We start from the raw sequence: 288,358 nt of genomic DNA, 5'->3' as shown, positions 1-288,358 counted from the left end.
CGTCTGCATTTTAGACTCTCACGCAGACGTCCTGTATATACATACTTTCACCACTACTTACTTGATTTGGTTACTGTGTTACATATGTTGATTACTGTGTTATACATGTTCTGTAAATTTTGTAGTAAGATTATTATGTAATTGTGAAGCGCATTAGAGTATTTTGTCAAAATAGATAGTGCTCTATATAAATGTTGTATATTATTATTATTATTATTTAGCCATGCATTGACTGACTTCTGTTGGTTGTTGGGTTGTTTGACTGTGTGATATCTGATAAGATTCATTTGATCATCAATCATGGTTAAAAGGTCAAAAGTTGTACAAGAGCATTTTATTAGGGAGTAAGCAGGTGCACAAGAAATTTCTTGAACACAGCAAAAGATTTGTGATACATATATGCGATACATTATCTGGACTTCTCCTTTTGGTTACATTTTGAAGCTTGTCAGTCAAAGCTTTAAGGTCTAGGTCACATTTTTCCACCATTCAATTTTTCTTGAAATTTACTGCTAGTATAACAACATACACCACAAATTGGAAGGTGATGAGTATGGAAGTGGAGAGTATAGATTATTGGTAATCTTAAATAGAAGTGATTTTCTGTAAAGATCCAATTTGATAATGTATTTTTAGCTCGCCTGTCCTGAAATGCTGTTGGTGTGGCATCCTCAATCCTTAGTCCACTCGTCTTTCTGTCCGTACGTCCGTCCTTCCGTCTGTCCTTCCGTCCATCTGTCCATCTTCTGTCTGTTGTCAACTTTTCACTTCAAACTACTTCTTCTCCATAGCAGAGAAGCCCAGGGTACTGTTATTTGACCTGTAACATGCTGAGATGGAGGGCTATCAAGTTTGTTAAAATAAATTACCTTGACCAACTTTCAAAGTCATGTGGGTCAAATATAGGAAAATTTTCTTTAAACTTCCTGAAATCATATAAACAGCCCAAACAACATCAGACATCAGTCACCTTTTATTGTTACACAAGTTAATGTCAATTAACAAATAGTTGGGTGATGTAGGCCCATTGGCCCTCTTGTTGTTTAAATGCATATATTACATTTTGCAGATATTATATTTCTATTTCATAGCAAATTTGACAATGGCAGCTTGGAGTTGATGGCATCAGTCTTTTTGCCAAGACATCTGCAGCAGAAACTAATTTGCTACACATACGGTGTTGAGGATAGGAACAAGGAATTTGTTGCAGAGTTTGTTAATGACACCTACATTGCTAATAATGCTGAACGCTATATTAGCATGCCAAAGAGTGCTGTTCATGAAGGTATTGAATAACTTCACAAATACTTTGTAGACACTTGTGTCAGGGTTGGAGGGGAGTGGAGAGAATACTGGAATCAGCTCGGCCGGCCGTCTGTCTGTCGGTAGATGAACTTTTGTTCATGCTAAGGCAAATGCTGGGCTCTGATTGGTTGAATTTTAGACATTGCCTGACTTTGACCAAATTGTATTCACAGAGGCATTAGGGGATGGTAAAAATTTCTGTATAGATTTCATTGTCATGACATCTACACTGAGGCAAATTGTTGCCTCTTATTGGTTGAAGTTTCGACATTATCTGATTTTTTACCAAATTTTGTATATAGAGGTATTAGGGAATGCCAAAAATCAGTTCTTAACTGTTTTTGACTTTTTAGCTCAACTGGCCTATCTGTCAACTTTTTCTACAAATCACTATTACTTTTCTACCAAAGTTTGTCAGAAGCGTCCTTTATAGAGGGGAACAAATTTGTGTAAATGATGGGTCTCAACCAACAGGACCATTAAAAATCTACTCCTCCTGTAGAAATAATTGAATTTTGACCAAATTTGGTCAGAAGCATTCTTTGGCGAAGTGGAATAAATTTTGTATAATTTGGGTCTCAGCTCCCAAGGGCAGACGGATCAGGGCCCAATATGGGAAATAGAACAAATAAGTTAAAATCTTAGAAATAATTGGATTCACTGTAGGAATGATTGGATTCTCCTGTAGGAATGATTGGGTTTATCCCGAGTTCATTCTGAAGCATTCTTGGGGAAAGAGGAATCAATTTTGTATAACCGATGGGTCTCTGCTGCCCTTAAAGGGGGAGGGTGGGTAATTAGAGCAAATGCTTTAAAGTCATACTTCCCCTGTAGGAATGATTTTGTCTGAAGTATGAATGGTCTGGCTGACTCTCTCAGGACAGATGATTGGGGTCCAATAGGAAAATAGATATGTTTTGTGTTGTGTGCTTGGATATTCAGAATTCCTTCCTGTTTTAATGAAGCAATTTCAGCCAAGCAAAACCAGATCAGTGATACAGGCCCTATCCTCAGGATGACAGTTCTAGTTTAAATCAAACTTGGTTTGAATCCTTAACATAGGATGTCAGTTAATCGCACAACAAGGTTATTTCTTTGATATATTTGTTAAACATTCATGGAATGCAGGTGACATTAAGAACCATGGATCTCTTGCTTAGCTCACATGGCCTGAATCATCAAATTAGTTTATCTATGGATGAAGCCTTAAAAAGGTAACAATAAGGAATGGCTTTGACCCACATTAAGGTGACAAGTGTCAAATTGGTTAAAACACTGGAATAACTTCTTGGGCCTCTTCTTTGCAAATTAATGTAATTCTAACAGCATTTACACTTCAAATGTTCAACTTACCTATCCAGGATTCATTCTGACTTTAATAACCTAAATACAACAGACTATAAAGGGAAGAGAAAGAAAAATGTCTCATTGATATAGAATCAATGAAGATCATAGAAGTTGGTTGCCAAGATCTATCTGAGGTCCCTTGTTTGAGTGATTCTATCAGATTTCATCATGTTGCAAGGCAATTTTTTCAACAAATATTTTTCATTAGTAATGTTTACATTGTTTAGGAATATGGCACCAGTTTGACGGAGTGGTTTATGGCAAGCTGGAGTCCTCATTTTACCACAAGGTCAGAATGTTTTTGAAACTAGATGATCATGTGAAGAATATGAGAAAGGATGCAGAAATTATGTTGAAACACTATTTTGACCAATTCCTAGCTGAGTTACAGACACAAAATTTGCCTCCAGAAGAATTTATAGACTTTGTAAAAAGTCTGACAAAGGGCTTCAGCAATATATACCAACTGAAAGGGAAGCTTTGGTATTCAGCGAATGATTTTGAGGTTTTTGCTGGAAAGGTATGGCAGCTTTTTACTCAATAATTTGACATTTATCATTTATAACAAACTAGAAAGTTTTCTTCAATCATGTCATTTGTTTACACACTGAGCAAACCATCAGCTGTGTAAATCTTGATTGTAACTGTTTGTTAAGTAGAGGTACATAGTTATCGCTTTGCCTGTGAACGAGTTCCCAGCGCAAAGCTTATGTACAAGATATCTTAAGAAATATCAACAGATTTAGCATATTATTAACATCATAGCATTGTGCCAATATGTTCTATACCTGATTCGACTTTGGTGGTCATTAATTAAATTTAAAAGTGGAAGGTGACACTTAACCACTTTTGAAATAAAAAGCTGGTGTACAAGGTAGCTCAGGAAGCAGTCAATAGAATTAGTGATATTCATAGCATCACATTATCTTTGGTACCTAATTTGTTATCTTTTTTCTTAAATGTGTCACAGATATTCCAGCAGTCGTCAGTGTCTTTCATGGAAAGGATTGCCAGTGGAGGTTCAAATGTACCAGATCACTTGAGATTTGATATTGTTATCTCCCTAGTTCATATCATCCAGTGTTATAAACCATTTAGTGAAAAAGATGAAAAGGATATGGAATTGATTTGCAAACTGCTGAAGCTTCCAAATTTGGAGAAAGACAGCATGACAACTTTGATAAAAGATATTGCAGCTCACTTTCCAAAATATCTGAAGTAGGTATAAGCTTTCAATAATTTTTGTAATAAATTGATATTTCATTATTCAATTACCAGATTTATCATATAATAATTGTATGGAGGCAACATACAAATTCTGACTCAAAATTGTGTGTAAACTTAACTTGTATATGGGCAATGAAATAGCTTCTGTTTGTGATCACAATGTATACAGTAACAGAGATAAGTGATATGTTACCAGACATGGACTTAATGTTTAGGTAAAAGTCAAACTGAAAAAAATGGTGATTGATGTATAATAACATTGCATCATGGAACCCATAGCTTATTTAGTTTATTTTTATGCTGTGGTATCACAACATGAAGTTCCACACCAAAATGAATCTTGGTGGGTCATTGGTCAAGGTTAGAGGCTCACAATTCACAATTGACTAGACTATAGTAATCACAGAGTCTATGCCTGTCAGTACAACAGCAGTTTCACTTCCATAGAGCTTTAAATAAATTACTTGCCAGATCTTCACAATAATTTACCCTTATTAGTGTTTAGGAATCTGTTTAAATTTCAGCATAAATGATCTTATTTATTTGTTTGATGATGACAGATCAATTTTCAAATATTAATGGATGGCTAACTAATATCTTTTTCTTCTTCACTCACCCTATGGTGTGGCATCCACTCTGTGAATGTCATCCTGTGTTCCTTCAATGGCTTAAAAGGCCCAGAACCATGATATGAGGCTAGTATTATAGTAGGATGTAGGGCTACGAAATTTGGTAAAAAAAAGCAATTTTTATCATCTTTGCAGGTTGCAAGGGTCATATGTGTGAAATTCTTCTAACAACCTTTCAACAACCGAGATGCCCAGGGTCAAATTTATTACAAACTTTGAATGACTTTCTTTTGCATTTATCCTCTCCCATGTCTGATGCTTGAATAATATATACAATTTGTAATAATATACATAAGGAACCAGGAAAGGTGTAATGGTTAAGAAGTGGCAGACAGTAGTTTTTAGGTAATCTGACCAAAGGGTCTGACAACCTATTGCGATCGCCTTTTGTCTTCTCAAGTTCTACATGTCTCATTGAGCTGAAACTTACCTGAAATGATTGTGACATGATCCTGACCAAAGTTTGTTAATTTCGTGTTGGTCTGAAATCCAACATGGCCGCCATAGCCGCCATCTTGAAAACACATTTTTGACTTCTTCTCAAGTTCAAAATTTGAAATCATGTATTTTACATCAAATGACCGTTAAGGCCCATGGGCCTCTCGTTTAGGTTGTTTGGTTCCATCTGTCCTCCAAACGGTCCTCATTCTTAAGGTATTTTTCACCTTGGTGTGGTGACTTTTTACCTACATCATAGAAAAAGTCAGTCTGGGCTCTACTTGCTACCCTACTTGTTACTGAAACTTTATCCTTAAGGTATAGGTTTACTTTGGTGAGGCAGTGTGTGTCATGTATAAAACTATGTCACTTTAACCTACATTTTGTCTTTTGACCTACATAAAACAGAAAGTTTGCTCTATTTCCTAAACTACTTTTAACTGGAACTTTATCATTCAGGTATAGGTTCACCTTGGTGAGGCAACATGTCATGTATCAAAAGTAGGCTACTCTGATCTGCAAAGATACTGGAATCAAGTTGACTGTCAAAGATACAAAGATACTTCCTGGCTTTAATCCTTATGCTTTGTAGATGTGTGCAATCTGTATCACATTCAGTCACCTGATTTTTGGAAAGTTATGTCCCAAAGATGTATCTGCTGCTCCTCCTATACAACTGAAATTTTCCATCTGTCCTTTTGTGTCCGGAGCATGACTTTAACCACAGTTAAGCAAGGATCATGAAACTTGGTGTATACATACTAAGGGAATGTTCAGTGTACCAACATCAGACTCCTGACTCCTCAATCAAAGAGTTATTTCCCTTTGTTAAAATTTTGTGTCCAGAGCATTATTTTGCTTTCATTCAAGCTAGGATAGTGAAATTGGTGATTACATTGATCATACAAAGACAATGTACAAATGCTAAGGACATCAACCCCTTAATTACAGAGTTATTGCCCTTTGCCTTGTGTCCAGAGCATTACTTTGCCTGATTTAAACAAGGCAATTGAAATGTGATGTATACATGTCATAGAAAAGCAAGGTACAGTGGAGCAAAGTCGAGGCCCATGACCCCTCAGTACAAAGTTATTATCCTTTGTAAAAAAATTTTGTCATGAGCATAACATTGCTTCATTAAAACAAGGTTAATGAAACTTGATGTATACATTGATCATAATTAAAAAAATATGCTTCTTATCCCCTTTGTGGCAGGGCCCAAAAGGGGAAATTTTGCAAGTACTTTAAAATCCTGCTCCTCCTGTAGGAATGAATGGATATTGCCCATATTTGATCTAAAGCATTCTTTGGTGAAGAAAAATCAATCCTGTATAGACATTATGTCTTTGCCACCGAGGGCAGGAGGGGCAGGGCCCAATAGGGGAAATAGAGTAAATTCTTTAAAATTCTGCTTCTCCTGTAGGAATGATTGGATATTGCCAAAATTTGAACTGAAGCATTTTTGGGTAAAGGGGAATCAATTTTGTGTAAACAATTGTTTTCAGACCCATGGATGCAGAGGTACGGAGTCAAATTAGAGACATTTAGCGAATTCTTTGGAATCCTTCTTCAGTAGGAATGACTAGATTTTATCTGCATTTGGTTAGAAGCATGGGGAAAAGGAAGAAATATTACAGAAATTGAGGGTACTGGCTCCTTTGATCCAGATGGCAGGGTGCCGGGCCAATATAGGACTTTTACCAAATTCTGTAAAATCATTTTTCGTCTGAAAGAATGACAAGATTTTGTTTTAATTGTGTCAGAAAGCCTTCTTGGGGGAATAGGGAACTGATTTTTTGTAGATATAGGGCGTTGCCACCCCCTGGGGTCAGAGGTGCATGGCTTAATAAGGGAAATGGAAGATCCCTTTAAAATTTTTCTTTTGTTGGAATAGGGAGTAGGTGAATTTATTACAGTACATTGTTACCATCTGGTGTATTGTTTTGGTCTATAATCAGTTTACCATCTTGTCACACTACTTTTGACCTTAGTGTATGTAGGATTATAGTGCAGCTGAAAAAGTTGGTCTATTCCGTACTATCTCGTACACTATGTACGTCGGTGCTAGTATGCTCCACACTTCTAATTTGTCTGATGAAGGTGACCATGTAGTCATCAAAACGTCACACTTCAATCTTCTACTGGTTGTATTATAAGAACTTCTATTCTAGTGTTTTTATCATATTTGTTCAGAAGTATTCTTGGGTAAAGAGGAAACAATTTTTTCATAAATGATAGGTCTGTGTTCCCTAGTACCAAATAGGTGTCAGTTTCTTTAAAATTCTTTTGTAGAATTGACAAGTTTTTGTCCGCATTTGAACTGTTCATCATAGCCTAGTACAATTGTTAGTTCACTTGGTCCAAAGGACTGGGGAGCTTATGCCATGGCACAGTGTCTGTCATTGGTCTGCATCTGGTGTAATGTGCTTGACATCTGTCAACTTTTCCCTAAAAATCGCTACAAGTCATGAATGACTGAACAGATTTTGACCAAATTTGTGTAAATATTGGTTCTCTACCTCCAGAAACCTGAGGGGCAGGACCCAAAAGGAGAAATTATCAAGTTCTTTAAAATCCTACTCCTGTAAGAATCAACAGATATTGCCCGAATTGGGTCTGAAGCATTCTTAGGTGAAGGGGAATCAATCTTGTATAAATGGTTGGTCTCAGCCCCTGTGGGCTTGAGGGGCTAGTCCCATTTAAAATCCTATCCCTCCTGTAGTAATAATTGGATATTGCCAATTAAAATTTGATCTGAAGCATTCTTGGGTGAAGGGGAATCAATTTTGTATAACTGTTAGGTCTCAGCTCCCTTCAGAGGGAGGGATGTGACCGAACAAGGGAAATTATTTGAATTATTTAAGATTTTACTTCTTCTGTAGAAATGATTGGGTATCATTCAAACTTAGTCTCTTGGTTGAAGGGGAATCAGTTTTGTGTAAATGTTGCATCATGGCCCCCTGGAATGGGAGGGATGGGTAATGTAAATTCTTAAAGATCCTTCTTTGGTACAAGGATACTGTCTAAGTTAGGTCTGATGCAATTTTCCTATTTGACCACAGGGCTTGGACTGAATAGGAAAATTATTTCAGAAATTATATGTCAAATATGTCATATTTAAAATTCTTTGTTAAATGACTAAATAGCGAAATTAGCCAGTGAGTGATGTAGGCCCCTTTGGCCTCTTGTTTTTGTATACCGTTGGTAAACAGTGGGTCAGACCTCCTTGGGGCAAGAGGGGCAGAGCTGAATTAGTGGCAATAGAGCAAAATCTATAAAATCTTTTGCTGTAGGAATGCCAGGATTCTGGCCCAAGTTGGATTGAAATTTGGTCAAAAGGAGAAATAGCAAATTCTTTGAAATCCTTCTACTGTAGATCTGAAGCATCCATGGAAGAAGTTGAAGCAATTTTGTATGCACAAGTGGGTCTCTACCCCTGGGATGTGAAGGAGTAGCCCAATTGAGAGAATATAGCAAAAAATTTAAAACCTACCTTTCTTCTTAAGTTGGAATGATTTGATTCACTCTAAATTTCGTTTGAAGCATTATTAGGTCAAGGAAACTTTTTTATATATGGTTTTGCTGACCCCCGTGGGGGCAGAGGGATGTTGCCAAACAGGGAAAAGGCATAAACCCCATAGAATTCCTTTTCCTGTCATTTTGAGTAATCAATTTCTTCCAGGCCAGGTGAGTAAAACAGGCCCTTAGAGCCTCATGTAGATAAAGATACCTTATGAACCTATTGACTGATTTAGTTCATATTAACACTATAGCATCAACCCAAATGTTAAAGTCAAAAAATGAAATCTTGTGTTGCTTGTTTCAGAACAAACTGAGTGCTTACAATGGATTCATTCTAATTTTAGACATGTGACAGAAAATTTACAACTTATGAACAACTTACTTGCTGGTAAAACTAAGAACACCTGTTGGCTGCTGGTTGTTCCTCTGCTGCACTTTCTGTTGGGAAGGAGTACTCCATATCAGCAACCTTCAACAGAAACTGAACATACTAAACGTGAACCTGTATGGTGGGGTGTTCAGGAGTACAAAAAAAAAAATGACTATTTTGCTGGAAAATCATCATGGAATATGTAAGTACTCAGTGAGATTGTCTCTCTATCTCTCGATTCTGTTGAAGACAAAAAATCGTACAGTAAGGCTTATTACTCTACTGATGAAAATTGGTATGCATGATGTGTACCTAAAGGAGATTGTGTGAGGTTAAGTTTATTTTTCAGTCAACAAAACAACTTGATTCAAAATTATGACAACTGGGATATTGCATTATGGACTTATATATCAGATTTACATTCATACACAATTTAAAAAAAATTTCCTTGGGTTTATTAAATCCATCCTTTTATCTCACATGATGGTTGAAAGATCACACTTCACTACTATTGAAATAAAAGGCTTGTGTATGGATATCTCTGAATTCCACGACATATTAGGTAGGTTTGGGGAAGGGGAGAGGTCCATATGATGAGCCTCTACTTACCTGGTGGTTATTCTCACTTAAAAGGGGGTAAATAGTAAATGCATTGTCTGTGCATCCATTGGTGCATCCTTGCATGTTAACTTTTTTCAAAAAGTATCTCAGAAATCTTTCAACAGATTTATATTGATATTCACAGCATCAAGCGTTCAAGTTCTGCACCTGATTAGATTTTGATGGTCATTGTGAAAGGTTTAAGGTAATCTCAGGAACTCTTGGACAGATTTATTTTGTACCCTCACAATAGCATCATACCTTCAAGTCGTACCCCTGAGTACATTTTGGCGCACTTTGGTTAAGGTGTAATAGTTGACCACTTTTGAAATAAAAGGCTTGTGTACAAGATATTTTGTGAACCTTCTGGAATTGTGGTTAAAATAAAAAGATCAGGACATGAGGATATATCTGTTTGAGCCATAGATGATTGACCTTGACATATGCTGAAGGTCACTGTAGTGGAATGTGAAAAAAACTTTTATTCATAGAAGCAGTAAAATGTCTCATGTCGCCAGTGCTCACTGAAAAGTGTTTTTTTATTTATCTGAAAATAATGATATTTTGCAGCAGCAAATAGGAAAGCAATAAAAATACATTATACTGCTAAATGTTTGTATCAACAGGCAGCAACATAATCATGAATATTTTTTTTTTAAAAAGCATAGTCTAGCTTGTTAAGGAAAGTAACTCTAACCAAGAAAAACATATAACAAGGGACATGACTCCAACTGAGAAAAACACAACAATTGTAACTCTTAAACACAACAATTGTAACTCTTGTGTGCGTTCACAACTCATGCAGTAGTGTGCTTTACTGAAAATGTGTATTGCATTGCAAAAAGTTTAATCAAACTAGACCTTTAGAAGTATACATGTACATGCAGTGAGATCGCTTGACCCTGGCCAAGTTCGTACATAATCAGCTCATAACTAGTTTAGAAAAATCAAACTCTTAAGTGTATGGAAAGCTAGACACATTGTTTTAAGCACATAAATTTATAGACAAATTTAACTCTGAAATCCCCAATTGTATGAACACTTTTATTTTTTCATCTATGTTTAGGAGTCCACCAACTACCAAATCTCTTAGCTCCTTGTTTCCACATGTTGTCCTGTCCATTCCTCTGTCCACATGATAACTTGAGAAAGGGATGACCAATTAGATTGAAAGTTGATACAAGATTAGTTTAGTAGGAGACCTAATGTGGGATATTGTTTGGGGTCAAAAGGTCAGCTTCAAAGATCACTGTTGCTAAAAATTGATTTTTGCTTTTCAGATGATAGCTTGAGTTAGGAATGACCAATTAGGTTGAAACTTGATACAATAGTAGTTTAGTAGGAGACCTACTTGAGGATTTTGAGTTCAAATGGTCAACTATGAATGTTGCTGTTGCTAGAAAAAGATTTTTGGTTTCCAGATAATAACTTAAGTTAGGTATGATTGAGTAGGTTGAAACTTGATACAGTGTTAGTTTAGTAGGAGACCCCGTGTGGGATTGTGTTTTTGGTTAAAAGGTAAACTACGAAGGTCATGGTTGCTACAAATAGATTTTTTGTTTCTAAATGATAGCTTGAGTTAGGGATGATGATTAGGTTGAAACTGATAAAATGAAATCTATGTTAGTTTATGATCAGATCGAGGGTCTGATTGTTTTTAAGCTGCTGTCACTAAATCAAGATATCCATAACTTGTTCCAATCATGGTATTTGAAAAGTTTCTTCAATAATGTTAATTATGGCACGGGAGGGGACCTGTGTTGTTTACAACATGAACTGTAAGCTTGTTTTAGTTTTTCTTGATTATTTAAAAATATGTACCTAACGTTGTGTAAATAAAGAATTCAATTTCTGAAAATATCATATTTATTAGATATGTGTAGCCTTTAACATAAGTGTATATCATATTGTTCTTCACTCTATTTGTAGAGAATTCAAAGAACTTCTTCAAATATTGGAATCATTGTTTGAAGTTGACTACCTGTTACCCCGAACTTTGATGACTGTTATCAAACTCTGTGACATGCCTTATGCAGTGAAGTCAGGACTGTTTTCACTGGATTTGTGTATAGCCAAGCTGTATTACTTCATGAAATCAAAATATTTGCAAGAAAAAGAGCGTGAGGTAAGTCTTTGACTCATTGAAGTGTAATCAACATTTAGAATAAAGACCTGTAAAATATGCAGTATATTCAATGAATTACCAAAAAATTACCTGTTTTTCTTTTTAGCTCACTTGGCCTGAAAAGCCATGTGATCTTTTGCCTGATGCATCTTCTGTCGTCCATCTGCTTTCTTTCCAGTTATCATCAGCTTTTCCATTTCAATGACATCTCAATATCATTGTATTCGGCTTTTGGGTTGCTGGGAACAAGCATGACAGAGAATGCAAAAAGAAGTGACCTTGACTCATATTCAAGGTTGCAAGGGCTGAATTTGTTTTAACCTTGACCTCTTCAAAATCACTGTATTCAAAATTGTTTGAATATTTATTCAAAATTGTTTTGTGAATCATCTGTTCGTATATTTGAGATATGCTTTTAATATCAGGTGAGTGATGCAGGTCTTCTTGTCATCATCATCTGTTTTTCTATTGATTCAAAAGAGTAATTACTTTCCACTTTTTTGACAGGGCATATTATGGTAGAGCATATGCCTGTCTGTCCATCAACTTTTTTTCTGAAATTCGTTACTAGTTAAGAATGACAGAGCAGATTTGAACCAAATTTGGACAGAAGCTACTTAGGGCGAAAGGGTTTGGACCCTATATTGGAAATTTTGCAGATTCTTTAAATTCTTTTTTCTCTAAAAAATTACAGGAATCTGTCCAAATTTGGTCTGAAGCATTCTTGGGTGAGGGAACTCAATTTTGTAAAAACAAAAAGTCATATAACTCACTAGAGCAGAAGAGGCTGAGCCCAGTAGGGGAAATAGAGCAAATTCTGTAAAATCCTTCTTCTGTAGGAATATCAGTATTTTGTACCAATTTGGGATCCCTCTGGGATCTCTTGTTGATAATTTGATGTTGTTATTGCTTCAATTTCTAGATACAATGTAACATTGAAACGTTATATCTCTTAATCTGTATACAGGATCTACAGAGCATGTTAGCTGAAATTTCACTCCAAGTGTTGAAGAGAGCTGAAAGAACAAACACCATCGATAGGCAAGATGATGGGTATATACATTTTGTACATGTATTTCACCAATAAAGTGAGAGGTGGGGCACAGATTTTGCATGTAGGTACAAGGGCTGATTGATAAATTGACATTTTGCATTATGTTTCAACATAATTTCCTTCAGTATTTATACACTTTGGCCTGTGATGTTTAAGGTCCTCAGTGCCACTTTCAAAGAAGTCCTTTCCTTGACCATTCAGAAAGTCCTCCACTGCATGTATGATGTCATCGTCTGACCACAAGTGGGTACTGGAAATGATCATTTTCAGTTCTGGAAATCATTGATGGCAGCCATGGCAATGACAGACTGGTGAATAGGGGCATTGTTCTGATGGAACAACACACCTTTACTGAGTTTTCTGCAGCGCTTGTGTTTAATATTTTCCCTTAATTGCTTAAGAAGTGATGCATAATATGTGCCATTGATTGTTTGTACCTTTTGCAGATAATCTGTCATCAGAATACCATCAGTATCCCAGAAAACTGAGGCCATAACCTTTCCAGCTTATGGAACATTCTTTGCCTTCTTTGGTGATGTTGAACCAGGGTTTAGACTGTTGTTTGACCTCTGGGGTGAAATGATGGACCCACATTTCATCCATAGTCACAAACCTCTGCAGAAAGTTAGCAGGATCTTCCTCTAAAAGGTTCAGATAAGCACCTGACAAAGTCCGTCTGGTGTGCTTCTGATAAACTGTCAGAAATCTTGGTACCCACGAGCTTCCTCATTGCAATGTCTTCCATAAGAATGGAATGTATTCTAACCTGTGAAATCTCAACTGTACTGTCTTTATCTCTTTTTGTAAGTCGTCAGTCAGCAATAGCAATATCGCTGACCATTTCTGGGGTTGCAACAGTGACAGGCCTTCCAGGGCGGATGTCATCACCATGGCCCTGCCCACCATGCTTAAATTCCGCCACCCACCTTTTCACTGTAGCATATGAAGAGGCATCATTCCCTAGTGTTGCTACCAGTATGGATATCCTTAGGTGTTGAATATTGAATCAATGCCCTTTCAGCAATTTTGTCCAGTTTGCAAAAGTCACTTGCCTAGTTTACTTAGGAGTGCTACCTGTTTGACATAAACTGACCAAATGACACCAGTCTTCAGGAACAAAGCCTTAAATAGTCAGGGAATAGTAGAGCTGAAAATGACATCCCTGCTTACTTCTTTTATACAAGGCTCACAACTTATCAATATGCCCTCATATTTACCTCCAAACCAATCAGCTCATGAAACTGAGTAAATTAGTTATGTATAGAATGGTGTCCTCTTTATCATGCTCCCCGAAAATTTTCAGGGGGAGCACATAGTTCCTGCCTTGTCTGTCTGTCTGTCCTGCCATCAATCTGTCCTTTCTTTCTTTTTTGTCTGGAGCATAACTTTGCCCACAGTTAAGCAAAGGTCATGAAACTTGGTGTATCATTGATCATTCTAAATTGATGTGCAGTGTACCAAATTCAGGACCTCCAACCACTTAATTACAGAGTTAAAGTTTCGTTTGCAGAGCATCACCTTGCTTGCATTTAAACTAGGTTCATGAAACTTTGTGGATGTATTGATGATATTAAGACAATGTGCAGTGTACCAAAGTTAGGGCTCTTGACCACTAAATTACAGAGTTATTGCCCTTTGACAAAAGATATATCGTTAAGAGCATAGCTTTGCTTGTATTTAATCTAGGAGGGTAAAACTTGGTGTATACATTTATCATACAAAGACAATGTACAATGTATCAATTTTAGGGCTTGTATCTTCCACAGAGTTATTGCCCTTTGTTTTAAACATTCTTTTTCAGAGCTTAAATATGCCCACAGTTAAGCAAGGGTCATGAAACATTCATTGTACTAAGATAATGTGCTGTTAACCAAAGTCAGGGCCCTTGCCTGCTAAATTACAGAGTTATTGCCCCTTGTTAACGATATCTTGTCCAGAGCATAACTTTGTTTTCATCTAAGGTAGGATTATCATACAAAGACAATGTGCAGTACAAATGTTAGGGCCCACAACCCCTTAATAACAAAGTTTTGCTCTTTGTAAAAACTTTGTGTCAGGAGCATTACCTTGCTTGCGTTGAAATCAGGAAATTGAAACATGATTATGCATCAGTTATACAAAAATAAGGTGCAGTGGAGCAAAGACTGGGCCCATGACCCCTCATTTCAGAGTGATTGCCCTTGGTTAAAATTTTGTGTCATGAGCATAGCTTTGCTTATATTTAAACTAAGATCATGAAACTTAGTGTGTACATTGGTCATATGCAGTATACTAAATTCAGGGCGTCAATCCCTTAACTGCATAATTATAGCAATTTGTTAAAAATTTGTGTTCAATAAAGTCGTTTTCTTGGAACATTCATCAGTTTCATTGATACTCTTGTTTTAGTTGAAAAAAAACTTCCCAAGACCGACCCCTTCTAATTCCAAATACTGAAAAGAACGTTTCTCTAAAATGCTTGTACCACATACTGCGGCTATACCTGAGTGAGTGCTTGTACCGAATACTGCAGCTATACCTGAGTGAGTGCTTGCACCAAATACTGCAGCTGTGCCTGAGTGAAGGCTTGTACCGAATACTGCAGCTATACCTGAGTGAGTGCTTGCACTGAATACTGCAGCTGTGCCTGAGTGAGAGCTTGTACCAAATACTGCGGCTATACCTGAGCAAGTGCTTGTACCGAATACTGCGGCTATACCTGAGTGAGTGCTTGTACTGTATACTGAGGCTATACCTGAGTGAGTGCTTGTACTGTATACTGTGGCTATACCTAAGTGAGTGTTTGCACCGAATACTGCAGCTGTGCCTGAGTGAGGGCTTGTACCGAAAACTGCAGCTATACCTGAGTGAGTGTTTGCACCGAATACTGCAGCTGTGCCTGAGTGAAGGCTTGTACTGTATACTGAGGCTATACCTGAATGATCAAGACTCCAACCACAGCCCTTGGTATCAAAGTTTGAATTCTATTCTTCCTTTTAAAGTTTGTCCTTGTATACAATACCTGCCCCAATCAGGAGTATTTTGATTAACATATTTATGATTTGGACCACTGACAAAATGGTCAAAAAATCATACTGAATGAATCAATTGTTTCATCAAAGCAAACTGGTGAAAGTCATTGTGAAAATAGTGACTTTTGTTGAACTAGAAACCCACAGTCACAGTTTTGCATCAAATTTTCATGAGTGAAAAAATATTACATTTCATTGTAACATTTACATAATGAAAACTTCATTACAGTGTTTGTTAGCTCAACTGATCCCTTTTATACTGTTGAAATGAAGGTATTTTGTGCATTTGGTCTGAAAGTTTTAGGGAGTAGAAAAAAATTTTTGTGTAAATGTTGGATCCCTGTCACCTTGGGCTTGAGAAGAGGGAACCCAATAGAGGAAATAAAGTGATAGTGTTAAAATCCTTTTTACTCTGTAGGCATAATTAGATTTTGTATAGATATGGTCTGAATGAGATTTGAGCCCTAGCTGCTGTAGCCTCTTCTTGTCTGGCTGTTGTCTGTCACAACTATTCATAAATGAGTTTTGGTCAGAGGCATCCTTTGCAAAATAAAATCAATTCTGTATCCATGGTGGGTGTCTGCTACCTGGAGCAAAAGGGGCAAGGCCCAATAGAGGAAATAGAGCAGATTATAAAAATCCTTCTCTCTCTTTATGAATCCCAGGAATCTGTCCCAATTTGGTATGAAGCATTCTTGGATGAAGGGAAATCAGTGTTGTATAACCTGTGGGTCTCAATTTTGTATAAATAGATCTCTGCTCCCTGGGATGGGAATGATGGGACCCAATAGGAGTCATAAGCCCATTTGACTTAAAGGATTTTGTCTAAAGTTGGTAGGGACAAGGCAGAAAGGAGAACAATTGTAAATCTTTTAGATTCCTAATCCTTAAGTTAAGATAGAGTAAAACATGGTGAGGGACGCAGGTCCTATGGACTTCTTGTCCCTCTTATTGACAAATGTAAATGTTGATTAAATTAATGTAATGTGCAGAACAGAATCAAATCTATCATAACCACATCTGGACTGGTCTGGACTTTTGTTTGCTTTTACAAACCAAATCCTTCTAAATCCTGGCTAGTTAGGAGGTGCCCCATTGTATATAAAATTCGGTCAATTACCAGCGCCATGGGTATTGTATTTTTAGCTCACCTGTTCTTGGGCAAATCAACTGCAGTTGCTATTGTATCTGTTCATCCTTCTTTGTTTTGTTGATGCTATCAATTTAAAAATATTTTTGTTTGGTGAAAAAGACCAATTTTATGTATTTTGAAACTTTTAGCTCATACTAATAAAAGGGACAGGTGACACATGTAACTTGGTATACAAGAAATTACTGTGTTCCTTTGAAAAAATATGTTCTCTGTTATGAAGATGTACTATGTCATAGCAGTGAGTCAATAGCTTGCCATGATGAATTACTTTGACCAAGATACCCTTGGTCATGATGTTAGGTTAGTAGCCTGCTGAGATAGAGGGCTCTGCTACCTAGTTTGTTCAGGTAAATTGCTTGCTGGTTCAATTGTTGTATACCTTGTTTTCACATATTTCAAGTGTGATTTAATCTTCAAACAACCATCTCTCCATAACCAGAAGACCCTGAATTTATTATTTCACCTGCAACATGTATACCATTAAGAAGAGTTTCAAAGTTTTTTAGATAAACATGATAGATCCAGAATTTTTGTCCCATAAAGTTGTCTCTTATGTTTCCATTTGCAGAGCAGGTGAGCAGTACTGACCATTGAGTCTTTTGTTACTTATAGACTGGGAATACCTTTAAGAATAAGAGTAGTTTATCGATGCCTTTTATGTTTCTAATAATTAACTTACTCCATTTAATAATATTTATTTGATACTAAGTATTCTTGAGACAACAATATAAACTTAATGGAGTGCACTGTACTTGTAGACATCATTTTAATGTCTTACCAGTTATTTGTTGTCCTTGTATTGATACATGTTGCAGTAACATTTATTGTTGTTAATTGATATTTAATGGACAGTGCTTTTTATATTGCAGACAACAAATCTTGCATGACATGTACCGCCTGTATACAATAAGCTACGATTTGCTGAAACTTTCAATGGATAAGCGATACCTAATTACAAGTGTCTGTGTAGCCAAAATTGTACTGCAAGCTCTGGCTGTATTCGAGGAAAGCAAAGACATGGGAAAGGAAGATCAAACAAGGAAAAATGACTCCCTGGTTGTGTATGACAATTTCAGGAAAGACATTGTATGCTTTCTTCGCAGTCAGTGTCCAATGCATGACAAATACAAATGTTACAACAGCTTAAAAGTAAGTATGAAAATATAGATTTGGACATCTGTTATTTGGTCAAGGTATGGAGCATCAAATGTTGCCCATGTCCATCGGCCATTTCCCTGTCCCCCTCCCCTACCCCTGTGCTGACTTATTCACAAGACCACCAAAGGGCTAAACAAACCCTATCATGGTATTTCTCCAGTCTGCATGAAATGAGGCAGATAAGATCTGCAGACAGCCCATTATCATGAGCAAAATCTAATTATCTGTATCTCTCCAAGCTCACCTTTGGGTGTCCTTCCAATTGTTCAGATTGTCAACCTTTTAGGTACTACTCTCTGCTTGATTTTATTAATTAAGCACCAGATGGAATACATAATTCACTGCCTGGATGACTTTCTGACAATTGTTGCACCACGTTTGTTAGCTGAACGAACAATGGCCATTCTGTTAAAAGTTTTTTTTTTTAAAACGAAATTGAATATCCCTGTATCTCCCCACAAAACTGTATGTCCATGTGAAAGTTTAGAAATTCTAGGAATTACCCTGAATACTAATAAAATGGAAGCATGTCTACAGGCAAATAAACAACAGAGGATTGATCAGACAATCAAATCTTTCGTTAGAGAAAAACAGTAACAAAACATGAACTTTTAAGCCTCTTAGGTCACATGAGCTTTGCTAGCTGGGTGATCATTCAAGGACACTTCTTCAATTCATATCTCTTAAAGCTTGCTGCCTCAGCCAAAAAGTTTCATCATCACATACATCTTACCCAGGCCTGCCAGCAAGACTTGTTTAGGTGGTTTTCCTTCATGGATCATTGGAACGGAAACTCTGTCTTCTTGCAGGAGACGACATCCTTAGCTCACAATAGTAATATTTACCGCTGGCAACATTGGATTCGGTGCCAATTCCACTACATGGCCTCGTTAGCAGAAAAAACCCAAAATCCAATTCTAGATTACAACAATGTGCCTCTATATTAGGACCAACATTGCATGTGACATTCAGGTAGCAGCTAACAGTAACAACATGACATTGTGTCTTAAAGCATCCAAACCTGACATGTTCGACATGGGGTCACCATTAACCTGTATCATACACATCAGCAAGTACTTGCAGTAGCTGCAGGCATCAGGATGCTTACGGAAAGATACATGAAAGATTGTTTTCCTTTGGAACCTCTGTTTGCCACTCATTCTGTAGCCTTACCTCACTAGATGTTCATTGACAACTTAAGACAGACCTTGATCCGATCAGGACTAAATCATTCATTTTCCACAGGTCATTCTTTTAGAATAGGAGCTGTGACTACAGCAGCACAGTCAGATGTCCCAAACCATCTCATCAAGATGCTTGGACGTTGGCAATCAGATAGCTACTTTGATGTATCATTACCTCTTATCACTTTCTCCAAAAAGCTCTGGTAGCAAAGTGCAAGATCTCACCTGATATTTAATAGCACTATGACTTCATTGGTGTTATGTGAGTATGGAAACTTATGTACTCACTACAGGGCGAGTATACCTGTAATGAGTACTATATATCTCGTGCAGTGATATGCATGTCTGTCAAGGGTTACTCTGGATCTACGTATACCCGGTCAGGGCGAGTATATCTGTAATGAGAACCACACACGTCAGATTAATGTACGTAGTGACATTCTATTAAATTTGTCAATTTCCCAGGAATTGTGTGTGTGTCTGTTTAAGGCAAGTATATCTAAATGGTACAACTGTGGCTTTAACTCCTTCCTAACATATAATGGAGCTTACAGAACACACACTGTAATAACAGTCACTAGGTCGGCCAGTTTCCGATAGATTACAAATGGACCTACATCACATGATGCTGAGCCAAATATTTAACTAAATCCTGACATTCAACATGTGTACCTACACAGAGGTAGCATACTAAAATTTATATCATACTGTATAAAAATGTCATAATTTTCGGGATGGCACTGGGGATGATATTTCTAATACTCCCTTTCCCTTTATGGGGTCCTCATATCATCACATGCTTACTAATCATAAATCTCATACTCATTTGGGCTTGTGGCTGTAAACTAGCACTATGTAATAACATATAACATGTATTGTTAATGATGCTAGTCTGCTGCTATATACCCCAAATCGGTCAATCCAACTCTAGAACCTATTGTCAGCTGACTGTATATATCAACTACGGCTCAGGGTAAGAAAGTTAGTCAAGCCTCAGTCCCAAGTGATGTAACTCACAACCCTCACTGACTCCTGGACATTTGAATAACCAAGCTAAAGTATCCATCCCCATCAGTTGTACACAATAAATTTTTGAACTGATTGTAAAAACAAAATGGTCAGCAGATGGCCTGAGAAGTCCTTGATGCACATTTTTCTATTTATCAAATTACATAGACTTCCCTTAGTCCCTGGTTATACATTGTCCATTAATATAGGATTGATTTGTATAACAAAATTAATGGCTGACAGTTGATAGGTTTGGGATCTCTTCTCTATTGTGTCATCAAACAACTTCTTTCTGTATACATCTGAAGTAAACATCATCTATAACATTGTAAATACTTGGTTACTACTGTTTTAATTTCAGGTTTGGAATCAGATGTTGGATGTTGAAATACCATCCAAAATGATACTTGAATCATTCAAGGGGGGAGTGGTAGAAGAAGTGGAGAAGATTCTTACAACCAAGGTATATATGTATATCTTAAGTTTAAGTATATCAAATTATAGTATATGAGACTGTATATTACAATTCGTAGTGATTTTGTCAATGTAAAAATATATACCTAAATGACTTCTACGTAAACTAAAATGGCAAACTAGCTGTCACTTTCTGTATCAAGAAACTGACTACTAAAATATCCAAAGTATTTAGGCTCAAAAGACATCAAAACGATAAAAAAAAACCAAGTACAAATGTAACTTTACACAGCTGTGAAATTATAACAGAGCACATTTATTGTAGAATACCTGATTTACCACAAAATCCTTATCACCACAACAAGAGATTACTAAGTTAGTCAACATTGTCAACTAGACATCAATCTGACAGTCCACTCACAGAATTCCTCTACAACAAAATGGTTGTGTGATCTTTGTTACTTACTGTCAGAAGTGACTTTGCATTTATAAGTTCCATAGTTAGTCTCTTATGAAAATCACACTAGTTCACTTCATGACAGTGAAAAGTTAAGACACTAGACACTTCACATCCTGAAATATGATGAGTGTCTCATCACTTCTTAATAAACTTGCTGATGTCAGTATTTGCTTAAGCAGGAAATTTATATGCAATTTTTGTTTAAGATAATGAAAATTATGTATGAATGCAAATATAAGCATTAATGGGTGACATATTTATCTGTTGCCCAAATTGTATTCATATTGACTATATACTACCATCTGTGTACTGCTTAAATATCTGATGTGTTTAACCACAGACCTATATGCTTTTCTGACTATGGTACCATAAAAGAAGAGACAGTTAAAAATCTTCAAACTGTTCATATTTGGGAAACTTTAAAGAAATACACATCACTTATGCATGAATACAAGTAAGAAAGTTTCATATTTATCCATAGGTCTGAAACTTTAGCATGCAGGTAGGGATACTCCACTGAATATATGTTACACAGGCTGAATTTGACAGATATCTCAAGCTTTATTGACTTTGAATAAGATCCTTTGTTTTGTATATATATGGGTAACAATAAGTGCCACTTTGATTCAACAGGCTTCAAATTATTTACAGCTAAGGTTTCTCTAATGAACATGAATTGAAGATACTAAATTTGAATTACGTCATCATAAGCTTCCTTGCAGCATATGTAGGACATTTTTAGGTCACCTGAGACAAAGTCTCAAAGTGACCTATTGCGATCTCCTGTTGTCCAGCATCATCCAGCATCCGTCATGCATCCATAAACTTTTCAAATTTAGACTTCTTCTGGAAAAGGATTTCAATTAAATTTAGCAGGAGCCTGCCATGGCTGAATGGGCCAGAGGAGCGGGATATAAAAGGGTCAAATTGACAGAAATTTGATAGCATTATTTCAATACCCAAATACAACTTAATAGAAGAAATTAATTTCTAAACACCTGTCTTAAAATCAACAACACTGTCACGGTAACAAACTACTTACATTTCAGCAAATTCCAACTCAGAACTCTTTCACTACCTGACCACGTCTAAACACTGAAAATTTCACTTTCTGTAAACTAGTTTTCGGTGCGTAGACACAGATTAGAGACTGCCCAAATAGTTATCTCCAACACAAAGCTGAAATATTATTCTGAAAATTTTCCACTTCAACATGCCAGGACTAATTTCAGCAAGGATTTATTATTTTATAATGGGGTAATTCTATGAACAAAAATGTCACCCATGGCAACACCGAGAAACTGTACTGCTACCAATAGTATATGTGAGCTTTCGGTCAGCCATGTTCAGTTTTGAGGGCCTATGGCAGTAAACTGGCACTCTTTAATAACGGATAACAGGTATTATTAAGTATGCCAGTCTTCTGCGATACACCCCAAATCGGTCATGTTACATGTCAAACATCCTCTCAGATATGATGAAATAACCTAAGAATCCATTCTCGGATGCCAATGTTTTGTAATCGTCATGTGAATCAAAAATTCAAGAATGAATAATAGGCCATACCCTCTTGCAATTTTATGGCTACAGAAGTCCAAACATGCATGCATGTATTGAAAAATCATGATTTTAAAATTAACAGATTTGGTGACTTATTTCTGATTTTAACTAACTAGCAAGTTGTAGACCGAAAGATGATAAGTAACTTTCTTCAAATAGGTTTTGTTATAAAAAGAAGTTTACTGAAAAATATGACTGAAAAGGTTCCCATATCAACACAGATAGCCATCATTTTCACACCATTATTTTTTTTGATGTTTTTGTCATCAAAATGTAGTTCCCATTCAAATGGTGATTTTATGTAAAACGGGTAATTATGGGTCCCTCTAAGCTAACCCAAGCATCTCTGTGATTTAGTGATATTTACTGCAATTTTTTTTTTCCTGAATGATGATTTTACATTCTGTTTATCACTTATAATAATGATTGTTATCTACTAAGTGTTACAAAGTTTATAACATTGATATCCATGTTGATATCACTGGTGGAACATTGTGTTTCTCTAGCCTTATTTAATATACCAATTTTATAAAATTGACTTTGTTTACTAAATTCTCCGCCCTTCTCCCTAGACTTCATCTTGTATATTAGCACACAGTCAATCCAAAACACCAAGGGGTGAAAGTTAAACTCCAAAACTGGATATGTGTAGCTCGTTATATAAAATGAAAATCTTATATCTGATGATGAGTTTTTGAAATGTTTGATCTTAGAAAGTAGATGTAAAGCAAAAAATCAAGATATTTCTGCACCACTTTTCCCAGTATGGCATCAGAATATGTATAACAGGAAATGATTTATTTTCACATATTGTTCTAATTTTTTACCTAAAAAACAAACATTCCCTATTCTTTTCGTGGCAACATCTTTAAAATAGATTTTGTTTTTCCATTATAAGATAAGGTATGATACTTGGATGTTGCTTTAAGGAGCTTTTAAGTGCATAGCAACCACACCTTAATCCTTCATTCAGCTTATCCTAGTATTGAACTTTTTTGTATAAGACTACCAAAGCCCAAGATATTATGTCCAAATTAATTTCATATTGAATTATGTCCTACTTTCGGTCAAACCATCTGAGGAGTGCATCCTTAAGTATGTTTTATATCTGATTTGTTAATTAATTGTATCAACCTAGGATCAGTATCTGTTGTTCTGTATATACATGTTTACAAGCTTTTAAGTTGTGCTTGATATGAAAACAAAAATTGTTTTCCTTTTACTGTGAATATTCTTTACACAAAACATAATCAATGTTTATCTGTTTTGGATTGCAGAGATCACTAAATGATGTCGTTGAGGTTTACGTTGAACATGTTGATGAGTTTGGAAGTCACATTCAAGATATTCTGAGTAAAATAGCATTTGAGGTACAAATTATCTTCAATGCAGATCCCATATCCCAGTGTATACACTGATTCTTTTGTAAACATTTTATGGCAGTCACTATTAGATTGATTTATCATAATGTTTTTGCATTATCATGGACAAATTTTCAAGGGTCTGAAGAATCTGTCCCTTGAAGCACTTATTGAATGTGTTGTTCATCTACAGTAAAATAACCAACAAGCTGCAATCATCAAAACTGAAGAATTAATCCACTGAAAATTGATGGTCTTGCAAAAATATATTGTTGGATAATTTGAAATATAAATTTCAATAGGTGTTAAATTTATAAATAAATACAACTTTTTGAATATTTGTTGAATCATTAGAGAGGTTACAAGTTTTGTCTGTAGTAGACAATTAACCACACACCTGTACAGAGTGTTAAATGAACACTATTAGCTAATCCCTTGTATACCATTTCAGGCATTGATGAAAGGATATGTAAACATCAGGTATAGCTCTCACTCAGGAAAGGAGGAGAAGGCTAGATATGCAAGACTTTTGTCTGATGTATTTGAGAAACATTGGAAAGGGTTGACAGAAGAAGAGATGTTTCATGAAGCTCTGAAATGGACTCCATTTGAACATTTCATGGACATGTTTTGTAAGTTCAGTATCTAACTCGGCAGTTGCCATATCTGGTCATAGTATCACCAATTCTCTAGATACAGATAACTGTATTTGTTTGGCTCAGGAGGCACACATCAGTATGAATTGATACTATTGTATGATGTCCTAGCCTAGGTCATTATTAATTATCTTTCTTTTTTTTCATTTTGTTACGTTTTCAGTTTATAACTTTTTTAAAAGCAACTGCAAAAATCTGTTTGGCTTGGAGACACCATGGATATGTAGTAAGGCATATTTTGTAAAATAACAACAATTCACCTTTGTGAAAGTCATTTTTAACAATTCGGTCTTCTGAAGCTCAAAAGACCTAAAATTTTTGTACTTGGTCATGAGTATAATGGTATGGAATGCAAAAGAATTTGTGAAAAACAATTGAAATATTGACACAAAGCTATGTATTAAAAAAAAGAACAAGTCAAGTCATGAAATTTAGACAAATAAATTAGTCAACAAAGTATCTGTCACTTGGTGTCATTGACAGTAGCAAAGTCAGAAACAAATATTATCATGACATATACCAATACATATATAGGTAAGTGTAGTCAAATAAGCCCTAAACCAGAATCATTTTTTATACAGAAATGACACATTCTACCGTATTTTACCGGGTATAAGCGCAGGGGCTAGCGCACTGAAAATGAACAAAAGTCGGGTATGGGTTTATTCCTGGATAATGCCCTATGTCAAAGGGAAGATAATGACCACCATATTTGATTATGATAAGGATAATCTCCATCTCAATATGTATAATTGAAATGTTTTTTAAAAACTAATGCAATACAGTGAAACCCACTTAATATCGCGTTCCATTTCTCAGGGGGAAATGTGAAAATAAGGGAAACATCAACAATGCACACATTTTTTCTGGATGTCTAAACCTGGAAATAAATTTTGTGATGTGCCAAACTGATTTGTTTCCGACAGAAATTGTTTAAAGACAAGAAATTTGATATTTGAATTGTTTTTCTCATAAAAAACACTGATTTTCCTTGACTTTTGTTTGTTAATTCTTTGAAATATCTGAACTACTATTAGAAATTATTGTGAATGATCATGACATGATTCATGCCATACTCGATTAGCACATTGGCTGTAAAATTAGTGGTTATTTTCAATGGCCAATTAAGTGTCGTGAAACACAGCATAGAGAAAACCTCATTTCAGAACATTTTACTGTCGCTAATGCTCACGGTAATGCAAGCTATAAATGATTTAAAGAAATGTTATAATGGTAAGATTCTGATATTATGAACCAATGGGTTTTCAATTTTCATTCCATACGATTCATTTTTTCCCATAAATGGATTTCACGAAACAAATTGATTATTTTAGCATTTTAAGCGTTTTATGGGAAATGTGTTCACATGAATTTAAAGATGTCAACTTTTGTAATGAAGCTATTGACATGCTGAGGTTTGGTGTTGTAATTTAATAATTTATCTTTAATTATGGTTGATAGTTGATTATTTTCTTAGATATCTGTCTTTTGCAAAATAATCTTTTTTGTTTTGAAATGATACCAGTTACCTACTAAAGACTTATTTTCAAGAAGTTTGGCAGTACGTTGGACATGTCAGAAAACTTATCGGCATGGCACCCACTCCAACAATGGGTGCAGCGTGACAATTTCCAAGTGACAAAGGTTTAAAACACATATCGAGTTTCTGGTTGACAACATATTTGTCGGATTTGGTGGTAAGATCATCCAACAGGCTATTAGCATATATATGGGAACCAAATGCGCCCCTCTGTTGGCTGACTTGTCTTTGTTTTCATACCAGGCCGAATATATTGAAGAGCAAAACAGGTCACAAAGACCCTGCAAAGTTGTTTAATTTCACCTTCAGATATATTGATGACATTTTGTCATTAAATAACAAGAAAATTATTGACTACGTCCATCATATATATCCACCAGATCTGGAAATCAAAGATACGACAGACGCCTCTACATCAGCTGCTTATCTTTTTTTCCCCAAAAAATTAAACCAACATGGATAGTTTTTCACCAAGCTGTATGATAAACGTGATGATTTCAATTTTCTTACTGTGAATTTTCCATTTCTGGATAGCAATATTCCTGCATCTCCAACATATGGTATTTACATGTCACAGTTGATTTGATATTCAAAGACCTGTTCCCATTATCATGATTTCCATGCAAAAAAGTTGTCAACTGACTGACAAACTCATAACACAAGGGTTCAAAAGATGCAGGTTGATGATAAATATGGGAAAGCTTTATGATCACCATAGTGATCTCATTAAGAATATTCTGTTTCTTTGTGCCACGTGAAGCTGGACGTGGGGGTATTTTCTTGGTGGTTTTATTAACACTTGGAATGCACTAGCCAGTTAAAAAAAACAAATGCACTAGGCTTCCTTTGAGCTAGCTGGACCTTACAGGTAAGCAGGTCAATCTTATTGTTTGGGAGTTGCAAGGTGTGAAAAGTTGGCCAATAGGGCCAATATGTGTCCAGGTGTGATATATAACTCCTCAGGCATGAATCCATAGTTCCTGTCGTCACTTACCTTTGATTTACCTGTGTTTTTTGGGGGATAATCGGCAAAATGAAGTGAAAATAAGTGACATTATCAGATGTTGGATTACATAGAATATCTTAGGAAAAAAAACATGTTTCAAGAAAATGTGATATTAACCAGAGAGTGACATTAACAGATGTGACATTAAGTGGTTTCCACTGTATATCGTTATTTCCATTAAAATATTGACAAGTGTATTATGTACGACAAGTATTGTTACTTGATTTAGGAGTTAAGGAAAATGTGTTGTGTCCAGACTTCAACCACAACATCATTTGTTGAGACAAATATTGATATATATGTATCAACTTTTCTATAGTTTTATTTCTCAAGTTAATAAGAAGATTTGATTCGATGAGAAGGCTACAGAATGATTAGGCCTACATGCTGCCTAAAATGATGCTGTGGGTTAACAAAATCAAAAACGAAAATTAACTTGTCTGAATTTTTTTATTAGGTCTAATTAAATGAGATAACAGTGAAAGAAAGACGTTGTTTTTTTCTCAGTTTTAGCTCACCTGGCTCAAAGGTCACTGGGGTCAGATTTCATAAGAAACTTTAAATGACTTCTTTTGATGAACTAAAAGGCCCAGAGGCATGAAATTTGGCTGGTATGTTTCTTGGGTGAAGCCCAACAAAGTTGTGAAAAGAAACAACCTTGATATGTATTCAAGGTCACATTGGTCAGATTTCTTAAAATATTTAAATGACTTCTTCTTATGAACTAAAAGTCCTAGAGGCATGATATCTGGCTGATAGGTTCCTAGGATGACTCCCAACAAAACTGGTGAAGACAAATGACCTTAACTTATATTCAAGGTCAAAAGGGATCATATTTGTTAAAACTTTTAAATGACTTCACATGAACTAAAAGGCCTGGAGACACAATATTTGGCTGGTATGTTCCTAGGAAGAAGCCTGACAAAGTTTGCTAAAAAAATTACCTTGGCCTATATTCAAGTTACAGGTGTCAGATTTGTTAAAACCTTTAAATGACTTCTCCCCATGAACTAAGAGGCCTAGATCCAAGATATTTGGCTGGTATGTTCTTAGGACGAAGTCCAAAAAAGAAGTGAGCACTACAGGCCCATTGGGCCTCTTGTTTAAACAAAATGATTATCGTTACTCTGTAATTTTCACTTTTTTCATGCTAGACCAGACATTTTAAAAGTGGGATGGGTTTTTTCCTGAATGTGGGCACGGAAAATATGAAAAGTAGGGGACTGGATTATTCCTAGGCATGGGCCTATACCTGGTAAAATACGGTATCCTAAAGGTCCAAGGGCTAATTTTGTTCCAGTTACTTTGCTAAATATCAGAATATCTTATTTACATGTGTTACTTTGTTTACAGCATACTGAGATGATCAGTTTTATTATTTCACTATCATGATTAAGACTGAGAGGATTTCATCTTACAGCCAGGAGACCTTGAATAGTGTGACTTTAGAAGTAGCTTGAAAGGGTGATCTTTTTGACTTTGATAAATTGTGAAACAAATTTTAGGCACAAGATAGTGACATTTGGTCAATAGCATGCTGCAAGGTCTTGATATAGCAATTGAAGAATCTTCCAATCATAACAAAGAAAATGTAAGATAATTTAGGTAATTCTGGGATTAAGAGCATTAAGTGTTGTTGAGCTTAATGTGTGGTTTATTATTCTTAATTCATTCATGATTAATTGTCTTTGAAATTCTGAATGACCTAGTGTCCTGTTTGGCCAGTAGATATAAATGATAGAATTTAAGGAATTGTATAACTTGTCAGCTTGGGCTATTATGTGTGAAAATATATCAGAATCTTAAGTTTCATAAGCACTGGTGTATTATATTCCTTGTATATAGCTAGGATGTGTTCTTTAAAGGATGCCAGTTTTACTAAAAGATTGAGAAAAGTCATAAGTTCTGGATGATTAAGTGCTAGTAGCTAAGTTCAATAAAGCCCACAACTGGGATGATTATACGGTATGTAATTGGTTTTGAATACTGTCAGAATCTTCATGGAAAAAAAAATGTTTAGGCATGTTTTCCAAAATAGATTCTTTTTGACCCAATCTCTGGCCAACAGCATTAAAATTGGTCAGAGCTTAATAAACTATCAGGATTGCTCCATAGTCGAAACTTATTCCTGAGGACTTGTAGTCAGAGGGTCAAAATATTCAATGAATTAATCGTATATGGTTTAATCTGAAGTTTAATCAAAGTTGTTGGAAAGTGGTAATATATCCATAGAGTCTAAACTGGCAAAGTTATTCACAATATTTGAATTCTAGTTGTACATATTTGCTTATTATGATGTCTAATTCTAGATCTAACTGAGCAATCCAAGCACCTTAGTGAAGAAAGCGGTATACAACTTACCCAGGCCACAACTGCTATTCAGGACAGAATGGAACAGTTAGAATCAGGCCATATTTTGGTGAAAGATTTCAGTGTTATTTGTGCAAATTTAGAGAAATTTGACAGACTTATCACAATGTCATCAATAAAGAATAATCTATCACTGAAACCAGAGTATATCAAACAGATGGTTACCCTGCGACAAAAGGAATTGAAGTTGTTTCAAGAAACCTATGACCTTGTGACAGTTTTTTTGGATATGTGCTGCAGAATTCATGGTAACTATACCAAGTTTGTACTACAATGATTAAAATAATTCAGTTTAAAATATATCATTGATCTACTTATTCTAAAATCTCCAAAAGAACAATCATGACTCCAAGAGGAGTTCTTTGGAGAGTCAAAAAAATAATATGATAGACCTTAGTTTTATGTAAAAATTTGAAAAGTTTGTTGGTTATGACAGAAACCTGTTGTTTATTCAAACTTTTCACCCAAGGATGCTTCAGATTAAATTTGGACAAATTCTGATAAGTCCAAATGAAGAAGTAGGATTTCAAAAAGGTTGAAGAGCAACTTATGTTGTATAAATGGAGGGGTTGGGCCCAATAGGGGGAAATATAGGAATTACTTTAAAAACCTTCTTCTGTAGGAATTCATGATCAGTCCCAATTTTATCTGAAGCGTCTATAAGTTAAGGGAAATCAGTTTTGTATAAATGTGGGTTTCTTCCCCCTGGAGCAGGAGTGGTGTTGCCTTAGAGAAGGAATGGAGAGAATTCTTCAAAATCCTTGTTTTCCTCTATGAATGCCTAGTTTTGTCCCAGTTTTATCTGAAACATTTTTGGGTAAACAAAACCTAATACTAGTTCTGTATAAATGATAGGTCTCAGTGCATAGGGGCCTGAGGAGTGGGGCCTATAAAGGCAAAATATAGCAAATTATTCTGAATCCCTCTTCAGTGAAAAGGAACTAATAATGTCCAAGTTTGGTCCGAAACATCATTGAGTGATGGGAATTTAATATATCGTATAAATGGTGCCTTTAAACTCTCATGGAGCAGAGCAGCTTGGTTTACATGCTATTATTAACCAGGGTAATTAAAGGGTATGGCAGTTTGGGATAACAACAGAGAAAAACCATAAAAACCTGTGGCCAGTATCTGGCAACTTCCCCATGTAAACCTCGAAGAGGAGTGGGGTCTAATAAGGGAAGTTGATATAAATCTTTTTTATGCTTTTCATGTAGTTTAGATGAAGCACTTTCAATGAATTAAACTATGTAAGCAATCCATGCCCTATAGGCCTTTTGTTTATGGTACACTAGTTAACAGTTAATGGAAAATCCTAAACTGTTGTGCTTGTTGGACTCTGAAATCACAGCAGGGACAGAGATTTTGTAAACCTCTTATTTCTTAAGTTCACAATACTCTTTTAAATGTTTTTAGTGAACATAGAAACTGTAGAGAGACAACTGAGAGATTTGAAGAACTTTGAAAAAGTGCCAGTGGCAGAGCTATGTAAACCTGGAGTGTTGACTGATATGATGCATCCTGATGAATACCAGCCAGTGGTGACAGCCTTTGAACTAGCTCAAGAAGAGCTGGATTTACTTCCACAGATGAAGCATTGTTTCCAGAGTCTCATCTTCACAACCAAATGGGACTTCACTGGCCAGAAGGTTGTGAAACAGAAAGAAAGGGTTTTGTCGATTGCAGAAACATTTGAACATGTTTGGCAGCCTACTCTAGATTGGTGGAACTCTGTTGTGGGAAAGATCAAACAAGGATCAATGACATTCAAGGAATTCAACAAGCTATTTGGTAACATGGAGAATAAAGAACTGGAAAAAGAGTTCTCTTCAATGGAGAGAAATGGAGCATGGATAGAGGAACGAATGAATCAAATCCAACTGTTCAGAGATCTGGAAAACTGTGTAGAAGGAGCCAGGATTATATTGCAGGTGGTAGAAACCTATAAACTGAATGGGGACTTTGGGCCTATAGAGCTTATCACATCTGTGGTAAGTATCTTTTAACATGGTAAATCAGTTGTTTTATAATCTGATTAATGTTGTAAACTGTAAGAATTACATTGTTTCAAATTAAATGTTCTTTTTTCTCTAGTTGTTAAGTTTCTTATTGATGCCCCAGCCAAATGGGAGGATGGGAATGATGATCTGGTATTACGGTGCCCATCCTGCCACAATGTTTTGGTTCATATTTACTCCATACAAAAATTGTAGTATCATAACAACAAGTTCTACACTTTATGATATTAAGGTTGTCATCGTTCAAGGGCCAAAGGTCACATTTAAAAACTTCATCTAACAATCTTGCTTGATATATGCATGGGACCATAGGAATTCATGTCTTTTCTAGTTCTTTGGTAAGCAGTGTTGCAAACCTCCCAGAGTGAAATATCAGGTCATGACTAGCTAAAATAAACGAACACGCAAAATGATGCGAAAAAAGTCATGATGCACATGACCCTTGTTTTAACTCTTGCACCCTGAATACAGTATTTATATCCTCATATATTTCATAATTCTTAATTCCTGAAGGTGCAATTGGCAGCTTTAGCTTCTAGTAACACTGTGAATTGTTTATTATCCCAAGGAGTACAAACAGACATATGTCATTACCTAGTTCCAATCTCTATCCCATTCTAAATTTTTTATTTGTATCATTCTCTTTACAAATAGCTGTGTTTTCCACCTTTATTGTCAATAAGAGGAAGAAATCTAAGACTATGATAACATGTGATGAACCTGTCAAAAGTAGCACATTCTCTTTATTCTTTCATGCCTGTTTCTAATCACATTTTGCAAAAAAACTTTAAAAGTCTTGTAAAAAATGCTGAAACTTATGATAAATGACTGTGGATATTTCTTGTGGAAAATGTTTATAATGTTTTTTGAATATTGTCCTGATTCAGGGATGACTTGCTAATGTTACAAGGGCTGCCATTTTCTTAGAAGAACATGGGTAGCAACAATTTTATAAACTATTTTGACACACAATTTGAAATATCTTAGTCTAGCAATAAAGACTCTCATAGACTATATCTTAGTCTAGTGCAATAAAGACTCTCATAGACTATATCTTAGTCTAGTGCAATAAAGACTCTCATAGACTATATCTTAGTCTAGTGCAATAAAGACTCTCATAGACTATATCTTAGTCTAGTGCAATAAAGACTCTCATAGACCATATCTTAGTCTAGTGCAATAAAGACTCTCATAGACCATATCTTAGTCTAGTGCAATAAAGACTCTCATAGACCATATCTTAGTCTAGTGCAATAAAGACTCTCATAGACTATATCTTAGTCTAGTGCAATAAAGACTCTCATAGACTATATCTTAGTCTAGTGCAATAAAGACTCTCATAGACTATATCTTAGTCTAGTGCAATAAAGACTCTCATAGACTATATCTTAGTCTAGTGCAATAAAGACTCTCATAGACTATATCTTAGTCTAGTGCAATAAAGACTCTCATAGACTATATCTTAGTCTAGTGCAATAAAGATTCTCATAGACTAGGTAAATTATGATATCCATAATAAAAATATTGTACATGAACTGGCAGTAATCACTTACATTGGGCAATGTCTATGTATTCAAAACAAGTTGAACTAGCAATTAAATCACAAATATAAGATTATCTTAACTGAAAACTACCTATCTTTTATGCATGAAGAGTCTCTCTGTCCTAGCCCGTCATTATGCCATGGCTAATATCCTTATCTTGCTCATTCAGACTCTAGATCATGGTGTGTGTAGATGTACAGACAACAAGAGTATGGTTAAAAAAGACTACTGATATCTGAGTTAATAGGATTCATAATGGTAAATCTAGAGATGTTCCAAAGCAAGTTGTCTTGAATAAAAAAAGATGGGTTATTTGATAACCCAATGGGTCAAAAGGAGTGATTTATTAATGGTATTGTAAGAATTGAGTTGGCAATGGGAAATACGATGATTTAGCAATACTGTGTATGTGTTTAGATGTTTGGATGTCTAGATGTTTCAGAAACTAACATGGCAGATTTATGATGAATGAAGATGTTTTATGTATGTGCTGTAATCTATTTCATTTTACCTGAAAAGTTTGATGTGATCAAACAGAGATGTATGTTAGATAGACTTAGCTTACCGGTAACTTCTTTATTTGCAAAAGTTACTTATTTTAAAAAAAACCCAGTAATAACTAACATAATAATTACTTATCTTCAGATGACAGGAAGAGACATAGCCATGAAGGACCTGGATGAATCCCTTAGACAGACCTGTTCAGTCCTTAGTGGAGTACAGGAGAAACATGTCTTATGTCTCCAAGAATTCATCGACTGTGAACCACTTATACTGTGGTTAAAGGAATCGATGCCTTGTAAGTAACCATTATAGTACCTTAACACCGATATTCCACACTGATTGTACTGCAATCAGGAAGTGTTCAAATAAAGATTCTAGATATTAGAAATCCATGATTACAAAGCAAGTGGACCAAATATATACTGCTTACATTTGATTGAATCTTGTGTTAAATCATACATGCAAGATTAATTTTCAGTGATCTCCGATGATTGTTAGTTTGAAAATTCTATTACAGCTGGTTTGAAGGAACTGAAGGTGTTTGTGGATTTAGCCACTATCTCTGCTGGAGAAGGAGATATAGAGATAGCCAAGGTCCAGTGTCTACACTCTGCCACCACAGGATATGCTCCACTGATTTTCAACCTCACTGATGATATAGGCTATCAAGGCTTCCTGGACAAATGTAAATTGGTATGGAATGAGCTGGAAGCTGATCCAAACCTCCACAAGAAGTTGGTATGTATTGTTTATTATTACTTGTATTTGAATTTACATAGAACTGTCTGATTTGGCACTTGTTTTCCTTTCAATCCTAGCTGATTTTTATTCCAAACCCAATATGGATATCATCATTCCAGGTAATATATGTTATATCCTTCGTGAAAATGGTGATCTTTGCTAACTGTATCCCCAGTGAATGGCAAACTAGCAAATTTTGATTATATATTCATCATACTTAACAGTCTGGTCCATGATTTGTCATAATTTATTTCTTTTGTTTGAAGCATGATACCAACAGACAAATTGAGTGGTTGAAGACTGTGAAAAAGGCCCACGGCTCTGTTGAAGTTACCTCCCTTGCACAAACTGAAGCAATAAACTCTGTTGGAATTTATCAAGTGGGGCGATTAACAGACCAGGAATGGGATCAAAAACCTGTAAGTAAAAGTGACTTTTTATTGTTCTTAAAATGGTAGCTGATAAATGATTTTTATGGAGTATTAACTTATCATTGACAAAACAAAAAAAAAAAACAGTACAAAAACCTACATTAGTGTATTTTGAAATTTAAATTTCATTATTTTTGTTTTTTTGGATCTTAGAACATGACTGTTTCCTGTAAGAGCTATAAACTCCTATATATTTGACTTTTTGCTTTAAATATTCTTCCTTCAGAGCATGAACATTTCAAGAAAATAATGCTTTTTAGGTCATCTGAACCCTAAGGGTCAGATGACCCATTGTGATCGCCTTTTGTCCGGTGTCGTCCGGCGTCTTTTGTCCGTCATCTGTCGTAAACATCTTCAACTTCTTCTCAAGTTCTACATGTCTCATTGAGCTGTGACTTACCTGAAATGATCGTGACATGACCAAAGTTTGTTAATTTCGGGTTGGTTCGGAATCCAACATGGCTGCCATGGCCGCCATCTTGAAAACACATTTTGGACTTCTTCTCAAGTTCCATCAGTACGATTGAGCCAAAACTTGCATAAAATGATCATGACTTGGCACTGACCAAAGTTTGTTAATTTCGGGTTGGTCCGAAATCAAACATGGCCACCATGGCTGCCATTTTGAAAATAAACCTGTGACATTGAGCTGAAACTTACCTGAAATGATCATGACATGGTCCTGACAAAAGTTTGTTAATTTCGGGTTGGTCCAAAATCCAAGATGGCCTCCATGGCCACCATCTTGAAAACACATTTACAACTCCTTCTCAAGTTCCACCAGTGCGATTGAGCCAAAACTTGCATAAAATGATCATGACATTGCACTGACCAAAGTTTGTAAATTTCAGGTTGGTCCGAAATCCAACTTGGCCATCATGGCCGCCATTTTGAAAATAAATTGAAAACACATTTTCAACTTCTTCTGAAGTTCTACCTGTGATATTGAGCTGAAACTTACCTGAAATGATCATGACATGGCACTGACCAAAGTTTGTTACTTCAAACATCTTCTGAATAACCAGAACACCCAGGGTGATGATATTTGGCCTGTAGCATGCTGGGATGAAGGTTTACGAAGATTTTTGAAATGAATAACCTTAACCCACTTTCAAGGTGGTGGCTGAGTGCCTTTTATTCTTAAATTCAAGTGAAATCAGTTCAAAATTTGAAATCTTGTATTTTATGTCAGATGACCGTTAAGGCCCATGGGCGTCTTGTTAGTATTTTGTAGCTGAAAGTCTATCATAGTGATCGGAATATTCTGTGTAACTGTGTTCAACTTTGTCACCTGTCTTAGTAGTTTGTATGCCTGTTAACCATGTACTTTTAATCAATGTGCTGTGTAATGAATACTTGTTTTTCCTTTTAAAGGTCAAATTCACAAATGTGTGGTTTTTCATGGGTACCCTTATATTGAACTAAAGAAAGCTAACAGTCCAAAACATGCCATGTCTACTCTATAACTTTGTAACCATTCAATAGAAAGTAGTAGAAAATGTGTCATATACCAAGAGACCTCTGTATTGAACTTTAGAAAGTTTGTTTCATCACTTTGTAACCAGTCATAGTAGAAGGATGAAATTTTGCATGGTTGTCAACCACTTTGAGAGTGTGAGTTGCATACTTAATTTATTTTGCCGTTTAAAGGTCAAGGTCTCAAACTTAAGGCTTCTCATTGTACCCTAAATGATAAACTACAAAAAGCTATGTCTGCTCGTTGATTTTATTCTAAAATGGTGAGGCCCTGTGGCTCTCATCTCTGTATCATTTTATTGTTGAATATTTTTGTAGGAGTTGAAAGATGTGATCAGTCTACATGTGTCTGAAGATGAGAATGGAGCCAGACAGAGGAAACTTTATCACTATGATCAGCTTCATGACTTGCAGAGTCGACTTATGTTAGTAGCTGGCAAGGCAGAGAAGGGCAAGGATGATGTGGATCGCTTTACATTGGTAAATTGTGTGTTCTTCACTGAAGAACAATCTGTGTTTTAATATCAAATTTCAAAATGACTGTAATTTAAGAAAATAAATTCAACTCAAAGTTTTCCATTTTTCTATATCAATTATATATATAACAACAAAACAGAAATAATTTCATTTTTTTGATATCTGACAGAAATCAGCAAAAAGAAAATATCTAAAATCTTGGTCACAGAAGTTTATGTAATATATAATAATGATCCACCAATTTAGAGAAATCCATATATTGTTGTACTCATTTCTCACAATTATGCATCATACAGTATGTTGATATCTTTATTTTTACTTTGTGTGTAATTAGTCAGACAAGTAATGACACAGATATGAATATAACTGGCTGATTCTTTTTTACTCTGTTGTAGATTTTGGATTCAGTTGTTCGCCTTGCCAACACTTACATCAAACTTGTATCATCAGGATGTGTGTTGTTCTCAGAATGGAAAGCAAGATTCTTGTGTGACAAAGATCGAAGGGCTTGCTGTTTTATAAACTTTGGGATGGGAGATAACCGGAATACCTTAAAAGGACGTAAAGCTACAAACAATGATGATGTGAGCTCTATCGTACCACGACTTGCTAAATTCATGGAGAAGTGCTATGAGCAGTGGCTACAGTATATTGCAGATAAGAGAGACGAATACTATGAACTGAACTATCTAACCATTGACCAGATGGTTATCCTGCAGAGAGAACTTGTTAAGGTTGGGACCGAGCAGGAGCCCGATAATCTCATCTTTCCACTGCTGTCAATGATCAAAAAGGACTGTAGTTTGTCCGACCTTATCTCTGCAATGAAGGCTGCACAGAGAGAAGTGGAACATATGGATGAACTTAGAGATGAAGAAATGACAGAAACATCTTCTGAGGGAGAGATGGAAGAGGTTGAGGAGAAAGAAGTCTTCATCCGGGAAGTGATTAAATCAGGCTACCCAGAGAAACTAGCCAAAAAGGCTCTACTTCATTTCAAGCCAGATGAAATAGATGATGGTAAGATCCAACACAAGATATTTCTATTCATTTCTCATTGGGACTTCATGAAGGCAGGCAGGTCTTGTGTTATTCATTTCTCATTGGGACTACATGGAGGAGGGCAGGTCTTGTGTTATTCATTTCTCATTGGGACTACATGGAGGAGGGCAGGTCTTGTGCTATTCATTTCTCATTGGGACTACATGAAGGCAGGCAGGTCTTGTGTTATTCATTTCTCATTGGGACTACATGGAGGAGGGCAGGTCTTGTGCTATTCATTTCTCATTGGGACTACATGGAGGAGGACAGGTCTTGTGTTATTCATTTCTCATTGGGACTACATGGAGGAGGGCAGGTCTTGTGTTATTCATTTCTCATTGGGACTACATGAAGGCGGGCAGGTCTTGTGTTATTCATTTCTCATTGGGACTACATTAAGGAGGGCAGGTCTTGTGTTATTTATTTCTCATTGGGACTACATGAAGGCGGGCAGGTCTTGTGTTATTCATTTCTCATTGGGACTACATGAAGGCGGGCAGGTCTTGTATTATTCATTTCTCATTGGGACTACATTAAGAAGGGCAGGTCTTGTGTTATTCATTTCTCATTGGGACTACATGGAGGAGGGCAGGTCTTGTGTTATTCATTTCTCATTGGGACTACATGGAGGCGGGCAGGTCTTGTGTTATTCATTTCTCATTGGGACTACATGAAGGCGGGCAGGTCTTGTGTTATTCATTTCTCACTGGGACTACATGGAGGAAGGCAGGTCTTGTGTTATTTATTATAAAACAGTAACACTAAAATGCCAGCATCAAAGTGGCTATAGAGGTTGCAAAACAGTCAAAACATATTGACCATCCTTACAGTTGACCATAGAGGTTGCAAAACAGTCTAAACATATTGACCATCCTCACAGTTATCCATAGAGGTTACAAAACAGCCTAAACATATTGACCATCCTCACATGTATCCATAGAGGTTCCAAAACAGTCTAAACATATTGACCATCCTTACAGTTTACCATAGAGGTTACAAAGCAGTCTAAACATATTGACCATCCTCACATGTATCCATAGAGGTTACAAAACAGTCTAAACATATTGACCATCCTTACAGTTATCCATAGAGGTTACAAAACAGTCTTAACATATTGACCATCCTTACAGTTATCCATAGAGGTTACAAAACAGTCTTAACATATTGACCATGGTCACATTTATCCAAAGAGGTTATAAAACAGTCTAAACATATTGACCATGGTCACATATATCCATAGAGGTTATAAAACAGTCTAAACATATCGACCATGGTCACATATATCCATAGAGGTTATAAAACAGTCTAATCATATTGACCATGGTCACATATATCCATAGAGGTTACAAAACAGTCTAAACATATTGACCATCCTTACAGTTATCCATAGAGGTTACATAACAGTCTTAACATATTGACCATCATTGCATGTATCCATAGTGGTTACAAAACAGTCTTAACATATTGACCATGATCACATGTATCCATAGAGGTTACAAAACAGTCTAAACATATTGACCATGGTCACATGTATCCATAGAGGTTACAAAACAGTCTAAACATATTGACCATCCTTGCATGTATCCATAGAGGTTACAAAGCAGTCTTAACATATTGACCATCCTTGCATGTATCCATAGAGAATAAATTTATCATTCTCTGTCCTATGCATACAAATAATCAATTTTCTTTATCTGTTCAACACTCTTTAAAATTCTGTTGGCTAGCTAGATAGTTGACATGTTCCATAATGCACCAAGTGCTAATACATATTGTAAAGTCATTTTTATGATGAGACAAGGGCTTGTCCACATGATGACATTAGTCATCGTCAAAGCAACAGAAAGATTATCACTTCAGAATAAACTTAAAAAGAATTTCATCAGTCATATCACAGGATAATTATCACCCTTATCTTGAAGGAATTTGAATATTCATAAGTACTCAGATAGAAATTTGAGCATAATAGTGGTTATTACCCACTGGAAATAACTTTGTAAGAATTATGAGTGAAGGATGACAGTCTTAATGATATGCATATATTGACACTAGCTTACTATACTCAGTGTTACAATTTCTTTTTCATGACACTAGATAACTATCTTTTAACTTTCAGATTCAATATTGCTTATCTCAGGTGGCCGTCAAGGCCACAAGGCCCTTGTTATGTTTACTTACAATGTTCTTTTTTCAGCTGTAGTGTGGTGTATGGACCATGATGATGAGTCCGACACTGAGGAAGCCATGGATGTGACAGAGAATAGAAATAATGAACAGCCTGAACTGCCGTCTGAGGAATTTAAGGGCTGGACAAACACACCTGTGTCTATCTCAACCGTCACTTCAGAACTTCTAGCTACTTTGGAGCACATCAATGAGTAAGTTTTTTGTAGTTGTTAACTGGATAATTGATATCTTCCTAATAACCATTATCAACTTGTTTTAAAGAATTCTTTCACAAGGATTTGTATTTTTCATAATAAGTTGATGAGCTCAAGGGGGAGGTGTAAAAAAGTAGGTAATATAACCATACTGCTGCTTATTCCTTGACACATGATAGATATGAATCCTAATGATATTAACCAAATTTCAAATTAAAATCAGATTTAAAGTTTATATAGATAGAAGGACATACCTCAAGATTTAAAGTTTGTATAGATAGAAGGACATACCTCAAGATTTAAAGTTTGTATAGATAGAAGGACATACCTCAAGATTTAAAGTTTGTATAGATAGAAGGACATACCTCAAGATTTAAAGTTTGTATAGACAGAAGGACATACCTCAAGATTTAAAGTTTGTATAGACAGAAGGACATACCTCAAGATTTAAAGTTTGTATAGACAGAAGGACATACCTCAAGATTTAAAGTTTGTATAGACAGAAGGACATACCTCAAGATTTAAAGTTTGTATAGATTAAAGTTTGTATAGACAGAAGGACATACCTCAAGATTTAAAGTTTGTATAGATAGAAGGACATACCTCAAGATTTAAAGTTTGTATAGACAGAAGGACATACCTCAAGATTTAAAGTTTGTATAGATAGAAGGACATACCTCAAGATATAAGTTTGTATAGATAGAAGGACATACCTCAAGATTTAAAGTTTGTATAGACAGAAGGACATACCTCAAGATTTAAAGTTTGTATAGACAGAAGGACATACCTCAAGATTTAAAGTTTGTATAGATAGAAGGACATACCTCAAGATTTAAAGTTTGTATAGATAGAAGGACATACCTCAAGATTTAAAGTTTGTATAGACAGAAGGACATACCTCAAGATATAAGTTTGTATAGACAGAAGGACATACCTCAAGATTTAAAGTTTGTATAGACAGAAGGACATACCTCAAGATTTAAAGTTTGTATAGATAGAAGGACATACCTCAAGATTTAAAGTTTGTATAGATAGAAGGACATACCTCAGGATTTAAAGTTTGTATAGACAGAAGGACATACCTCAAGATTTAAAGTTTGTATAGACAGAAGGACATACCTCAGGATTTAAGATTTGTATAGATAGAAGGACATACCTCAAGATTTAAGGTTTGTATAGACAGAAGGACATACCTCAAGATTTAAAGTTTGTATAGATAGAAGGATATTCCTCAAGATTTAAAGTTTGTATAGACGAAAGGACATACCTCAGGATTCAAAGTTTGTATAGATAGAAGGACATACCTCAGGATTTAAGATTTGTATAGATAGAAGGACATACCTCAAGATTTAAGGTTTGTATAGACAGAAGGACATACCTCAAGATTTAAAGTTTGTATAGATAGAAGGATATTCCTCAAGATTTAAAGTTTGTATAGACGAAAGGACATACCTCAGGATTCAAAGTTTGTATAGATAGAAGGACATACCTCAGGATTTAAGATTTGTATAGATAGAAGGACATACCTCAAGATTTAAGGTTTGTATAGACAGAAGGACATACCTCAAGATTTAAAGTTTATATAGACAGAAGGACATACCTCAAGACTTAAAGTTTGTATAGATAGAAGGATATTCCTCAAGATTTAAAGTTTGTATAGACAGAAGGACATACCTCAAGATTTAAAGTTTGTACAGATAGAAGGACATACCTCAAGATATAAGTTTGTATAAAGTTTGTATAGATAGGATACCTTAGATTTAAAGTTTGTATAGACAGAAGGACATACCTCAAGATTTAAAGTTTGTATAGACAGAAGGACATACCTCAGGATTCAAAGTTTGTATAGATAGAAGGACATACCTCAGGATTTAAGATTTGTATAGATAGAAGGACATACCTCAAGATTTAAGGTTTGTATAGACAGAAGGACATACCTCAAGATTTAAAGTTTGTATAAATAGAAGGATATTCCTCAAGATTTAAAGTTTGTATAGACAGAAGGACATACCTCAAGATTTAAAGTTTGTATAGATAGAAGGACATACCTCAAGATTTAAAGTTTGTATAGACAGAAGGACATACCTCAAGATTTAAAGTTTGTATAGATAGAAGGACATACCTCAAGATTTAAAGTTTGTATAGACAGAAGGACATACCTCAAGATTTAAAGTTTGTATAGACAGAAGGACATACCTCAAGATTTAAAGTTTGTATAGATAGAAGGACATACCTCAAGATTTAAAGTTTGTATAGACAGAAGGACATACCTCAAGACTTTAAGTTTGTATAGATGGAAGGACATACCTCAAGATTTAAAGTTTGTATAGACAGAAGGACATACCTCAAGACTTAAAGTTTGTATAGATGGAAGGACATACCTCAAGATTTAAAGTTTGTATAGACAGAAGGACATACCTCAAGACTTTAAGTTTGTATAGATGGAAGGACATACCTCAAGACTTAAAGTTTGTATAGACAGAAGGACATACCTCAAGATTTAAAGTTTGTATAGATGGAAGGACATACCTCAAGATTTAAAGTTTGTATAGACAGAAGGACATACCTCAAGAAGACAGAAAAGCCCAGATGGCAAATCATTATCACTATAAACACCTTCTTCTTTCAAACTATCCAATAGATATCAACTGTTTTAGGGTGAAAGAATCAGAAAAAATGACTGACATCCAATGGCCTGAAGTCCAAAAGGAGTAAATTACTAAATTGCTGAAGAGGCTATGTACACTTTGGAGTTTGTGCTTTGGCTATATTTGCTCATTATTCCAAACTAGAGTGTCAGCCTTCTAAACAAGGTTAGACAGGCATAGCAGTATCAGCAGATTGCTATTTCAAGATCAAAGACTCTCACTTTCTTTTGAAGAAGGTTGATGCTGAAATGAAGTGAAGAGAGATTTGTGGGAAAAAAATTCCTGTGCACCTTCAAGCTGTTTTCTGATTAAATGATAATTTGTGGTATAAAGAATATTTGTATTGGTACATTTCAGAGAAGTGCGAGTAGACCCACTCATCAAAGACCTTGAGAAGCTATGGGAAAGATTTCTCACTTCTATTTCCTCAAGTGTGTCCGACTATCTCAGTGTAGAGCACCTTGGACTGGTCCTCAGATGTCTTGCAAGCAAAGGTTTTTAATGCTCCTGAGTGTCTTTGGTTTTCCTTGTTTAGAAAAGTGTTGAATCTAAAATGGATAACAATTTTTTTAAACCAATTTATTGCTACCAAATATAGCATAAACATCTCAGTTGTTAAGATCTTGAAAGATAAAAGAAATTGAGTCAAAGCTTTGAATTTTTGTGATCCTTCTGGTTGGATAAAGATTTTGACTAAATTTGGTTTCGTGTATCCTTGAAAAAGGGATTTATGAATAGAGGGTCCATTAGGTCCCGGCTAGTGTATTTCCTTTGTCAAAACGAACTCGGATTTGATTGGGTCCAATTGCGTAAATAGAGGGAAATCATAATTTTTTTTCTTTTCTGATAAAGATGAAAAAAATTTGAAAAATAATGAAAACATAGAATGCAACATAGTATTATGTAATTATCTTCTAGACCTACATAAGCGAGTCATACACTTTTTTTTAACTCATTTGATTTTGGTTTTGATAAAAGAGTCTATCTATATTTCAGAAACTTTTGCTGTAAGAAGACACCTTATCCAAAGTTTTAAGGAGGGTGTACCAAATTTGATCATTTGTCCGCAAAGTAAGTATTGCATAAAGACGCATGACGTCCGCAGTTTATTTAGTACAAGTAAAGATTTATAGCATTTTTTTTTTGATTGCCTTGTCCAAGGGTGTGTTCATCACTTATAGCATTACTTTTTATATTGGCTTGTCCAAGGATGTGTTCATCACTTATAGCATTACTTTTTATATTGCCTTGTCCAAGGGTGTGTTCATCACTTATAGCATTACTTTTTATATTGCCTTGTCCAAGGATGTGTTCATCACTTATAGCATTACTTTTTATATTGCCTTGTCCAAGGGTGTGTTCATCACTTATAGCATTACTTTTTATATTGGCTTGTCCAAGGATGTGTTCATCACTTATAGTATTACTTTTTATATTGCCTTGTCCAAGGATGTGTTCATCACTTATAGCATTACTTTTTATATTGCCTTGTCCAAGGATGTGTTCATCACTTATAGTATTACTTTTTATATTGCCTTGTCCAAGGGTGTGTTCATCACTTATAGTATTACTTTTTATATTGCCTTGTCCAAGGATGTGTTCATCACTTATAGCATTACTTTTTATATTGGCTTGTCCAAGGATGTGTTCATCACTTATAGCATTACTTTTTATATTGCCTTGTCCAAGGGTGTGTTCATCACTTATAGTATTACTTTTTATATTGCCTTGTCCAAGGATGTGTTCATCACTTATAGCATTACTTTTTATATTGCCTTGTCCAAGGGTGTGTTCATCACTTATAGTATTACTTTTTATATTGCCTTGTCCAAGGATGTGTTCATCACTTACAGCATTACTTTTTATATTGCCTTGTCCAAGGGTGTGTTCATCACTTATAGCATTACTTTTTATATTGCCTTGTCCAAGGATGTGTTCATCACTTATAGCATTACTTTTTATATTGCCTTGTCCAAGGATGTGTTCATCACTTATAGCATTACTTTTTATATTGCCTTGTCCAAGGATGTGTGATGAACTGATTAGCTTGTTATAAGTTATGTTTTTTATAAAGTAATACATTATGTACAATTATATACTTAACTGGGATGTATTAGTGTTAGAATTCCCATATTTATATGATCACTGAAAATATTTGGGGAAGCATACAGTCGCTGTTTTGTCCATCCATCCAACCTTTTGTGTCTATAGATAAGTTTACCCAAAGTTAAGCAAGGATCATGAAACTTAGTGTATGTATTGGTCATATATTATGGCAATGTGCAGTGTTCCAAATTTAAGGTCATGCATGACCCTTCTATAACAGAGTTAGTGCCCTTTGATACAATTTTGTGTCTGGAGGATAACTTTGCTTGCATTTGAATTAGGATGATAAAACTTTGTGTATATACTGATCATATTAAGATGATGTGCAGTGTACCAAAGTCAGAGCCCAAAAACCTCTTAATTATAGAGTTAGTGCCTTTAGTTGAAATTTTGTGTCCAGAGCACAACATTAAATTGCTTGCAATTAAACTAGGATTATGAAACTTGGTGTTTACTTTGGTCATACTAAGAGAATTTGCAGTGTGCCAAATTCAGGACCTGCCACCCCTTAATTACAGAGTTAGTGCCCTTTGTATGGTTGATGTTGTTAGATATGAAAGGTGAATCCCTCTGTCTCAACCCGTGGGTGAGACAAGGAAATTTCATACTGATGAAAGTCATGACTCCCACTTCAGGGTGGGAGTAAAACAGGGTATTGTGCGAGTTAAAACCCATTGATCAGTTTTGATGTCACAGTTTTTTCCCTGTGATGGAAGGCTCTAGACTTCTGGCAATGATTTGTCTTATTGTTTATTTAAATTTTAAAATATCAGTCAACATCCATTTGGTGTAATATTTCAGATGATATTCTCAACACAGTGCTGACCATTTATATGAACGATAGACAGGAACCATTGCCACAGCCTGATGAAGTCCTTGTTTGCTCCAGTCATACAACACTGGACCAGGTAATTACACCCTGACCACAATCTGATATAGTTCTTATATAACACTAGACCAGGTAATTACACCCTTACCACAATTTAATTTAGTCCTACAACAACACTAGACCAGATAATTACACCCTTACCACAATTTGATTTAGTCCTACAACAACACTAGACCAGGTAATTACACCCTTACCACAATTTGATTTAGTCCTACAACAACACTAGACCAGGTAATTACACCCTTACCACAATTTGATTTAGTCCTACAACAACACTAGACCAGGTAATTACACCCTTACCACAATTTGATTTAGTCCTACAACAACACTAGACCAGGTAATTATACCCTTACCACAATTTGATTTAGTCCTACAACAACACTAGACCAGGTAATTACACCCTTACCACAATTTGATTTAGTCCTACAACAACACTAGACCAGGTAATTACACCCTTACCACAATTTGATTTAGGCCCACAACAACACTAGACCAGGTGATTACACCCTTACCACAATTTGATTTAGTCCTACAACAACACTAGACCAGGTGATTACACCCTTACCACAATTTGATTTAGTCCTACAACAACACTAGACCAGGTAATTACACCCTTACCACAATTTGATTTAGTCCTACAACAACACTAGACCAGGTAATTATACCCTTACCACAATTTGATTTAGTCCTACAACAACACTAGACCAGGTAATTATACCCTTACCACAATTTGATTTAGTCCTACAACAACACTAGACCAGGTAATTATACCCTTACCACAATTTGATTTAGTCCTACAACAACACTAGACCAGGTAATTACCCCTTACCACAATTTGATTTAGTAACAACACTAGACCAGGTAATTACACCCTTACCACAATTTGATTTAGTCCTACAACAACACTAGACCAGGTAATTATACCCTTACCACAATTTGATTTAGTCCTACAACAACACTAGACCAGGTAATTACACCCTTACCACAATTTGATTTAGTCCTACAACAACACTAGACCAGGTAATTACACCCTTACCACAATTTGATTTAGTCCTACAACAACACTAGACCAGGTAATTACACCCTTACCACAATTTGATTTAGTCCTACAACAACACTAGACCAGGTAATTATACCCTTACCACAATTTGATTTAGTCCTACAACAACACTAGACCAGGTAATTATACCCTTACCACAATTTGATTTAGTCCTACAACAACACTAGACCAGGTAATTACACCCTTACCACAATTTGATTTAGTCCTACAACAACACTAGACCAGGTAATTACACCCTTACCACAATTTGATTTAGTCCTACAACAACACTAGACCAGGTAATTATACCCTTACCACAATTTGATTTAGTCCTACAACAACACTAGACCAGGTAATTACACCCTTACCACAATTTGATTTAGTCCTACAACAACACTAGACCAGGTAATTACACCCTTACCACAATATGATTTAGTCCTACAACAACACTAGACCAGGTAATTACACCCTTACCACAATATGATTTAGTCCTACAACAACACTAGACCAGGTAATTACACCCTTACCACAATTTGATTTAGTCCTACAACAACACTAGACCAGGTAATTATACCCTTACCACAATTTGATTTAGTCCTACAACAACACTAGACCAGGTAATTACACCCTTACCACAATTTGATTTAGTCCTACAACAACACTAGACCAGGTAATTACACCCTTACCACAATTTGATTTAGTCCTACAACAACACTAGACCAGGTAATTACACCCTTACCACAATTTGATTTAGTCCTACAACAACACTAGACCAGGTAATTACACCCTTACCACAATTTGATTTAGTCCTACAACAACACTAGACCAGGTAATTACACCCTTACCACAATTTGATTTAGTCCTACAACAATACTCATGAAAATTATTAAAATCAAAATCCTTCTACCGTAGTCAACTTTATAGACATTGATAGAATTTTGGCAAATGTACGGATGGATTTTTGTCAGATATTTATATAAAGATATATAGAAATGTGGATGAGAACTAAGATAAATGTTTCTGTGAATTGTAAGTTCTTTCATTATGTACTTTAAGTTGGATATATTCTGGAGACGTGCTGTTTTCAACCAGAGTGATCAAATCTACTGTCTTGCTAATTCTGACCTTCTGGACTACGAGGTCAGTGACAAAGGGGAACAATGTCTGGAAAAACACATGCAAAGAGCAAAAGACAAGGGTAAGGATAAATTCTTCCATCTTTTTTCAATGTACAAAATGTTTGTGTTCTGTAGAAATGTTTGTCATTTTTGTGGCTATGAATTAACCAAGAAAATAAGAAAGAAGGAATTAACTTCCTTTGAAATTAGTATATGCATACTTATGTAACATCCAGGAAAGATTTTCACCCCCGAAAGGATACCTGATCAGGCTTGAACCACATTTTAAAGAAACTACACACAAACTTTTGATGTTACACAATATCTCTAGATATATTGATTAAAATGAATTGATTGTTATGATAAATTTTTCAGAAGTTTTTATTGCTCGACATTTTCTGAACTGTAATCAGAACCAATTATTAGTGGATATAGAGGGTCTATTTGTACAACAGAGGTCAGATCTGGGAATCATTATCAGTGGATTTAGAGGGTCTATTTGTACAACAGAGGTCAGATCTGAGAATCATTATTAATGGATATAGAGGGTCTATTTGTACAACAGAGGTCAGATCTGGGAATCATTGTTAATGGATATAGAGGGTCTATTTGTACAACAGAGGTCAGATCTGGGAATCATTATTAATGGATTTAGAGGGTCTATTTGTACAACAGAGGTCAGATCTGGGAATCATTGTTAATGGATATAGAGGGTCTATTTGTACAACAGAGGTCAGATCTGAGAATCATTATTAGTGGATATAGAGGGTCTATTTGTACAACAGAGGTCAGATCTGGGAATCATTATTAATGTTGATTTAGAGGGTCTATTTGTACAACAGAGGTCAGATCTGGGAATCATTGTTAATGGATATAGAGGGTCTATTTGTACAACAGAGGTCAGATCTGGGAATCATTGTTAATGGATATAGAGGGTCTATTTGTACAACAGAGGTCAGATCTGGGAATCATTGTTAATGGATATAGAGGGTCTATTTGTACAACAGAGGTCAGATCTGAGAATCATTATTAGTGGATATAGAGGGTCTATTTGTACAACAGAGGTCAGATCTGAGAATCATTATTAGTGGATATAGAGGGTCTATTTGTACAACAGAGGTCAGATCTGAGAATCATTATTAGTGGATATAGAGGGTCTATTTGTACAACAGAGGTCAGATCTGAGAATCATTATTAATGGATATAGAGGGTCTATTTGTACAACAGAGGTCAGATCTGGGAATCATTATTAGTGGATATAGAGGGTCTATTTGTACAACAGAGGTCAGATCTGAGAATCATTATTAATTTCTGAGGATATTTTTTAAGTCCTGTTGACAGGCAATGGTCATTTGTCTGATGAAGGTGACAGAGTAGTCATCAATACATCACCTAAAATACAAGATATATGAAAATCTGTTTTTAAATGTACAAATGTATGATATTCCTTTGAATTGTGAAGTAATTGTGCCTTAATATATTTGAATTATTTTCATTTTGTTCCAAACTTAATTCAGTTGAATAAGACTATAGAATATACATAGGAATTTCTACTACAATGTAAATAGTAACCATTACAGAGGTATTCTGTTATTTATTGAGTAATAATGCGATATCATGTGACATTGGAGAGCCATTCTTCCAGTGATATTATCTCCTTTGATCTCCATATGTAGGTCCTGTGTAGTATAGTACCCTACAGGTATAAAGTACAGACTGGTGGTCCTTTGTAGTACAGAACCCTATATCCTACAGGTATAAAGTACAGACTGGTAATCCTGTGTAGTATAGTACCCTACAGGTATAAAGTGCAGACTGGTGGTCCTGTGTAGTATAGTACCCTACAGGTATAAAGTACAGACTGGTAGTCCTGTGTAGTACAGTACCCTATATCCTACAGGTATAAAGTACAGACTGGTAGTCCTGTGAAGTACTGTATCCTATATCCTACAGGTATAAAGTACAGACTGGTAGTCCTGTGTAGTACAGTACCCTACAGGTATAAAGTACAGACTTGTGGTCCTGTGTAGTATAGTACCCTACAGGTATAAAGTACAGACTGGTGGTTCTGTGTAGTACAGTACCCTACAGGTATAAAGTACAGACTGGTGGTCCTGTGTAGTACAGTAGCCTACAGGTATAAAGTACAGACTGGTGGTCCTGTGTACTACAGTACCCTACAGGTATAAAGTACAGACTGGTAGTCCTGTGTAGTACAGTACCCTACAGGTATAAAGTACAGACTGGTGGTCCTGTGTACTACAGTACCCTACAGGTATAAAGTACAGACTGGTAGTCCTGTGTAGTACAGTATCCTATATCCTACAGGTATAAAGTACAGACTGGTAGTCCTGTGTAGTACAGTTCCCTACAGGTATAAAGTACAGACTGGTAGTCCTGTGTAGTATAGTACCCTACAGGTATAAAGTACAGACTGGTAGTCCTGTGTAGTATAGTACCCTACAGGTATAAAGTACAGACTGGTAGTCCTGTGTAGTATAGTACCCTACAGGTATAAAGTACAGACTGGTGGTCCTGTGTAGTATAGTACCCTACAGGTATAAAGTACAGACTGGTAGTCCTGTGTAGTACAGTACCCTATATCCTACAGGTATAAAGTACAAGCTGGTAGTCCTGTGTAGCACAGAAAATGAATACAAGTCCAGGATTGTTGCCGCACTGGAGAGATTTCGCAGACCACAACTTCCTGTAGCCAACCAGCAATTGATCAAAAGATACCTACAAGAGAAATTGAAAGTAGATAAAACTCACCTGAAAACTAATCCAGCATCTTTTGTGGATTTTGGACGGTAAGCATCTTCAGTGATTTTTGATAATGACCAATGAAGAATAACAGTAGTATAACAAGAAGTTGTTGTTCATCTGGCTTTGTAGTCTATTTTTTTTTTTACATTTTTCACAATGATCAAGAGGTCTTGAGTTCTTGTAGTAATAGAGCCATTAGAATGTTTTGATGATCTGCTCTCAAAGTTTGTTGAAAAGCTGACCTTGACCTTCTTTCTAGATCCCGCCTGAAGTAAGATTTGTTCAAATCTCTGAACAACTTCTTCTGAAAAATGCAAGAATCCAAGGATCAAGATATCTGTTTATGTATTTATGGCAAGAAGATTGTACAAAGGACAAACAAAATGAAAAATGCATTTTCTTTTAATTTGCAATTTGAGACCGGTTTTTCAATCATGTCATCATTTAGTTACCACTTACATGAAAGAAACAAATTTGTCTTATTGTCTCCTGAAGTTCAACGGTACGAGTGGTTAAGTCCTGGAGAGCTGGGGTAGGTAAATCCTTGTACAAGACAAGGAAAGCAGCAGACCTGAAGGAACTGTATCCAACCAGTAAAAGGACAACTGGAGCAGTAGTATCTATTCCCCTCCATGAGAAGGAGATTGATGTGGATACAATCATGGCCAGATTACTAGAGTGTACACTGTCAGTGGGACAAGTAGAACCAAGAATCTTCCACATTGACATTTCATATGAGGTGAGTAGCAACACCTTATTTAATAATAGAAATTACATTTTAAAAGACTATTTTTAGAGAGTGGAAGCTTCAGTAACCTTTTTTCTCTACCTTTTTAGTAAATGCTGTTGTGATGTATTGCAGGTGTATATAGGTGTGGATGCCTTTTTGTTCCAATTGCTGGTCCTGGGCTGTCTCATTAACAGTGCTGGCTATGTGTGGATCAAGTCGCCTTGTGACCACTATCTGGTGGAAGCCATGCCTCTTCTCACCACAGATAATTCTAAACAGGTATTATCTTCATTTAGGTATCACTTCTTCTCATCAGACAAAGTGAGTGTTTTCCACAAGTATGTACTGTATACACCAATATGTACACCAATATGTACTGTATACACCAGTATGTACTGTATACACCAATATGTACTATATACACCAATATGTACTATAGACACCAATATATACACCAATATGTACTATATACACCAATATGTACTGTATACACCAGTATGTACTATATACACCAATATGTACTATAAACACAGATATATACACCAATATGTACTGTAGACACCAATATGTACTATATACACCAATATATACACCAATATGTACTATATACACCAATATGTACTGTATACACCAATATATACACCAATATGTACTATATACACCAATATGTACTATATACACCAATGTATACACTAATATGTACTATATACACCAATATGTACTGTATACACCAATATATACACTAATATGTACACACCAATATGTACTGTATACACCAGTATGTACTATATACACCAATATGTACTATAAACACAGATATATACACCAATATGTACTGTAGACACCAATATGTACTATATACACCAATATGTACTGTATACACCAGTATGTACTATATACACCAATATGTACTATAAACACAGATATATACACCAATATGTACTGTAGACACCAATATGTACTATATACACCAATATATACACCAATATGTACTATATACACCAATATGTACTGTATACACCAATATGTACTATATACACCAATGTATACACTAATATGTACTATATACACCAATATGTACTGTATACACCAATATATACACTAATATGTACTATATACACCAATATGTACTATATACACCAATATGTACTGTATACACCAATATGTATACACCAATATATACACTAATATGTACTATATGCACCAATATGTACTATATACAACAATGTATACACTAATATGTACTATATACACCAATATGTACTGTATACACCAATATGTACTGTATACACCAATATATACACCAATATGTACTGTATACACCAATATGTACTGTATACACCAATATGTACTGTATACACCAATATGTACTGTATACACCAATATATACACTAATATGTACTATATACACCAATATGTACTGTATACACCAATATGTACTGTATACACCAATATATACACCAATATGTACTGTATACACCAATATGTACTGTATACACCAATATGTACACCAATATGTACTGTATACACCAATATGTACACCAATATGTACTGTATACACCAATATGTACTGTATACACCAATATGTACTGTATACACCAATATGTACTGTATACACCAATACTGTTTACACCAATATGTACTGTATACACCAGTATGTACTGTATACACCAATATGTACACCAATATGTACTGTATACACCAATATGTACACCAATATGTACTGTATACACCAATATGTACTGTATACACCAATATGTACTGTATACACCAATATGTACACCAATATGTACTGTATACACCAATATGTACTGTATACACCAATATATACACCAATATGTACTGTATACACCAATATGTACTGTATACACCAATACTGTTTACACCAATATGTACTGTATACACCAATATGTACTGTATACACCAATACTGTTTACACCAATATGTACTGCATACACCAGTATGTACTGTATACACTAATATGTACTGTATACACCAATATGTACTGTATACACCAATATATACACCAATATGTACTATATACACCAATATGTACACCAATATGTACTGTATACACCAATATGTACTGTATACACCAATATGTACACCAATATGTACACCAATATACACCAATATGTACATACACCAATATGTACACACAATATGTACTGTATACACCAATATGTATGTATACACCAATATGTACTGTATACACCAATATGTACTGTATACACCAGTATGTACTGTATACACCAATATGTACTATATGCACCAATATGTACTATATACACCAATATATACACCAATATGTACTGTATACACCAATATATACACCAATATGTACTGTATACACCAATATGTACTGTATACACCAATATGTACACCAATATGTACTGTATACACCAATATATACACCAATATGTACTGTATACACCAATATGTACTGTATACACCAATATGTACTATACACCAATATATACTATGTACTGTATACACCAATATGTATATACACCAATATGTACTGTATACACCAATATATACACCAATATGTACTGTATACACCAATATGTACTGTATACACCAATATGTACTGTATACACCAATATGTACTGTATACACCAATATGTACTGTATACACCAATATATACACCAATATGTACTATATACACCAATATAAACACCAATATGTACTGTATACACCAATATGTATACTATGTACTATATACACCAATATATACACCAATATACTGTATACACCAATATGTACTTTATACACCAATATGTACTATATACACCAATATATACACCAATATGTACTGTATACACCAATATGTACTGTATACACCAATATGTACTGTATACACCAATATGTACTGTATACACCAATATGTACACCAATATGTACTGTATACACCAATATGTACTGTATACACCAATATGTACTATATACACCAATATGTACACCAATATGTACTGTATACACCAATATGTACTGTATACACCAATATATACACCAATATGTACTGTATACACCAATATATACACTAATATGTACTATATACACCAATATGTACTATATACACCAATATATACACCAATATGTACTATATACACCAATATATACACCAATATGTACTATATACACCAATATGTACTATATACACCAATATATACACCAATATGTACTATATACACCAATATATACACCAATATGTACTGTATACACCAATATATACACTAATATGTACTATATGCACCAATATGTACTATATACACCAATATATACACCAATATGTACTATATACACCAATATGTACTATATACACCAATGTATACACCAATATGTACTATATACACCAATATGTACTATATACACCAATATATACACCAATATGTACTATATACACCAATATGTACTATATACACCAATATATACACCAATATGTACTATATATGTACACCAATATGTACTATATACACCAATATGTACTATATACACCAATATGTATATACACCAATATGTACTATATACACCAATATATACACCAATATGTATATACACCAATATGTACTATATACACCAATATGTACTGTATACACCAATATATACACCAATATGTACTATATACACCAATATGTACTGTATACACCAATATATACACCAATATGTACTGTATACACCAATATATACACCAATATGTACTATATACACCAATATATACACCAATATGTACTGTATACACCAATATATACACCAATATGTACTGTATACACCAATATGTACTGTATACACCAATATATACACCAATATGTACTGTATACACCAATATGTATACACCAATATGTACACCAATATATACACCAATATGTACTGTATATACACCAATATACTGTATACACCAATATGTACTGTATACACCAATATGTACTGTATTCACCAATATATGTACTATATACACCAATATATACACCAATATGTACTATATACACCAATATGTACTGTATACACCAATATGTACTGTATACACCAATATATACACCAATATGTACTATATACACCAATATGTACACCAATATGTACTGTATACACCAATATGTACTGTATACACTAATATGTACTGTATACACCAATATATACTGTATACACCAATATGTACTGTATACACCAATACTGTTTACACCAATATGTACTGTATACACCAGTATGTACTGTATACACCAATATGTACACCAATATGTACTGTATACACCAATATGTACTATATACACCAATATATACACCAATATGTATACACCAGTATGTACTGTATACACCAATATGTACACCAATATGTACTGTATACACCAATATATACACCAATATGTACTGTATACACCAATATGTACTGTATACACCAATATGTACTGTATACACCAATATGTACACCAATATGTATGTACACCAATATGTACTGTATACACCAATATGTACACCAATATGTACTACACCAATATGTACTATGTATACCAATATGTACTGTATACACCAATATGTACTATATACACCAATATATACACCAATATGTACTGTATACACCAATATATACACCAATATATATACACCAATATGTACTGTATACACCATATGTATATACATATATACACCAATATGTATACTATATACACCAATATGTACTATATACACCAATATGTACTATATACACCAATATATACACCAATATGTACTGTATACACCAATATGTACTATATACACCAATATGTACTGTATACACCAATATATACACCAATATGTACTATATACACCAATATGTACTATATACACCAATGTATACACCAATATGTACTATATACACCAATATATACACCAATATGTACTGTATACACCAATATGTACTATATACACCAATATGTACACCAATATGTACTGTATACACCAATATGTACTATGTACTATATACACCAATATGTACTATAGACACCAATATATACACCAATATGTACTGTATACTCCAATATGTACTGTATACACCAATATGTACACCAATATATACACCAATATGTACACCAATATATACACCAATATGTACTGTATACACCAATATATACACCAATATGTATATACACCAATATGTACTGTATACACCAATATGTACACACCAATATGTACTGTATACACCAATATACACCAATATGTACTGTATACACCAATATGTACTGTATACACCAATATGTACTGTATACACCAATATATACACCAATATGTACTGTATACACCAATATGTACACCAATATGTACTGTATACACCAATATGTACTGTATACACCAATATGTACTGTATACACCAATATATACACCAATATGTACTATACCAATATGTACTGTATACACCAATATGTACTATATACACCAATATGTACTGTACTGTATACACCAATATATACACCAATATGTACTGTATACACCAATATGTACTGTATACACCAATATGTACTGTATACACCAATATATACACCAATATGTACTGTATACACCAATATGTACTGTATACACCAATATGTACTGTATACACCAATATATACTGTACTATATACACCAATATGTACACCAATATACACTACACCAATATATATATACACCAATATGTATACACCAATATGTACACCAATATGTACTATATACACCAATATACACCAATATGTACTATGTACACCAATACCAATATATACACCAATATGTACTGTATACACCAATATGTACTATATACACCAATATATACACCAATATGTATATACACCAATATATACATACACAATATGTACTATACACCAATATGTACTGTATACACCAATATATACACCAATATGTACTATGTATACACCAATATATACTGTATACACCAATATGTACTATATACACCAATATGTACTATATACACCAATATATACACCAATATGTACTGTATACACCAATATGTACTATATACACCAATATGTACTATATACACCAATATATACTATATACACCAATGTACTATATACACCAATATGTACTATATACACCAATATATACACCAATATGTACTATATACACCAATATGTACTGTATACACCAATATGTACTGTATACACCAATATGTACTATATACACCAATATATACACCAATATGTACTATATGCACCAATATGTACTATATACACCAATATATACACAATATGTACTGTATACCAATATGTACTATATACACCAATATACTATATACACCAATATGTATATACACCAATATGTATATACACCAATATATACACCAATATGTACTATACACCAATATGTACTGTATACACCAATATATACACCAATATGTACTGTATACACCAATATGTATGTATACACCAATATGTACTGTATGTACATACACCAATATGTACTATATACACCAATACTATATACACCAATATGTACTATACACCAATATGTACTATGTATACACCAATATATACACCAATATGTACTATATACACCAATATGTATGTATACACCAATATACACCAATATGTATATACACCAATACACCAATATATATATACACCAATATGTACTGTATACACCAATATATACACCAATATATATACACCAATATGTATATACACCAATATGTACTGTATACACCAATATGTACACCAATATGTACTATATACACCAATATATACACTAATATGTACTATATGCACCAATATGTACTGTATACACCAATATGTACTATATACACCAATATGTACTGTATACACCAATATATACACCAATATGTACTGTATACACCAATATGTACTGTATACACCAATATGTACTGTATACACCAATATATACACTAATATGTACTGTATACACCAATATATACACCAATATGTACTACACCAATATATACACCAATATGTACTGTATACACCAATATGTACACACAATATGTACTGTATACACCAATATGTACTGTATACACCAATATGTACTGTATACACCAATATGTACACCAATATGTACTGTATACACCAATATGTACTGTATACACCAATATGTACACCAATATGTACTGTATACACCAATATGTACTATATACACCAATATGTACTGTATACACCAATATATACACTAATATGTACTATATGCACCAATATGTACTGTATACACCAATATATACACTAATATGTACTGTATACACCAATATATACACCAATATGTACTATATACACCAATATGTACTATATACACCAATGTATACACTAATATGTACTATATGCACCAATATGTACTATATACACCAATATGTACTGTATACACCAATATGTACTGTATACACCAATATGTACACCAATATGTACTGTATACACCTATATGTACACCAATATGTACTGTATACACCAATATGTCCTGGGATTTAGGAAAATGAAAACAGATATCAGGAACTGTTTTTTTTTTTACTACTAGTCAGTCTATTTAGCATTGGATTGTTGTACAGTCTACTTAGGTATGATATGTTTTCATTAATAAAATTAATGTTTTGTCTTTAGAGAGGAGGAGAGCAGATCTGTTTCCATCGTTGTTTTGAGATCCTTCCTGATGTAACGTGTCGCTCTCCAGAAGAAAGCATGTATATCCTACAGGGAAAGAAGCCACATGGTAGGAAAGCTTAGTTTGTATGTAGTACATGTAATCAAGTTTCACTTCACAGTAAGAAGATTTATTAACATCTTTACCTCACATTTAATAGTTACATATTCAGACATTTTAACACAAAGTAAGGATTGAATCTTCAGAATTTCATACCATTTTAAAAGTGATAGCAAATACAAAAATGTATTTCTTGCTACTTCAGAAATACATCCAACTGTTATCACATTCTGTTACAGATTATGCAGATAGTGACTTACTGTTTGATAAACAAGAGTTTGAAAGCTCTGTATTCCAGCGGCCCTATCAATACCTGCGACGCCTAGATGAAAGGAGAGGCCTTGCTGATATCAATGCCTATCAACCAGAGGGAAACCAGATCAACTGTCTCCAAACATTTCTAAGGTTCAAATTTCAGTTTTTGTGACTCAACACAGTTAATTCTATAATGTACCCTTTTTTATGATTTCAGGATTTATTTTTGTATTATCAATTTCCTTGGTTGACTCTGTTTCTGTAGCCATGAGAATGCTTTGTATTTTGTAAATATCTGGTTTTGTTATGAATGTATGTGGTTAATAACCTTGTCTGTAACAAAACATATGGGTGTATTAAAAGAGAAGTTTGAATTACAATACTCTACTCGGATCAGGGTGATGCAGGGTTACCCTTGTCTGTCATATTGTCATAATTTTATTTCTGCTCATCAAAGGAACATTAATCTAGCTATAGAGCTGTAATTTGGTAGTAATTGTATAATTATGCCGATCAGGTTTTGATTTTGTTGTGGTCAGTTATGTTTTCCAAAGTTGGATGAGGCCCTTAATTTTTGAGAATTTTGATAAAATGTTCACAAAAAACAGTAAGACCTGAATTGGAAATCTTTGCCTTTGGGATTTAAAAAAGAAATCCAAATCCAAATAAATCCATTGCTCCAAACTTCATCCAGGTTGATGGCTGGGACTTTTGTGTGTTCCAACACTGTTTATTTATTTTTTTTGGTCAAAGAAACTACATGATTGCATCGATCATTCAACCATGGCTTCTATGTTACAGTATAGACAGTAGTTATAGATGCATCATGGGATAGAAAAACAAAGGGCAATAGCTCCTGAGTAATGTGTCACCTTTTTGAATATAGATACTTCTTACCTGTTTTAACACCTGTTCCCAGAACCATTATATAAATTCTGTTTATAACTTAATTACATTTCCTTAATTGTTACAGACACTGCGGAGTAAGGGATCCGTCATGGGCCGAGCTGAAACACTTTGTCTGTTTCCTCAACTCCCAGCTACAGGACTTTGAGGTTTCTGCCTTTTGCGGAGCTGCAGCCAAAGAAGACTTACCAGGATTTGACAAATTTGTATTAAAATTCCTCATACAGATGTCAAGGGTATGTTGTGTTTAACTGTGGTATCAAATCATCACAGAAATTACTACTAATTAGCTCACTGGTTTCAAGTGAATGTGAGCTAGTGCTGTTTCCCCGTCTTCTGCATCCCATCCCAAAATTTTAAAGTTTAGGATAGCTTCCAAGTCCATAAATTATACATCTCTCACTTCTCTTATTTGGTATATACAATATACACATACTATCATCAGTGATAGTCAAAGATAAATGTTTCACCAATTTAATGCTTATCATTAGCTCACCTAGTCTTAGGGCATACAGTGGTGTCTCTTGTCTCTCCCTCTGTCTGTCTTTCTGTCTGTCCTTCTGTCATTCCATCCATCCATCCATCCATCCATCCATCCATCCATCCATCCAGTTTTTGTATAGATGATGGGCCTCAGCCCCATAGGGTCAGTGGGGTGGGGGCCCAATAAGGGAAATAGTGCAATTTTTTAAAAATCCTCTTAATGCTGAAAAGGTGTCAGAATTCTTTCCAAGTTGTTCTGTGACAATTCTAAGGTGAAGCAGAAACAATTTTGTAGAAATGATGGTTGTCAGCTTGCAGGGAACGGAGAGGCAAGATCCAATAGGAAAACAAATTTTAGAATATCCTTCTTCTGTACGAATGTCAAATGTCTGTCCAAATTTGGTTTGAAGCATCCTTGGATGAAGGGGACTCAGTTTGCTGTAAATGGTGGATGTCACCCCCATGGGTGCAAGGGTTTCGGCCCAATAAGGGAAAAAGAACAATTCTTTAAAATCTGTCTTCTGTAGGAATGTAGAGTCTCTGTCACAATTTGTTGTGAAATATCTTGGGATGAAGGAGAAAAGACTTTGTGTACATGTTGGGGCAGCGGTAAGTGAAGACTGAGTGATAATGTGTATCTATGTTGACTGTGTTACAGGACTTTGCCACTAGATCACTGGTGATGAGTGAAGACTGTGTGATAATGTGTATACATGTATATGTTGACTGTGTTACAGGACTTCGCCACTAAATCACTTGTGATGTGTGAAGACTGTGATAATGTGTATATATGTTGACTGTGTTACAGGACTTCGCCACTAGATCACTGGTGATGAGTGAAGACTGTGTGATAATGTGTATCTATGTTGACTATGTTACAGGACTTTGCCACTAGATCACTGGTGATGAGTGAAGACTGTGTGATAATGTGTATCTATGTTGACTATGTTACAGGACTTTGCCACTAGATCACTGGTGATGAGTGAAGACTGTGTGATAATGTGTATATATGTATATGTTGACTGTGTTACAGGACTTCGCCACTAGATCACTTGTGATGTGTGAAGACTGTGATAATGTGTATATATGTTGACTGTGTTACAGGACTTTGCCACTAGATCACTGGTGATGAGTGAAGACTGTGTGATAATGTGTATCTATGTTGACTATGTTACAGGACTTTGCCACTAGATCACTGGTGATGAGTGAAGACTGTGTGATAATGTGTATCTATGTTGACTATGTTACAGGACTTTGCCACTAGATCACTGGTGATGAGTGAAGACTGTGTGATAATGTGTATACATGTTTATGTTGACTGTGTTACAGGACTTCGCCACTAGATCACTGGTGATGAGTGAAGACTGTGTGATAATGTGTATATATGTTGACTATGTTACAGGACTTTGCCACTAGATCACTGGTGATTAGTGAAGACTGTGTGATAATGTGTATACATGTATATGTTGACTGTGTTACAGGACTTCGCCACTAGATCACTGGTGATTAGTGAAGACTGTGTGATAATGTGTATATATGTTGACTGTGTTACAGGACTTCGCCACTAGATCACTGGTGATGAGTGAAGACTGTGTGATAATGTGTATACATGTATATGTTGACTGTGTTACAGGACTTCGCCACTAGATCACTGGTGATTAGTGAAGACTGTGTGATAATGTGTATCTATGTTGACTATGTTACAGGACTTTGCCACTAGATCACTGGTGATGAGTGAAGACTGTGTGATAATGTGTATCTATGTTGACTATGTTACAGGACTTTGCCACTAGATCACTGGTGATGAGTGAAGAATCCCCAATCAAAAGAATGCAGAGACTTGTGCTTCATGATGAAGAGACCGAAGGAGCTGTTGAGGATAATATTATAGAACAGTTCCAGATGAGGAGGACGTGGGAAAGCAGGTGTGTAGCTGCATCATCCATTACAGAATGTCTCCAATATGTTTATTGACCTAAAACGCCAATCTCTCTGTGTTCTGTAGGTGTAGGTTTGTCTGCCTTTGCTTTATAGGACTAAGAGAAGGTTAGTTATTATACAGGTATGGCTTATCTAACTTGGTTACTAAAAATAGAACTGGGAATATACTGTCAAATATCCCCAAGTACAAATCAAGGTGAGAGGTCGTAACATTTAATGATAAATATTTTGTTCTGACATTATGAAGCAGGAAGAGTTTGATCAGTGGCTGAAGTCAAAGGGTTCAAAGTCAAGGTTACATTTTGTATCTTGTAAATGACAGATATTTTAACAATATAAAGCAGACTTGATCAATGAGAACTTCACCAAAGGTCAAAATTCGTAATTGAAGCTAGATCAAAGTCAAATATTAAGTATTTTAAGTGGGAAGTGATGATAGTGTGAATTAGAAAAAAACAAATCAAAACAAGAAAGTGCATGGTCACATTGATGTACTTTGTTCTGCTGTGGTCAGTCTAACGTCATTCTACTTATTAAGTGGTAAATATTTTTGTTTAAATATAATGACTTCAGCCTGGATTTAATTGAATGAAGAACCACTATCCAGCAGGAGGATATATAAAATAAGAATCAAAAGGTAGATGACATCAAACAACACACAATTACCTGATAATTACCATTTAGTTTGTAGTTTTAGTGTCTTTATACTTGTAGTAATTGTTTATCAATGTAACCTAGTTAAGCTCTGGTTAAGAGTCTGACACATTGTGGAGCCCATTCTGTGCATTTCTTTGCCTTTGTACATGGCATCTGTAACACATGCTTGTGTACAAGATATGAACCTTGTGACATATTTAGGCGCTGTTCACACCATCTAATTCTACACTCGAATAGAATTGTTGTGGTCAAAGGTCACACTTAATGACTTTTGAAAGATAAGGCTCCTGTACAAGATATCTACTGAATGCTGCAATATATTTACTCCATATACATTTCCTTTCACTCTATCGTTATATTAACAAGTTTTACACATGGTTAGAGTTTGGGGATCTTCAATGTTAAAGAATTGAAGGTGACGCTTCATGAATTGTGAAATAAAAACCACGTTTGAATCCTTTCCTATTTTCTTTTTTTTTTATGCAGTCCTCATCCATACCTTTTCTTTAACCCTGATCATCATTCAATGACATTTGTGGGGTTCAAGATCCAGAGAGCAACAGGTGACCTGATGGATCAACAAACTGAGACAGTTCTTGAGCCTCGCATAATGCAACGAGAGCTTCAGGACAGCCTCATCAGAAACAAAGTCAACATTGACGAAAACTTTGACAGACTTGAAAGGTTTGGCAGAACTTGTGATAATCAATAGATTTTGATGACTTTAGTGGTAGAAAGGATGATTCACTTCTCCTAGAGGACATTAATTACCTCATGAAACATGATTAAGAAAACTGGTTTGTGATTGGTCAGTACCTTGTCTGGACATGACTCTGCATCCGTTACAACAAATATTACATGGAAATATAGGATGTGTTTGATTGTTATATGATGAGTTGTTGAGTTGAACATTTCACTAATGATACATGTATGTGTAAATTATACCCATGGTTACTGAAACTGGTCTAAATCAATGGTCATTATCCACATGTATAACAGAAATAGGAAAGGTAAGGTTTGAGTATGCAGTTCATCCAAAAATGAAAGCCATTACAATGAACATCACTGATAGGTTGTTACAGATAACATACTCTGTTTATCTTGTGAGGATGCACATAGATAAGTTATCTTTTACCCTTTTTTTTTCTTTTTTGTTTAGGTGTGAGGAGGGGTGTGTGTGTGTATTATTATTTGTCCTTTTGGGTGCCTCTCATAGAAAGTTTAGTATGGATTCACTAGTGTTTATTGGGGGTATGGGGTGGGGGTGGGGGTGTGGAGATCATTTGTCCTTCGAAGGCTTTTATTAGATAGCTGAGGATGAACATCCAGTTTAAAAGGGAAGTGTATTAGTTATCCTTACGGTTTTATTGTCACTCTTAAAAGTTTATTTAGAAGTATAATCCTCCATTGTCTTCAGACATGAGAAGATATTAAAACTATGCAGTGTGATGGGAATGGATTTTCCACACGATCCAGATGACACCTATGAATTGACCACAGACAATGTGAAGAAAATCCTAGCCATCTACATGAGGTTTAAGTAAGTTCACTTTCTCTCTGTCCTGGTACTGTTGCTATATAATGGATTGAAATAATACCCTGATTTACTGAATGAAACATACCCCCTTTATCCTTCAGATGTGATATCCCTGTCATCATCATGGGAGAAACTGGATGTGGCAAAACTCGACTGGTCAAGTTTATGTGTGCTCTTCAGTGTCCCCCAGGAGTGAACCTAAAAAATATGATCCTCATGAAGGTAATAAAGCTATTTCTGCCAGACAGCTTTGAAGCTATGATGTATAACACATTTTTGTAGAAATAATGATAAAAGTAATTATGAAGACAGGGATGTGATGTTTTCTACAGCTGGCTGTGATGAAGGGCTGTCAGGTTGATGTTTTCTACAGCGGGCAATGATAAAGGTCTGTCAGGTTGATGTTTCCTACAGCGGGCAATGATGAAGGGCTGTCAGGTTGATGTTTTCTACAGCTGGCTGTGATGAAGGGCTGTCAGGTTGATGTTTTCTACAGCTGGCAATGATAAAGGGCTGTCAGGTTGATGATTTCTACAGCTGGCAATGATAAAGGGCTGTCAGGTTGATGATTTCTACAGCTGGCAATGATAAAGGGCTGTCAGGTTGATGTTTTCTACAGCGGGCAATGGTACAGGGCTGTCAGGTTGATGTTTCCTACAGTTGGCAATGATAAAAGTCTGTCAGGTTGATGATTTCCACAGCTGGCTGTGATAAAGGGCTGTCAGGTTGATGATTTCCACAGCTGGCTGTGATGAAGGGCTGTCAGGTTGATGTTTTCTACAGCTGGCTGTGATGAAGGGCTGTCAGGTTGATGTTTTCTACAGCTGGCAATGATAAAGGGCTGTCAGGTTGATTATTTCTACAGCTGGCTGTGATAAAGGGCTGTCAGGTTGATGATTTCCACAGCTGGCAATGATAAAGGGCTGTCAGGTTGATGTTTTCCACAGCTGGCTGTGATAAAGGGCTGTCAGGTTGATGATTTCCACAGCTGGCTGTGATGAAGGGCTGTCAGGTTGATGTTTTCCACAGCTGGCTGTGATGAAGGGCTGTGAGGTTGATGTTTTCCACAGCTGGCTGTGATAAAGGGCTGTCAGGTTGATGATTTCCACAGCTGGCTGTGATGAAGGGCTGTCAGGTTGATGTTTTCCACAGCTGGCTGTGATGAAGGGCTGTCAGGTTGATGATTTCTACAGCTGGCTGTGATAAAGGGCTGTCAGGTTGATGACTTCCACAGCTGGCTGTGATGAAGGGCTGTCAGGTTGATGATTTCCACAGCTGGCTGTGATGAAGGGCTGTCAGGTTGATGTTTCCTACAGCTGGCTGTGATGAAGGGCTGTCAGGTTGATGTTTCCTACAGCTGGCTGTGATAAAGGGCTGTCAGGTTGATGATTTCCACAGCTGGCTGTGATAAAGGGCTGTCAGGTTGATGATTTCCACAGCTGGCAATGATAAAGGGCTGTCAGGTTGATGTTTTCCACAGCTGGCTGTGATAAAGGGCTGTCAGGTTGATGATTTCCACAGCTGGCTGTGATGAAGGGCTGTCAGGTTGATGTTTTCTACAGCTGGCTGTGATGAAGGGCTGTCAGGTTGATGATTTCTACAGCTGGCAATAATAAAGGGCTGTCAGGTTGATGTTTTCTACAGCTGGCTTTGATAAAGGGCTGTCAGGTTGATGTTTTCTACAGCTGGCTGTGATGAAGGGCTGTCAGGTTGATGATTTCCACAGCTGGCAATGATAAAGGGCTGTCAGGTTGATGTTTTCTACAGCTGGCTGTGATGAAGGGCTGTCAGGTTGATGTTTTCTACAGCTGGCTGTGATGAAGGGCTGTCAGGTTGATGTTTTCTACAGCTGGCTGTGATGAAGGGCTGTAAGGTTGATGTTTTCTACAGCTGGCTTTGATAAAGGGCTGTCAGGTTGATGATTTCCACAGCTGGCAATGATAAAGGGCTGTCAGGTTGATGTTTTCCACAGCTGGCTGTGATAAAGGGCTGTCAGGTTGATGATTTCCACAGCTGGCAATGATAAAGGGCTGTCAGGTTGATGTTTTCCACAGCTGGCTTTGATAAAGGGCTGTCAGGTTGATGATTTCTACAGCTGGCTGTGATAAAGGGCTGTCAGGTTGATGATTTCCACAGCTGGCAATGATAAAGGGCTGTCAGGTTGATGTTTTCCACAGCTGGCTGTGATAAAGGGCTGTGAGGTTGATGTTTTCCACAGCTGGCTGTGATGAAGGGCTGTCAGGTTGATGTTTTCTACAGCTGGCTGTGATGAAGGGCTGTCAGGTTGATGATTTCCACAGCTGGCTGTGATGAAGGGCTATCAGGTTGATGTTTTCTACAGCTGGCTGTGATGAAGGGCTGTCAGGTTGATGTTTCCTACAGCTGGCTGTGATGAAGGGCTGTCAGGTTGATGTTTTCCACAGCTGGCTGTGATGAAGGGCTGTCAGGTTGATGTTTTCTACAGCTGGCTGTGATGAAGGGCTGTCAGGTTGATGTTTTCTACAGCTGGCTGTGATAAAGGGCTGTCAGGTTGATGTTTTCCACAGCTGGCAATGATAAAGGGCTGTCAGGTTGATGTTTTCTACAGCTGGCTGTGATAAAGGTCTGTCAGGTTGATGATTTCCACAGCTGGCTGTGATGAAGGGCTGTCAGGTTGATGTTTTCCACAGCTGGCTGTGATGAAGGGCTGTCAGGTTGATGTTTTCCACAGCTGGCTGTGATGAAGGGCTGTGATACTGATGTTTTCTACAGCTGGCTGTGATGAAGGGCTGTGATACTGATGTTTTCCACAGCTGGCTGTGATGAAGGGCTGTGATACTGATGTTTTCCACAGCTGGCTGTGATGAAGGGCTGTGATACTGATGTTTTCTACAGCTGGCTGTGATGAAGGGCTAAGTTATATTAATTGATAATTGCATTTTGTAAAAATTAAAAATCAAATCAATTGAAAATCAGGAATTTTTTATGTTGATGCTGATTGAAATACTTTTAATCATTGTTCACAAATTCATATCAAATGCAAGTATGGGTAGATTACTGAAATATTCTGTTAGGTATACATGTGGAACTAATAGCCACCATTTAATTAATTAATATGATTTGCCAGTTTGGCGTAGAAAATATCTTACTTAGTTATCGTAAACGTCATAACCGTTTTGATGAGATGTTATACTGAACTTCTGGAGAGAATGGACATTGCTTGCTAAATAGGAGTGTGTTTTGATCTTATAACCTATGCCTTTATCAAAATATTTGAATATTGATAGAATTTATGACTGGCGCTGTACCAAAGTGATACAAATTTGGTAGCTAGTTTACCCTTATCAACTTCATTTCCATTCTGTTTGTTTGGATGATGCCATCACTATTGCTTTTTCGGACAGGGAGGGGTGAAACTGTTACAGCTGGAACGGGCTACCCAGGGGCACCTCCAGTGATCATTACCAAATAATCAATCTCACAACAAACAGCCCAGGTGTCAAATACGAACACTTGCTTAGAGTTACAGCTTTCAAAATTCAAACATGAACAGATTTTGTTTTTATTAAAAACAAATAAGAGAAGAAAATAATGAATAAGTTACAATTTTAAAGAACAAATGGAAATAAAACAATGTGCATCGAGATCCCTCTTATTTTACAGATGGAATCATTTTTGTGGGTATTTTGGAGGTGTATATAACCCAGTTCTGTCTGACAGTTTGTGTTGGAGTTTTATCCATAAGATGATACAATTAACCTTTAACTTCTGGTAATATTTTTTCTAACCTACACTAGGTCCATGGTGGAACAAGAACAAAGGACATCATCAAGAAAGTAAAGGAAGCGGAAAAAATTGCCAGAGAAAATGCAGATACATATGGGCACCACATCCAAACTGTTCTCTTCTTTGATGAAGCCAACACCACAGAAGCCATTGGTCTTATCAAAGAGATCATGTGTGACCGTACCATCGGCGGAAATCAACTAAAACTTTGCCGTAGTCTCAAGATCATAGCAGCATGCAACCCCTACAGGAAGTAATCAAACTTACTAATCTATAAATAGTTTTAGTCCTGCTTAACACCATATCAGGCTACAACCTCTACCAACATTAGATTTTGGTGGCCATATTAACACAGTAACTTCACCTCTACCAACATTAGATTTTGGTGGCCATATGTTAGGGTTAATAATCTATGTTCACTGTCAACCACTTTTGAAATAAAAGGCTTGTGTACAATGAACGCTGTAATAGATGAACCCCTCTATAGATTTAGATGAGAAGGAAAATTGATGGGATGATGTGTATGATTTGATTTGATTTCTGTTTGTGATCCTGGTGAGATGAAAGTAAACAAAGGCAGCATCAAGTAGAAATATATTTAAAATGAGCAGTACAATTTAATATTGTTACATAGTGATTTTGACAAATGAGTTGTTGTGCTGAAAACATTGTTTTCATTCCAAACATATTCAAAACAAAAGTTTTTGATTTCTTTGTATTGATCAGAAGTTGAATGTTGTAAACGGGATTATACCACCACATAACTACATAGTAATGGTTCTTGTTTTCAGACATTCAGAAGAGCTGATTAAACGCCTTGAGCAGGCAGGTCTGGGCTATCATGTAGATGCTGAAAAAACCACAGATAAGTTAGGTAAGATATATTGAGATATTCATCATTAATAGTTTAAATAAATAGAGATACAAAATCTTTCTTTTTTTTTTCTTCTTTAATGCACATGACAGAAGCTTTCCATTTTTCTTATGAATGTAATAGAAACTTTAAAATCTATGTTTTAATTTCTTTATCTTGAAACCAATTTTCATTTAAGGATTGAGATTTTGATCAAGCTATAGATACACTTGTCTCTTTAAGATAATATTATTATATGTTTTGATCTTAAGAAGTTAGTTTAAACATGAGATAATAACAATTGTATTAGAGATACGTAGGTCGTTGTTTTACATTTCTAATGGAAATCTTCGGAAAGGATGTAGCAGGAAAAGAATGTCATATTTCAAAATTGTCATTCTTGTAATATCATGAAAAAGGCAATGATAATTGACCAATAAATTGTAATTTGATATTTGTTTTGAAGATGTTAAGACACAACTCTTCATTACCTGTTCTGGAGTATAAATCCAAAATTAACAACACCAAAATCATCTTCAAGTTATATTGTTTTGGGTTTAAAAAACAACTATATATATACTCTTTATTTCCTCCACAAGGAAGATTACAGAATTAGAGAACATCAAATACATTCAATATAAATAGATATTTACAATATTGTTATACACATTGAATAACAATGATGAGGTAGATGTTTAGGCTGACAACATCAAACCTTTTTGATTAATCAAATGTTTTTAATATGTCATTTGTAATATGACGTTATCATTCGAAAGATTATCCTGACTATCGGAACTCTTCCAAGTCGGAGTTACATAAGTCATAAGATAAGCTTCCTCCAATCAGAACATGAAATAATCGACTTTCCTCTAAGGCGCGTAAATATACACTTAACAAAATTTCACTAATATTGATAATTTCGCACCAAAATTCGTCTCTTAATTCTTCCGTTGAACTACAATGTAACACTATATGAATGACATCGTCATTATACAACTGACCACACTTAAGACATAATTCATTATGATCTAACCATCGCATGGTCACAACTTATTATCTGTCTTATTATGTAATCTTGGTGAAAGCTGAGTGCTTTGCCCCACCCAACCACCCAATGTCCTATTTCTCCCCTTCCGCACAGTGATTTTATGTACATATATTTGATAGTGTATCTGTATTGTAGGGCGTGTACCTCTGCGTCGCCTTGTGTACCGAGTACAGCCTTTACCCCAGAGTCTATTGCCCCTGGTGTGGGACTTTGGACAGTTAGACACTCGAATTGAAGAGCTCTACATCAGGCAGATGGTTCTCAGATATGTATGTGTTAGCATGACATGATACTAAAATCAGTCCTCAAGTGCAGAAAAAAAGTGAAGTTTTTATATTTAAGAAACAAAAAAAAAAAAGAAGAAAATTAAGGAAATTTTTTTTTTTTTTTCTAAATATGAAACTTTCCATATGTTTGGTTTTCTTGACTCGTCCTTTGTAAAAAAAAAAAAAAAAAAACTGTTGTGTTAAGTTTGATTGATGATATTTTCAGATCCGAGCTAACAAGCTGCCTCTCCTTGACAACCTGGAAAATGTTGTCAGTAAGATACTTACTGTTTCTCAGGACTTCATGAGGCAACAGAAGGTATTTCTCTTCAAAGGTTTTTCTTAATGTCGGTTATTACTTTTAGAATTGTTGAGTAGACTATGAAATGTAATTGGTTCATCAGTGCCTTTAAAAAGTTTTTCAGGTCACTGAAGAGAAATTTCCAAATTATAATAATAAAAATTGATTTTATCAGTAAATTTTTGTTTAAGAAAGTTTTTGTAGACAAGCTTTACATGTTTTTGGGATTTTAAAGTTAACACCAAGCACCAGTAAAACATATCTATCTCTGTGTTTCAGGATGAGTGTAGCTTTGTGAGTTTACGAGATGTAGAGAGGGTACTAGAAGTAATGAGTTGGTTCTACAACCAGAGTCAGACAAACTCTGTCCTTTTTAACTTATTAGCTGAGGAGAATTCAGATGATGATGATGATGATGATGAGGAGGAGGAGGAGTTGATGGATGAGGATGAAGGACAAAACAATGCACAGGTAAAATCTATAATGTCCTGACATTTATCCTAAATAGGAGCATCTTCAATATGATGGTATAGAAACTTAGAAGCAGTATTTTAACAGAAATTTCAAACAGAAATTCAACAGAAGCAATTAAACTTGTGTCAGATAGGAATCTTTTATTCCAGTTAAACTTTGAATTGAGATCAATTGATTTTGATGAGAAAATTTTTACAGGATATTACTGAAGTAGCCATGTCACTGATGCTAGCTTTAGGAGTATGCTATCATGCCTGTCTGAAAAAACGGGAGGAATACAGGAAAGCTGTCACACCACACTTTGTCCGGCCATGCCACATACCAGGTCCTGACCCGGCGCAAAGGATGTTGGAGGAAATAGAAAAGTGTCAGGATGTTTTCTTGGAGAATGTGCAACTTGGAAAGAATATAGCTCATAATCAGGCTCTGAAGGAAAATGTGTTTATGATGGTAACTTGTATAGAACTAAGAATTCCCCTGTTCTTGGTCGGCAAACCAGGAAGTTCCAAGTCACTGGCTAAAACTGTTGTGAACAATGCCATGCAAGGACATGCTGCACACTTTGATCTCTTCCGTGGTTATAAGGAGGCAAGTTTTATGAGATGATGAACTATTGATAATTATGTCAGTGGAGAGATAGGAAATAAATTTGTAAATTACATAATGCTTCTGTCTAACAACGGTTTTGTTCCATACTTTTCACTTTGACCTTAAAGACAAAATGTTGCTTTATCTAATACAGCATATAACACTTTGACATATTTTCGATGTACATATTTGATATTAATGAAATACTAGATTGTATTTATTTGGGGGATACCTGTTTAAAATATAGTCTGTATCTATACTACCAGGTCCAGATGATGTCTTATCAATGCAGTCCATTGTCAACTCCTGATGGTATTTCTGGAATGTTTAGACAATGTGCCCAGTTCCAGAAGGACAAGGACTTGACCAGATTTGTATCTGTTGTTGTCCTGGATGAGGTTGGCTTAGCAGAAGATTCGCCACGTATGCCACTCAAGGTATAAAATACTTAATAGGGGATGTATTTAGTATGCAGTTTAAGTATTGACTTGAGGGATAATGGTGCAATTTTCTGGTTTCTTGAAACAGGCCAGACATAAGTTTTTGAGGCACAACCTGAGGAAACTACAAACATGACAGATCCATCAAACCAATACTTTAACCAATTTATGATACATTACAAAACTTGTAAGATATTTCCATATTGAAATATTTTGCTTAACATAAGTTATATACAGCAAATCTCCATCTCCTTGATGAACTGAAGCCAAATGCAAAGCATAATCAAAGACACAGAACTGGAAAAAGAATGTGTCTTGTGCTCATCCCAACTAAAGACACTGAACTGGAATTAGAATGTGTCTTGTGCTCATACTAACTAAAGACACTGAACTCGAAATAGAATGTGTCTTGTGCTCATACTAGCTTAAGACACAGAACTGGAAAAAGAATGTGTCTTGTGCTCATCCTAACTAAAGACACTGAACTGGAATTAGAATGTGTCTTGTGCTCATACAAACTAAAGACACATAACTGGAAAAAGAATGTGTCATGTGCTCATACTAACTAAAGACACAGAACTGGAATCAGAATGTGTCTTGTGCTCATCCTAACTAAAGACACTGAACTGGAATTAGAATGTGTCTTGTGCTCATACAAACTAAAGACACAGAACTGGAATTAGAATGTGTCTTGTTCTCATACTAACTAAAGACACTGAACTGGAATCAGAATGTGTCTTGTGCTCATACTAACTAAAGACACTGAACTCGAAATAGAATGTGTCTTGTGCTCATACTAGCTTAAGACACAGAACTGGAATCAGAATGTGTCTTGTGCTCATACTAACTAAAGACACTGAACTGGAATCAGAATGTGTCTTGTGCTCATACTAACTAAAGACACTGAACTCGAAATAGAATGTGTCTTGTGCTCATACTAACTAAAGACACTGAACTGGAATTAGAATGTGTCTTGTGCTCATACTAACTAAAGACACAGAACTGGAAAAAGAATGTGTCTTGTGCTCATACTAACTAAAGACACTGAACTGGAATTAGAATGTGTCTTGTGCTCATACTTACTAAAGAGACTGAATTGGAAATAGGTGCTCATACTAACTAAAGACACAGAACTGGAAAAAGAGTGTGTCTTGTGCTCATACTAACTAAAGACACTGAACTGGAATTAGAATGTGTCTTGTGCTCATACAAACTAAAGACACAGAACTGGAATTAGAATGTGTCTTGTGCTCATCCTAACTAAAGACACATAACTGGATAAAGAATGTGTCTTGTGCTCATACTAACTAAAGACACTGAAATGGAATTAGAATGTGTCTTGTGCTCATACTAATTAAAGACACAGAACTGGAATTAGAATGTGTCTTGTGCTAATACTAACTAAAGACACTGAAATGGAATTAGAATGTGTCTTTTGCTCATCCTAACTAAAGACACTGAAATGGAATTAGAATGTGTCTTGTGCTCATACTAATTAAAGACACAGAACTGGAATTAGAATGTGTCTTGTGCTCATACTAACTAAAGACACTGAAATGGAAATAGAACGTGTCTTGTGCTCATACTAACTTAAGACACTGAACTGAAATTTGAATGTGTCTTGTGCTCATACTAACTAAAGAAGTGTTTGAATTTTGTACTAAAACACAGCTAAGTAAAGTGGAAAAAGTAGAGAAATTATTACTTTATAAATTTCTTCAAATTACAAAGAAGTAAATATTATTGATATTGATTTTTTTAAATAATGATCCCTTACTAATTGTCTTGATGTTTCTGCAGACATTACATCCACTTCTGGAGGACGGATGTGAAGGGGATGAGACACCAGAGCCTTATAAAAAGGTGAGATGTTGATGTATCAGCAGATCATTTTCTTACTTTGGACAAACAAGTGACCTATCAGTTGATAATTATTGTTGAAAATTACAATAAATGCAAATGAATAATGAAGGAGAGAAAAAAGTATATTTGCTACACTTTAGAATGAAAAATTCATTTATAAAAAGATCAGTTCACATAATATAGGAAAAGTTGAACGGTACAGACACAACTGTTACATTGACTTTTTGATGGAAATGATATATACAGACTTAGGGAACAGATCATATGTAGCATACTGATACAGAAGTAACAGTTACAGAATATTTATGAAGAGGTTGTTGCTGGACAGGTAGCATTTATTGGTACCTATCTGATATATTTTCTCTCATTTCCTTGTACAGGTAGCTTTCATCGGTATTTCTAACTGGGCTCTAGATCCAGCCAAGATGAACAGAGGAATTTTAGTCCAGAGAGAAGTCCCTGAACTGGAGGAACTCACACTCAGTGCCAAGTAAGAGTCAATTTTCAGTTTTTCACTCTGTTCCTCTGAGTGACAATTACCATTATTTTTTCACCCTTCCATCAACTAATGGTTAAACGTTAAACTCCCTTTGTTGTGTTGCCTGCAGAGCTGGCGGACACTTAGGGATCACTTTGTCGGTCGTCACGTGGCGGCGGCGGCGTCCATACAAAAGTTTTCCTGACTTTTTTCGGTTATTCTTTGAGTTATTGAAATGAAATCTGGTATATGGCTTCTTGTTGGAAGGGTACAGATTAAGTTTGATTCCTTGCTGTCTGTGACCCTTCTTTGCAGAGTTATGCCTCTTCGAAAATTCTTCAAGAATATGGTTTCTTGTGCTTTTCTTGATTATGCTGAGAGTTTTTGAAATGAAATATGAGAAATGGCTTCATGGTCGAACATTACTGATCAGGTTTGATTTATGGCATTTTTTACTTTGCACAGTTTTCCCTTTATGCTTTGAGTTATAGAAATGAAATTTGGTTTTAAAACTTTATGGTTGAACGTTGCACATCCGTATCGATTTCTTGGTGACAGTGACACTTTAAATTTATGCAGGCGACACATACAGTTCCGAGGAACTCTTGTGTCTGTAAACCTTGGTCTGTCTGCTCATCTGTCTGGTTGTATGTCCTGTTCTTGTTATTGCTGTGACTTGGATCCTAATTCTGCTCTTTTGATTTTGTAATTATCAGGTGTGAGGTGGCCATTTTGAATTTTGACTATCTCTATTTCATGAGAAGAACATGATTGATGTTTTTCTGATTTTATATGTCTCGTACCTTTCCCTTGGTCTGTACTTGTGTCCATTTGATTTTTGGACTTCAGAAAAAATAAAATATCTGTCATGCAGTGTTCTATTTTGACAGTTAAAGAATATTATTGTTATTTCTTAAAGAGAAATTTTCAAATTCATATAGATAAGAGCAAATAAGAAGAATCTAGTAAAAAGAAGGGAAAAGATCCATGTTAAAACAAAGATCAAACAATGTATGTTAGGAAGTAAGATCCCTTTGGGACCTCTTGTTTTATTTGTTTTTTAATTTAAAACATAATGTTGTGTAATAGGTGCTAATATCTCTCATCAGATTACTTACATCAAACTGTGTTGAAGCACTTTGAAGTAAACTATGTACCTTGAGAATATGTTACATTTCCTTATCATGAGATATATACCATTTCATTACAGAGGAATTTGCCAAACCAGCAAAACTGTTTACAAATTGATAAAACCTCTTATTCCTCAAATGGCAGAAGCCTATTTAGAGCTGTTCCAAAGTGCCTTAAAAATGAGAGAGTTTTTTGGGCTGAGGGACTTTTACAGGTATGTATTTTTACAGAGTGTGGTTCTATAAAAGTTATATTTGATGGACAGTAAGAGTTACTCTCCCTGGTTGTAAGTGTAACTTTCTGGACATGGTACTGTATACTTTATATATTTTACAACAATAATGAATCAAGTTTAATACTTGCCCCTGTTGGCCTGGATGGAAGTGTATGATGGGTCCTATTGTGGCAGGAAACCAAAGTAATTTGGGTGAAAGGTTAAACAGTTACCACTTAAGTGCCACTCAAGCACCCAATCTGACAGTCAGTCTGATGGACCACTAAACCCTAATGAGATAGACAACCTAGTACTCAATCTGATGGACCACTAAACCCTGAGATAGACAACCTAGTACTCCATCTGATGGACCACTAAACCCTAATGAGACAGACAACCTAGTACTGAATCTGATGGACCACTAAACCCTAATGAGACAGACAACCTAGTACTCAGTCTGATGGACCACTAAACCCTGAGATAGACAACCTAGTACTCCATCTGATGGACCACTAAACCCTAATGAGACAGACAACCTAGTACTGAATCTGATGGACCACTAAACCCTAATGAGACAGACAACCTAGTACTGAATCTGATGGACCACTAAACCCTAATGAGATAGACAACCTAGTACACCATCTGATGGACCACTAAACCCTAATGAGACAGACAACTTAGTACTGAATCTGATGGACCACTAAACCCTGAGATAGACAACCTAGTACTGAATCTGATGGACCACTAAACCCTGAGATAGACAACCTAGTACTGAATCTGATGGACCACTAAACCCTAATGAGATAGACAACCTAGTACTGAATCTGATGGACCACTAAACCCTAATGAGACAGACAACCTAGTACTCAATCTGATGGACCACTAAACCCTGAGATAGACAACCTAGTACTGAATCTGATGGACCACTAAACCCTAATGAGATAGACAACCTAGTACTCAGTCTGATGGACCACTAAACCCTAATGAGACAGACAACCTAGTACTGAATCTGATGGACCACTAAACCCTAATGAGATAGACAACCTAGTACTGAATCTGATGGACCACTAAACCCTAATGAGACAGACAACCTAGTACTGAATCTGATGGACCACTAAACCCTAATGAGATAGACAACCTAGTACTGAATCTGATGGACCACTAAACCCTAATGAGATAGACAACCTAGTACTGAATCTGATGGACCACTAAACCCTAATGAGATAGACAACCTAGTACTGAATCTGATGGACCACTAAACCCTAATGAGACAGACAACCTAGTACTGAATCTGATGGACCACTAAACCCTAATGAGATAGACAACCTAGTACTCAGTCTGATGGACCACTAAACCCTAATGAGACAGACAACCTAGTACTGAATCTGATGGACCACTAAACCCTAATGAGACAGACAACCTAGTACTGAATCTGATGGACCACTAAACCCTAATGAGATAGACAACCTAGTACTGAATCTGATGGACCACTAAACCCTGAGATAGACAACCTAGTACTGAATCTGATGGACCACTAAACCCTAATGAGACAGACAACCTAGTACTGAATCTGATGGACCACTAAACCCTAATGAGATAGACAACCTAGTACTGAATCTGATGGACCACTAAACCCTAATGAGATAGACAACCTAGTACTGAATCTGATGGACCACTAAACCCTAATGAGACAGACAACCTAGTACTCAGTCTGATGGACCACTAAACCCTAATGAGATAGACAACCTAGTACTCCATCTGATGGACCACTAAACCCTAATGAGACAGACAACCTAGTACTGAATCTGATGGACCACTAAACCCTAATGAGACAGACAACCTAGTACTGAATCTGATGGACCACTAAACCCTAATGAGATAGACAACCTAGTACTGAATCTGATGGACCACTAAACCCTAATGAGATAGACAACCTAGTACTGAATCTGATGGACCACTAAACCCTAATGAGACAGACAACCTAGTACTGAATCTGATGGACCACTAAACCCTAATGAGACAGACAACCTAGTACTCAGTCTGATGGACCACTAAACCCTAATGAGACAGACAACCTAGTACTCAGTCTGATGGACCACTAAACCCTGAGATAGACAACCTAGTACTCCATCTGATGGACCACTAAACCCTAATGAGACAGACAACCTAGTACTGAATCTGATGGACCACTAAACCCTAATGAGACAGACAACCTAGTACTGAATCTGATGGACCACTAAACCCTAATGAGACAGACAACCTAGTACTGAATCTGATGGACCACTAAACCCTAATGAGATAGACAACCTAGTACTGAATCTGATGGACCACTAAACCCTAATGAGACAGACAACCTAGTACTGAATCTGATGGACCACTAAACCCTAATGAGATAGACAACCTAGTACTGAATCATGGACCACTCTGATGGACCACTAAACCCTAATGAGACAGACAACCTAGTACTGAATCTGATGGACCACTAAACCCTAATGAGATAGACAACCTAGTACTGAATCTTGTCACTGAAGCTGCAGATTTAGAGTGATTTAATCTGACTTATCAAAAATAGATATTAGTTACTTTGACTGATTTTCATAGTGTTTTCAAATATCTTATTAAATTACATAAGTACATAGTACACATTCTTCCTGCAGGCTTTGGAGATACAAGTGCAAGTGTTTTCACATGAATTGCTTCCACCTTCTTGAAATTTCATCAGGGCCTTTTGACCTTTCAAAAATTTCTTGTTTTGATAATTCAGTCTTTTAAAAATGGTGTATGCCTTTGCTGACAAACAAAAGAAAAAGCCAAGTTGGCACCAGATGCAGCATGCCATTATGCGTAACTTTGGAGGAATGGATGATATCAACCCTGTTAATGTGTTTGCCCAGGTTTTTACGACAGTCAACATCACAGAAAAGGTCAGTATTATTTGTCTAGACAATGTTAAGTCAAGGTCAGTATTAATTGTCTAAACAATGTTAGGTCAAGGTCAGTTTAATATGTATAATCATTGTATAGGTTAAGGTCAGTTTTAACTGTATAATCAATGTCAGATCATGGTCAATGTTAATTGTCTAAACAATGTTAGAACAAGGTCAGTATTAATTGTCTAAACAATGTCAGATCAAGGTCAGTATTAATTGTCTTGACAATATTATGTTAAGGTCAGTATTAATTGTCTAAACAATGTTAGATCAAGGTCAGTATTAATTGTCTAAACAATATTATGTCAAGGTCAGTATTAATTTTCTAAACAATGTTAGATCAAGGTCAGTATTAATTGTTTAAAAAATGTTAGATCAAGGTCAGTATTGATTGTCTAAACAATGTTAGATCAAGGTCAGTATTAATTGTCTTAACAATATTATGTTAAGGTCAGTATTAATTGTCTAAACAATGTTAGATCAAGGTCAGTATTAATTGTCTAAACAATGTTAGATCAAGGTCAGTATTAATTGTCTAAACAATGTTAGGTCAAGGTCAGTATTAATTGTCTAAACAATGTTAGAACAAGGTCAGTATTAATTGTCTTGACAATATTATGTTAAGGTCAGTATTAATTGTCTAAACAATGTTAGATCAAGGTCAGTATTAATTGTCTTAACAATATTATGTCAAGGTCAGTATTAATTGTCTTAACAATATTATGTCAAGGTCAGTATTAATTGTTTGATCAATGTTAGGTTAGAGGATTTCCTTAATTACTTTTTCAATGTGTGTTGCTGTTTAAACTTGCAGCATAATTTTTCAATGCAGTTAGGATGCATGTATGATGAACAATTTTAAAGCCCATATTTAATGGTTTGGAGTTTTATTTTGATCAATGAAAACTTGATTGGTTAAACACTAATCACGCACAAAAGTAGGATTGTCACATTATTACTTGATCAATGCATATTGTGTTCAAAATTATGAAAAGACTACACTGCTGTGGTAGTAAGTTTTAAAGAATGTTGCCACATCATTTCAAACAACAGTAGTAACATTGTTGGTGCTAACATGCTGAATCATTCTACATTTTGCATGTAATGCTGGTCCATAATTGTCAAGGGTGAAATAGCTTCATCATTTTATGTAATGTTGTCATTTTCTCAGCTGATGGATATGATAAGGAACATTTTCAACAAATTCAGTTAGTTTTTGAAGGATAGTATTAAGAATTACGTAAATGGTGCAGAATAGGTCAGATATTCCTATCTTACCACCATTGGTATAGGTTTATTTAGACTCACCCAGGATGAGACAAGAAGGAGAACATTGATGAGGTGGTAGACACTATCATTAATTGTTGTAAAATATATCATTTTTCAATCAGCTTCATGTGGTTTAACCAGGTGACAAAATTTACACCCTAGAAATTTGGAAAAACTTTATATACCGAGTATATGGGTTTAAATTTTTCCCCTGAAATCACCAATGTATTATGAATGAGTGATCACAAGGCTGATATTATCAGTATTCCATCAAAAGAATGTCTGGTGCCTTTATCGTACTCATTTCAAATAACAACAGACACAAATTTATTATACAACTCTTATATTATAGCCATAAGTTTATTAGATTAATTGAAAGTTCTTGTATAATATCCAAGCTATGTTTTAAATCATATGTAAATAGAGAGAAATGATTGGTTATTAGCTCTCAGGCTAGTTCAAGTGTTGACCTCAAATTAACATACTGATAACTGTTAAATTTATACACAAAATAATTCATTTATATCAAGGCATATTTATATCTTACATATTACTAATTCTATATGGTTGCAGCGAAAGCATTTTGATCCTGATTGTTCACCAGCTGGTCTCATCCAGGCCTGCCTTACAGGGGACACAAACGACAGGTAAATATTCTACACTTCTGGCATGGTTTCATCCAGGCCTGCCTTACAGGGGACACAAACAACAGGTAAATACCCTACACTTCAGTCATGGTCTGATCCAGGCCTGCCTTACAGGGGACACAAACAACAGGTAAATACTCTACACTTTTGGCATGGCCTGATCCAGGCCTGCCTTACAGGGGACACAAACAACAGGTAAATACCCTACACTTCAGTCATGGTCTGATCCAGGCCTGCCTTACAGGGGACACAAACAATAGGTAAATTCCCTACACTTCAGGCATAGTCTGATCCAGACCTGCCTTACAGTGGACACAAACGACAGGTAAATACCCTACACTTCAGGCATGGTCTGATCCAGGCCTGCCTTACAGGGGACACAAACAACAGGTAAATACTCTACACTTTTGGCATGGCCTGATCCAGGCCTGCCTTACAGGGGACACAAACAACAGGTAAATACCCTACACTTCAGGCATGGTCTGATCCAGACCTGCCTTACAGGGGACACAAACAACAGGTAAATACCCTACACTTCAGGCATAGTCTGATCCAGGCCTGCCTTACAGGGGACACAAACAACAGGTAAATACTCTACACTTCTGGCATGGTCTGATCCAGGCCTGCCTTACAGGGGACACAAACAACAGGTAAATACTCTACACTTCTGGCATGGCCTGATCCAGGCCTGCCTTACAGGGGACACAAACAACAGGTAAATACCCTACACTTCAGGCATGGTCTGATCCAGACCTGCCTTACAGGGGACACAAACAACAGGTAAATACCCTACACTTCAGACATGGTCTGATCCAGGCCTGCCTTACAGGGAACACAAACAATAGGTAAATACCCTACACTTCAGGCATGGTTTCATCCAGGCCTGCCTTACAGGGGACACAAACAACAGGTAAATACCCTACACTTCAGTCATGGTCTGATCCAGGCCTGCCTTACAGGGGACACAAACAATAGGTAAATACCCTACACTTCAGTCATGGTCTGATCCAGGCCTGCCTTACAGGGGACACAAACAAAAGGTAAATACCCTACACTTCAGGCATAATTACCTGCCTTACAGTGGACACAAACGACAGGTAAATACCCTACACTTCAGGCATGGTCTGATCCAGGCCTGCCTTACAGGGGACACAAACAACAGGTAAATACCCTACACTTCAGGCATGGTCTGATCCAGACCTGCCTTACAGTGGACACAAACGACAGGTAAATACCCTAATTTCTGGCATGGTCTGATCCAGGCCTGCCTTACAGGGGACACAAACAACAGGTAAATACCCTACACTTCAGGCATGGTCTGATCCAGGCCTGCCTTACAGTGGACACAAACGACAGGTAAATACCCTAACTTCTGGCATGGTCTCATCCAGGCCTGCCTTACAGGAGACACAAAGGCATGGGCTGGTCCAGGTTTGTCTGACAAGGGCATAAAGGACAGGTAAATACCCTGTACCTTGTGTAGTCTCATGCAGGCCCCCTTTACAAAGGATTCGTTTTAATTACATGCAATCTTTAGACAAGGCCTTATCTATGCCTAGTTGACAAGGATCACAAATGACAGGTAAATGCACTAAAGTATAGGTGTAGTCTGGGTCTGATTTTAAGTGATGTCAAGTGATGCACTGTTCATAAACTTTCTAAGTTGAAATTGTTCTCCATAACCAAAAGGCCAAGCATACTGATATTTGGCTTGTAGCATACTCACATGAAGGGCTACTACATTTGTTCAAATGAATGAAATTGACTCACTTACAAGGTCACACAGGTCAAAACTGTGTTAAAATCCTCACTTTTTCTCAGTAACCAAATAAAAGATACAGGGTGCTGATAATGGATTTGTATAACTCTGCAATGAAGGGCTATGGAGATTTTTCAAGATAATCACCTTGATATACAGGTCACAAGGGTTAATTGCCGACATTACAGATTTCTCACTATGTGAATTGGTTTGCACATGGTAGTCTGTGTATTTGCTTTCTTGTTTACCATTTCAATTTTGCAGAAATTGATTTATGGTAACCAACAATTTGTTTTTGTAAGCTGTAGAGCAAATGAGTGATTCAGGCTATTGGGCCTCTCTGTTAAAATATTCTTCAGTATTCCTAATCATATATAGGTGTTTAAGGACCATTAAGGTCTATGTGCCTCTTGCTTTGTCTTTTTATATCAATATAATTTTTTATTAACTGATACGATAGATATTAACTGTTTCCATGTTTTATTCAAAATCAGTGAAAGTCGTCAGGATTGTCTGTGGCTACGGGCATTGACAATTCTACACTAATCCTGGTGTCACAAAAAGCTATCACCATATTTGGTAGCAGCTTCCCAAGTGATCAGGATTATACACAAGTAAGGACTGGTTTCCCAGGGGGTTTTAATATACATTGTATTGTATATATATATGTATTGTATTGTATATATAGGTATAGGTATTGTATATATAGGTATTGTATTGTATATATATGTATTGTATTGAATATATATATGTATTGTATTGTATATATAGGTATAGGTATTGTATTGGTATTGTATAGGTATTATAGTATTGTATATATAGGTATAGGTATTGTATTGTATATATAGGTATTGTATTGTATATATAGGTATTGTATTGTATATATATAGGTATTGTATTGTATATATATAGGTATTGTATTGTATATATATAGGTACCCCATGGGTCTTCACTCGTGGAACCCATAGGGGTTGGTCTCTCCTCTAGGAGATGTTATAGCAGTGCGGAATCCCCCCAATGTTCTGCTACTTCGGGGGCCTTGTTGGCCGGTCCTATAAAGGTTTGCCAGACCTTAAGGACTTCCGCCTCCAGCGCGGACCCGTCGGTCTCCTGTTCCCAGGGGTCGGCTTCGGGTCTCCGACCCAAGCCTACAGCTACAGCTGTTGGTCGCGCTGCGTCCAAATGCCATAAAGAGGAGTTCCCCTCTGCGGAGATGGCTCCTCTGGCGGCCCCTGTTCCTCCCAAGGGGACTTCGGTCTCTATTGAGGAGGAGATGGACATCGAGGGTGCGGGCTCGGCAGAGGAAGACGATGTCATTCATCTTTCTCTTGGGCCAAGAGGGTTCACAAGGGGAAGATGGCCCTGAGACTGCTGAAGCTGAGGCTCAGCATGTGCTTTCTGGGATGCGGGTCCTCCGGGCCAACATCTCCCGGATTCTCAGGGCGGAGGTTTGCCCACCGCCTCAGCATCGTCGGCGCCTGAATCCACCATCCTTCTGGGTTCCCTGGTGGCTCCTCGGGCTTCCGTTCGCTCAGATCGGTCTCTGCCAGAAGGCAATATCATGTCTTCGGTTCTGGCCACGGCCCGGGCTCCGGTTTTAGAGAAGGACTCCTTCTCTACCCGTGCTCTCGGGTTTGTCGGTCTGCAGCTCAGTGTTGGTGAATTGTCGGAGGCTTCAGCTTCCGACTATGCCACACATGATGGGCAGCTGGCCTCTCAACCAGCACAGCTGGAGTTGAGACAGCTGGCTGCCTGGCCCGGCAAATCAGTGGACCAGGTGGTGCTCGATCCCAAAGAGCACCACAGGATGGAGAGAATGTTGCACCTCTCCATCCAAGTTCTGTCATACATAGACTTCCTGACAGTTTGTCTATACAGGGTATCCGATTTGCCTGAGTGTCGGTTATCCGAGACAGAACAGCCGACATACAGGACACGGCAGCCTTGCAGGTTCTCTGCTCGTCAATGCCGTGTTGGCTAGGCAGTTTTCAGTTCTGAAATTCCGCCCAGTCCAGTAACCCTACCGTTTCCGCTTGTTGAATGCCCCCTTCTAGGGCTCTACCCTGTTCAGGGGAGCTCTTCCTTGGGTTCAGAAGGATATGAAGGAGGACTCGGTCGCCTCAGCACTTCTGGTGAAGAGGTTTCAGGCTGAGAAGGCCAGTGCCTCGCAGGGGTCAGTGCCTCCTAAGAAGAAGGCGAAGTCTTCGGCTGCTCAGTTTTCTGCACAGCCCAAGTCCCAACCTCACTTCAACGGCAACAAGGGGAAGGGTAGGAAGGGTAAGAAACCTCCTGGGGGCAAGAAGAAGGGTTCCTGACTATTTCTGCTTCTTGGCCGCGAAAGGCGAAGGGTATGGCCGGGTGGACGGTGGTTCTCCTTTCCCGGGCTCATGTCCTTCTCCTGCAGGCTCAGGCTCCGGGTGGGCAGACGATTCTCTGGTCTGGCAGGGGCTCGATCTGCCCCATCCGGAACTCCCTGTGGGCGGACGTCTCTCTGCTTTCCTTTCCTAGTGGCAGGATATTACAGAGGACGCTTGGGCTTTTGTCGGTGGTCAGGGAGGGTCTAGGTATTCCCCTTCTTCAGGATTCGTCCCTCACCTCCTGGCCGTTTTTGTTTCTTTCCTCCTCCCGGGGATTCAGAAAGGGCACGGGTGCTCCAGGAGGAAGTAGGGACCATGCTGCCAAGGCAGAGATGCCCTTGGGGCTCACGACAGCTCCTTTGGTGTTCACCAAGTTGCTGCTGGTGTTTCCTTCACTCCTGCAGAATAGACGTCCACATCTATTTCGACGACTCCCTCATGCCTCTTTTGGTGTGGGAATCGTTAGTGAAGGACACTCGTCTGGTCCTGAAACTCTTGCTCAGAGTCGGCTTCATTCCTTCCAGAGAGAAGTCAGAGGTTCCTTCATATTAGGACTTCTTCTTCCTGGGGAACCATTTTGACATGGTTCGGGGCTTAGCCCTTCCACCTCTGGAGAAGTTTGAGAAGGTCAGGGCTCTGGCTCTGACTTTCATCACTTGGTCACTTGTCCAGGTACATTGGTTCCTCAGTTTTCTGGGGTATCTCAACTCCTTGGCATATGTGGTCCCCCTAGGGAGGATTCACATCGGACCTCTCCAGATGTTCCTCCTGTCTGACTGGGTTCCGTCATCCAGGAGGCCTGGATCCCGCTTACCCAGTCGGTCAGGGAGTTCTCTTGCTGGTGGACCATTCAGGAGAACGTTTTCCACGGGGTACCTCTGACCAAGCCTATCCCCTCTATGATCCTGTTCATGGACGCGTTCATGACAGGAATGTGAGCTTACCTCGATGGGGGAGTGGTCTGGCGAATAACTCTCGGAGCACATCAGTGTACTCGAGATGACACTGTTCATTTGGCTCTGCAGTCCTTTAGGGGTATCCTGCAGTCCAAAGTGTGGCTACCGACAACAGTTGTCGCGTATCTGGAGAGACAGGGGCCACCAGGTCTCATGTCCTGTGTGCCCTCTCCATCCACATCCATCTTCTCTGCCAGGACATGCAGTTGACCATAGCGGTCAAGCATCTTTCTGGCAGGCTGAGTGTGTTGGTGGCCACTCTCCAGGCGCCACCAGCCGGTGTTGACGGAATGGCAGCTGTGTCCCTTGATTTTCAAGGGGAATTGTCAGGCGTGGGACAGACCTATTATAGACCTGTTTGCCACTTCCCTGAACAACCAGCTGCTAACCTTCGTCTCCCCGGTCCCAGACCGTAAGGCGTGGGCTGTGGACGCCCTTTCTCTGGAATAGGAAGGGACGTATGCATATGCATTCCCTCCCTTCAACCTGGTGGGCAGGGTTCTACAGAAGTTCTGGGAGCATCACTGCTCCTTACTTCTGAGAGCCCCTCTGTGGCCGAGGCAAGCTTGGTTTCAGGAGCTCTTGTCGTTTCTGGTGGAGGAGCCCTTGGCTCTCCCCACCAGACCGAATCTCCTTCGCCAGCCTTGGCCCAGAACGACACACTCTTGACCAGAGATCCTCCACCTTCACGCGCTGAGGCTATCTCTGGAAGCCACGCCAAGGCAGGCTTTTCTCAAGAGGTGTCCGATTGCATTGAGCAATCAATCAGGGCTTCCTCTTCTGCCGTCTACCAGTCACGTTGGATGATCTTCTGTGATTGGTGTGTCGGCAAGGAAGCTTATTCATTCGAAGCCTCTGCATTTGATTGCGGAATTCCTAATCTCTCTGTTTAGGTACCGCTATCTGCCACCTGGCACTATTGCTGGCTATCGTACAGCTATTGCCAGAGTTCTTGCTTGTTATGGCAGGAAGGAGATCGGTTAGTCCTCCTCTCTTTCTGCCCTAATCAGAGGCTTTGCTATGAATAGAGTTGTTTTTAGCGAAGAATCAGGTTCCGGGGTTCTCGCACGATCCCATCAGGATCCTGGCTGTGACTAGCTCGGAGGAGCGAGATAGGTTGCTTTGTCCTTGTCGGGCTCTTAGGTTTTATCTTGATAAAACCAGGGGGGGGCGGGGCTCTCGATCCCGTCTGTTTTGCCCATTAAACAGGGGCAACGAGATATCTCCTCCCAGTCGGTTTCCAGGTGGGTTTGCCAGGTGATTTAGTATGCTTACGAGCATTTTGATGATCTGGCTCGGGCGAGAGTGAAAGCGCGGTCTCACGAGGTCAGGGCCCTTGCTTCATCCTGGGCCCTTCTCTCAATGAGTCCTCCTTTCAGGAGGTCATGTCTGCAGTATTCTGGCAGGGCAGGGATACCTTAACAGATTTTTATCTGTGATCCCTAGCTTCCCACTCAGAAGGCCTGTATCATTGGGACCTTTGGTGGTGGCATAGTCAGTGGCTGGGCCTCCTCGTTAGCCCCGGGCCATGTCTTTCCGTACGGCGGCATGTGGGTACACCTGCTCTTTCACAGAGAGGTCCCTTCCTTCACTTTAGCACTCTGTTCTCCCTCCCTACTACTTTGGTTGTGCTGAAGGGGCTGCCTGGCTTCTAGTCACCACTACGGTAAGACGAATTCGCATACTAAAGTTATGGTAATTATTACTGAAATGAAATTGAGGTTTTTTAATGTAAAACCAATTTTCATGATGTAATACTTACCATAACTTTATGGAGTCCCACCCTATCCTCCCCTCTTCCTTATCTGCCTGGCTGCCCCTCTGTGGGGTTTACGCCATAAAGGTTATTAGAGGAAGGGAGATCACTCTGCGTTCCTGTCGTGATGGCTCATGGATCGTAGGGAGGGCGGGATTGTTTTTCTTTTGAATCTTTTGTTGTTGGGATACAAAGATGGGTGTAGGTACTGTATTTGCATACTAAAGTTATGGTAAGTATTACATCATGAAAATTGGTTTTACATTAAAAAACCTCAAGTAGGAGGTCAAACGAGAATAGTTAGGAAGATTAATATTTAGATAATCCATGGCGTTTTAAGTGATGCCATTGTAAATATACTGTTTCAATTTGATCGAATCGAGTTCTTAATATTTCTCTTTGACAGAATATATTATATGTGTTCTATTCTGTTTTCAATTAGTTCAAAATTATCTTTAAATGTTTCTATATATAGGTACACGTGAGGCGTCATTCGTGTATTCCATATCATCAGCTGGGGTCGTGCATTCTATTACACGTGCTTGCAGTAAAGGGGAACTGAATCAATGCGGTTGCGATCCCAACAAAATCGGAAACAGTGCGGACCGGAAGGGTCCTTTTGAGTGGGGAGGCTGTAGCGACAATGTGCGGTGGGGCAGTTACTTCTCCAGGATGTTCATAGATGCCAGGGAAAAGAAAATCAAGGATTCACGGGCTTTGATGAATCTCCATAACAACCGCGCCGGACGACGGGTAAGGACGAAAAGTATTCAGATTTCAGTCTCATAACGTAAAACATGTCATTCCCGAATCCTTCCTTCATTCTCTCTCTATACTGATCGTCTTCATTCTCGTTATAAACTGTGTTATACGATAATATGACATGGCTGTATTCTCTGAAAAGCACGAGGGAAAAACCAAAAAGACAGTTTAATACTTAATCCTTATATGGATGCTTTATGGTGAAATTTTAAATGAATAGAAAAAAATAAGGAAAGCTAGGATTTGTTCCCTTCATAGTTATAGTAGTCTGTGGAATGTGTCCAGAATACCGAGCATACTGTCCAACAGACACGTCCAGCGCTGTCCAATTACAAAACACAATGTAAGTTATACTAACCTGTCAACACACTTAATGTTATACTCCTGTAACACACTGTAAAATTATACTCCTGTAACACACTGTAAGTTATACTCCTATAACACACTGTACACACACTGTAAGTTATACTCCTATAACACACTGTAAGTTATACTCCTGTAACACACTGTAAGTTATACTCCTGTAACACACTGTAAGTTATACTCCTATAACACACTGTAAGTTATACTCCAGTACCACACTGTAAGTTATACTCCTGTTATACACTGTAAGTTATACTCCCATAACACACTGTAAGTTATACTCCAGTACAACACTGTAAGTTATACTCCTGTAATACACTGTAAGTTATACTCTTATAACACACTGTAAGTTATACTCCTGTTATACACTGTAAGTTATACTCCTGTAACACACTGTAAGTTATACTCCTGTAACACACTGTAAGTTATACTCCTGTACCACACTGTAAGTTATACTCCTGTACCACACTGTAAGTTATACTCCTGTAACACACTGTAAGTTATACTCCTATAACACACTGTAAGTTATACTCCTATAACACACTGTAAGTTATACTCCTATAACACACTGTAAGTTATACTCCTATAACACACTGTAAGTTATACTCCTGTAACACACTGTAAGTTATACTCCTGTACCACACTGTAAGTTATACTCCTATAACACACTGTAAGTTATACTCCTGTAACACACTGTAAGTTATACTCCTATAACACACTGTAAGTTATACTCCTATAACACACTGTAAGTTATACTCCTGTAACACACTGTAAGTTATACTCCTGTAACACACTGTAAGTTATACTCCTGTAACACACTGTAAGTTATACTCCTGTAACACACTGTAAGTTATACTCCTATAACACACTGTAAGTTATACTCCTGTAACACACTGTAAGTTATACTCCTGTAACACACTGTAAGTTATACTCCTATAACACACTGTAAGTTATACTCCTATAACACACTGTAAGTTATACTCCTGTAACACACTGTAAGTTATACTCCTGTAACACACTGTAAGTTATACTCCTGTAACACACTGTAAGTTATACTCCTGTAACACACTGTAAGTTATACTCCTGTAACACACTGTAACACACACACTGTAAGTTATACTCCTATAACACACTGTAAGTTATACTCCTAACACACTGTAAGTTATACTCCTATAACACACTGTAAGTTATACTCCTGTAACACACTGTAAGTTATACTCCTGTAACACACTGTAAGTTATACTCCTGTAACACACTGTAAGTTATACTCCTATAACACACTGTAAGTTATACTCCTGTAACACACTGTAAGTTATACTCCTGTAACACACTGTAAGTTATACTCCTATAATACGCTATAAGTTATACTCCTATAACACACTGTAAGTTATACTCCTGACACACTGTAACACACTGTAACACTGTTATACTCCTGTAACACACTGTAAGTTATACTCCTGTAACACACTGTAAGTTATACTCCTGTAACACACTGTAAGTTATACTCCTGTAACACACTGTAAGTTATACTCCTGTAACACACTGTAAGTTATACTCCTGTAACACACTGTAAGTTATACTCCTGTAACACACTGTAAGTTATACTCCTGTAACACACTGTAAGTTATACTCCTGTAACACACTGTAAGTTATACTCCTGTAACACACTGTAAGTTATACTCCTGTAACACACTGTAAGTTATACTCCTGTAACACACTGTAAGTTATACTCCTATAACACACTGTAAGTTATACTCCTGTAACACACTGTAGGTTATACTCCTATAACACACTGTAAGTTATACTCCTGTAACACACTGTAAGTTATACTCCTGTAACACACTGTAAGTTATACTCCAGTACCACACTGTAAGTTATACTCCTATAACACACTGTAAGTTATACTCCTGTACCACACTGTAAGTTATACTCCTATAACACACTGTAAGTTATACTCCTGTAACACACTGTAAGTTATACTTATACTGTAACACACACTGTAAGTTATACTCCTATAACACACTGTAAGTTATACTCCTGTAACACACTGTAAGTTATACTCCTGTAACACACTGTAAGTTATACTCCTGTAACACACTGTAAGTTATACTCCTATAACACGCTATAAGTTATACTCCTATAACACACTGTAAGTTATACTCCTGTAATACACTGTAAGTTATACTCCTGTAACACACTGTAAGTTATACTCCTATAACACGCTATAAGTTATACTTCTATAACACACTGTAAGTTATACTTCTATAACACACTGTAAGTTTTACTTCTATAATATTTTCTAAGTTATATTTCCTATAACACAATGTAAGTGATAATTATGCTGATAAAAGGAATGTACAAAAGACAAATATAGAATTTAGAATTCGACATGGTATTTCGCTAAATAATGAGGTTAACATCATCATACAGCTAGTTCGTCATAGGGCTCCCATCGGTGGTTTGGGCTTACAGTGTAACGAGGAGACAACTCGGGAATAAAAACATTGGTCGGTGAAATCTTGAGATTTAGATTCGAATAAAGCTATCAAATAGGATATGACAAAGCTGGAAGACTTTAGTTCAACAGTACGGTGGTTATCGGCCGGCCTGTGATTGTACAAAGGTCGCAGTAATGAAAAGTAATACCACGAGCGAAACAACGTCATGATTTCGTTTGAATTGACTGTGTCCATTCTTCTTTAAGTCTTTGGTAAAGCTTAATTTCATGAATATCAAGTTTACTTTCTGAGATATATTAAACAATAACGACTAGCTCAAAATATTAACATCACCTAACTATTACATAAATGGCGTTAGACATTTGGAACATCTTGGTAGTAGCTGACTGCATATGACGGGTAACAAAATACTGCAATACTACATTATAGAATGTACAGGGTTATGTGTGTCGGCCCAAATGGCGCTAGTATCATCAAATTTGAGTTTGAATTCAAATTCTGTTGGCATGCCGGTATTTTTTTTTTTTTTGGTTTTAATTGTGTTTTCACCAACCAGCTCTTGTTTTTGTCCATTTTAAACTGCCATATCGGTGTTCCGTTATAACTTGTCTTTTGTAATATAATTGTCTTTTTCAGGCGGTGAAGCGGTTTATGAAGTTAGAGTGTAAATGTCATGGTGTTAGCGGCGCTTGCACCGTTCGTACATGTTGGCTGGCTATGCAACAATTTAAACGTGTTGGTGAATATTTAAAAATGAAATACAACGGGGCCACACAGGTCATGATCAACCAAGAAGGGTCTGGGCTAATAGTGGCTAACCGGAACTACAAACGCCCTACCCGCAAGGACCTAGTGTACCTAGAGGAGTCGCCGGATTATTGTTTTACAGACTCCGGAATGGGTAAGCTGTCGCCAGTATCCACAAATACATTGTTTTCTCATTGCTTGCTCTCCTTGGACAAAACACCATTCCACATCAGGTGTCTAAAAATGACTCAGTACAATGCGAAACGAATGGTCCCGGTTCTGAGATGTTGACAGACGACACTTGAAGGTTTTAAAATCAATGGAAGTGATGCACCACGACAGTAAACATATCTAAAACAACTCCAGACAAAAACGTTAAATTGTCGCGATGGAAGACGCTTTGCATTTTAATCACAAGTTATTTATATCGTTTCGATACAAAACACTTCTTAAACGGGCGATAGAATTTCTGTCTATTTAATGATAATGCCTCAGACTGAGTGAAAATTTAAACAAACATTAGAAAAAGTAGACATCTTTGTTCCCGTGTTCACAGCGTCCTCTATCGCCTCTTTACAAAGCTAATACAAACTATCCGTTTCACTCTCGCGGGGAAGCTGGCGGACATTGACGAGGTTATACAGCATTATGGGTAATTTGATCAGGGTAAAACGTCCGTTACTAAAATTGATTGGCATTTTAATACTCACCTTAGAAAAAAATGTATCTCCACTCTTTTCAGCACCAAATTTAAATTAAGTGAATCTCTGAACTACTAAAACAGCCTCGGAGTTATACCCTAGAATATAACATGTAAATACTCTAAATCTATGTAAAGTGGTATCATGGATGAAGGGTTTTGTTAAATCGCGCAAAAATAGATACTCTGAAAAAGTAACCAGTATAGAGGAATATGTAGTCAGTTTCCTAAAATCCATAAAAATGGGTTTTTTGCTTCAAGTCGTTGGTAAAATAGATCAAATTTGAACCATCGGGAAAAAACTTTTACAGTAGCCAAGTCAACATAATATGTGTTCTATAGATGTCACTGTGGACTCTCTGTATAGTTGTACATAACTACGAGTGTATGTGTATATCTTATGAGTAATACAAAGCATACAGGTTATCACGATATAATGAAAATTCATTCATTTTCGCGAGATTTATTTTCGCGTTCAATTTACGAGGAGAAAAAAATATATTAAATGAATAATTTATAACGGAAATTGCTTCTCGAGAGGAAATAAATTCAGAACCAGACGATTTGTTTAAACATTCGAAAATATTTTTAGAGTTTAACACTATTATACTTGTTTTATGAGTCCGGGTTCACACCCGTAGATTATTTACCCGTAACTTACGTTTCCGTTTCAAAACTTAGTTTTTTTATGTAATTAAAACTCCCATAAACCTTGATTTATAATCAAACGCAGAGATGAATGAGACAGATTCCATTCTAACCATCAGATAGGAGTGCCGTGTTGGAGATAAGATGAAAAAGGAGTGTCGTAAACCCTACTTTAGGACAGAAACAATATGTCTAAACATAATCATATCAGTAGTCGATTTATCTGTGGAATGTCAGTTGATGTCCTGAACCATTCTAACAATCAATTCACCATGGTGTAAATTAAGAGAAAGAACATTATTTGCGGTTCGTTTTTCAGTCTCTCTCAGAATCTATCTCTATCAGTAAACAAATGGTAAATCGGTCGTCTCATTTTCAACATGTCTGTTGGGCCTAATTCATCACCATCAGTGTTAGCGCGTACGGATATTTGACGGCTAGTTCATCTTTACTTTTTTATACTTGTGTTGTTAAACTTTCTGTCAGACGGTCAACAAGGCGTATGCAAAAAATCCGACTTAATACAGCGCGAACCTTGATCCTGGATACTGGAACAAACGAGGTCTAACGAAATAATGAAGTTCCTATTTAGTAGGACATCCGTGTTTCATAAACAACGACAAACAAACAAAATATCGCTATATCAACAAAATCTTATTTCAAACACAAATTTGATAAATCTAGGGGAAATATTGATAAACATGGAGACCTCGGACACAGTTCTAGATGAATAAGACCGGGTGTTCCGGGAATATTAGCGTCTTCTGCTTCATAAGTCGATAGATGTAAATCTTGGTCAATCCAAGTAAGCAATGTCATGTTCCTAAATGTGTTAAAACTACACTGGTATACAGTAGTTTGGCTTCGTTATACTGTCAACACCTGTTCAGAGACAGAAGAAAGCTGTGTTATGTATGTATGAAAATCACCAAGGAAGTTAGAGAGAACAGGTATCTATTGTTTTTTGTTTTCTTTTTTTTTCTTTTTTTCTCTACACTTTGATATCGTTGTCAATACTTGTGTAAATTGTTAGAAAATACTGACAACGGCGTGCAAGAACACATGAAAATTCGACCAGACACAGACTGGCTATGTTTTATAGTGTCTGCTACTGACTTGTTTACCTTGCTCGCGTCACTACAGTAAACATTATCCGTAGGAGTTATTAAACCCCATCACTGAAACATGACAGATGTATGATAAAAAACTGTATACACAAAATCAGAGCGAAATGTGTCAGCATTCGTCGGTGATCTCTCCTACGTAACAGTTAAAACACGCCGATTAACGACTGTCACAACTCATACTAGCACCTTAATCAGGGGATGTGAAATATCACACTTTTGTTTTAAAAAGCAACATGCCATCTTCCTTATAAATATTTCTTTTACTAGGAAGGAGTTCACTATATGATAATATACCTGTTTGGAAACACCTGTTGTAGTATAAGTTTTTCTTATAGGAGGAATGGTTGTTTTCACGAGACATGACACTGGCGGAAAAAACTGTTTGAATCTTATCTGAGATAACAAAAGAGAGGATTTTCTATCAATATCACCCTACTATAAGTCAGTTTACAGCTTATACACATGCCACCCACCACACGGAAAATACATACACATTCATGCGCGTAATTCTTACGACATGTAAAGCACGTGTTCACTGAGACGAGAGGCCGTTCACTAATCTTTCTATTAATACATGTCTAGTTTATGTATCTAGATTAATTATACGTCATTTTGATTTATCTAGGCATTGTTAACTTTCCGAATAATTTATTGGTATGATGTTATCACTGAAACAGCTGGCGACATATAAGGAAGTGTGGTAGGTGTACCCGGACAGCTGGCGACATATAAGGAAGCGTGATAGGTGTACCCGGTCTACTTAGTGAGGTACAAGTATTGGTTAATTATTGATGTTATCACTGAAACAGCTGGCGACATATAAGGAAGTGTGGTAGATGTACCCGGTCTACTTAGTGAGGTACAAGTATCGGTTAATTGTTGCGACTCTGGTATAAAACAACTCAATGTTTAACAATATCGTACCGTAAAAGTCGAACAAATGAAACGGAGGAAGGTAAACTAGTGCCTGATGAGTCGGGAAAGATTCACTCAACCAATAACATTGTTTATTAAACTGTTCAACGCTTCGGTTTTATTCTTCAAAAGTGAACATGAAGAAAACCTCCACTTTTTCCCCTCTACACACTTTTCCTTTTTTCTTAGCGCCCCATCTCTACCATACCAATTTTCCCTTAAAAATCGATAATATAAAGATTGATGTCAGCTTGACGGTGTAAGTATTTAGGTGTTGGGTATCGTTTTTAGGAGAGGGCTTGGCATAAGTTGGAAAAATGGTGCCAGATCCTTATTGTATCTATTTGATACAATATAATATGTTCAAAATAAACCTGTGCTATTATTTTAATTATCAAAATTAAAATATATTTTTCGATTAAAACATTTTAGATACTACCTACGACCATATAATTCCTTTATATCTAACCGTTTCCGGATTTCAAGAATACTTTTTTTTTCAACGCATTTAATTTGGAAGCCATTTGATACTGTTCATTTTCCTGAAACTTGTTTTGTTTCAGGATCATTTGGAACTGCAGGACGGACATGTAACAAGACATCGATGGGGACAGACGGATGTGACATAATGTGTTGTGGGCGTGGATACGACACAAAAACCGTCATGTTAGTTGAGAAATGCGAGTGTAAATTTCATTGGTGTTGCCACGTGAAATGTAAGGAGTGTCGACGCTGGGTTGATATTCATACTTGTAAAGGACCAAATCCCGTTATGTCTCGCCCTGCGCAAAGGCGCTCGTGGCGTAGATACAAATAAGTGCTTCCGGTTTGTGACTTCCGGTCTATGCAAGATCTATGGAATGATATGATACAGAAGAGACTGACTCATCCATATCAGTCTTGTTTTATACGAAATCTGGACGACTTATCACGACGGTACCTCACTGAAAGATGAACATTTCGGAATGGGTGATGTATAACACACTAGTGGTTTTATGGTTGCAGTCAATGTCTCTCGTGTAGACCAACATACTTTTATAGGATATGGGTACTTATACTTTTCACCTCCACCTGTCATGTATGAACATGTCCATCTTTGGAGTCATTTTTGCTATAAACATTTGTTGTTTCAATATGTTACCTTTGATGACAACATAGGTCATTTACGACGAAAATTCTTTTTATAAGGAAAAAATGAAATAAACATATAAAAGAAAAATAGTTCACCTGCTAGATCATTACGTGATGTATACTATTTGTATAAAGTTGGGAGAATTCATCAACAATACTATTTGTATAAAGTTGGGAGAATTCATCAACAATACTATTTGTATAAAGTTGGGAGAATTCATCAACAATACTTTTTGTATAAAGTTGGGAGAATTCATCAACAATACTTTTTGTATAAAGTTGGGAGAATTCATCAACAATACTATTTAGTATAATTTTGTTTCATTATGTATCATCCACTATTTATTCCATTTTTGCACTATGTCATTAAATAACTGACCACTTATAGACTCTTGCACGTGCTGATTGTGTTTCTACGACATCTATGTACATATGTAATAAGTGTTTAGATTAATCAAGTTTTTACAAGTCAATTCGTAAAGCCCTTCCTCCTCCGCTGATACTGGTAGCTATAAGTCCTATTTATTGAGACATGACGAAGCCATTGTTTCGTATGCAATCATGTCGTGTAAACTTACAGTTGTATTAGAAACTATTTTTGTCCGGTGAAACAGAACACGAAGCGATGTTATGGACTGAACACAACTGAAGGATCCCAGGTATCAATGGAACGGATAAACATTTCATTCGTTGTTACAAATCCTGGCGACAATACAAAAACCAGATCACAACCTGATCCGATAAGAAATGAAATCTAAATTTCACTTTTTAAAATTCAAAACATATATATAAATATTTTATCCATTTATTATATTGATATGAAGACTAAATAATCGCATATTTGAACATTGTCTATACTTAGAACTTATTTTGTTTAGCATGTCATGATGTACATTTGCATTTATAATTTATAAATAAATGGAAACAATGTACTTGTGTAATATATAATTTGTCGGTATATGTGTTAGGTTTTATACAAACAGTTTCTCAATATACACCTTTTGTTCTTTGTGATTTTTTCAAAGGTTGAGAAAGTATCAGTGACTACAACTGATTCAGCTTATGTCATATGACTTTTTCGGGCCAATCTGACAGGAACATTTAAAACAATATTTTCGATTTATCCTCGAACAAATGGAGACAAACAAAACAGAGGGAAGGGATTACGTCTAATATAGATAGAGTCCGAGAAACAAGAGAGGGAAGAGATAACGTCTGATATAGATAAAGTCCGAGAAACGAGAGGAAGAGATTACGTCTGATATAGATAAAGTCCGAGAAACGAGAAAGAGAGAAGAGATTACGTCTGATATAGATAAAGTCCGAGAAACGAGAGAAGGAAGGGATTACGTCTGATATAGATAAAGTCCGAGAAACGAGAAAGAGAGAAGAGATTACGTCTGATATAGATAAAGTCCGAGAAACGAGAGAAGGAAGGGATTACGTCTGATATAGATAAAGTCCGAGAAACGAGAAAGAGAGAAGATATTACGTCTGATATAGATAAAGTCCGAGAAACGAGAAAGAGAGAAGATATTACGTCTGATATAGATAAAGTCCGAGAAACGAGAGGAAGAGATTACGTCTGATATAGATAAAGTCCGAGAAACGAGAAAGAGAGAAGAGATTACGTCTGATATAGATAAAGTCCGAGAAACGAGAAAGAGAGAAGAGATTACGTCTGATATAGATAAAGTCCGAGAAACGAGAAAGAGAGAAGATATTACGTCTGATATAGATAAAGTCCGAGAAACGAGAAAGAGAGAAGAGATTACGTCTGATATAGATAAAGTCCGAGAAACGAGAGAAGGAAGGGATTACGTCTGATATAGATAAAGTCCGAGAAACGAGAAAGAGAGAAGAGATTACGTCTGATATAGATAAAGTCCGAGAAACGAGAAAGAGAGAAGATATTACGTCTGATATAGATAAAGTCCGAGAAACGAGAGGAAGAGATTACGTCTGATATAGATAAAGTCCGAGAAACGAGAAAGAGAGAAGAGATTACGTCTGATATAGATAAAGTCCGAGAAACGAGAAAGAGAGAAGATATTACGTCTGATATAGATAAAGTCCGAGAAACGAGAGAAGGAAGATTACGTCTGATATAGATAAAGTCCGAGAAACGAGAAAGAGAGAAGATATTACGTCTGATATAGATAAAGTCCGAGAAACGAGAGAAGAGATTACGTCTGATATAGATAAAGTCCGAGAAACGAGAGAGGGAAGAGATTACGTCTGATATAGATGAAGTCGACCGTTTTATCAGCTGGTTTTTAATATTGTATGTATAAACAAACAATTATTTGTTTGAATACAACAAACGACAGTCGGAATAAAGAAATATGATCGCAATAAGATATGTCGTTGTCTCGAGAAAAAAAAAACAGTAGCAAGCATCTGTTGTCTTCCTACCTTCTGTTTGTATATGTAATCATACTTCGGTACTTTTTGCTACTTTTTGTGAAAATGAAATAATGGTGAAGTAGACATACGGTGTACTGGTGTACAGTTTATCTACGTCTCGTTTTAAATAAGTAATATGCCAGAAGATGTCATATGTGTTTTCGACAGAGGGGTATAAACTACCTCGAGAGAACATATTCCGCATTGTGATAACTTTTGTGATGTTATTTGTTTGATATCTGTATATATTTGATAATAAATTTGCTTGATCTATCAGATAACTAATGATTGTTTTTTTGTTTCATTTTGCCTTTTTTTTGCATTTCACCTCTATTTACATCACGGTGTGTAAACTGGTATTTCCTACATCATAATACGTACGAAAGCATCTAGACATACACTGACCTACAGACATGTACTTTAAAGATAATGATGTTATACAGAATCCAGACTTTTGCAGCAGGTAAGGGATCTGTAAACGCAGTTATGCAGTGCATAAAATCTTTCCGCACCAGTGTATTATAGTTATGGTATGGTCAGTAATATAGACTCAACACTTAGATGGTCGAGAAATCGTAAATCCTAATTCGATATCCATAAACAGCAGGAAGCGTCGCATTACTATGACCGACCTTTGACCGTACACAAGGTGATTTTGCCTGCAGATTGCATGGCTTTTAAACACACGTTTACTAAGTAGGTTCAAATCACAGCGTTTATCACTGAGGAATGTATAAAGCGAAACTTTAATAAAAACGGTCCTTGTTTCCGACCATAAAAAAACTCGACAAGATGTCCCTCCTATTTGTCACTAAAGCAAAGCTTGGAATCAGGAGAGGAAAAACAACATGTAAAGAGGTTTGTTTGGGTTTACTTTTGTTGTTGTTGTTTTTTGTTTTGAAAGTTTTTGTTTTTTGCTTGTTTTGTTTATTTTCTTAGTAAGCAACATTAACACCTTGTAATATTTTATGAAGTTACACTAAACTATTTCTCACCATTAGTCGATATTTTGATGGGGTGTACGTCCATAAATTTCTTCTATATAACTTTATATATGACGATAATCATGGAAACGACTTTTATCAGGGTATGAAGACAACAACAATCACGTGCCATCTTGTACAATAGGTTTGGGAGTGGTGGGGGGTGGGGGTAGGGGGTGTATATATAATTTTTTTTCTTCTGTTTCTGACAATATACAGGTATTTGTTCTATTTTTAGAGATGACAATATCTTTATCTCAGTTGATTAATGACACAGAAATCGTAATCAGATCATGGAATAATAGTCCAATAGTTTCACTCCCGAACAAAAATACCAACAAGTTAACAGAATCAAGCACAATTCGATGAAACTAGGGCCAAATATGAATAAATGAAAGATTTACCAGAACATCCCCGAAAAAGTACAAGGAGAATAAAATCAGGTGTCCCGGAAACGTAGGCATCTTTTACTTCTTTGTGGATCCAAGTTAGAAATGTGGTACACAAACTAGAATATTTCTCAATCACTTCGACGACCGTAAACTCATCCATAATTTCCATCAACCTGCATCTGTCGAAACAAACTCAAATTATGCAAAAGTAGGGCAAACTATGAATAAAGGAAAGATTTGCAGAGAGACTCCTGAAAAAATAAAAGGAGAATAAAACCAGGTGTTCCGGAAGAGTATGCATCTCCAAGGGTAAATCATGGTCAATCCCAGTAAGTATTGTCAAGTTCAATGAAAACAAGGTATACAAGGACGGAACCAAAAGGCAAACTAATGACCATTAATCAGGCCAAGCTCCATATCGCACAAAAATTTGAATATTTCTCAATGACGTCACTATGATGACCGTAAAACTACCTCATAATTTTCAGCAACCTGCATCTTTTGAAACCCTGTTTGATAAATTTGGCTGTCAATTGATGACATCTTGCACGAAAATTATTATATTGGGAAGAGGCCCAGCAGCAATATGTAAACACCATAGGTTGGGAGTGCAGTTATGTTGCTATCCAGCAATGGATAATTCACAAATGGGGGGTAAATCATTACGCTTTTCATACAGTTTGGTGGAAAGCTCTCCTTGTTTCTCTTTCGTTGGAAGAAAAGATTGAGATAAGCGGTGATGTAGAAGAGGCTGTCCTGTTCTTGAATTCCAATTCGAAAGCGTTCTTTCGATTTAGAATGGAATTTGGTGGTGTACAGAATGGAAAAATGAAATGTTCTTATAGAAGCAATGTTTTAGAAGGGGATGTTAAAGATTGGTTAAAAGGTCCACGAAAATCCATATACCATTGATTCCACTGGTGGGGTAAGCAGTATTACAACAAGACTGTAACTCGAATTTGATAGTACTGGTGGAGTAAACAGTATTACAACAAGACTGTAACTCGGATTTGATAGTACTGGTGGAGTAAACAGTATTACAACAAGACTGTAACTCGGATTTGATAGTACTGGTGGAGTAAACAGTATTACAACAAGACTGTAACTCGGATTTGATAGTACTGGTGGAGTAAACAGTATTACAACAAGACTGTAACTCGGATTTGATAGTACTGTGAAAGGTAGTTTTGACAAATATTTGGTTGAACATCAAGACGAACCAGCAATCAAACGTTGTCTTTTATGAAATATTGTGAAGTTTATGATACCAATATAAAGGGGGGAGGTCTGTTCTGTTTTTTATGGAATATTTTGAAGTTTATGATACCAATATAAAGGGGGGAGGTCTGCTTTTTTATCATTTAGACTTACAAACAGCTCCCAATCAGCCCCATAGGCCAACATAGAACATTCATTAATATTACTGTATGAAAGTTAAAATCTAAAAAGTGAAATTTTATGAAAGTTAAATACATGCACACAAATAATATTTCAACGCTTTTTACAAGTCAGAATCGATGAAGATGTTGATTAATCCAATACTTTGTTTTACAAATTCAATTAAAGTTAATATGATCAACGTTTTAAATCACTTAGCAATATTCATTGTGTTTTATTAGTTATTTTTGTAAAACGCAATAGCTGACTGTTACGGCTGTAAATGTCGTGTCTACCTGCCTAAGTAACGTAGCGGAGGGTAAGGGCTTAACTATGTGACCGTTTTGTTGTATTTCTGTTGCACGTCCCACTGTTCGGCGGCGTTTAGTGTAAGAGTGAGCTAATGCTACATCTTTCACAAAAGCATTGCAAGTTCTAAAGAAACTGATTGAAATAATGTGAGAGACGATATCCGTGGAGAGAAGGGGCAATATCTTATAAAACGTTCCCCGTTTGACAATAGTAATACCTTGATATCGCGTTCTCCGTTTGACAATAGTAATACCTTGATATCGCGTTCTCCGTTTGACAATAGTAATACCTTGATATCGCGTTTTCCGTTTGACAATAGTAATACCTTGATATCGCGTTCTCCGTTTGACAATAGTAATACCTTGATATCGCGTTCTCCGTTTGACAATAGTAATACCTTGATATCGCGTTTTCCGTTTGACAATAGTAATACCTTGATATCGCGTTCTCCGTTTGACAATAGTAATACCTTGATATCGCGTTCTCCGTTTGACAATAGTAATACCTTGATATCGCGTTCTCCGTTTGACAATAGTAATACCTTGATATCGCGTTCTCCGTTTGACAATAGTAATACCTTGATATCGCGTTCTCCGTTTGACAATAGTAATACCTTGATATCGCGTTCTCCGTTTGACAATAGTAATACCTTGATATCGCGTTCTCCGTTTGACAATAGTAATACCTTGATATCGCGTTCTCCGTTTGACAATAGTAATACCTTGATATCGCGTTCTCCGTTTGACAATAGTAATACCTTGATATCGCGTTCTCCGTTTGACAATAGTAATACCTTGATATCGCGTTCTCCGTTTGACAATAGTAATACCTTTCTGTAACGTTTAGCACTATATAGTGTGTTTCTTATATGAAGATCCACTCTCCTGATGTACATAATCCAGCATATCACAAAATAATACAATATATCACCCTACCATCAAACAGCTGACTGCCAAGATATATCTAGATAAATAAAAAAAAAATAATACAATATATCACTCTACCATCAAACAGCTGACTGCCAAGATATATCTAGATATATAAAAAAAAATAATACAATATCTCACTCTACCATCAAACAGCTGACTGCCAAGATATATCTAGATATATAAAAAAAAATAATACAATATCTCACTCTACCATCAAACAGCTGACTGCCAAGATATATCTAGATATATAAAAAAAAATAATACAATATATCACCCTACCATCAAACAGCTGACTGCCAAGATATATCTAGATATATAAAAAAAAAAATAATACAATATCTCACTCTACCATCAAACAGCTGACTGCCAAGATATATCTAGATATATAAAAAAAAATAATACAATATATCACTCTACCATCAAACAGCTGACTGCCAAGATATATCTAGATATATAAAAAAAAAATAATACAATATATCACTCTACCATCAAACAGCTGACTGCCAAGATATATCTAGATATATAAAAAAAAATAATACAATATCTATCTATCAAACAGTGTGTATATCTAGATATATAAAAAAAAATAATACAATATCTCACTCTACCATCAAACAGCTAACTGCCAAGATATATCATATATAAAAAAAAAATAATACAATATATCACTCTACCATCAAACAGCTGACTGCCAAGATATATCTAGATATATAAAAAAAAAATAATACAATATATCACTCTACCATCAAACAGCTGACTGCCAAGATATATCTAGATATATAAAAAAAAATAATACAATATCTCACTCTACCATCAAACAGCTGACTGCCAAGATATATCTAGATATATAAAAAAAAAATAATCCCAGAAAATGCCTCTCCTTGAGTCAAACTTGCAAAATCATTTGTTTCTTTAGTTGGTACATATTTAATCGAAAGATGAGAAAAGTCGTCCTTGATGTTTTCTCGGCACGTCATTTTGAGGCGGTGTTTCCATATAGCAGCTGATGGATACCTCACAGAACAACATACAGGAGGTCCATTTAAGGCATGGGGGTAGAGGACAGTAACACGACAGTGCAGGACAAACTGGGGGTAGAGGACAGTAACACGACAGTGCAGGACAAACTGGGGGTAGAGGACAGTAACACGACAGTGCTGGACCAACTGGGGGTAGAGGACAGTAACACGACAGTGCAGGACCAACTGGGGGTAGAGGACAGTAACACGACAGTGCATGACCAACTGGGGGTAGAGGACAGTAACACTACATTCTAGAAACAACTGGGGGTAGAGGACAGTAACACTACATTCTAGAAACAACTGGGGGTAGAGGACAGTAACACGACAGTATAGGAACAACTGGGGGTAGAGGACAGTAACACGACAGTATAGGAACAACTGGGGGTAGAGGACAGTAACACTACAGTATAGGAACAACTGAAGTAGAGGACAGTAACACGACGATATAGGAGAAACTGGGGATAGAGGACAGTAACACTACAGTATAGGAACAACTGGGGGTAGAGGACACAGTAACACTACAGTATAGGAACAACTGGGGGTAGAGGACACAGTAACACTACAGTATAGGAACAACTGGGGGTAGAGGACACAGTAACACTACAGTTTAGGAAGAACTGGGGATAGAGGACAGTAACACGACAGTATAGGAACAACTGAGGGTAGAGGACACAGTAACACTACAGTATAGGAACAACTAGGGGTAGAGGACAGTAACACTACATTCTAGGAACAACGGGGGGTAGAGGACAGTAACACGACGGTATAGGAACAACAGGGGGTAGAGAACAGTAACACTACATTCTAGGAACAACTGGGGGTAGAGGACAGTAACACGACAGTATAGGAACAACAGGGGTAGAGAACAGTAACACTACATTCTATGAACAACTGGGGGTAGAGGACAGTAACACGACGGTATAGGAACAACTGGGGGTAAAGAACAGTAACACTACAGTATAGGAACAACTGGGGGTAGAGGACAGTAACACGACAGCATAGGAACAACTGGGGATAGAGGACAGTAACACGACAGTATAGGAACAACTAGGGTAGAGGACAGTAACACGATAGTATAGGAACAACTGGGGGTAGAGGACAGTAACACTACATTCTAGGAACAACTGGGGTAGAGGACAGTAACACGACAGTATAGGAACAACAGGGGTAGAGAACAGTAACACTACATTCTAGGAACAACTGGGGATAGAGGACAGTAACACGACGGTATAGGAACAACTGGGAGTAAAGAATAGTAACACTACAGTATAGGAACAACTGGGGGTAGAGGACGGTAACACGACAGTATAGGAACAACTGGGGGTAGAGGACAGTAACACGACAGTATAGGAACAACTGGGGATAGAGGACAGTAACACGACAGTATAGGAACAACGGGGGTATAGGACAGTAACATGACAGTATAGGAACAACTGGGGATAGAGGACAGTAACACGACAGTATAGGAACAACTGGGGGTATAGGCCAGTAACACGACAGTATAGGAACAACTGGGGGTATAGGCCAGTAACACGACAGTATAGGAACAACTGGGGATAGAGGACCGTTACACGACAGTATAGGAACAACTGGGGGTAGAGGACAGTAACACAACAGTATAGGAACAACTGGGGGTATAGGCCAGTAACACGACAGTATAGGAACAACTGGGGATAGAGGACAGTAACACGACAGTATAGGAACAACTGGGGGTAGAGGACAGTAACACGACAGTATAGGAACAACTGGGGATAGAGGACAGTAACACGACAGTATAGGAACAACGGGGGTATAGGACAGTAACATGACAGTATAGGAACAACTGGGGATAGAGGACAGTAACACGACAGTATAGGAACAACTGGGGGTATAGGCCAGTAACACGACAGTATAGGAACAACTGGGGGTATAGGCCAGTAACACGACAGTATAGGAACAACTGGGGATAGAGGACCGTTACACGACAGTATAGGAACAACTGGGGGTAGAGGACAGTAACACAACAGTATAGGAACAACTGGGGGTATAGGCCAGTAACACGACAGTATAGGAACAACTGGGGATAGAGGACAGTAACACGACAGTATAGGAACAACTGGGGGTAGAGGACAGTAACACGACAGTATAGGAACAACTGGGGATAGAGGACAGTAACACGACAGTATAGGAACAACTGGGGGTAGAGGACAGTAACACGACAGTATAGGAACAACTAGGGGTAGAGGACAGTAACACGACAGTATAGGAACAACGGGGGGTATAGGACAGTAACACGACAGTATAGGAACAACTGGGGGTAGAGGACAGTAACACGACAGAATAGGATGATTTTTGATTTCAGAGAGACACAAACCATCCCAAGTAATGATTGGCGAACTGACATGACACCTTCAGCTGAGCTTGTAAAATCCGGCGCTCTACTGTTTAAAAATGTTTTTTTTTAAATGTGAGATGATGTATCGATCCTTGGCAACATTCTAGATTCAATCTTTAATCTCCGCAGTTATTTACATATCCCAATGCATGAATTCTGCGAGGGAAAAAAAGTAACTTTTACAAACGTTTGAACTAGGTTCCAATTCCCTGTTAAAAATAACGCCTTCCTGATTCTAAGCATGACATATATATGGTTGCTATATCCACAACTGTCTTTATCTTAAATCCATGTTGATGATTAATGTTCCAAACTACTTGGCTTTTTATGTTAACTGAAAGTCTCCCCGTGATTTTTAAGTCTACTGCAGTACATATTCATTTATTTCAGACATATAAATGTATTCGTCAGGTTTTTGTTAAAAATGTAATAAAATATAGTATAGTCTTGATAGTGGTTACAAAACCGCAGACTATTGAGATTTGACAGATAGGAATATTACGAAGGAGAGAGAGACGAGTTAGGGATAGGATATTTCATGGTCTTACACAGAGAAGTGTTACTGGAGAGGGATAAACAGATTATATAACAAGCTCATAGCATTTATCTTACCGAGGACATGGATTTACCACTTGCAAATCGGCCAAAGACTCACGTGAAACATGCATTATAGACTTAAGTGTATAACTGTGATGTTATCGTCTGTTTCCTAGAGATCCGTAACACCTGCGGCGAGACGAATATCTTAACTTTTTATTGATAACATGTCTGAAAGTGTTATGTAACTCTAACACAAGTAACGGAGATCGCGTGGTACTATGTAACTCTAACACAAGTAACGGAGATCGCGTGGTACTATGTAACTCTAACACAAGTAACGGAGATCGCGTGGTACTATGTAACTCTAAGACAAGTAACGGAGATCACGTGGTACTATGTAACTCTAACACAAGTAACGGGGGTCACGTGGTACTATGTAACTTTTACACAAATAACGGAGATCACGTGATACTATGTGACTCTAACACAAGTAACGGAGATCACGTGGTACTATGTAACTCTAACACAAGTAACGGAGATCACGTGGTACTATGTAACTCTAACACAAGTAACGGAGATCACGTGGTACTATGTAACTCTAACACAAGTAACGGAGATCGCGTGGTACTATGTAACTCTAAAACAAGTAACGGAGATCACGTGGTACTATGTAACTCTAACATAAGTAACGGGGGTCACGTGGTACTATGTAACTCTTACACAAATAACGGAGATCACGTGGTACTATGTGACTCTAACACAAGTAACGGAGATCACGTGGTACTATGTAACTCTAACACAAGTAACGGAGATCACGTGGTACTATGTAACTCTAACACAAGTAACGGAGATCACGTGGTACTATGTAACTCTTACACAAGTAACGGATATCCTAGGGTGACACTTTGTAACATGAGAGATCTATCAGATACCTATCTAGAAATATTTCTTGAGAAAAATCCAAGATGGCCACCTGTCGGGCATTATATCTTTCTGATCAGTCCCAAAATGAAATGTGCACAACTAGGGACAAAGGGGAATCAACCATCTGATGACAGCATAAAATCTTACAGATAAAGGATTGTTACTTACTTCAAGTTAAAAATATGTAAATGAATACCAAATTGATGAGTCAATGTGTGGAATGTATGGAAAGGCATTCTTATAGAGACCGGGATTTTTCTCCCGACAGATTCTTCAATGCTCATTAATATGCCTGTTGTTTCGTCTTTCTGAAATCGTGATTTTCATTTGCGAATGTGCCATTACTTACTATGATAAGGCTAGAGAAAAAGACACTTATCCTGTCAGAATGCATCGTCTTATTCTCCTGATAAAGGAAACCCTGTGTAAATGTTTGCTTAATATTTTGTCCTCTTTGTTTCTATTTTGTGTTAGAATTTTTTGACCGAATGTGTCAAACTTTCGTTGTAATTTTTTAAGTCATCTGATGACCTATGTCGTCTGCCTTCTGTAAAATTATTTCACATTTAAAACATCTGGAGAGTCATCAAAACGATTATAGGGAATCTTTGATAGCCGCCATCTTGAAAACTATTTAATTTTATTTCAGTTCCGCTAGTGCCATTTTATCTGAAAATATGTAAACTTCTTCAGGAAAGTGTTAACTAGTAAATTAGAGTATGAGTGATGACTGCAGGGTCACTTTCATCAGACAAATGACCAGTGTGGAGCGTACTAACACTGACGTACGTAGTGTACGAGATCTATACGGTCACCTTCATCAGACAAATGACCAGTGTGGTGCGTACTAGCACTGACGTCCGCAGTGTACGAGATCTACACGGTCACCTTCATCAGACAAATGACCAGTGTGGAGCGTACTAACACTGACGTACGTAGTGTACGAGATCTATACGGTCACCTTCATCAGACAAATGACCAGTGTGGTGCGTACTAGCACTGACGTCCGCAGTGTACGAGATCTACACGGTCACCTTCATCAGACAAATGACCAGTGTGGAGCGTACTAACACTGACGTAAGTAGTGTCCGAGATCTACACGGTCACCTCAATCAGACAAATGACCAGTGTGGGGCGTACTAACACTGACGTACGTAGTGTCCGAGATCTACACGGTCACCTCAATCACACAAATGACCAGTGGGGAGCGTACTAGCACTGACGTGCGTAGTGTACGAGATCTACACGGTCACCTTCAGTAGACAAATGACCAGTGTGGAGTGTAACAACACTGACGTACGTAGTGTGCGAGATCTACACGGTCACCTTCAGTAGACAAATGACCAGTGTGGAGCGTAACAACACTGACGTACGTAGTGTGCGAGATCTACACGGTCACCTTCATTAGACAAATGACCAGTGTGGAGCGTACTAGCACTGACGTACGTAGTGTCCGAGATCTACACGGTCACCTCAATCAGACAAATGACCAGTGTGGAGCGTACTAGCACTGACGTACGTAGTGTGCGAGATCTACACGGTCACCTTCATTAGACAAATGACCAGTGTGGAGCGTACTAACACTGACGTACGTAGTGTGCGAGATCTACACGGTCACCTTCATCAGACAAATGACCAGTGTGGAGCGTACTAGCACTGACGTAAGTAGTGTACGAGATCTACACTGTCACCTTCATCAGACAAATGACCAGTGTGGAGGGTACTAACACTGACGTTCGCAGTGTACGAGATCTATACGGTCACCTTCATCAGACAAATTACCAGTGTGGAGGGTACTAACACTGACGTTCGCAGTGTACGAGATCTACACGGTCACCTTCATCAGACAAATGACCAGTGTGGAGGGTACTAACACTGACGTTCGCAGTGTACGAGATCTACACGGTCACCTTCATCAGACAAATGACCAGTGTGGAGGGTACTAACACTGACGTTCGCAGTGTGCGAGATCTACACTGTCACCTTCATCAGACAAATGACCAGTGTGGAGCGTACTAACACTGACGTCCGCAGTGTACGAGATCTACACGGTCACCTTCATCAGACAAATGACCAGTGCGGTGTGTACTAGCACTGACGTTCGCAGTGTACGAGATCTACACGGTCACCTTCATCAGACAAATGACCAGTGCGGTGTGTACTAGCACTGACGTTCGCAGTGTACGAGATCTACACGGTCACCTTCATCAGACAAATGACCAGTGTGGAGCGTACTAGCACTGACGTTCGCAGTGTACGAGATCTACACGGTCACCTTCATCAGACAAATGACCAGTGTGGAGCGTACTAACACTGACGTGAGTAGTGTACGAGATCTACACGGTCACCTTCATCAGACAAATGACCAGTGTGGAGCGTACTAGCACTGACGTTCGTAGTGCACGAGATCTACACGGTCACCTTCATCAGACAAATTACCAGTGTGGAGCGTACTAGCACTGACGTTCGCAGTGTACGAGATCTACACGGTCACCTTCATCAGACAAATGACCAGTGTGGAGCGTACTAGCACTGACGTTCGCAGTGTACGAGATCTACACGGTCACCTTCATCAGACAAATGACCAGTGCGGTGTGTACTAGCACTGACGTTCGCAGTGTACGAGATCTACACGGTCACCTTCATCAAAGAAATGACCAGTGTGGAGCGTACTAACACTGACATGAGTAGTGTACGAGATCTACACGGTCACCTTCATCAGACAAATGACCAGTGTGGAGCGTACTACCACTGACGTGAGTAGTGTACGAGATCTACACGGTCACCTTCATCAGACAAATGACCAGTGTGGAGCGTACTAGCACTGACGTTCGTAGTGTACGAGATCTATACGGTCACCTTCATCAGACAAATGACCAGTGTGGAGCGTACTAACACTGACGTACGTAGTGTACGAGATCTATACGGTCACCTTCATCAGACAAATGACCAGCGTGGAGGGTACTAGCACTGACGTTCGCAGTGTACGAGATCTATACGGTCACCTTCATCAGACAAATGACCAGTGTGGAGGGTACTAGCACTGACGTTCGCAGTGTACGAGATCTACACGGTCACCTTCATCAGACAAATGACCAGTGTGGAGCGTACTAGCACTGATGTTCGCAGTGTACGAGATCTACACGGTCACCTTCATCAGACAAATGACCAGTGTGGAGCGTACTAACACTGACGTCTACGTCAGTGACAAATGACCAGTGTGGAGATCTACACGGTCACCTTCATCAGACAAATGACCAGTGTGGAGCGTACTAGCACTGATGTTCGCAGTGTACGAGATCTACACGGTCACCTTCATCAGACAAATGACCAGTGTGGAGCGTACTAACACTGACGTGAGTAGTGTACGAGATCTACACGGTCACCTTCATCAGACAAATGACCAGTGTGGAGCGTACTAGCACTGACGTAAGTAGTGTACGAGATCTACACGGTCACCTTCATCAGACAAATGACCAGTGTGGAGCGTACTAACACTGACGTTCGCAGTGTACGAGATCTACACGGTCACCTTCATCAGACAAATGACCAGTGTGGAGCGTACTAGCACTGACGTTCGCAGTGTACGAGATCTACACGGTCACCTTCATCAGACAAATGACCAGTGTGGAGCTAACACTGACGTTCGCAGTGTACACTGACCAGTGTGGAGTACTAGTGACGTTCGCAGTGTATCTACTACACGGTCACCTTCATCAGACAAATGACCAGTGTGGAGCGTACTAACACTGACGTACGTAGTGTACGAGATCTACACGGTCACCTTCATCAGACAAATGACCAGTGTGGAGCGTACTAACACTGACGTACGTAGTGTACGAGATCTACACGGTCACCTTCATCAGACAAATGACCAGTGTGGAGCGTACTAACACTGACGTTCGCAGTGTACGAGATCTACACGGTCACCTTCATCAGACAAATGACCAGTGTGGAGCGTACTAGCACTGACGTTCGCAGTGTACGAGATCTACACGGTCACCTTCATCAGACAAATGACCAGTGTGGAGCGTACTAACACTGACATGAGTAGTGTACGAGATCTACACGGTCACCTTCATCAGACAAATGACCAGTGTGGAGCGTACTAGCACTGACGTTCGCAGTGTACGAGATCTACACGGTCACCTTCATCAGACAAATGACCAGTGTGGAGCGTACTAACACTGACGTGAGTAGTGTACGAGATCTACACGGTCACCTTCATCAGACAAATGACCAGTGTGGAGCGTACTAGCACTGACGTTCGCAGTGTACGAGATCTACACGGTCACCTTCATCAGACAAATGACCAGTGTGGAGCGTACTAGCACTGACGTTCGCAGTGTACGAGATCTACACGGTCACCTTCATCAGACAAATGACCAGTGTGGAGCGTACTAATACTGCCGGATGTAGTGTACGAGATCTACACGGTCACCTTCATCAGACAAATGACCAGTGTGGAGCGTACTAGCACTGACGTTCGCAGTGTACGAGATCTATACGGTCACCTTCATCAGACAAATGACCAGCGTGGAGGGTACTAGCACTGACGTTCGCAGTGTACGAGATCTACACGGTCACCTTCATCAGACAAATGACCAGCGTGGAGGGTACTAACACTGACGTTCGCAGTGTACGAGATCTACACGGTCACCTTCATCAGACAAATGACCAGTGTGGAGCGTACTAGCACTGACGTTCGCAGTGTACGAGATCTACACGGTCACCTTCATCAGACAAATGACCAGCGTGGAGGGTACTAGCACTGACGTTCGCAGTGTACGAGATCTACACGGTCACCTTCATCAGACAAATGACCAGTGTGGAGCGTACTAACACTGACGTTCGCAGTGTACGAGATCTACACGGTCACCTTCATCAGACAAATGACCAGTGTGGAGCGTACACACTGACGTTCGCAGTGTACGAGATCTACACGGTCACCTTCATCAGACAAATGACCAGTGCGGTGTGTACTAGCACTGACGTTCGCAGTGTACGAGATCTACACGGTCACCTTCAACAAACAAATGACCAGTGTGGAGCGTACTAACACTGACTGCAGTACGAGATCTACACGGTCACCTTAATCAGACAAATGACCAGTGTGGAGCGTACTAGCACTGACGTTCGCAGTGTACGAGATCTACACGGTCACCTTCATCAGACAAATGACCAGTGTGGAGCGTACTAACACTGACGGGTGCTCGTAGGTTCTGAGATCTAAACGGTCACCTTCATCAGACAAATTACCAGTATGGAGCGTACTAGCACCAACGTACGTAGTGTCGAGATCTACACGGTCACCTTCATCAGACATATGACCAGTATGGAGCATACTAGCACCGACATAGGTAGTGTATGAGATCTACAGGGTCACCTTCATCAGACAAATGACCAGTGTGGAGCGTACTTATACTGCCGGATGTAGTGTACGAGATCTACACGGTCACCTTCATCAGACAAATGACCAGTGTGGAGCGTACTAGAACTGATGCTGTAGTGTACGAGATCTACACGGTCACCTTCATCAGACAAATGACCAGTGTGGAGCGTACTAACACTGACGTAAGTAGTGTACGAAATCTACACGGTCACCTTCATCAGACAAATGACCAGTGTGGAGCGTACTAACACTGACGTTCGCAGTGTCACCTTCATCAGAGATCTACACGGTCACCTTCATCAGACAAATGACCAGTGTGGAGCGTACTAACACTGACGTGAGTAGTGTACGAGATCTACACGGTCACCTTCATCAGACAAATGACCAGTGTGGAGGGTACTAACACTGACGTTCGCAGTGTACGAGATCTACACGGTCACCTTCATCAGACAAATGACCAGTGTGGAGGGTACTAACACTGACGTTCGCAGTGTACGAGATCTACACGGTCACCTTCATCAGACAAATGACCAGCGTGGAGGGTACTAACACTGACGTTCGCAGTGTACGAGATCTATACGGTCACCTTCATCAGACAAATGACCAGCGTGGAGGGTACTAGCACTGACGTTCGCAGTGTACGAGATCTATACGGTCACCTTCATCAGACAAATGACCAGCGTGGAGGGTACTAACACTGACGTTCGCAGTGTACGAGATCTATACGGTCACCTTCATCAGACAAATGACCAGTGTGGAGCGTACTAACACTGACGTACGTAGTGTACGAGATCTACACGGTCACCTTCATCAGACAAATGACCAGTACACGGTCACCGTCACCTTCATCAGACAAATGACCAGTGTGGAGCGTACGAACACTGACGTGAGTAGTGTACGAGATCTACACGGTCACCTTCATCAGACAAATGACCAGTGTGGAGCGTACTAGCACTGACGTTCGCAGTGTACGAGATCTACACGGTCACCTTCATCAGACAAATGACCAGCGTGGAGGGTACTAGCACTGACGTTCGCAGTGTACGAGATCTATACGGTCACCTTCATCAGACAAATTACCAGTGTGGAGGGTACTAACACTGACGTGAGTAGTGTACGAGATCTACACGGTCACCTTCATCAGACAAATGACCAGTGCGGTGTGTACTAGCACTGACGTTCGTAGTGCACGAGATCTACACGGTCACCTTCATCAGACAAATGACCAGTGTGGAGCGTACTAGCACTGACGTACGCAGTGTACGAGATCTACACGGTCACCTTCATCAGACAAATGACCAGTGCGGTGTGTACTAGCACTGACGTTCGCAGTGTACGAGATCTACACGGTCACCTTCATCAGACAAATGACCAGTGCGGAGCGTACTAGCACTGACGTCCGCAGTGTACGATATGATACAGAACCGACACTTTTTCGGCTGTACTATATTCCTATGTACACTAAGGTCGAAAATAGTGTGATGAGACAGTTAACCAATTACAGACCAAACTATACACAAGATTGTAAGTATGTATTGTAGTCAACTCGGCGATTCTGTAGTCCTTTACTCTGTTTAATACTGGACCGCTGCGGCGTAGCCAGATGGCTTCCTTCCCACCCATGTGAAAAAATGAACAGTCGATTGTTATGGAATTTTCCCATTTGAAGATATCATTGTGCTGTGTGAAATGATCTGTAAGTGCCGATTTATTGATCTGGGACCGAGAGATCGCTCAGATCTAATTATTTTTTTGCCTTCATGGGATTCCACATGTTAATTAAGTCGGACCCCGAATCTCCTGCCTTTTTCCTCGACATACGAAGTGTCACAGTTCTTGCATCCGATTTTGTGTAGTCCTTGAGCTGACCATTACCCCTGTCCCCACCCCCACTCCGCCTTCCTAGGGGGATTTTGAAGAGTATGATTTTCTGAAAGTTTATGGAAAATGCTACAAGAAAATTGATGTTTACCAACTTGTCGCCCCTATTAGTTTTGATGTTTTAGAATAGAACGCAGCCTAGGTTATAGCGTACGTAATTTTAATGCTAAAACCATAAAAATGGTCTCAAATGAAAGGTCATGACATTTGCTTTAAGTTGATACCAAAATATGTTTACCGATTAATCTGCATATTTATGAATATTAATGATTTTGTTCAAAATGGCCGCTTTTTTAAAATTTAGTAAGTAGTAGTATATTTTAAGCTATGTTTGAACTTTGAGTGTTGGGACATAATTTAAAATCAGCCCACCCCTAAATTTTACACTAATAAACCAATATGCACCGACCAGCAACACATGCATTCACATCAAATGAAATCGAGTGAAAATTCTTAAATGGTATCCTATGCTGTTTAAAGGATGTTAAGTCCTTAAACAAAATCACGGATACCATTACAATATGTTAATTAGTAACGTAAAATAAAAGTTCTAACAATAAGATAGGAATAAATGGTCTCCTTGGCGAGCGCTACACAGAAAACGGAACAAACAATAAATTTAATCAAACTTAAATTGTACAACGAATAAAATGTTGGTCAAATGCAAGAAAGAAAGTTTTTATTTTGTGTCTTAACATTTTCCACTTCTATTGTTTCCGTCTTTTTCATAAATCAGTATCAAAATGGAGCGACCCGTGAAACTTAAATGCGAAAAAAAGAAATCTGCAAGGAAATCATCAATAGGCACTAGTCAAAGGCAGTGCTTCGTACATTTTGAAGACAGGCTGGAAAACTTTTTACTAAACCTTTCACATGCCCATGACCTCGTCAGACATGGGACCCACTGAAAATGCTACCAACGATTTACAAATATACATAAACTTCAGAAAAGGAAATTGACTTCCTCCATAGATTTTGAATGTGCAGCAAGTTCATCAAAGCGCCCACGTCCCTCCTCTTCTTGTAGCGATGTGCTGTTTCCAGCTGACCAGTGCATATTTTGTGATAAGGAAACGATTGAAGTAAAAGGTAAAACACAATCACTGACAAAGTGTGTGACAAAATGTGCGGAGAGTCGATTAAATTAAAAGTCACTAACAAATGTGATAATTTGTGTGTTAAAGTCCTTGACCAAGATTTGGTGGCAAGAGAAGCTTGGTACCACAATGTTTGTAGAAGGACATAAACTAGAAGTAAAAATATAAGACATGTCTCTCACAAAGAATCGAGAACAACCCAATCCATAGGAGCTCAGCAAAGCGCCCACGGCTCAGCAAAGCGCCCACGGCTCACCAAAGCGCATTTGAACTTATTTGCAAATATATAGAAATACACATCATCGAAAACCGGTCTAAATGCAAAACAGATAAAGCCAAGCTTTTGCACTACCTTGAAACATCAATTGAACCAGCATTGCTCTGTCAAACTGACGGCGTTGTTCATATTTTTGATGGAAATGCAATATTACAAAGTCTGGTATCTATTCCAGATAGGTTTGGAGATTTAGCAGAAGTAGTATTCGGCCTTCTCCCCAAATCTGGACGAGTAGATTTTGTGACTGACACGTACAAAGATGTCAATCAAATCATTCGAAAGATGGAGAGGTTCCACACCCACTTTTTTTGCTTTCTGGATCGAAGACAAAAACACCAAAGGACTCGAAAAGTTTCATGGGGAACGATGATAACAAAACCCAGTTGTTACAGATGCTCCTGAACCAGTGGAAAACGGACAAATATGCTCCAGCTTGTTTTACAAGTCATGATGGAAAGCACACAGAGGTGTTTCCGACACGCGCCCTTTCCTCTACACAGGACGAGGCAGACTCTCGCATTATACTTCACTGTATTCATGTGTGAGACACCATAGCAGACAATACCAAAAAATATTGGTAAGGTCTCCTGACACAGATGTCTTAGTTCTACTCCGGAAGTTTTGCAACCAAGTAGACAGGCCTTTGTTCTTTGATATTGATTTTGGAAACAGGCGGAGACAACTTAGTGTCAATGGCATGGTTTCTAAGATTGGTGAAAGGCTCTGCTCAGTCTTGTCAGCATTCCACTTGTCTTACCGCCTGTGATACTACGAGTGCCTTTGTTCGCAGAGGAAATATATCCCCTCTCAAACTTGTTGAAAAGAACCCTGACTTCATATCTACGCTTTCCAAGCTTGGCCAAGAACATGAATGCAAAAGTGAATTACTGATAGAAATTGAAAAACTAGCTTGTGCTATGTACGGAAAGCCCAAATACAGTGACATCAACAAGTTACGTTTTGCAAGAAGAACCTTGCTCCTGGGAATGCTTTGGATTCTCGAAACAGCATCGATATGAGTCTTTTGCCGCCTTGCACGGACTCGCTTGACATGCATGTGCGTCGCGTCAACTATCAAGCATACATCTGACTCCATGCTGATGACAAGCGACCAGAACTCCCGGACATTCAAAGTGGCTGGAGATTTGATGTAGAGGGGATTGAGTATGTATGGACAAGTGGTGCAAAGTGGCTGGAGATTTGATGTAGAGGGGATTGAGTATGTTTGGACAAGTGGTGCAATTGTGCAACAAGATTTGGTTGACATCATATGTGCGTCAAATGAATTTGACAACGACATTGTGTTTCTCAATCATGGCCTAGTATACGTGGACTAGGATACTTCTGAATCTTGTGAGGTTACTTGGCCGCATTTCATGTAAGAGATGAATACTTCCTTCATCTTGTTCTTTTCCTCTGTTACATCTCTAAGTGGTTTTGTTTTTCTCGTCGTTAACTCTCTGAATTATCCAGTAAGGGGACCACATGTTTTCAATGCTCTATGGATGCGATTTTGTTCCTGCGTCATGTCTTTCTTTCTGTAACAATCGTTTCAAGGTTCATACAATGTCAAACTTCTGGAGTAAGGGGTGGTACGATCGAAAGTTGTGGTACTGGTCTGTGTATTTCTTTTTCCTATAGACCAATGCTTTGATAGTACCGTCATCTTTCATTACTAGGAGGGTGTCACAGAATGGCATAGCGTCATCCATTTCTTCATCACAGGTAAATTTGATGCTGTTGTTGGTATCAATTGTATTTATATGATCACATTCTTTTCGACTTAAATATACATACATTCCGTACGATCTCGTACACTACTCACGTCAGTGCTAGTACGCTCCACACTGGTCATTTGTCTGATGAAGGTAACAGTGTAGATCTCGTACACTACTTACGTCAGTGCTAGTACGCTCCACACTGGTCATTTGTCTGATGAAGGTGACCGTTTAGATCTCGCACACTACTTACGTCAGTGCTAGTACGCTCCACACTGGTCATTTGTCTGATGAAGGTGACCGTGTAGATCTCGTACACTACTTACGTCAGTGCTAGTACGTTCCACACTGGTCATTGGTCTGATGAAGGTGACCGTGTAGATCTCGTACACTACTTACGTCAGTGCCAGTACGCTCCACACTGGTCATTTGTCTGATAAAGGTCAACGGCAGACTTCCACTGGTTGTGTTATAAAACCAACTATTCTTTATTACATGCAAATAAGGTTGAGCTAAAACTTGCTTCAGTTGATCATAGGCTGGGATTGACCAAGTGTTCATATATTTCCAATCAGTCCAATATACAAGATAATCGCCATCTTGAAAGCCCTGTTTTAAACCTCTTCTCCAACTGCCACACGTGCCATTTAACAGAAGCTTAAAGTCTTAGTTACAGCAGAAGGCACAAGATGACTGACTTAATGACTCTAGGTCAGATGACATCAATATATAATTCAAATACCCCTCATCCCCCGAGATTTTTAAAGCCATTAAGCAGAAACTATTTCCGATTTTTTTTTCACCTTTGGCTCACGGGTTTTTAACTTGATGGACACATTCAAACAACAAATTTCAATTTGAAATACACCGCCTTCAATGTTGCATCAATTGTTTATAATTGTTACCACTGTTGGTATAATTGTTACCTCTGTTATTATAATTGTTACCATTGTTGTTATAATTGTTACTACTGTTGTTATAATTGTTACCACTATTGGTATAATTGTTACCACTGTTGGTATAATTGTTACCACTGACCACTGTTGTTATAATTGTTACCACTATTGGTATAATTGTTACCACTGTTGTTATAATTGTTACCACTGTTGGTATAATTGTTACCACTGTTGGTATAATTGTTACCACTGTTGTTATAATTGTTACCACTGTTGGTATAAGTGTAACCATTGTTGTTATAATTGTTACCACTGTTGGTACAATTGTTACTACTGTTGGTATAATTGTTACCACTGTTGGTATAATTGTTACTATTGTTGTTATAATTGTTGGTATAATTGTTACCACTGTTGTTATAATTGTTACCACTGTTGTTATTATTGTTACCACTGTTGTTATAATTGTTACCATTGTTGTTATAATTGTTACCATTGTTGTTATAATTGTTACTACTGTTGTTATAATTGTTGGTATAATTGTTACCATTGTTGTTATAATTGTTACTACTGTTGTTATAATTGTTGGTATAATTGTTACCACTGTTGTTATAATTGTTACCACTGTTGTTATAATTGTTGGTATAATTGTTACCACTGTTGTTATAATTGTTACCACTGTTGTTATAATTGTTACCACTGTTGTTATAATTGTTACCACTTTTGTTATAATTGTTACCACTGTTGTTATAATTGTTACCACTGTTGGTATAATTGTTGGCTGTAGATTGATGGTTTTACTTTGGAACTCTAGCCAAACCTGGCACATCCTTAAATGACCTTGACTATTAATAGGATAAAGAACAACAATATATTACATCTTATAACATTGATGTTATAAGGAGATATATAAGGATGTTATAAGGAGATAACATTGATGTTATAAGGAGATATATAGAAGGAGATTCTGCCGATTGTGTTACACTTCAAGAACTTCTGTACCAGAAAAAAACGATCTGATATATCATTTAATAATGATTATGCATACTTATTCTACAATGTCCAAAATCATACGTCTCTGATAACAGTGTCACAATAATAATACATAAGTACAATAAATAAAAACTGTTTTATTTGGCACAACCACATGTAAATCTATTTCAAACATCCATAACAATCATAGAATTGAATGATGATGATTGATAACATACTGGAAGTTTGCAGAAAGGATGAAAGATCAAACAGAACTCTTTCAGTTCACCTGTACTATGAAATCATACTACTGAAACACTAAATTAACAACATGGGACAGAAGTCAAGGTTCTATGCACATACCATTTCTAATCTTGTGCTAAACCTATAAGGTAAGGTAATGATACCCTTGTTTGTTACCATATATATATTTGACACCTTTTTTCCCTTAAGTTGTCTTGAGTACTGAGTCGAGAAAAAGCAATCCAACGTTAATAGAAACTGTTACATGTGAGTGTTGTGTGTTCAGTGTATCTCAGTCGCAGGCCAACACTTAAATTCTAATTTGAGGCAAAGCAAATAAAGAGATGTTACAGAATATCGGCTTCAGACCAATATTAATAAGTTTTAAACATATATATGGGTCATAGATTCTTTTTTGGAACATGGTTGTATCAAAATTGGACAAACTTTTCTCATCTAGATTTATTTCCAAAATGTTTGATTCAATAATACTATCTCCCTTTGCAGTTACTTGTTATGTAGACAATCAAATGTGACATCACTTGTTGCCACAATCATGTCAAATTTCCAGAACTGAAAAGGCTCTGTAAGTTCTCAAACCCCCAACTCCCATCCCCCCTGGAAAATTTATTAGAGATACTATGGGAATAATTTTTCCTTCAGATGTATAAACAGTAACATTTTATTTCCAATTCTGGTCCCATGAATATTTGCTCCCAGTCCAAATCACTCTTGTCCCCAATGAAGCATACCTCTCTAAATCTCATTCAAATTGGTGCTTGTGTTTTGTAAGATGTATTATATTATTAGTAAAAATGATCAAATAAATGATAATTTTATAATAAAACCACATATGATTGTTATCTGGGACTAAGGAATATATAGAAATCTTACATCCAGTTACTAAATCAGCATTGCATTTGTCCATGGGAAAGTATCCATGTTTATTTTGTTCTTTTCCCCATTTCTGCCCCTTTGACTATTAATTTCATTATGGCAAATAATAAGTGTGATATTTTTTACAGGAACAAGAGTTAACTTTGAAATTTACAGTTACAGCTTTCCTAGATCAGTTCAGAGTCCCACACCAGCAATAACTGACTGGTGAAATCTTCATACACTGACAATTTTCTAATGATAGATCAGTCACAAGTTTACACACTGACCATCTGACCAATGACTGACCAGTCACAAGTTTACACACTGACCATCTGACCAATGACTGACCAGTCACAAGTTTACACACTGACCATCTGACCAATGACTGACCAGTCACAAGTCTACACACTGACCATCTGACCAATGACTGACCAGTCACAAGTTTACACACTGACCATCTGACCAATGACTGACCAGTCACAAGTCTCCTATCTGACCATCTGACCAATGACTGACCAGTCACAAGTCTCCACACTGACCATATGACCAATGACTTACCAGTAACAAGTCTACACACTGACCATCTGACCAATGACTGACCAGTCACAAGTCTCCACACTGACCATCTGACCAATGACTGACCAGTAACAAGTCTACACACTGACCATCTGACCAATGACTGACCAGTCACAAGTCTACACACTGACCATCTGACCAATGACTGACCAGTAACAAGTCTCCACACTGACCATCTGACCAATGACTGACCAGTCACAAGTCTCCACACTGACCATCTGACCAATGACTGACCAGTCACAAGTCTACACACTGACCATCTGACCAATGACTGACCAGTCACAAGTCTCCACACTGACCATCTGACCAATGACTGACCAGTCACAAGTTTACACACTGACCATCTGACCAATGACTGACCAGTCACAAGTCTCCACACTGACCATCTGACCAATGACTGACCAGTCACAAGTTTACACACTGACCATCTGACCAATGACTGACCAGTCACAAGTTTACACACTGACCATCTGACCAATGACTGACCAGTCACAAGTCTACACACTGACCATCTGACCAATGACTGACCAGTCACAAGTTTACACACTGACCATCTGACCAATGACTGACCAGTCACAAGTCTCCTATCTGACCATCTGACCAATGTCTGACCAGTCACAAGTCTCCACACTGACCATATGACCAATGACTTACCAGTAACAAGTCTACACACTGACCATCTGACCAATGACTGACCAGTCACAAGTCTCCACACTGACCATCTGACCAATGACTGACCAGTAACAAGTCTACACACTGACCATCTGACCAATGACTGACCAGTCACAAGTCTACACACTGACCAATGACTGACCAGTAACAAGTCTCCACACTGACCATCTGACCAATGACTGACCAGTAACAAGTCTACACACTGACCATCTGACCAATGACTGACCAGTAACAAGTCTCCACACTGACCATATGACTAATGACTGACCAGTAACAAGTCTCCACACTGACCATCTGACCAATGACTGACCAGTCACAAGTCTACACACTGACCATCTGACCAATGACTGACCAGTCACAAGTCTCCACACTGACCATCTGACCAATGACTGACCAGTGACAAGTCTCCACACTGACCATCTGACCAATGACTGACCAGTAACAAGTCTACACACTGACCATCTGACCAATGACTGACCAGTCACAAGTCTACACACTGACCATCTGACCAATGACTGACCAGTCACAAGTCTCCACACTGACCATCTGACCAATGACTGATCAGTAACAAGTCTACACACTGACCATCTGACCAATGACTGACCAGTAACAAGTCTCCACATTGACCATCTGACCAATGACTGACCAGTAACAAGTCTACACACTGACCATCTGACCAATGACTGACCAGTCACAAGTCTCCACACTGACCATCTGACCAATGACTGACCAGTAACAAGTCTACACACTGACCATCTGACCAATGACTGACCAGTCACAAGTCTACACAATGACCATCTGACCAATGACTGACCAGTAACAAGTCTCCACACTGACCATCTGACCAATGACTGATCAGTAACAAGTCTACACACTGACCATCTGACCAATGACTGACCAGTAACAAGTCTACACACTAACCATCTGACCAATGACTGACCAGTAACAAGTCTCCACTCTGACCATCTGACCAATGACTGACCAGTCACAAGTCTCCACACTGACCATCTGACCAATGACTGACCAGTCACAAGTCTCCACACTGACCATCTGACCAATGATTGACCAGTAACAAGTCTCCACACTGACCATCTGACCAATGACTGACCAGTCACAAGTCTCCACACTGACCATCTGACCAATGACTGACCAGTAACAAGTCTCCACACTGACCATCTGACCAATGACTGACCAGTCACAAGTCTACACACTGACCATCTGACCATTTAACACACTGTGTGGTAAGAGATACACTGGACTGACCATTTTGTATTAGATGTCATCTAGAGATCAGGTTATTGAAGTATCTAGTGCACAGTTGCTGTACAGAGGTTCTCTTCCAGAATACAATCCCAATGGAGCTAACACACAGTCCTATCACAAACACTCGTCTCAGGTTCAACTTATATTTTCGTATTCGCACTTTCTTCACTTTATCTGGTGGGTCATAGTAGTTGGAGTCCACAATCTATAAAACAAACAAGAATAATACTTGGTGAAATTGAACAAATATACAAGAGATAACATATACAGCAACCACAGAAGTATATTTGTAAAGATCATTTCCTATTCTGTACAAATTTTATGGGTTTTTATATTATTTCTGTGATTTGTGTATGACCTGTCACCTTTTCAGGTTACCTAAAGGATATTATATCTGTGATGTATGACCTGTCACCCTGTTCAGGTTACCTAAAGGATATTATATCTGTGATGTATGACCTGTCACCCTGTTCAGGTTACCTAAAGGATATTATATCTGTGATGTATGACCTGTCACCCTGTTCAGGTTACCTAAAGGATATTATATCTGTGATGTATGACCTGTCACCCTGTTCAGGTTACCTAAAGGATATTATATCTGTGATGTATGACCTTTTCAGGTTACCTAAAGGATATTATATCTGTGATGTATGACCTGTCACCCTGTTCAGGTTACCTAAAGGATATTATATCTGTGATGTATGACCTGTCACCCTGGATATTATATCTGTGATGTATGACCTGTCACCCTGTTCAGGTTACCTAAAGGATATTATATGTGTGATGTATGACCTGTCACCCTGTTCAGGTTACCTAAAGGATATTATATGTGTGATGTATGACCTGTCACCCTGTTCAGGTTACCTAAAGGATATTATATGTGTGATGTATGACCTGTCACCCTGTTCAGGTTACCTAAAGGATATTATATCTGTGATGTATGACCTGTCACCCTGTTCAGGTTACCTAAAGGATATTATATCTGTGATGTATGACCTGTCACCCTGTTCAGGTTACCTAAAGGATCACCCAGGTTATTGATATTATATCTGTTTCAACCAATCTTCAGTGTATATGTTAACCTAAAGGATATTATATCTGTGTTCAGGTTACCTAAAGGATATTTATGTGTGATGTATGACCTGTCACCCTGTTCAGGTTACCTAAAGGATATTATATCTGTGATGTATGACCTGTCACCCTGTTCAGGTTACCTAAAGGATATTATATGTGTGATGTATGACCTGTCACCCTGTTCAGGTTACCTAAAGGATATTATATCTGTGATGTATGACCTGTCACCCTGTTCAGGTTACCTAAAGGATATTATATGTGTGATGTATGACCTGTCACCCTGTTCAGGTTACCTAAAGGATATTATATCTGTGATGTATGACCTGTCACCCTGTTCAGGTTACCTAAAGGATATTTTATCTGTGATGTATGACCTGTCACCCTGTTCAGGTTACCTAAAGGATATTATATCTGTGATGTATGACCTGTCACCCTGTTCAGGTTACCTAAAGGATATTATATCTGTGATGTATGACCTGTCACTCTGTTCAGGTTACCTAAAGGATATTATATGTGTGATGTATGACCTGTCACCCTGTTCAGGTTACCTAAAGGATATTATATCTGTGATGTATGACCTGTCACCCTGTTCAGGTTACCTAAAGGATATTTTCCAGGTCTTCTTTTCTTTTTTCCCAATTCATTTATTGATTTAGTCTGTTTCAACCAATCTTCAGTGTATATGTTAACCTACAAATTATATCTGTAATTTATGTCAGAGTTATCTCCCTTATTGACACATAGACAAAATAATTGTGATTTGTTTTTGGTTATCGCACATAGTGTACATGTAGTGTAGTAGTGGCGCATGCACTAATGTACATAGAGTGAGAGATGGTAAGGAACTGACCAACTTTTTTGGCTGCACTGTACACGTACACTACGTACATCAGTGCTAGTACACTCAACACTGGTCCTTTGTCTGATGAAGTTGACGTTACACTCTAATCTTCTACTGGTTGTGTTATAAGATTAAGATGACCGTGTAGTCATCGAAACCTCACTCTCTAATGGTCTACTAGTTGTGTTATAAGATGAAGGTGACCTTGTAGTCATCGAAACCTCACACTCTAATGGTCTACTAGTTGTGTTATAAGATGAAGGTGACCGTGTATTCATCGAAACGTCACATTCTAATAGTCTACTGGTTGTGTTATAAGATGAAGGTGACCGTGTATTCATCGAAACGTCACATTCTAATAGTCTACTGGTTGTGTTATAAGATGAAGGTGACCGTGTATTCATCGAAACGTCACATTCTAATAGTCTACTGGTTGTGTTATAAGATGAAGGTGACCGTGTATTCATCGAAACGTCACATTCTAATGGTCTACTAGTTGTGTTATAAGATGAAGGTGACCGTGTATTCATCGAAACGTCACATTCTAATAGTCTACTGGTTGTGTTATAAGATGAAGGTGACCGTGTATTCATCGAAACCTCACACTCTAATGGTCTACTGGTTGTGTTATAAGGATTTCTATTCTTTTGACATTACCAACTTGAAGAAAATGTTTAAAAAAAAGGAAAAAAAAAAAGAGTTAGTATGTTGTAGTTCTTTAACCTCTTAAATTAATTGACCTCTGTGACCTGGATATTCTTTTCAAAGAACCTAGATAGTATCATTTAACCACGGTAATGTTGAAAATTGTCTTTCATGTAAACCCTGGATAGCCCTTCCTCCAAAAACACCACTACCACCAAACTACAAGATCCTTGATTTTTAAGTTATTCAGAAGTTAAAAAATATAATGATAAAAATAATTTTTTCTGTCAAATAAAGAAACAATAGACTTCATACCAAGAGGCCCAAGGGGCCTTAACGGTCCTTGAGGAATATATGCCAATAATCTGGGGATTTTAAAATGTTGCAAAAATGAAACAACACTTGTGCAAGACCATGTATAAAACATGTGTACCAAGTTTGAACATGACCCACCCAATGGTTCTTGAGAGAAAGTCCATAATGTCTTAGCCAAACAGAGGCCATGGTGGCCATCTTGGATTTTGAATTGCCCCAAAAAGTTAAAACACTAGCCAGGACCTTGTGTAAAACATTTGTATCAAGTTTCCCCTTTTTCCCTCTCCTGGGGCCCCTATTGGGGCCACGCCCTTTTTCTTCGCAAACTTGAAGCGGCTTCCCATGGGGATGCTTTGTGCCAAGTTTGGTCAAAATCCATCTACTGGTTCTTGAGAAGTAATAATTTAATGAAGGTTTTTACATATGGCCACTTTTACACCCCTTATGGGCCCCAAAGAGGACATAATCACTTTTTTCAACATAATTTCATATGTCCTTCACTAAGGGATGCTTTCTACCAAATTTGGTTGAAATCGGTCAAAGTTGAATTTTTGACCCTTTTTACCGCCCCCTAGTGGGGCCGTTTTTGACCCAATATCTTTCATTCGCAAACTTTGTAGAACATGCCATAAGGACCCTAAATATCAAATATGAACTTAATCTGACTGTTGGTTCATGAGAAGAAGATTTTTAAAAATTTACCTAAATTTACCCCCCTTTTCCCCCTCCTGCGGCCCCTATTGGGGCCATGCCCTTTTTCTTTGCAAACTTGAAGCGGCTTCCCATGGGGATGCTTTGTGCCAAGTTTGGTCAAAATCCATCCAATGGTTCTTGAGAAGAAGTCATTTAAAGAAGGTTTTTACATATGGCCCCTTTTACACCCCTTATGGGCCCCAAAGGAGACATAATCACTTTTTTCAACATAATTTCATATGTTCTTCACTAAAGGATGCTTTCTACCAAATTTGGTTGAAATCGGTCAAAGTTGAATTTTTGACCCTTTTTAGCGCCTCCTAGTGGGGCTGTTTTAGACCCAATTTTTTTTTCATTCGCAAACTTTGTAGACCATGCCATAAGGACCCTAAATATCAATTATGAATTTAATCTGACTGTTGGTTCATGAGAAGAAGATTTTTAAAAATTACCTAATTTTGCCCCCTTTTTCCCCCTCCTGCGGCCCCTATTTGGGCCACACCCTTTTTCTTTGCAAACTTGAAGCGGGTTCCCATGGGGATGCTTTGTGCCAAGTTTGGTCAAAATCTATTCAGTGGTTCTTGAGAAGAAGTCATTTAAAGAAGGTTTTTACATATGGCCCCTTTTACACCCCTTATGGGCCCCAAAGGAGACATAATCACTTTTTTCAACATAATTTCATATGTTCTTCACTAAAGGATGCTTTCTACCAAATTTGGTTGAAATCGGTCAAAGTTGAATTTTTGACCCTTTTTAGCGCCCCCTAGTGGGGCTGTTTTAGACCCAATTTTTTTTTCATTCGCAAACTTTGTAGACCATGCCATAAGGACCCTAAATATCAATTATGAATTTAATCTGACTGTTGGTTCATGAGAAGAAGATTTTTAAAGATTTACCTAATTTTGCCCCCTTTTTCCCCCTCCTGATGCCCCTATTTGGGCCACACCCTTTTTCTTTGCAAACTTGAAGCGGGTTCCCATGGGGATGCTTTGTGCCAAGTTTGGTCAAAATATATTCAGTGGTTCTTGAGAAGAAGTCGAATATGTGAAAAGTTAACAACGCACGACGACAGACAAATCATGATGGCAATAGGTCACCATGAGGCTTCGGCTCAGGCGACCTAATAATCAACTTGATGCCAGCTTGGTATTTCAACTCTAAATAAAATAAATAAAAAGCAAACTGCATTCATGATGGTTCACACAAGATTACATTTTAAAAGTGAAGAATGCTTTGAACTTTTTTGATTGAATGCCTGTCAAACAGAAATGTTTATTCTCCAAATTACGACATTACAGCTGTATCTGCTAAAATTCAACCATCAGGGTGAAGACATCATAGCTGTATCTGCTAAAATTCAACCATCAGAGTGAAGACATTACAGCTGTATCTGCTAAAATTCAACCATCAGAGTGAAGACATTACAGCTGTATCTGTTAAAATTCAACCATCAGAGTGAAGACATTACAGCTGTATCTGCTAAAATTCAACCATCAGGGGGAAGACATTACAGCTGTATCTGCTAAAATTCAACCATCAGGGTGAAGACATTACAGCTGTATCTGCTAAAATTCAACCATCAGAGTGAAGACATTACAGCTGTATCTGCTAAAATTCAACCATCAGAGTGAAGACATTACAGCTGTATCTGCTAAAATTCAACCATCAGAGTGAAGACATTACAGCTGTATCTGCTAAAATTCAACCATCAGAGTGAAGACATTACAGCTGTATCTGCTAAAATTCAACCATCAGAGTGAAGACATTACAGCTGTATCTGCTAAAATTCAACCATCAGGGTGAAGACATTACAGCTGTATCTGCTAAAATTCAACCATCAGGGTGAAGACATTACAGCTGTATCTGCTAAAATTCAACCATCAGGGTGAAGACATTACAGCTGTATCTGTTAAATTCAACCATCAGAGTGAAGACATTACAGCTGTATCTGCTAAAATTCAACCATCAGAGTGAAGACATTACAGCTGTATCTGCTAAAATTCAACCATCAGAGTGAAGACATTACAGCTGTATCTGTTAAATTCAACCATCAGAGTGAAGACATTACAGCTGTATCTGCTAAAATTCAACCATCAGAGTGAAGACATTACAGCTGTATCTGCTAAAATTCAACCATCAGAGTGAAGACATTACAGCTGTATCTGCTAAAATTCAACCATCAGAGTGAAGACATTACAGCTGTATCTGCTAAAATTCAACCATCAGGGTGAAGACATTACAGCTGTATCTGTTAAAATTCAACCATCAGGTGAAGACATTACAGCTGTATCTGCTAAAATTCAACCATCAGGGTGGGAATCATTATGTAAGGCTTGTGATGGTTTGTGGTAAAGCCCTCTTGTCAAACTGACCTCCATCAATTTTATCTTGTTTAGTCAGGTAGACAGGAGTTTGGGTGAGGGAATCAAAATTTCAGTAAGGCTTGTGATGGTTTGTCAGGTGAAGACATTACAGCTGTATCTGTCAAACTGAACCATCAGGGTGAATTACAGCTGTATCTGCTGTTTAGTGAGGTAGACAGGATTACAGCTGTATCTGCTAAAATTCAACCATCAGAGGGAATTCAACATTCTGTAAGGCTTACAGCTGTATCTGCTAAAATGGTTTGTGGTAAAGCCCTCTTGTCAAACTGACCTCCATCAATTTTATCTTGTTTAGTGAGGTAGACAGGAGTTTGGGAGGGAATCATTTGTAAGGCTTGTGATGGTTTGTGGTAAAGCCCTCTTGTCAAACTGACCTCCATCAATTTTATCTTGTTTAGTGAGGTAGACAGGAGTTTGGGAGGGAATCATTTGTAAGGCTTGTGATGGTTTGTGGTAAAGCCCTCTTGTCAAACTGACCTCCATCAATTTTATCTTGTTTAGTGAGGTAGACAGGAGTTTGGGAGGGAATCATTTGTAAGGCTTGTGATGGTTTGTGGTAAAGCCCTCTCGTCAAACTGACCTCCATCAATTTTATCTTGCTGACAGTTAACTGTTCAAACTGCCATTTATCAAGTATTTCAGCAACATGGTGTGGAGTCATATTAATGATGTTGTATCTCGACAAGAAAAGATTATTATGTAACCTCATTCTGGATACATTCTGACATATCTTCATCCACACCACAGAGTGTTCTAAATAATTCCAATTCCTACATGTGTTTGATGCTTGTTAGTTTGCCTGTTGGTTCCATTGTTGTATACCTTGTTCTCATTTGAGAACGTGACATTCCTTACGTGGATTGCCCAAGGTTTACATGGCGGGTGTCATCGTTGAAGCAGAAGATACTTGCTCCTCCAGAACACCTGGTCTTTTTCTCCTACTTTTTCAGGAGTCTCCGTGTAAATCTTTCTTTTGTCCATATTTTGCCCAAATTTTATGGATTTTGAGTTTGGACTATGATGATGTTGCCATGTTGGTATTTTGTTGTTACTGTCTAGTTGTATAGAATTTGAGTTTGGACTATGATTATGTTGCCATGTTGGTATTTTGTTGTTACTGTCTAGTTGTATAGAATTTGAGTTTGGACTATAATTATGTTGCCATGTTGGTATTTTGTTGTTACTGACCTAGTTTTATAGAATTTGAGTTTGGATTATGATTATGTTGCCATGTTGGTATTTTGTTGTTACTGTCTAGTTGTATAGAATTTGAGTTTGGACTATGATGATGTTGCCATGTTGGTATTTTGTTGTTACTGTCTAGTTGTATAGAATTTGAGTTTGGACTATGATTATGTTGCCATGTTGGTATTTTGTTGTTACTGTCTAGTTGTATAGAATTTGAGTTTGGACTATGATGATGTTGCCATGTTGGTATTTTGTTGTTACTGTCTAGTTGTATAGAATTTGAGTTTGGACTATAATTATGTTGCCATGTTGGTATTTTGTTGTTACTGTCTAGTTGTATAGAATTTGAGTTTGGACTATAATTATGTTGCCATGTTGGTATTTTGTTGTTACTGTCTAGTTGTATAGAATTTGAGTTTGGACTATGATGATGTTGCCATGTTGGTATTTTGTTGTTACTGTCTAGTTGTATAGAATTTGAGTTTGGACTATGATGATGTTGCCATGTTGGTATTTTGTTGTTACTGTCTAGTTGTATAGAATTTGAGTTTGGATTATGATTATGTTGACATGTTGGTATTTTGTTGTTACTGACCTAGTTTTATAGAATTTGAGTTTGGATTATGATTATGTTGCCATGTTGGTATTTTCCTGATTGTAACATGTTTTGAAATATGATTTGTGCAATCTAAGTACATTTATCTCAGGAAAATAAAACACAGAAACATGGGACCACCTTGTAAGATATTTCTGATGATTTACATGCAATATTTCCATAAAATTATTCAAGTCAGGAGATCATACCAATAGGAGGCTGTAAATTACTGAAATAAAACTAAAACTTTTTGAAGAAACATTTCCAAATAACCAAACTATATTTCAATTGATATTATAATGAGAATTTTTTTTCTAACAATCAAAATTTTGAGACCACCAACAAAGAATTATGTTTAAATAAATCAAATTTAAAAAACTATTCAAACCACATGTTTATCACACAGTACATCAGAGAAAAGTTCACAACTACTAATTTTAGTTATAAAAAACAAAGCATGTTGCTAAACATTCCAAATGAAACCTACACACATATACACCTCTTCTTCACAGAACATGTTAATCTGTTAATACACTACAAACAATAAGATACGCTAGTCTTGCTGTACTCAAACACACCAGTTATATTAATACAATCATAGCATGGCCCCATGAAGTACAGGTTTCCCTGACAAAGGGTTACATATTATAGAGTTATAGCTCTGTTAAATACACCCACCACTTCACAGGTGGTCTAGATTTTTCTTTATTGACTGAATACCAAGACATATGAAAATCAAAATGAATTTTGGAGAACTAATGTACATGGACTGAGCACCTTCTTCATCATATATAATGATATAAATTAGTTACTCCATATTGTACAAAGCCGTCCAAGTTCATGTACATGGACTGAGCACCTTCTTCATCATATATAATGATATAAATTACTTACTCCATATTGTACAAAGCCGTCCAAGTTCACATGGATTTTCTGATGTACATTTTACCCATTGTACTTATCCTACAATAAGTCGATACCTTTGACCTTTGGGTTGGGCTTATCATAGGACCTCAGGAAGCCAACATTTATTATCTTTGCCTTGAAGTCTAGGGGGTGGGCTTATTAAAGGACAATGATATAGCATTTGTTATGATTTCTTTTGAAACTTCTTATTACCAGGCAGAGACATTAATCACCATTCATTTTAAAAGGGCACCTGCCAACTTGATATTATTAATGTAAAACAGAAACATGCTATTTCTTTAAGAGATGAACATATCTTAAACAGATTTATTTCCTTATTTATTGTGTTATTTATTTATAATAACAAGACTGATGTTCACCTTTCGTCAATACATTTTAAGAAATAGGACATACCTTTTTTACTTGTCTGTTGAGGAGCTGGATTTCCTTCTCTAAGTCTGATACATTTCTACTAGTGTCCTGACAATGACTGAGGATTTGTGAAGGACTTGTACCATCCTGTTAAAAAAAAAATTGAAAAAAATATTTACAATTTATACTCCTACATTGGAGTGTCTGTTCTATAATAACTTTGTTGTAAGTACTAAGCTCTCTTCTTTTAGAGCAATATCAAGTCAAACAATACCTAGTAATGAAACATGACAAGTGGATGGCTTCACAAATTTGATATACTTCAGTGTGGGAAACAGTCAACTGGGAGATGGCTTCACAAATTTGATATACTTCAGTGTGGGGTACAGTCAACTGGGAGATGGCTTCACAAATTTGATATACTTCAGTGTGGGGTACAGTCAACTGGGAGATGGCTTCACAAATTTGATATACTTTAGTGTGGGGTACAGTCAACTGGGAGATGGCTTCACAAATTTGATATACTTCAGTGTGGGGTACAGTCAACTGGGAGATGGCTTCACAAATTTGATATACTTCAGTGTGGGGTACAGTCAACTGGGAGATGGCTTCACAAATTTGATAAACTTCAGTGTGGGGTACATTCAGTAATGGCAGTTCTAAAGATGTTGAAAATTTTTCAGCTGTTGACCAGTGCATCTGCTTTAGATATACTGACACACTAGTGTAATGTGGGACACAGTTGACCAGTGGGAGGTTTAGATATACTGACACACTAGTGTAATGTGGGACACAGTTGACCAGTGGGAGGTTTAGATATACTGACACACTAGTGTAATGTGGGACACAGTTGACCAGTGACACACACTAGTGTACATGTGGGAGGTTTAGATACACACACTAGTTGACACAGTTGACCAGTGGGAGGTTTAGATATACTGACACACTAGTGGAATGTGGAATGTAGTTGACTAGCTTATGACTGATAAAGTCTAAGACATTTGTGCTGATCTAGATGGTAAACCTTTTGTTTTTCTTCCCAGAAACACATGCACACTACTTAATCATCCTTAGCCATAGCATACAAAACCTCTCATAACAAATTTTTGAAATTAAAAATGACTTCGCAGACACCTGTCTGTTTTAGTTTTCTGTATACCAGTCCAGAAGCCAAACTTGTACAATTACAGAATCATCTTTTCCCAACAGGAAACTATTCTTGCCTTGACATATTATTAAGTTTGTTTAATGGTATATCTCCATTAGAGATTAGCTGAGAGAAGTCGGCAGTTAGTAAGACAAGAGGATTGTTATTGGAAAGGGCTATTAGGATGTGGCAGGAACTAGGAAGAAAACTTTTGGCATCTGACTTGAGAATTGTGTTATTTGATAGTCAAGTGTACTCAGAGTGAGAAAAACAAGGAATAATAAGAACATAAATGTTCCGAAATTTTTATGAAATTAAATTTCCTGGACAGATAACTTGAATTAATTGGCATGATATTAGACTTTCTAAAAATAAATCTAACACAGAAAAGTCCACAAAAGTGCCGGTAAATAAACACATTATCTAAGTAACTCTTGGTAACAAAGTTACACATCAGTACTAGTAGATAACAAATCTTCAAAGTAACATTAAGTAACAATGCTACACAGCAGTACTAGTAGATAACAAATCTTCAAAGTAACATTAAGTAACAATGCTACACATCAGTACTAGTAGATAACAAATCTTCAAAGTAACATTAAGTAACAATGCTACACAGCAGTAATAACAAATCTTCAAAGTAACATTAAGTAACAATGCTACACATCAGTACTAGTAGATAACAAATCTTCAAAGTAACATTAAGTAACAATGCTACACATCAGTACTAGTAGATAACAAATCTTCAAAGTAACATTAAGTAACAATGCTACACATCAGTACTAGTAGATAACAAATCTTCAAAGTAACATTAAGTAACAATGCTACACATCAGTACTAGTAGATAACAAATCTTCAAAGTAACATTAAGTAACAATGCTACACATCAGTACTAGTAGATAACAAATCTTCAAAGTAACATTAAGTAACAATGCTACACAGCAGTACTGGTAAATACATTTTCTCGGTAACAATGCTTCACAGCAGTACTGGTAAATACATTTTCTCGGTAACAATGCTTCACAGCAGTACTGGTAAACTGGTAAATACATTTTCTCGGTAACAATGCTTCACAGCAGTACTGGTAAATACATTTTCTCGGTAACAATGCTTCACAGCAGTACTGGTAAATACATTTTCTCGGTAACAATGCTACATAGCAGTAGTGAACAATTTTTAGTAAGACTTAGTAACAAAGCTACAATACTGGTTAGTAAGTAACTAAATGAGGGAACAAGTTTTCTATACATTGATATCAGGTATCAAAGTCAAAATTTAAATAAAAATTGTTCAATCACAAATCCTTTCCTTTTCGCTTGGTTAAATGCATTTTCATGTTATGCTAGAGAGAGAATTTAATGGACACATTACAAGTATTATCTAACGGTGTCTGTCAAATTGTGATAACTTGTTAATTAGTTTTCCTTCATAGCTCTCAACCTTTCACACGGCTCGTTAGGCTTATCTCAAGTCTTCAAAACTAACAAAGTCTAGCCAAGCTCCTGATTAAATTGAAGAAAGTTTTAAAACAAGTTCCATTAAGGATATTTCCATACAATCTCTGTCAGAGCGTAAAGTGACGAAAGCATAATTTCAAGAAATTATGTACAATATTTCATGAATTTTTCCTGTATCAAGTAATGGTTTCAAAGCTTATTTTCAGGAAAGGCTTGTTTTTTGAGCAATAGATTTTTTCATAATAGACTTACCTATCAGAGCAATATATTTAACAATATTTTTAGACTTTTTAACATTACAGAGTTGTCTTTCCTTGTATCAATGATACCAAACCAGTGACCTTTGACTGTACAATTGGAAAAAACAATTTCAAAGAAGTATATTCAGTAAGGAAGAATACTAATGAGCTCTATTACAGGTAATAGAAGAGATGCTTTGTTACAACAGGTAACCTCCCATAACTTTACTAAAGGAGGACATAGGTGATGCCTTTCTGTAAACTTTTCTCATCTTGTGTGTGTTTCTATGTGACACACAAATATATAAAAGTACTTGCCTGATTTTCTAAAAACTGTGGTTGAGAGGATATCTGTTCTCTGATGAAACCAACTGTTGAAGAGATGTACTTGATGTGTTTACAAATATTGGCTACCATGGCAACAGAATCAGCACAACTGCAAAAGCAAAAATACAGTGATTAACATGTATGACTGTAGACAAGAAAGAAATGTATATACAATTGCATCACAACTCCCTCAACTCTAGTCAAAACTCGATCAACACTAGTCACAACTCCCTCAACTCTAGTCACAACTCCATTAACTCAAGTTACAACTCCCTCAACTCAAGTCACAACTCCCTCAACTCAAGTTACAACTCCCGCAATTCTAGTCACAACTCCCTCAACTCTAGTCACAACTCCTTCCACTTAAATTACAACTCCTTCAACTCTAGTCACAACTCCCTCAACTCAAGTTAAAACTCCCTCAACTCTAGTCACAACTCCCTCAACTCAAGTTAAAACTCCCTCAACTCTAGTCACATCTCCCCTAACTCAAGTTACAACTCCCTCAACTCTAGTCACAACTCCCTCAACTCAAGTTAAAACTCCCTCAACTCTAGTCACAACTCCCTTAACTCAAGTTACAACTCCCTCAATTCTAGTCACAACTCCCTCAACTCAAGTTACAACTCCCTCAACTCTAGTCACAACTCCATTAACTCAAGTTACAACTCCCTCAACTCTAGTCACAACTCCCTCAACTCAAGTTACAACTCCCTCAACTCTAGTCACAACTCCCTCAACTCTAGTCACAACTCCCTTTAATCAAATAAAAACATAGTAAGAGATAACCAATGAAGGAAACAGTCTTTTACCTTCTTCTGTGACTTTACTTATACATCTATAAATCCATCACTAATAATATTATTACTATGACTATACAGCTGTAAGTATAATACTAAGTCCACACATACTATACAGCTGTAAGTATAATACTAAGTCCACACATACTATACAGCTGTAAGTATAATACTAAGTCCACACATACTATACAGCTGTAAGTATAATACTAAGTCCACACATACTATACAGCTGTAAGTATAATACTAAGTCCACACATACTATACAGCTGTAAGTATAATACTAAGTCCACACATACTATACAGCTGTAAGTATAATACTAAGTCCACACATACTATACAGCTGTAAGTATAATACTAAGTCCACACATACTTGTAAGTATAATACTAAGTCCACACATACTATACAGCTGTAAGTATAATACTAAGTCCACACATACTATACAGTTGTAAGTATAATACTAAGTCCATACATACTTGTAAGTATAATACTAAGTCCACACATACTATACAGCTGTAAGTATAATACTAAGTCCACACATACTATACAGCTGTAAGTATAATACTAAGTCCACACATACTATACAGCTGTAAGTATAATACTAAGTCCACACATACTATACAGCTGTAAGTATAATACTAAGTCCACACATACTATACAGCTGTAAGTATAATACTAAGTCCACACATACTATACAGCTGTAAGTATAATACTAAGTCCACACATACTATACAGCTGTAAGTATAATACTAAGTCCACACATACTATACAGCTGTAAGTATAATACTAAGTCCACACATACTTGTAAGTATAATACTAAGTCCACACATACTATACAGCTGTAAGTATAATACTAAGTCCACACATACTATACAGCTGTAAGTATAATACTAAGTCCACACATACTATACAGCTGTAAGTATAATACTAAGTCCACACATACTATACAGCTGTAAGTATAATACTAAGTCCACACATACTATACAGCTGTAAGTATAATACTAAGTCCACACATACTTGTAAGTATAATACTAAGTCCACACATACTATACAGCTGTAAGTATAATACTAAGTCCACACATACTATACAGCTGTAAGTATAATACTAAGTCCACACATACTATACAGCTGTAAGTATAATACTAAGTCCACACATACTATACAGCTGTAAGTATAATACTAAGTCCACACATACTATACAGCTGTAAGTATAATACTAAGTCCACACATACTTGTAAGTATAATACTAAGTCCACACATACTATACAGCTGTAAGTATAATACTAAGTCCACACATACTATACAGCTGTAAGTATAATACTAAGTCCACACATACTATACAGCTGTAAGTATAATACTAAGTCCACACATACTTGTAAGTATAATACTAAGTCCACACATACTATACAGCTGTAAGTATAATACTAAGTCCACACATACTTGTAAGTATAATACTAAGTCCACACATACTATACAGCTGTAAGTATAATACTAAGTCCACACATACTATACAGCTGTAAGTATAATACTAAGTCCACACATACTATACACACATGTAAGTATAATACTAAGTCCACACATACTTGTACACATAATACAGTCCACACATACTATACACATGTAAGTATAATACTAAGTCCACACATACTATACAGCTGTATATAATACTAAGTCCACACATACTATACAGCTGTAAGTATAATACTAAGTCCACACATACTATACAGCTGTAAGTATAATACTAAGTCCACACATACTATACAGCTGTAAGTATAATACTAAGTAAGTATAATACTAAGTCCACACATACTATACAGTTGTAAGTATAATACTAAGTCCACACATACTTGTAAGTATAATACTAAGTCCACACATACTATACAGCTGTAAGTATAATACTAAGTCCACACATACTTGTAAGTATAATACTAAGTCCACACATACTATACAGCTGTAAGTATAATACTAAGTCCACACATACTATACAGCTGTAAGTATAATACTAAGTCCACACATACTATACAGCTGTAAGTATAATACTAAGTCCACACATACTATACAGCTGTAAGTATAATACTAAGTCCACACATACTTGTAAGTATAATACTAAGTCCACACATACTTGTAAGTATAATACTAAGTCCACACATACTATACAGCTGTAAGCATAATACTAAGTCCACACATACTATACAGCTGTAAGTATAATACTAAGTCCACACATACTATACAGCTGTAAGTATAATACTAAGTCCACACATACTATACAGCTGTAAGTATAATACTAAGTCCACACATACTATACAGCTGTAAGTATAATACTAAGTCCACACATACTATACAGCTGTAAGTATAATACTAAGTCCACACATACTTGTAAGTATAATACTAAGTCCACACATACTATACAGCTGTAAGTATAATACTAAGTCCACACATACTTGTAAGTATAATACTAAGTCCACACATACTATACAGCTGTAAGTATAATACTAAGTCCACACATACTATACAGCTGTAAGTATAATACTAAGTCCACACATACTATACAGCTGTAAGTATAATACTAAGTCCACACATACTATACAGCTGTAAGTATAATACTAAGTCCACACATACTATACAGCTGTAAGTATAATACTAAGTCCACACATACTATACAGCTGTAAGTATAATACTAAGTCCACACATACTTGTAAGTATAATACTAAGTCCACACATACTATACAGCTGTAAGTATAATACTAAGTCCACACATACTATACAGCTGTAAGTATAATACTAAGTCCACACATACTATACAGCTGTAAGCATAATACTAAGTCCACACATACTATACAGCTGTAAGTATAATACTAAGTCCACACATACTATACAGCTGTAAGTATAATACTAAGTCCACACATACTATACAGCTGTAAGTATAATACAGAAGTTCACATTGAAGGAGTCCAACAATAGTTTTTAGTACAGATTGCTTTTTGTTGCATGTCATTTTCTTTTACATCATTAAACATTAATGTAAAACAAAAGCTTCTTACTTTTGATACTGAGAATGACCTTACTCTCCATGTTTTATTAAATTTTCCAGGACCACAAATATTCATACAGAAAATATACATAAATAAGGACCATGACTCTTCATACAAAATATCAATATACAAGGACCATAACTCTTCATACAAAATATTAACATACAAGGAACATAACACTTCATACAAAATATTAACATACAAGGAACATAACTCTTCATACAAAATATCAATATACAAGGACCAAAACTCTTCATACAAAATATTAACATACAAGGAACATAACACTTCATACAAAATATTAACATACAAGGACCATAACACTTCATACAAAATATTAACATACAAGGACCATAACTCTTCATACAAAATATTAATATACAAGGACCAAAACTCTTCATACAAAATATTAACATACAAGGAACATAACTCTTCATACAAAATATCAATATACAAAAACCATAACTCTTCATACAAAATATATTACAGTCAAAACTTGTTATCTCGAAATTACATCGATAACGGTTGAAGGAAGTTTGGCTACGATAGCATGAACACAGCGTAGTTTAATCTGGCAGTAAATAAACAAATCAATTTATTTCTACTTTCTCCTTTTATTGTTTATTCACCCAAAAAACAAAACATATGATAACAACTCCAATAATGACAATTAAACACAATTATAATTTGCTTTGATATGCTTCAAGAAACAATAAACATATGAAAAATGCAGCACACAGATATAGATTCTATCAATGAACAATACTTTCATTGTCCAAACACTAAATTTGACAAAGTGCCCTATCACAGTCCTTTAGTAAACAAGCGCAATATTAATTTCCTTTCAGAATTGTGGGGATCAGATATTGTCACGTCCATACTCGTTTGACATTGTATTTTTATTGATTCTGAATATGCATGCAACAAACTAAATGTTTTCATGTTTTGTGTAAATGAACTACTTTTTAACATACAGGTAAATCACTGCTACAGGATGGTGACAATAATTAAGAAGCAAACCTTAAATTGGATAATTAAACTGGTAATTAATCATGACCAAGTGTTGTGTGTATGATGGACCGATACACCTTAATAAGCCATGTGTTAGGCACAGGTGACTTTCTACTCTGTGTATGTATTGACCAATTTCGTTTTAAGATGAGCCAATATTTTGACAAAAATTCATTTTGAGACAAGTGACTTAAAAAAACCTACTACCCAGGAAAAAATATAAGACCCATTTTGGAAATTAAAGCACCTGAAGATGCTTCCATTCACATAGAGCATTTTATTCTACCCACTCTGGGTACTGAGAAGAAGATTTTTGAAATTCGAGTCAATTTGACACCTTTTGGCCCTGCCCCTCAGGTCCCTCTGGGATGGGGACTGTATAATTAACAATTTTGGTTCATCTTAGGCCAGGGAAGGTTTCTGCAAAATTTGATCAGGAGTTTTTGAGAAGTTGAAAATGCTAAAATGTTTACATGTACAATGCTGGATAAAGGTGATCGCAATAGATCACCATGACACTTTCAAACAAGTTTGAATAAAAAGAAATTACATTCAATACTTAAATTTCCTATATAAAATATTCCTTCCAGTAGAACATCTTTGAAATTTCAGTCAGTTTGACCCATTTTTGGCCCTGCCCATTAGCACATGGGGGTCAGTCAAGGTCAATATAGGCATCTCATCAAAATGTCAATTGATACTAATAAAAAAACAAGAGGTTCAATGGGCCTGCAGTGCTCATCAGCCAAATATCATACCTCTCCCCCATTTACTTCACGAGAAGAAGTCATATGAATGTTTAAAATATTTGACCCCTGTGACCTTGAATATAAGTTGCATCCTTTGTCGGGCTTCATCCGGGGAACACACCAGCCAAATATAAAACATTTGGTCCACTGGTTATTGAGAAAAAGTTGTTAAAAGGAAAATGTTGATGCCAGGACGCTGTGCCACATCATAAGATCACTTGGCCCTTCAGGCCAGATGAATTAAAAATTCTAACCAAGTTTGAACTATTTCAGAGAGAAAATAAACAAATAATAGTAAAAAATGTGTGAGTTTCCTATATAAACTATAAACTTTACCTCCTCACCAGAGGAGAATGTGCAACCCTATGGTCATGAAATTTACATTTTTAGTACAGCATCTACAACCTGAAGAGTATTTGATTCTATCATACCTGGAATTTGAGAACAAAATTTTTGAAGTTTCAACCAATTTGACCGTTTTTGGCTCTTGTCCCTCAGGCTACTGGTAGTTGGGGACCATATAATTTACAATTTTGCTGTCCCTATATTCATGGAAGGATTTTCTAAAATTTTCGCACAATTTTTGCTAAGTTTGGTGCTAAAGAGGATTTACACGATGATATCTCTGTATCTCCATGTAATGTGAAATCTCATTAAAATGGCAACTCTTCACTTGACAAAGATTGGCAAAATTCCATTTTCATTTCAGTAATAATTACCATAACTTTAGTATGCAAATACAGTACCTACACCCATCTTTGTAGCCCAACAACAAAAGATTCAAAAGAAAAACAATCCCGCCCTCCCTACGATCCATGAGCCATCACGGCAGGAACACAGAGTGATCTCCCTTCCTCTTACCTTTATGGCTGCCGACGAGTGCGGAGGTGTCTGAGCTCAGTGCTTTTCTTACTCCTTCTCTTTGTACTGCCATTGTCGTTTGAGTATATTGTTAATCTATTAGTAGTCTATAAACCCATCTCCCAACTTATATTGTGAAATTAAGTATTGTCATTTGTTTAGTACGACAGTTTTATTTATGCAGTGCAATCTTGCTGCGTACGGTAGACTTTGTGCTTTCGTTCGTAGTTTTTTTATTGTTCGAGAACTTCGTTTCCGGCCGTTTTTTTCCTCCGTGTGTTCGAGTGCATGACTACTTGTCTCGTCACTCGGATTTGTGAAGTTGAAATTGTTTTCTTGCTGCTTTGTCTGCCGTTTTGTACGACCGTTTTCTTTTTTTTTTTTTGCAGTACAATCTTGCTGCGTACGGTAGGCTTAATGCTCTCGTTCGTAGTTTTTTTATTGTTAGAAAACTTTTCGTCCTTGTTTTCATTGTTACAATTTTGTATTGTTTCGATGATGGATAATAGTGCCGGGTTTACATCGGGGTCAGCGCATGGATGTTCCTATTTCTATAGATAATGGGAACCGCATGATACCTGTCCCATTTGCCGACATTACAGCCAGACCTCACTATGTGAACTTTGTTTGCACATGGAGTCTGCTGCTTAGGCTCCCATGCCTTTCCAGCTAACTTTCCGCCGGAAGAGGGATTCGTCCTCTTCTTCCGGTAAGGGAAGTAAGCTTTCTAAGACCTCCTCCTCAGGTTCTGAACCAGTAGGTTTTTTGGGCGTTCCTGCTGGGGGTGCTCTCGTTCCACGCAGTCAAGGGTCGAATTGGCCGGTAGCTCTCGATAGCCGGCGGTGTTACCGTCGGAAAGGGACTTCCGGTTGAGGTCTCTGATTCCTTTAGGGACCTCGCCGCGCCAGGTGGCGTCGTTGGTGGGGGCTGCTTTGACTCCGGAAGTGCTTTAGGGACCTCGTGGCTACGGGGATTAGCACTTGAGGGTCGGGTTTCCCAGGGGGTTTTCCCAGGCCAACCTGCTCAGGATGGTTTTTGGGTACCAACAGTTACTCAGCAGTTACAGGCTTAGCCCGTACATGTCTGGGTTTCCATCTGGTGGGAGTGGCGGTTCATCCTGGTCCTTTGGACAGGGTGTCCAGTCCCAGACTCAGGCAGGCCATCTTGGCCAGTTCTGGGGTCACTCCCGGCCCGCTGGACCATTCCCATTCCCTCAGGGGTTTGGGTTTTACCCCATGGGTCTTCACTCGTGGAACCCATAGGGGTTGGTCTCTCCTCTAGGAGATGTTATAGCAGTGCGTAATCCCCCCAATGTTCTGCTACTTCGGGAGCCTTGTTGGCCGGTCCTATAAAGATTTGCCAGACCTTAAGGACTTCCGCCTCCAGCGCGGACCCGTCTGTCTCCTGTTCCCAGGGGTCGGCTTCGGGTCTCTGACCCAAGCCTACAGCTACGGCTGTTGGTCGCGCTGCGTCTAAACGCCATATAGAGGAGTTCCCCTCTCCGGAGATGGCTCCACTTGTGGCCCATGTTCCTTCCAAGGGGACTTCGGTCTCTATTGAGGAGGAGATGGACATAGAGGGTGCGGGCTCGGCAGAGGAAGACGATGTCATTCATCTTTCTCCTGGGCCAAGAGGGTTCACAAGGGGAAGATGGCCCTGAGACTGCTGAAGCCGAGGCTCAGCATGTGCTTTCGGGGATGCGGGTCCTCCGGGCCAACATCTCCCGGATTCTCAGGGCGGAGGTTTGCCCACCGCCTCAGCACTGTCGGCGCCTGAATCCACCATCCTTCTGGGTTCCCTGGTGGCTTCTCGGGCTTCTGTTCGATCAGATCGGTCTCTGCCAAAAGGCAATATCATGTCTTCGGTTCTGGCCACGGCCCGGGCTCCGGTTTTAGAGAAGGACTCCTTCTCTACCCGCGCTCCCGGGTTTGTCGGTCTGCAGCTCAGTGTTGGTGAATTGTCAGAGGCTTCAGCTTCCGACTATGCCACACATGACGGGCAGTTGGCCTCTCAACCAGCACAGCTGGAGTTGAGACAGCTGGCTTCCTGGCCCGGCAAATCAGTGGACCAGGTGGTGCTCGATCCAGGACACGGCAGCCTTGCAGGTTTCTCTGCTCGTCAATGCCATGTTGGCTAGGCAGTTTTCAGTTCTGAAATTCCGCCCAGTCCAGTAACCCTACCGTTTCCGCTTGTTGAATGCCCCCTTCTAGGGCTCTACCCTGTTCAGGGGAGCTCTTCCTTGGGTTCAGAAGGATATGAAGGAGGACTCGGTCGCCTCAGCACTTCTGGTGAAGAGGTTTCAGGCTGAGAAGGCCAGTGCCTCGCAGGGGTCAGTGCCTCCTAAGAAGAAGGCAAAGTCCCAGCCTCACATCAATGGCAACAAGGGGAATGGTAGGAAGGGTAAGAAACCTCCTGGGGGCAAGAAGAAGGGTTCCTGACTATTTCTGCTTCTTGGCCGCGAAAGGCGAAGGGTGTGGACGGTGGTTCTCCTGTCCCAGGCTCATGTCCTTCTCCCGCAGGCTCAGGCTCCGGGTGGGCAGACGATTCGCTGGTCTGGCAGGGGCTCGATCTGCCCCATCCGGAACTCCCTGTGGGCGGACGTCTCTCTACTTTCCTTTCCCAGTGGCAGGACATTACAGATGACGCTTGGGCTTTTCTCGGTGGTCAGGGAGGGTCTAGGTATTCCCCTTCTTCAGGATTCGTCCCTTGCCTCCCGGCCGTTTTTGTTTCTTTCCTCCTCCCGGGGATTCGGAAAGGGCACGGGTGCTCCAGGAGGAAGTAGGGACCATGCTGCCAAGGCAGCGATGCCCTTGGGGCTCACGACAGCTCCTTTGGTGTTCACCAAGTTGCTGTTGGTGGTTTCCTTCACTCACATAGAATAGACGTCCACATCTATTTCGACGACTCCCTCATGCCTCTTTTGGTGTGGGAATTGTTAGTGAAGGACACTCGTCTGGTCCTGAGTCGGCTTCATTCCTTCCAGAGGACTTCGTCTTCCTGGGGAACCATTTTGACATGGTTCGGGGCTTAGCCCTTCCACTTCTGGAGAAGTTCGAGAAGGTCAGGGCTCTGACTCTGACTTTCATCGCTTGGCCGCTTGTCCAGGTATATTGGTTCCTCAGTTTTCTGGGGTATCTCAACTCCTTGGCAGATGTGGTCCCCCTAGGGAGGATTCACATCGGACCTCTCCAGATGTTCCTCCTGTCTGACTGGGTTCCGTCATCCAGGAGGCCTGGATCCTGCTTACACAGTCGGTCAGGGAGTTATCTTGCTGGTGTACCATTCAGGAGAATGTTTTCCACGGGGTACCTCTGACCAAGCCTATCCCCTCTATGATCCTGTTCATGACAGGAATGGGAGCTTACCTCGATGGCCTATGCCGCTCGGGGGAGTGGTCTGGCGAACAGCTCTCGGAGCACATCAGTGTACTCGAGATGAGACTGTTCATTTGGCTCTGCAGTCCTTTAGGGGTATCCTGCAGTCCAAAGTGTGGCTACCGACAACAGTTGTCACGTATCTAGAGAGACAGGGGCCACCAGGTCTCATGTCCTGTGTGCCCTCTCCATCCACATCCTTCTTCTCTGCCAGGACATGCAGTTGACCATAGCGGTCAAGCATCTTTCTGGCAGACTGAGTGTGTTGGTGGACACTCTCCAGGCGCCACCAGCCGGTGTTGACGGAATGGCAGCTGTGTCCCTTGATTTTCAAGGGGAATTGTCAGGCGTGGGACAGACCTATTATAGACCTGTTTGCCACTTCCCTGAACAACCAGCTGCTAACCTTCGTCTCCCCGGTCCCAGACCGAAAGGCGTGGGCTGTGGACGCCCTTTCTCTGGAATAGGAAGGGACGTATGCATATGCATTCCCTCCCTTCAACCTGGTGGGCAGGGTGCTACAGAAGTTCTGGGAGCATCACTACTCCTTACTTCTGAGAGCCCCTCTGTGGCTGAGGCAAGCTTGGTTTCAGGAGCTCTTGTCGTTTCTGGTGGAGGAGCCCTTGGCTCTCCATCCCGTCTGTTTTACCCATCAAACAGGGACGAGATATCTCCTTCCAGTCGGTTTCCATGTGGGTTTGCCAGGTGATTTAGTATGCTTACGAGCATTTTGATGATCTGGCTCGGGCGAGAGCAAAAGTGCGGTCTCACGAGGTCAGGGCCCTTGCTTCATCCTGGGCCCTTCTCTCAATGGGTCCTCCTTTCAGGAGGTCATGTCTGCAGCATTCTGGCAGGGCAGGGATACCTTCACAGATTTTTATCTGTGATCCCTAGCTTCCCACTCAGAAGGCCTGTATTCATTGGGACCTTTGGTGGTAGCATAGTCAGTGGCTGGGCCTCCTCGTTAGCCCCGGGCCATGTCTTTCCGTACGGCGGCATGTGGGTACACCTGCTCTTTCACAGAGAGGTCCCTTCCTTCACTTTGGCACTCTGTTCTCCCTCCCTACTACTTTGGTTGTGCTGAAGGGGCTGCCTGGCTTCTAGTCACCACTACGGTAAGACGAATTTCCATACTAAAGTTATGGTAATTATTACTGAAATAAAATTGAGGTTTTTTAATGTAAAACCAATTTTCATGATGTAATACTTACCATAACTTTATGGAGTCCCACCCTATCCTCCCCTCTTCCTTATCTTCCTGGCTGCCCCTCTGTGGGGTACGCCATAAAGGTTATTAGAGGAAGGGAGATCACTCTGCGTTCCTGCCGTGATGGCTCATGGATCGTAGGGAGGGCGGGATTGTTTTTCTTTTGAATCTTTTGTTGTTGGGATACAAAGATGGGTGTAGGTACTGTATTTGCATACTAAAGTTATGGTAAGTATTACATCATGAAAATTGGTTTTACATTTAAAAACCTCAAAACTATGTAGTAGAGTGTGGGCGAATATTGTTCAAGTAGATCTACATGGAAAACAGAATTGTTTGGCATGTATAGGACCTGTACTGGGCTAATTTGTTTGTCTTACTAAGAGAACAAACCTGAAATCAAATGAAGTGTTGAAGTGTGTGTTTAAGTTAAAGAAATGGTTTGTTTAATTCTGCATGTGAAAGCACATGTTCAGAGTCTGTCTACACTTGTATGGGATGGGAGCTGTACAGCCATCCCTGATCGAGTCGGGTTAGCCAGTTACAAAAATACTTCTTTGTTGTACTGTCTCATCAAACTTCATCACATTTTAATGATTTGTTTGGTTTATCCCCCCCACCCACCCCGGTTTCTAGTGTCCAATGTTTATGCTTTGACAGCAGATTTTCCATATTTGTCTTTTTTTTTACCATTTCAAACCTTTCTACTTGTCTTACATTGAACTGCCTTTTTCTAGTAAGACACATTTCACGTTGTAATGTCTTTTTTCTAATGTGTAAGACGTTGTAATGTCTTTTTTAGTGTCCATGGAATTTTTGTACAATCTTCTAGTATCTGAAACACTTTGACATTGTACTGTCTAGTATCTGACTTTCACATTTTGATATTGTACTGTCTAATATTTAACTTCCAACACCTTGATAATGTACTGTCTAGTATTTAACTCCCAACACCTTGATAATGTACTGTCTAGTATTTAACTCCCAACACCTTGATATTGTACTGTCTAGTATTGGACTCCCAACACTTCAACATTGTACTGTCAAGTATTTAACACCCAACACTTTGATATTGTACTGTCTAGTATTTAACTCCCAACACTTTGATATTGTACTGTCTAGTATTTAACTGCCAACACTTTGACATTGTACTGTCTAGTATTGGACTCCAAACACTTTGATATTGTACTGTCTAGTATTTAACTCCAAACACTTTGATATTGTACTGTCTAGTATTGGACTCCAAACACTTTGATAATGTACTGTCTAGTATTTAACTCTTAACACTTTGATAATGTACTGTCTAGTATTTAACTCTTAACACTTTGATATTGTACTGTCTAGTATTTAACTCTTAACACTTTGATATTGTACTGTCTAGTATTGGACTCCCAACACTTTGATATTGTAATGTCTAGTATTTAACTCCCAACACTTTGATATTGTACTGTCTAGTATTTAACTCCCAACACTTTGATATTGTACTGTCTAGTATTTAACTCCCAACACTTTGACATTGTAACGTCTAGTATCCGACTTTCACACTCTGATATTGTACTGTCTAGTATTGGACTCCCAACACTTTGATATTGTACTGTCTAGTATTTAACTCCCAACACTTTGATATTGTACTGTCTAGTATTTAACTCCCAACACTTTGATATTGTACTGTCTAGTATTTAATTCTCAACACTTTGATATTGTAATGTCTAGTATTTAACTCCCAACACTTTGATATTGTACTGTCTGGTATTTAACTCCCAACACTTTGATATTGTGCTGTCTAGTATTTAACTCCCAACACTTTGATATTGTACTGTCTAGTATTTAACTCCCAACACTTTGACATTGTACTGTCTAGTATTTAACTCCCAACACTTTGATATTGTACTGTCTGGTATTTAACTCCCAACACTTTGATATTGTACTGTCTAGTATTTAACTCCCAACACTTTGATATTGTACTGTCTAGTATTTAACTCCCAACACTTTGATATTGTACTGTCTAGTATTTAACTCCCAACACTTTGATATTGTACTGTCTGGTATTTAACTCCCAACACTTTGATATTGTACTGTCTGGTATTTAACTCCCAACACTTTGATATTGTACTGTCTAGTATTGGACTCCCAACACTTTGATATTGTACGGTCTAGTATTTAACTCCCAACACTTTGATATTGTACTGTCTAGTATTTAACTCCCAACAACTTGATATTGTACTGTCTAGTATTTAACTCCCAACACTTTGATATTGTACTGTCTAGTATTGGACTCCCAACACTTTGATATTGTACTGTCTAGTATTTAACTCCCAACACTTTGATATTGTACTGTCTAGTATTTAACTCCCAACACTTTGATATTGTACTGTCTAGTATTTAACTCCCAACACTTTGATATTGTAATGTCTAGTATTTAACTCCCAACACTTTGATATTGTACTGTCTGGTATTTAACTCCCAACACTTTGATATTGTACTGTCTAGTATTGGACTCCCAACACTTTGATATTGTACTGTCTAGTATTTAACTCCCAACACTTTGATGTTGTACTGTTTAGTATTTGACTGTCACACATTGATATTGTACTGTCTAGTATTTAACTCCCAACACTTTGATATTGTACTGTCTAGTATTGGACTCCCAACACTTTGATATTGTACAGTCTAGTATTTAACTCCCAACAACTTGATATTGTACTATCTTGTATTTAACACCCAACACTTTGATATTGTACTGTCTAGTATTTAACTCCCAACACTTTGATATTGTACTGTCTAGTATTTAACTCCCAACACTTTGATATTGTACTGTCTAGTATTGGACTCCCAACACTTTGATATTGTACAGTCTAGTATTTAACTCCCAACAACTTGATATTGTACTATCTTGTATTTAACTCCCAACACTTTGATATTGTACTGTCTAGTATTTAACTCCCAACAACTTGATATTGTACTGTCTAGTATTTAACTCCCAACACTTTGATATTGTACTGTCTAGTATTTAACTCCCAACACTTTGACATTGTACTGTCTAGTATTGGACTCCCAACACTTTGATATTGTACAGTCTAGTATTTAACTCCCAACAACTTGATATTGTACTATCTTGTATTTAACACCCAACACTTTGATATTGTACTGTCTAGTATTTAACTCCCAACAACTTGATATTGTACTGTCTAGTATTTAACTCCCAACACTTTGACATTGTACTGTCTAGTATTTAACTCCCAACACTTTGATATTGTACAGTCTAGTATTTAACTCCCAACAACTTGTATTTAACTCCTCCCAACACTTTGACATTGTACTGTCTAGTATTTAACTCCCAACAACTTGATATTGTACTGTCTAGTATTTAACTCCCAACACTTTGACATTGTACTGTCTAGTATTGGACTCCCAACACTTTGATATTGTACTGTCTAGTATTTAACTCCCAACACTTTGATATTGTACTGTCTAGTATTTAGCTCCCAACACTTTGATATTGTACTGTCTAGTATTGGACTCCCAACACTTTGACATTGGACTGTCTAGTATTTGACTCCCAACACTTTGATATTGTACTGTCTAGTATTTAACTCCCAACACTTTGATATTGTACTGTCTAGTATTGGACTCCCAACACTTTAATATTGTAATGTCTAGTATTTAACTACCAACACTTTGATAATGTAAATCTTTTAAAAGTTTTTCTCAGGCATTATCAAACTATCATTTTTTCCCATATAGAATCTGAATTTCTCATGGTAATGCATTGTTTGTGTCTTTTAGACAATTTTCACATAATGTCAGACCTAGACTGTTGTGTCAGAATACGGTCGTCTATTACAGCCGATCATTCAGAATCATTTACACTGTGGATACATAACTAAACACAGTCTTATAACTTGGATGAAATGTTATTTGAACTTGGTAGTAAGTTGAGGTAATCTTTTGAAGAGCTCCAATGAGGAAATGTAAACTTTGAGGTTATGTCTAACTCTCAAGTGCAGGTCGCCATAAAAGTGTCATTTCCTAATTAAAGCTCCCCAACAGGTGTCACCACTGTAGCCAAGCAATCAACGGGAGAGTGTGATGTTTAGGCGGCAGTATCTAGCCACGTCTGTTTCTAGTGACAAGAAATTGGTCTACATCCAGCCCCAGCCACCGTCTCATTCCAACGCATGTACATTAAGCTACATTCATTAAGATTGTAAGGTCATAAAACTTAGTAATGGCAGTTTCAGATCCTTGTGTATACGTCCAGGGTCAATAAAATCTGACAAAGGTGACCCCCTAATTTAGCCCCCTGACATTTACATACTGCATGAAAGGTAATTTTATATGGGTGTTATTTTCTCAATTTTTTGTGGTGAATCTCAGGTCTCTACATACAATCAGTAAAAATTTAGTCAAATATTTACATGACTGAACCCAGCCATCTAAGAGCTATTGTTGTATAAAACAATAGCAGGAAATGAGACTCCTATACCCAACTCAAATAACAATTTCATATTCATGACATTTTTCATGTTATACAGCTGTTTCAAATTTGAGTCTATCAGAACAAAAACAAAGAATTTTGAAAAGGCTATCTGGACAAGGGAAATAAGCAAGGAAAAATCTTTTGATTTCATCCTCTTCAACAATATGGAAAATACTGTATGTTGAATAAAAGAATAAAGGGAATAATCAGGGTCTTAAACCCCATTCATACGACACGATTTGCATATCTCAGTATATTTTACACATATGTAAATTTACTTACATGTGCAATTTTTGTTGTATGAACTGATTTGCTCATATGCAAATTCTGCACAGTTGAGTAAATTTGCACCTGGTCAGGACTAGGTGCAAATTAACTTTGTTGTTGCAAATTAAATGCTCGCGTGTGTAAATTTTGTCGTATGAACACACAGCAAATTTACTTACGTAAGTATTCTGTCATGTGTATTGCATCAGTCTCTATTTTAAGCGTTCTTATGGTTGTGTGTGCTTTGGAGGGAAAAATATAAGTCTGTAAACATGGTGCCTTTCAAACAGCCAAACAAATTTTCAATGGTCATTCGTGCTCTACTTAAATGATAGTTGAAAGTAGACTGAGTTTCTGTAAGGGTAGATCTGTTGGTGTATGGCTTCAAAAGCCAAGTCTTCAAAGGATACGCTGGGTCGCCAAGAACTACTGGCATAGGACTTTCCCCAAATGGCTTTCGCCACTCTGGAAACAAGGAGCCATGATCTCCTTTGAGATAAATTTTTGAATTTGCATCATGGACCCTTCCTGGCCAACCTATATTTATGTCTCTAAAGATATAGCTGTGGTCGCAAACACCCTGCAAAATCAAGGAGTAAACCCCTTTCAAGTTCAAGTAGTCTCCATAGGAATGCTTAGGAGCTACGATGGAAATATGCGTGCCGGGGTCAAAGCATTTTCCAATTTTTCACAAAATTTTAAGAATGTTTCTTTTTTCATTCGAAAATTCACAATACGGTTCTATTGTACCATTTAGTGGATTGGAATTTCCTTCTAGTTTCCTAGATTCGGGAACACCCTATAGCTAGTCCTATGCCCAAATAGCAAAGGAATACCCTTTTCTGTGAAAATTCACCAGTCTGAATTGGTCCATCTCCTTATTACAAATGACAATTTGGGGATTTACTGATGGTACATAAATCTCTTATGAACGCATAGCAAATTAACTTTTACTGATGTGTGTCAATTTACTCATGTAAAAATTTGCATATATAAGTACATTACCTCTGTTATACAGGATACCTACCCATTACCTCTGTTATACAGGAGACCTACCCATTACCTGTGTTATACAGGAGACCTACCCATTACCTCTGTTATACAGGATACCTACCCATTACCTCTGTTATACAGGTGACCTACCCATTGTTTGTGTTATACAGGAGACCTACCCATTACCTGTGTTATACAGGAGACCTACCCATTACCTCTGTTATACAGGATACCTACCCATTACCTCTGTTATACAGGTGACCTACCCATTACCTGTGTTATACAGGTGACCTACCCATTACCTGTGTTATACAGGATACCTACCCATTACCTCTGTTATACAGGTGACCTACCCATTACCTCTGCTATACAGGATACCTACCCATTACCTGTGTTATACAGGAGACCTACCCATTACCTCTGTTATACAGGATACCTACCCATTACCTCTGTTATACAGGAGACCTACCCATTGTTTGTGTTATACAGGAGACCTACCCATTACCTGTGTTATACAGGAGACCTACCCATTACCTCTGTTATACAGGTGACCTACCCATTGTTTGTGTTATACAGGATACCTACCCATAACCTCTGTTATACAGGAGACCTACCCATTGTTTGTGTTATACAGGAGACCTACCCATTGTTTGTGTTATACAGGAGACCTACCCATTACCTGTGTTATACAGGAGACCTACCCATTACCTGTGTTATACAGGAGACCTACCCATTGTTTGTGTTATACAGGTGACCTACCCATTACCTCTGTTATACAGGATACCTATCCATTACCTCTGTTATACAGGAGACCTACCCATTGTTTGTGTTATACAGGAGACCTACCCATTACCTGTGTTATACAGGAGAACTACCCATTGTTTGTGTTATACAGGAGACCTACCATTACCTGTGTTATACAGGAGACCTACCCATTACCTATGTTATACAGGAGACCTACCCATTGTTTGTGTTATACAGGTGACCTACCCATTGTTTGTGTTATACAGGAGACCTACCCATTGTTTGTGTTATACAGGAGACCTACCCATTGTTTGTGTTATACAGGAGACCTACCATCACCTGTGTTATACAGGATACCTACCCATTACCTGTGTTATACAGGAGACCTACCCATTGTTTGTGTTATACAGGTGACCTATCCATTACCTCTGTTATACATGATACCTACCCATTACCATTGTTATACAGGTGACCTACCCATTGTTTGTGTTATACAGGAGACCTACCCATTGTTTGTGTTATACAGGAGACCTACCCATTGTTTGTGTTATACAGGAGACCTACCCATTACCTGTGTTATAAAGGAAACCTACCCATTGTTTGTGTTATATAGGAGACCTACACATTGCCTCTGTTATACCATAACCTTAAGTTGATATTAAATAAAATTAAAAACTCCATCTCATCTTAAAGAACATTAAATCTGAGCAGCTGACACTGATTCTGACAAAGTATGTCAATGCCGTTAAAAAAAACCCCAGTACATGATATAAGGGAGACAACCCCAATTTAAAGGTGAGTTTAATTTATCTATATTTAGTCAGTAACCAAGTCAGAAACAAAACACAACATTGCTGTTTTTTCAGCTCTACTAACTTCTGACTTTAGATCAAACTGATCACACATGTCATAACCTGTGATAAGTTTTCACCTGTATGTGTCACACATGACTACATCAGAACACAGCCTTGTGATTATACAAACTTAAAGCTATGGCAGAATTAGTAGTACTATTTGTAGTATCATAAAATAACTGCTACATAATTAATAATAATTTACGAATCATTTCTGATAAATTTCGTAGATTTGATGGATACAGAAAACTGTTTATCCCAACAGAAATTTATCTAAATGTATAGCAACTGTTTTTCATACTTTTTCACTAATACGAATACTAATTATTATTTAAATTATTAGATTTTAGCAGAAAACACTCCTAAAATTCAGAACTCTTATCAGGTATACAGAAAACCATTCAGGTCATTCACTTACTTCAAACCGGACAGAAAACAGGGTAATTGTGTATATTTATGAAATGTATGCCTCTATACCTTTATCTTTGACAAGATGACAAACTGTACTGCTCCATAAACATTTAAAAATCTTATATAAAATTTGCAAATCTTAACATGTCCTTCATATGATAATTAAAAGTTTTAAATAAGTCCTTGGTGGACACTGCTCTGATGAAATCCATAAATGATGATCTACATGTAACCTCTTATTACTTTAATACTGTGTATCCCTTTCACTACTGATGTGGCCCCTAGGGGTCTTTACTGTTCCGTCTTTATTATTTTTTGTTATTAAGGATATTTAAACATCATTTTGATAAATCTGTAAACATCAGTAGACACCATCCAATTTTACTTTGCTTCCATTCTTTTGGTCCTTCACTGGAACCAATTTGATCCTCCAAAAAAAAAAACCCTGACTTTCTAATTATATTTACCAGTAAACTGAAAAAAACCCTGACTTTCTAATTATATATACCAGTAAACCCTGACTTTATAATTATATATACCAGTAAACACTGACTTTATAATTATATATACCAGTAAACCCTGATTCTATAATTATATATACCAGTAAACTGAAAAAAACCCTGACTTTATAATTATATATACCAGTAAACCCTGACTTTATAATTATATATACCAGTAAACCCTGACTTTATAATTATATATACCAGTAAACCCTGACTTTATAATTATATATACCAGTAAACCCTGACTTTATAATTATATATACCAGTAAACTCAAAAAAAACCCTGACTTTATAATTATATATACCAGTAAACCCTGACTTTATAATTATATATACCGTTAAACTGAAAAAAAAACCCTGACTTTATAATTATATATACCAGTAAACCCTGACTTTATAATTATATATACCAGTAAACACTGACTTTATAATTATATATACCAGTAAACCCTGACTTTATAATTATATATACCAGTAAACCCTGACTTTATAATTATATATACCAGTAAACCCTGATTCTATAATTATATATACCAGTAAACCCTGACTTTATAATTATATATACCAGTAAACCCTGATTCTATAAATATATATACCAGTAAACCCTGACTTTATAATTATATATACCAGTAAACCCTGACTTTATAATTATATATACCAGTAAACCCTGACTTTATAATTATATATACCAGTAAACTGAAAAAAAACCTGACTTTATAATTATATATACCAGTAAACCCTGACTTTATAATTATATATACCAGTAAACACTGACTTTATAATTATATATACCAGTAAACCCTGATTCTATAATTATATATACCAGTAAACTGAAAAAAACCCTGACTTTATAATTATATATACCAGTAAACCCTGACTTTATAATTATATATACCAGTAAACCCTGACTTTATAATTATATATACCAGTAAACCCTGACTTTATAATTATATATACCAGTAAACCCTGACTTTATAATTATATATACCAGTAAACTCAAAAAAAACCCTGACTTTATAATTATATATACCAGTAAACCCTGACTTTATAATTATATATACCGTTAAACTGAAAAAAAAACCCTGACTTTATAATTATATATACCAGTAAACCCTGACTTTATAATTATATATACCAGTAAACACTGACTTTATAATTATATATACCAGTAAACCCTGACTTTATAATTATATATACCAGTAAACCCTGACTTTATAATTATATATACCAGTAAACCCTGATTCTATAATTATATATACCAGTAAACCCTGACTTTATAATTATATATACCAGTAAACCCTGATTCTATAAATATATATACCAGTAAACCCTGACTTTATAATTATATATACCAGTAAACCCTGACTTTATAATTATATATACCAGTAAACCCTGACTTTATAATTATATATACCAGTAAACTGAAAAAAAACCTGACTTTATAATTATATATACCAGTAAACACTGACTTTATAATTATATATACCAGTAAACCCTGATTCTATAATTATATATACCAGTAAACTGAAAAAAACCCTGACTTTATAATTATATATGCCAGTAAACCCTGACTTTATAATTATATATACCAGTAAACCCTGACTTTATAATTATATATACCAGTAAACTGAAAAAAAAACCTGACTTTATAATTATATATACCAGTAAACACTGACTTTATAATTATATATACCAGTAAACCCTGATTCTATAATTATATATACCAGTAAACTGAAAAAAACCCTGACTTTATAATTATATATACCAGTAAACCCTGACTTTATAATTATATATACCAGTAAACCCTGACTTTATAATTATATATACCAGTAAACACTGACTTTATAATTATATATACCAGTAAACCCTGACTTTATAATTATATATACCAGTAAACCCTGACTTTATAATTATATATACCAGTAAACCCTGATTCTATAATTATATATACCAGTAAACCCTGACTTTATAATTATATATACCAGTAAACCCTGATTCTATAAATATATATACCAGTAAACCCTGACTTTATAATTATATATACCAGTAAACCCTGACTTTATAATTATATATACCAGTAAACCCTGACTTTATAATTATATATACCAGTAAACTGAAAAAAAACCTGACTTTATAATTATAAATACCAGTAAACCCTGACTTTATAATTATATATACCAGTAAACCCTGACTTTATAATTATATATACCAGTAAACTGAAAAAAAAACCTGACTTTATAATTATATATAACAGTAAACCCTGACTTTATAATTATATATACCAGTAAACCCTGACTTTATAATTATATATACCAGTAAACTGAAAAAAACCCTTGACTTTATAATTATATATACCAGTAAACCCTGACTTTATAATTATATATAACAGTAAACCCTGACTTTATAATTATATATACCAGTAAACTGAAAAAAAACCCTGACTTTATAATTATATATACCAGTAAACCCTGACTTTATAATTATATATACCAGTAAACTGAAAAAAACCCTGACTTTATAATTATATATACCAGTAAACCCTGACTTTATAATTATATATACCAGTAAACCCTGACTATATAATTATATATACCAGTAAACACTGACTTTATAATTATATATACCAGTAAACTGAAAAAAAACCCTGACTTTATAATTATATATACCAGTAAACCCTGACTTTATAATTATATATACCAGTAAACTGAAAAAAAACCCTGACTTTATAATTATATATACCAGTAAACTGAAAAAAAACCCTGACTTTATAATTATATATACCGTTAAACTGAAAAAAACCCCTGACTTTATAATTATATATACCAGTAAACCCTGACTTTATAATTATATATACCAGTAAACCCTGACTTTATAATTATATATACCAGTAAACCCTGACTTTATAATTATATATACCAGTAAACTGAAAAAAAACCTGACTTTATAATTATAAATACCAGTAAACCCTGACTTTATAATTATATATACCAGTAAACCCTGACTTTATAATTATATATACCAGTAAACTGAAAAAAAAACCTGACTTTATAATTATATATAACAGTAAACCCTGACTTTATAATTATATATACCAGTAAACCCTGACTTTATAATTATATATACCAGTAAACTGAAAAAAACCCTTGACTTTATAATTATATATACCAGTAAACCCTGACTTTATAATTATATATAACAGTAAACCCTGACTTTATAATTATATATACCAGTAAACTGAAAAAAAACCCTGACTTTATAATTATATATACCAGTAAACCCTGACTTTATAATTATATATACCAGTAAACTGAAAAAAACCCTGACTTTATAATTATATATACCAGTAAACCCTGACTTTATAATTATATATACCAGTAAACCCTGACTTTATAATTATATATACCAGTAAACCCTGACTTTATAATTATATATACCAGTAAACTGAAAAAAAACCCTGACTTTATAATTATATATACCAGTAAACCCTGACTTTATAATTATATATACCAGTAAACTGAAAAAAAACCCTGACTTTATAATTATATATACCAGTAAACTGAAAAAAAACCCTGACTTTATAATTATATATACCGTTAAACTGAAAAAAACCCCTGACTTTATAATTATATATACCAGTAAACCCTGACTTTATAATTATATATACCAGTAAACTGAAAAAACCCCTGACTTTATAATTATATATACCAGTAAACCCGGACTTTATAATTATATATACCAGTAAACCCTGACTTTATAATTATATATACCAGTAAACCCTGACTTTATAATTATATATGCCAGTAAACCCTGACTTTATAATTATATATACCAGTAAACCCTGACTTTATAATTATATATACCAGTAAACCCTGACTTTATAATTATATATACCAGTAAACCCTGACTTTATAATTATATATACCAGTAAACCCTGACTTTATAATTATATATACCAGTAAACCCTGATTCTATAATTATATATACCAGTAAACCCTGACTTTATAATTATATATACCAGTAAACCCGACTTTATAATTATATATACCAGTAAACTGAAAAAACCCCTGACTTTATAATTATATATACCAGTAAACCCTGACTTTATAATTATATATACCAGTAAACCCTGACTTTATAATTATATATGCCAGTAAACCCTGACTTTATAATTATATATACCAGTAAACCCTGACTTTATAATTATATATACCAGTAAACCCTGACTTTATAATTATATATACCAGTAAACCCTGACTTTATAATTATATATACCAGTAAACCCTGTCTTTATAATTATATATACCAGTAAACCCTGATTCTATAATTATATATACCAGTAAACCCTGACTTTATAATTATATATACCAGTAAACCCGACTTTATAATTATATATACCAGTAAACCCGGACTTTATAATTATATATACCAGTAAACTGAAAAAACCCCTGACTTTATAATTATATATACCAGTAAACCCGGACTTTATAATTATATATACCAGTAAACCCTGACTTTATAATTATATATACCAGTAAACCCTGACTTTATAATTATATATACCAGTAAACCCTGACTTTATAATTATATATACCAGTAAACCCTGACTTTATAATTATATATACCAGTAAACCCTGACTTTATAATTATATATACCAGTAAACCCTGACTTTATAATTATATATACCAGTAAACCCGGACTTTATAATTATATATACCAGTAAACCCTGACTTTATAATTATATATACCAGTAAACCCGGACTTTATAATTATATATACCAGTAAACCCTGGCTTTATAATTGTAACCCTGGTAAGATACTAGCCGCAATATACCACTCGGCTGGAGAGAACTTCTCTTTAGCTCGATTGGTTGAGCGTCAGACTAGTAAGCCAGGAGTCCCGGGTTCGATTCCTAGCGGAGGCATTTAGATAAAAAATGACCTCTGTTACATTGGCGCCCATGTAGGGACCCGGGATTAGTACTTAGCCATGCCCCATCGGCATCGCTGTAGCCCCTGGAAACTCGAGGACGAGTTATTTCCTGGAGGGGGAGTATGTAACCCTGGTAAAATACTAGCCGCAATATACCACTCGGCTAGAGAGAACTTCTCTTTAGCTCGATTGGTTGAGCGTCAGACTAGTAAGCCAGGGGTCCCGGGTTCGATTCCTAGCGGAGGCATTTAGATAAAATATGACCTCTGTTACATAATTATATATACCGTTAAACTGAAAAAAAACCTTGACTTTATAATTATATATACCAGTAAACCCTGACTTTCTAATTATATATACCAGTAAACCCTGACTTTATAATTATATATACCAGTAAACCCGGACTTTATAATTATATATACCAGTAAACCCTGACTTTATAATTATATATACCAGTAAACCCTGACTTTATAATTATATATACCAGTAAACCCTGACTTTATAATTATATATACCAGTAAACCCTGACTTTATAATTATATATACCAGTAAACCCTGACTTTATAATTATATATACCAGTAAACCCGGACTTTATAATTATATATACCAGTAAACCCTGACTTTATAATTATATATACCAGTAAACCCGGACTTTATAATTATATATACCAGTAAACCCTGACTTTATAATTATATATACCAGTAAACCCTGGCTTTATAATTATATATACCAGTAAACCCTGACTTTATAATTATATATACCAGTAAACCCTGACTTTATAATTATATATACCAGTAAACCCTGACTTTATAATTATATATACCAGTAAACCCGGACTTTATAATTATATATACCAGTAAACTGCCTAACGATTATCTTCTCTTAATTTGATAGAATTATGATGGATAACTCAATGACAAGAAGTTACAAGTTTTTAACTTGTGATTATTTTAGATAAATCGCTTGAAGTTTGAGTATATTTGATGCATAATGCATTGTTTGCCTTCATCCTAGAAGAGTGCATTGAGAATAACGCATAGCTCACTGACAGCAGCTATTTGCGATAAAAATATTTGAAAAAAAATTAATGATTTATTTTAAGGATGGGTATATGATGTATACTAATAGACTTGAGAAGCCTTTCCAAAACTTACACGAAAACTTTAGAGTGAGTTTTGATGCTTAACAATCAAAGTCTATAACAAAGTAGCTTTCGGAAACTAGAAAATGCTCCCATCGCCAAGGCCTTGACCTTGGACCAATGAAACACAACAATGTAAAAAGTATAATCATACTTGATCTTTGCATGTGGTTTGACCAAATTCCATGAAAGAATGAAGTTGCTAAGTATTTAAATTGAATCATGCAGTTGATGATTTTTTACATATAACAAGCTAAGGGTAACCTTGGCGTTGAACTTGGCGTTGACCTTGGGCCCCAGAAACACAATGATGTCCAAAGTATACTTGTATTTGACCTTTATATACAGTTTTACCAAAATCTTTCAAAGAATGAAGTTACTAGGTGCTTACGACAGGACAGGGTGCAACAGACAACGGCAACACGGGACGGGACACAAAAGGACAGGGAGGGACAGACAACTGAAACATGGGACGGCACACAACAGGACAGGGTCGGACAGACAACCGCAACACGGGCTGGACATGACATGACAGGGAGGGACAGAAAACGGAAACATGGGACGGCACACAACAGGACAGGGTCTGACAGACAACGGCAACATGGGACGGGACACAACAGGACAGGGAGGGACAGACAACGGAAACATGGGACGGCACACAACAGGACAGGGTCGGACAGACAACGGCAACATGGGCTGGACACGACATGACAGGTGGGACAAACAACAGCAACACGGGACGGGACACTACAGGGTGGGACAGACAATGGCAACACGGGACGGGACACTACAGGGTGGGCCAGACAACAGCAACACAGGCCGGGACAGGACAGGGTGTACAGACATTGGCAACACAAGACGGGACAGGACAGGACAGGACAGGACAGGACAGAACAGGGTGGGACAGACAACGGCAACATGGGACAGGACAGGACAGGGTGGGACAGACATTGGCAACACAGGACAGGACACGACAGGTTGGGACAGACAACAGCAACACAGGCCGGGACAGGACAGGACAGGACAGGGTGTAACAGACCCACCAGTACTCCATGTGATAAAGTCCTGACATAAACACTGTCTGTAAGTATTACAAACCAGTATTCCATGTGATAAAGTCCTGACATAAACACTGTCTGTAAGTATTACAAACCAGTATTCCACATGTGATAAAGTCCTGACATAAACACTGTCTGTAAGTATTACAAACCAGTATTCCATGTGATAAAGTCCTGACATAAACACTGTCTGTAAGTATTACAAACCAGTATTCCATGTGATAAAGTCCTGACATAAACACTGTCTGTAAGTATTACAAACCAGTATTCCGTGTGATAAAGCCCTGACATAACACTGTCTGTAAGTATTACAAACCAGTATTACATGTGATAAAGCCCTGACATAACACTGTCTGTAAGTATTACAAACCAGTATTCCATGTGATAAAGTCCTGACATAAACACTGTCTGTAAGTATTACAAACCAGTATTCCATGTGATAAAGCCCTGACATAACACTGTCTGTAAGTATTACAAACCAGTATTCCATGTGATAAAGTCCTGACATAAACACTGTCTGTAAGTATTACAAACCAGTATTCCATGTGATAAAGTCCTGACATAAACACTGTCTGTAAGTATTACAAACCAGTATTCCACGTGATAAAGTCCTGACATAAACACTGTCTGTAAGTATTACAAACCAGTATTCCATGTGATAAAGTCCTGACATAAACACTGTCTGTAAGTATTACAAACCAGTATTCCATGTGATAAAGTCCTGACATAAACACTGTCTGTAAGTATTACAAACCAGTATTCCATGTGATAAAGTCCTGACATAAACACTGTCTGTAAGTATTACAAACCAGTATTCCATGTGATAAAGTCCTGACATAAACACTGTCTGTAAGTATTACAAACCAGTATTCCATGTGATAAAGTCCTGACATAAACACTGTCTGTAAGTATTACAAACCAGTATTCCATGTGATAAAGTCCTGACATAAACACTGTCTGTAAGTATTACAAACCAGTATTCCATGTGATAAAGTCCTGACATAAACACTGTCTGTAAGTATTACAAACCAGTATTCCATGTGATAAAGTCCTGACATAAACACTGTCTGTAAGTATTACAAACCAGTATTCCATGTGATAAAGCCCTGACATAACACTGTCTGTAAGTATTACAAACCAGTATTCCATGTGATAAAGTCCTGACATAAACACTGTCTGTAAGTATTACAAACCAGTATTCCATGTGATAAAGTCCTGACATAAACACTGTCTGTAAGTATTACAAACCAGTATTCCATGTGATAAAGCCCTGACATAACACTGTCTGTAAGTATTACAAACCAGTATTCCATGTGATAAAGTCCTGACATAAACACTGTCTGTAAGTATTACAAACCAGTATTCCATGTGATAAAGTCCTGACATAACACTGTCTGTAAGTATTACATACCAGTATTACATGTGATAAAGCCCTGACATAACACTGTCTGTAAGTATTACACAGCTTTGCCTCTTTGTCCAATTATGAAACAAAATTGCTTTGCAGAATATGACCAGAGAGATCTGAGAACTAAGCAGATTTTATTTTCCTGAGAAAAAGAGGAGATTTTCAGTGAATAACTTTCATTAACAATTAGTATGGACTGAATTGAGAATATATTACTGGAAGATTGAATAATTAAGGGAGAGTAAAATGTGTATGGAGTCTCACCTGATGTTCTTGGCCTGTACTGAAGGAATACTGGTGTTTTGCCATTCCTTCCTGTGGACTACATGTATTCCATCTAGTATCTTCTTCCTAACACCTAGCTGATGAATACCCATCTGAAAGTCATAAACGTACATCCAAATCCCAAAATCACAAAACAATTTTATCAAACATGCCACAGGAATAATATTATCTTGAATATAACTGAAGGGATTTAACGTTTCCTGTTTGGAAAATGAAAATACTGATTACATTTAACACATATCCAAGAACATTTCTAATCAACATTTCTCTGATCAAACCATTTGCCTCTATCATACAGTTGTTCAGGGGCAAGCACCTTTATTTTTGCCTAGACACGGGAATGAGTCACCAAAATAAATTGATAGAGAGCGTGTCAACAAAAGATAAACAATAGAGGGAAGACTTGAGCTTTAATGTTTGAATGAGATTATAAATCACAATGAATATTGTAGAAGGTTAAAAAGATGTAAGCTAATATGCCAATGGGCATTAAAGAGGTGAACTGATGATGACATGTACAAGGTAAGTTGGTCGTATAAATCAAATGCAGTTAATCAATATCATAATGAGAATTTAACAAAGTGGCTTAATACTATTAGGAGAATTAAATGTTGTGAGTTAATATTGTAATGAGAATTTAATGTCATGCATTAATATTTTAATGTGAATTAAACAACATAAGTTAATATTTTAATGTGAATTAAACAACATGAGTTAATATTTTAATGTGAATTAAACAACATGAGTTAATATTTTAATGACATTGAGTACCTTAATGAGGTCATCATCAGACATCCGCAGAAATGTGGCAAAGTCAACCTGCTGTCCACGGAAAAGTGAAATGAAATGACTAAGGTCAAGGCCACTAAGAAACAGCTCCAGTTCTCCACATTTGGTGTACCTAACAACACATCACAACCACTACAGTGTTTATGTGAAAGATATTGATAAAGATATTGATTAAATGTGACCAAAGATGTAGGATTAAGTTATAACCAAACATGGGCTTCTTACCCAATAAATGTGCTATTGCTCACCTTTCCTCGCCCACTGGTTCCTCTGTTTTCTGCACCAAATGCCCTGGGTGGCCATATGGTAGGAGTGCTTGACATGCCCGAGGCTGGGGTAGACCATTAATCACAGGGGCTGCTACTTGTTGGACTGAGCCAGTGCCTAAAAGCTCTAGTATCTATAGAGAAGAAAAGATTTTTAGACACAATGTGAATAACATTTTTTATCAGTTCAGAAAATAACTATTCTTGTAAACTATAACTATAACTTGTGTGAGCATTTTCATGTTTTTCTGTCTCAATCTTCTGTGGCCAATGTTCAGGTTTTCACCAGCAATATTTAATTGAATAATATTTGTATGTATCACTTAACATAGTATTTTGAGAAAAGAACAATAGATCCTAGAGGAATCTTGGTGTCCACCATTGTTTAGTATTCATTTGTTTACCAGTTGGATCTTTATCCTTCTCTCTTTTTTGGTAGCAATTTCTCAGTGTGGCCACGGGTGATATTTTTGTTCATTAGATTATCCCATTATAAAGGTTTTTAATTTAATTTTAAAAATAAATCCTTGCTAAAATTGATCTTGTCATGTTGAAATGGACAATAAGGGGTTTTATCTTCTTCAAAATAATATTTTAGCTTTGTGTTAGAGATTACTATTGGGGTGGTCTTGAATCTGTGTCTATACACCACAAGAGTTCCTCGGAAATGTATGTGTCGCCTGCATAAAGAGTCACGGTCACCCAGAAATTGAACTGGATGTGCAACAATCAACCATAAAGTTGTAATACCAAATTTCATTTCTATAACTTGAAGCATAAAGGGAAAACTGCGCAAAGCAATATTCCTGAGAAATTTTCTAAGTTGAAACGGGCATAACTCTGCCAAAAAGGGTCATAGACAGCAGGGAATCGAACTTAAACTGTACCCTTGCAACAAGAAGCCATATACTTAATTTCATTTTGATAACTCAAAGCATTACCGAAAAAGTCCGGAAAACTTTCGTACGGACAACGCTGTCGCTGCTGCTGACAATGCGTGACAACGGACAAAGTGATCCCTAAGCTCTGCAGGCGACACAAAAAACTTGCTTTATAGGAAGTGGAATTTTCATAGTGTTTACACATGGTTATGTTGTGAAGGCTTTCCAAGAATTTGCCAAAATATAAGTACTTTGTTACCATGACAGTGTTGTTGATTTTGAGGCAGGTGTCCAGAAATAATTTCTACTATAAGGTTGTAATGTTAGGCTGGAATTCGGAGTATTTTGAGTTGGTAACTATAGCAATCACATGTCAGAATTCAGAAGAAATTTTTTATTTACACAATTTTTATATCTTTACCTTTAATGTAATTGTTATGTTGTTTATAAATAAACTAAGAAAATAGACTAAGGGCAGACAAACTACTGAACATGCACACAAGGTTAGTTGAGGTAAAATCATCATGAGAGTATACATTTCAGATTAAATACCATGGTAATATATATCACCAATACATATTTGTCTTGTCTTGAGAAGAGAGTAGATCTCTCAGCATGTTAAACATTATACTAAGCATACTGTGCTCAAGAAATTAAATTTTGTGCAACATTGCTTCAAACTGATTTCTAAACCCAAACAAACATGACAATCTGAATAAATAGAAAATGTGTACACACCAGTAAGTTTTTCTGTTATATACACCTGTACATACCTGTAAGTTTTTCTGTTATATACACCTGTACACACCTGTAAGTTTTTCTGTTATATACACCTGTACACACCTGTAAGTTTTTCTGTTATATACACCTGTACACACCTTTGAGTTTTCCTGTAATTCAGCCAGTTCCACAGCTGTTGTATTATCACAGTGTCTCTTCCTCGTGTCAGCTTTGTGGTCCAGTAAGAACTTGACAGACTGTTCCTTATTTTTACTGATGGCCCAGCTCAGGGCCTGTGGTCAAGACAAACAAATGATAAAGCAACATTTGGTATCAATCCAGAACACATTATTTTAGCCGTGCTATATTTTCACCATTGCAGATCAAGAGCTAAAAATATACTTTGATCTTTTTTTTTGTAATCAAAATTTGTCAGTACAATATTTGACATGGAATCTTATGATAAAGATAATGAAAACTAACCACTTTCAATAGAGAGATCCAATACTAGTACCCATCAATTTGAGGATATGGCACCTGTCCTCTTTACTATCACCTATATGACAAAATAGACTATATCTATACAATATCTTAGATTGGAATTATTCCGTGAAATGTTTCTTGATATGTAAGCATAAAGAATAAAGAGATGTAAATTCATATATGAGACTGAAAATTATCCTACCGTCCATCCCCGTGTGTCTTGTTTATCAATGTTAGCACCTGCATCTACTAGTTGTTTGGCAACCCCAACAAGCCCCTCCCGCACTGCATACATAAGAGGGGTCAAGTGGTATCTGAAAAGGAAAAAATGTCTTGTCACTGATTCTACTGGTATGCCTATACTGTATAAATTAGTGTAACACAAGGTATATTTTTTACCTTTAACATCTGAACCTGACATATTTGTGTATAATTATATAACAACACAGGAATAAGTGATTAGTAGATTCCTTCCATTTGAATTTTTTCTAAAATTTGTTGACCTTGACCTTTGATTTATGATTACATTGAATATACTGGTGACATTGTTGGATGGAACAATCAGATAGCAATGATTATTTCATGCTCTTACATATTTTTCACCATTTAGAAAAAAAAACCAAAGTTAGATCACTGCCCCACACAAGTTTCTGTATCTTTTAAATATCTTCCCTCGGTCTTCATCAAAACTCATTCTTCAGACTTAGTTTGCTGTCATCTCAAAACAACTAATTTGTTTCCATAAATAAGATGAGTAATCTGCTCTACCTGTCATGGGCATTTACATCAGCTCCCTTTTCAAGAAGGCATTTCACACATTTTTCTAGGCGGTCAGTAAATCTGGAGGTAGATGCACAGCAAGCCATCAGAACTGAGTAAAGGTCTGTAAGGGAAGACAGAGGATGGGTAAAAAAAAAACAAGAGGCCTAGTGGCCTTGACTGTCACCTGAGATAAGAAATATTAAATATAAAAGTTAAGGGTAGTTATTAAGTGTCATGAAACAGAAATTGTGACACAATATGTAAGCCAGTGTCAATACATGCATGCCATCAAAACTCTCATCCTTTATTGATAATTCTTATAAAGTTATTTCCAATGGGAAATAACCAACATATTCCTCAAAATGCATATTTTCCATGAAAATTACAGTAAAATTTTTATAAACTTCCTCCTCAGGGAGAAATTTGAGACCTATCTTAGTAATTAAAGTTCCTGAAGATGCTTCCATCCATACAGAGGATTTGATTCTACCATACTTGGGTGTTGAGAAGTATAATTTTGAAATTTAAGTCAATTTGACCCCTTTTGGCCTCACCAACCCGCCCTTTGGGGTCAGTCAGGATCTTTCACTCATAATTCTAACCAAGTTTCAAATATTTAAAATGGAAATTATACAAATTATGCTCAAAATTATAGTTTTCCTTTATAAAATAGTGTAAACTTTACCTCCTCCCCACGGGGAAATGTGAGATCCTGGGGCCATGAAATTCACAATTGTAGTAAGCACCTTAAGATGCTTCCATCCATGAAAAGCATTTGATTCTAACATACCTGGTTGTTGAGAAGAAAATTTTTGAAATTTATGTCAATTTTACCCCTTTTGGCCTCACCAACCCGCCCTTTGGGGTCAGTCAGGATCTTTCACTCATAATTCTAACCAAGTTTCAAATATTTAAAATGGAAATTATACAAATTATGCTCAAAATTATAGTTTTCCTTTATAAAATAGTGTAAACTTTACCTCCTCCCCACGGGGAAATGTGAGACCCTGGGGCCATGAAATTCACAATTGTAGTAAGCACCTTAAGATGCTTCCATCCATGAAAAGCATTTGATTCTAACATACCTGGTTGTTGAGAAGAAAATTTTTGAAATTTATGTCAATTTTACCCCTTTTGGCCTCACCCCTCTGGCCCTTGTGGGGAAGGGATAGTATAATTCATAAATTCAGTTAATCTTAGGCCAGGGAAGGTTTCTGCAAAATTTTATTGATTTTTTGAAAGGAAGTCAAAAATGTTAAAATGCTTACAGATGCATGACGCCAGATGAAGGTGATTGCAAAAAAAAAAACCCCAAAAAACCCCAAAAATTTGTACTTCTGACACTATCTAAAACTTTTTGTCTTATCAACACCAAAATGATCTTAATTATGACTTTAATTTTGTATCCAATTCCTAATACACGTTGACCATCATAGTTAATTTTTGTACACGTTTGATAAACTAAGAGATATACAAAGAAAGTTGTATGTTTTTGTTTCTTTTTTTTTTTTAAATGTTTGTTTCAATTTTCTTTTTTTGTTTTTGTTTGTTTGTTTGTTCAAATGAATTAATTAGGAATACTGTACCTGCATGACTGTTAGGGTTAGCTCCATTGTTCAGCAGGTATTCCACGACACTACAGTTGGCCATATTGACAGCATACATTAGTGCGGTCCATCCCGCACGGAGCTCTGTATCTATGTCAAACCCTTAAACAAAAGGACACTTTACACTGATTTGATCAATCTGACATCTACAAACAGATATATCTACATATATATACACATCAAACTGATTCACTAGTAGGACTGAATTATGTTTCAGGAGTACATTGTTTCATGTCTTAGGTATCGATCTGCAATCGTACACAATAAACAAACACATCAAAAGCATATAACTTCAGGCTATCTATGTGATTGCTTTTCTATGCTTTAAGGATATTTTGTAGAAGTTGGAAAATGTTTGGCTGTTTTGTACCTTTTTAGGACTCTTTGTAATGACTTTAGTACAATCTATTCTCAGCATTAAAATATCTTTCCTAAGGTCAGCTGAATTTTGGCAGACATAATTGGTAGGAATACCCTTTGCACATATGAAATTAAAGTATCTAAATATTGTATATTGGGGAATTAGGAACCAAGTCATAGACTGAATCGAGATTTCATACAAAGTGTAAATACACAACTAACGCTATTAACTTATACAAAACATTTTTGTAAACTGTGGTGTATTTATAAGAACACAAGTAGATTCTTTGTGTGTTTTCTTGTAAAAAACATCAAATCTACGCTCATGCTGATTTTATCATCCTTGATGTGAGGTTCCAAAGTTATAAAATGTGTTTTAGGCTACACCTGTCACAATTATTACCTTTCTCCGTTAATGACTTTATCATCTCAACATTGTCTCTCAGTGCAGCTGTCCTATAGTCATCCATCCCTACCGACAGTGTGTCATTATTGGTAGTTCCCTTCAAATCTCTCCTAATCTTTCCAGTATTACTTTTTGGTTTTGCAGGACGTCCAAATCCACCAGCATTTCTTAATCCTGGGTCTTTATCATTCTGTAGAGATTAAAAAAAAAATTTCAAGTATACATATTGTACATATATACATGGATTTTAACAACTTTTCTGTTTATACTATAAGTATAATACAGTTAAAAGAGAGTTTACTTATGTTTCAGACTTAAAATTCAGTTTGTAATTCAGTCTACCTGGGTTTTAAACTTTCTGATGTTCTGATCATGACAATAGACAAAAGTATTGTCAATCAAAGACAACAAATACATGTAGTATTGTCAATCAAAGACAACACAGACATGTAGTATTGTCAATCAAAAGACAACACAGACATGTAGTATTGTCAATCAAAAGACAACACAGACATGTAGTATTGTCAATCAAAAGACAACAAAGACATGTTGTATTGACAATCAAAGACAACACAGACATGTAGTATTGTCAATCAAAAGACAACAAAGACATGTAGTATTGTCAATCAAAGACAACACAGACATGTAGTATTGTCAATCAAAGACAACACAGACATGTAGTATTGTCAATCAAGGTCTTGGACAACACAGACATGTAGTATTGTCAATCAAAGACAACACAGACATGTAGTATTGTCAATCAAGGTCTTGGACAACACAGACATGTAGTATTGTCAATCAAAGACAACACAGACATGTAGTATTGTCAATCAAAGACAACACAGACATGTAGTATTGTCAATCAAAGACAACAAAGACATGTAGTATTGTCAATCAAAGACAACACGGACATGTAGTATTGTCAATCAAAGACAACAGAGACATGCAACATTGTCAATCAAAGACAACACAGACATGTAGTATTATCAATCAAGGTCTTGGACAACACAGACATGTAGTATTGTCAATCAAAGACAACAAAGACATGTTGTATTGACAATCAAAGACAACACAGACATGTAGTATTGTCAATCAAGGTCTTGGACAACACAGACATGTAGTATTGTCAATCAAAGACAACACAGACATGTAGTATTGTCAATCAAAGACAACACAGACATGTAGTATTGTCAATCAAGGTCTTGGACAACACAGACATGTAGTATTGTTAATCAAAGACAACACAGACATGTAGTTTTGTTAATCAAAGACAACAAAGACATGTAGTATTGTTAATCAAAGACAACACAGACATGTAGTATTGTCAATCAAAGACAACAAACACATGTAGTATTGTCAATCAAAGACAATACAGACTTGTAGTATTGTCAATCAAAGACAATAGTGACATGTAGTATTGTCAAGCAAAGACAACAAAGATATGTAGTATTGTCAATCAAAGACAACACAGACTTGTAGCATTGTCAATCAAAGACAACAAAGACATGTAGTATTGTCAATCAAAGACAACAAAGACATGTAGTATTATCAATCAAGGTCTTGGACAACACAGACATGTAGTATTGTCAATCAAAGACAACAAAGACATGTTGTATTGACAATCAAAGACAACACAGACATGTAGTATTGTCAATCAAGGTCTTGGACAACACAGACATGTAGTATTGTCAATCAAAGACAACACAGACATGTAGTATTGTCAATCAAAGACAACACAGACATGTAGTATTGTCAATCAAAGACAACACAGACATGTAATATTGTTAATCAAAGACAACACAGACATGTAGTTTTGTTAATCAAAGACAACAAAGACATGTAGTATTGTTAATCAAAGACAACACAGACATGTAGTATTGTCAATCAAAGACAACAAACACATGTAGTATTGTCAATCAAAGACAACACAGACTTGTAGTATTGTCAATCAAAGACAATAGTGACATGTAGTATTGTCAAGCAAAGACAACAAAGATATGTAGTATTGTCAATCAAAGACAACACAGACTTGTAGCATTGTCAATCAAAGACAACAAAGACATGTAGTATTGTCAATAAAAGACAACAAAGACATGTAGTATTGTCAATCAAAGACAACAGAGACATGCAGCATTGTCAATCAAAGACAACACAGACATGTAGTATTGTCAATCAAAGACAACAGTGACTTGTAGTATTGTCAATCAAGGACAACACAGACTTGTAGTATTGTCAGTCAAGGTTTTGGACAACATAGACATGTAGTATTGTCAATCAAAGACAATAGTGACATGTAGTATTGTCAATCAAAGACATCAAAGACATGTAGCATTGTCAATCAAAGACAACACAGACATGTGGCATTGTCAATCAAAGACAACACAGACACGAAGTATTGTAAATCAAAGACAACTGAGATACAAAGTATTGTCAATCAAAGACAACTGAGACATGAGGTATCGTCAATCAAAGACAACTGAGACATGTTGTATTGCCAATCAAAGACAACTGAAAAATGTTGTATTGCCAATGTTTTGGTGCTGGGATCTGCTCCTTTATTTATCATAAATTGATACAAGTACAAGATGAATTCAAAAAAGTTGGATCTGTCATAAAACAAAAAATAGTCTGCTAATGCAGATAAATTAGCATTGCTTCCAAAATGATGAAATTTAAATGCCTTGTTGAATTTCTTGCATTAGGCCTTGAGATTTAACTGTCAAAAATGACATTTCATTTGTGATCTTTCTCTCGTGATTAAAGATCCAGGGTGAATTGTCTGATAGATGATGAGCTTAGAGATACCTAAGTATGGGGATATCATTGGTACCTTAGTTTGAGACCTCCTGATAATCTCAGAAGAAATACTTAGTCGATGAGTTGCAACCAAACAAATACATAATTGTATTGAAATGTGTTCATACTGTGAAATCTATTCAATAAAGTGATCAGTGAAACATCAGTTTTTTCTTATAGATATCCACACACAAAACAACCTCAAATTCACTCACTAGAAAGCACAGACATGTGTATCTTGTCAACACCTCCATATCTAATGACATCACTGATAATCTGAGATGCTTGAGTTAGCCTACAGTTGGCCGAAAGTAAACAAATTTTACATGAAATCATCATTTAGAATGGAAATGATATTTCCATGAAAAAAAAATCAAAATAAAATACAGTAAAACTTCGATGAGTCGAACTTTGATGATTCAAATTTCTCGATGTCTGAATTTTTTGCCAAGTCCCGATTTTTTCCCCTATATAATACTACTAATTTCACATTTATGACTCAAACTTTTATGAATCGAAGTTCTCGCTGTTTCGAACTTTTTTCCTGGTCCCAAGGTTAAGAAACCATTAGAAATCACAACACATGAATCGAAGTCAAAAAATTTACCTGTACGAGAAAACTCGAATGTCCCATGGCAGTTTTCACACCTCGGCGGAAGCGTGAACAATGGCCAGGCCAAGGCTAGACACGAAGTGACAATAATCACTGACCATGTCTGATTGTCTACACAAGCTGTATTCTCAAGTCATCGACCGTTAAGTGGTGTGATTATGGCATGATTGTTTGTTTGTCCACAGGCGACGCTCGATAGGATAAATGGTGTGGGATACACACGTGCGGAACACACGTTAAATGTTTACCGCTATGTGTGTGTATATGTTATTGGAAATTGACGCATTGTAAAACATGCGAAACGAACTGTAATTCATGGCTTGTTGTTTTTACTCAATCTCAACGTGTCATTCTCTCGAAATATTCTGTGACAAAGTTGCGTTCGAACAGACATTTGATAGATTATGCAAGCGATCAACACGAGATATTGATAAGGGACTCTGTATATAACACAAACGGACACAATATACATCTTTTACAGGTGTATTTTTTGTGGTTGGACGGTCACCATTCAAGAATCGAAGTCCCGATGTATCGAAGTTTTCTCGACGGTCCCTTGAACTTCAACACATCAAAGTTTTACTGTAGTGTAAAATAAATGGTGGAGATCTGTGTCTATGTGTGCACCTTTTCTAATTGTTTACAGTTTTTATTGTTTTATCTTTTTTCTCCCAATTAAGACACAATTCTTACGTTCTTTTTTGTACCACAAACTTTTCAAATAATGCTATTTTCTAATGTGACAGACTACAAAAAAATTGCAAGGAGGCAAGGCCTATTATTCATGTTTGACTTTTATTCACTTGATGGATGACAACAAAAGTAAAGGCATGCGGATGATGAATTGATAGGCTATAATATCTGGGAGGATATTTGACAAGTGGAAAAAGAGTATTAAGAGAAAGTACAAAAATTGGCCCATGAAACAAATATCCATGATATTTTATGATGAATGGAATTGATTTTATTTTTTTCACAAAGTTCCACAAGTTACAGTAACCAAAACCACCCAAGTTCTATAGTCAGTGGCCAAAACAATATGGTATTCAGTTTTTTGACTGTAACTTCACTTGCAGACTGTCTTTTAGCTTAAAATAAATACCTAAACAAGTTATTGGGTATATCTATTTGAGTGATCACATTTCACTAGAGTTATTCCCCTTCCCCTTGAGTGGGATTAAATAGAAAACTTACCTAAAAGTGGGAGGACAAGAAAAACAAGTACACATTGTAAATATTATTTGATTCTGATTGTGAAAGCAAACAGAAGAGAGATTTTAAATGATATCACTACAATTTGTCATCTAGAAGTGTAAGAAGACTATATTAATCTGAATTTAAACAATGAAAATAAAAATTGGACCAGTGAATTGTGAGCGACAGCTTTTGTTTTGCAGGAAAAAACTGCAGTGGACAGTGTGAAACCATTCAGTGACAAAACTACAATAGGTACAGATAGGAAAGTGTTTGGCTTTGAAACAACAAGCAGTTACACCCCCATTGCATTGGAGTCATTGAAAACCATGCCAGAAATATTCGGTTAGGTTACAAACCTGCCAACTTTTCAAAATTCTCATGAGGTAGAAAAGTGTGTGAACAATATTACGATACAATACCATATGACAATGAAAAAAATATCTGCTTTTTTTCGCAATTAAGGATCAAGTCGGAATTTTTTCATTTAGATTCCCAGTATTCATTGAACTCACACAACATAACAGATATTAAGATTGGTGATTATCTGTTGTTAGTAAGAATGTGTACTTCTGAATATGATGCTTCTGAAAGAATTTGTTTAATTGAAACAAAGAACAAATAATATTAACCATCTCATAAAATTTCAAGATGTCATTTTATTAATATGTTAGAGAAAGAGACAAAAAAGAGATAAATGAAAGAAACTCCCGACTGAATCCGGAAATTTGGCAGGTATGCTGTTATATTTAGGGGGTGTATCACCTACTTTGGTGTTGGCCTGCTAATTTCCATGGATGGGAACATATAGGGTGGTAAGTACATTACCATCTTAGATAATAATCTTTTGCCTGCGATCGTTAAGACATTTTCCAAACAACTCCTGAGTTCTGCAAGAGGACTACACCCCATGTCATGTGTTGAGAGAAACCACAGAGCAGAATAATATCAGAATATTTCTTTGGCCGTCTCAAATTCCTTAAACATCATAGAAAATGTCTGGAAAACCACCAAAAACAACTGGCGAGACATTCAAATGAAATCCAAAACTGAGCAGATCTAATCCATGTTGTAAAAGACATCTGTAATAACCTGCCAGTGTACTAGATACAGGCCCCTTATAAGTCTCAACCACAATGATTAAGTAGTTAGAGTACAAGGATAGAGAAACAAGTACTGATACTAACAGGTATGTAGCTCTTTTAGTTTTAGAGATATTTATAATTGTAAATGCACAGATTTTACCAATACTTATGGTCACAGCTTGCAGGTCACGTCAGTCTAAAGTTGACGTAATACAGATCAACAAAATGGCTGCATCAAAATATATAGCGCAGTGGAACCGATGTCGAGACCATTTAATTTTACAATTACTTGAACAGCTGTTCAATGATTGATTGTGACGTCACGCCATGGATACAGTCATACATGAGGATGCTCTGTAGACAATGGGGTAATATTCATCAGCAATTAGCCGATAAGGAGGTAATTATCGATACATATAGTATGGAAGTGATCAGGAGACCATCCTAGATTTAGTGTGAATTGGTGGATACAAAAATATACGCGAAATAACAGATAACATTACTAAAGGCAAAACCTGAATGGCAAAAAGTAGCAAGAAATCGGCTTCTCAACTGGGATCCAACTCGGAAGAGTCCTTCAAAGACGCATTGATGGAGGAACAGTATAACTGCAAGATATGCTCGAAGGAAGCAAAGAAGTACATGAAGTGTGATTGTTGCCAGGACCTTTTCTGCATCAGATGTCTAGATTTTGATTCAAAGAAATATGACATCCTATCAAAATCAGATACAATGTGGTTTTGTCCACCATGCAGAATGACAGTTGAAAAGAATATTCTCACGGACAGAAAAATAGAAGAGAGGTGTAGGTAAATCAGGCAAGAATTTGACGATAGAATTACTGAACTTGAAAGAGAGGTAAAAGTATTAATTGCTAAACTGGAAATGAACTTGAAATCTGAGAAATCTGCAACAAGCAAAGGAGAAATAGTTGCTGAAATTCTATTTGGAGTTCCAGAACAGTCCCATCACGACGGAAAGAAACGTATGGAAGATGATGCTAAAGTTGTAGGAAATTTATTAAAGTCTGTGGATTGTCAAACAATGATAGGCCTAGAAAAATTAAATGATTGAGAAAGAGACCAGAGTCCAGTGACATAACCAATAACAGCCGGCCTATTCTAGTTCATATTGAGTCACAACAACCAAAGAAAGGAACTTTAGAAATATCAGAAAAATCAGAAACCATAGTCAACTTTCCTCAATAGGAATAAGAAATGACTTAACACAATGTGAAAGAGAAGCAGAGAAAGCATTATATGAGGAAGCGAAGCAGAAAGAAAAAAATGACATGGAGAATTATGTATACTGTGTCCTTGGAGTAGAAAAATTGTGCGCCTTCGCAGAAACAATATATAAAGAGGAAACTTTCGATGTCATATCAACTTGAAAATAGTGAAATGTTTTTGCTATTTAGCATTTAATTGGCTATACATATGTAATAACTGAGAATCTTAGAATTTTCATAGGAAACTAACATCTCCCGATCATCATATAACTTTAGATATGGATAAAGAGGCATTTGTTTTGCTTGCGTCCATTATTTACTTATTACTTTATTATTTCATTAGAGCAATTGCATTGTTTTTCAAAAATAATACTGACACTCTGTATCGGTAAACGATATAAAATATCTCTTAATAGTGAGCGCTTTATGGTATTGTGTGTGTGTGTGATAATTCAACTCAAACAACCTGCCCATACGATTAACTTTAAACGGAAGTGTGGCAGGAACTTCATTATTCACAATGCACGTGCCGCAGCACGCAATGAGAACTGCCAACCCGTTGAATGGATTAAAAATTATTTAGACCAACAAAATATTGTTTTAAGCTCTCATGTAGAAATGAAATCATACTAAAAGTCTTAAATAATTCAGATAAATTCAACAAACATATACTTTAATGGTTTGAAACGTATATAACAATAGCAATTTTAACCATTCAAGATTTGAGCTCGATTGTGCTCCGATGTACCTGATTTCCGGTTTAATGTTCGACACCTTTCATTACTTTCCTTGAATAATCCAGAATAATGCAGTTTATGTAATATATTGTGGCTTTCATAAGAATTTTTTTTAAACATATATATTTATATTGATTTTCTTAATTACAATGTATAACAGAATAGCATCAACAGTGTTTATAACTTTACCCTCCTTTTGCTACCAGGACAAGTTAAAATTGCTTAAAAACCGAAGGTTCTGAAGCATTTTATGAACAGAACGAAAACTCTCAATAGCAAAGAGAAGAGAAAAGGAAACGGGAGAGAACATTGTGATTTTAATAATGAAAACTTGTTAAACATATTAGCACCGCTTTTACAAACCCGACTTGAACTATAATATATTGTCTTTCACCATATTTTGACAAAATCCTTTCTTTTTTTACAGCAAAGATGATAGAAAGTCCTTTCTGCAATATCTGTAACTCTAAAAGGGAAACTCTTATGCATTTATTTTGAAGATCTTTTTCATCAATTGTTATAGTCTAGATATGATGTCAGTGACCTTTTTAATACATTTATTGTTACCATTGAAACCGATGACCCTCATCAAAATTTCAGTTTTTCTGAGCCAATATTCTGACAAGGTAATTGCTCAAAACTGTTTACACTTAATAGATAGTAGTCTCTTTCGCTATGGGGAAGATTGCCATTTAAATACTTTTTCTGTTACCATGGAAACATAGGCCAAACCACAAAACTTTTTTTTCAAACCAGTTATCTTAAACCATTCAAGGTAATTACCCGATACTCAAAACATTGTACAGCCATCAAGCTAGTACTCTAGTAGAAGTTCTCTATTTCAATACTTTGTATGGAACAATTAGAAATAACAAATAGAAATTAACTTGTTGTAATGTTAATATATATATGATAGTGTGCTTTTCTTTTAAACAGCTTCGCGAAGGGAAAGTGTCACATTTTGCGTTATCTTGTCATCTTTTGTTTTGTTCTTCTTTGTCTGCCTTCATGGTGTATGATTGTATGTGCATGACTTACTTACATATGGAAACTTTGTTATTTCAACTTATAAAAATCACACTTGTTGTAAGCAAGAGAGGGGTCTAACTTTGGGAGGAAATCTGTATCCTTTCTATCCCTTCGGGGAATCAAACCCTGAATGGCTAGGTGATAGACAAGTGTGTTACAACTGTGCCACCAAATCACCGCCTGATCATGGTGATACAATATTTTCTAGAAGAAGATGTGTTGCTGCTGCTGCTGATGATGATATATTGGTACATTTGTATGTGTCGATGTTTTGTTCAAACCTTGCGAAATATACAACAAATTTAAAAAAACACGCTTCAGTGTAAACATGGATCAGGCTGTTCAAAATGTGCATCTTCTTGACCAACTTGCGCTCGTTTTTAGGCAGTGCCTACTTCATATTAACTTTATTGATCTACACCCCTTGCTTGAAAAGTCACTATGATTGCGGTCAAACTTCAAAGTCACTGCATGTCAATTGTCAACAAATGTCGATAAACTTCAGAACTCCCATATGAAAATTATTTCCTGCTTGAAAAAATAAGACAGCAATCTAGTCTTACACATATTCCAGAACTTTCGAATGGATCCCATGCAGGCTTCTTCTGCACAATATAATCATCGTCAATACATAAATCGTCATCATCTTCGTCAAAATCTTCTTCTATTCCACCGGGCATGGCATTCAAGGAGGCCGCCATTGGTATTTTCTGCAGAGTTTCATTTTTTAAAAACTATTAATGTTTTATAGTAAATTTTGATTTCATGGTGGAAGCAATATAACTTTATCTCAATAATGTCCTATTGATAAAGTGGCATAATTTTTTTTTCTTTTTGAAAATATAAATCGATTTCAATAATTTTTATCCAATAGCCAACCGTTGTCCTTGAAGTCCGTAGGCATATACAAAACCTTCTGCTGTTGGAAGGAAGGATGTCTTTGGTTAGCAAATTTAATAACCTCCTGCGATGTATTAAAAATAACGGAGGAATTATCAGAGCTTTAGAGACATCATTTTGGTAAGGATTCATTGTCTTTCTTCGATATTTAGTAATGCGAATTTGGTTTCACTTACGTGCTCCACTCTGCATATGGGCATCAATTTGATCATGCTTAGCATATTACAGGTGTCACACTTACTAAATTTTAAGAACTGGGTATAATACAGGATGTGTTTCGTAAAAGATTAAATTAAGAGTGATTAGTTGAAATAACTTTTTTCTCAATTGTTGTAAAATAAGTGAAGTTTATATGAAGATTATACATAAATGACTGTGTATACCAATTAATGTCAGTTACAGTAACTGTCGGACTGTTTGTTATGATGTTTCATTGTGATATTTTTATCTGACATCTGTAGAAATGTTCTAATTAAAATACATATAGTACATAAAAAATAGAAGTGGAAAATAAAATGTTTTTAAATATACAAATAGTTTTGCTCAATTATATTTTAACTTATTTTTTTATTTGTAGGACTGATGATGTAAAAGAATTGCATTTCGTTGGTGAAGACAAGTTTGGTAACAAATATTATGAAAATGATAATTATTTTCTGGGTAAGTTATACACACATGTAGCAGTTTTGTCTGAAAGTGTTTCACATAAAATCCTTCATACCAAAGTTAATGAAATAAAGTAACCTAATAATGTAATATTTAGACGGCATATATAGGCATCATTATATTCTCTTCTAAATTACTAAAAGGATTTTGGCCACAATTTTTTTTAAGTTCTGTTACATCTAAATAGTACTACCATCGATATGGCACTGCTCAAGTTTGTCTCAATATCTGTTATTAGGCAGTTGAAAGTATTCTTTGTGCATGAGTGAGAACTTTAATTATGTGACCGGTCATATGGTACATGTGACATCAAAGTGTTGGTTGGTATACAGGTTTTATGTCTTCAGTGTTCTGCCGACATTTCAAAGTGTTACTGAACGTGTCTAATATGTAAACAGTTGTGTAGAAGGCAGACACTTCTCATATGCTCCCGTTTTTCCACAATACCCTCGAATGAAAGTGAAATTTTCTACTTTATCTAAACTCTGTATATGGTTGTACAAAAACTTAAGCAAATAAAACAGTTTAAATAAAACCAAACTTGTGGAAAATCTACTTTGAAAGATTGTGAGTCGGCAATATTCAATTAAACCTGAACGTCATAACATCTCTGAATACATGAATAAATTGTTTTGAAACATAGGTATTTACACACATACACATGATCGACACATGTACTTGGTTCTATACATGTGTATTTGTGTCAACAGTCATATTGCAAACAAGAGAATTATGCAGATATCCAGGACTAATTAATGAAAAATATGAATCCCAGCAACAGTTTAGCATATCAAGTAAATGACTTGAAAGATTTTGGTTGTTGAAAATCCATTTTTTTAAAAATAAAAATGTCTACATCTCGAAAATGCTTTGATTGGCATTTTGGAAATGTTATGATAATATTTGCTTACAAAAGTCCTGATTTTGATATTTACATGTACATAATATTTTTTGAGTTTTTTTTATATATAATTTACTGTTAGGAAATATCTCTGAGGTGAAATGACTGATTTAAAATATATCCATAATATTTTTGACAGATGAATGTAGTGTGTGTCCACAAGTAGGACAAGATGTTGTACATGTCAAGACAGAGGAACCTGAACATGTTCCTTTTTGATTACCTTGTGATTATAATTGGTTCAAACAACCACTGAACACCTGTAGTTAATTACGTGAGAGCTAAATAGTACCACAAGTTAGAATGTCACTTTTGCTGTCGTCTGTCTGGAGGGGTTGCTTCGACAGAGATGTCTCTGGTTATCCATTTCCCACCACAAGTATTACGAAAAAAAAATCAGTTGGATTTGGTCTTGAAATATATCATTTTAATTGTTACTTGGAGATATTTTGAAATGTGACAAAAATGATTTGTTTTAGGTTGTTGTCGTCAGTTTGATTCTGATGTGTATAATTGCCTGTAGAATACCATGATACAATAAGGTGCATTATTTAACAATCAATTGTGTCGTTTGCTATCACCAAATTTCACACGGTGACAAAATCTAGTGAAAAGTAACAATTAGTTGTAGTTATTCTGGAATCTATGAATCAGATTCAGTTGTTCACATAAACTACATATATCAAGCAAAGTTTGGTTGTTGCTTCCCTTTCGAAACAAATTAGATAAGATTAAAGAAAAAACACTTTATTTTTATGTCATACATCATTATGTAAATTATATGTCATACATCATTATGTAAACTATAACTATAAAAAAACAGTAGATTTCACTTTAAAACAAATTTGAGCATTTGTAGGTGTGCCCTGTATAACAGTGTCTTATTCAGTAAATAGAGTAACACTTTGACATCACATATCATGTAACCTGTTTCACATAGAAAATATTAACCTGAATAAACTAAGTGGATGGGACGAGCAGTCGCCTGTGTGCTGGGAGAGATACCACAGACTAAATACATTATTGCATTATTTTACTCAGAAATTATGAAAAATCATGGCAAAAACTCTTTAAGCTATTTAAAGGTTGATTGAACACATGGAATCTTCTGCATGGAGATTTTCGTAGCTGATAAGCATATGGCACTTTATTAATCTTTTGTTGGATCATTTTCTCAACACAAATTTGATTGACAAGGTCAGAGTGTGATTGATGCTCAAATTTTGTTTTTCAAAAAAGTAAATCTAAGACTTAAGGATCCAAAACTGGCAACAGCAGACACTAAAATCATCAGTTAGTATTAAAGGGAGATAATTTTATAAAAACATTAAAATGTATGAAAGTGGTTCATCAGGAAAGATGATTTGTTGAAGAATCGAAACAATGTCCTACCTGGGTTTGGGGAGGGGTGAGGGGTGTGATTTTGTATTATTGAAAAGGAAGTCAAATGTTCAGCATGATGCCCTTTATGAGAGCCTTAGATTGTAGAAGATTTGTAGCATTCAGAAATTTTTTAATTGACTGCTTATCATTGCTATCAATTTTTCTTTGTAGGAAGAAATCGAGTTGTCCACTATAATGTTCAAGTTGTAGGTTTTGATAAAGATCCCAGTCAGGTTCCAGCAGAATGGTAAGTACACAGTGCTCACCTAGTCATGTACCAGCAGTGATAGGCAGCTAATGTGAATTTTGAAAATGAATGTTTGATATCATTATTTCTAGAGGAGAACTGGGTGAAACTTTTTCTAGTTTTAGATGTAAGTCTTGGTTCTTAGTTCTGGGATTTTGAGACTGACGACTTGTATTTGACAACTGAAAATTGTTATCAGAATTTCTTATGGAAATATCAAATTTTGTATAACATTATTATCTGATGATGATCAATAGAAGTAGTATTTCCATTTGAGATCAACAGGAGCTATTATTTAGGATGGAGATTTGGGTATCCTTCCGATCAATCATTCTGCAGCTGAATATGCTTTACTTCTTCCATATTTATTGAAGTATTAAGAGTCTTGTACTTAATCCAGATAGGACTACTGCACATACAGTTGTTCGAGAACTGAAGTTATTATGTAAGATTTGTTGTACTAGTCAAGTTTCACTGTACACACATTTCTGTTTACAGGCACAGATGGCTTCACTACACCACAGATAACCCACCCAACAAGGTTCCTCCAAAAGAAAGGGCATGGTTTGCTGAACACACAGAAAACATGACAGGTACCAGTGGTGAATATGTACCTTACAGTACAGCCAAGCCCAAGATTCAAAGCTGGGTACCTCCGAAAGCATAGCAGCTTGAATGTGTGAATAGACAAATGTGTGTTTCTGTGAAATTTATATAAATACAATTGTAAGGAATTGTTCATTTGTGTTATAATTTGTTAGTGTTATTAGCTAACCATACTTGCTAAAAGGGCAATTAAGTTTGTACCATTATGCAGTGTCCCTCTTCCTTCTGTTAGGCTGGCATCAAATTTTTTAGCTCATTTGGCTTAATGGGGTAAAATTTGTTAAAACATTTATTAAATTTTTGATAGATTCTTCTCATGAAGTTAAAGTCCAAAAAGCATGATATCTGGTTGGTATGTTCCCAGGATGAAGCTTGACATAGTTTGTGAAAAGAAATGACCTTGACCTATTTTCAAGGTCACATTTAAATGACTTATCATGAACTAAAAAGTCCTAGAGGCATGATATTTGGGATATACCAAGTGAATGATGCAGGCCCATTGGGCATCTTGTCTTGTAAACAGCTTTCTCTCTGTAGCAAAGAGTGCTGAACTTAAGATATTATGCTTCAATAAATGACTTTCAAGTTTGTTAAAATGAATGATTTTGACCCTTATTGGAGATCAAGTGTGTCCAATGCATTGAAATGTTTAAATAACTTCTCAATAACCTTCAGTCAAAGGTCATGATATTGGCCCATTAGTATTCAGGAATGAAGAGTTGTCAAGTTCAATTGAAAAATCTTCTCCAAAATTCTTAGGGTGCCAAGGTATTAAAATTTGTCATTATCTTCATCATTAAATACAGAGATGAAGGGCTATTAGTTTTATTCAAAGGAATTTCTTTAATCCATTCTCAAGGTCACAGATCAAATGTGTTAATTGACCCCAAACCCAGAGGCATAATAATAATAATAATAATAGACTTCATTTAAAGAGGATAATACATGTTTAGCCAAAGGCTAATCTACCACATGGTCCTCAAGTTAGTAAACTTGACACGATATCACAATCAGAGACTAAAATACATCCAAAATTATAATAGTGAAAGGCATTATAACATCACAGTCAGTATTAATTAAGATTATCACAGATAGCACAAACACATATTTGTGCTAATTTGATTTGTCAATTAATGGCTTTAAGCCGTATATACATATATGCTAACATAGCAAAAAGTAAAAATTACCAGGATATACGTTAATATAGCATAGATTAAAAGAGGAAAATTTGCATTAAAAAGAACAGTTAAGAATTCCAAAAGTAATAAACTAGTTGGTCTCTAAAAGAACTCAAATTTTGAATGTCTTTTAAAAGACTGGGTAGACTATTCCAGTCCTGAGCACCAGATATAAAAAGTTTTTAGTAAAATGTAGTTCTGTGCTTAGGAATAATAACAATTTTTGCCACGGAGAACCTGGTACTTTGATATTGTGGCTTAAGTAATCTGGCACAAATCCATGAATACATTTGTAAAACATACGTATTCTCTTGAATTTAAAATATTTTTCAATTGGAAGCCATTTTAAAACAGAAAACATATCAGGAAGTTGTATCATATGACACATCAAGTATAACTCTTACTGCCTGTTTCTGGGCTTTATATAATCCACCCATATAATTTGCATCACATCCAGACCATACAGTACAGCAATAAATAAAATGGGGAAAAATACATGAGTTGTAAAACTTCATTCTACCTTGAATGGGAAGATAGGAATGTATACGCCTTAACAAACCTAAGCATTTTCTAATTTTAGACAGACATCCAGTAAAGACGAATATGTAATTGGGAAAGTAAAATGCTTGGATAAACAGATTTAATTTTCTGCAAGTGAATGACCTGGACCCAAAGTCAGCTGTGCCAAATGTATTTAAATCTTAAAAAAAATCTTCTGAAAAAATGATAGACACATGTTGGTACATGTCAATGTACTGGAGCCTTCAAATGATGATGTGAATAAATATCCAACAAAGGGCCAGGACTTCCAAAAAAAAAATGCTTTCATTGCATGTACATAACAGTCATGGCAATAAATTACCAGAAGACACATGACATCATACAAAAGTCATGGCAATAAGTCACCAGATCATGCATGTCAAAAAAGTCGTTATAATAAGTCACCAGAAGACACATGGCCACAAAGTCATTACAATAAGTCACCAGAAGACGCATGGCGACAAAGTCATTACAATAAGTCACCAGAAGACGCATGGCGACAAAGTCATTACAATAAGTCACCAGAAGACACATGGCAACAAAGTCATTACAATAAGTCACCAGAAGACGCATGGCGACAAAGTCATTACAATAAGTCACCAGAAGACGCATGGCGACAAAGTCATTACAATAAGTCACCAGAAGACACATGGCAACAAAGTCATTACAATAAGTCACCAGAAGACACATGGCGACAAAGTCATTACAATAAGTCACCAGAAGACACATGGCAACAAAGTCATTACAATAAGTCACCAGAAGACACATGGCGACAAAGTCATTACAATAAGTCACCAGAAAACGGCATGGCGACAAAGTCATTACAATAAGTCACCAGAAGACACATGGCAACAAAGTCATTACAATAAGTCACCAGAAGACGCATGGCGACAAAGTCATTACAATAAGTCACCAGAAGACGCATGGCGACAAAGTCATTACAATAAGTCACAAAAAGTCTGGGTAGGGTAACCTGAAAAGCCAAGAGTTGTGATAGTGTAGCAAATGAAATGAAGAGATTGAAGTTTGAATGAAGTATCCTGACCAACTGACTAGGTCACAATCTTCAAGCAAACTTAAGTACCCAAGAGACCAGGGGCCATGTTATTTCAACTTATATCCATACTGAAAAGAAAGGAAAGTCTGTTGGGGACAAAACAAAACCGAAAATAAAGTCTTCCCTTCATAAGCTGCAGGAAAGGTAAACGATACAAACCCATTAGGATTATTGTGTTGAAAGAAGATGTTCAGTGAGCATGCCTGACATGTAATTAACACGGTTTGTAACCATACAAAGAACATTTTCTAGTGTAAACAGTTTATCACTGGTTAAATATCTTGATTCTTCCTCTTCAATTTCACATATCAAGGCTTCTCCATCATTTTCTTGCGACAGATCCAAAAGTGTATTAATCATTCTCAGCCTCCATTGGCTGTCAAGCTTGTCACTATACTGATAATGTGAAATGAAGGGAAGTAAGAAGCTTGTCACTATACTGATAATGTGAAATGAAGGGAAGTAACTCTGGGAGATCAGTGTTGCAGGATAAATACAGGTATTTAGCATCTACCTGTAATAGGACTATCAGACTGTAATATGTCAATTAAATATTGATATATAACACGAGTCATATACAATTTTAATCACATCGTTTACTTTATTGAAAATGTTTTGAATATTCTTTATTGTGCTCAAGTAAACATTTTCCATTGTGTTCCTTGTATCCAAAATGATCTACACCGTACCAATATTCTTTTGGTTTATGGAAGTAAATGACAAGACAACAAAAGACACTATATATCATCATGTAATTTATTTACAATATGTAGAGCAATACTAACTATTGGAAGCATTTTTAATACATATGTATAATATTTGTATAAAAGACAACCTCTGCATTATAGTCATTTCACACACAAAATGTGATAACAACCATACAAAAATATTGTACAAGAAGTTGTAGTTTTAATTTCAAAAGCATATTTTCAAAATAAAAAAATCTTCTGTATGCCAATATGCATTTTTCTGCTTTGCCCTTTTTTCCAATGACCTTGAGGTCATGATCAAGGTGACTTTTACATGATTCAATAATATTTCTAGATATATTGTTTTAAATGAACAGTACACAGAAAATTAACTGAAAATTTACTTCAATCTTTAACCTAAAGTTCCATGAAGCTTACTGCAATGAATTGCACACCTGGGTGATACAGATATATTGTCAATTCCATCAATGTATCTGAACTCCTGAACTCAATTAACAGAGTGGACAAATAAGGAAAGATAGTTCACTGGCAAGATAAACTCAGTGATCACTTCATGATCCAAGGTACTCTGAGAGAAGCCACTGATGAGTGAAATACACAGAAAGTCGTAAACACCTGTTTCTGTTTCTTACAAAATGTCATAATCTAAAAAGCTTTTTCTAGAACCAGGAAGAGATTGATATTTTACATTTATATAAACAGTACAATACCCATTAGTACAAACTTTCTGTTAAATGATTCTATTGTGACATAGTGTCAGTTACATTCACTCCACTTTCACATTCATACCACCTGTATTCACATTTACATAACAAGCATGAAGCTTTAGAAGCAAATACACACAAAGGTATCATGTAAGTATGGCACATCTATATATATAATAGCTGTAATGCGTTTACTAGTCTGTGAATGCCATTAGTCGAAGCAATGAACTAAACTGATAACACATAAATGACTTGCAGATATGGAGTGTGCTTAGAACACGTAGTGATACAGAAGATATCAAACATTCACGAATTCTGAAATATCCATTCCAGTGATTTGTTTTTGTTCTTAAACATTTTTCTAGTATAGATTGTTTGGAGAGGTTTACATATTGAACACTAAGTGTTGGCAATTTTCTTTCTCATTAACTATGAAAATTGATGCAATGTATGATTATTTCACAATATTTACCATTGTATGGCACAGCTAGGACGTATCTTTATCAATGTCACTTGTGTGTTACCAACTAATGAACTATCAACAGAGTAGGAATATTGCAAATAATGTCAGCAAACTGAGAATACGTTCTCTTATAATAAACAAAAATAAGTAAATAAAACAGTAAATATAAGCATTGAACTGCTTCATTGAATTTGCCCTTACCCTGTTAGAATTGATATCATAAGTGAAAGCAGTTCAATGCTTAAGTGTCAGGTTATTTACACTGTTGTATAAACTACCATGGTGAAGACATTTTATGTAACCACTGGAACTTCAAGTCATTAGTTTTATTCTATTTATTCGAATATTTGTGTCATCTGCATACTGAAAAAAAAGCAATTGCTTTTTGTCAAGAAATAATTGACAAAAATGTACAGGATCTTTATTGATCTATAAATAGGATTCTAAATCTAAATAGCAGGAACTGAACATGTTTTCAAATTCAATAGTGTTTAAAAGCTCCAGACTACATGGTACCGTATACTTCCATGCACTTTTTTTCGTGAGTTCCAAATTATGGGTTGAAATAGACTAGGAATATTTTTGAAAATAATTTTGATGAAAGACAACACAAACATAACTCACAAGTATACCATTAAAAATTATAGTATATACATTTAAGGCAAGTCGAATCAGGAATCAAAGTTACAATAATTAAGGAAAGGAGATAACTTCAGTCAATATTACTGAAGGGAAATAACTCAAGGTAGCATATATCCTTAAAATTGGTAACTCTTAACTTATACAGAAAAGAAGGAAATAAACCTAGACGAGAGCCTAGGATATATCCTAAAGCAGACTGTACATGTAAGATGTTCCATAGATGTAAGGTATTCAGGAACACTGACGTTATAATCTCAACAGCTATATTACAGTGAAACAATGACACATTTCATGTAAATAAATTATATATAAATGAACATATATATATAACAAACACACAGGTATTATCTATCAAATAAATTAGAACAAAGATAGAAGCATTCTGTCAGATCAAGTGACATTATCCTGTAACGAGAACACTTTTTACAATAAAACGGTCAACAATATTTCAGTGTAATCTCTCGATGGTAGGACATCAACAACTGTGAGCTAATCTACAATTTTCAAATAAACCCATGACAATGTGATAAACCTGTTTTACAGCACCTACAAGCTTCAGTGTTCTTCACAGTCACAGATGCTTAACATTATGTTTTGAAGAATCATTAAGAATAATAGATAATCAAATTTTTTTGCATTTTCGCTTTTTGGGAAACCAGTACAATGATGGATTTGTTAAAAACAATGATCAATCGCTATTGGGAACACCATTCAAGAACAGCAAATAGCAATTAGCTATGTTTTAGTGCAACACTATCAACCTGAATAAACATAAGATTACTGCTGAAATATATTCATTAACATACAAACTTTGACACATAATTTTTATAATGATTTGAGCTGGTCATGATAATGTCTAATATCAGGTTAATATGATGAAATTGTATTTTAAAGGACAAGAGATCCCAGAGGGATCTTGGCGCCCACCATTTCAGGATCTGTTTTCAGTTCTTAATGAGTTGTTTAAATATTTTTTTTTTTTTTTGTTACAGGTGTTGTAAATGTTCATGAATTGGTCTTCATTGAATGTACTCAATGATGGCACAAGATATTTTTATTAAGCACCTATTAGCAAATATCATTTGAAAAAATCCCAAAGTATTATTAGATAGCAGTCAGTTACAGGTGGATAATGGACATGGTCTTGAATCAATATGATAGAATATCAAAGAAAATATGCTTGTGCTGTATTACTGTCGACATCCAAGATGGCTGCCTATGGGCCAACTTGATTTCAAATCAGTCAAAAAAAGTACAATGCACAACTAGGGACCAAGGGAAACCAATACCTATGAAATATCAGAAGTACCCATCCAGTACTTCCTCAGAAATAGCGGTAACAAGATTTTACTCTTAAAATCCAAGATGGCTGCCTGTCAGCCATCTTGATTTCAGATCAGTCCAAAAAGGTACAATGCACAACTAGGGACCAAGGGGAACCTGCATATGAAATTTCAGACAGATCCATTCAGTACTTTCCCAGAAATAACGGTAACAAAATTTTACTTTCAAACTCCAAGATGGCTGCCTGTCGGCCATCTTTAATTTGAATCAGTCAAAAAAAGGTACAATGCACAACTAGGGACCAAGGGGAACCTGCATATGAAATTTGAGAAAGATCCATCCAGTACCTTCCCAGAAATAGCGGTAACAAGAATTGTTTACGGACGGACGGACGGATGGACGACGGAAGCAGGGCGATTTGAATACCCCACCATCTGATGATGGTGGGCTAAAAATCTGTGAACAACATCCTTAAAATATTACACCTTCCATTTGGTCTTTTGTTGCACAATGAGACACAGTTAATTTGTTTAACAAAAGTCAGACAGCTATCTGCAACACATGTTAAGCAGAAATTGACAAGTTTCCACTAGTTAATACATAAACCACATTGGAAAGAAATATGATCCTTGTCTTCATTTAAAACTCTGTCAATGATTTTAAGAAAAGGACAGTTAATGGATGTCAGAACGAGGTCACTAAGATCTTACACAGCTGACAAAGCTTATATTACTGATTGGATTGCAGCCTTGACCGTGTTCCTGAAATTCTTCGAGATCGATTATCTCCCTTCTTAGCCAATGGTGAATCTGATCTTGGCTGTATTTTACAGAAGTGTTCATGAATCTTTTGAAGACGGGTTTCAACATTTCCCAATAGAGGGCGCTTCAAGGGCTCACCTTCCCAGCATTCCACCATCAGATTCCAACAATCAGCATCAAAAGTTGCAAGCTTCTCTGGACGTAGACCTTCGCAAAAAAATCAAATAACATGATTAAAATAAACAACTTTTGAAGGTTATTTTCAAACTTTGGAGTATAACCTTAGGTTTTGTTACTCTTATGTTACACACCTCACCAGAACACTGATATCGTTTGTGAGACAACTGTTAGAAAAAGGACGAGTCAAGAAGAGAAAAAAACCTGTAATGAACCAACAAACCAACTTAATGTTAATGTATATCTTCCTATTCTGAAAAATTTAATGAAATATTAACAGTATGTGTAGAATCTTACAAGTATATTTATTTCATTAAAACATTTTTTCATCCTTGCCTGACTCTAGCGATCTAAAACTAAAAATGTGAACAAGATTTTTATGATCATTGATGAAATTTTATATTTTCAAATCCTGTAGAAACTACTACGATGATGTAACTCCTGAAGCCAACTATTGTCTTTATTCCTGTTGTGTAATTCTTCAGGTGTGTCACATCAGTTCATAATCAGTGTAATTCTTCAGGTGTGTCACATCAGTTCATAATCAGTGTAATTCTTCAGGTGTGTCACATCAGTTCATAATCAGTGTAATTCTTCAAGTGTGTCACATCAGTTCATAATCAGTGTAATTCTTCAGGTGTGTCACATCAGTTCATAATTAGTGTATTTCTTTTGCAAAAGTAGGAAATTGATATATATAATTTTCTTTCAAAATGACCAAATAATATTTCAATGAATTAAAATTTCATGATCTGGGTATTAAAGGATACCAGTATTTAATACATGTGTGTCTCATTATTTCATAAATTATATTTTCATGATCACAATATGTACTGCAAAACAGTGAAAAATATCATCCCGGCTAAAACCAATTTTATGTTGTAACTCACCCTTTTTCACTGATGTCCAAAGGTGGTCCTTGTTATCACACTTTTCAAATGCACTGGGAAGCTTGACATGCCCTGCACACACATACCAGAACAGAATACCAAAGGCATACACATCTACACTGTTGTCATAGCGACCAGAGAAGAGTTCCGGTGCCATATGGATGGGCGTGCCTACTATACTGCCGCTCATCATAGCCTCCGGCTTGCAAAATCCCAAATCTGTGATCTTACCACGATTCTCGTTGTCCAGCTGTCAATCAAACAAAATAAATCTATAACTTCAAAACTAAGAATTGAAATGTGATTTTACAATTACTCATCAGGAGAGAAAAATCAGGGATTCAGTATTCTTAGAATAATTATTCTTAACAATTGATTAGTCTATTTAGCCATGGTTCCATAATTGCAAATAAATGAAATGAAATGTTATGAAATCAAAACAGTGAGATGCTTCCCTTTACATTATCTAAACCTTTCGCTGCATTATTGAGTTTTACATCTTAACCGTATTTATCCTCAAATAAGCTCCCTCCACAATGTAAAAGTACCAAGGTATATGTATTAAAAAAAACTGAGGAGGCAGACCCTGACTGTAGGAAAAAGACTCAATCCACAACAGCTTCAGCAACATTTTTGGGATCGATGTTGCTGTATACGATATCCTGATGGTGTTTTAAGAAAATTCCCTCCACAACATCTATACTTACCAATACATTTTTGAGTTTAATGTCCCTGTGTACAAGACCTTGACTGTGTAGGAAGCGAATTCCCTCTACAACATCTATTGACACCTGCAGCCTGTAAAATAAGATCAACAGTTATTATACACAACACACTTTGTCACTGATCTGTTTAAGTTCACTTCTTCCCAAATACTTAAAGACCATCAGAAGCAAGGGGGATAAATCCTTAGGGGACTGGCACACCTTGCCTGTGATTTAAATAGCTGTTCACTGCTTTCAAATTTAAAATATTTAATGAATTTCACACTCGCCTATCTTTAGTCTACTCTGAAGTGAACCCACTGGTATTTTAACACTTATGTCACATAATAGCAGTGTTCTTATTCATTAATAACTTTTTTTACATTAATACTCTACAAAGACATCCACCTTTTTTGATCATCAGTAAGTAATAATTCTGACCTGCTGACCCAGACTAAGTCACCGCTTTTGATCATCAGTAAGTAATAATTCTGACCTGCTGACCCAGACTAAGTCACCGCTTTTGATCATCAGTAAGTAATAATTCTGACCTGCTGACCCTGTCTAGGTCACTGCTTTTGATCATCAGTAAGTAATAATTCTGACCTGCTGACCCTGTCTAGGTCACTGCTTTTGATCATCAGTAAGTAATAATTCTGACCTGCTGACCCTGTCTAGGTCACTGCTTTTGATCATCAGTAAGTAATAATTCTGACCTGCTGACCCAGACTAAGTCACCGCTTTTGATCATCAGCAAGTAATAATTCTGACCTGCTGACCCTGTCTAGGTCACTGCTTTTGATCATCAGTAAGTAATAATTCTGACCTGCTGACCCTGTCTAGGTCACTGCTTTTGATCATCAGTAAGTAATAATTCTGACCTGCTGACCTAGTCAAGGTCACTGCTTTTGATCATCAGTAAGTAATAATTCTGACCTGCTGACCCCGTCTAGGTCACTGCTTTTGATCATCAGTAAGTAATAATTCTGACCTGCTGACCCTGTCTAGGTCACTGCTTTTGATCATCAGTAAGTAATAATTCTGACCTGCTGACCCTGTCTAGGTCACTGCTTTTGATCATCAGTAAGTAATAATTCTGACCTGCTGACCCTGTCTAGGTCACTGCTTTTGATCATCAGTAAGTAATAATTCTGACCTGCTGACCCAGTCAAGGTCACTGCTTTTGATCATCAGTAAGTAATAATTCTGACCTGCTGACCCCGTCTAGGTCACTGCTTTTGATCATCAGTAAGTAATAATTCTGACCTGCTGACCCAACCAAGGTCACCGCTTTTGATCATCAGTAAGTAATAATTCTGACCTGCTGACCCAGACTAAGTCACTGCTTTTGATCATCAGTAAGTAATAATTCTGACCTGCTGACCCAGTCAAGGTCACTGCTTTTGATCATCAGTAAGTAATAATTCTGACCTGCTGACCCAGACTAAGTCACTGCTTTTGATCATCAGTAAGTAATAATTCTGACCTGCTGACCCAGACTAAGTCACTGCTTTTGATCATCAGTAAGTCATAATTCTGACCTGCTGACCCAGTCAAGGTCACTGCTTTTGATCATCAGTAAGTAATAATTCTGACCTGCTGACCCAATCAAGGTCACCGCTTTTGATCATCAGTAAGTAATAATTCTGACCTGCTGACCCAGTCTAGGCCTTGTTTGATAGCTGCATATAGATCCCGCTGAAGTCGGTCCATGATGAGGAGAACGGCAGGACTGGTTCCCCCGCCATACATGTAGTCTATTACGGATCCCCTCAGTACCACAATTCGTTCATGTGGTGGAATGTTCCTGTTGATATAATCATTTTACATCCATTTCTAATGGAACTATTTTTTTTTTCAAAATTTCAACAATGATTTAATATCCATTTTTAAGACTTGTTTTTTCCCCCTCAAATGATGAAATGGTAAAGTTAAAAGAAAATTCCTGTTATTGAATTAACAAGAGATCCCAGTGGGATCTTGGCGCCCGCCATCTGAAGATCTGTTTTCAGTTCTTGAAGATTTGTTTATTTTTTGTTGTTTTTTTTGTTGCAGGTGTTGTAAATGTTCATGAACTGGTCTTCATTGAATGTACTCAATGATGGCACAAGATATTTTTATAGGGATATAGTGATAAAATGAACACCCTTTATTAAGTTGTATACTTATTCAATTCAAAATGGATGATGATGATGATGATGATGATGATGATGATGATGATGATGATGATGATGATGATGATGATGATGATGATGATGATGATGATGAAATGATGCACATGTACAAGAGCGCGACAAGTATAATAAAAGTTCAAAGTTTTTTAAAACTATTTTTTTTTTTTGTTTTTTGAATTTTAAAGTTTATTTTATTACATTAATGTTTTTGTAACACCAACACTTAAATATTAGGAATTGTTGACATTTTTAATTCTTCTGTTACTTCTCATGTGTCAACCCATATGTCATTAACTCAATTCATTGCATGGTTTAGTATACATACCCTAAACAGCGTATTTATCAATGTTTACTTAATTTAGAAAATCTGAAACTTGAGAATGACTGATCATGTAGGTACGAAATAGCCATAAAACAATTACTTGCTGTTCAAATCCAAGATGGAGAGCTATAGGCCATTTCGTTCTTCAGATCATTTTAAATATGGGACAATGCTTAACTAGGTACCAAGAGGAAGCTAAACATGAAATTTGAGAAGGATCCTGTCACAGTGATAACAAACTACTGTATTACTGTCGACATCCAAGATTGCTGCCTGTGGGCCACCTTAATTTCAAATCAGTCCAAAAAAGGTACAATGCTCAATTAGGGACCAAGGGGAACCTGCATATGAAATTTGAGAAAGATCCATCAAGTATTTTCCCAGAAATAGCCCTAACAAACTTTTACTTTCAAAATCAAAGATGGTCGTCTATGGGCTATCTTGAATTCGAATCAGTCCAAAAAAGGTACAATGCACAACTAGGGACCAAAGGGGAAGCTTCATATGAAATTTGAGAAAGATCCATTCAGTACTTTCCAAGAAATAGCGGTAACAAACTTTTACTTCAAAAATCCAAGTTTGCTGACAAGCGGCCATGTTGATTTCAAATCAGTCCAAAAAAGGTACAATGCACATCTAGGGACCAAGGGGAAACTGCATATGAAATTTTAGAAAGATCCATCAAGTACTTTCCCAGAAAAAGCAGTAATAAACTTTTACTCTCAAACTCCCAGGCGGCCATCTTGAATTCAAATCAGTCCAAAAAAGGTACAATGCACAACTAGGGACCAAGGGGAACCTGCATATGAAATTTGAGAAAGATCAATCCAGTACTTTTCCAGAAATAGTGGCAACAAGAATTGTTTACGGACGGCAGGACGGATGGACCACGGATGCAGGGCGATTTGAATAGCCCACCATCTGATGATGGTAGGCTAAAAAGTATTATTAACACTTGTTTTCGATTAAATAAATGTTCCAATTTTTCATTCATAAAAACAGTATATTCATAATTGAATTCAATTGTTTTAGCGAGAATAAAATTTTATGGTTCTTCAAAAATAACAATTTTCCTTGGCACTTTATTTCATTGATAAACCTTCATAACAAAATCTAGTAGTTCTATAATCCTTGTCAACTTTTTATGTTTATCATCTTGTGAACATATAAATCCTGAGTAGCTATGCTATCAATGAAAATGAAAATAAAAAATTGAGAATTCTGCAGTATGATTTGAAACTCTTAGTCTCTGATACTGGATGATAAACATCATTTATTAAATACAAACCAATGGAATCAATCCATGCAAACTTACTTTGTGTAGTAAAACTCTAAAGCTAGGTCATTCCAGTGTTTGTCATCAGGAGGTACAACAGACTTGATGGCGCAGGGAGAAAAGCCACTCCAGGAGTCACAGGAGTACACCACACCGTACTGACCTCGACCAATCTCTCGACTCATCTGAGGTGTACCTGTTGTAACCAACAAAATTAAATTAGCTAAAAGTCAAAATTCAAACAGGAATATTGTACTTCTCTATCCACTGTGTGATATCAAATTGATATGACGTATTGTACTGTGTGTATTATATAATAACTGTAACAGATACAGAAACAGTGTGTATTATATAATAACTGTAACCATCAGATACAGAAACAATGTGTATTATATAATAACTGTAACAGATACAGAAACAATGTGTATTATATAATAACTGTAACAGATACAGAAACAATGTGTATTATATAATAACTGTAACAGATAACAGATATAGAAACAGTGTGTATTATATAATAACTGTAACAGATACAGAAACAGTGTGTATTATATAATAACTGTAACAGATAGAGAAACAGTGTGTATTATATAATAACTGTAACAGATACAGAAACAATGTGTATTATATAATAACTGTAACAGATACAGAAACAGTGTGTATTATATAATAACTGTAACAGATACAGAAACAGTGTGTATTATATAATAACTGTAACAGATACAGAAACAGTGTGTATTATATAATAACTGTAACAGAAACAATGATACAGAAACAGTGTGTATTATATAATAACTGTAACAGATACAGAAACAGTGTGTATTATATAATAACTGTAACAGATACAGAAACAATGTGTATTATATAATAACTGTAACAGATACAGAAACAATGTGTATTATATAATAACTGTAACAGATACAGAAACAATGTGTATTATATAATAACTGTAACAGATACAGAAACAGTGTGTATTATATAATAACTGTAACAGATACAGAAACAATGTGTATTATATAATAACTGTAACAGTTAGAGAAACAATGTGTATTATATAATAACTGTAACAGATACAGAAACAATGTGTATTATATAATAACTGTAACAGATACAGAAACAATGTGTATTATATAATAACTGTAACAGATACAGAAACAATGTGTATTATATAATAACTGTAACAGATACAGAAACAGTGTGTATTATATAATAACTGTAACAGATACAGAAACAATGTGTATTATATAATAACTGTAACAGATACAGAAACAATGTGTATTATATAATAACTGTAACAGATACAGAAACAATGTGTATTATATAATAACTGTAACAGATACAGAAACAATGTGTATTATATAATAACTGTAACAGATACAGAAACAATGTGTATATATAATAACTGTAGATACAGAAACAATGTGTATTATATAATAACTGTAACAGATACAGAAACAATGTGTATTATATAATAACTGTAACAATGTGTATTATATAATAACTGATACAGAAACAGTGTGTATTATATAATAACTGTAACAGATACAGAAACAATGTGTATTATATAATAACTGTAACAGATACAGAAACAGAATATAATGTGTATTATATAATAACTGTAACAGATACAGAAACAATGTGTATTATATAATAACTGTAACAGATACAGAAACAATGTGTATTATATAATAACTGTAACAGATACAGAAACAATGTGTATTATATAATAACTGTAACGGATACAGAAACAATGTGTATTATATAATAACTGTAACAGATACAGAAACAATGTGTATTATATAATAACTGTAACAGATACAGAAACAATGTGTATTATATAATAACTGTAACAGAAACAATGTGTATTATATAATAACTGTAACAGATACAGAAACAATGTGTATTATATAATAACTGTAACAGATACAGAAACAATGTGTATTATATAATAACTGTAACAGATACAGAAACAATGTGTATTATATAATAACTGTAACAGATACAGAAACAATGTGTATTATATAATAACTGTAACAGATACAGAAACAATGTGTATTATATAATAACTGTAACAGATACAGAAACAATGTGTATTATATAATAACTGTAACAGATACAGAAACAATGTGTATTATATAATAACTGTAACAGATACAGAAACAATGTGTATTATATAATAACTGTAACAGATACAGAAAACAATGTGTATTATATAATAACTGTAACAGATACAGAAACAATGTGTATTATATAATAACTGTAACAGATAAGAAACAATGTGTATTATATAATAACTGTAACAGATACAGAAACAATGTGTATTATATAATAACTGTAACAGATACAGAAACAATGTGTATTATATAATAACTGTAACAGATACAGAAACAATTATATAATAACTGTAACAGATACAGAAACAATGTGTATTATATAATAACTGTAACAGATACAGAAACAATGTGTATTATATAATAACTGTAACAGATACAGAAACAATGTGTATTATATAATAACTGTAACAGATACAGAAACAGTGTGTATTATATAATAACTGTACAATGTGTATTATATAATAACTGTAACAGATACAGAAACAATGTGTATTATATAATAACTGTAACAGATACAGAAACAATGTGTATTATATAATAACTGTAACAGATACAGAAACAATGTGTATTATATAATAACTGTAACAGATACAGAAACAGTGTATTATATAATAACTGTAACAGATACAGAAACAATGTGTATTATATAATAACTGTAACAGATACAGAAACAATGTGTATTATATAATAACTGTAACAGATACAGAAACAATGTGTATTATATAATAACTGTAACAGATACAGAAACAATGTGTATTATATAATAACTGTAACAGATACAGAAACAATGTGTATTATATAATAACTGTAACAGAAACAGATTATATAATAACTGTAACAGATACAGAAACAATGTGTATTATATAATAACTTATATAATAACTGTAACAGATACAGAAACAATGTGTATTATATAATAACTGTAACAGATACAGAAACAATGTGTATTATATAATAACTGTAACAGATACAGAAACAATGTGTATTATATAATAACTGTAACAGATACAGAAACAATGTGTATTATATAATAACTGTAACAGATACAGAAACAATGTGTATTATATAATAACTGTAACACAGAAACAATGTGTATTATATAATAACTGTAACAGATACAGAAACAGTGTGTATTATATAATAACTGTAACAGATACAGAAACAATGTGTATTATATAATAACTGTAACAGATACAGAAACAATGTGTATTATATAATAACTGTAACAGATACAGAAACAATGTGTATTATATAATAACTGTAACAGATACAGAAACAATGTGTATTATATAATAACTGTAACAGATACAGAAACAATGTGTATTATATAATAACTGTAACAGATACAGAAACAATGTGTATTATATAATAACATGTGTATTATATAACTGTATTATATAATAACAATGTGTATTATATAATAACTGTAACAGATACAGAAACAATGTGTATTATATAATAACTGTAACAGATACAGAAACAATGTGTATTATATAATAACTGTAACAGATACAGAAACAATGTGTATTATATAATAACTGTAACAGATACAGAAACAATGTGTATTATATAATAACTGTAACAGATACAGAAACAATGTGTATTATATAATAACTGTAACAGATACAGAAACAATGTGTATTATATAATAACTGTAACAGATACAGAAACAATGTGTATTATATAATAACTGTAACAGATACAGAAACAATGTGTATTATATAATAACTGTAACAGATACAGAAACAATGTGTATTATATAATAACTGTAACAGATACAGAAACAATGTGTATTATATAATAACTGTAACAGATACAGAAACAATGTGTATTATATAATAACTGTAGATACAGAAACAATGTGTATTATATAATAACTGTAACAGATACAGAAACAATGTGTATTATATAATAACTGTAACAGATACAGAAACAATGTGTATTATATAATAACTGTAACAGATACAGAAACAATGTGTGTATTATATAATAACTGTAACAGATACAGAAACAATGTGTATTATATAATAACTGTAACAGATACAGAAACAATGTGTATTATATAATAACTGTAACAGATACAGAAACAATGTGTATTATATAATAACTGTAACAGATACAGAAACAATGTGTATTATATAATAACTGTAACAGATACAGAAACAATGTGTATTATATAATAACTGTAACAGATACAGAAACAATGTGTATTATATAATAACTGTAACAGATACAGAAACAATGTGTATTATATAATAACTGTAACAGATACAGAAACAATGTGTATTATATAATAACTGTAACAGATACAGAAACAGTGTATTATATAATAACTGTAACAGATGAAACAATGTGTATTATATAATAACTGTAACAGATACAGAAACAATGTGTATTATATAATAACTGTAACAGATACAGAAACAATGTGTATTATATAATAACTGTAACAGATACAGAAACAATGTGTATTATATAATAACTGTAACAGATACAGAAACAATGTGTATTATATAATAACTGTAACATAATAACTGTATACAGAAACAATGTGTATTATATAATAACTGTAACAGATACAGAAACAATGTGTATTATATAATAACTGTAACAGATACAGATTATATAATAACTGTAACAGATACAGAAACAATGTGTATTATATAATAACTGTAACAGATACAGAAACAATGTGTATTATATAATAACTGTAACAGATACAGAAACAATGTGTATTATATAATAACTGTAAGATACAGAAACAATGTGTTATTTCATAATGAAGTTTAAAGATGACATTAGATTTCTGTTAGGATGTATTTTAACAGTCTATGAACCTCATAATATACAACAAAACAATCCAACTATTGTTGCCATGGAAAATGAGAGCTCGAACATTTGCCATAGGGAGTAGCAACAGCCAAACAAGAGGCCCAAGGGGCCTTAAAGGTCACCTGAGGAATATATGTCAATAAGCTGGGGATTTTAAAATGTTGCAAAAATGTAACAACATTTGTGCAGGACCAAGTGTAAAACATCTGTACCAAGTTTGGAAATGACCCACCCAATGGTTCTTAGCCAAACAGAGGCCAGGGTGGCCATTTTGGATTTTGAATCGCCCCAAAAAGTTAAAACACTGGCCAGGACCTTGTGTAGAACATTCGTATTAAGTTTCCCCTTTTCCCCCCTCCTCGGGCCCCTATTGGGGCCACGCCCTTTTTCTTCGCCAACTTGAAGCGGCTTCCCATGGGGATGCTCTGTGCCAAGTTTGGTCAAAATCCATCCACTGGTTCTTGAGAAGTAGTCATTTAATGAAGGTTTTTACATATGGCCCATTTTACACCCCTTATGGGCCCCAAAGGGGACATTATTACTTTTTCAACATAATTTCATATGTCCTTCACTAAGGGATGCTGTCTACCAAATTTGGTTGAAATCAGTCAAAGTTGAATTTTTGACCTCTTTGAGCGCCCCCTAGTGGGGCCGTTTTTGACCTGATTTTTTTCCTTCGCAAACTTTGTAGACCTTGCTATAAGGACCCTAAATATCAAATATGAATTTAATCTGACTGTTGGTTCATGAGAAGATTTTTAAAGATTTACCTAATTTTACACCCTTTTTCCCCTTCCTGCGGCCCCTATTAGGGCCACACCCTTTTTCTTCGCAAACTTGAAGTGGCTTCCCATAGGGATGCTTTGTGCCAAGTTTGGTCAAAATCCATTCAGTGGTTCTTGAGAAGAAGTCGAATATGTGAAAAGTTTACGACGCACGACACACGTCGCACAACGCACGACGACAGACAAATCATGATGGCAATAGGTCACCATGAGCCTTCGGCTCAGGCGACCTAAAAACTCTGACCATAATTACCATGGAGAATAACATCCTTGAGTGAAGTGCTCTCCAGGGCAACCTTTGCCACACGGGGGGCATGAACCTTTCGCAGTTTGAGGCGCTCATCCTCAATCTTGTCCAACCTCCCAGAGTGTTTCTGCTCTAACTGCCGAAGTGCAATTGCAAAGGCATCATGTGATTTGTTCAATCTCTCTTTGATCTGCGATGAGATACTCTTAGCCAACCTAAAATTGAAAATTGTGTTACTACACAAACGACCATCCTTCAATTTTACATATAAAACAAGAGATCCCAGAGGGATCTTGGCGCCCACCATTTCAGGATCTGTTTTCAGTTCTTGAAGATTTGTTTATTTTTTTTTTGTGTGTTGCAGGTGTTGTAAATGTTCATGAACTGGTCTTCATTGAATGTACTCAATGATGGCACAAGATATTTTTACTAAGCACCTATTAGCAAATATCATTTGAAAAAGATCCCAAAGTATTATTAGATAGCAGTCAGTTACAGGTGGATAATGGACAATATGCTTGTGCTGTATTACTGTCGACATCCAAGATGGCTGCCTGTGGGCCACCTTGATTTCAAATCAGTCCAAAAAAGGTACAATGCACAACTAGGGACCAAGGGAAACCAATATCTATGAAATATCAGAAGGATCCATCCAGTACTTTCCAAGAAATAGCAGTAACAAACGTTTACATCCAAAATCCAAGATGGCCACCTGTTGGCCATCTTGAATTCGAATCATTCCAAAAAAGGTACAATGCACAACTAGGGACTAAGGGGAAACTGCATATGAAATTTGAGAAAGATCCATCCAGTACTTTCCAAGAAATAGCAGTAACAAACTTTTACTTCCAAAATCCAAGATGGCCACCTGTTGGCCATCTTGAATTCGAATCAGTCCAAAAAAGGTACAATACACAACTAGGGACGAAGGGGAAACTGCATATGAAATTTGAGAAAGATCCATCCAGTACTTTTCCAGAAATAGCGGTAACAAACTTTTACTTCAAAAATCCAAGATGGCCACCTGTCGGCCATCTTGAATGCGAATCTGTTCAAAAAAGGTACAATGCACAACTAGGGACCAAGTGGAACCTGTATATGAAATTTGAGAAAGATCCATCTAGTACTTTTCCAGAAATAGCGGTAACAAGAATTGTTTACGGACGGACGGACGGACGGACCACGGACCACGGACGCAGGGCGATTTGAATAACCAAGTTCAGTACAGTTCTATTCAAATAGATGGTTGGCTAAAAAAACAAGATGAATACAAACTGTACTGAACTTGATAAAGCAGAATATTATGATATAAAACAAACCCACAAAATAAAACCCAAACTTGATATGTTGTATATCATAGGTTTTTGTTTCTTTTAGAGTAATATGTCTTGATTATTGCAAAATGCTGTAGTACCTGGCTTCACTGAGATTGGCAAGAATGTCTGCTGCAGCCTTCTTCTTCCATTCCAGGTCAATTCGTGGTGGAGTACTCCATGGCATGGCCTTGACCAACTGTCAGGGGAGACAACTCACAATCAGCGAGCCAAAAAAATTGATGACAGTAACTTCTACAACAGTTATTCTGCTAAAGATGAAGTATCTTCTGCTAAAATTCTTAATTGCAGTCAAACAAAATGACAATGATCCTGAAAAGAGATCTCTACTGCCTTTATATTACATAATGTACCTACACTATTACTAGTCCTTATAAAGTTCTTCTACATCATTTGACTACAAGGAAAGACTAAGTACAGCCTTACAAGCATCTACTGGTATTACTTATGCCTCTATACATTGTATTAACAAAGGAACAGTTGTTGTGTTTAAATGACCATAAACACAGTTGGCAATAAAGCCCACTGTATTTGTCTGTAGCAAAATGCATTCATAACACCATAAACACAATAAAAATACTGTTTAATCACTATATATCAGATTATGATTTAATCAACAAAATGACGAGAGCTACTTTACCTGTTTCATGCGCTCCAGTATGACTCGGAGGAACGAAGAACTTGACTGGAGACTGATCTCCACTTGGTAGGCAGCATTCAGGATCTGAAATAACAATTGATGAAGTCTATAAAAACCATCTGTTTTTTCCAAAATCAAATATAAAAAATATCAGAGGAAGATCAATACTAGATCTGATCAGGTATTGTTAGATTGTGGTAAAACAGGGACCTTCGTAATTTTTCTAAATAATGAAAATCAGAAGTTCACCCAGGGGTGGCTCTCATGTCTCTATCCATGTGTAAACAGCCAAAATAGTATTGTACCATCAAAGACAATTTTGAAGACAAATTTATAGAATGTGACATTTATCCATGTCTTGTGCATCATTAACCAATGTCTTGTCCGTCATTAACCAATGTCTTGTGTGTCATTTACCCATGTCTGGTGTGTCATTTATCAATGTCTTGTGTGTCATTTACCCATGTCTGGTGTGTCATTTATCAATGTCTTGTCCATCATTAACCAATGTCTGGTGTGTCATTTATCAATGTCTTGTGTGTCATTTATCCATGTCTGGTGTGTCATTTACCCATGTCTTTTGTGTCATATACCCATGTCTGGTGTGTCATATACCCATGTCTGGTGTGTCATTTATCCATGTCTGGTGTGTCATTTACCCGTGTCTTGTGTGTCATTTATCCATGTCTGGTGTGTCATTTATCCATGTCTGGTGTGTCATATACCAATGTCTGGTGTGTCATTTATCCATGTCTTGTGTGTCATTTACCCATGTCTGGTGTGTCATTTATCCATGTCTGGTGTGTCATATACCCATGTCTGGTGTGTCATTTATCCATGTCTGGTGTGTCATATACCAATGTCTGGTGTGTCATTTATCCATGTCTTGTGTGTCATTTACCCATGTCTGGTGTGTCATTTATCCATGTCTGGTGTGTCATATACCCATGTCTGGTGTGTCATTTATCCATGTCTGGTGTGTCATATACCCATGTCCTTTCACACTTCAACATTTACTGATGAACACCTTAACATGATAATTAACTAGATGTTATGAGGAGGGTAAATATGTATATATGCCCCCCTCCCCCCCACTCTCCCCCTCCAAATAAAATTTTTAAGCCCCTTATATATGAGTTTTGCAGACTCTCACCTGTTTGAGTGCCTCACTAGTGGATTTGCTGCTTGTACTTGGAGAGTGATCAGCATCAAACCTTTCAAGACTTTCCAGACATCGACTTAAGGTTCCTGTAAAAATTGTCATAATAATTCACAGACATCGACTTAAGGTTCCTACAACAAAAGGCCCAATGGACCTGCATCACTCACCATGTGTTCAATGTTCATCAAAGACATGATCACAACTTTGGCATTTAAAGTAAGCACATCCAATCTAATTTAACACTCAGTTCTAAACACTGGCAGTTATAACCTGGATTAAATATGTCCACACTCCTTTTTTTTCTTTTTCTTTTTTTCTCTCAATTAAGATATTGTTTAAATGTATTTTTTTAATAATTTCTACCCCCTTTAAGGACTTTGTTGGGCTTTATCCTAGATACATAACAGCCAAATACCATGCTTCTTCACCTTTTGGTTATCAGAAGAAGTCAGTTAAAGTTTTTAAGAAATTTGACATATGTGGCCTTGAGTATGGCTTAATCTTTGCTAAGCTTTGTTGTGAGTCATCCTATTCAACTGGCCTTGAGTATGGCTTAATCTTTGCTAAGCTTTGTTGTGAGTCATCCTATTCAACTGGCCTTGAGTATGGCTTAATCTTTGCTAAGCTTTGTTGTGAGTCATCCTATTCAACTGGCCTTGAGTATGGCTTAATCTTTGCTAAGCTTTGTTGTGAGTCATCCTATTCAACTGGCCTTGAGTATGGCTTAATCTTTGCTAAGCTTTGTTGTGAGTCATCCTATTCAACTGGCCTTGAGTATGGCTTAATCTTTGCTAAGCTTTGTTGTGAGTCATCCTATTCAACTGGCCTTGAGTATGGCTTAATCTAGTCATCCTATTCAACTGGCCTTGAGTATGGCTTAATCTTTGCTAAGCTTTGTTGTGAGTCATCCTATTCAACTGGCCTTGAGTATGGCTTAATCTTTGCTAAGCTTTGTTGTGAGTCATCCTATTAAACTATCAGTCAAATATCAAGCCTCAAAGCTTTCTGTTAGTCAGAAGTTGTTAAATAGAAAATTTGATGCTTCACCATTTGGGCCAGATGTGCTAACAAGAGATCCCAGATGGACCTTGGCGGCCACCATTGTTTGATCTTTATATGCTCTTTGAAAGTTTTTCCCTTCTTTACTCTTTTCTGGTTTTGCTCTTCATGATAAGACATTTGAACATTTCTTTGTAGTAATAGCTATGCCAAATCCAAAATGGCCACCTGGAAGCCATTTTGTTTCTTCTGATCAGTCCCAAACTCAAACAGGCACAACTAGGGACCTAAAGGAACCTATACATGAAATCTGAGAAAGATCTATAAAGTAGTTCTCAAGAAATAGTGATAACAAACTTTCGAAAAGTCAACATCCATGATGGTCACTTGTGGTCCCTTTTGTTTTCTGATCACTACCAAAATTAAATACCGGTAGGTACAACTTGGGATCAAGAAAAGCATACATATAAAATTTGAGGAAGATCAATCCAGCACTTTTCAAAAAATAGCGATAACAAACTTTCAAAGACAAAATCCAAGATGGCCACCAGTTGGCTATTTTGTTTTTCTGATCAGTGCCAATATAACATGGGCACAACTAGAGACCAAGGGAAACCTACACATGAAATTTGAGAGAGATCCATCTCTTACTTTTCAAGAAATAGCAATAACAAACTTCACTGAAAAAATCCAAGATGGCAGCCTGTTAGCCTTTTATTTTTTGTTTTTAGTCCCAAAATCAAATGGCACAACTAGTGACCAAGGGGAACCTACATATACAATTTGAGAATGATCCATCCAGCACCTCTCCAGAAATAGTTATAACAAAAATTGTTAAGAGACAGACAGATGCCAGGACGGACGACCGGACCACGGACCATGGATATAATTCACAGGGTGGTGTCAACAGCTATTGACTCAAGGTTGCTACAAAAATATCATATAATTCACAAGGTGTTGGCAACAAATTTGGACTCCCTTCTTTCTGAACATCAGTGGATATGGTTGGGATTTTGAGGATAAATACAGTACACGTAAATAGGATATAAACAACCAGCAATATTTATCCTACTAACTTATAATCTCATAAAGTTTAAAAAATGTATTCCCCAGGACGGAATGTGAGACCCATTTTAGTAATTAAAATTCCTGATGATGCTTCCATCCATACAGAGTATTTTTTTTTTTTTTATGATTTTTTATTTTTTGAAGATTTTCAACAATACATGAAACATAACACATCAAACATTCCACTCACACATGGCCATTTTCACTTAGGTACAAAGGAATGTAAATAGAGTAAAAAATGAAAGCCTGACATTAAGATTGATACTAAAGTAAGTGCTATGTTATAGTGTACCGTTTTTAGAGAAAAGGGAAAAATGAGCATAGTAGCAGTAAGAGAGATGAAGGGGAGGGAGGGAGGGGATGAGTATGGTGCAGGTAGGATCTGACAGGGGCTTTATTATCTTATTTCATTTTTGATACATTCAGCTAACAAAGTTAAAATAGAAAATAATCCAAAAATGATTTAAAATTTCACTACATAGTCTGAAGTAGTCTTTTCCATTTTCTCCATTCCATAGCTGTTAGTATCTTAATTTCTTCCATGATATTTGTTCATAAACAAGAAGTGAAAATAAGGCACCTTGCCAGTCCTGTAACACCTAGAAATAAGGGGGTAAAAGTGAAGAGGGTAATTTGATACTACCATACCTAGGTGTTGAGATGAATTTTGAAATATAAGTCAATTTGACCCCTTTTAGCCCCAACCATCAGCTCCTTTGGGGTCAGTCAGGATCGATATGGGTATACCATCAAGCCATCATCATTCATTTATAATTTCATAGTTTGAAATATTTCTAATGGAAATTAAACAAATTATGCTAAAAAATCTATTTTTCTAATATAAAATATAGTAAACTTTAACCCCTCTCCACAGGGAAATGTGTGACCCTGGGGCCATGAAATTCATAATTTTGGTAAAGCAACTTAAGATGCTTCCACTCAAGAATAGTATCTGAGTCTACTATATCTGGGTGTGGAGAAGAACATTATGGAAATTTAAAGTCACTTTGACCCCTTATGGCACCCTCCCTCTGACCCCTGTGGGGTGGAGACTGTATAATTCACAAATTTGATTCATCTTAGGCCTGAGATGATTTCTGCAAAATTTAATTGAAATTGGATCAGGGGTTTTTGAGAAGAAAATGAAAATGTTTAATTGTTTATGGATGGATGCCGCTGGATGAAGGTGATCACAAAAGTTCACCAGAAGACTTTGTCTGAGGTGATCTGGGGCCAGGGGCTCAACTTTTTGTGTCAAAAAATAGGAATGTTAAGGATGAGAGGATTGACTAGTGTAACTTCTGTATTTCTGACCCGAAACAGGAGTGACTGGGTCAACTTTGCTGTGAAGATATCTATTTGCCTGAATAATTATGTGATAAAAAGGATCCTGTGTCTGTGATACAAGTCAACTAACCCATTTACTACAAATGCTAAAATGTGATTAATTCAAATAAGTCTGATGTTTACATTCAGCCTAAAGAGAGGACCTCTGAATGTTTACATTCAGCCTAAAGAGAGGACCTCTGAATGTTTACATTCAGCCTAAAGAGAGGACCTCTGAATGTTTACATTCAGCCTAAAGAGAGGACCTCTGAATGTTTACATTCAGCCTAAAGAGAGGACCTCTGAATGTTTACATTCAGCCTAAAGAGAGGACCTCTGAATGTTTAAATTCAGCCTAAAGAGAGGACCTCTGAATGTTTACATTCAGCCTAAAGAGAGGACCTCTGAATGTTTACATTCAGCCTAAAGAGAGGACCTCTGAATGTTTACATTCAGCCTAAAGAGAGGACCTCTGAATGTTTAAATTCAGCCTAAAGAGAGGACCTCTGAATGTTTACATTCAGCCTAAAGAGAGGACCTCTGAATGTTTAAATTCAGCCTAAAGAGAGGACCTCTGAATGTTTACATTCAGCCTAAAGTGAGGACCTCTGAATGTTTAAATTTAGCCTTAAAGAGAGGACCTCTGAATGTTTAAATTCAGCCTAAAGAGAGGACCTCTGAATGTTTACATTCAGCCTAAAGAGAGGACCTCTGAAAGTTTAAATTCAGCCTAAAGAGAGGACCTCTGAATGTTTAAATTCAGCCTAAAGAGAGGACCTCTGAATGTTTACATTCAGCCTAAAGAGAGGACCTCTGAATGTTTACATTCAGCCTAAAGAGAGGACCTCTGAATGTTTAAATTCAGCCTAAAGAGAGGACCTCTGAATGTTTACATTCAGCCTAAAGAGAGGACCTCTGAATGTTTACATTCAGCCTAAAGAGAGGACCTCTGAATGTTTACATTCAGCCTAAAGAGAGGACCTCTGAATGTTTACATTCAGCCTAAAGAGAGGACCTCTGAATGTTTGATACATTGTTGCTATCAGTAGTGAACAGCCTATGATAACAGAGAAACACAATGAGGCAGAATATTAACAAAAAATCAAATCTCTACCTTGTAATGTTAAGTGTAATTTGAGTTTACTTTTAGTAAACAATAAACTTGCTGATCATTTCATTGTAAAGACTTATAGTGTACTGATAGGAGACTTCCTTGATGATTAATAAACTGGTACACCCTACAACATAAACAGTTACAATATGTTACTCACCATACCTACATGATAAAATATATCAAAGCTTGTGTTTTTAAACAATGGCTGCTAGCAAAGTTATGACTCTCCATCTGAATTAAAGTAATGAATTAAAATATTTTTGTTTGAATGGAGTATTCCTATATCTAGTTATCCCAAATTTGGTTTGTGTCACTGACACATGAATTTGACAATGACCTATTACACAGTCCATACTTGAAATTCCCTGAATCTCAATCATCATGATCAAGTCCATTTTAATCTCATATTTTTGCTTACATAATGTAACTGTAAAATCAAATCTTTAAGTGGGACTAAATTTTCGTGGTTTTTATTTTTACAGTTCATGGACATTCCTGGATTAAGAGTACTCAAAATATGTATGAAAATTGATACCCCACAAAATAATTTTACAATACATTAATTAATAAACCCACTTGTATCTATTTGCTGTTAATGTCAAAGCTTTCCTATTGTCCAGTAATAAGCCCACCCACAGACTTTTAAGTCAGAAGCTACACACAGACCCCCTGAGATCCTGTAATAAGCCCACTGTCTGACTTTGAGTTGGGGGTCATGTGCTGATCTATGGAGCTAACTACAAGATAAATATGGTATGTTATTCAGGTCATTAAACAGTTATGTCCATAGATTTAAAACTCACTGATCACATGGCAGCAGATCATAAGACTACTTTATAAAAAATCAGTGCCTTATGTATAACCAAATCAAAATACGTTCTCAATGTTTCATTCCATTACTTGACAAGACTTAATTCATATCATGTACTGATGAAGTCAATGATCTAGAGAATTACATTACACACTCAGATATAGAGGGTAAACAAAGAAACTTGTATCTAGTTATCCCACTGATGTATACCAATACTGTGTGCACATACCTTTTTATTGTGATGAAAGTTTCACAGTCACATTAACATTCATCCTTAAGAGTACAATGTTATACCTTTCAACAGGATTTACTTATTAAACTTTTCTTTGACTGCCAAGTCTGGAATGACCCGGGAATAACCATCTTATTGTGTAGACAAACTTTTAGCTAACCTTACAGGAAATTATTAATATCAATATACATTAGAAAATCCATACATTGGAAAATCCATACAGTGGAAAATCCATACATTGGAAAATCCATACAGTGGAAAATCCATACATTGGAAAATCCATACAGTGGAAAATCCATACAGTGAAAAATCCATACAGTGGAAAATCCATACATTGGAAAATCCATACAGTGGAAAATCCATACAGTGGAAAATCCATACATTGGAAAATCCATACAGTGGAAAATCCATACAGTGAAAAATCCATACATTGGAAATATACAGTTATTGCCTTTGGATGAGGTTGATACCTGGGTTTGTTAACCCAAGACAAGATCATACCATCAGGTGATCCATACAGTCTTAAAGGCCACAATTAAAACTATCGTGTATATCTATAGGTTCAGTAGTATTTACACTTTATTTGTTTTATTGAATATTACATCCCAATTTTTAACACTATTCCAAATTTAAGAATCTATCTATTAAAAACATCACAATTAGTGAAAAACATTTCATGCAATGTAATAAAAGAATAAGCGTGTCATGAATAATAATGAATTCAATGCTTGTCAAATTAGAAGTGGGAGGGAGTAGAAATCTCTACAGCTGACAAAACTCTGAATAAGACTGCAAGTTTGACTGGAATAACTTGTCCACCAAGTCATATTGATTATTGTAAAACAAATATGTGACCCAATACAGAACCTCTGTCCATAGAGGATTTCTGTCTATTGAGAACCTTACTATACAGGATGTCTATTGAGAACCTGTTTATAAAGGATTTCTCTATATTGAGAAGCTTTCTACAAAGGCTTTTATGTGTATTGAGAACCCCTCTATAAAGGCTTTCTGTCTATTGAGAACCTTACTATACAGGATGTCTATTGAGAACCTGTTTATAAAGGATTTCTCTATATTGAGAAGCTTTCTACAAAGACTTTTATGTGTATTGAGAACCCCTCTATAAAGGCTTTCTGTCTATTGAGAACCTTACTATACAGGATGTCTATTGAGAACCTGTTTATAAAGGATTTCTCTATATTGAGAAGCTTTCTACAAAGGCTTTTATGTGTATTGAGAACCCCCCTATAAAGGCTTTCTGTCTATTGAGAACCTTACTATACAGGATGTCTATTGAGAACCTTTTTATAAAGGATTTCTCTATATTGAGAAGCTTTCTACAAAGGCTTTTATGTGTATTGAGAACCTCCCTATAAAGGCTTTCTGTCTATTGAGAACCTGTCTATAAAGGCTTTTATGTCTATTGAGAACTTGTCTATACAGGATTTCTCTATATTGGGAACCTGTCTATAAAGGATTTCTGTCTATTGTGAACCTTACTATACAGGATGTCTATTGAGAACCTGTTTATAAAGGATTTCTCTATATTGAGAAGCTTTCTACAAAGGCTTTTATGTGTATTGAGAACCCCTCTATAAAGGCTTTCTGTCTATTGAGAACCTTACTATACAGGATGTCTATTGAGAACCTTTTTATAAAGGATTTCTCTATATTGAGAAGCTTTCTACAAAGGCTTTTATGTGTATTGAGAACCTCCCTATAAAGGCTTTCTGTCTATTGAGAACCTGTCTATAAAGGCTTTTATGTCTATTGAGAACTTGTCTATACAGGATTTCTCTATATTGGGAACCTGTCTATAAAGGATTTCTGTCTATTGTGAACCTTTCTATAAAGAATTCCTGTCTATTGTGAATATCTGTCTTTAAAGGATTTCTGTCTATTGAGAACTTGTCTATAAAGGCTTTCTGTGTATTGAGAACCTCTCTATGAAGGATTTCTGTCTATTTAAAACTTGTCTATAAAGGCTTTCTGTCTATTGAGAACCTGTCTATAAAGGCTTTCTGTCTATTGAGAACCTTACTATACAGGATGTCTATTGAGAACCTTTTTATAAAGGATTTCTCTATATTGAGAAGCTTTCTTCAAAGGCTTTTATGTGTACTGAGAACCTCTCTATAAAGGCTTTCTATCTATTGAGAACCTGTCTATAAAGGCTTTTATGTCTATTGAGAACTTGTCTATACAGGATTTCTGTGTATTGAGAACCTCTCTATAAAGGATTTCTGTTTATTGAGAATCTGTCTATAAAGGCTTTTATGTCTATTGAGAACTTGTCTATACAGGATTTCTCTATATTGGGAACCTGTCTATAAAGGATTTGTCTATTGTGAACCTTTCTATAAAGAATTCCTGTCTATTGTGAATATCTGTCTTTAAAGGATTTCTGTCTATTGAGAACTTGTCTATAAAGGCTTTCTGTGTATTGAGAACCTCTCTATAAAGGATTTCTGTCTATTGAGAACTTGTCTATAAAGGCTTTCTGTCTATTGAGAACCTGTCTATAAAGGCTTTTATGTCTATTGAGAACTTGTCTATACGGGATTTCTCTATATTGGGAACCTGTCTATGAAGGATTTCTGTCTATTGAGAACTTGTCTGTGGAAGATGTTTGTTATGAAGCTGAACGCTTGATCTCTGGCTATTGGGAACAGCAGTCTATGAAAGGTCTCTCTGATCAGTGTTATGGAACAAAAGTTTTGCATCGCCAGTTTTACTATAGAATATCTACATAAACATAAAATATACATTGTGAGGATTTCAGGTGGATAACCTCTCTATGTGTTTATATGTAACACTAGGATGACAACACTCTGAGAATATTAATGGAAAATTAGTGTCATGTAGCTTTCTATACAAGAAACACCATCACACTATCACCTGTCTATTTATCTACAATCCATCATAACAGGATACAAGTTCTCAACACACAAACACCTACACAGCCTCTCGTTCTGACTACCTCTGCCTTAACAAACACCTACACAGCCTCTCGTTCTGACTACCTCTGCCTTAACCAACACCTACACAGCCTCTCGTTCTGACTACCTCTGCCTTAACAAACACCTACACAGCCTCTCGTTCTGACTACCTCTGCCGTAACAAACACCTACACAGCCTCTCGTTCTGACTACCTCTGCCGTAACAAACACCTACACAGCCTCTCGTTCTGACTACCTCTGTCGTAACAAACACCTACACAGCCTCTCGTTCTGACTACCTCTGCCGTAACAAACACCTACACAGCCTCTCGTTCTGACTACCTCTGCCTTAACAAACACCTACACAGCCTCTCGTTCTGACTACCTCTGCCGTAACAAACACCTACACAGCCTCTCGTTCTGACTACCTCTGCCTTAACAAACACCTACACAGCCTCTCGTTCTGACTACCTCTGCCGTAACAAACACCTACACAGCCTCTCGTTCTGACTACCTCTGCCGTAACAAACACCTACACAGCCTCTCGTTCTGACTACCTCTGCCGTAACAAACACCTACACAGCCTCTCGTTCTGACTACCTCTGCCGTAACAAACACCTACATAGCCTCTCGTTCTGACTACCTCTGCCGTAACAAACACCTACATAGCCTCTCGTTCTGACTACCTCTGCCGTAACAAACACCTACATAGCCTCTCGTTCTGACTACCTCTGCCGTAACAAACACCTACATAGCCTCTCGTTCTGACTACCTCTGCCGTAACAAACACCTACATAGCCTCTCTAACCCTAGGAAATGACTTGGGAAGTAAACCATCCATTTGATAGTCCCACTCAGTTGCATATTCTGTGTTGCTGTTGAAAGTTTCAAGTCAAAGATATATTTTCATCTCTTGCCCTGAACAGGTAAATCCTCAAATTTGATCAATGTGAGAGTTCTTTTTCCAAAACTCTGAAACCTATGGAATGTCAAATTAACAATGGGCCATGCAATTAACAATACAGTCAAAATGTTGAAGGTCACACTGTATATCATCTGTCAGTGTACTGTTTACAATCTCATAACTACCCACTGGCCTGTAAATCAACAAGCTTCCTACAGACATCAAATACAATGCATTCAGGATAAAGTTCACTAGCTGGATCATTGTGTAGGACAATTATGTTTATCAGTAAACAGGATATATCCTTTAGGTTTCACTAATAATCAAGGTCACATTCCCAATTTGATATATTTCATAATATCGCTAAATTCCTCCCCAAAATAATTTCTCTCCAAATTAAGAAATTTTCTTCCCAAAATGTGATCAATAGTCACAAATTAAAATAGTCCTTCAATATTAAACCATGTCTAGTAATAAGCCCATCCTCAGTTATCATTCCTCAATAAAATTACCAACAAATAAAATATTGTCTTGCGATGAGTTTTTCCACTATGACAACTTCAAGTTTTATTTGGCTTAATGCAGATTCAACATAAAAGCGAACTTTTTCAGGGACATCAGCTCATAATTTATCAAACAAAATTGGATTTCACATGTTAGATTGACCTCTAAATATTAGGAGAGAAATTTCAACACAAATTAATATCTGGGTTGTTGTCCTACTAAGGACAAGTATCTCAGGAAGCCGAGTGAAAATGTAGTTAGTCTTGTGCTAGTGTGATTCAGGCCTTCAGTATGGTGTTCACAGAGATAGCTACCAACAAACCCTGCCTCACCAGAGACATCCTTATCTTACTAAATAATTCCTTCCTTTTTTTCATATTTTTTATGGTTTTTATGAAATCATTTAGGAATTAATACATAAAAAACAACAGTATCAAATTTGGTTATTATACAACACATATACATCAATAACTACCTGTGTAAGTATCACGAAGCACATCCACTGATCGGACTAGATTTCCAGCGATGGCCTGATTAAGGGCACCCAGCACTAGTTCTTGTATCTGGTAAGTACATATCTTAAGGCCCTTGGTGGTTAATATCACACCCTGCTCGTCAAAGTCCACACCTGTAAAATAATATTCAATAAAACAATGGTTCAAATCTGCTTGGCCATTTATTGATGTTCAATCCTTCACCGACATTTATTCTAGATCATACTTGTGAAGCAAAACCTATGACTTAACGAAGGGGTCAGTTTAAAGGGTCAACACAAAATCTATGACTCTAAGAAGGGTTCAGTTTATAAGGCCAACCCAAAATCTATGACTCTAAGACGGATTCACAAAATCTATGACTCTAAGAAGGGTTCAGTTTATAAGGCCAACCCAAAATCTATGACTCTAAGAAGGGTTCAGTTTATAAGGCCAACCCAAAATCTATGACTCTAAGATGGATTCACAAAATCTATGACTCTAAGAAGGGTTCAGTTTATAGGGCCAACCCAAAATCTATGACTCTAAGACGGATTCACAAAATCTATGACTCTAAGAAGGGTTCAGTTTATAGGGCCAACCCAAAATCTATGACTCTAAGACGGATTCACAAAATCTATGACTCTAAGAAGGGTTCAGTTTATAGGGCCAACCCAAAATCTATGACTCTAAGACGGGTTCACAAAATCTATGACTCTAAGAAGGGTTCAGTTTATAGGGCCAACCCAAAATCTATGACTCTAAGACGGGTTCACAAAATCTATGACTCTAAGAAGGGTTCAGTTTATAGGGCCAACCCAAAATCTATGACTCTAAGACGGGTTCACAAAATCTATGACTCTAAGAAGGGTTCAGTTTATAGGGCCAACCCAAAATCTATGACTCTAAGACGGGTTCACAAAATTTATGACTCTAAGAAGGGTTCAGTTTATAGGGCCAACACAAAATCTATGACTCTAAGAAGGGTTCAGTTTATAGGGCCAACACAAAATCTATGACTCTAAGAAGGGTTCAGTTTATAGGGCCAACCCAAAATCTATGACTCTAAGACGGGTTCACAAAATCTATGACTCTAAGAAGGGTTCAGTTTATAGGGCCAACACAAAATCTATGACTCTAAGAAGGGTTCAGTTTATAGGGCCAACACAAAATCTATGACTCTAAGAAGGGTTCAGTTTATAGGGCCAACACAAAATCTATGACTCTAAGAAGGGGTCAGTTTATAAGGACAACACAAAATCTATGACTCTAACATAGGGGTCAGTTTATAGGGCCAACACAAAATCTACGTACAACTCCATGAAAGGGGTTTATTGCTGGCATTTAAACTGATTGACATAGTGTACATAAAGCACAGCAAATAAAGTATACAAATAATATCCATTAATTTTTTCAATAATTCAGTCTTTCAATTAAGTAAGTTATTTATATTTTTCCTCACACTTTATCAATTTTAAAAAAATATTTGTATTGAATTAAGAGGGGGTTGGGGATGGGGGAGGTGGGGGAGTAAAAATAAGAAAAGGACCTCATAGCTAAACACCCCATCGCTAACGGGATGCTGTAATTTCAGTCCCTGTAGAGAGCCACGAAAGGGACATCTGTTCAACATTGAATAGACACAGTGTAGCTTTAAAGAGCAATTTTTTCAGTCCTGTAGGAAGTCAGAAAGAGGTTCAAGCCCTATAGAAACCTAAAATGGAAACATTTCACAACCATGTAGAGGACATTTTTCAGTCCTGTAGAAAGTCAGAAAAAGGTGCTTTCATCACATGTAGACAGCTGAAAAGGGAACATTTTTTAACCCTATACATAGATAGAAAGGGAATGTATTTGCCCCTTCAATTTAACAGCATCAGGTGACTCAGCAATATGTGAAGAGACTATCAGTGTGTCACATCAGTGACTGTTGATCATTACTTAGTAACATATCACTATTGCTGTCCTCAACCTTGACCATATCATGTACATCCTATAATACCAGCTTACAATCCAAGTCTGACCTTCACCACAAGTACAAATATACTTTTCATATCATATCATTCTATTATGTTAACTGTTAACATGATATACCTAGTACTTAAAAGTGTGTGGTTTATCATCATCATTACAGTCTCTACTTGTTTACCTTAAACTATACTCCTACACATAACCTTGACTGTTAAAAACGATACTTAACCTTATAACATAAAAGGAAACATCAAGCCTGACTGGAGTCTGCCTTTTTATAGTGTAAAGTATGTTTGTACAACTTATCATTATAACGCATATCTGCTGACAGAGCAGTGATGTCATGCTTCATTTCTATGTACATCATATTAAAGAAGAATTTCTGCTTCAAATAAATCTAAATGAAGGAATATTATAGAAATTCTGTATCACCAGTTACTGCAGGCATTAGAATATTCCAATCTTAAAAAAATAAACTTGTTCTCAACAAATCACTCAGTTCAAAATCTTTGTCAACAAATAATCAATGTAGACTATGTAGTGTATTTGATACACTCTCATACATCTCCCAAATGTAGACTATGTAGTGTATTTGACACACTCTCCTACATCTCCCAAATATAGACAATGTAGTGTATTTGACACTCTCTCCAACATCTCCCCAAATACAGACTATGTAGTGCATTTGATACACTCTCCTACATCCCCCTCCCCCAAATACACACTATGTAGTGTATTTGACACTCTCTCCAACATCTCCCCAAATACACACTATGTAGTGTATTTGACACACTCTCCTACATCCCCCAAATGTAGACTGTGTAGTGTATTTGACACACTCTCCTACATCCCCCAAATGTAGACTATGTAGTGTATTTGACACACTCTCCTACATCCCCCAAATGTAGACTATGTGTAACGGGACGAGTATATTGCCATACAAACAAGAAAAGAGACGAACACCGATATACACTTTTTACAATATATATTTACATTATGCACATAATACCACAATTTTTACAAGTATCTACACTAGACTATACACTATATCTACAACAGTTCGTTTGGACATTCCTGACTCTGTCTTAGTTCCGACAGTCCCACAGGTACAGTCCACCTATGTATCCACACAGGTCCACACACTCATGAGTTTCAGTTCATCCACAGAGGATCCAAAGCATAGACACTTCCACAAAGGAAAAGTTACAATGTCACATAATGACGTTATCAGTTCCACGATCCACCAATAGCAGTGAAACTACATCCACAAAGAATAATGCAGCTCCCAACAGTGGGGTTCATGAGCGTAACCACCAAAGTAGTGATGAGAGGGGAATTTACGAACGGGTGGGTATGTGCTAGGTTCAAACTACAACAGACAAAATTGTACCCAAATCACTTAAAATGCCTAAATTTAGCACATTTCCTTATGAATAATATTAAGAAGACACTGTTTCAACCCAAGAATGTAATAATAATTGAAATTAAACTTTGAAAATATTTCCACAAAAACACCAGTCAAGCAACCTTAATATTTAAACCTTCCAGCGGGGTGAAATATATATACACGTGAATTTCACAAACGAATGCTCTAAATTCCCTAATCTACAATGTACTAAATCCAGATTACTTATCATAATCAATTGGTTATCAAATAACTATTTATCAACAGTTTTAAACAGTAGCACACCTGAACGTAAACAATGTCACACCTGTATGTAAACAATAACACACCTGTACGCCTCATATAGAACGCATTACAAGGCACAATTTGATATTTACAGTGTGTGCAGCTTAGTTACGGTTACAATAAAGAACGGTACAACATAAAATATCTTATATATGAGTAGAAACTCACCGCAAGCAGTCTTTTGCGTTCTTGTAAGAAAACATGCACCCGCTATTGTCAAATATGTCCGCCTCTGGTTAAATCTCGGCTGATCACGCACGCAGGTGCGTTATTTGAAGTTAATGAATGGCGGTAAACTTAAAAAACTTATATACATGCATAATTACATTCTGAACTGAAGGCCTTGTTACATATGCCCCCACAAAAGAAAAAAAAAGAATGTTTTTCTATAAACCATTTTTTTTTAAACTAGGCAAGGTCTTCAGTACTGGATCCATAGCTTTCCATGTTGGAATATCTGACTATAATTCAAAGTCGACTTAGACAGTCAGCACCAACATTATCCTTTCCCGGTATAGCTCGGATTGTAAATCTGAATGGCTGCAGGAGGAGTGTCCATCTCATCAATCGGGAGCTTGTTCCCTTCATCTTGTTCAAATAGACAAGAGGTTGATGATCCGTCTCAAGTACAAATGGTCTTCCGTAGAGATACCGCTCGAACTTTCCGATTCCCCAAACTACAGTGAGGCATTCCTTTTCTACGACAGCATACGTTTGTTCCGCTCGTTTCAGTTTCCGGCTGGCATACGCGATGGGAAATGAAATTTCATTTTCTTTCTGGAGCAATACAGCACCCAACCCATAGTCTGACGCGTCCGTTCGGAGTGTAAATTCAGCCTCAAGATCAGGAAGTTTCAAAATCGGTTCGCTAGACAACGCCTTTTTCAATGTGTTGAACGCAATTTCCTGCGGCTCCCTCCTTCTTTGTCAAATCAGTAAGAGGAGCTGATATTGCCGCGAAGTTGGCGATGAACTTCCGGTAAAATCCTGCCAGTCCAAGAAAAGACCTCATCTGAGTTTTGGTCTCTGGACGTTTAGCTTCAATAATGGCGTTTACCTTGTCTGGGTTCAGAAGTAATCGTTGATTTCCCACCATATGACCCAAACACTCCAGACTTCTGTATCCAAGTGCACATTTGGTTGGTCTTGCCGAGATTCCCGACTTCCTAAGCCTCTCGAAGAGATCTCGAAGAACCACGACATGCTGCTCCCATGTGTGCGTATATATCAATATATCATCGAGGAAACTTTCTATGTTTGACATTCCCTTGAGAAGTATTCTCATCAATTGACAAAATGTGGCAGGGGCGTTGACCAGACCAAAGGGCATCATTGTGAACTGGAATAACCCAACAGGAGTTGTAAAGGCTGTCTTTCGTTTTGACGACGCTTCCATCGGCACCTGCCAATACCCTTTGCTGAGGTCAAGTCGGGAGAACAGCTGATGTCCAGCAAGTCTAGAAAAGATATCATCAATATTAGGCATCGGTTCCGAATCAAATACAGTTATCCGGTTGATTTGCCGATAGTCGATGCAGAATCTGTTGCTACCGTCTTTCTTCCTTACGATGACGACAGGGGCAGAGTAGGGTGAATCAGAGGGTTCTATGACACCCATCTTCAACATCTTCTCCATTTCATCTTTGATGGTTTCCTTTATTTGGAATGGAATGGGGTAAGACTTTGCCCTAACTGGATCATCTGTTGTCGTTTTAATGACATGCTCTACGAGGTTAGTTTTCCCTGGTACATCTGTTAGGACATCACTGAACCCCTTCAGTAAGTCGTTGATTTCCTGTTCCTGATTTTCGTCGAGCATTTCGGAAACGGCCACATCACGGACGGACTCAGTTCTAACCAGGTTCGGAACTGTTTCAATCCTCGAGGTACACATGTCACCTTCAAAGTCCCTTTCTGCCTCTTCCTCTACCACAGTTGTGCAAACAATTGATAGGACTCCAGCTTCTGTCTCCATAAGTGCACTTGAGGTGCTTTCATGCTCCACATATCGTCTAAGAAGATTGGCATGAAGTGTTTTGCTTTTCCCATCGATGTTGACGACATAATCCATCGATCCTTTTCTCTCCTCGATGTTGTAAGGTCCGCGCCATTGCATGAGCAATTTATTCCTTTTCGTTGGCAGTAAAACAAGAACTTTCTGTCCCGCTTCTATGACACGGTTACAAGCCTTCTTATTGTAGTACTTTGCTTGTCGGCGTTTCGCCGATTTCAATTGCTCCTGAGCAAGCTTGCATGTTTCCTCCATCCGTTCTTTGAGATCGATCACGTACTGATACGTCGTCTTGACGTCTGGATCCTGAACATTTTTTGTCCACAGCTCCCGGAGGATCCTCATTGGACCACGAACTGTTCTTCCATATAGGAGCTCAAAAGGGGAAAAACCTAAACTCTCTTGACGAACCTCACAATATGCGAACAACAGGGCGTTTATGTATTTATCCCAATCTTTCGGTCGTTCTGTACACATCCGTTTGAGCATCTGTTTTAGTGTCCCATTGAACTTTTCCACAAGACCATTGCACATGGGATGGTAAGGTGTGGTCGTGAGCTGGCATATCGAGAGGAGCCGACTTACTTCTCTCATCACATCTGAAGTAAATTGACTGCCCTGGTCAGTCAATACTTCTCTAGGAATACCAACTCCACTATAGACGTCAACAAGAGCTTTTCGCAACGCGTTCCGTTTCTAATCCTCTGAGCGCAACAGCCTCTGGATATCTAGTGGCATAATCGACGATGGTTAGGATATATCGATTTCCACGATCCGTAGGTGGCTGGAGAGGTCCTACAATATCAATTGCAACTCTCTGAAATGGCACATCTATCAATGGCATTGTTCCAAGAGGTACTTTCGCAACATGATCTTTCAGAAATGTTCGTTGGCACGCATCGCAGGACCTGCAATACCTTGTGACGTCTGCGTTGACACCGGGCCAGTAAAATTCCATCAAGAGTCGTTCTCCAGTTCTCTTAGCCCCAAGATGACCCTACATCATCGAATCATGTGCTAAACGAAGGACTGTTTCTCGTTACTTCTTTGGCACTATCAATTGCTTGAACGTCCTTCCATTCTCTACTCCTGGGCTCTGATATTCACGATAGATCAAACCATGGTATGTTTAGAACCTTGATCTCCCACCATCTCGTCTCTCCTTTACGTCGCCTTGTTTGACCATCTCTCTGATACTGGATAAATCCATATCACTCTGTTGTGCGTCTATCAAATCTGATGGCTGAGCATCTTCCAGCGCTTTAGGAACTTTTAGTTGCCGATATGGTCATTGATGCAATTGCTTCTGAGCTCTAGTTTCTACTGCATTGCTCACTCCAGCACACTTCCATTCCCCATCTGGATTATCTGGAGGTCTTACACCGTCAATGTTCCCAATGATAAGGTCATACACTGGCGTGTCCATCAATGTCGCCTCCACCTGTCCAACATAATATGGAGTATCCACAATGACTAAAGCTGTAGGTAAACGCAAAGTTCTACCATCGACCGTTGTACACGACTTCATGTTTCCAGTCATTTGCTCATCAGACGCTAATGATCTCTTCAAAACCACAATGTCACTCCCAGAGTCCCTTAGTACAGTTACACGCCTTCTTCCGACCAATCCATCAACTGTTGGCATCCTCTTCTTAGGTTCACCACAAGAAAGACTCAAGTTACCAATTTTACTGGAATCATCAGACTCGTCTTCACTTGATAGTAAACTAGAACAAGAGCTGTCATCGTCTGATACTTTCCTTTCCTTGTTTCCCTTATTCCTAAACTTATCCTTGGTATGTTGTCTCGAGATCTTTGTAGAGGTGCCATTCTGTTCGTCTGAGACAGCCGCCGCCGTATTTCCCGACTTCTTTCGAGGATGTGAACACTTGTTCATCAAATGATCTGTACTCTTACAGTTGTAGCACTGTCTGCTAGAATACTTATGCTTCGCATCGTCTTGCGCCGTTTTCCCTGACGAGATTCTAGATGAATCTGAGGACCCCTTATTCTGATGGCTCGCCGAATTCTTCCCTCCTTGGTTCCTCTGCTTCATTAAGTTCAGTGGATTACCTCTAGCTTCGGCATATTGATCCTCAAGCTTTGTCATACTGGCCAACGACGTCGGAGCACGTTCCTTAAGAAATAGCATCAGGTCACTTCCACATGACTGCAAAAACTGATCACGAACCATTAAATCTTTCAGATGGTTGAACGTCTTCTCCGTTCCTGACGTGTCTAACCATTTGACAAAGTAGCTCTCTAGTCTTACACCAAATTGTGAACACGTTTCTCCTGCTTCCGGCCTTCCGCTTCTGAAGCGTTTCCTGAAGCCGTCTTCAGTCATCTCGAATCTTCTTAGTAGAGCTGATTTCAAGATGTCATACCTCATGGATTCCTCTATGGGTAGGCGAGAAAATACATCCAAAGCTCGTCCTTTAAGTAACACGCTGAGGTTTGCAGCCCACTCGTGTTCTTTACTCCACTGTTGAGTAGTCACATAACGCTCAAAACGCTGTAGATAGGAGTCTACACTGTCAGTCGCTTCATCAAAAGGCGGTAGCTTCGGTCCCCGCGTGGAATGGTGTAGTCCATGCTCTACTTACACCTTCGCTGGTTCTTTCTGTTCCATTTCCAGAATTTCCAGTCTCCTGGCATGATCTCTTAAGGCCTTAGCTTCACTTTCCTTTTCTAGTTCGAAGCGTAACTGAGCCTCCTTCTCCGCAGCTGCTCGTTTTGCATGAGTCAGTTCTTTCTCTTGCTCTAACTTCCGCAGCTCATGATCTCTGCTCGCTTGTTCCTCCTCTCGCAGCCTACGTCTCTCCTCCCGCTCTTCAGCCTGGATACGACTCACAAAATCAAGGAGATCCTGACCTGCCAGACCTGCATCTTTGACTAAGATCATTAAGTCCTGAATGCCTGACATATTTGAATCACTAAAAATATGTGTATCATAGATAATCAACCCAAATGTGTGATAATTATTGCTTGGTTGTGGTTGAAGACAAAAATCTTTAGCTTTTGTAAAGCAAGTTAGATACCTGATTACACCAAATATTAAAACAAAGAAATCAGCTAAATTACAGGACTGTCATTTCCTCATAATAAAGTCTCATTTCATGAATGTATATTGCAATATTGGCATCCCACCGTTGCCACCAAGTTATAACGGGACGAGTATATTGCCATACAAACAAGAAAAGAGACGAACACCGATATACACTTTTTACAATATATATTTACATTATGCACATAATACCACAATTTTTACAAGTATCTACACTAGACTATACACTATATCTACAACAGTTCGTTTGGACCTTCCCGACTCTGTCTTAGTTCCGACAGTCCCACAGGTACAGTCCACCTATGTATCCACACAGGTCCACACACTCATGAGTTTCAGTTCATCCACAGAGGATCCAAAGCATAGACACTTCCACAAAGGAAAAGTTACAATGTCACATCATGACGTCATCAGTTCCACGATCCACCAATAGCAGTGAAACTACATCCACAAAGAATAATGCAGCTCCCAACAGTGGGGTTCATGAGCGTAACCACCAAAGTAGTGATGAGAGGGGAATTTACGAACGGGTGGATATGTGCTAGGTTCAAACTACAACAGACAAAATTGTACCCAAATCACTTAAAATGCCTAAATTTAGCACATTTCCTTATGAATAATATTAAGAAGACACTGTTTCAACCCAAGAATGTAATAATAATTGAAATTAAACTTTGAAAATATTTCCACAAAAACACCAGTCAAGCAACCTTAATATTTAAACCTTCCAGCGGGGTGAAATATATATACACGTGAATTTCACAAACGAATGCTCTAAATTCCCTAATCTACAATGTACTAAATCCAGATTACTTATCATAATCAATTGGTTATCAAATAACTATTTATCAACAGTTTTAAACAGCAGCACACCTGAACGTAAACAATGTCACACCTGTACGTAAACAATAACACACCTGTACGCCTCATATAGAACGCATTACAAGGCACAATTTGATATTTACAGTGTGTGCAGCTTAGTTAAGGTTACAATAAAGAACGGTACAACATTAAATATCTTATATATGAGTAGAAACTCACCGCAAGCAGTCTTTTGCGTTCTTGTAAGAAAACATGCACCCGCTATTGTCAAATATGTCCGCCTCTGGTTAAATCTCGGCTGATCACGCACGCAGGTGCGTTATTTGAAGTTAATGAATGGCGGTAAACTTAAAAAACTTATATACATGCATAATTACATTCTGAACTGAAGGCCTTGTTACACTATGTAGTGTATTTGACACACTCTCCTACATCCCCCTCCCCCAAATACAGACTATGTAGTGTATTTGACACACTCTCCTACATCCCCCTCCCCCAAATACAGACTATGTAGTGTATTTGACACACTCTCCTACATCACCCTCCCCCAAATACAGACTATGTAGTGTATTTGACACACTCTCCTACATCCACCAAATGTAGACTATGTAGTGTATTTGACACTCTCCGACATCCCCCTCCCCCAAATACAGACTATGTAGTGTATTAGACACACTCTCCTATATCCCCCAAATGTAGACTATGTAGTGTATTTGACACACTCTCCTACATCCCCCTCCCCCAAATACAGACTATGTAGTGTATTTGACACACTCTCCTACATCCCCCAAATACAGACTATGTAGTGTATTTGACACACTCTCCTACTTCCCCGAAATGTAGACTATATAGTATATTTGACACACTCTCCTACATCCCCCAAATGTAGACTTTGTAGTGTATTTGACACACTCTCCTACTTCCCCGAAATGTAGACTATATAGTATATTTGACACACTCTCCTACATCCCCCAAATGTAGACTATGTAGTGTATTTGACACACTCTCCTACATCCCCCAAATACAGACTATGTAGTGTATTTGACACACTCTCCTACATCTCCCCAAATGTAGACTGTGTAGTGTATTTGACACACTCTCCTACATTCCCCAAATGTAGACTTTGTAGTGTATTTGACACACTCTCCTACTTCCCCGAAATGTAGACTATATAGTATATTTGACACACTCTCCTACATCTCCCTACAAATGTAGACTATGTAGTGTATTTGACACACTCTCCTACATCCCCCAAATACAGACTATGTAGTGTATTTGACACACTCTCCTACATCTCCCCAAATGTAGACTATGTAGTGTATTTGACACACTCTCCTACATCCCCCAAATGTAGACTATGTAGTGTATTTGACACACTCTCCTACATCTCCCAAAATGTAGACTATGTAGTGTATTTGACACACTCTCCTACATCTCCCAAAATGTAGACTATGTAGTGTATTTGACACACTCTCCTACATCCCCCAAATGTAGACTATGTAATGTATTTGACACACTCTCCTACATCTCCCCAAATGTAGACAATGTAGTGTATTTGACACACTCTCCTACATCCCCCTCCCCCAAATACAGACTATGTAGTGTATTTGACACACTCTCCTACATCCCCCAAATGTAGACTGTGTAGTGTATTTGACACACTCTCCTACATCCCCAAAATGTAGACTATGTAGTGTATTTGACACTCTCCGACATCCCCCTCCCCCAAATAAAGACTCTGTAGTGTATTTGACACACTCTCCTACATCCCCCAAATGTAGACTGTGTAGTGTATTTGACACACTCTCCTACATCCCCCAAATGTAGACTATGTAGTGTATTTGACACACTCTCCTACATCCCCCAAATGTAGACTATGTAATGTATTTGACACTCTCCTACATCTCCCCAAATGTAGACAATGTAGTGTATTTGACACACTCTCCTACATCCCCCAAATGTAGACTATGTAGTGTATTTGACACTCTCCTACATCCCCCTCCCCCAAATACAGACTATGTAGTGTATTTGACACACTCTCCTACATCCCCCAAATGTAGACTGTGTAGTGTATTTGACACACTCTCCTACATCCCCCAAATGTAGACTATGTAGTGTATTTGACACACTCTCCTACATCCCCCAAATGTAGACTATGTAGTGTATTTGACACACTCTCCTACATCCCCCAAATGTAGACTATGTAGTGTATTTGACACACTCTCCTACATCCCCCAAATGTAGACTATTTAGTGTATTTGACACACTCTCCTACATCCCCCAAATGTAGACTATGTAGTGTATTTGACACACTCTCCTACATCCCCCAAATGTAGACTATGTAGTGTATTTGACACACTCTCCTACATCCCCCTCCCCCAAATACAGACTATGTAGTGTATTTGACACACTCTCCTACATCCCCCAAATGTAGACTGTGTAGTGTATTTGACACACTCTCCTACATCCCCCAAATGTAGACTATGTAGTGTATTTGACACACTCTCCTACATCCCCCAAATACAGACTATGTAGTGTATTTGACACACTCTCCTACAACCCCCAAATGTAGACTATGTAGTGTATTTGACACACTCTCCTACATCCCCCAAATGTAGACTATGTAGTGTATTTGACACACTCTCCTACATCCCCCAAATGTAGAATATGTAGTGTATTTGACACACTCTTCTACACCCCCCAAATGTAGACTATGTAGTGTATTTGACACACTCTCCTACATCTCCCAAAATGTAGACTATGTAGTGTATTTGACACACTCTCCTACATCCCCCAAATGTAGACTATGTAGTGTATTTGACACAATCTCCTACATCCCCCAAATGTAGACTATATAGTATATTTGACACACTCTCCTACATCCCCATCCCCCAAATAAGACTATGTAGTGTATTTGACACACTCTCCTACATCTCCCCAAATGTAGACTATGTAGTGTATTTGACACACTCTCCTACATCCCCCAAATGTAGACTATGTAGTGTATTTGACACACTCTCCTACATCCCACAAATGTAGACTATATAGTGTATTTGACACACTCTCCTACATCCCCCTCCCCCAAATACAGACTATGTAGTGTATTTGACACACTCTCCTACATCCCCCAAATACAGACTATGTAGTGTATTTGACACACTCTCCTACATCCCCAAATACAGACTATGTAGTGTATTTGACACACTCTCCTACATCCCCCTCCCCCAAATACAGATTATGTAGTGTATTTGACACACTCTCCTACATCCCCCAAATGTAGACTATGTAGTGTATTTGACACACTCTCCTACATCCCCCAAATGTAGACTATATAGTGTATTTGACACACTCTCCTACATCCCCCTCCCCCAAATACAGACTATGTAGTGTATTTGACACACTCTCATACATCCCCCAAATACAGACTATGTAGTGTATTTGACACACTCTCCTACATCCCCAAATACAGACTATGTAGTGTATTTGACACACTCTCCTACATCCCCCTCCCCCAAATACAGATTATGTAGTGTATTTGACACACTCTCCTACATCCCCCAAATGTAGACTATGTAGTGTATTTGACACACTCTCCTACATCCCCCAAATGTAGACTATTTAGTGTATTTGACACACTCTCTTCCCCATTCCAAACAGACATAGCTTTTTAAAATATATTAAAATGGTGAATTGAAGAAATATTCATCATTATCTTTTTTCTTTTAAAATCAGTAGATTACTTAGTGAAAGATTTCAATTGTAGAGTTACAATATGACATCACAACAATACTGCACATTAAGAGGCATTAATTGAGTTTATGGTTGTTTTTGAAAGTGTTGGCACAAAAAAGGCTAGGTTAAGTATTTGATAAATAGAATCCCACATTTGCATCTATTTCATAGACAATAAAGTTGTCATGATATGTTATCAATTTTCGTCCCCAGATTTGGTAAGATGAAAACTTTTTTTGCAACTGGTTCAAAAGTTTCAAGTGAAAAGTGAAAATTTACACAAAATCCTTAATTGTTTGCATTGAAATACATTATCTCATTCTATCAAATCTAGATTCAGGTTACTAAGTCTATCACTAGTAAACGGTCAAGGTAAATTCAATCATCGAAGTCATTAACACTTAACTAATGCAATATATTCAATATGATTGCTTATCCACTCAGATTTCATCATGATTACTACAGGAAATAATTAGGTACAGGTAAATATACTGTACAAATATACATTAACTGTTACCTATACCAATTTTCTAGATTTCTGCATCACAACATTTCAGTTACATGTATATCATATAATCATTGTTCACTATCCCTGTCCTATTTCGTGAAACAGACTATATTACAATATAATCATCACTTACTATCCCTGTCCTATTTCATGAAACAGACTATATTACAATATAGCCGTTGTTACTATCCCTGTCCTATTTCATGAACAGACTATATTACAATATAACTGTTGTTACTATCCATGTCCTATTTCATGAAACAGACTATATTACAATATAACTGTTGTTACTATCCATGTCCTATTTCATGAAACAGACTATATTACAATAGAACCGTTGTTACTATCCTTGTCCTTTTTCCTGAAACAGACTTTATTACAATATAACTGTTGTTACTATCCCTGTCCTTTTTTCTGAAACAGATTATATTACAATATAACCATTGTTACTATCCCTGTCCTTTTTCCTGAAACAGATTATATTACAATATAACCATTGTTTACTATCAATATCCAATTTCCTGAAACAGATTATATTACAATATAACCATTGTTTACTATCAATATCCAATTTCCTGAAACAGATTATATTACAATATAACCATTGTTACTATCCCTGTCCTTTTTCCTGAAACAGATTATATTACAATATACTCTCGTGAGCCAAATAGAAGTAGAGGGCGGAATAAAAATATAGGGCAGAAAATTCTCAGGAAATTAATAAAAGTACAGGGCGGAGTGATCTCCAGCTTTGTGGCCAGCACACTAATCCTACCGAAAAATCCCAACATCGCAACAGATTTCTGTAAAATCAAAATTTATTTGTCACAATCACGATGCATTACGTACAGCAAAACACTGTGCCAGGACATTTCCCAGAAATGACGGCGCTCGAAAAACAAGCTCAGGCCAAGGACAGATTGGGCTATTCCATTTCTGGTTATATCCCGAGGGACATTCGTTGCAACACGGTGAAAATATGATTTCGCGTTTTGAAGTAAGCAGTGATAAACAGTTGAGAATATCATCACACATCACGGGAATATCAAACAAATGTGTTTTCCATTCACGAATTTTGAGATTCCGCTTTGGTTGAACTGAAAATGCGATGCAATGCTGAGCCTAGTTGTCTTCGTTTTACCGACGGTGGACGATACCATCAGGTCACCAGTTACAGGGGTTCGCAATGGAATTTTCCTTGGGACAGAACATTGATTTTTTTCAACCTTGGCACGGTAGGTGAAGCTCGTCCGCGCGCTGATTTTTCAAAAAACGTAAATACCAAAATAAGCATCGTACAGGGCGGATTTTTTCTCAAAAAAAAAAAAAAACGTACATGTATGTTTATTTGACACACGAGAGTAACCATTGTTACTATCTATGTCCTATTTCCTAAAAACAGACTAGATCACAATATAACCATTGTTACTATCCATGTCCTATTTCATGAAACAGACTATATTACAATATAACCATTGCTTACTATCCCTGTCCCATTTCATGAAAAAGATTATATTACAATATAATCAGTGTCTATCATTCCTGTCTATTTCATGGTAATAAATTTCTTTGAAACTTCCTATTTTGAAATTCTTGAAAATTCCTATGCAAAAGACAGCTGGCTTACATGTAGTATACAAAACGGGCATATAATTAATTAATGAGAGCTGAGCATTGTACCATCTGAGACAAGGGGATAACTGAAAAAGAAATATTTAGAAGATCACAAGGTTTGAATTTATTACCTAAAAACTCATACTGAGCTGCTTTATCAACCAATTCCTGATGAATGCCTTGAATGGTCTCTGATATCATTGTTTTTATCTCATCTCCTTTTTCCACAGAAATCTTCATTAGAGATTTGTACAACTCTGTCTCTTTTTCACGTGCAAATTCAAGTTTTTTAGGCGTGATCATCATGTCACGGGCCATGTCAAAGGCGGAGACAATGAACATATTGAGACAACGTTCATGACAGTTGTTTAGAACGGTTGCTGCATTAACAAGATACCGCTGAATTGTCTGTTGAACAAAATACACAATCCTTGAAGAAAATGAGGAAAAATTATCGATAAGTTCACTATCGACCTCGTAATAATCAGTAGTCATTGTACTGGAAAGGTTTCTAGCACCTGGACTTTCACTCAAGTAACCAATATCACAGAGTTGTTGGAACACTGTAGAAGACGACAATATCACAGCTCTACACACCTTTTTGGACTGACTTCTCGACAAAGGCGACGACATGGGAGATACATGGTATTCTGGTTCATCAATACTAGTCAAAAGGTTGTGGTTTTCATTGTCATCGAGAGTATCTACAACACCATTGAAATTTGTTTCTGACTGAAGTCTTTGTTGTGATACATTTTCATCTGTTGTCCTTTCATCACTAGAATCTGAAGTTCTGGTATTTATCCCAACGAAACACACTGGCTGATAATGACTTACAGTCTGTAACTTCTTCAGGAAATTTAAATCCTGCAGAAAAAACAAAAAACAAAAGAAACATCAAAATAAGCAAAATTGAATTTGATGAATTTTCACAGAGTCTGGTTCATCATTTTAGTTTAGACCTTAATACATAAAACAACCAACCAAGTGTCACAGCAAGTCCATACATCAGCACCGTAGACATTTTCTAAGTGTGTAACATTGGTACTATTATTACCATCAGCACCATGTCATCAACGTTAGAAAACTGACCAGTTACAGAGGTCTCAACAATACCTGACGTGACAAATTCACTACTCACTGCTCAATGCACTCATGGCTGAATAATTTTGATTTTCTATCAACTCTTTACATAGGTCTGGCATGAACTGAATAATTGCGACTACATGTGTGTATATATATATATATATATATATATATACATGTAGTCTTCCCAGCAAATATAGAAAAAAGTTAAAAGACTGGAAAACACTACAAATTGTAAAATATAACTTCTCTTTTCTTCAGATGTTTAACCTAGAAACTTTGGAGAAACTAGTACCACCTTATAAGCTCGAGTACATAAACAACATATAAATGTACCATAGTACATCAGTGAACATCTGGATACATGTGGAAAAAAGAACTTTCAAATATTTCCATATTAGAAAGTTTCATCAGATAGTCACATGGAAGGAACTATTGAACTGTTATTCATGACATCACATCAGCACATTCATTTCTTCTTCAGATGTTTTACATAGAAATGAAATGAGATGTCATGAATAACAGTTCTATAGTGATGTCATATTTACCCAGGAGATAATATAGCTTAAATTCTTGTCATGTTTTCTTTTAACTTTTTCCTACATATATATACATATTTAACCCCAACGCCATTCAAGCAAGTAAAAAGTGACCTACACTTTCTGTAAGTTCCAAAGTCTGGAATGCATAAAGCAGGATGGGAGAGATCTTCTCACAACATTTACTGTATTTCTGTTCAAGGTCATTTCCAAAGTCATTCATGGACGGAGATACTATCACTTTAGCTCCTTGACGGAGCATCGAGTGATTCAGAGATACTTCCAACACAGCTGTTCCGTTAGCACCATCTAAATTGGAGTTTTCTGAAATTTCAATGTCCTGTATTGGTATTGTACTCCAGGGCCTCTTATAGGCTTCCAAATTTTCAGCCAGATCGTAACCATCTGGAAGTGATAAGCCAACAGAAAGATTGCTTCCATATTTAAATTGAACCATCCGATTATTTCCATTGATATCTCCATTATCAAATCTAGGGAAAATATTTCGATTGAAGATCTCGTTAACCACACAGGATTTGCAGTGGGAGTTCTGTCCAAAAATGACAATGCCTGGGGGTTTTCTTGCTGTGGCCAGGATTTCCTGCTCTTCCTCCTGCAGTAGCTCAGCTGAAAACAGCTGACCTGAAAAATAAGATCAAATACAGCAATAGAACCTATACCATTCATATGCTACATGAAGATGTTTCTAGCTTGACACTTTGAAGGTTATTTGATAAGTAAATCCAATACATTAAATTATTTTAAGCTTACGAGGACAGAATACAGCATATCTGGTTTGCTAGTTACTATTTAGCCTCAGTCTTCAGATATAAGTAAAATTCTGTACATTTTTTTTTTAAATAAAAGATGTTATGACATTATGAAGCTATGATATAAAATAGTAGATTCTACATATACAATTCAATGTTATGTTTTTTTGTGTTATGGCTCAGTTACATTGCATATTTTTCAAATCAATCTTTATGATTATAGAATAACATAAAAATGATATTACTTGACTTGTCAAACACACAGGGTCCTTACTCACATATACTTAGTTTGCAAGAGATGTTAAGGTGATATAAGGAACCATAGTTTTAATTGGTATTGAATTACAAGATGGTGGCCTGAGACAGAAAAACAAATATGTATTCAGGTATTATTTATTAAGATATGTTGACTCATTGTGTCATTAAATAAATCACATTCCAGATTTGTAGATCTTATCACAAGACAATGTAACCAGTGACAAGTATTGGAGTTATGGGGTTATGTCTCATATTGTACATTTTTATTTTAGGGCTGTGGTATTTCCTGTTAGATATCTTACTAAGATTACAAATGTGGTAAGAGATTTATATTCAACTTTGGCATGAATGTAGACTTAGTAGATATGCATGACATGTTAATCAATATCAAAAAGGTAGAATATATCATTGATGGCAACTGCCTCAGTAACTATGATCATTATGTGCAGACAGTTTTTTATGGTAAATTCATTCACATATGCGTTTCAGACTACTTTTTTGTCATGGGTGTAAAATGAACTGGTACCTGGGTGTCTGCCAATTGTTTAGCTGTTGCCCAACTGGCTTGTTGATTCCCATCTCCAACCCCCACCCATCTCCCAGAAGTTTCCATCCAACATCCAAAACAAAACATTTGTTTCCTCTGTGGCATCATAGTAAAAAAACTCTACAGAGCTTATGTTAATTGTTGAACTTGTAAATGTTGTAAGATAAAGGTTCGTTTTCCTTGTTCTTTTTGTTTCATTGGACCTCAATAACTCTCTGTCAACCTCTTTTTTACACCCATTATCTGGAAATAATATACTTAAATCTTTCTTTTCAACAATAGAAAAATATTGCTGCATTTCTGAAGTTGAAAATTATGTAAACCTAAACCAGAATTATATTGCCAGAGAGAATCACAACTGATTCATTGGACTTATTAGAGCTTGCTTAATTAAAAGTTGGGAATATATATATAAATGCAGACTATATGCCATTTACGGTTGACTGTGACATGAAATGGATATAAACAGAACCTGGATATTGCTGATTGGAAGGAAGATAATGTGAAGATTCAAATTTGTCCATTGATGCACTCCAAAATTTATACTTATTAACAATGCAAATGAATGCTATCAATAAACGAGACAACGATACACAAATCATCAAAACGCGTTACTATCTAGATCAGATAAACGGTCATGTTATATACGTCACAACGATAATATCAAGCTTTGTCATCAAGAACTTTCCTGGTTTAAATTTTTTCAATCTAATAGTATGTTAACGAAATTAAAATATTAATACTACTTTATATATCTTCATATTCGACAATTTTCTCATCAATTTTAAAAGACAAATGTTTTAGACAAGAGTGTTACGCCCTTCTGAACTTGTGAAACTCTGACTGCATCTTGTGACCCAGAGGTCGCATCTACTCACCAGCTTCGGATTTTCCCGATTCATTGATATCATCAAAACATCGTTTAGTGTCGTCTAAGATAATTTGTAGTCTTTTGGAGCAACTCATGAAACGGTTGATTTCAGTTGCCACGCTCGCCATCCTATGAAAGAAATGAAACTTCAGAAGCTGTGCCTTCCGCCTGTTATCTCCTCCATTTTCGTTTTCAACTGGGATTAGTCGCGCGTATTGACTAGAGTTGTTTCCCTTTATCGCGATCAGCTGGCCTTTGTTTATGCGGTAGCAATGATTTAGACGACAGAGTTATAGTGTCATTTGTCAGTCTCTACATGTTATTGAAATTCAGATTAAAACTGGAAATCGCTATTATTTACAATGAAGAATAATTCTTTATGTTTTTGTGTTTCCTTTTTTCGACCATGGAAATTATTCTTACATAATACTACAAGTAAAACGTTTGGGGAAAAAATGGCCGCATGGAGGTAGCTCTGTAACATATTGAAAGTTGTGCGTTCCAAAAGTGTGAGGAAGCGATCAGTTGTAAATTAGCTATTTAATCCTTAGTTTATTTTGTTTTCCAATGTTTAATTCAAGACTAATAACAATGACAGATCATTCTTTAGTTGTTCTAAATACAAGGAGTCATTTTCTCGCGAATTCAAATTTCTGAATACACATTATGAATAAGATGACCTTTTTCTTTGTATTTATAAAATATTGTACCCTTTTGCTTTAGTAAGACAATACAAAAATATAGGTTTGATTACTTGTATCACTGAAATGACAGTGAAATCTAGTTTAGGCATGCGAAGTGTTTACCTGAAGTCGTTTATTTTGCGACTTTTTGATTGTTTACTAATTATCTTTATTAATTGAAATGGATGTGGAAGGTAATTTATTAGAATAACATTGTCACATAGTTTATATACTGGTTACTATCAAACAATACCCAGTGTCATCGTGTGAGCACTGCACACAATCTGACCAGAATAACATGTCACATTTAACTTTACCTAGAATATACAAGTTGGGCATGTCAACCTGTACCTGTTAGCTTTGTAGAGAACAGTTCTGGCTGAAAGATTTGATACCTTTGACATCCGCTATAACTTGGGACCAATTTTGTCAGTGTACTTGATGTTCCTGCAGTGAATACTGACTTACCTGTAATACCTATGTTACACCTGTAACTTATCAACACTCATTTACAGTGATTTGCCTACCTTTATGTTTCCGATGTGAATACTGACTCACCTATATTACACTGAAAGGTGAATATGATGGTTAACTTTGTTCAGACTAAAAGCAAGCAAGGAAATAAAACAAAAGACATAAGTATTTCTAAATCAATATAACTTTTATTTAGTAAATGACAAAGTGAATGTTAAAACAAAGTAATTACATATCTGGTAAATTAAGGTGAAAATTATGTAATGTATCAAATATTCATGATGACTGATCTCATATGAAATTTACCAAGATGAGAGGATGTGCCTGATTCTATTTATCTTCATTAATTAACTGTATTGACAATGAAATGATTGGTGACTATCTTTGACCAAATTCAGTAAAAAAAAACTTTCAATGATTTATTAATACCATTAAAAAAAATAATAATAACCTCTGTAGACAATTTAGTTTAAACTTTTTCTGTTATTTTTTATGAACAGGCCCTAACCTGTAGTTAGATACCTGAAGCAATGTTACCACAAGTTAACCAAATTATCAATTTTCCTCAAACACCAACAATTTGGATTACAGCATCAAGAGCTACCCCCTTCATTGTTCCATCATTCCCAATCAATGGGAGTTTAACCAAAGTTTCTTTCTCTTGCTCAGTTCCGTTGATATTGATCTTGGAGATTTTCTTAATGAACACAATACAAGCACATCCGTCAGCTTGTATCCATGGACTCTTTCTTCTCATCATCTAAACAGAGTAATGATTTTAAATGTAGAATTCAAACAATGAAATTATTTAACACATTTTACAGAAACAAAGAAATGACTCAATGAGGAGAAATAAATAAAATATTTTGGTAAAAAAAACTATAATGTGTTTGACACATAATACCACCAATTTTGTACAGATCTTTTTAAACAAGAGACCTATAGGTCTTAACAGTCATCTGACTTTGAAAGACCTAAAATAAACTGTTCAGCTACTCTACAACTTACATAAAAGGCAATGTTGGTTCATCAAGACATTTTTGCAAACTCAAAATCATATTCTTTATACATGCACTGCACAAATGCCATTACTCGAGACAAATTGCTTGTTGAAAAAGCAAGCTACAGGCCCAGTAGCAAGACCCTTGGTATTTCCATTATTGAAAGAAGTTGCTTAAGCATTTCAACACATTTGATCCCTGTGACTTTTCAAGAGGATCAAGGTTATTTCTATTAACTAGGCGTTGATCAACTTTCCAAATTTAAGAAATAATTTCCTACTATCAATGATGTTTCAGACCAAATTTGGTTGAAATCCATTAAAGCATTTAAGAGTACAGTAAAACATGTTTATAACGAACCTCTAGGAACCAAGAAATTTAGTTCGTTATACACATATAACAAATTTTCGCAAACAGTCACGCATAATTCGTTATAGGAATTGTACATACAATAAAAATAAAGGGGTCTTATTTCATGATTATATTTTATTACATGTATGGTATGTCCAAATAAACAATAATTTGGTATTTGGTTTCAATTGTTAACACCTTCCGCTTACGAGACAGCGACGAAGAAGCCATTTCCAAAATGACGACAACAAGAACAGAACGCAAAGATTTTATATCGATAAGATCAGTTCAGTAACTCGAAACTCAAAAAACAATAGAACGCAGTTACGTATAACAACAACTCACTTTATTCGTCAGTCTTACCTGTATGTAATTGAAGCTTACCTGGACACGGGTGTCGATACAGGACACACGACTTACTTTACTCAGGTGTGATCACTGCCCGAGGCCACTACGTTATATGGTTATTAAATAGCACTGATATTCACCTGAGCGGATCCAAAAGCTGCTACGTTATAGACATTAATTCGTTATGTGAAATTCGTTATATATTTTGATTTTAACATATAGATGAAAGGATGATTGATGGGAAATGAAAAACACTACGTTATAACCATTAATTCGTTGTAAGCGTGTTCGTTATAAACATGTTTTACTGTTGTAGTGTTTTGAAGCGAAATATTGATTATTTTCCTCTTTTGGGGCCCTGAACCAAAGTCTCTAGGGTTTGAATCAACTTTCTGAATTTAAGTAATAATTGCCTAACCTAACTGACGAATCAGACCAAAGCTTGTGGAAATCCACTCAGACAGAAAGGAGCAGTAGGGTTTTAAATTTAATTTTAGCATCTCCCAATTTGGGGCCCCCTCCCTCAACCTCAAGGGGGTCGAATCAAATTTCTGAATTGATGAAATGATAAATCAAAGTTTACTCATGACGCACGACAACGAAGCAAGATGACCATAAATAAAACAAACTACAAATAAAAAGAATAAATTTCATCTTAGAGTCTTCTTTCCAGAAATTTCAATTAAGAGAATCCATATGTATTTTTGGTGAATTAAGATTTCCATAAAGCTTACATGAAAGCCTTTTACCTTCATATGTCACTTATATTGATTCTTTCTATTTCAATGTGTGTTGATAAGGCCAATTTTGGAATCGATGGAAACTGGAACCCCATATAGGTATTAAAGGACCACTTTCATCTATTAACTCTAAATTTGAATTTTCATAACCTTGACATGATCACCTGACATTGCACTATCATAATATTATGAGTTCTGTTAACGAATAAGGAGTCTGTCACAAGAAGTGAAGTTGGAACAGAAAAATCTTGTCAGTGGGAGAAGATCACTCTCAGTCACTATCATGTAATGTCGGTGGGAGAAGATCACTCTCAGTCACTGTGATGTAATGTCGGTGGGAGAAGATCACTCTCAGTCACTGTGATGTAATGTCAGTGGGAGAAGATCACTCTCAGTCACTGTGATGTAATGTCGGTGGGAGAAGATCACTCTCAGTCACTGATGTAATGTCGGTGGGAGAAGCTCACTCTCAGTCACTATCATGTAATGTCGGTGGGAGAAGGTCACTCTCAGTCACTATCATGTAATGTTGGTGGGAGAAGATCACTCTCAGTCACTATCATGTAATGTCGGTGGGAGAAGATCACTCTCAGTCACTGTGATGTTATGTCGGTGGGAGAAGATCACTCTCAGTCACTGTGATGTAATGTCAGTGGGAGAAGATCACTCTCAGTCACTATCATGTAATGTCAGTGGGAGAAGATCACTCTCAGTCACTGTGATGTAATGTCGGTGGAGAAGATCACTCTCAGTCACTGTGATGTAATGTCGGTGGGAGAAGGTCACTCTCAGTCACTGTGGTGTAATGTCGGTGGGAGAAGATCACTCTCAGTCACTGTGATGTAATGTCGGTGGGAGAAGATCACTCTCGGTCACTGTGATGTAATGTCGGTGGGAGGTCATTCTCAGTCACTGTGATGTAATGTCAGTGGGAGAAGATCACTCTCAGTCACTATCATGTAATGTTGGTGAGAGAAGATCACTCTCAGTCACTATCATGTAATGTCAGTGGGAGAAGATCACTGTCAGTCACTGTGATGTAATGTCGGTGGGAGAAGGTCACTCTCAGTCACTATCATGTAATGTCGGTGGGAGAAGATCACTCTCAGTCACTGTGATGTAATGTTGGTGGGAGAATGTCACTCTCAGTCACTGTGATGTAATGTCAGTGGGAGAAGATCACTCTCAGTCACTGTGATGTAATGTCGGTGGGAGAAGGTCACTCTCAGTCACTGTGATGTAATGTCGGTGAGAGAAGGTCACTCTCAGTCACTATCATGTAATGTCGGTGGGAGAAGATCACTCTCGGTCACTGTGATGTAATGTTGGTGGGAGAAGATCACTCTCAGTCACTGTGATGTAATGTTGGTGGGAGAAGATCACTCTCAGTCACTGTGATGTAATGTCAGTGGGAGAAGATCACTGTCAGTCACTGTGATGTAATGTCGGTGGGAGAAGATCATTCTCAGTCACTATGATGTAATGTCGGTGGGAGAAGATCACTCTCGGTCACTGTGATGTAATGTCGGTGGGAGAAGATCACTCTCAGTCACTGTGATGTAATGTCGGTGGGAGAAGGTCACTCTCAGTCACTGTGATGTAATGTCAGTGGGAGAAGATCACTCTCAGTCACTGTGATGTAATGTCAGTGGGAGAAGATCACTCTCAGTCACTGTGATGTAATGTCGGTGGGAGAAGGTCACTCTCAGTCACTGTGATGTAATGTCGGTGGGAGAAGATCACTCTCAGTCACTGTGATGTAATGTCGGTGAGAGAAGGTCACTCTCAGTCACTATCATGTAATGTCGGTGGGAGAAGATCACTCTCGGTCACTGTGATGTAATGTCGGTGGGAGGTCATTCTCAGTCAATGTGATGTAATGTCGGTGGGAGAAGATCACTCTCAGTCACTGTGATGTAATGTCGGTGGGAGAAGATCACTCTCAGTCACTGTGATGTAATGTCAGTGAGAGAAGATCACTCTCAGTCACTATCATGTAATGTCGGTAGGAGAAGGTCACTCTCAGTCACTATCATGTAATGTCGGTGGGAGAAGATCACTCTCGGTCACTGTGATGTAATGTCGGTGAGAGAAGGTCACTCTCAGTCACTGTGATGTAATGTCGGTGGGAGGTCATTCTCAGTCAATGTGATGTAATGTCGGTGGGAGAAGATCACTCTCAGTCACTGTGATGTAATGTCGGTGGGAGAAGATCACTCTCAGTCACTATCATGTAATGTCGGTAGGAGAAGGTCACTCTCAGTCACTATCATGTAATGTCGGTGGGAGAAGATCACTCTCGGTCACTGTGATGTAATGTCGGTGGGAGAAGATCACTCTCAGTCACTGTGATGTAATGTTGTCGGTGGGAGAAGATCACTCTCGGTCACTGTGATGTAATGTCGGTGGGAGAAGATCACTCTCAGTCACTGTGATGTAATGTTGGTGGGAGAAGATCACTCTCAGTCACTGTGATGTAATGTTGTCGGTGGGAGAAGATCACTCTCAGTCACTATCATGTAATGTCGGTGGGAGAAGGTCACTCTCAGTCACTGTGATGTAATGTCGGTGGGAGAAGATCACTCTAAGTCACTATCATGTAATGTCGGTGGGAGATCACTCTCAGTCACTGTGATGTAATGTCGGTGGGAGAAGGTCACTCTCAGTCACTGTGATGTAATGTCGGTGAGAGAAGGTCACTCTCAGTCACTATCATGTAATGTCAGTGGGAGAAGATCACTCTCGGTCACTGTGATGTAATGTCGGTGGGAGAAGATCACTCTCAGTCACTGTGATGTAATGTTGGTGGGAGAAGATCACTCTCAGTCACTACCATGTAATGTCAGTGGGAGAAGATCACTCTCAGTCACTGTGATGTAATGTCGGTGGGAGAAGATCACTCTCAGTCACTATCATGTAATTTCGGTGGGAGAAGGTCGCTCTCAGTCACTGTGATGTAATTTCAGTGGGAGATCACTCTCAGTTACTGTGATGTATTTAGAGACATACCTTCTAGGATCTTCTCCAGTTCATGGATGGATGCTATCAACACATGAAACTGCTTTCTTCTCAAGTCCAACTAGAAAAGCATATTAAGTGCCAGGATTACAACCAGGGATATGTTCTTCAAGTATGAATTATCTAGGAGTTTAATTTGTCAGCTGATCATTTGGATGTTTCTATTTTGTAACAAGATTGCTGTGAACATATGTTTAACTGATACAACCATCTGAATCCAGTGAAAGCAATCTGATAATGTTAAAATTCTATTTTTGACCCCAAAGTTTAACTAAGTACTTATAGACATTTCTGAGCATTTCATGTGACTACATTACAGTGCATATCAGTTTGATCTTGAAAGCAAAGGATTCTACTTCAAAGATAATTTTGATTATTCAGATTAAACTACTTTTTCAAAGTGTTTTCTTGCTTAGAGTTATCTCATTTTGGGAAATAACATTCTTTTTTAATCAACATTTTTTTTTTTAATTTTCATTTGAAAACATAAAACAATTTTTTTTAAGTGTAAAGGTGAAGACATTGATTAGCTTTTTTCATGACATGGGATTCATATCAACAATAACAAGAACTTGGCAATATACTGTATCTTAAGGAACAAATTGTTAATAAACTGAAAATGTCACTGAAATGTTAAGAGAACCTTTTGTTCCAGTATTTCCTTGGATTCTTCCAGACTTGCTACTTCTTTGTCCAAACACTGCAGCTGTCTGAACAATGAGAAATAATACCATACAAATTACTGTATATAATCAAACATTCTTCTTTCAATATGAAATCATCTTCAGAGAATTTATTTCCTTTATCAGTATCCATGCCTGGTTGTCTTCTTCTACTTAATTGCTTCATGAGTAACAAGTTGTCCCCCTACATATTTAGTTACTTAGTGGTTCCCTGTATAAAATGATATCCCCACTCCACCTAAACTGTTGTGTACCCATTTATTCCACCTTACCTAGTTGTCAAGTAAAGTGATCACTCCTTAACTAGTTGTTTCCATTGCTAGCAGTTATTCCTTCCTATTTCTTCTGTGTCTCCAGTTATCTATCTTTCCAAGTTGCTGTGTATCCACTCCATGTTTTGGAGTGTCTCCAGTTATCTATCTTTCCAAGTTGCTATGTATCCACTCTATTTTTTGGAGTGTCTCCAGTTATCTATCTTTCCAAGTTGCTATGTATCCACTCCATTTTTTGGAGAGTCTCCAGTTATCTATCTTTCCAAGTTGCTGTGTATCCACTCCCTTCCTATTTCTTCTGTGTATCCAGTTATCTATCTTTCCAAGTTGCTATGTAGCCACTCCATTTTTTGGAGTGTAAACAGTTATCACTACTTTATCTAATTGTCTCCTGTGTAACCAAGTTTTCTCCTTAAATTAGCAGTCTTCTGTGTTATTTCTCCTATTTGTTTCAAGTATACCCAATTATACTCCTTATTTGGATGTCTCTTGTTGTACCCAGTTATCCTCATGAACCTACTTGTCTGACGTAAATCAAGTTATCCTCATTCCCTAGATGTTTCAAATGGAACCTTAAATTCACCATGGCCATGGGTGATATTTTTGTTCATTAGATTATAAAGGTTTTAATCAAGATTTGAAAAATAAATCCTTGCTGAAATTGGTCTTGTCATGTTGAAGTGGACAATGAGGGGGTTTCATTGTTTTCAAAATAATATTTCAGCTTTGTGTTGGATATTACTATTTGGGCAGTAATGAATATGTGTCTAACCATCAAAACCTAGCTTTAAAGGAAGTGAAATTTTCATCATGTATACACATGGTTATGTTGTGGAGGATTTCTGAGTTGGAATTTGCTGAAACGTAAGTAGTTTGTTACCACGACAGTGTTGTTGATTTTATGACAGGTATTCAGAAAGAAATTTCTTCTATAATGTTGATGTGTTGGGTTGGAATTAACAATCTTTTTGCATTTTTTGAGTTGGTAACCATGGCAGTCACATGTCAGAAATCAGAGGAAAGTTTTTATTTACACAAATTTTATCTCTCTACTATTCATGTAATTGTTATGTAGTTTATAAACATATATACATGTAAGGATGTATTTTTCATAACCAAACTGCTCTACTTGTATCAAACATGACAAAAAAAATCAGGAAAGATGCAAATTAACTGTTTCCTGTGTAGCTGGCTATCCCCTTACCATATAGACTCATGTGTTGCCAGTTATCTCCCCTTACCTGGTGGTTTCCTGTCTGTCTGGGTGTTGCTGTATCACTTTAGCCAAAGCATCATACTCTAAAATGAAATATGTAGAGTAAGTGAAATAACTGAAGTTGCTGAATAGGGATACTTCTTAAGGAATTAACAAACAAAGCAACATCTGGACACCAAGATGATACAGAGTGATTAAAGTCTGTCTGACTTTAGGTCTGCTTTAGGTCACAGAGTGCAGCTACTCTTTGTTAACAAATCCTATAGTTTTAACCAAACAGTTAAGGGTACTCTTTGTTTTGATATTTCAATGACAAATGAACAGTGGTATATTCATGTTCTATGTTCATCAGGAGTAATGAACTTTTTTATGGTGGAATTTCTTCAGATTTCCATCAATAAAGTCAATCTTTACATGTATTAATACAAAGTTCCACTTTTGGTTTATCAATTTTTTTGCTATTACATTTTGACATGACTTCCTGAAAAATATATCAAAATTAATCTTTCACAAAAGAGTTGAAATCTACACAATAGACACAATTTCAACATGCCTACTTATATGTAGGTAACACATTCCTAACTTCCTGCTATTACACAATCACCAAACACTAAAACAATCACCAAAATCCCAAAATTTTAACAATACACAGACATGTTCGCTTAACACCCAAAATTTCACAGAACACTTGCACAATCATCACATCTTCAAATTATAATTAATTTAGGACGTGCAGATAAGCTTTATTAAAAGAAATATGAAAAACATTATCACATTCTATTTAGTATATACCTTGTCTGTTTTTACGTATTCTTTTCGCTTGCTGAACTTCCTTTTTGCATTCTGCAATCTTCTCCGTTGCTTCCTTTATTTTTTGCTCTAAAAAATATACATAGCAAATAGTTATCAGAATTGGAGTATACTTAAAAAAAATGTTTATATACAATAAAATAATCCATAAAAGGAACAACTTTCTTCATTTTGAGACTTATTTAAGACATGGATTATAACTTATTATCATAATTACAATTTTCTAGCCAGAGTTATCAACCTATAATATATTGTTTGGAGCTTTAAAATATGTTATACTGTATTATCAGTTTGTCAAAGGGAGATGTGAGGTATTACATTTTGAGGTGTGCTACCACCTCTTTGATATTCATGGTCTAATTCAGTACAGACTTCCACCTGAATTTTTAAGTAACAATATGGCATTGAGCTTGTTGCTTTATAATATGAAGCCATCACTGGTTATGAAGTCATCAAGTTTGAAAAATTATGTTCGTGACAAGATGTGATTTGTTTGGTGTACCTATCTGGTTACTGAGTTGGTCATAGTTGTTCTGCTCTTTAAGGTTCATCTGATACACTTTGCAGGATTTCTCTATAGTGTATTCAGACTGGGTAAGAGTTGCCAAGATCCGCTGATAATTTGTCACACTGAAAGCAAGAAATCATTCCAAAACAAATTACACCTTCATATCCTGACTTTTCAACACATACACTAGAATACTATAGATTTTTCTCATGAAAGAAACAAAATCAATTCTGATTTACAAAAGCTTGTTAGGTAACTGATCAAATATCTTGGAGAAAATGGATTGTGAATCAATTTGAATACTGCAAAGTCTTAATTTTTTGTAAAACTCAATTTTCCTGGTTTTTCAACAAATCACTATTTCATGGACATTTGTTGATCAATGAAACTAAATCCCCACCAAAATTAATGATTTTATAGTACACGTGTACTGAATAAGTAATCTTCCCAAAGCTTCAAAAGATGTATACTTAATATAAGAGGTTGTTGTGCCTTACTTTTCCTCATCATTTTCTGAGGAGTTACAGTAACGGAGAAATGTCCTTATAAGGTTGCAAATTCGTTTGTCATCATTACCTCCATCACCTTCAATCAACAGTCGTTTTTTGATGATGTCATCTACAAAAGCAAATAAAATTTGATCCTCAAACTTGTATGTGATATCAATTACATGTAACTATAATGATAGGTATTAATAAAACAACACTTAATAACAGCTATATTGAGGATGTCTTGATTCCTAATTATTATGTATAGAAACCTGCTGGTAATTACAAATTCTGTATCATAAAGGTGGTACAGTACCTATTCAAATATCTAGTAACCTTTGTGACATTTAACTGTAAAGACAAAGAAAGATAAGAAGATGGTCTTTTTGATACTGTACCACTACAAACACGATTGATTAGGAACTATTTAAAGAAGTGAAAAAGCAGAATATATTGAATGCCAAGAGAATCTTAACTCAAACTTAAAATCCATAAAATGAGGGCAAAACATGTACATGAACAAGAGATTTACACAGACCTAGAAGTATGAGAATATGATTAGGTATTAAGGGAGACTGAGCATTTTCCTCTTCTTCAACGACATCCTCTATGAAAAGTTTGGTCAACTCAAGAAAGTGAAATTTCAAAATAGCAAAGCGCATACCCTAACGAGTTCCAAACACATCGGTGGAGGGGGGTCATAACTCAGTCGCTTAGAGTGTTGGCATACAAAATGATAAATGAAAATTGACGTAAACAAACCATGTTGTTCATTGATGTGGCCACCTGCTACTACTTGAAGACCCTGCCTAAAATGACAACTGCTAACCACGGGTTGATAAATTCAGCAAACAAGCAAAAGTATCTTAAGATATCCTTATGATAACCATTAAACTTCCTCATAATCTGTATCAACCTGCATCTCCGCTTGTTTAGTATTGCAATAACTAATTACGCATTTGTTGTTGCCCTTTGAGATTTTACAGTCAAGACTTACACGTTAACTTTAAATTCCATATTCACTTATCATTACAATGGATTACTTCAAGGTTTGAGCTTTTTTGGCTTTACTGAAACGTAAAGTATAACTTATAGATAACTGAATCCCAATTTGAATTGTTCAATAGTCATAGGTAAAGTATATAAAATATAAACTGAAGAATGATTGTAAGTGTATAAATATATAGTACCGGTAACCAATGACACGTGTTTTGCTTGAGTCTTACCATCAGTTACAGACATTTTGGTTAGTTTACAGATTTAGGGCCTCTTAAGACATTATAAAAATAATGACAAAATTAATAGATCATGTATATATAAATGAGGTAATTCTATAATACAATCTCTAATCATATGGGAATATGTGTGCTGCTTTCTTGTTGTGGGAGTTTGTGCCACAAATTATGATTTCTATTTTTTAACTATATAAGCGGAAGCACTTGTGCGAGTTGCGGATTTTCCCGAGTCTGACGTCACGGAATCTTCGGTTGGCTCCGTTCTGGCAGAAAGCAACAAGAAAAGTGCAAAATGGCGACCCTGGACGATAGTCCGTCGCTATTTGCTGGCCAAGCATGGGGCAACTGGGCCGACAATGTGCCTTTTTCGCCAGAAAGTGGTAAGGTTACATATTTAACAGCGAGATTCCGAGATATTTTCCAATATCAATGGCCACATTTTGAATAAACACAATTTTAAAATGAGTAACATCATTGCCCCTCATTTCACTGTGATCTCGATTTGCACGAAATGTCATGTAAAAACGATGTTTTTTCATCGTTCAGGTGACGAGAGCTCCAAAACCAGTGACGATGACACTGACCATAGTATGAAGCTCAACAGAGAAGGTAATTCAAACTTTCTGGTTGTCGATATTTATGTACAGCACACAGTTTATTTTGACAGCGCAAGGCATGGGCAAAAAAATGGGAAACAGTGTCATTTGCATGCAAATTTGATTCCGGACTTATATTCGGATCGACAACTTGACAAGTTTCAAGAATAACTAAAAAGCAGGACACTTTAACATGACAAAGTCTTTTAAAGATTGCTTTATCTATACACACTCGAGAACATGTCATTCGGAAATGGTGTCTGTAAAAACACACGGATACATTTGGCTTGTTGGTGTCTTATATCAGTCGCGTTAAAAATAATATGGATAAAGAAATAACTTACTAATGTCAATCAACAACACGTTGTTTTAGCAACTGCCATTCCAGTTGAAATGTTCACTTTAGATCGATTTTTGCAGTATTTTTTTTCTACAAACGTTCCAGGTGTGGTGTCATTTTAACCAGGATGTTTTATGATGATGCTCTATCAGAAAATAATAATTTCATGTTATGTTTTTTATTTGTATGTGTGCATCAATTCATTTTCTGTTTCAGTTGATTCTAGTGTATTTACAGAAAGTTGAAAAAGATGGTTGCAGCTGAAGCAGACTTGCTGTCACTGTTCAATTTGTAATTTGTTTTAAGTTTTGTAAAATTAACATGTGAAATTCAAATGTTATATTTCTGCAAAATATGTCAGGTTTGACATAATTGTCCTTGCCCTAAAATATCTTAATTTTCACAATAATTTGAATTCAAAATGAAGCCCAAAACATCACTATTTTTACAAAGTATACTGAAAAAAGATCAGGTGATTGGCATTAATCAAAATAATATGAACTAACAACAGATGAAAGTAGTCTTCTGTACATGTATGCATACCTGCCAACTTTTCCAATTCAGTCAGGAGATTTTCACTCCACAGCCCCATCTCACAATCATACGGATCAAAATTTGGGTAAACTCCTGATTTCAGAGATCCTTCTAGGTAGGTCATAAGTAACCGGGCTATCTTTGTCAAATTGGTGAGACTGACCCCTGGCCACATAATCAATGCCTAGCTAGGTGAGTACACTACCCAATTATCTAATAAGTGTCACCCAATTCAGGTTAATAATCACTGACCACTACGCTCGGGAGCACATTTGTACACGGCTGATTGTTCCCTACCTCATTAACAGTAGACCATTGGTCAGGACTCAGGAGCAGGCTCTGGTAAATAGTTTGGTAGGATGAGGTCATTATACAGATAATAAAATAATTATTACCATGTTTATACTACCTATTTGGTCAAATAACGAATTCAGCAAGAAAATGGTTTGAAAAATGATCTTTATGATGTAACTATGTATGCATTCCTCAATCAAAACTGATAATTTACCATATCAGTCCATTAAAAACTACTAAGTTGGCATCATGAGTTAAGAAAAAAAGATTAATGAAACATTTCACTCACTGGGAAATTGATTAAAACATGATAATCGTTAAACTGGAAGTAGCTACCATTATGCAAAATTGAAACAACTTTGGACCAAATTTCTGTACTTGTATCTGTCTACAGTTATTTTCTAAAAATGTATTTCACAAAGAATCAAATATTGACCTTTAGATCTTGATTAAAACATTTTGAGTTTTATGAAAGAATTTCTTCCATTTGTCTTGTTTTTACCTTTTTCCCTAACTTTTTAATAAAATGACAGCTTAAAATTTTGTGAGATGATTAATGTTATTTTTTTTTCTTTTTTCAAGTAAACATACCTTTCAGAAGCATGATATTTAGAAATTCATATCTTTATTAACAACCAAACAGATGATCATCAATTTTAATATCTGTTATATTGTGCGAGTTCAATGAATACTGAGAATTTAAATGACTAAATTCCATCTTGTTCCTTACATAAGCATAAAAAACAGATATTTATTCATAGTTATAGTACAGTTAAGTATGCACTTTGTCAATTTAAAGTTATTTACAAGTATTGAATATATATATATTAATTTAGTCAAAATGCGCAAGGCATCATGGTGAGTCTAAAAATGTTGCTCACACACTTCTGACATGGGTTTCTTTCACTGACAAATAATCTTTAATCTGGAGGTGAAGAGTGTGACTATCAAAAAGAATACCCGGTGGTTCTGCCAATTCTTGATGCTATCCAGATGGTTTTGTGATGTTCCTGCCCTCCAATGGCAATGCAATAGCTTGATCATTTTTGCCCCAACCTAAACAATGTTACCTGTAGAAAGATACTTTAACACATAAGTGTATAAGCTATCATACTGTACGGAAAAAGGTATTTTTTTCTGTAAAGGGAAAAGGAATCATTTCAAAGATAATCTGTCTTCCATGGACAAGATTAAGGGAAATTCTATCTTCAGGTATAGAGCTGCCTTATTCTGCAGTTTAACTTAACAAGATACTGATAAACTGTAATAAGCAGAATAATTTCAGGTTTTACAGGCAATGTTAATACTTTCAGTAACAGGTAAAAAATGAAAAAACCAGAGTTATAGTAAAAAGGAGTAAAAGGTAGGCTCTACTGCCTGTTAGAGGGGGCTTTGAAAGCGTTTTGGTAGAGTGTTGGCCTCTATAACAGGATTAAGACTCAAGGTATGTGTTCAAGATTTCTTCTTCATGATGATTAGTGTTCCTCAGAAAGCTGAGAGTAGGTTGTTTAGGAAAATGTGGATAAAAAAGAATATTATGGACCTTGATCAGGGGTAGCGCCAAATACATTAGGTACCTTGATCAGGGGTAGCGCCAAATACATTACGGACCTTGATCAGGGGTAGCGTCAAATACATTACGGACCTTGATCAGGGGTAGGGCCAAATACATTAGGGACCTTGATCAGGGATAGCGCCAAATACATTAGGGACCTTGATCCGGGGTAGCGTCAAATACATTAGGGACCTTGATCTGGGGTAGCGTCAAATACATTACGGACCTTGATCAGGGGTAGCGCCAAATACGTTAGGGACCTTGATCAGGGGTAGCACCAAATACATTAGGGACCTTGATCAGGGGTAGCACCAAATACATTAGGGACCTTGATCCGGGGTAGCGCCAAATACATTAGGGACCTTGATCAGGGGTAGTGCCAAATACAAGAACAGTTTCATCACATAATTGGAATGGAAAAGAGAATCTTAAGCACAAGTTGCTACATCAATGAGAGTTTATATCATGAATAAGTATTATATCTTTCTTGTTTTCAATATAATCTAATAAGCTACACAAAGTATAGAAAGTGAGGTGGCTACTTACTAACTTTGAGTCCGATTGGATAAACAACATGGCAGAAGGTAGCAGCATTTTTAAAATTGTTTCCAATAAAAAGGCAAAAACAGGATGGGCAGCATTTTGGTTACATGAAAATTAATGACAAAATGTTTCAAAACTGATCACAATTGAAGTCCTGTTTGTGATGGTGCAGGCACCTTAATATGGTAAATAGCTGTATGATCTTACCTTTATAGACCTATATATTTTTTTTCAACTTGGCTAAGCCAATGATTAATAAAGTGTGTTAAACATATGTCAAAACCAGTAACTTTATCACTGTTGAATTAAATAAGTCTTTTTTTTCAAAGTTTGAATTAAAGAAGAAATTATACCAAATTTATTGTAAAACTAAAACTTATATAAAAATAATCTTTTACAGTCAGGAGTCCAGCTGTGTGCAATTTCCACAAATAGTACAGGACAGCATGTTTATGTATAAAATGAATAATATGAAAATACAAAAAAGTTTGAAGATTCTATGAAAATTGTAAGTAATATTTTTCTGGCTATTTAACATTTACACAATTGAGCATACTGATAGGTCAGTAACCTTTTTTCCTAGGTTAGAAAAAAGTATTTTTAATATAAAAAAAAACTTGAGATATTAATGCAATAGTCACTTGACTTGCAAAACCATTGTTAAAGCTTTTTTTGCCTTAATAGTCACCTCCAGTCTGTGTAGGATAGATGAAAATGTCACCATTGGCCTTATTATAAAGTAACTTTATGTCCTATGTGACTTTTGTAGGTATAAATATTGAGGATGTTTCCTTCAGGAATCAGGTTTCAAGAACAAGTCTCTTGTTAGATCCTTGTGGGCTGAGTGGCTTGGTTACTGTTCCAATAAGCATTTCTAATGTTTAACCAGATGTCATTTCGGAAATAAGGAAGAAAATGATGCTGCATTTAATTCAATGCTGAATTATCAACACTTTTTATTTTCAGGTCTGCGAATAACTATTTAGTATGTTCTTACAAATTTATCAGTGTTTTTCTTTCAAATTTATCAGTGTTTTTCCCAAAAATGTATCTGTGTTTTTCCCAAAAATGTATCAATGTTTTAAACTTGTATTTATTTCAGACACATGATGCGTTATAAATTCCACTGACTAATACTTCCTAGCAAACAAATTTTTTTGAGTTCTGATGAGTATTGTGTGTAGCAAGTAAAATCATTATCATGAGCTTTCTGCAGAGAACAGCAGAGTTTGTTGAATGTTTGAAATGTAAGGTTTGACAAGTTTTCAGTTCACTATATGATATTCAAGTTGCCCTGCTGCTATGGTCCATTCATAAACAATTATCTAAGTTCTCTATTTTTTGACAAGTTGCATGTTCTCTTCTTTGAGACTAACGAAAAAAACAGAATTACTGAGGAACAATAAGGAGTGACCGTCCTCTATTTTCATATTGATAAATGACACTTATTTTATAAATGGTTGAGCCACTTCAATTTTGAGGGCAATTGGAAAAACAAAACAGGTGTTATTTGGTTATCTGGGGTTGTGACAGTTACAGATTATAATTTGTTGAAAAGAAATGACATGAACTTGAACAACTTTCTCTCGGTTCCTAGATATGTGTCTTTTAATTTTGAGACTAATTGGGAGTGAAATGGCCCACAGGTAGCTATGTAAGATTTTGGGGAGTGAAATGGCCCACAGGTAGCTATGTAAGATTTTGGGGAGTGAAATGGCCCACAGGTAGCTATGTAAGATTTGGGGGAGTGAAATGGCCCACAGGTAGCTATGTAAGATTTTGGGGAGTGAAATCGCCCACAGGTAGCTATATAAGAATTTGGGGAGTGAAATCGCCCACAGGTAGCTATGTAAGATTTTGGGGAGTGAAATGGCCCACAGGTAGCTATGTAAGATTTTGGGGAGTGAAATGGCCCACAGGTAGCTATGTAAGATTTGGGGGAGTGAAATGGCCCACAGGTAGCTACGTAAAAATTGGGGAAGTGAAATGGCCCACAGATAGCTATGTAAGATTTGGCTGAGTGAAATGGCCCACAGGTAGCTATGTAAGATTTGGCTGAGTGAAACGGTCCACAGGTAGCAATGTAAGATTTGGGGGAGTGAAATGGTCCACAGGTAGCTATGTAAGATTTGGTGGAGTGAAATGGCCCACAGGTAGCTATGTAAGATTTAGGGGAATGAAATGGCCCACAGGTAGCTATGTAAGATTTTGGGGAGTGAAATGGCCCACAGGTAGCTATGTAAGATTTTGGGGAGTGAAATGGCCCACAGGTAGCTATGTAAGATTTAGGGGAATGAAATCGCCCACAGGTAGCTATGTAAGATTTTGGGGAGTGAAATGGCCCACAGGTAGCTATGTAAGATTTGGGGGAGTGAAATGGCCCACAGGTAGCTATGTAAAAATTGGGGAAGTGAAATGGCCCACAGATAGCTATGTAAGATTTGGCTGAGTGAAATGGCCCACAGTTAGCTATGTAAGATTTGGCTGAGTGAAATGGTCCACAGGTAGCAATGTAAGATTTGGGGGAGTGAAATGGTCCACAGGTAGCTATGTAAGATTTGGGAGAGTGAAATGGCCCACAGGTAGCTATGTAAGATTTGGGAGAGTGAAATGGCCCACAGGTAGCTATGTAAGATTTGGGATCTGAAGATTGTTATCATCATTTGTCTGAAAGTGCTGGATGGATGTTCTTAAAGAATTTTAGAATTTGTAAGTTTGAAATCAAATACCACATTTACCAGTAATTCAGTAATTCAATGAAAGAGACAAACTCAGTAAAACAATGAAAGGGGAGATCCTAAGTGTGAATGTTGTATACCTCACTTTGTAGGGAGTTTTCAGTATAAGAGACGAACCTCAACAACAATCAACACGGAAACCACATATATGACATGATATGGGGGAATCAAGACAAATGCGTCCAGCAACATTTTATTTACCCCGGTCACAATGTCAGTGACATCATTGTTACTAACATAGTAACTGACATCAATAATATCACCCTTCAATTTCGACAGGAAGAGAGTTTGATACATATATTACACACAAGACATCCAAAAGGATTAAACTTAATTTTGTAATGATGTATTCAAAGAAAACACCTAGGAAGCTGATGCCAGCACAAAACTTCACAACTGCTAGTAACCCAATAAATTCCAAGCAAACTGCAAACAAAAAGAATTCCATTATGTATGGGAATTCATATACTAACCTGCACACATTATAAAAACTTATCAGTATGGCTCACAGGTCAGCAAAGACTTTGTATATATGCAAAATTTGAATCAGAGTAGTGATAAACTGTGTATTAAGAAGAACATTAACTGTTTACTTATACCGTATTTTACCACAAATAAGCCCCTACACCCAGTTCAAGATAAGATAATTAACAATGAGGGCGTGAATAAATATACTGATGTAGTAATTCAACAAATAAGGGAACACGTCATAATAAACAAAAGATAGATGCCAATATTTTTACTACTTTAGGAGGAGATTTTCACTGATATATTTTCCTAATGAAGTCCAATTCCATTGGCAAAACCAGTAGACAAACCACCTAATAAGATACAAAAAACGATCTTAATTTAGATAGTGCTAATACCTGTTAACTAGATACATTCAATCTGGAGTAGATGGACTGACATAGTGTTAACTAGATACATTCAATCTGGAGTAGATGGACTGACATAGTGTTAACCAGATACATTCAATCTGGAGTAGATGGACTGACATAGTGTTAACCAGATACATTCAATCTGGAGCAGATGGACTGACATAGTGTTAACCAGATACATTCAATCTGGAGTAGATGGACTGACATAGTGTTAACTAGATACATTCAATCTGGAGTAGATGGACTGACATAGTGTTAACCAGATACATTCAATCTGGAGTAGATGGACTGATATAGAGTTAACTAGATACATTCAATCTGGAGTAGATGGACTGATATAGTGTTAACTAGATACATTCAATCTGGAGTAGATGGACTGACATAGTGTTAACTAGATACATTCAATCTGGAGTAGATGGACTGACATAGTGTTAACCAGACCAATCAGGACTAGATAGTGATGATACGGGTCAATCGGATTTGGTTAATCTTAAGTAGATAATGTCACTGTAGAGTAATAGGTGTCACACTATGTGTCAACCAGATTCATTCACTGTAGAGTAATAGGTGTCATATGTGTCAACCAGATTCATTCACTGTAGAGTAATAGGTGTCATGATATGTGTCAACCAGATTCATTCCCTGTAGAATAATAGGTGTCATGATATGTGTCAACTAGATTCTTTCATTGTAGAGAAATAGGTGTCATGATATGTGTCAACCAGATTCATTCACTGTAGAGTAATAGGTGTCATATGTGTCAACCAGATTCATTCACTGTAGAGTAATAGGTGTCATGATATGTGTCAACCAGATTCATTCACTGTAGAGTAATAGGTGTCATGATATGTGTCAACCAGATTCTTTCATTGTAGAGTAATAGGTGTCATGATATGTGTCAACCAGATTCTTTCATTGTAGAGAAATAGGTGTCATGATATGTGTCAACCAGATTCATTCACTGTAGAGTAATAGGTGTCATGATATGTGTCAACCAGATTCTTTCATTGTAGAGAAATAGGTGTCATGATATGTGTCAACCAGATTCATTCACTGTAGAGTAATTGGTGTCAGATTTAGTTACACTAAATTAGATAGTGATGATACGGGTCAACCAGATTTGGTCAATCTGGAGTAGTTAGTGTGCAGTTATGTGTCAACCAGGCCTATCTGGACTAGATAGTGCTGATATGTGTCAACCAGGCCTATCTGGACTAGATAGTGCTGATATGTGTCAACCAGATACAGTTTATATGAAGTACATGTAGGTAATGTGATGCAATGATTGACAAGGTTGTTGCACAGTATCCGAGTAACTGAATAGAAATTTAATCAAGTTTTCTAATAATCAATATCACATGTGTACTATGATTAATTGTTTAGGCATGTAGTGTTTATGCTGTTTGTACTGAATATTCAGTGTTGTAGTGTTAATATATTGGTAGTGTTTGTGCCTCTTTATCATTGTAATGATTTTTTTCTTAATTCAAAATTGATCTTGTTCATCAACAAGAAGTATTCACACTTCTAATATTTTTCATTTTTATGACAAAAGCATTTTCTGGTGTGAATAACAATATATAATCAATTATCTAAGATGAACGGGAATGGCATTCTTGAGCTATTGGCAAGGCCATCTGGGTTAATATGTTTACATAGATGTAAAAGATTGTTGAAACTAAATTTAAATATTGGGATTTGAAATAAACAGTATTGTTGTAATAATCCTGCTCTTATTTGTTCATCTCATTGCAATAAATCTGAGAAGTAACGAGAACAACCTAAAAGTAATTATAGTATTCATTTGAATCTGAAATTGGATATTTGTTGACCTTGAGTGTAACTTTAAGTAGACTGTGTGCGTCTTGATAGCAAGATTCATTAGGCTCCCAGCTTAGTATTGATTACTACAAAAAAGTCAAGGATTTATCACTTGTCAAATGATAGGTGATTTACACAATCTCACAAAAGAGATAGTATAGGTTGAAACTGGGGAAATTTAATTGTAACTTTCCAGGCAGTGTAATCAAGCCATGTAAGTGAAAATGGTATTGTTTTTTATCGTTTCACAGTTCCATTATATTTGGCCTGTCATTTAGCAGTGTACATTGGTATTGATCTGACCGTATGTGGCTATAATGCCTAGACAGATATGTAAAACATTCTCCTACATCAGGCTACTGCTTCAACAGCCAGTCAGGCATGCTAGGTCTAATGGACATCTGGAACAGGGGTTATATTCAAGATGGGGTGGGGGCGCGATCTTTAATATGGGGCAGGGACAACAATTAACCAAGGCACAGTCTGTGGCATATCACCTGAGAGAAGGGGTATACATACTACAGTCCAGTCATATCTCTTGAGGGAGAGGTTAAGGGTATACACACTCAAGTCAGGGACATATCTTCTGATGGTGAGGGTATACATACTTAGGTCAGGGACATATCTTCTCAGGATGAAGATATATACACTTAAGTCAGGGACATATCTTCTGATGGTGAGGGTATACACACGTAAGTCAGGGACATATCTTCTGATGGTGAGGGTATACACACACTTGAGTCAGGGACATTTCTTCTGATGGTGAGGGTATACATACTTAAGTCAGGGACATATCTACCAGGATGAAGGTTTACTCACATTTAAGTCAGGGAGATATCATCTGATGGTGAGGGTATACACACTTAAGTCAGGGACATATCCTCTGATGGTAAGGGTATACATACTTAAGTCAGGGATATATCTTCTGATGGTGAGAGTATACACATTTAAGTCAGAGAAATATCTTCTGATGGTGAGTGTATACACACGTAAGTCAGGGACATATCTTCTGATGGTGAGGGTATACACACACTTAAGTCAGGGACATATCTTCTGATGGTGAGGGTATACATACTTAAGTCAGGGACATATCTTCTGGTGGTGAGGGTATACATACTTAAGTCAGGGACATATCTTCTGATGGTAAGGGTATACATACTTAAGTCAGGGACATATCTTCTGATGGTGAGGGTATACACACATTTAAGTCAGGGACATATCTACTGATGGTGAGGGTATACATACTTAAGTCAGGGACATATCCTCTGATGGTGAGGGTATACACATTTAAGTCAGGAACATATCTTCTGATGGTGAGGGTATACACACATAAGTCAGGGACATATCTTCTGATGTATACACACATTTAAGTCAGGGACATATCTACTGCGTGTGAGGGTATACATACTTAAGTCAGGGGCATATCTTCTGATGGTGAGGGTATACACATTTAAGTCAGGGACATATCTTCTGATGGTGAGGGTATACACACTTAAGTCAGGGACATATCTTCTGATGGTGAGGGTATACATACTTAAGTCAGGGACATATCTACCAGGATGAAGGTTTACACACATTCAATTCCGGGACATATCTTCTGGTGGTGAGGGTATACACACTTAAGTCAGGGACATATCTTCTGAGGGTGAGGGTATACATACTTAAGTCAGGGACATATCCTCTGATGGTGAGGGTATACATACTTAAGTCAGGGACATATCTTCTGATGGTGAGGGTATACACATTTAAGTCAGGGACATATCTTCTGATGGTGAGAGTATACATACTTAAGTCAGGGACATATCTTCTGATGGTGAGGGTATACATACTTAAGTCAGGGACATATCTTCTGATGGAGAGGGTATACATACTTAAGTCAGGGACATATCTTCTGATGGAGAGGGTATACATACTTAAGTCAGGGACATATCTTCTGATGGTGAGGGTATACATACTTAAGTCAGGGACTTATCTTCTGATGGTGAGGGTATACACACATTTAAATCAGGGACATATCTTCTGATGGTGAGGGTATATACACATTTAAGTCAGGGACATATCTTCTGATGGTGAGGGTGTACATACTTAAGTCAGGGACATATCTTCTGAGGGTGAGGGTATACATACTTAAGTCAGGGACATATCCTCTGATGGTGAGGGTATACATACTTAAGTCAGGGACATATCTTCTGATGGTGAGGGTATACACACTTAAGTCAGGGACATATCTTCTGATGGTGATGGTATATACATTTAAGTCAGGGACATATCTTCTGATGGTTAGGGTATACACATTTAAGTCAGGGAGATATCTTCTGATGGTGATGGTATACATACTTAAGTCAGGGACATATCTTCTGATGGTGAGGATATACATACTTAAGTCAGGGACATATCTTCTGATGGTGAGGGTATACATACTTAAGTCAGGGACATATCTTCCGATGGTGAGGGTATACATACTTAAGTCAGGGACATATCTTCCGATGGTGAGGGTATACATACTTAAGTCAGGGACATATCTTCTGATGGTGAGGGTATACATACTTAAGTCAGGGACATATCTTCTGATGGTGAGGGTATACATACTTAAGTCAGGGACATATCTTCTGATGGTGAGGGTATACATACTTAAGTCAGGGACATGTCTTCTCAGAATGAAGGTTTACACACTTTCAAGTCTAGGACATATCTTCTTGAGATGAAGGTATACACACATATATATCGCCAACAATTTTCCTGTCATGACTATAATGTTCTTATAGAAGCTGAGATACAGCTTACAATTTTGCTTCTAGTGAACATCTGATTGGATGATTCTAGTGAACAAATCCAAATGGCAGCTGTTTCTTTTGTGAGTTTATGTTGTCATAGTTGAGAAAAGTCTGATGACAGAATTAAGCAGATTGATTGTCAGAGTATATTGTTATTTGCTGATATATATTTTCTCTAGACATTCATACATCATTTATTTATTGAACGTTTCATGGGTTCAGCCTGTATGGTTTGAACTAACTCTTGGGTATTTTATGAATAATTGATTTCTATCACTTTCCAGGAGAGCATTTGTCTACTCGATGCAGACATCTTATAAATAATATAGTTACGTTGTTATTGCTTAACAGTGATTTATTGTAACATTATAATTGATGTTTTATAACTTTTCAGGAATTACTGCGGTTCAGAAAAAAATGGTTTCTGTTTTTCATGATGTGCTGCATTATGAACTTGATAATGCTACATCCTCTAAATGAAATGTGTTGCTGTGTTATATATTGAACATGGGTCTGAAAAAAAAAATGTTTCTATTCATTTCAGATATGGGTCTGTTTGGAGAATGTCCATCTCAAGACGAATTCTATCTTGTTGTTTGTGAAAAGTGTGACAAAGTTGTCAAACCTAAAGCATTCAGACACCACTTACGTAAGTAGTCTCAACAAAGATGCAGATGGTCATTTAACAAGATGAGTCTTATAGATTGCCAATAAAAAATGGGGAATTCCATATAAAATACCGTAGTCATGGGATGGTCACATGCTGGTACTTCTTACTTTCTCTGTCATTTACCGTCTTTCACCTTAATAAATATCTCTGCAAAAAGCAATGCAGAGTTTAACCAAATTTTGGTAGTAGTCCTATTTGGCCATATGAATGGAAATTTATGAGAAAAGTACTCTTCATGAAATCATTTTTATATAAACAAGTGGAAACAGTGATTAATTCTTGTACAAGTCCTGGGACAAGTAAGACATCCTGATATTGTCCAATTATTTTGACTTCAATGATGTCAATGGTAGCATCTTTAACACTGGTGGATCTGAAGACAGTAGGCTTATTTGAATGGTATCAGTGGTAGCTTCTTTAGCATAATTCAAATTGATAATAATGGTTGACATGTATTTGTTGAACAAGACACCAAAATTGTAAGGGAGCACCATTGCCTAGACACTGCCAACATACTCCTGAATATTGAATTCATAAAGAGGAGATATAAACAAAACTGAAAATATTGATCTTTGGATATGTCTGTTTCTAGAGTTCTTTGAAACAAAGAATGATAAACTAACAAATGAATGCAAATGGATAATTCTTGTACAAAAATTCATGACAGGTAGTCAGTGTAATTAATACAATTGATATTCCTTATCGTCTACCATTTTGTATGGAATATATTTTATGATGACTTACATAATGGTATGGTTATCACTTTGGATTGACTTCAACTTGAAACTTGTTAAAAACTTAAAAGATAAGAACATTTGGAAATGACTTCTTTTTGTCCATTTATAGCATTGTTTTGAATAAAAAGTAGGATCTATGATGATGGTATATATACTTGGATTAAATCTTTTGAATGTGATCATTGATGTTCTATAGTTCTTAGGTATTATTGTTATATAAATATTTTGCTAAAATTATTAGCAAGATTTATGATTTTCATACTTTAACTTCTCACAAATTGATGTGTTAAATGTTGTAACAGAATGCAACGTTGTGTTACAGGAAATCGCCATGGAGACTGTGGAATTCCAACCACTACCCAGCTGTTGATGCAGCGGTCAACCCATTCCATGTCCAAACTCTCGGCCACCAATCCATCTCCAACAAAGTCATCATCTGCTTTCAAACTAGGAGCCCCAGTGCCCACAAAGGCTAGTGTCAAAGAGGTTCCTGCTGCAATCAGCAATGCACAAAAAATGGGAGCAGCTCTAAATGCCAAACTTAGAAAGAACCACACAATGCCTGTGGTGAAAATGGAACGAATGGACCTGAACAAATACTCTGGCACACATGCTGAACCTACAGGCAAAGCTCCATTAACGAATGGGACGTTAAGTAATAGTCCTAATGTTAATATGACAGGCAAGACATTGACTGATAGTCCTGTCAAAGCAATTTCACCAAGCACACCTGTATCACAGTCAATGACGCTGGCCTCCCTCGTCGTGAGTAGTGCGTCGGTGTCGGTCGCTAGTGCCACCCTGACAACGGCTATGACAACATGTGTGACAACAACCATGACCACCTCTACAGCTCTGGCGCTGGCACCCTTTGTATCACCTTCTTCCTCTTCATTATCAAGTAGTAACATGGTGACCAGTAGTGTTACTAACAATTCTGTGCTCAGTGCCAACAGTAGTCTTAATAGTAGTAGTGGCAGTGAAGTCAGCCTCGGAAGTGTGCCGTCATCTCCAACACTAACTCCATGTAAACCCAGCACTCCTGCAGCCACTACTGTAAAAACAGAGCGCACTGGCAGTCTGACTTCAAAAACAGGAAACAGTGTCAGCAGCAGTGTTACAAAAACTGCCATTGTTAGCAGCATCATCAAATCAGCAAGTGCTAGTAGTGTGTCTAAGACTGGGAGCTTTGGTAGCCTTGCAAATGCTAGTAGTAGTGTGGGATCTCTAAGTAAATCAATCCGTAGTGGTTCGTCAGCCTGTAAGTCTGGTGGCAGCAGTAATACTAATGCCACCAAGAAGAAACCTGTCATACCTATTCACAAACCTGATAAACTAATCCCATGTAAAGGTAAGTGCTTGATAAAAAATTCTGATTTTTCCAAGTAAGATCTTTATACCTAAGGCTTTCTTGTGAACTGTCAAATTTAACCAATGTGGACTTTGGTAATGAATTTCAGATAAACAGGAAATTGTTTTCAGTGACAAAAATAAACATGTAACAAAATAGATCCTAACTCAGTTGTTTTCTCCATCCATGTGTGATTAAGAAATAGCACAGATGTATTCTACAATAACTGACTCAAAAGGATATAAGATTTACATATTATGGAAAATGTCCTAAATCTTAAGTATGGAGAAATATGAAATATACATATAAAATGTTTCCAAGATATATTGAGGTGGAAGTTTTACATTCAATTAAAGCAACATAACAATGAAAACTTTGTTATACAGGTTGTGTGGAATAACTGATTTCCTTCTTACTTGTGACTTCTACATATTTAGATTGTAACATTTTGCACAGGAAAATTGTCAAAATTATGACTCAATAATTTTAGAGTACTGGTGTGTACTTAGGTCATAGATGAAAAGAAGAAACCATTTTTATTTTTGTTTCATTGAAATAATCTTGTGCTTTTCATTTGCAGATCGTGAATTTGATGCAAACAAACATTGTGGTGTAGTTTTTGAAGATTCAGGCAAACCCTGCACACGCTCACTCACTTGCAAGGTAAGACCTCTATCTCAAAGACTTTCCTAGTACACCATTGATCAACACACTTTGTAAACTAATCATTATACCACAAAGTGTCAGCTAACATGGTGACTATCATCTGACATGGTGACTGACAGCTAACATGGCGACTGTCATCTGACATGGTGACTGACAGCTAACATGGTGACTGACAGCTAACATGGTGACTGTCAGCTAACATAGTGACTGACAGCTGACATTGTGACTGTCATCTGACATGGTGACTGTCAGCTAACATGGTGACTGTCATCTGACATGGTGACTGACAGCTAACATGGTGACTGTCAGCTAACATGGTGACTGTCAGCTAACATGGTGACTGTCAGCTAACATAGTGACTGTCAGATGACATAGTGACTGTCATCTGACATGGTGACTGACAGCTAACATGGTGACTGTCAGATGACATTGTGACTGACAGCTAACATAGTGACTGACAGCTGACATATAGACTGTCAGCAAGCATAGTGACTGTCAGCTGACATGTTGACTGTCATCTGACATGGTGACTGTCATCTGACATGGTGACTGTCATCTGACATTGTGACTGACAGCTAACATGGTGACTGTCAGCTAACATAGTGACTGTCAGCTAACATGGTGACTGTCATCTGACATTGTGACTGACAGCTAACATAGTGACTGTCAGCTAACATGGTGACTGTCATCTGACATCATGACTGACAGCTAACATAGTGACTGTCAGCTAACATAGTGACTGTCAGCTAACATGGTGACTGTCATCTGACATTGTGACTGACAGCTAACATAGTGACTGTCAGCTAACATGGTGACTGTCATCTGACATTGTGACTGACAGCTAACATAGTGACTGTCAGCTAACATAGTGACTGTCAGCTAACATGGTGACTGTCATCTGACATTGTGACTGACAGCTAACATAGTGACTGTCAGCTAACATAGTGACTGTTGACAGCTAACATAGTGACTGTCAGCTAACATAGTGACTGTCAGCTAACATGGTGACTGTCATCTGACATAGCTTACATAACATAAGATATCCAAAACAGATTGAAGTAGTCATATATATATCGAGATACCCACCAGTTGCTAATCATAAAGAAATGAAGCATTCATTACCATATGTGTCTTGGAATGAAGAAAATAAGCAACCAGGTGTTAGTAGTTATTATTCTAACAGGATTAGTCTTATGAACAGACAAGAAATTAAATATTCTCACTCATAGAGATAGTTTCTCATGGCTAACTTAAATGATTCAAAATAGGGAAATAACAATATCAGTAAAGTTTATACTACATTATCTGGTGTTGATTGCTTAAAAAAACATAGGAGTAATGTAAGTTCATTGGGCCTTTTTTGTATTTGGTGAATGGATGATGTGATGTTCTTGCTGTTTTTATTACTAATTAGAGGATTAAAATTTCATCATTCAGTAACAAAAATGGACATGTTTCGATTCTCTTTGCATAGTTATGTAAAGTTCTTTAAAACAAAGTTTCATGTCTATAATTTTGTAGACCCATGCACTGTCCCTGAGAAGGAAAGTGCCTGGAAGGAGAAAACCTTTTGATGAGCTGCTGAAGGAACATCGTGCTGCCAAAGAGGCCTTTCTGAAACAGAGAGCTGAGCAAAAGGCTGCTCAGCTGGCAGCATCCATGGTGACCTGTGGTGGCAACACTGTGAAGCCAGCACAGTCACATGGTGCCTCACCGTTAGTGCCACTTGACCGAGGTTTGACCATGGGTAAGGGTGGCCACCACAGCACTTCAGTAAACACATCCAAAGAGAGTTCTGTACAATCACGCCTACTCCATTCTGGGGCCATGTCTCCACAGAAGATCTCAAGGCCTGCTGTCATCAAACCAAACAATATCTGTCTCGCCAGGTCTGTATTGCTAGTTAATTTGAAATTTCTGTCTTATGGTTATGTGGGAATTTTCCTATTTTTACTCAAATTTTAAAAATAATTCAGCTATATTTTTGTGAGAAGCTATTGGTTTTGACTCAAGCAAACCTTTCACCCTTGGAATATTTATGAAGATATTTGATTTCATGTGTATCCATGAATGAGAGGTGGTGTGTGTACCCATCCCATCCTGATTCAATGCCATCACTAAAGTAACTATTTTCTTCAAACATTTCATTCAAATTTTATGTGAAGGTCGACTATGAATATACTAGGGATGAACTGTTTAAGGGTTCAAAAGTTAAAACCGCAGCAACTATCTACCGAAATTTAACAAACAGTGTCAGCTATATGCATGGAAGGGGAGACAATCCTAATTTACCAGTAATTTTCAAGTGCACAGTAGCAGATCTAAAATAAACTAAATTAATCACTCTAAACATAGTCATTTGACTTACAGCCATACACTCTTTATTTAAACATTGATATTTTCTATTCAGTAGCTCAGGAGGTCTACACTCACCATTGGCATCTGCCCATCGAGATGATGTCGGGCCATCATTAATCCCTGCTGCTGACACCCAAAGTAGACTTAGTGATGGGGAAGGGGAAGAGGAAGATGGAGAGATGGACAAACCTGACCGATCCTATCTCCCCTATCATCCCCGTCCAGCAGCTGTATGTATCAGATAACTCAAAGTTATAACTGCTGGTTAATTTGTGAAGTGTACTTGTTGTACTTTAGACCAAAATATTGTATATTCTGTTCACTTTTAATGTTTCCCTTGTCAAAGTAAATATCTAAATTGATGAATTGTTCACATCCTGAAAGTTCACACAGTTTAATAGCCTGTAATGAATTGCAATTTTGTAAATTACTATTTCTGTTACTAAATGACTACATCTATTAATTTTTTTTATGGAAATTCAAAGTGTGAATTTATGATTTTTTTAAAAGAAGGTACTTAGTGGATTACTCACTAGCAGTTGATACATGAAAATAGTTAAAAAATTTATATGGAAGTCCAATAAGGTGTTGTTTTTCTTGGACAGACTTGTACTTTTGGTGCCCGCCATCATACCTTCCACAGTAGGGGATGTAATGTGTTCAACAGACGTGTAGATGTGCTTCGTGCAGCTTTCCTTAAAGTGTTGGAGCGTCAAATCAACCCACCACCGCCAAAGTAAGTCATTCTTATCTTTACCATATCAGTGCTGTAGTTTGGTTTGGCTGATAATGCTTAACATCATTTTAACATCTATTGTCATTTTATGGATGGTTCATTCTATCACTGACAATCATTTCTGTTGTTAATACTGTTGCGATTAGTTGTAGTTTTTTCTCTTTTCCCCAGGAAACTTTGTGTGGAATCCAATTTACCAAAAGAACCTCAATTCCTGTCAAATTCCAAAGATCCTTACGAGTTTAACCTCATTGACAGTGCCATGGGTGGAGCGACACAGCACTCCAATACTGTAGTGAATTCTACCATTGTAAACAAAAACAATGTGAAACCAAAATCTAAGCCCTCCAGTAGCAGCAGCAGTCGTAACAAATCAAGGGAGGGTGCAGCCACTAACTCTGGGGGCTCACGTAGCCCCGCCCACTCAGGAACTTCTACTCCTAGTAGTACAGGGGCTGTGAAACGTAAACGTAGTGGGAGTGGTGGCCCTACCTCTAGTCCATGTACCACCTACAATAATGTCATAAGTGGCAGTGCCATGACCATCAACTCAACTGCACTCAACAGTCATACCAATAGTAGTCCCCTCACTGCCATAGCCATCCCCAGTGTCAATCTCAGCTCCGCTACTCTCAGTCATTTTAATGCCAACCTGGCTGGCAGCAAAAACCCAAAGAATAATGTGCTGAAGGACTTTGGACTAGTAGTGCGCAGTATAGATCCTTCAGCAATAGTAAATGGCCAGTATGTGTTAGGAGGAACAACTGCTCAAATCATTGACGAAAAAATGCTTCAACAGACTCACATTATCTCTGGTGGGAACAAGGGAAACCAAGCGAAGTTGGTCAATAGCCTTGATGCATTACAGAAAAACAACTTGATACCTGCAAATGCTATCCTTGTTGACAGTCCTATGCAACCAGGGACAGTGCTTACACCAGTTTCTGTGGGCTCTATAGGGTCTGTGCCAAGCAATACAGTCATATCCCTAGCCAATAGTTCCATGTCTCAGGCTCACCCTAGCCCCTCAACAACTCCAAGCCCACTCTTCAGATCAGTAAGTAAATGGCAGATATCCTGGTTTGTTTTGATTTTTGTTTGATATACCAGTATTACCAGTAAGGTCAGATATAAGTTAAAATGTTTTGGTTTTTAAAAAATTAACAATTTGGTAATTTGCTGAAGATGTACATCAACATGATTTGAAATTTCGTGTAAACTCCACAAAGTACAAGGATATTAGGAGCTTTTGTCTAGTGAGGTCATTAGCAAGCAATGATTAAAATGTAAGCATTTTAGAGTATCAGGATATTTCAGAGACAGTTTGCAATATATATGAACAGATAGATGTTGCTTTATGTAATTATGAATGTAATGTATAATGCCATTCATTGATTGTTAAAGCGATGCCTAAGTATTTGATATTGATCAGGGAGTCAAATAGTATTTACTGCTGATATTCAACAAACCAGCACTGAATATGTTATTGTTACAGGGTTCTCTAAGTCCACAAGTTTCTTCGCCTTTGCCAAATGGGATCACTCAATCAGTGACAGGTAGGTTTATTTACATATCTTAATGCAGCAAGTCATTCTTTCTGTAGCTGTCTCCTGCAGGCTTCAAGAATTCAAGTTTGCTTTCTTACAAACTTAATTCTGCTACATGATGAAAAAGAATGACTAATATTGGATGGTATTCAATGTTTTTTTTATCATTATTGGTTTCTTGACTCCTGAAAACACTTATCAAGCATAGGAATTATTATTAATATCAAATGAAAATTCTGTTTGTCCTTTTGTGTTCCTACATACAATGAATGATGCGTTTCTTTATGTACAAAGAAGTATATTGCTAGATTTTATGATGGATTTTCATAGAGAACTGTTACATTTATTATGTAAAATGAGATGTTCATGTTTATTTGAATTACCTGCAGTTTGTTCTAATGTATTCGCTATTCAGCAAACATTGTATCAATGTAGTGGTTTATCAACGTCTTGTAGACCTTTGATATTTCCTGTTTATTTTGCAGATAAAAACAGCAGTAGTCACCGCCACACCTTGATTCACCACAAGGGACCACAGATGATGGCCCAGTCAGCACTGCCTGGTGTGTTCTCCACTGCTCAAGTCATCACTTCAAACAACAACCCACAAGTGTGTGCTAGTCATGTCTTCACGCAGCTCGCTCAGCTTCAGGTCAAGCCTGGTGCCAAGCCTGGGCCTAACAAGGTCACCATGCAACCTGTGTCCTTGACCTTTCCATTGGCAAACCTGGGAACAGTGACAGGTCAGCAGCCTCAGACACATACCCTATTTATTACGAGCAGTGACGACGGTACTCGACATGAACTACAGCCAGTATCCAACTCCCCATCTAGTCTCATGTCCTAGCCCAGGTTCTTTACTCAAAGCTATTCTCATAACTTTATTGTGTGGCCATACTCTTTTTTTTTTTTTCTTTTTAATTCTCTGAAATATCTCGACCTCAATTCCAGGCCTATTTCATGAGCAGATTACCTTTTAAGTAATGAAGAAATAAGTAATATGGTGATATGTATTGATTCAACATTGAATGTCTTTGTGTAATGCTTTGATTTTTTAGAATTTTTTAACCAAGAATTGACTACGCTTTTTTTTTAGGTATTATGTTTTGAAAAGTTAGGAATTATTGTGTCAGTAGTTTGTTAATCACAGGATGCAGTAAGTACATCAAACATTTGTTGAAAACTTGATGTTCAGGTAAACTGTGGCATTTGAAATCAATATTGTTTTAAAATTGTAGTCCAGAATGAAACAGAATTACTGCCATGTTTGTTTCACAGTTCAAAACATTATTTGTGTAGCCTGATTATTGTAAGTGACGATCACAACTTTGAGGTGACATCTTCTTGACTAAAAAAGAACCTATAACAACACATCTAGCAATGAAAATAGAATTCCAAAAATTATCCTCCAGCTGAAGTGCTGTTACTGTGAAGAAACAATTCATATAGCATTCAGGATATTTGTAAATTTTGAAATAATTGATCTTCAAAGCATGTATGACAGTCATGATGATAAAATTTTCTTCCTTGGCTGTCAGTTGTTCACTCAATCAAAACACATAGACATCAAAGGTAATAATTCAGAGTGATATGTTTTAAAAGCTGTCTGCTCAAAGGAAATTACTCATTAAATTTGCGAACACAAAAGTGTTTACACAGTGGTCACTGCAGTGTGCTGTTAATGTAATGTCGGTATCTGCCTGTTAAACTGATACTTGGTAAAATTACTGTATATTATATTTTCAATCTAAATTATTGTTGGAAGTTCAACATAACCTTGACCTTGTTTTGTAATATGACTTTGATAAAAGACAAGACTGGAAATAGTTTGTATCATTTCTCCTCTCATGTTCAGTTATGTATGGTACATAAAGAATGCAAAAAGAAATAAATTTTATAAATTCAAAATTCTATTGATTTCTTTTTTGGAAAATTCAGACTTTTTGGGTAAGTCATGCTTTGCATAAGGTATGCCTGATTTAAGAAGCACCTTATACAACAACCTGAAGTGTCACCAAGACTTTCTTTGAAGTATATACTTTTTTGTCCTTCCTGTATCACTGTAGATATTTTTTTTGTTTTAAATAATTGCGATGTCTGAATCCACTCCAGAAAGTTACTTCTCTTCATCTTCAGCAATAAATAGGGTGATTATGACACTTTGACAAGAATCAGGAAGTCGTGGTGTAAGGTGACAAGAATCAGGAAGTCGTGGTGTAAGGTGACAAGAATCAGGAAGATGTGGTGTAAGGTGGCTACATGCATGTAGTCAGTGATTAATGTCAAAATATTTAAACACTTGATGTTTGGATTGTATGCTGAAGAAAGTTTGTAGTTATCTCCCATCTTTGATCTTCATTTCTGTTGAAACTTCAATTTACTGCTGTGGGAAAAAAAAACACAAGTGATCCCATATTCTTATTCTTATCTGTGATATTGTCAGTATTGGAATGACAAGGATGCAATTTTTCTTTCTTTTTTTTTTTTTGTTTTTTTGTTTTTTTTCATTTTTCATATCAAAAGATTTGAAAGGCAACATAAATGTAATTGATTACAGTGTTTGAGGATGAATAACATGTAAATATCTGTATTTTGATTTGTGAATATCATCCTTACGTATGGAAACTCTCATTACACAATTTATTGTTTAAAATCATTTTTCATCTGCTCCATATTTATTTAATGAATGTCTTTCTGTATTTAAATAGAAAGATGAAAATATATACTGTTAGCCAGCATTCTGTTCTGCTCCTTATGGTCACCATATCTGCATCACTAAAAATTTACAGTGATTTGCTTATGTGAAAGAGTCTATATTATGCTATACTATAGCATATGTTATCCATGTTTTAACTCACTGCGATTAATGTTCATGGGCTTGTTTCAATTATGAAAGTAAATCGCATGCAAAAGAAAGATGGTTTACATTATTTTGTGATTATGCTGTTGTTTCATGTAAATTAATACAAGGTTTCTCTTTCAGCTATCCCAACCTGTCAAAATTTGTGTGTATTTATGAAGCTTCCTTAAATACATTAAATTGAAATACTCTTTATGCTGATGTGATCTCCAGTTTACCCCTATTCTTTTCAGGTTAAAAATTACAAAGATAGCTAGTAATTGTGATGCCATATGGAAGATAACAGTTGTGTTGTCACCTTCAGGAAACCTGATTCTCTGCCATATAGAGAGAAATAGCAGATATTGTATAGCGTTTATCCTTATTGACAACAGATCAGTATTACTGCACAGTTAGATGTTGGTACCTAACAAGGCTGTTTATCTGTAGCACAGTAATACTCATTTCAATTGGCGACTCCGAGACATAGTATTAAAGTTAGGAATCGCCTTCCACTTTTCACTACAATAAACAACGAAATGCCGTATTTCTAGTCAGTATGTTTTGAATTCATCATATCTGGATTATAAAAACCTTGGGAAGCCACTCTGATTTTAGAATTAATAAACTCTTAGTATGCACAAACTCAGGTTTGTAGATCTGTCAGAAACCGAGAGTAAATTAGATGCTTTTGTAGGGCTTAAACTTCATAGAACACTTTAAAGATAAGAAAGTTCAGGTCAGATGCTAGCATGTGTGCTAGTACCAGTTTTTATAAGATAAGTGTTTTTGCTAATTTTTCTGTGATGTATAAGTAATGGTAGCTATCGACTGAGTGACATGCTGATTCCAGAGATTATAATCAGAATGCTTGAAGATGTAAAGAGAAAAGCTAGACTGACAGATGTGTTATTGTGTGTGTGACGACATATGTGGGTGCATGTCTGTTGTAGGAATTATAAGAATAAATGAAAACACTTTTTTTTCAAAACCTTGATAAGAAGGTAAAAATGCAATCTCTTTGGTTTCATCACATTTTGTTATTTGTTCTACTTTTCAGTGCTGTTTTCATATCTAACCTTAGTTTGGATAGTTAATATAATAGATTCTGGCTGCACAGTTTTATTCAGTTGATAAACAACAGACTAGTAGTTGTCTCAGAATCAGATAACATGTATATATGAATGTAGATTTCTGTGTTATAAACAAATCAACACTGCCAGAATGTAAGGTCTCAGAAAACTTATCAGATTTTCATAACCATTGTTATTTTTCTTTGTACTCAAAATGAAACATATACTTTTTGGTCAGCATTGCTAGTGTTGACTTTGACATAATTGATGCAAGAGTAAGCATGCCACAGCCTACGCAATTTTCTCTTTTGAACTTAAGAACTGTCAAGACTTTTCTATTTTAACAGTATTCATATTGTTAAAGATGTCCAGCTGACATATCAGTGAGGATTTGTATGGTTGAACTTGAGCTGTGTGTGATAAGCATGTATTGATTTTAGTTACCCCTTCACCCCAGTGATAGCGGCGTGAAGGTTGTATGTCATGTGATAGGCCCAAAGGATGGTAGAAAGCTACACTTAAGGGGTTGATTTCTCTGTATAACATATGAATGGAACTTGGATGTATATAATTTGTATTTAGTTCTTATCCACAACATGCTCGGCTCATTTGTGGCCAAGAAAAATTGAAGGGTTGTTCAAAATTATGTGATAATGGAGTTTAAAGGGAAAAAAGAAACATTTTTACTTTAAAATCGATTTAAGCTTACACTTAAAAAACTTTTTTTTTCTCTTTTTATTTTGAGTCTTGAGAAAATATCAAAGTTTGCAGAATGATATTTTGATTGAAATCTTATGTTATGTTTTATTCTAAATCACTTTAAAAAGAATATATAATTTGTCAAAAGTTTTAAGTTGATGTAATTGACTTCATTCAAACTTCCATTGTTGTATTTAATGTCTCCACAATATACAAGACCTATTAACCTAGGGATTTTTCGTAGCCACAAAATATTTACCATAATACAAGATAAGATTTTTGTCAGTACAAGATATTTGCCATAATGAAAGATAAACATTTTTTGTTAGTACAAAATATTTATCATAATAAACGATAAATTCTTTGTGGTAAGTATTTACAGTATTAAAGCTATTTTTTGTTAATTAATCACAACATCTATATTTTCTTTTCTTAATGTATCAAAATATGGTCCATGAGGATTTCTTATACAAAATGTAAAAAGCTCCCTGGTATTCACTGAGCACTGTTTGAAATTGTTTTGAAATATTTAAATGCACTAATTTGTTGTTTAATGAGTGCTTCAGATGGTTTTATCATTTTCTAAACAACCAGAATAGCTTATTAACTACTTGTTTTCAAAAAGAAGTCTTAAATACCAGAAATATTTTCTGTGTCCTGCTTCTTGTATTGTTAATATAAAGTTAACTCAAGGGAATATAACCTTAAATAAAGATAAGGTGTATTAAATATGTAATGATCTTGTTTATGTTTCATTGAAGCCTAATATGATGCCCATGTCAAAATTAAAAGATTTGTAATGCTTCTTCTAAATATATTTACGCTTAAAGTGTTAAAAAAGACATTGGGAATTCTCGAAACTGGAGGGGGAAAATTCTTGAATCTTGTAAGCTGAAGTAACTGTCTGCTTCCTGTATTTCTTTAACTGATTCTATATACATCCTGATGATACATTGTACCTGTATTTCTGATTCTATATACAGCCCGATGATACATTCTTCCTGTATTTCTGATTCTATATACAGCCCGATGATACATTGTTCCTGTATTTCTGATTCTATATACAGCCCGATGATACATTCTTCCTGTATTTCTGATTCTATATACAGCCCGATGATACATTGTTCCTGTATTTCTTCTATATACAGCCCGATGATACATTGTTCCTGTATTTCTGATTCTATATACATCCCGATGATACATTCTTCCTGTATTTCTGATTCTATATACAGCCCGATCATACATTGTTCCTGTATTTCTGATTCTATATACAGCCCGATGATACATTCTTCCTGTATTTCTGATTCTATATACAGCCCGATGATACATTGTTCCTGTATTTCTGATTCTATATACAGCCCGATGATACATTGTTCCTGTATTTCTGATTCTATATACATCCCGATGATACATTGTTCCTGTATTTCTGATTCTATATACAGCCCGATCATACATTCTTCCTGTATTTCTGATTCTATATACAGCCCGATGATACATTGTTCCTGTATTTCTGATTCTATATACATCCCGATGATACATTGTTCCTGTATTTCTGATATATACAGCCCGATCATACATTCTTCCTGTATTTCTGACATATACATCCCGATGATACATTGTTCTGTATTTCTGATTCTATATACAGCCCGATCATACATTCTTCCTGTATTTCTGATTCTATATACAGCCCGATGATACATTGTTCCTGTATTTCTGATTCTATATACATCCCGATGATACATTGTTCCTGTATTTCTGATTCTATATACAGCCCGATCATACATTCTTCCTGTATTTCTGATTCTATATACATCCCGATGATACATTGTTCCTGTATTTCTGATTCTATATACAGCCCGATCATACATTCTTCCTGTATTGATTCTATATACAGCCCGATGATACATTGTTCCTGTATTTCTGATTCTATATACATCCCGATGATACATTGTTCCTGTATTTCTGATTCTATATACATCCCGATGATACATTCTTCCTGTATTTCTGATTCTATATACAGCCCGATCATACATTCTTCCTGTATTTCTGATTCTATATACAGCCCGATGATACATTGTTCCTGTATTTCTGATTCTATATACAGCCCGATGATACATTCTTCCTGTATTGTCAATGAGAGAGAAAACAGTGTTTCTCCTGTCTTATTACCTCCCAGATTATATGCAACAAATAGAAAAACTTCTTAGTTTTTTTTGTTTTTTTTGTTTTTTTTTGTTCATACATTTGATTCTAACTCTTCACTGTCCAAATGTTCACATTGAGTCATATGTCATGGTTTGACTTACCTTTTGTCTCTATAGTTGATCTGTAATGTGTCAATTTGTTGAGGACTTGACAACGCTATTTCAGAAGTGTGATTTAATGTTCAGTGAATACAATCCAATGTACCTATGGAGGATGTTGATATTGAACAGTATGTTATTATACAGAAGGATGATTAATTGCTCAGAGTATAATTGTAAAAAGTAGTAAGTCAGGAAGACTGTACAAAGAATTTCTATTTGGTGATAATCTAATGCTTTTCTTGTAAAAACTCTTCTGTATTACTTTGGTTTTTTGTACATTCAAGTATTTAATTTATTTCTGAGATGTTATGTGATGATATTTTTTTTTGTACAAAGTTCATTGCTTTTCTATACACGTTTTCAATATTGATCAATATTAATATACAGAAACTAAGAATGTACTTAACTAACAGTGTACATTAGACTTCCTCATACTCAATGGCAATCAGTCAACACTGGTGGATCAGTAGATATTTATAGCCTTATGTGTTCCAATAACACTGACTCCAGACACAGTTCCCAGTACCACGAGTATGGCTTCACCTCATGTCTGGTTATAGAGCTGTCTCCTTTGGGGCCAGTTCTTTCTTCTGACCACCCTGTACAGTAAAGTATGGCCTTACCCGATGCCTGGTTACAGAGCTGGCTCCCCAGGGACCAGTACTATGTTCTGTACCTCAAAGTATGGCCTTACCCAATGCCTGGCTGCAGAGCTGACTCCTCAGGAGCCAACACTTTGTATGGATCACACTGTACTTCCAAGTAGGGACTCATCCTATGCCTGGCTACAGAGCATGCTCCCCAGGGGCCAGTACTTAGTGTGGACTACCCAGTACTTCCAAGTAGGGACTCATCCTATGCCTGGCTACAGAGCATGCTCCCCAGGGGCCAGTACTTAGTGTGGACTACCCAGTACTTCCAAATAGGGACTCATCCTATGCCTGGCTACTGAGCATGCTCCCCAGGGGCCAGTACTTAGTGTGGACTACCCAGTACTTCCAAGGAGGGACTCATCCTATGCCTGGCTACAGAGCATGCTCCTCAGGGGCCAGTACTTTGTATTGACCACCCAGTATTTCCAAGTAGAGACTCGTCCTATGCCTGACTACAGAGCTGGCTGGCTCCCCAGGGGTCGGTACTTTGCATAGACCACCTACTGCCCAAAGTATGGCCTCAACTCATGACTGGGCTCTTGGCTTGCTCCCCTGGAGAGTAGAACTACCCAGTACCCCAAATATGGCCTCACCCAAGCCTGGTTACAGAGCTAGCTCTCCAGTGGCCATTCCTTTCTAGGACTACCTAGGTAACAGTTGCCATAGTGATGGTGACTGGTTGATCCTAATGTTGGTGGATTAATGTTTGCTCATCTGAAATTGTGATTTGTTTTTTTGATGGTAACTCATTTGCATATGTACCTTCAGGGATCATTATTATCTGATTTGTATTACACTATTAATTCATTACGTTATGCATGAGTCTTGTGAAGACAGAGAATAATTTTTTTTTTTCACATTTTGTAATATATACCATTTCTCCTTTCTGGTACCTCATGCATTATGGTTATCATGTAAAGTATGAATATCAAATATGATTATTATTATATATAAATACTTATATATTGAATACACACTAATGATGAAATAAATTTTTACATGTCATTGATGAAATATGAAACAATATTTGTTATTTATTGGTTGCAACCAAATTTAAGTTTTTATTACAGGTATCCATAAAAAATTAAAGTCTTCCGTCTGGATTTATCCTCCTTCTACACATTGGACATAATGACTGATATTCATCAACAAGTCTTGTGTCTAGTCTTATGTAGACCTTCGTAACTACATGATCACGTCATATTCATTTGCTTGCTAAAAAGTAATACAAAGTATCACAAAAAGAGACTGCCCAACGGTTGCCAGCACTCAAACAACTTCATTTGTTAACAGATTCCTGTGCAAACACTGTCTCACTTTTCCTTTTACTCCAATAACTTCATTTCTCGCAGGCGTGGTGTTTTGGAGCTTGGCATTGAAAGGAGATAATGTCTTCAGTTCTTTTTCACATATTTTTTTTGGCCCACCATCATCACCGTCCATCCGTCTGATGAGTGGCCGTCTTGGATATCGTCAATGAAGTTTTTATAGCTATTTCTTCAGAAGTACTGGATGGATCTTTCTTAAAATCCATATGTAAGTTCCGCTTGGTCCCAACTTGTGCCGATTTGATTTTGTGAGTGATTAGAAAAATTAAATGGCTGAAAGGTGGCCATGTTGGATTTTGGCTTTGAAAGTTATCACTATTTCTTGAGAACTACTGTATAGATCTCTCTCAAATTTCAGGTATAGGTTCTCCTTGATCCCTAGTCTTGCCCATTTTATTTTGGGACTGATCAGAAGAAAAAAAATGGCCGAAAGGTAGCCATCTTGGATTTTGACTTTGAAGTTTGTTGTGGCTATTTCTTCAGAAGTATGGATGAATCTTACTTAAAATCCATATGTAGGTTCCCCTTGGTCCTTACTTGTGCCCAATTTTGGGTCTGATCAGAAAAACAAAATTTACCAAAAGGCGACCATCTTGGAAATTTTAGATTTAGATACAGGATAGCCAAACAATTAATAAAATTGCACCATACAGCGATTTTGTCCTTCTTGGATTTGTCAGTGATGCTAAGGGCTTATATATGAAGCAGAGAAGGTGAGTAAAATCCAAAGTCACTGAAAGAAAAGTCAAAGTCTAGAAAGGGAGGTGGATAAGTCTGAACAATGTTGTCATTCTTCCTTTCTTCATTTTCAGCCCACCTGGCCTGAAGGGCCAATTGAATAATGCTGTGGTGCGGTGTCTGCCATCAGGCATCAACTTTTTAGGTCACCCGGGACAAAGTCTAATGGTGACCTATTTTAAAACCCTTCATCCGGTGTCATGGTCACGCGTTGTGCATCCATAAACACTTTTGACTTCTTCGCCAAAAACCCCTGATCCAATTTCGATGAAATTTTGCAGAAACCATCTAAGGCCTAAGAGGAATCAAAATTGTGAATTATACAGTCCCCCACCCCCAGGGGCCTGAGGGGTGGGGCCAAAAGTGGTCAAATTGACTCAGATTTAAATAATCTTCTCAGGACCCAGATATGGTAGAATCAAATACTCTTTATGAATGGAAGCATCTTAATATGCTTCACCAAAATTGTGAATTTCATGGCCCAAGGGTCACACATTTCCCTGTGGGGAGGGGGTAAAGTTTTCTATAGTTTATATAGGAAAACTAGATATTTGAGCATAATTTGTTTAATTTCCATTGGAAATATTTAAGACTTGGTTAGAATTATGAGTGAAGGGCCTGATGGTATGCCCATTTTGATCCAGACTGACCCCAGGTGCTGATTGGTGGGGCCAAAAGGGGTCAAATGGACCTAAATTTCCAAAATCATCTTCTCAAGACGCAAATATGGTAGAATCAAATCTCTTCTTGAATGGAAGCATCTTAAAGTGCTTTAATTACTAAAATGAGTCATTTCTTCCTGGGGGGAATGTTTTTTAGACTTTACTGTAATTTTCATAGAAAAATTGTATTTTTGAACATAACGTTGGTTATTTACCACTGGAAATAACCTTAAGAATTATCAGTATAGGATGACAGTTTTGATGGAATGCATGTCTTGACACTGTCGATATAAGTGTCACAATTTCAGTTTCATGACACTTGATAACTATCCTTTAACCTTTATATTCAATATCGCTTATCTCAGGTGACTGTTGTTTTTTAAACAACTTCTCAATAACCACTGGACCAAATGTTTTGATATTTAAATTACATGTTCCTAGGATGAAGCCCAAGCAAGTTTGCGAAAAGAAATGACCTTGACCTACATTCAAGGTCACATGGGTTAGATTTCTTAAAACATTTAAATAACTTTTCATTAACTAAAAAGGTCTAGAGGCATGGTATTTGGCTAGTGTGTTCCTTGGATGAAGCCTAACAAAGTTTGGGAAATAAATTACCTTGACTTATATTCAAGGTCATGGGGGTCAAATTTAAAACATTTTAAGGATTTCTTATGAACTAAGAGACCAAGAAACATGATATTTAACTGGTATGTTCCTAGGATGGGGGATTCCTTCACGACTTCCGCGTAAGAATTTGCCAAATCTTTATAACGGAGACTTACTCCCAACCTTTTATCTTTGTTATTGCTTATTTATATACCACACTCCAGTTTCTCCTTGTCAACATTTCTAGGATGAAATAGAAAGAAGGGTCAAGTTTATATAATGGTACAGAAAGAGCTGCACACAGACTGATGCAGGAGGACAGTTGACTATATAGTGTGAAAGATTCTGTCAGTCCGCGATTTTATTTTGTCTTGGTCGCAGTCGATCAGTATATTTCCTGAATAATCAAAAGGTGTGAAATATTATTTCTACTCCCTTCATACGTATCAACTATGTGCATTTTAAAAAATCATTATATTTTTGTCACGTGTGAATAATCCATTTATGCAGTTCTATCATATTATGGAATTCTAATTAGGTCTTTTTTATATAACATATATAACAAATGTCTCTCTTTGTGTTTTTATTGTTCCAACAATTTAAAGAAAATTCCCAAACAATGACTTAATGATGATTGTTTGAGATGTTAACCCCTACCGTCGCTGAGGCCGCCACACTCTGCTAACTTGCGGAAGAGCTGATGTGACGTGTCCCATCGGTGAAAAAAAAATTTTTTCTTAAAGGTGAGATCAATTTTGTAGCAAAAGTATCGAAGTTACGTGACAAACAAAACATTGCATTATTTGCACGATATATAATTTGAGACGTGTTCTGTAATTTACATACGAATGGAAAATTATGCAAGATCTTCCACGAAAGTAATAGATATCAAAATCCTGTAGAGTTTATGTAACACATAATTTTGAACACTAATAACCTCTCATGTTATATCAGTACATCGTTTTGCCCAAACTACTGACACTTACAATAATGAAAGAAATATCACTGCTGGATTGCTTCTTTTCAAACTGTTCATTCTTGATGTAATATTAAATGAGATATTTGTTCAAAGGAGGAGTGCCAGTTTGGGCCTTCTGATGGCCATGACGAATACTTTTTTTTTTATTTTTTGTCTATTAAAAACTTGAGGTCGGGCGGTAATGACATGACATTAATCTAAGGTCAGCTCAAGGCTGTTCAGTTGTTACAGGGGGGACGAGTGGGGGATCAAATTCATAATTATTGCAATAGTTATCAAACTAAAATATTTTTTTTTTTAGTTTTTTTCTCTTAAATGTCATTTGATGATATATTTCAAAACCTTCATTAGAAAAAATGACCAAAAAATATGCCATTGTTGAAAAGTAGGTCACGATAATTAAGTGCCCTAATTACTAATTAAGTCACACTTGAACACCGTTTTTTGTCTGGATGCATTTATAAACAATACGTTTATCACGTGCAGTGTATTTATTTGAAATATTTTTGCAAATATGGATGATATTAAAATGGAAAAAATCAAGTTAGCACCGGGTTTCACAGGATAATGAATGACCTTTGTCTATTACTTACAGGATTGTATTTTTGTTTACTGCTTTAGTAAGGGGAAATGTGGTGTTGGGATATTCATTTAGGAGTCACTGTCGCTGTCACAATCTGACCAGTTCTCCGCCGTCATTGCGTCATCAACACAACTAAGGAAACTTGAGGAGGCAGTTGTTTGTGCAGTATCAGACTGGTGTCGGTTATAAGAAAGATACCATAGGACAGATGCAATGTGGGCACAGCTGCCGACTAATCTGGCACCAACATTACATTGACAATACCAGCCTGATATTGGGGTCAGTCCATTAGAATATTCAATCCAAAGATTGTACACCGTCGAAGCAACATGTCGTGAACGAATCTGAACTTTGATCAAGTCAGGTTTCTCCCTGCATATCATACTGACCATCTTCAGTTAAGTGCTCTTTGGTGTAGGATTTTGCCTGTATCAGCTGATATACCCCCATGGTAAGGTCTCTCAACTCTGTGTATCGTGTTCTCGCTTGTTGTGGCTGTGAGAGTGGGGAATAACAACAGCGATACTTTTCTTCCAGTTCACGTTTATTCGCCATACGTCACTCCTAATTACAGAGTCAATTCCGGACTATCCGGAATAGGGTATATACTAGTAAACAAACAAACATTTTCCGGATTCATAAATTCTATGGTCATATACAGTACATCCGCCCGCAAAAACAAAATGCTGACAATTTTGGATGAACCATAGAATTTCGCAATGAAAATAATCAAATACTGAACAATGTCAATTTTCTCTATCTTGATACATATTATACACAAGAACATCTGCATGGTATCTTCAACATGTAATTGTCCATTACTGAGGAATCTTGATAAGCATGCCTGAATATCACTTATGAAATGACTTGGGTAACAAATGTGCTATTCACTAACAGGATAAAGCAACTAAAAAAACATTGCATCCATTGGGTTGACCACAATTAGTATAATCATATACTAGACAGATCAATAATCCAAAAATACTATCCATGATGAAGTGAAGCACCAACACATTCTTATCTGTGTGACAATATATGTCATCTCTGGTATAGAACGTGATAAAAAATACAGGTCTGAACTTGTGTTAACTTCCTCTGACAAGGTAACATGTGAAGTAGGTTATATCAAGATGAACAAGAACTGGATTCTGTAATTCAACATTACAATGAAAAGAACATTGTGAAAGAAAAAGTAACTAACAATATGCAAACCAAACAACTGAACATCATAGGAAATAACTCAATGCTTATCCAATGACAAATAAGGGCAACATAAAATTCAATTGCACCTGCAGCCATTATCTTGAGCAAAAATACAATTGATTCGGAATATTCAAATTGATCAACAATATCATTGTTATCCACCGAGTTTCAAATTGATAAACTTATGATATTAGATCTGCACATCATTCAAGGTTAATAAAATTCACAATAAAATTCATGAACAATTTAATGTAATACATTAATCAAAACCTATGGAAATTCTATACATTATTCCTTATTTATTGCATATAACATAGAAGTTAAGCAGTGCTTGCCAACATCTCATACCAATCTCAGATGATTAATATAACTTCATCCAATATCAAAGGTAATTATCAAAATCTGCAAATTAATCATGGTCAAGTTTAAATTGTAATGACAATACCATGCTTTCATAAAAAGAAATTTGAAAGCACTACATTCAAAATTCTATCAACATATTATTTAGAACACTTAAGCTTATTCAAGGTAAGTATAAACTGATCAAGTCATTAATATAAAAGTTCTGTACTAAGGAACATAAGTCAATCAAAACTAATTCACTGGCATATAGTAATTCATATCCTAATGATCTAACACTGGTGGTGGTTTCCTCATCACTTGCTGACGTGTTTTGAGGTTTAAGTCAGCTTTGTCTATCCACATCGCATTCTGAGCTGGTTCACCAGCAAAGTGAACCAGGTAACGAATATTTGGTTCTGAACCTTTCTGTGCCAGAACACGCTTGACTTTGTAATACTTGGAACCATCAGATTCAGTAGTACTTATCGCAGGAGGTGAGCGCCGGGGCCGGGGAAGTTTCCCGAAGACTGACAAGGCGGTTGTGTACCCCTCTGGGTTTCTTCTTCACCGGTACCACATGGCCATGGACCAGTCTGTGGATGATGGACAGTTACACAATCTGACGCTGCATGTCCATGCTGTTGACACAATTGACACACCGTGTCTGGTTGACTGTCATTAATTTCAGCCCAGGAACAGTTACATTTGGTATGACCTTGACCCTGACACTTAAACATACCACTTTGTTTGTCCTTTGAACTCTGCTTACAGGTTGAGCTTGATCCTGTCAAGATAAAGCTGTCGTTTCTAGCTTGGATAATTTCATCTCCAACAAATCTATTTTGGCTTGCATTTCTGAAACACAGGGTTCTGGCGACTTCTTCACAGCATTTACAGGTAATGGTAAGGCCTGTGATCGGTAACCAAAGGAATCCCCAAGTCGAGCACTTTGGTATGCTTCTTCTAGTGTGCTTGGCTTACCAGAATTAACAAAGAATTGGAGCATGGCAGGTAAGCCATCAGTAAATCTTGCTAACATGTCCATAGAAGACTTGCCAAGTTTGTTTCCAACTTTCAGTATTGATGAATAAAAGTCCTCAATGCACATCCCAGGAGACAGCTTTAAATCATTAAATGTACGGGTCTCCACATATACATTGGAAGGGCAGGGTTTGACGTACATGGAATTGAATTCTAATTTCAGAGTGTTCCATGATGCCTTACACAACTGATCTAGCCCCTGATACCACATGTAAGCTGGTCCGCTTAAATGCAAAGAAAAGGCTGAAACCATTTTCGGGATATTTGCTTGCGATGTCACATCTAGCCCCTGAAAAGTCATGTAAGCTTCAAAGTCATGCAAAAATTTGTGAGCGTCCTTATTTGGATAGCCATGGAATTTCGGAATTTGAATTGGACAAACCGATAATACCGCAGGAGAAATGTTTGTCGTAGACGGAGGCCCGTTAGGCCTCTCCTGTGATTGCAAATAACATGGTTTCGTTGGATTAGGTGGGAAAAGCACTTTCCGAACATCTGTGGATGTAAATGGGCTGAAGTCGTCATCGAACGATTGCCATCCTGGACGAGGAATTTGATCACAGTTAGGTACAGTATGGTATGGGTTTGTAGCATGCATTGTCCCTTCGCAGGAGCGCGAATCTAACACAGTGCACGTGTATGGCGCGAACTGGGAACTAGGTCATTTCGTTCCATCAGGGAAATTTATGTTCATAAAGTAATGTAGGCCGCAATAATACAGTTCATCATGAAATCTCTCCAAACATAAGTATGTCATAAGTTCGATTCTCCACCATGTATCGTGTTCTCGCTTGTTGTGGCTGTGAGAGTGGGGAATAACAACAGCGATACTTTTCTTCCAGTTCACGTTTATTCGCCATACGTCACTCCTAATTACAGAGTCAATTCCGGACTATCCGGAATAGGGTATATACTAGTAAACAAACAAACATTTTCCGGATTCATAAATTCTATGGTCATATACAGTACATCTGGTTCTGATAACTTTGGGAAATCAGGCTTCCTTGTTAACCCTTCTGCCTCGATAAGAGTTTGAAGTTGGTAGGTGTTTTGGACAATGCCATCATTCTCTCGGCAATTACAATGTCATTGGGAAAATTCTCTTGACTTTCCACAAAGGAAACATCGCGATTCAGTAAGCGTAGCTCGTGGAATATAAAGTTTGATTTTTTTAGAGTCGGGTGTCTCATTCTGATGGTCTAAACCACTGTTAGAATGCTGCTCTACCGGTTCATGGTGTTTGTAGAATCTCCCTCTGCATTTCTTACATACAGGGTCACCTAAACATAAATCTTTATTGATGTTATCTCTCAAGAAAGACAAAACATCTGCCTGATTCAGACAATATATTCTGACTTTATAATCTGCTTTGCAGCAAGCGCACTGCTTGTGTACTGGCATTTTACAAAAATAACAAAAAGTTAATAAAAACTCAACAAAATACTATAATACTATTATATATATGTCACACTTGTATGAATGAAAGTATATTTAACGGTTTAGTGATACACAAGATATGTGCATAAGTCAATTCATGTACGAACTGCACAGAACAAAGTATACTTATATATCTGGATATACCATGTGTTACATACACTGCATTGTAGATTACTGAAGTTTGCTAGTGTTTAAAACAAGACCATGAACAAGGTATACATCAGGGAGATGTCATGTCATACTATTTTATGTTAAAGCTCTAGTGTCAAACCGTCTTATGCTAAAGCTCAAGAATACAACTAATGCACGGAAGAATTATTATACTGTGAAATTTATTTGAAATAATTTTTCATACAGTATAATTCAATATTCATTTTCATTAACCGGAATAAGATAGTGACTGGTTCTCTTGCACTTTAAACTGTAACTAGTCTATTTAAATGGCACGCCTCTCTTACCCTGACTGTAACTTCTTCATTCTTCTCCGATTCCTTCAACTACAACAACTGGAAAAAGCCAGAACGACTTGCGAAACATGCCCAGAGTAGCAGCCATAGGGTAGCCATGACAAAGTGGATCACAGCAAAGGCAAATAAAAAGCAAGAACATCAGTCCTGGTGCAGCTAGATAGTGCACACAGAGATGTGGTCCGCAGGAACAGAGCTTATTTGATAGTTATTGTGGAATCACTCCTCTACACTGCACAACAAAATATCTTCCAGAGAGGGCATGTAGGAGATAGATCTAGCATTGGACAGCAGTCAGACGTCAACCGTGGAAACTTGATCGAGCTTTTGCATCTCCGACATCCCATGGCTAGCTGACAGGTTATAGTCACAACTAGAAGTCCATCAGCAGTGGCTGTCGCCAGAGATTCAAAACGAGATTCTGGAGATTGCATCTGACCTCGTGTTGCAAGACATATCTAAAGCAGTGGAAGAGTCTGGCAGGTTCAGCATCATAGTTGATGAAACGTGTGACAAAAGCAACAAGGAGCAATTGTCAGTGTGACTGCGTTATATCTGCAATGGTCAACCTACAGAATCATTCATTGGCTTCTATGAAGTTACATCCACAACAGGCAAGGCGCTCTTCAAAATGGTGCAGAATGTGTTGGACAGCGTAGTGTTAAGAATGGATGATCTAGTTGGTCAGTCCTACGACGGAGCATCGAACATGTCTGGTCACAAGAAGGGTGTGGCAACTAGAGTACAGGAAGTCGCACCTAAGGCTCTTTATGTTCATTGATATGGGCACCTGCTCAACCTTGCTTTGCAAGATACGTTACAAGAAAACAAAGTTTTAAGAAATGCCCTTGGTGTTGTGCAGTCCCTGCACATTTTTTCAATTCTCCAAAAAGAGAAGGTATTCTCCGCTCTGTGGTTATGCCGGATCTTGATTCACAACCATACCAATCTTACATAAAGTTGAAGTCCCAGAGTGAGACACGTTGGGCCTGTCGATGGGAGGCGGTGAAAGCCATTGAACAACAGCGAGAGAGAATATATCTTGCCCTGATACAACTATCCAAGGACAAGGATGCAAAAACTTCCATTGATGCTAGAGGTCTTGTAAAGGCCATGCTGGAATTCGAGTTTGTAGTGGGACTGCACACTTTGAAGGTGATCTTCTTAAACACGAATGCCCTGGCAAGCTACCTGCAGGGTCATGAAGTCGACGTGATGGCTGCAAAAACTACATGTCAAGCCACGATCAAAACCTTGTCTACGTGCAGGGATGAAGATATGTTATCCCTGATTTGGGGAAAAGCCCAAATAAGTGCACATAATATCAGTGAGGTGGCAGCAGACTTCGAAGAGGTAAAGACAGCAAAAAGGCAAACAAAGCCATCCAGGAGGCTGCAAGCTCTATTGGGAGAAAATCAATATCAACCCATCTCCTTCACTGACATGAAGAGAGCAAGAATTGAGGTCTACTATGATGCACTGGACAGAGTTCTCTCTGAAATGAAGGAGATATTTGCAAGTAGGGACACCGACTTATTAACATCGCTAGCAGATATTGTGCAGGGAAAAGCATCTGAAGACAGCTTCAAGGTAGTGTCGGCCTTCTATGGCATTGAGGAAGATATCCTGGTGGCTGAAGCTGACATTTTCATAATGTGGAAAGCGTGGAATTGAAAACGGCAAATCAGGTGGTCAGCTATCGCACTTCAACTCTCTCTGTGAAACCTTGCCACATTTCACTAAGGTGGCGACAACACTGGCAGTCATACCAGCAACCTCCTGTTCCGCAGAGAGGTCTTTCTCATGCTTGAGAAGGCTGAAAACGTACCTGCGATCCACTATGGGCCAAACCAGATTGTCGCCATTGGGTCTTCTTTGCATTGAAAGAAGCTATGTAAATAAGGTGGACATAAACACTATTGAAGATGTATTAGGCAGACGGAAGGGCAGAAACAGCATGTTCTAGGTTAATTTGCCCTGGACTATGTTATCTTACTCTTGGGGCTTTTGCGGATTCCTATTTTCTATATGATACATGTATGTTGGACTTAGTGATGATATGCTCATCATGTCACATATCTCACATGTCTGTACTGGGATGTTGCTGTGATGTGTGGAAATACCTCATACTGAATACCATGTCCTTCTAATTTTCCTTCAATGTGTAGCCTATATGTCTGCATTCAGGAGTGAGTATTAGTTTTAGGTGTTGAGGCACAAACTATGACCTACAGCTGTATTATCAGCTTCAATAAAGAATAGCACAGTGTACTTGCTTTTGCTGTACTTTCTCTATGCCAAAGTTTTCGATTTTACCCCAGTATTTGCCGATATAATATAGAGGTTTGATGGTTTTTCCATTGATACATGCAAATTAGAGAAATTCTGGAGTTTTGTTAACCCCCCACCCCCGCCCCCAAGCAAACCTCTCCTCCTACGCCTGTGCACTGTTTTGAGTTTCATTTGATTGTTTAAAGATATTATTTTCAGCAATGTTGTCAGTGCTGAATACATACGATGGTGTTCGGAGTATTCAATATATATATATTCAATATAATGAGATTTCTGTGGTGTAATGAGATGTATTTTTACAGTCAATGCCGGTATGGTTGGTATCACAAGCGATGTCGAGTATTACACAGCTTAAAGACGGGATCTACACTCATTGCGACTTTCTTCCGGTTTGCCCAATACATCGATTTTTAATATTAGACAGCAAAACTGTATATTTCCTCGAGAATTGTATACCTATCTCTAAATAAACACAGTTCAGATATTATTTGTGGAATCTATTCCCATAGCTCTTTTCATTTATCCAACAAATTATAATTATCTTCATCATCTCCAAGTGCCGTGACTCTAAACAGAGACGTATATATCACATACAATTGAGTCTAACTCTTCAATGTCCAAATGTTCACATGTGATATATACATCTCTGCTCTAAATGACGATGAGATGTTGACTCAATCAGTTGTGACTCTAAATGATGATGAGAGGCTGAGTACAACAGCTGTGACTCTAAATGACGATGAGATGCTGAGTACAACAGCTTTGACTCTATATGACGATGAGATGTTGACTCAATCAGTTGTGACTCTAAATGACGATGAGATGCTAGATACAACAGCTTTGACCCTAAATGACGATGAGATGCTGGGTACAACAGCTTTGACTCTAAATGACGATGAGATGTTGACTCCAACAGCTGTGTCTCTAAATGATGAGATATTGATATACAAGCACAGCAGGGTTTTTGAGAAAAAGTAGTTTTTTAGAATAACAAATTCTTTGGTTGTCTAGAATTTTTGTACCTATATACCTATCTAGTCCGTGGAAAATTGACTATAATCTACATAGATTTGACAAACCATATCAGCACTTCCAGATGTAATGACGTCTGCACGACTTCCAGAAACACCAATTTCTTCCCTAGGTCCGGCAGCTTCCACCTAGTCTGGCCTTTGCTACCTTGAACTCCTCTGTAAAGCCTAATGCTGGAGGAGAAAATGGGTTGGACACCAAGCGACCTTGGTAGTATCTGCTGATGGATCTTGCCAGTCATTCAACTGTTTTAAAACTATTATACTTTCACGTTAATCAAATTTACTGTAACACATCACATTCTTCATGTATGGCTTGGTGTTAGTGGATTGATATTTACCATATCCAGAGACATATCAACCTTTGCAATTTGATCTCTATCCATT

At 36.6% G+C, this 288,358-nt stretch overlaps 7 protein-coding genes across 7 annotated transcripts in view; 4 read left to right on the top strand and 3 right to left on the bottom strand.

The window, feature by feature from the left end:
• LOC132563651 (E3 ubiquitin-protein ligase rnf213-alpha-like) overlaps window positions 1–81,120 on the top strand; it is an 82,222-nt gene extending 1,102 nt beyond the window's left edge. The window contains exons 2-45 of the mRNA XM_060228390.1: window positions 1,092–1,285; window positions 2,880–3,172; window positions 3,623–3,870; window positions 8,813–9,040; window positions 11,368–11,563; window positions 17,350–17,354; window positions 17,651–17,930; window positions 20,493–20,594; window positions 23,843–23,935; window positions 24,378–24,558; window positions 29,438–29,746; window positions 30,915–31,489; window positions 33,706–33,859; window positions 34,082–34,302; window positions 34,572–34,724; window positions 36,531–36,692; window positions 37,085–37,709; window positions 39,925–40,104; window positions 43,110–43,253; window positions 43,756–43,830; window positions 45,667–45,773; window positions 47,850–47,991; window positions 50,523–50,721; window positions 51,173–51,416; window positions 51,540–51,703; window positions 58,973–59,079; window positions 59,310–59,475; window positions 60,299–60,467; window positions 62,494–62,639; window positions 63,799–63,996; window positions 64,730–64,852; window positions 64,951–65,071; window positions 68,626–68,867; window positions 69,406–69,488; window positions 70,651–70,784; window positions 71,008–71,100; window positions 71,362–71,553; window positions 71,755–72,144; window positions 72,411–72,581; window positions 74,385–74,447; window positions 74,828–74,937; window positions 76,136–76,270; window positions 79,035–79,194; window positions 81,043–81,120. Coding sequence (XP_060084373.1) covers window positions 1,092–1,285; window positions 2,880–3,172; window positions 3,623–3,870; window positions 8,813–9,040; window positions 11,368–11,563; window positions 17,350–17,354; window positions 17,651–17,930; window positions 20,493–20,594; window positions 23,843–23,935; window positions 24,378–24,558; window positions 29,438–29,746; window positions 30,915–31,489; window positions 33,706–33,859; window positions 34,082–34,302; window positions 34,572–34,724; window positions 36,531–36,692; window positions 37,085–37,709; window positions 39,925–40,104; window positions 43,110–43,253; window positions 43,756–43,830; window positions 45,667–45,773; window positions 47,850–47,991; window positions 50,523–50,721; window positions 51,173–51,416; window positions 51,540–51,703; window positions 58,973–59,079; window positions 59,310–59,475; window positions 60,299–60,467; window positions 62,494–62,639; window positions 63,799–63,996; window positions 64,730–64,852; window positions 64,951–65,071; window positions 68,626–68,867; window positions 69,406–69,488; window positions 70,651–70,784; window positions 71,008–71,100; window positions 71,362–71,553; window positions 71,755–72,144; window positions 72,411–72,581; window positions 74,385–74,447; window positions 74,828–74,937; window positions 76,136–76,270; window positions 79,035–79,194; window positions 81,043–81,120 — 8,155 coding nt within the window. The remainder of the gene's footprint in view (window positions 1–1,091; window positions 1,286–2,879; window positions 3,173–3,622; window positions 3,871–8,812; window positions 9,041–11,367; window positions 11,564–17,349; window positions 17,355–17,650; window positions 17,931–20,492; window positions 20,595–23,842; window positions 23,936–24,377; window positions 24,559–29,437; window positions 29,747–30,914; window positions 31,490–33,705; window positions 33,860–34,081; window positions 34,303–34,571; window positions 34,725–36,530; window positions 36,693–37,084; window positions 37,710–39,924; window positions 40,105–43,109; window positions 43,254–43,755; window positions 43,831–45,666; window positions 45,774–47,849; window positions 47,992–50,522; window positions 50,722–51,172; window positions 51,417–51,539; window positions 51,704–58,972; window positions 59,080–59,309; window positions 59,476–60,298; window positions 60,468–62,493; window positions 62,640–63,798; window positions 63,997–64,729; window positions 64,853–64,950; window positions 65,072–68,625; window positions 68,868–69,405; window positions 69,489–70,650; window positions 70,785–71,007; window positions 71,101–71,361; window positions 71,554–71,754; window positions 72,145–72,410; window positions 72,582–74,384; window positions 74,448–74,827; window positions 74,938–76,135; window positions 76,271–79,034; window positions 79,195–81,042) is intronic.
• An 18-nt stretch (window positions 81,121–81,138) lies between these two features.
• On the top strand, window positions 81,139–96,482 carry LOC132563650 (protein Wnt-2b-like). The gene is made up of 4 exons (XM_060228389.1): window positions 81,139–81,181; window positions 88,420–88,697; window positions 92,165–92,429; window positions 96,229–96,482. The coding sequence occupies exons 1-4, from the start codon at window positions 81,139–81,141 to the stop codon at window positions 96,480–96,482; spliced, it is 840 nt and encodes a 279-aa protein (XP_060084372.1).
• A 27,435-nt stretch (window positions 96,483–123,917) lies between these two features.
• On the bottom strand, window positions 123,918–179,867 carry LOC132563649 (ankyrin repeat, SAM and basic leucine zipper domain-containing protein 1-like). The gene is made up of 12 exons (XM_060228388.1): window positions 179,730–179,867; window positions 170,482–170,674; window positions 169,698–169,820; window positions 168,118–168,232; window positions 167,552–167,663; window positions 167,025–167,159; window positions 165,248–165,399; window positions 164,982–165,111; window positions 164,190–164,302; window positions 136,093–136,210; window positions 132,974–133,078; window positions 123,918–124,123 (listed from the first exon to the last, which is right to left on the bottom strand). The coding sequence occupies exons 1-12, from the start codon at window positions 179,865–179,867 to the stop codon at window positions 123,935–123,937; spliced, it is 1,623 nt and encodes a 540-aa protein (XP_060084371.1). The 3' UTR covers window positions 123,918–123,934.
• A 206-nt stretch (window positions 179,868–180,073) lies between these two features.
• Window positions 180,074–184,002, top strand: LOC132563653 (NADH dehydrogenase [ubiquinone] 1 alpha subcomplex subunit 12-like). The gene is made up of 4 exons (XM_060228392.1): window positions 180,074–180,186; window positions 180,644–180,726; window positions 183,188–183,263; window positions 183,762–184,002. Exons 1-4 carry the CDS (start codon window positions 180,101–180,103, stop codon window positions 183,928–183,930), a joined length of 414 nt encoding a protein of 137 aa, XP_060084375.1. The 5' UTR covers window positions 180,074–180,100; the 3' UTR covers window positions 183,931–184,002.
• A 3,417-nt stretch (window positions 184,003–187,419) lies between these two features.
• LOC132563656 (dual serine/threonine and tyrosine protein kinase-like) lies at window positions 187,420–235,889 on the bottom strand. The gene is made up of 13 exons (XM_060228394.1): window positions 235,732–235,889; window positions 233,397–233,920; window positions 231,785–232,520; window positions 216,241–216,393; window positions 205,857–205,951; window positions 204,704–204,787; window positions 204,144–204,241; window positions 202,736–202,944; window positions 196,791–196,947; window positions 194,631–194,786; window positions 192,983–193,073; window positions 192,276–192,525; window positions 187,420–191,415 (listed from the first exon to the last, which is right to left on the bottom strand). The coding sequence occupies exons 1-13, from the start codon at window positions 235,850–235,852 to the stop codon at window positions 191,177–191,179; spliced, it is 2,913 nt and encodes a 970-aa protein (XP_060084377.1). The 5' UTR covers window positions 235,853–235,889; the 3' UTR covers window positions 187,420–191,176.
• A 1,199-nt stretch (window positions 235,890–237,088) lies between these two features.
• Window positions 237,089–247,570, bottom strand: LOC132563654 (THO complex subunit 7 homolog). Its single transcript, XM_060228393.1, has 8 exons — window positions 247,543–247,570; window positions 246,326–246,446; window positions 245,823–245,950; window positions 245,303–245,389; window positions 244,536–244,593; window positions 242,983–243,049; window positions 242,331–242,400; window positions 237,089–237,641 (listed from the first exon to the last, which is right to left on the bottom strand). The coding sequence occupies exons 1-8, from the start codon at window positions 247,556–247,558 to the stop codon at window positions 237,607–237,609; spliced, it is 582 nt and encodes a 193-aa protein (XP_060084376.1). The 5' UTR covers window positions 247,559–247,570; the 3' UTR covers window positions 237,089–237,606.
• Window positions 247,571–247,843: 273 nt separating this feature from the next.
• LOC132563648 (ataxin-7-like protein 1) lies at window positions 247,844–268,669 on the top strand. Its single transcript, XM_060228387.1, has 11 exons — window positions 247,844–247,931; window positions 248,098–248,160; window positions 260,169–260,273; window positions 261,354–262,382; window positions 262,963–263,045; window positions 264,570–264,937; window positions 265,462–265,636; window positions 266,012–266,142; window positions 266,314–267,199; window positions 267,638–267,698; window positions 268,175–268,669. Exons 1-11 carry the CDS (start codon window positions 247,844–247,846, stop codon window positions 268,534–268,536), a joined length of 3,351 nt encoding a protein of 1,116 aa, XP_060084370.1. The 3' UTR covers window positions 268,537–268,669.
• Window positions 268,670–288,358: the final 19,689 nt, after the last annotated feature.

This window comes from Ylistrum balloti, unplaced genomic scaffold, assembly GCF_031769215.1.
Source record: "Ylistrum balloti isolate Yb309-2 unplaced genomic scaffold, AGI_CSIRO_Ybal_v1 Utg371810, whole genome shotgun sequence".
Lineage (NCBI taxonomy): Eukaryota > Metazoa > Mollusca > Bivalvia > Pectinida > Pectinidae > Ylistrum > Ylistrum balloti.
This window is presented reverse-complemented; position numbering and strand designations above follow the sequence as displayed.

Bases quoted from the DNA above. Each gene is read 5' to 3' on its own strand.
- LOC132563654 (XM_060228393.1), bottom strand. The intron at 245,390-245,822 runs GTACACCAAACA...TATATTTTTTAG, and splicing joins CCAACTCAGTAACCAGATAG to AGCAAAAAATAAAGGAAGCA. The intron at 244,594-245,302 runs GTATATACTAAA...ATTTCATTTTAG, and splicing joins AATACGTAAAAACAGACAAG to AGTATGATGCTTTGGCTAAA.
- LOC132563649 (XM_060228388.1), bottom strand. From the start codon at position 179,867: ATGGCGGCCTCCTTGAATGCCATGCCCGGTGGAATAGAAGAAGATTTT. The intron at 165,400-167,024 runs GTGTGTACAGGT...TCTTCTCTATAG, and splicing joins AATTACAGGAAAACTCAAAG to ATACTAGAGCTTTTAGGCAC. The intron at 164,303-164,981 runs GTACTCAATGTC...TATGACTTTCAG, and splicing joins CTGATGATGACCTCATTAAG to ATGGGTATTCATCAGCTAGG.
- LOC132563648 (XM_060228387.1), top strand. From the start codon at position 247,844: ATGGCGACCCTGGACGATAGTCCGTCGCTATTTGCTGGCCAAGCATGG. The intron at 248,161-260,168 runs GTAATTCAAACT...TATTCATTTCAG, and splicing joins TATGAAGCTCAACAGAGAAG to ATATGGGTCTGTTTGGAGAA. The intron at 266,143-266,313 runs GTAAGTCATTCT...TCTTTTCCCCAG, and splicing joins ATCAACCCACCACCGCCAAA to GAAACTTTGTGTGGAATCCA.
- LOC132563653 (XM_060228392.1), top strand. From the start codon at position 180,101: ATGTCTTTGGTTAGCAAATTTAATAACCTCCTGCGATGTATTAAAAAT. The intron at 180,187-180,643 runs GTAAGGATTCAT...TTTTATTTGTAG, and splicing joins GCTTTAGAGACATCATTTTG to GACTGATGATGTAAAAGAAT. The intron at 180,727-183,187 runs GTAAGTTATACA...TTTTCTTTGTAG, and splicing joins AAATGATAATTATTTTCTGG to GAAGAAATCGAGTTGTCCAC.
- LOC132563650 (XM_060228389.1), top strand. From the start codon at position 81,139: ATGGTTTCATCCAGGCCTGCCTTACAGGGGACACAAACAACAG. The intron at 81,182-88,419 runs GTAAATACCCTA...TTCTATATATAG, and splicing joins ACAGGGGACACAAACAACAG to GTACACGTGAGGCGTCATTC. The intron at 88,698-92,164 runs GTAAGGACGAAA...TGTCTTTTTCAG, and splicing joins ACAACCGCGCCGGACGACGG to GCGGTGAAGCGGTTTATGAA.
- LOC132563656 (XM_060228394.1), bottom strand. From the start codon at position 235,852: ATGGCGAGCGTGGCAACTGAAATCAACCGTTTCATGAGTTGCTCCAAA. The intron at 196,948-202,735 runs GTAATTATGGTC...TGGTTACAACAG, and splicing joins CAAGGATGTTATTCTCCATG to GTACACCTCAGATGAGTCGA. The intron at 192,526-192,982 runs GTAAGTATAGAT...TTTGATTGACAG, and splicing joins TTAAACTCAAAAATGTATTG to CTGGACAACGAGAATCGTGG.